The sequence below is a fragment of the Diceros bicornis genome, chromosome 4 (genome assembly GCF_020826845.1).
Source record: "Diceros bicornis minor isolate mBicDic1 chromosome 4, mDicBic1.mat.cur, whole genome shotgun sequence".
Classification (NCBI taxonomy): Eukaryota; Metazoa; Chordata; class Mammalia; order Perissodactyla; family Rhinocerotidae; genus Diceros; species Diceros bicornis.
The window spans coordinates 97,791,315-98,079,393 of record NC_080743.1 but is presented as its reverse complement, the minus strand read 5'-3'; the positions used below and the strand labels follow the sequence as shown (position 1 = coordinate 98,079,393).

The following is a 288,079-nucleotide window of genomic DNA, read 5'->3' as shown; positions in this document are numbered from 1 at the left end:
CAAAAGCGGTCCTGAGAGGGAAACTCATAGCAATACAGGCCCACCTTAACAAACAAGAAAAAGGCCAAATAAGCAACCTCAAACTACGCCTAACAGAATTAGAAAAAGAAGAACAAACAAAGCCTAAAGTCAGCAGAAGGAGAGAAATACTAAAAATCAGAGCAGAAATAAATGCAACTGAAATTAAAAAAACAATAGAAAGGATCAATGAAACAAAGAGCTGGTTCTTTGAGAAGATAAATAAAATTGACAAACCCTTAGCCAGACTCACCAAAAAAAAAAAGAGAGAAGGCTCAAATAAATAAAATTAGTAAATGAAAAAGGAGAAATGACAACAGATACCACAGAAATACAAAAGATTATAAGAGAATACTATGAAAAACTATATGCCAACAAATTGGACAATCTAGAAGAAATGGATAAATTCCTAGACTCATACAATCTCCCAAAACTGAATCAAGAAGAAATAGAGAACTTGAATAGACCAATCACAAGTAAAGAGATTGAAACAGTAATCAAAAACCTCCCAAAAAATAAAAGTCCAGGACCAGATGGCTTCTCTTGAGAATTTTACCAAACATTCAAAGAAGACTTAACACCTATCCTTCTCAAACTATTCCAAAAAATAGAGGAAGATGGAACACTTCCCAACACATGCTACGAGGCCAACATCACCCTGATACCAAAACCAGGCAAAGACAATACTAAGAAGGAAAACTACAGACCAATACCCCTGATGAACATAGATGCAAAAATCCTCAACAAAATATTGGCAAACCGAATTCGGCAATACATTAAAAACATCACGCACCATGATCAAGTGGGATTCATACCAGGGACACAGGGATGGTTCAACATCCGCAAATCAATCAATGTGATACACCACATTAACAAAACGAGGAATAAAAACCATATGATCATCTCAATAGATGCAGAGAAGGCATTTGACAAGATCCAACATCCATTTATGATAAAAACTCTCAACAAAATGGGTATAAAAGGAAAAGTACCTTAACATAATAAAGGCCATATATGACAAACCCACAGCCAACATCATACTCAATGGGGAAAAACTGAAAGCCATCCCTCTGAACACAGGGACAAGACAAGGGTGCCCACTCTTGCCACTCTTATTCAACACAGTACTGGAGGTTCTAGCCAGAGCAATTCGGCAAGAAAAAGGAATAAAAGGAATCCAAATAGGCAACGAAGAAGTGAAACTCTCGCTGTTTGCAGATGACATGATCTTATATATAGAAAACCATAAAGAATCCATTGGAAAACTATTAGAAATAATCAACAACTACAGCCAAGTGACAGGGTACAAAATCAACTTACAGAAATCAGTTGCATTTCTATATACCAACAATGAACTAACAGAAAGTGAACTCAAGAAGACAGTCACATTTACAATTGCAACAAAAAGAATAAAATATCTAGGAGTAAATTTAACCAAGGAAGTGAAAGACCTATACAATGAAAACTATAAGACATTACTGAGTGAAATCAATGATGACAAAGAAATGAAAAAATATTCCATGCACTTGGATTGGAAGAATAAACATTGTTAAAATGTCCATACTACCTAAAGCAATCTACAGATTCAGTGCAATCCCAATCAGAACCCCAAGGACATTCTTCACGGAAATAGAACAAAGAATACTAGCATTCACATGGGGCAACAAAGGACCCTGCATAGCTAAAGCAATCCTGAAAAAGAAGAACAAGGCTGGAGGCATCACAATCCCTGACTTCAAAACATACTACAAAGCGATAGTAATTAAAACAGCATGGTACTGGTACAAAAACAGACACACAGATCAATGGAACAGAATTGAAAGTCCTGAAATAAAACCTCATATCTATGGGCAGCTAATCTTTGACAAAGGAGCTAAGGACATACAGTGGAGAAAGGAAAGTCTCTTCAATAAATGGTGCTTGGAAAACTGGACAGCCACTTGCAAAAGAATGAAAGTAGACCACCTTCTTTCGCCATACACAAAAATTAACTCAAAATGGATCAAAGACCTGAAGGTGAGACCTGAAACTATAAAACTCCTGGAAGAAAATATAGGTAGTAGACTACTCGCCGTCAGCCATAACGGGATCTTTTTGAATTCCATGTCTACTCAGACAAGGGAAACAAAAGAAAAAATAAACAAGTGGGATTTCATCAGATTAAAGAGCTTCTACAAGGCAAATGAAACCAGGATCAAAATGAATAGGGAATCCACCAGTTGGGAAAAGATATTTGCAAACCGTATATCTGACAAGGGATTAATCTCCATAATATATAAAGAACTCACACAACTGAATAACAAAAAAACAAAAAACCCAATCAAAAAATGGGCAGAGGAAATGAACAGACACTTCTCCAAAGAAGATATACAGATGGCCAATAGGCACATGAAAAGATGCTCAACATCACTAATCATCAGGGAAATGCAAATCAAAACCACACTAAGATATCACCTTATACCCGTTAGAATGGCTATAATCACCAAGACAAAAAGCAACAAATGCTGGAGAGGCTGTGGAGAAATGGGAACCCTAATCCACTGCTGGTGGGAATGCAAACTGGTGCAGCCTCTATGGAAAACAGTATGGAGATTCCTCAAAAAATTAAAAATAGAAATACCCTATGATCCAGCTATCCCACTACTGGGTATCTACCCAACGAACCTGAAATCAAATCCAAAGAAGCTTATGCATCCCTATGTTCATTGCAACATTATTCACTATAGCCAAGACATGGAAGCAACCCAAGTGTCCCTCGACTGATGATTGATAAAGAAGATGAGGAATATATATACCATGGAATACTACTAAGCCATAAAAAAAGACAAAATCGTCCCATTTGCAACATGGATGGACCTGGAGGGTATTATGTTAAGTGAAATAAGCCAGAAAGAGAAAAATAAACAGCCCATGATTTCACTCATATGTGGAAGATAAACCAACACACGGACAGATAGAACTGTCTGGTGGTTACCAGGGGCTAGGGGGGTGGGGGGTGGGCACAAGGGGTGGAGGGATGCACTTATATGGTGACTGATAAACAATAACGTACAACAAAGATTTCACAATAAAAAAAATAGTTCATTTTCCTCATAAATATCTTATTGAACACATATGAAAGCAACTGATTAAAACATTTAGTTTTCATGAAATTACATATTAGAACATGTTCCACCTCTGTTATCTCAATCATAAACCAATTTTGTTATTTTCAAAAATCTCTTCTTTCATTGTTGTTAAGATGATGCTTTTCTAAAACCACCCTCTGTTCTTGTAGGATGACTACTTACCTTGGTGACAGTTCCTGCCAGGATTATGTGAGCACAGAGGGGACTCTGGGGATCAAACCCACGTTTCCTGCAGAAGTCAGTCTGCGCCAAAGACATGGTCAGCGTAGCATCTGGATTCTCCTGTAGAGAGAAAAAGACGACCCTCTCATGTGAAATACTGTCTCTGGAGAGCTAATCAATTTCACCAGCTGCAGACACACTGTCCCCAGAGCTTGACCATTCTTTCATGAAACGGTGGACTGTAAAACACCACTCAGGAAAATGACTAGCTGGATAGAGACTGATGTTGACTCTCTCCAAAAGGGCGGGGGGGAGGTCATATTTATAATGAAGTGACTCAGTAAGGATTATTTTAACACTTTTTTTCCTCTTCAACTCTTAATTTGTCCCATATTCACCAGAGAAATTATAATTACAGTTACCACCCAAATACAAGGCAGGTCTATGGCCTTCACTGAAAGATCTAAAGGTTAGACTCTAATTTGAGACTCATGAATAAAAATGCCACAGTTGATAAACTGGCAATTTGTACAATTTAAGCAGGAAAGTAGCTGACTCATGCTTCTTGGTTATCTTATGCTAGCAGAAGTTGTCATGTGATTTCAAAACTGGAGAAGTAGCTCATTCCTGCTCTAGCAACCAGAAAAGAATTCTTAGATTCAAAAAGTGAGGCAAGCAAAATTTATAATTCTTCCTTATTCAGAAATCAGCTCCATAAAAGGCATTGTTGACAGATTACAGCAAAATTCACATGGTGCATTTAGTGCTTTAAACTCCAAGGGTCTTGTGCGGGGAATTTTGCCATCTCACAGTGACGCATCAAAACAGTGCCATAAAGAGATCTCCTCAAAATCATTTAGCCAAATATTTGCTGTCTATAAACTATCAGGCAACTATAGGAGACTAAAAAAGGGAGGGGGGGGATTCAGCTAAGGTCTCTCCCTTCTGTGAGTTTATAACCTAGATGAAAAGTCAGACATAAACAAAACTTAAATAATGCAAAACAAAGACACAGAAGAGGCCAAAAGGCAGTACATAACTAATTGCCAAGTGAATGGTACAATTAAGTGTATTTGAAGTTCTGTGTAAGGAGCCGTCAGCATAGCCTGGAGGGATATGGAAACCACAGGGAGCCTTATAAGATATTCGAAATCAGGACAAAAGTGGGAAAATGTATTACAGGTAAACGGAATGGTAATTACAAAAACAGAGCTGGGAAAGTCGAAGACATGATTGTGAGTAGTGAGAAACCCAATCTGCTCGAAAGAGAGGCTTTCTGAGGGGAGGTGGGGGCGGGGAGAGTGAGGGTGGGCCACCTCCAAGCTGAGTCACGATTGTATTTTGCAGGCGGGTGTCTGTCAGTGCTTTCCAAGAACCACTTGCCTGGAGAGCTTGTTAAATGCTGATTTCTGACTCCATTTCCAACCCAGGTATCTGCATTTTATTTATTTATCCATTTTTTTGAATAAGAAGATTAGCCCTGAGCTAACATCTCTTGCCAATCCTCCTCTTTTTTGCTGAGGAAGATTGGCCCTAGGCTAACATCCGTGCCCATCTTCCTCTATTTTGTATGTGGGAGACCACCACAGTATGGCTTGATAAGCAGTGCGTAGGTCCACGCCCAGGATCCGACCCTGTGAACCCTGGGTCGCACCCGGCCGCTGAATTGGATGCAGTGGAGCTCCACACTTAACTGCTAGGCCACTGGGCTGGCCCCCCAGGTATCTGCATTTTAATCAAACGCCCCAGGTGATTCTTATGCAGCTGTAGGCAGCCGGATGTTGTTGAAGGTTTCTGGGCTGAGGGCAATGCTGAGTGTTTTGTTCCTGTAACTCTGGTGGGCAGGGTGGACAGACGCAGACAGGGAAAAGATATAGGTCAGAAGGAGGAAAAATAGAAAGTATAAACCAACCTCGACTGGTTAATTGAGAGAATCAGAGTCAGACTAATTCTGATGTGGCCAGGCCTTTCTGACGCCATCGTGTACACCTAAAGTCCTGGGTAGGTTCCTCACCACCGTCTCTGTCTAGAGAGATCAAAGACCCAGGCTGGAGTTCTACCCTGGAGCCATCAGCTGGCTGGTCGCAGGTGAGTCCCTGCACCTGAGTCTTAGTTTCCTCATTCCTGCAGTGGGGGGTGATAATATCGGCACAAGTTTAAATACAATCACGTACAGCAGTGGTTCTCAATTCCCTCTCCAACTAGAAGCATCAGGGAGGGATTCTGGAAGTTGGGGTTTTTTATTAAATTTGTTTTCAATAAAATGCCTTGGTATTGCATTTTTAAGTCTTCCCAGGTGACTGTATTTGCAACCAAGGTTGAGCATCACTGATGGCGCTGAATGAGTTCGCTTCAGGCAAATACCTGATGGAGTGCAGTGGGCTGGGAAAATTGTGAATGGGAGTGTCTGTGCCTCAGCTAAGGGAAGCAGCTGCTCTGGTTTTGCTCAGATTGCAGGCCCCCAGTGTCACAGATCTTCCAATTTTTCAAGAAGTTAGAAATTTAGATTTTTAATTGAAATTTCAATTTTCAAATGTTAGTAACTAATTTAAATTTATTAAAAACAACAGAACTCTGTGTGCGCCAAAGGAAACTGGTCTGTGGGACATATTCAGCTCATGGGCCACCGGTCCGTAACCTGTGTTTCCAAGGCAACTGGACCTGGGGTGAAATTCAGTTTGGCCATGGGCTTTGGGCAAGTTCCTTGACCTTCCTAGGCCTCAAGGGCTTCATCCACAGAAGGACAGTATACCCACCTCAGGGTTATTAGGAGAGGGTGAATGGAAGGTGTCTGGAAGGTGAAGGGCAGCCTGGCACACGGCGGGTGCTTAATCATGTATCAGTTACTTTCATCTTGATCAACAATGTTGTACTTTCCCAGTTAACCTCAAATCTGGGATCTTGCTCAGAAAGACCCTCCACCAAATCAGGCTTTCATTCCAGGACTGTGTGGCTTGAGCCTCCCAAGCTCTGTGTCTGTGACCCCACTTTTGGGACAGCAGGGGTCCACCAGCGAGTTGTAAACCTGCACCTGCCCCAAAAGGTGAGCAAAGGGTGAGGAGAGAGAGAACTCCAGTCAGTTCCACTCCCTGCCGGGGAAGCTTGTGAACACCAGGCCGAAAGATGGCGAGAAGCATTGGAATCGGCCACGACCTCGGACACTGCCTTCCTGCTGCTGGAGGAAACTTCCTAATTCAGAAGCAGAGCTAAGAAAGGGAAACCTGGAAGCTACGTATACAACGCGCCTAACTACCCACCAATCTCTACACCCTGCAAAACTTAATAAGAGCTCAGGGTCCCGCCGGTGGCTAGCGGTTAAGCGCGTGCGCTCTGCTGCTGGCGGTCCGGGTTCCGATCCGGGGCGCGCACTGATGCACCGCTTGTCAGGCCATGCTATGATGGCCTCCCAAATAAAGTGGAGAAAGATGGGCAGGGATGCTAGCTCAGGGCCAGTCTTCCTCAGCAAAAAGAGGATTGGCATGATGTTAGTTAGCTCAGGGCTCATCTCCCTCACAAAAATAATAATAACAATAATAATAGGTCAGTTAATGAGACACCGCCCTCAGAGACGACTCAGGGGAGAGAAGTCCTCAGGGTGCAAAGAATTCGCCCCCAGCGCGTCACCCAGCGGCGGGGGCGCGTGTGACATTCCTGGTACTCAACTGCCCTTTCAGGAGGCTGCAATGCCCGCCCGGCGGCGCGGGCGGTGAGGCAGGAGTTTGGGCCGGGCTCACATTCTCACGCCCACGGGCCCCGCTCTCCTCCCGGGGCAGAAGGGAGGGCAGCGGGCGGCCCGGCCCTCGCTCACCTGTAGGTGGCCCACGGACTGCTGCAGCGGGCTCAGGTAGAAGTAGGGCACGCCGCTGCCCGCGCCCGGGGGCCCGTCGCTGAGCGAGAGGATGTCGGCGAAGGGCCAGCCGCGCACCGCCTCCTCCGTGGAGATGGTGGCCAGCGCGCCCCAGTCGCAGAGGTGCGTCACGAAGCGGGCCACGCGCGCCGCGTCCTCGCGGGGCGGCAGCGGCGGCAGCGGCGCGGCGGCATCCCAGCCCCCGTGGTCTCGGCCGCCCCGACCCCGCGCCGGCGTCACCAGCAGCGCCACGAGCGCCGGCGCCAGCAGGGCGGCGAGCAACGCGCGCGCGGACCTACAGGCACGCCCGGCCATGGCGGCGGCTCCGCGAGAGTCCCGAGCCCGGCGACCTGCTGGGGCCGGGTTACCCTGCCCACCGCGGGCGGGCCGGCCTCCCGGTCCCGAGACGGGCCAATCGGAGTCGGGGGATGGAGGGGCGGCCCCTCGGCCAGCTCCGCCACCTGCGGGGTTGTTCCTCTACCTCTTTACAGCTCCGCCCGCCGCTCTCAAGGATTGCGCAACTGTCCTCAGTGGGATGTTTGTTTTGCTTGACAGATGGAAAAATGGAGGCTTAAAGAAATTAAGTAACTTGCCTAAGTCATGCCGCTAGGAAAGGACCAGCTTCTTCTCTCGTGCGCAGACACACACCCCCTCCCCTTCCTTTAATACCTTTGGATGTGGCTGTCTGGCATCGGAGAGGAAATGCTGCACTTTCTGCATATGCTCCTCTTTTCTGTTTACTTCGCTCTCCGCATAAAGAGCAGCAAGGGTCTCGGTGGTCAAGGACGGAAGCCCACAGGGTAAGACCTGTGAGCCGCTCCTGGCCCAGGAGTCTCTGACTCACGCTCGGGATTGTTGGTCCACCCTCAGTATTCCGTGCACGTATTTGAACTCATCAAAACCGGTTTTCGACCTGTCAGTCCTCAGGCTTGGGGTCAATAGTTTCGTGAATTTATTGCCCTTACCCTCCTCAGCCCACGTAGGTAGCATTTCCTTTTGCTCCTCCTAAGAAGGCGTCTTCCATTCTGGGAAGTGGTAAACAGCTGGTACAACCTGACCTACATTCTTGATCACTGTAAGCTTTGGTCACAAGCTTACCTCAGAGTGAGTCCTAATCTTTTTGGCCTGGCCTGGAAACCCCGCCTTAATTGTTGTTCTAAACGCTGCCTGGTGGTGTTGGTGCAGGAGTTTGTCAGCTTGTAAATCTGGCTCTGGCGGACACCTGGCCCTCTGAGGCTGCGGTGTCAACAGAGGTGAAGTAATTTCACTTGGTTGCTGTGGGCCAGTCATGTACGCAGGTGTGGGCAACAGGTGTGTGAGCCCAGGTCCAGCCTCTCCTTCCCCTCTCAAACTCAGCCTCTCTAGTTCAGCCAAGATTCTCAGGCCACTAAGTCAGAACTTACTTATAGAAACAAGACTGTCTACTCCGAATAGGAGTCTTCAGTTTCCTCTGGTAGCCACAGCATGTTACACACAGTGCTTTCACATTCAGGGAAGACCAGTGTGAACAGCCGTTACTCAGAGGTGGTTTCCTTTTTAACAACTGAATTTAGAAGAGCTTCAAGCTAGATAGAAAACTAAGTGGGAGAAATTAAAGAGGAGGAAAATCAGGTTTATCATTTTCAAAACAAATACTTAATGAGCCAGCCCTGATGGTCTAGTGGTTAAAGTTAGGCGTTCTCACTGCTTCGGTGGTGGGTTAGTTTCCTGGTCGAGGAAGCACACTGCTCATCTGTCAGTAGCCATGCTGTGGTGACTGCTCACGTAGAAGAACTAGAAAGACTTACAACTAGGATATACAACCATGCACCGGGGCTTTCGGGAGGAAAGAAAAAAAGAGGAAGATCAGCAACAGATGTTAGCTCAGGGCAAATCCTTCCCTGCAAAGCAAAACAAAACCAAATGCTTAATACAAATAGTTTGGGTGCCTGCCAATTACAAATATTTCCTCCTTAACCTGTTTGGGAAAGATCCTACTAATTTCACGTTTGGAGTTCTGATCTCAGCTCTGCCCCTAGGAAGTCATATGACCATGGACTTTCATCTCACCTTTTCGGGCCTCAGTTTTCTCATTTAAAATGAGAAGTTGGATTAGATGATATCTGATACCTCTTCTAGCTCTATATATTCTATTAATATGCAAAACGTGGGCCTTTTGTAAATTTCAAAATATGAATAATTTTTTTGCAAGAGGATAAAAAATATTTTTTGTTAATTGCTATACCACTTATTGCTGGTATACAAAATAACAATAGGCCCTGTTACAGCTCCATTACGAAACTGGTCCCTAGAACTTGGTCTCATGCAACAGAGCATGAGAATGAGTTACCTCATTCTCATGCTTTGAACGCCTCTCCTCAGTGTCTGTCTTTGCACTTGCTGTTCTCTATGCCCAAAATGTTCTTCCCTCAGCTATGAGCATGGCTACCTCACTGCCAGCCAGATCTCCACTCAGATGTCACTGCTCAGAGGTGCCTCCCTGACCACTCTTTCTAAGAGGCATTCCTCAGTTACTCTCCGTTGGACAGCCCTTTTTATTTCTTTCATAGCAACTATCACGCTCTGTAATAACCATATGTATTTAGTTAGTTACTTGTTCATTGTCTCTCTTGCTAGAATGTAAGCTCCAGGAGAGCAGGAATGTTGTCTATCTTGTCCACCCCTGCATCCCCAATGCACAGAGTAGGCACTCAATCAATATTTATTGAATGACTGCCTGACTTAATGAATAGTATCTGATGGAATTCTTTGCACATAGAACCTTATAAAATCACAATAGGAAGTGAGGATGACTGAATAGGGATGCTCAGGAATAACAATGGGTGGTTCAGCTCTTAATTGGCAAAGCATCCTCACTGGGGTATTGGGGAAAACCCTCAGCAAAGAGTGGCTGGATCAACCATCCAGCTCCTGCTGCTTCTCAGCTGGACTTTCTGTCTATATTTGAACAGCCTGAGCTAATCCCCATCCCCCATGGGCCCACCAGGAAATCATGATCTTCTCCTTACATCTAGTTTGATCCATCCTGGTCAAGAACCCACCCTGCATGCTCCCCTTTTTATGTGGTGTCACCTTGTTTATTTGCCTGGGTCACTCCCAGCCCTGGTTTCATCTGGGTCAGATGGTGGCAGCAGCACCCATTACATGCTGTTGACCAAATGAATTGTGTCAGAGCCGTGATGACACCAACCAGCTCAAGACAAGGTTGACATAAGGGAAGCCATATTGTAGAAAAGAAAAACTCTATTGTAACTTTGAACCTCTGACAAACTAAGCCAGCTGGATCTGCACCCTCCAGGAGATCTAGCTGCTCTGTAGATTTTACGACCCCTGCTTGTGCACGTACCTCCCAGCTTCGATAAGATGATAACTTTGTTCTTTTGAGTTCCTTAGGAATGTGATGACCCCTGAACAGAGAATCTATGCTGATAGATTGTTGATGCTGATCATCAATGACAACTGAAAGATCTGGTGTGGCGACTCCCAGTCTGTAACACCAGAAGGTCAACGTTCCTAACCCCCTCCCCAATAACCCAATGGCCTATATAACTGCTGTAAGATTTTGTGCCCTCTTAAGTTGGTTCTTTTGGACATGAGTCGGCCATCTTCCCTCTTACTAGCAAGCTGTAATAAAAAAATCCTTTTTCTCCTACCACCTTGCCTCTTGACTATTGGCATGTCTTGCAGTGAGCAGAAGGCCCCACGTTGGGCAGTAACACTGTGGCAGCCTCCCATATAAAGTGGAGGAAGATAGGCACAGACATTAGCCCAGGGCCAGTCTTCCTCAGCAAAAAGAGGAGGATTGGCATGGATGTTAGCTCAGGGCTGATCTTCTTCACAAAAAAGAAAAAAAAAACTTTGATTTTTTTTCCTGTTATTCTGTCTCACATCAATTTAATTCTTAGACCAGCCAGAAGGACCTAGAGGGTAGAGGAATGGTTCTTCCTCCCCTACAAGTGCCAACCAAGCCCTGGGCACTGAGATAGGTGCTGAGAAACCAAATATTAATAGACGTTGTCCCTGCCCTTAAGGGAAATTTCTGCCTAATTAATTCACAAATAAGCAAATAGAATATAATTCAATGTCATCAGTGCTATGTGGAGGAGTATACAAGGAGCAAAGGAAGCATGGAAGATGGAACCTAGGCCTGCCTTGAGGGAAAGCTTCATATCAGAGGTAATTCCAGAGTTGGGACTTGAAGGATAAATAGAAGCTTGGCAGGCAATGAGAAGGTGGGAGACAGAAGGAAGGGAAGAGTTCTACGCAGAGGAACTAGAATGTACACAGACAAGGATACGTGATGTGTTGGGAAAAGCAAGCGAAAGTTGAAGGGAGTGTGAAGAACCAATGGTGGGAGACAGGCATGTTCTGCGTGGTAGGGGAAATGTATCAACCCAGACGCCGTAGTCGTCTCAGGATCTACTGGGAACGGATCTGCTCCTAAGCTCACTCACATGGTTATTGGTAGGACTCAGTCCCTCGTGTGTTGTTGGATTGAGGACCTCAGTTCTTGCTGGCTGCTGGCTGCTGGCTGGGGTCTCCCTCCATTTCTTGTCACATGAGCCTCTCCATAGGGTAGCTCACGTCCTGGCGGCTGGCTTCCCTCGAAGCAAGTGAACGAAGGAGAAAGAGAGAGGGCCAGCAAGATAGAAGCCGGAGTCTTTTCGTAACTTTTTAATGATCTCAGAATGACATCCCGTCACTCAAGAAGAGGGGATTAATATGAATACCATGAGGTGGGAAAGACAGGCATATGGGATTGGTGCAATGACACAACTTTAGTGTTCAGTTACGAATACAGTCATTATGAATTCAGAAAAACATCTACAATTTATATTCCTCCAGCCCAGCTCTCTACCCTCCCCTGGTCTTGTGCCTTAGTCTAGAAGTGAAACATGATGGAAAGGGGAAGGAGGGACTAAAAAATCTCAACCACATAAACTGAAAGTGCATACAGTGGCAATAATGTTTGGCAACAGTGGAGCCCCAGCGTTGACGATGGCTGGCAGCTGTGGTTAGTGCACAGATCTGCAGTGTCTGACACCAAGTGCCACCTGGAAGTGGCTCCACTAATGGTTCTGACGATAGAAGAAGGGCCCTCATGCAGCTGTATAGGCAGTGGAGGTTGAGCTCGTTTGTTTGTGAGCCCATGTGAAACACCTCGATGATGGGAGAGGCTTGGAGGGGAATCGAGGTCCCACTGTCAGGAGTAGAGACGTGGGCCATAAACCTCGTGTTACTGTTAATGTGACCCATTTTGTCTCCCAGGCAAACAGAAGCTACCTATGTAGGTCAAGTTTCCATTGAAAAGAGGAGAAACCATAAGCTGCTAGATGGAGACTCTGAGGTGAATAGGAAGTTGGCTTTGATCAGAGGTCTTAAAGTGGCAGCACTGGACTGCATTCAGTATGGCCGTTCTCTGCCACGTCTTGTTGCTTCTCTACAACCTCTGAAAGAGGCTTAGGCTCGGTGTCAAATCTTCATTTATCAAAAAAAGTGGATGAGTGACGTGGAGAGGTGTCAGGGGATGGGGAATGGTGGGGCTGTTAAATAGTTTTTCCTAAAAGCAAGAAGGAAAATGCAAGCTAAGTAGTGACAGATAGAGTTGAATTGTCAAGATAAGTGGCTGCATGTGAGGTGTTTCTGTCATTTAGATCTAGCTCCACATGCACCATGTTTGATAAATATTTATGTATTTAATGTAAGGGGGTTTTGCACAATAGAAAAAGCCACCCTTACTAGATCATGTGCTTTCTTTCCAAAATCACCAGTTTTCATACCGAGGGGGATGATTTCATTTTGGGGGTTAAATTATGACTGAAGGCACTGTTAGTAACCTGGGTAATGACTAGAATACCAGGTACAGTAACCAGGATGAATTAAAAGTCTTTTAGAGGCTTTGTCTTATAAATTCCATTAAGGATGTATGAAAGATCATAGACTAGAACACACTATAGAAAACAATTCTCATGCCCCTTAAGTAATTGTAAGTCAGACCATATTGTTTCTTTCCTTACACCCTCCACGGCCACACATTACACTTAATATCCACACTCTGTTGCATGGCCTGCGAGGTCCTACCTGAGCTGTTCCCTGCCTACCTCTCAGACCACAGCTCCAGTCCTTCACCCTGCTCCAGCCAGGCGTGTCTCCTTGCTATTCCCCAGACATCTCAAATCCTTTCCGCCTCGGGGGCTATACACCTGCTCTTCCTTCATCAGGGAACTTACTTCTCTGAGCTCTTCATGAGCCAGCTTCTTCTCAGGCTTCTCAGTGGTTAAAGAGAACTTCGTGGAGACTCTCCCTGACTACCTCATCCAAAATGGCCACTTCCAGTCACTTCTAGCTCTATCATTCTGCTTTATTTTCTTCCTAGCATTCACCACAATGAAAGATTACGTTTCCACCTGTCACCGACTAGTGCCCTGAGGAACTTAATAGGGGTTGTGGAAGCATTTAACTCTTTTTCCAAGTTGTTTTTTTATGTTAAGGAGACACAGCCAGCAACCACCCTGAAGCTAACCAAGCCTCCCTAGAAGAGCTGCGCCCTTGACCTTGCCTTATTTTTAATGCGAAGATCTCTTCAAGTGGAGATTAAGCCTCATTACCATAATCTGCAGTGTACCCAACTCTCTCTTTTGAATATTCATTCCCCAACCAAATAGAAGTTCCTCCTTCCGTTTGTTCCGGGGACGCCATGACTTTGGAAATGATTCCTCATGGCCTCCTATTTGCTGCAAATACACTTTACTTTGTGAGACATCTTCCACTTGGGTAGAGTCTTATTTAACAGGAGGCGAGCCCACTTGGTTCGCTAACACACCCTCTTCGCTAGAATGGAAACTCCGTGAGAGGAGGACCATCCTGGTCCATTTGGGCTGGTATAACAAAATACCACAGACTGGGTGGCTTAAAAACAACAGAAATGTATTGCTCACAGTTCTGGAGGCTAGAAGTCCAAGTGCCAGCATGGTCGGGTAAGGGCCCTCTACTGGGTCAAAGACTTCCTGTATCTTCACATGGTGGAAGGGACACAGGAGCTCTGTGGGATCTCTTTTATAAGAGCACTAATCTCATTCATGAAGGCTCTATCCTCATGACCTAATCACCTCCCAAAGGCCCCACCTGCTAATACCTTCACACTGGGGGTTAAGATTCTAACTCGCATGTGAGTTTGGGGAGGACATAACCGTTCAGACCACAGCAAGGACCTTGTCTATTTTGTTCAGCCCTGAATTCCCAGGGCACAGAACAGTGCCTGGTCCACAGCAGGCGCTCAAGCATTGACTGTTGAATGGATTAATAAATGGATGATTAAATCATGGGCAATATTTAAAGTATTTTTGGCTGAGTTTACTTCTATAGTACGTATAACTTGGAGTACAATTTAAGATCACACAACTCTACACTCCCATGCCTCTATCAAAAGAACATATTCTTTCCATCTTTGTGCCCTTCCACCCCCAATAAGAAGCCCAAGAATTCTGGGTCGCTCTTCAGACTGTGGAGCTGATCCTGTTACTATCGCCTTGTGCAAAAGCAAATAATTAAACAAATGGGAAACCAGAGCCCTCTACAGTCTGCATTCAGAGCCTTTATTTTGAGCTGTTGAGGACACACAGGATTGTAGCATCGCTATGGCAAACAGGCAGCCTGGTGCTAGAGCGCAGACGTGGCTGAAACCTCACGCCCCCCAACAGTTTCTCAGGGTGCAGGGATAAGAGGGTGCCTTCTCCCATGGTGTTGCCCTAAGCTGTGGTCACTCTGCCTCCGTGGGTCTGAGCTCCCAGTGACCGCTCCTTAGTTAGAGAACCCTCTCAGTGTAATCAACATGGCAAATATTTATTAAGCTCCATGTGCTCAGCACGATTTTAAATACTTTCATGGACTAACTCATTTAATCTCCACATCAATCCTATAAAACATATACTACAGGTTTTCAATCTCATATCCTCATTTCCAAAATCCAAAAAGCTCTGAAAACAGGAAGTTTTTGTAAGTCATTTGGCAGCAAACCTTACCTTGGGGAAGTTCTTTATGGTTTTTATCCACCCTGCTTGCTGGGAGTGTCCCTGTGTTTCCCTGCAGAATTCTGAATGTCGTGGAAGAAAAGCATCTGGAACACCGTCAGCATAAGACTTTATTCTAGAATTCCAGTGCGAGAATTCCCTGGAAGGAGTGTTCTGCCTTGGGGAAGGAGGGAGGGATTTTTTCACAGGGGGATCAGTCCCAGCTTAGCAAGGTTCAGGAATAGTTGGTCAAGGATGGGACTTGGAAGAGGGAGGAATTCTTGCGCATCAGCAGCCACGGTTCGGCAATTTAGATTTCATCCTGAGGAGTGGGGAGGAGCAGTGAGGGGCAAAGGTTGTGTGTAACGGGGCGAAGGAGCAGCTGTGGAGGACAAGGACTCCAGGGGCCTCAGTGGAAACGTCCCGCCCTCAGTGCCTCTCACAGTGTATTTGCTTATGGTGCAGCGCTCCAGACCCTGTGTGCGGGGCATTGCATAATACATCAAATAGACACTTGTGGGCACCTTATTATCTTTCTTAGATCTGAAAAACTAGGAATTCTGAGACACACCTGTCCCCAAATTTCTTGGTTAAGGATTATTGAGCTCTTTTTATCAGCCCCATCTTACACCCGAGGAAACTGAGGCCCATGGGGGTTACGGAACTTGCCCAAGGTCTAGCATTTAGTGAGTAGACGAACAGACAACCATTTTCTGGAAGTTTTTCCCAGGTCCAGATCAGCCGGTCAGAAGGGGTGTGCAGCCCGGTTAGGCGCTGTGCCCAGAGCTGCTCCACCTCAGGACCTCAACGTCTTGCCTTGGGCAGGAGGCAGAGGCGCAGCCTCTCTCCATCTTGAGGTCAAGGATGAGCAGGGAGAGAGCCCACTCTGACGTTTCCATGTTTCTTGCTGCTCCAAGAGTTGAGGAGGAAGCCTACAGTTATTTTCCTCTCTATTTCCTCCCTGACAGATTCTTGGCTGTTATGACATTAGAAGAAACATATTATTTGCTTTCTGCCTCTGGTTCCTGGCACAGGTCTTCTAAAACCCTTGCAACTTCCTAAGTGATAGGAGCATCTTCGTTATAATATGTGGCCTCAGACTCGACTCCTCTACCCCCTGACCTCCAGGGAGGGGAGACGGGCTGGAGATTGAGTTAATCACCAATGGCCAGTGATTTAATCAATCTGCCTATGTAATGAAACCTCCATAAAAACCTTAAACAACAGGGTTCAGAGACTTCTGGATTGGTGAACACATCCATGAGCCGGGAGGGTGACACACCCCAAACTCCACTGGGACAAGATCTCCTACGCTAAGGACACTCCTGGCCCTTATCCTATGAACCTCTTCACCTGGCTGTTGATCTCTACCCTTTATTGTATCCTTTTTAATATCCTTTATAATAAACCGGGCAACCTAAGTGTTTCCCTGAGTTCTGCAAGCCACTATAGCAAATTTTCAAACTTGAGGAGAGGGTCATGGGAACTGCCAATTTGTAGCCAAGTTGGACAGAAGTGTAGGTAACCTGGGGACCCACTATTTGCAATTGGCATCTGAAGTGGGGGGTAGTCTTATGGGACTGACCCCCTAACCTGTGGGGTCTGCGCTAACTCTGGGTAGTTGGTGTCAGAATTGAATTGTAGGACACCCAATTGGTGTCCAGAGAGTTGGAAAATTGGTTGATGTGGGAAAACCCCACACATATTTGGTGTCAGAAGTATTATGAGTAGAAGAAAGTTTTCCTTTAGCCATTGATGATAATTTAAGGTGGTGTTTTTTTTTAAAGGATTATTTAGAATAAATAAAAATAAAAAGCCTGAATGACTCCCTATTGAACGTAAAAAGAAAAGTGCTTAAGGAGGCTCACCTGCTCTGGCCAGGCCTTCAAGTTCTGACAGGGAGGCAAAGGCAGCCATTTCCCGCTGTGGGGTCCTCCGGCCACGCATCTATGGGGTGGGGCTCCTGCTAACAAGCCTGCTTTAACTCTCAATAAATCCTCTCAATACCACATGGGTAAACTTGGGTAAACATTTTTAAAACTGAAATGTCACAAAAATTTTAAGTAGTGCCCTTACAAAAAGCAAAACAGAACACCTCAGGAAGAGCTCCACGTATCTTTATTTCACTGCACCCTCTTCACAGAACCTAGTTTTGTTCTACAAACAATCCAAACCAACCCACGTTCCTCATATGTAGGCTTATTATGACCCTAAATTCCACTTGGGTTTCAAGAGATGTAATTTTCTGTTTGACAGGAGGCAGATACAGGCGTGTGGAGGTAAATTAACCCCCTTTCATCTGGCTGGTCCAATGCCCTGGAGGGGCAGTGGGTTACTGAATCACTGCTGGGAGAGCAGAGGGAAGTTCAGGAACAAAGAACCCACACAGAACTGCTCCCAGCCTCAGCCCCAGGGAAAGGTGCCTGACTTGCTACAATGTAATAGAAACAACTGCAGGGAACTCATTTTAGTACTTTCTTAATAAGATGCTGACATTTCTCTAGAAAATCAACTTCGATTGTGATTTTTTAAATGTTAACCAATATCAATATTGGGTCTGTACTATTTTTTTGAAAATCTGTTAGCAGCAGCCTGGAGAGCCCGATCTCCTTCATCGTAGTAGGAACACTTTCCCTCTAATATTTAAATTAAAAGAGCTCATACACCCGGCTAGGAAACTCAGCATTTCCCAGCAGAATAACTGAGGATTCTCAGGGGTTTGTGTTTCTCAGAATAGTTTTCTGCCAAGTTCTTGATGTTGCTTGAAGCTTCCTCTTCTTTTCTGTCCTGAATTAACCCAACAAACCCTTCTTCTCTGAGTGGGCATTTCCTGCCAAGGGTTATCACGTACGCTGTCTGTGGTAGGCATCATGCTATCCACCCGACATCTCAGGATGTCTGCAGTATTGAGGGAGGACTGTTGGTTGTTACCAACCAACTTCCCGTTAGTGGGGCCACGTGACTAGCTCTGGCCAATGAGCTGTAAGTGGAAACCATGTGTCTCACTTCCATGCTGGTGTAAGACCCTCTTTCCCTCTGCCTAGGCAGCTGACAATGTTCCAGATCGCGGCAGCTGTGTCCTCCCAGATCCTGAAACAATGTAGATTAGATGCTCCCCTGCTCCCCCAAGTTGATCTGAAGTAAACACAGTGAACATGTATTATGAGTGGGAAATAACAATAAACCTTTGTTGTTTGAACTCACAGAGATCTGAGGGCTATTTGTTACCATTAGCCTATTTTGGCTGTTATACTATCTGATTATAATTCTTACAGCAACCCTACAGAGTAGGTATTATTTTCTCTATTTTGTTGATGTGATTTCCTCAGGTCACAGAGCATGGAAGTGGTAGAAGCTGTTTTAAACCCACATCTATCTGATCCAGTGCCTATGCTCACTACCCTGCCTCTGTGGCTACGTTTATTAAACTTTACTTTCTGATGAGTGTCCTTACAAACTGGTTCATAGCTTTTATAAATTTCTGATTCTGCTGTGCAGTGATACCAATAAAATAGCACCAAAGAATTTTTATCATATAGCATTTCATTTGATCCTCACAACAACCCTGTGTGTTCTGCAGGTTCTTCTTAGCCTCATTTTACAGATGATCCAGATGAAGTCCAGAACCCTTAAAGGACTGGCCCTGAGTGAGGTAGATAGTACGTGACAGAGCCGTCTGAAGCCTAAGCTTTCTGACTTCAAGTGCAGTGCCCTTTCCACGTTCAGGATGCCTCTCTAACCAGTTAGTTTTTCTTCAGTGAGTACCGTTTGCTTCATGCTGTACATACGAGGTTAGTGGAACAAGCAACAATGATTTCATTCATTCTTTCATTCACTCAACAGATGCTCGTTGAGCAGCTCCTATGTGCCAAGCACACTTTTTATGTCAAATCTGTTGATAAATACCAGAGGGAGTAGATCAGGAGGAAAAAGATGACCAGTTTCTAGGAAGAAGTTTGAAGGTAGGGATGGGGGCAGTGGTGCCCCAGAGCCAGTGTGTACCAACTCTTAAGAGCAGGTTCTGCACATCTCTTCCTATCTCTGAATTCAGAGACCTCACAGCAGCTTGAAATTAGTTGGGAGTATTTACACTATGGAAATTGGCAAATGCTACAAATAAGGGCTTTTTGTTTTCCTGGAGAGCTGATTGTTTAACATTGACGAGCACACCATTGATGGAGAATTTGTGTGAATGGTGGCCTTTGTCCTAGCACTGGGGAGTGGAAAATAAAATTGAATGTGCTCCCTGGTCAACCAAGACCTTGGACCAGAGACAAAATTGCCCATAGCTTCCATACCCGATCTGGGAGGAGGGTCTATTGTCTGCTAAGACGAGGCAGAGACATAGAGAAAGGCATCCAGGAAAGAAATGAGGAATGAGGAATGGCAAATCTCCCTAGCAACTCAGTCCTACTGCCCCCAACCTGCTTCCTCCTGACGTGAAAACTTGAGCATAAGAGGCAAGTTAGCATCAAGAAGCAACGTCAGGAGCTGCGGTGGCAGAAAGAGAGTGTTTTTGTTGTCACAGGCAAAATCTCCGGCAGTGGTGCTGCACAGGGGCTGCCTCACAGATTCTGTGGACAGCGCTGGTGGGACTGGGTACCAAGAAGTGAGGAGAACAGAATCTAGGACAACCCTGCAGTGAACTGGAAGTCAAGAGGGTAAAAAAATCGAATTCCTGTTCTCCGAATTAGTGACTCTGGCTTCCCTCTCCACCCCTCCATGGAAAGGGTGACAATTACTCCCATGCTACTAAATCCAATGGACACTTCACTTCTGAGAAGCGTTCAACACAGCTGACCACTCCATTCTCCTCAAAACAGTCTCTCCCCTTGACTCCCTGACTTTGTTCTCCTTTACTTTCCACTATTTCTTAGCACATCTCAGTCTCCTCTGCCTGCTCTTCCTTTTCTATTTAACCTTAAATTTTGGAGTTCCTTTATTGTATATATATACTACAATTTGTTCATCCATTCATCAATTGGTGGACATTGGGTTGTTTCCATCTTTTTTGGCTATTGTGAATAGTGTTGCTGTGAAGATTCTTGTACAAGGATTTGAGTATCTATTTTCAATTATTTTGGGTATATACCTAGGAGTGGCATTGCTGGACCATATGGAAATTCCATGTTTAACTTTTTGAGGTATTGCCAAACTTTTTCACAGTGGCTTCACCATTTTACCTTCCCATCAATAACGGACAGGAGTTCCAATTTCTCTACATCCTTACCAACACTTGTTGTTTTCCATTTTTTGGATTATTTCCATCCTAGTGGGTGTGAAGTGGTATCTCACTGAAGTTTTGATTTGCATTTCCCTAATGACTAATGATGTTGAGCGCCTTTTCATGTTTTTTGGCCCTTTGTATATGTTCTTTGGAGAAATGTCTATTCAAGTCCTTTGCCAACTTTTTAAAATTATGTTGTCTTTTTGGTGTTGGGCTGCAAGAGTTCTCTATATATTCTGGATACTAGACTCTTATCAGATATGTGATTTGCAAATATTTTCTCCCTTTCTACATGTTATCTTTTCACTTTTTTTTTTTGCGATGAAGATCAGCCCTGAGTGAACATCCATGCTAATCCTCCTCTCTTTTTGCTGAGGAAGACCGGCCCTGAGCTAACATCTATTGCCAATCCTCCTCCTTTTATTCCCTTTTTCTCCCCAAAGCCCCAGTGGATAGTTGTATGTCATAGTTGCACATCCTTCTAGTTGCTGTATGTGGGACGCTGCTTCAGCATGGCCGGACAAGCGGCGCGTTGGTGCGTGCCCGGGATCCGAACCCGGGCCGCCAGTAGCGGACCGCGCGCACCTAACCGCTAAGCCATGGGGCTGGCCCCTTCACTTTCTCAATAATCTCTTTTGATGCACAAAAGTTTTTAATTTTGAGGAAGTCCAATTTATCTATTTTTTCTTTTGTTGTTCATGCTGCCACTTCCTAACTGTGTAACCTCTCTGTACCTCAATTTCCTTGTCTATACAATGGCAATAATAGAGTTGTTGTGAGGATTAAACACACAGATAAAGTTCTTAGAAAAGTGCCTGGTGCAAAATCAGCACTAGATAAATGTTAGCTGTTATTATACTACATTTACATCTAGCCCAATGGCCTGGGTAAATTTCTGTGACAGAAGTGTATATCAAAGGCAGAGCACAGACAAAAATTCTAATGAACACATTCCTTTGCTATGCAGGTTATAGTCCTCTGGACTTCATCAAATATTGAAGTCAAATATTTTACTTCCATAAGCTCAGGAATGACACTAGCTGCTAGTACTTAGAGGATAATGTCTTCTGAAAATATGACTTTTTACCAGGTGTCGTGATCATCCAACAATTCTGCTAGTTAATTTGTATTTAATAACATATTTGAGCTCTTCTTTTTTACTTACTCCCAATAAACTACGATCCAGATGTGTCTGAAACAGCATGAGATTTCCTGCCACCCTGACCCCTCATCTCGTCTCAAGCACAGTTCCTTCTATTCTTTTTAGCAGGGGTTCAGGGAAGGGCAGTAACTCAACCCTCACTGAGTACTATGGGCTGAATTGTGTCCCCTCAAGTTCATGTATTGAAGTTCTAACCCTCGGTACGGCAGACTGTGACCTTACTTGGAAATAGGGCCATTGCAGATGCAGTCAGTTAAGGTGAGGTCGCACTGGAGCAGGTAAAATGTCTCACAGGTGGGTTTTCTTCCTCTGAGTCCTGTGGATTTCTGCTTGATCTGTGAACCCTTGGAAATAATTTTAATTCTTTCATGCCTGGGCACTTCCAGAGCAAAAATATGCTTTTTGGATGTTCTGAAGGCTCAAAATACACTCGACAGCCTCTCCAGTCACATCATGCGGGTTTTGCAGCTAAGAATCTTCTCAACTTAGATTCCATCTAAATTTGAGGGGTGGAGGAGGCATCAAGGCTTGACTACGTTGTAAAAAGAGGACGGAGGTGGGGTGATTAGGCTGTCACTCTGGGACTGGACACAAAACCCTGATTCTCAGTTCAGAGAACAGAGGAGGGCAAGAAAAGGAGTGGTGACCCCGTACTTCGGGCCGGCTGCCCCACCGCCCTCCCCTCAAAACCTGAAAGGAGCCCTGGCTCCGAGTCGCTAGGACACTTTGCACAGGAACGGACGGCCCGCTTAGCAGCCCTGCATCTTCATTGTAGAGCCTCCCATTCCTTAACTTGGGGAGTTGATGAAGGGTCTTGGCTTGCCTCTTTTCATTTCCGGCAACCCGTCTTCCTCAGGCATATGATGCAGGCCCCAAACTTGATGGGAACTTTGAATTTATATCCATCTTCTCTCTGATGGTGTAACTTCCGTCCTCCTAGGTTCTCCCACTTCACTTTCTCACAAGATTTTCAGTGACTCCTTGCTCAGCAGTGTTTCAGTAAAACCTCTGGGTCCCTAGATACTGTCCTGTGACTGGAGGTACTCCCTGGGTCCAGAGAAAAAAGCCTATGTGCATGCCAGTTCAAAGACAGAGCAGCCTCTGCTAATACCTGTTGTGGAGCTGTCTCGGGTCAGACTTCCCAGGAAACAGATTTTGAAACAAGGATTTGCGTGCAGTAAGGTTATTGGGCGTGGCTCGAGAATCAACATCTATGGAGAGTGAAGACAGCACAATTGGGCAGAAGGAGAACTTGAGTTGTGATACAGTCACAACAAAAGCCTCAGCCGATCCCACAGAGAGCTCTGGACCTGGTATGGCCTCTCAGACTGTCCTGATGCTCCAGATCTTTATAGCCTCCACATCAACCTGCCACTGGATGTGGGAAGAGGACTAGGCATGAGGCAGTTCTCTTCAGCTGCAGGCAATCCCTGAAGCAGGACGCAGCAGCAAGCTGTCAGCTGTCAACACTCTCAGCGGCTTGGGGCCGGCCCCGTGGCACAGAGGTTAGGTGTGCCTGCTCTGCTTTGGCGGCCCTGGGTTTGCGGGTTCGGATCCCGGGCGCGCTGCTTGTCAAGCCATGCTGTGGTGGTGTCCCAAATAAAGTAGAGGAAGATGGGCAAGGATGTTAGCCCAGGGCCAGTTTTCCTCGGCAAAAAGAGGAGGATTGGCATGGATGTTGGCTCAGGGCTGATCTTCTCCCCCCAAAAAACAAAACAAAACAAAACACTCTCAGCTGGAAAAATGGGGGCTTCATCTTGGGCGAGGGGAGGGGGACCTGGGCAGCACACCAAAGCATTCACCACAGTCTACCCTTTGAGTGGCTTGAATCTACTTGCTTTGCATAAATTTTGGAAGCAGTTCTTTGAGGATTCTTTTGACGGGCCTTTTTTCCTAGAGAAAACTTAGAAGAGGATGGTTTAGTGGGACAAATGATGGCCCTCACTGCTGCAATTGGTCTCAACTATAGTACTCATAATTTCCCTCTTCTACTGTCTGTTCTAGGGTCCTCTGACCCTTGGTGAACATCTTAGCTGGTCCAGGTGGCTTACTTGGTGGAATGACCTAGACCCTTATCCCTGAGGGGTCGGAGCCCCTGATCATCATGCCGTTCTCAGGCCATTGCTCCTGCATTTGTCCATTTGTCATCAAAATTGGGCAAGGGAGTACCAAGTGATGTCTAAGCGGATCACTGAGGTGCCAAACATGTTCTTCTCTGCCCCCACTGTGTAATAGCAGACCTACTTCCTCCTAATGATCTGGGTGTTCTTCTGCTGGTTTCTCAGCATGAGAAACCCAGTGCGATTGGTGGAAACTTTCCTCCTCTGGGAGCCAAGATCTCTAAATCTGGAGAGCACAGAACTGTAGAGCAGAAAGCACAAATTTCCAAAGTGGACCATTTGGAGTAATGGTAAGTAGGACTTCCCTTATTTTTACCCCATAGTTCCAGATCCCAGTAGGCTACCTGCTGGGGATACTGCACCATATAATGACTGGTGATTGAGAGTGTACACTCTGTCCAGGAGGATGGTACCTCATTCTCCTTGGTATCAACTCCAGCCTAGCACCTCAGCTATGCTTTCAAGAGGGCATTCCATCACTCTATCGGATGGCATTTTCTGGGTGTTCTGGTATATGAAGGACCAGTAGATTCTCACGGTCATGGGCCCACTTCTGCATCTTCTGTGCTGTAAAGTGGATCCCTTCATCCAATGCTATGTTACGGGAGATCTCATTTCTGTGGTTCAAACCCTTCTGAACTTGCACTTTCCAGCAGGTGGAATATTGCTTTTCCCTATTCCTCCCACTAAGTACAACTAAAAACTCTGGACATTATATATATATATTTTAAAAAAAATAAGAAGACTCTGAAAGGTGGAGAAAAGTTGGCTGACTGGCTAGAGACCTTGGGACCTGGGGAACAACACAGTGGCGGGTTCCCTGGGTTTTCTTTTGGTCTTGTATATCCCAGACTTGGAGCTGAAGAAACTGGCCATCTGGAAAGACAAATGGGCATACACAAAAAGTAGTCCCAACAAAAGCCTGTTCTCTTTAGCCAAAGACCATGAAAAGATCATTCTAGCAAGGCAGAAAACTTTTAGACAATAATCACTCTACTCCAGCCAAATACCGCAGAAAAAACTAAGGCTCCACCCATGCCACGAAAAGCAAGTGGGGCAACAATTACTAGGCTGTAACCACTCCTCCCACTGAGGTAGTGTCAGAAAATAGGGCTCACAAGTCTTAACAATTCTTCCAGTGTATTAGCCATTTCTTGCTTATACAGTCTGAATAACACAATGTCAGTAATCAGGGGGACGAATGTAATGTTCTGCAGCATGGCCAGAAACTCTATATTATCTTATAACAGAAGGAGGGAACGTTCTAGAAGAGCAAGAATGTATACTGTTGACCATCCCACATGAATGAGAACTGTTTCAGTTTCTCCTTTCTGTTAGGGCTAGAAAGTGATGCACGTCCAAACCTCTGGCCACACACCATATACAAATTAGTATTAATTCACTCTAGCAAAGACAGCACACGAACATAGCAGCTGCAACTGAGGGTGCAGCCTGCTGCAGTCTACGGTCTCCTCCATGGTCTATCTCAGGCCAGAGCGATAAATTAAATGGAGACATTTTGGGGACCACTAACCCACATCCTTTAGGTTTTTAAAGAAGGCACGAATCACTGCCATTCCCCTGGATGTGATGTTGTCTCTGATTTACTATCTTGGATGGGTAGGGGTAGTTTCAGAGGTTTGCACTGGGCCCTGCCCACTGTGATACCTCACTGCGCAGCTAATATGGGGTTTCTGCCACCCTCAACTTTGTTCATTTTAAATTATACATTTGGGGTCTGGGAAAATAACCACTGAGAGAGTCTGTGGACCCCAGGAGACCACCTGTGAGCTAGACTGAGTCCAGGACCACTTATTACCCAGTCCCCACCCACCCCCTACTCTTATGGAGGGCCACAATAATGCTACAGGTTTCCAGGTATCAATATCGACTTGGACCTGTGACCTCAAAATATTTGGCTACCACCCTTTTCTCAGTGAACAGTTAGCTAACTAAATAGCTCGTACTTTATGGGGGGATCATTGCCATTTATACCTGCCATGGTATTACAAGGCCTTCCTCCTAGGATTCAGCCTCTCTTTGGTTAATGAGTTCTAGGTCTGAAAACTGGCTCAGGTCTGAAAATTTGAAAAAGAGATTTTTAACTTTTTATTGTGGTGGCTGCTTTCAGTCTCCTAATGATCCACTTTGTGTGTGTGTGTGTGTGTGTGTGTGTGTGTGTGTGAACTCTGTAATTGAGGTAAACCCTTTTTTAAAATTATTATTGGGCCTGCCCTGTGGCTTAGCGGTTAAGTGCGCGCACTCCGCTACTGGCGGCCCGGGGTTCGGATCCGGACGCGCACAGACGCACCGCTTCTCTGGCCATGCTGAGGCCGTGTCCCACATGCAGCAACTAGAAGGATGTGCAACTATGACGTACAACTATCTACTGGGGCTTTGGGGAAAAAAAAAGGAGGAGGATGGGCAATAGATGTTAGCTCAGAGCCGGTCTTCCTCAGCAAAAAGAGGAGGATTAGCATGGATGTTAGCTCAGGGCTGATCTTCCTCACACACACAAAAAAAGAAATAAAGTCTTAATAATAATTTTATTTATTCATTTTTTTTGTGTGAGGAATATCAGCCCTGAGCTAACATCCATGCTAATCCTCCTCTTTTTGCTGAGGAAGACCGGCTCTGAGCTAACATCTATTGCCCATCCTCCTCCTTTTTTTTTCCCCAAAGCCCCAGTAGATAGTTGTACGTCATAGTTGCACATCCTTCTAGTTGCTGCATGTGGGACACGGCCTCAGCATGGCCAGAGAAGCGGTGCGTCTGTGCGCGTCCGGATCCGAACCCCGGGCCGCCAGTAGCGGAGTGCGCGCACTTAACCGCTAAGCCACAGGGCAGGCCCAAGGCTTTATTTCTTTAGAGCAGTTTTAGGTTCACAGTAAAATTGAGGGGAAGGTACAGAGAGTTCCCATATCCCCTTTGCCCCCATATATGCACAGCCTCCCCCATTACCATTACCAACATCCACACCGGGGTGGTACATTTGTTACAATTGATGAACCTATATATTGACACATCATTATCACCCAAGGTCTGTAGTTTATATTAGGGTTCACTCTTGGTGTTGTACATTCTATGAGTTTTGACAAATGTATAATGATATGTATCTACCATATCTCACAGAAGTTTCACGGCCCTAAAAATCCTCTGTGCTCCCCCAATTCATCCCTCTCTCGCCCCCACCCCTCCAATTCCTGCTAACCACTGATCTTTTTATTGTCTCAATAGCTTTGCTTTTTTCAGAATGTCATATAGTTGGAATCAGTATGTAGCCTTTTCAGATTGCTTCTTTCATTTAGTAATACGCATTTAAGGTTCCTCCATGGCTTTTTACGGTTTGGTAGCTCGTTTCTTTTTAGCACTGAATAATATTCCATTGTCTAGATGTACCACAGTTTATCCATTCACTCTGAAAGACATCTTGGTTGCTTTGGCAATTGTGAAGAAAGCTGCCATAAACATCCATGTGCAAGTTTTTGTGTGGACATAAGTTTCAACTCCTTTGGGTAAAGACCAAGGGGTGTGATTGCGAGATCATCTGGTAAAACTATGTAAATAATCCTCATTCTCCTCTCCCATTCTTTGTAGCATTGCTGTCATTCATTTCACTTATATATAAGTATATATAAGCATACATATACATATTATAAACACATATATGCATTAGCATGCATAATCAAATGCAGTTAGTATTATTATTTTGAACTATTATCTGTTAGATCAATTAATAATAAGAAAAGTAAGTTTTTATTTTACCTTCACTTTTTCCTTCTTCAGTGCTCTTCCTTACTTTATGTAGATCCAAGTTTCTGACTTATATTATTTCCCTCCTCTGTAAAGAACTTCTTTTAACATTTCTTGCAGACAAGTCTACTGGCAACAAATTCCCTCAATTTTTGTTTGTCTGGGAAAGTCTTTATTTCTCTTTTGAAAGATATTTTATTTCACTTTTGAAGGATATTTTCCTAGAATTCACAGAATTCTAGGTTGGTGGTTTTTTTCTCTCAATACTTGGACTATTTCACTCCACTCTCTTCGTGCTTTACGGTTTCTGAAGAGAAGTCAGATGTGATTCTCATATTTGTTCCTCTACAGGTATGTTGGGCACTTCAATTTTGGAAGTTTCAATTGACATGTCCTCAAACTCAGAGATTCTTTCCTCAGTTGTGTCCAGTTTACTAATGAGCCCATCAAAGGCATTCTTCATTTCTGTTCCAGTGGTTTTTTTTTTAATCTCTAGCATTTCTCTTTTGTTCTTTCTTAGGATTTCTATCTCTCTGCTTACATTGCTCATCTGTTCTTGTGTGCTGTTACTTTATCCATTAGAGCCGTTAGCATATTAATCATAGTTGTTTTAAATTCCTGGTCTTGTAATTCCAATATCTCTGCCGTGTCTGGATCTTGTGCTTGCTCTGTTCTTTCAGGTTGTGTTTTGGGCCTTTTGGTATGCCTTGTAGTTTTTCTCCATAGCCGGATGTGATGTATTGGGTGAAAGGAATTGCTGTAAATAGGCCTTTAGTGACGTGGTGGTGAGGTGTCGGGGAGGGGAAGTGTTCTACAGTCCTGTGATGAGGTCCCAGCCTTTTAGTGAGCCTGTGCCTCCGGACTGTGATCTTCCCAAGTGTTTCTCAGTTTTTATTTTCCCCCCACTTAGGCCAGACAGGATGGCCAGAGTAGGCTGGAGTTGGATATTTGCCTCTCCCAGGTCAGTTAGGCTCTGATAATACCCCAGCAGGTTAGGCTCTAGTTAACTAGTTTCCCCTATGGACAGGCTTGTTAAGAAGAACCGAGTGCTCTGGAGAATTTCAAAATGGTTCCTTTTCCCCTCCCCCTGCCAGAAGCCAGAGGGGATTTATCTCTGATATTTGCTCTGGGAACCTGGTTGAGCTCCTGGAGGTTAATCTCACAGTATTGTGGGGGCCCCTATGACTGGGTCCCCCTGAAGTTTTTAATTCCCTGAGTTGTCCACTCTGAGCCCCCAGCACTTCATCAATTACGTTCAGGTTTTCCTACCCAGACACAGGTCCCCGAGGCAGTTTCAGCTCCTGAGTGTCTGCTCTGGAAAGCTGCAGCTCCCTGTATTCATCGTCTGTCTCTCCAGTCTCAGAGGCAGCTGTTTTTTCTGGGTTCTGCCCTCTCTTACGGATCCAAGGAGAGTTGATTTTTCAGTCTGTTCAGCTTTTTACTTGTCAGGACAGAGTGGCAGCTTCTAAGCTCCTTATATGTGGAATCAGAAACTAGAAGTCTCTCATCCATTCTTGATTTCCTTTGGTTGTAGAGATTGAGCAAGACCCTTGCTGACTGCCCCTTTATCACCCCTAGGGCCATCACGTTCTAGTCACTGTTTCAACAGCTCTCTCAGGTCAGGACCCCCTGGCTGCCTCTTCAATCTTGCTGCTCGGTACAATAATTGCACCCAATTTATAAATGGTCTTCTTTCTTGGACCAATCATGCACTAACTGCTGCAGGGCAGGTTCCCTGGACATCAGACTGTGAGATGGAGACTAGGCACAAGAAGTTTATTGGGGAGTGCTCTTAGAATCAATCCCCAGGGGGACTGAAGGGAGCAAGATGGGGCAGCAAGGGACGATGAGTTGTGATTCAGTCGCATCGGAGGCCTCCACTGATGCCACTGGTCCTGTGGAGCTGGGACGGCCCTGAAGCATCCCAGATTGGGGCAAAAGGGCTAGACACTTGTACCTCTGCCTTGATCAGCAGTGCTCACCAGCTGAAGGCCATCTCCAGGGAGGACTCAGCTGCTAGCTGTGAGTTGCCAACACTGAGCAGTTGAGGAAATGAGTGGCTAGTCCTAAAAGGGGGCGAGGGGGTGTGTGTGGGTGGCACACCACAGTGCCCACCACAGAAGTGACTGTGGAGAGGAGTGCTGTTGTTCTCGGCCTAGAGCCAGACCCAAGTGCAGACTCAAAGCAGAACTAACACCCTGAGTGTGTGGGCCAAATGTGACTTGCCTAACAAACATTCAGGATTCTTTTAAAAATCACATAATGTTGGAGTTGGAAAGTCCTTACAGAAGATTCTATTTCAGTCCCCACTTGTTACGGATGAGGAAACGAAGACAAGGTTTGACCCAAACAAGGCTCTTGACTCCCAGGATTGCTCTTTCTGCTATAGCTTTTTTGGCTTTGACTTTATCGAATTCTGAAAATCTCTCTCTTTGTATCTTCCAGTGGAGTCCCAATGGTGATGTTTAATTCAGCAATAAACCAATTACTTCTTTGTTATTATTTCAAGATACACGAGATGGAATGATTAAATAGTGATGACTTTCACAAAAGAAAGTTATCTATGATGGACGTATTGTTTTATGTAACACATAAATATTCAAACATCCTTAAACTATTTATCCTCAGTTGTTAAGGCTGAGTAATGGGTACATGGGTTCAGGGTTTGTATTATTCATACACAATTTCATATGTTTGAAATTTTCTGCAATAAAAAACTTCAAAAAATAATTTGTCCCTTGATTTTACTATAAATATGTGACCCCCCTCAGTCTATAAATTGAAATTTATTTCATTTAAATTTATTTAACAGTCATTCATTTAGCACCTACTTTGTGCTAAACACTGTGCAAAGTACCAAGGAAACAATGATGAATAAGACATTATCAGTTAACCCATTTGTCTGCAAATAAAGGATAATCTGACATTTGTGTCTCTAATTAATTGGGATTCCGTTTTCTACACTATAAGAAGTCTGGAGAAATACAGTCTGGAGCTAGTGCAGTGGTTCAACAACATCGTCAAAGATCTAAGTCCTTTCTGTCTTAGCACTCTGCCTTCTTTAAAACGTTGGGGTTTATTTTTATGCTTGTTACTTCATGGTCACAGGATGGCTGCTACACCTCCAAGCATCACATTTGCATTCCAGAAGAAGGGGAAAGAATAAAGGACAAAATGACTGCATCTATGTCAATTTTCCTCCCTTTAGACTTGGAAAACAAGAGCTTTCCCCGAACTACCACTCCTAAGCTCCTCCAGAAGACTGTTGCTAAAATCTCATTGACTAGCACTGAGTCAGATGGCCACCTCTAGAAACCAGGAAGTATTAATGTTAGATTCCCAGCCTCTATAATAAGAGAAAGGGAGAGGGAATTGTGAAAGATTGAGTGAACTCACCTGTAATTCCTGACTCATCTTTCTTCCTAAATTCTCCCTAGTGGGGCTTATAATTTAGGGAAAGAAAAAATAGAGGAGAGTAAACAAAATAGGAAGAAAGAAAGAAGAGGATACGTGCTGAAGGTGCATATGCGAGTGGATGGCTCTTTAATTTGCGTGTTCAGCGCTAGCCTATCCTCTCTCCCCTCTGTCAAGAACTGTGAAGGACCTGCTATTTTATCCTGCTTGCAAGCCAACAAGTTAGCCTGCCACAGTTTCATGGATGCTGGTTGAGGACACAAGACTCTTGGGTCAGAGACAAAGGATTTTATTACTCAGAGCAACAGCAGCAGTCAGAGCATCAACATTTGGGATGGTACTCCAAGCCCAGTTCCCACAGGGTAATGTGAAGAGGGCCAGGTGTTCCCTGCACATGCGGTGGGCTGAGTTGCAGGAAAGGAACCTCGAACTCAGGGAACCAAGTCTTTTATAATGGGCAGCAGGCCTGCCTAAGAGACACATTATCTTTGTTAAACTAGACAGGAAGCAGCCCTGCATTTGCCCTGGAGGGAGATACCCTCTGTATCTTCCAAGGCTGTGTGGTAAACAAACAGCCTTGAAAAGACAGTCGAGAATGAAGGCAGTCAGTACCTCTGTTCACAAGATGTACAGAAATGCAAGATACACATGGAGACTGTCTCCCCACACCCACTCCCATTCTCACCCTCAGGACTAACGTGGCGACAACCCTGGGGCACCAGTCTCACTGAAGGCAGGGTGAACGGTGCCCTCCGGAGTTGTGCAGTGGGCCTCTCCATCCTAGCCCAAACCCAGATTGTTATGCCCAGCCACTTCTCGGATCTCTCTGCCGCAGTGCCTACAGACCCTTTCAAACCCAACATGTCCGTAACTGAACTCATGGTTTCCCTCCCCCAAATCTGTTCTTCCCATTTGCATTGGTGGCACCGGTTACCTAAGCAGAAATGCATCGCTGGAATGCACCGCGGATTCCTCCCTCTTCCTTACCGTGAGCCTCACGTCATCCCGTTACTCACAACTTTTAGATTTTGTCTCCCCATAAGATCTCAGACCATCAACTTTCTTGCATTCCAACCACCAGAGGTTTGGTTCGAGCCCTTGTTCTCTCCAATGCCGATGATTGGCCAGCTTCTTTTATTTATTTATTTATTTTTGTGAAGATGATCAGCCCTGAGATAACGTCCATGCCAATCCTCCTCTTTTTGCTGAGGAAGACTGGCCCTGGGCTGACATCTGTGCCTATCTTCCTCCACTTTATATGGGATGTCGCCACAGCATGGCCAGAGAAGCGGTGCGTCGGTGCGTGCCCGGGGATCTGAACCCGGGCCGCCAGCAGCAGAGCGCGTGCACTTAACCGCTGCGCCACGGGGCCGGCCCTCAGCAGCTTCTTCACTGGCCTCCTTGCGTTCATTCCATTCTGGGCCTTCATCCCACTTTTCTTCAGAATTTCACCATTCAGAATTTTCATGACAATGAACTATATTTTTTAAAAAGTGAGCGCATCCCTCCTCTAACCATGTAAAAGTCTAAGTTTCTTCCTCGTGGCACAGCTCACCTCCCATCGCTCCCCTCTTCACTTTTCACACTCTCGCCATGTTGCTTGACTTTGTACAGCTCTGCACAGCACAGCTTTGCCTGCACAGTTCCCTGTCTCCAACCCTGCAGAGCCTCTTCCCTCCTCTGCCCCCCGGAATTTCTCGAGTCTTTAGATAGGGTTGCCGGATAAAACACAGAATGCAGAGTTAACTTTGAATTTCAGATAAGCAGTGAATAATTTTGTAGCTTAAGTACGGCCCATGCAATGTTTGAAACATACTTATACTAAAAATGTTTTTGCTGTTTATCTGGAATTCAATATCAAGTAAATGTCCTATATTTTCATTTGCCAAATCTCAGAACCCTCCCTCTAGGGAACAGCTCACATATGCTCCTGACAAATATTGTCAGTTACTCTCCTAGCTCATGTTCCCTGGAAAACAAAGCCAGAGGCAAACCTCACATGCTTTATCGTGAATCTCAGGGCAGGAGGCAAAGCAAGGAAGGAGAGAAAGCAAATACAAGGCGGCACATGGATTAGCTGCCCACAGCTGCCCAAGAAAAGACAGCCAGTGGCTCGGTCATGCAGAATGTCGTGCAGACAAGCCAGCTGGAAACGCCAGGCCTTGGAACCATCCCCCTGGGGAAGAAAGGAGAGGAATATATCTGCCAGGTCTTTCATTTCCTTCTGTCATTGTTAAGGTTCACTGGACAGGCGTTAATTCCCCTGCACTTCCGGGCTGAGTTACCAGGCCCCTCTGAGAAGTTGCTGGGAAGCCCAGATCCCACTCTGCAGTGTGGCCCTTCACCTGAGCCCAGAGTGTGGCAGGAGCCACCGCGCTGGGGGTTGCAGCTGGGAAGGATCTTGGTACCAGTACTGCTCCGATGGACATAACAGAAGCCAGGCAGAAGCCACGCCCTCTCCTGGGGGAGGCTGAGGCAGCTGGCACTATTCGGACACGAGGCGATGGCAGTGGCAGCAGTGGAGGATCTCTGCTGAGCACGTGGCTGAGGCCCCGGGGCAACAAGGGGCTGCGGTGTGTGTGCGGGACGCAGGTGGAGCAGAGCGCACGGGCGGGGGCACCTCAGCTAGGCCTAGTGTAGTGACTACACCACAGCCACCATCGTCTTCCCCTGCCCCCGAGGGGGTCTCCCCCAGACACCGCTGCCCTTGCAAGGGGATCACTGCTTCCACGGACCCCTTCAGACATGATTGTGGGGGGCCACAGTGGCAGATTTCCAGCTGGGGGCTTCCAGGGCCACTGGAGCCCCTAAGTGCTGTGATAGAAAAGGAGGATGGTCTCTCTTTCCTCCATTCATTTCAGATTCTTTTAGGTGGTTACCTGTGAGGAGATTTTCTGGATCAACTGTCAGCAAAATCACACTCCACTCGACTAGAGCACAAAAAAGAGAACGGACTGGTTTGTGTTACTGAGGGTCCAGAGGGCAGCTCGGCCTGAGGCACGGCTGCCCCCAGTCCCATGATGTCCTCCAGGTTAGGCTTCTCCCACCACTTTGCTCTGCCCCTCCCTGTGTCGGTTCAGTCTTAGGCTCCAGGTGGGAGCAGACCATCATAACCTCACAGCTTGCAGTGCAGGAACGGAGCCTCTATTCTGGTAGTTTCTCCAGAAGAGTCTCGGATTTCTTCTCACTAGACCCACTCAGGTCAGCCACCACCCCTAGGCCAGGGAATGAACTAAGCCGATTGCTCAAGGCCTGCCTCACTTGTTTCCGGATCATGTGACTAAGAGAGGGAGCGGACAGCCCGGGAATGCTGCCCCCACAGGGAGACGAAGCTGGAGGCAGACAGTAAACACCTCCCACAGACACTGAAGAGGGACCGCTCAGGCCTCATCACTTCACAGGGTTTTCACGCACATACTCTCTCCAGGACCAAGCCGTGAATCACTGGGGACTGTCCCTGGGACAGAGTAACAAAGAGAACACTACTGTCAGAATCGCTCTTCCCTCGCCAACACTAAGCCTGCTCTGCAGTCAAGCTCCTGATGTCCCCCCTCCACCCAAACTGTCTAGATAGGACTAAGCAGTTTCTTCCTTCAGGCTGAGTTTGCTCCCAAAAGAGTGCTCAGTATCCCATGCAGAGAGGCTGTCCACTTCGTAATGCAGGACAACCACCCTGGTCTTCGCTGATCCCAGAGCCCTCTGATCCAGCGCAGGAGATCAGAACCCTCAAATAACACGCCAGGAAATGTTTCCTACCATCAGATTTGTCTTAAATCCATGCCAAATGTGAGGTTGATTCATAGTTAGGAGGGCAACTCGCTATTCCCATGAATGATGGGTCAGTTTATGTAACACCCCTCATAAACTCCAGGTTGGTTTTCATCCTGGACAAATCTGGGTTTCTCAGACCAATACTCCTTGCAGGAAGCAGGCGGGTTTTGAACCCAGCCACAATCGTCACACACACACACACACACACACACACACACATTTTTTTTTTGTCTGAGGAAGATTGGCCCTGAGCTAACATCCAGTGCCAATCCTCCTCTTTTTTCGCTTGAGGAAGATTGTCCCGGAGCTAATATCTGTGCCAATCTTCCTCTATTTTTTTGTATGTGGGACACTGCCACAGCGTGGCTGGTGAGTACAGTAGGTCTCTGCCCAGGATCTGAACCTGTGAACCTGGGCTGCTGAAGCGGAGTGCACGGAACTTTAACCACTCAGCCACGGGGTTGGGCCCATGACTTATATATTTAACACCTTGTAGGAAAATCAGTCAGGATCGGCATAAGAATGCGTCCTTTATTTTTAAAAATGTTTTCCTCAGCCTTTGACCCTGTGGATCAACGTATAGGTCAAAGCTATATATGCTGAATATTGATTCTTGATATTCAAGGTGCTTATATCACCTTAAATGTTCTGGTAAGGCTGCTATAAGAAGATGCCAAGCCACACTATGAATTATAAAAATGAAAGCAAGGTTTTATATCCAGTAGATGGACAAAAACAACAAAGTATGACTAAACAAGTGTTGATATGGTATTATACACTGCTGTGGGAATGTAAATTGTTTTCGCCACCACGGAAAACGACTTGTCATTATCTTCTAAAGTTAAACAGACACATATCCCACCACCCAGCTCTTCCCATCATAGAGATAGTGCCCTGGAGAAACTCTTGCTCATGTGCACCAGAAGACATGTTCAGGACAGCAGTTCTTATGATAGCAAAAACAAAACAGAACCTACCCAACTTCTATCAACAGGAGAATGAATAAACAACTCATGGAATACTCACCCAGTGGAATACTATACAATAATGAAAACAAATTATCTCCAACTGCCTGCGTCAATGTGGATGAATCTTGGAAATACAAAGTTGAGTGGGAAAACTCAGGTTGCAGAAGGTGTCCATCATATAATGCCTTTTTTAAGCTCAAAAAGAAGCAAAATTAAACAATATATATAGTTTGTAAATATATACATCTGTGGTAATACTATTTTTTAAAAACCAAAGGAATTATAACACAAAATTCAGGACCTCTGGTGGGAGATGGAGGGCTGAAAGGAAAGGCACACTAGTAGTTTGGGTGGTCTTGGTAATAACCTAGTTCATAAATTGGGTGGTGGGTTCAAGATTTCACTATGTTATTACGCTTCATAAACACATAAGTTACGTGTTTACTTGTACATGAAAAAGAAATTTCTTTCTCAGTGCAGCAAGCCAAGAAACATAAAATAAGCCAGAGGCATAAGATAAGACCTTCTTCTCACTAGTGACAAAAACCTCCCAGATGTTCTGCTAGCACTCTGTGCCCAGGAAGTTTCTTTTTGTGTATAAGTTTATCTTTTTCTCTCCTGGGCTTAACATACCATATAAATGACTATATTTCTCATTTCTTATTTTGCTTTGGTTGCTGGGAAGCTCCAAACTGGATTTCTGACTTCATGTTAATCATTCTAGGACCCCGGCACCTGCCCTTCCACGTCGGCAGCCTAACTTCCTTTGCTGTCTTATTTCAAAGGTTGTCATCAGTGTCCCCCAATCAAATCCAGGCTGGAGAAGTACTTCACAGCCAGTCTGCAGTTGTTTTGACATCGCTGGGGTTTCTTTCTCTTTTTACCTTTTTATCTGAGAGGAAAGGCACAAATCATAAGTGTATGGCTCCATGAAATCATCACAGACTGCACACACCCATGTAACCTGCCCAGACCAAGACACGAACGTTGCAGGTAGTCCCCCTCGTGTCCCCTCCTGGTGGTATCCCCCCTCCCCCTGGAAAGAAAACCACCGCCTAACATCTAACCTCAGAGAGTCAAACTTGAAGTTTTTTAAAAATTGAGTTTCTGGTATTTATAAACCAAGAAATCTGCATTTCTGCCATCCTTTGAGGAAACAGTCAGGCAACCCTGGGTCTGCCTTCCCTCGGGGCCGCAGGAGCAGCTGTCCCTTGGGGAGGTGAGGCCTCTCCAGGCCCACCTACTCACCTCCTCGTTTTGTCAACTGCCCGGCCTGCTGGTATAAGGGCTCGCAACACTCGTCTTTTTCCATCGCTTGATCCCAATTTCAATGTTTTTGTACTTTTGACCACACTGAACCTTTCGTACAACAAAGTGGTATTAGATAAATAAGTAAATCAAAAAGGAAAAAAAAAAGAGGAAGGAAATTTCCTCTCCTCCACTGAGCCTTCTCCTTGGCACAGAGGCCTCCCGGTCCTGCCCAGCCATGAAATATTACAAAATAAAGAAAATTCCTTAAGTCAAGTGGGAGGAAGAAAAGAGCAAGCCTAGTCCCATTTACATTTCAACATAAACCAGGGAATGACTTGTGAGGATGCGTTGCCATTTCTCGAGCCCCTTTAACGTTCTGACATTTGTGATCTGTGGCCCCCGCTGCACACCCCCCCCCACCCCGTAATGAACAGCAGTCAGACTCCACACTGACAGAAACACCAGCAAAACAGAATGCAGGGCAAGCATGGGGTTCTGACACATCAGGTAACAATTTTGAGAGGGAGACATAAATCTTGTTTGGAAAGAAACACCCAAAATGTCAACCAAGTCCACCCTTGAGGAAAGATTGGGGGTGGGGTTGTTCAGGGGGCAACCTGCCCTTTTCACTCTTCTGTGCTGCTTGGGTTTGTCACAACAAGCACACGTTACACGTGTAAAGGTTTCAAAACAGTAATAATGGAGAAAAGCAGAGGGATTTTGACCCATCATTTTTTCTGTGCGAATCTTAGAACTGCTTTTGCTTTCAGATAAGAAGGAAGCATGAGCGCCTGCTCTTGAGATCAGAAAGGCTTTTTTCTAAGGGAGGTGACGTGGCTTTGATGTTGCCCGTTAGGAATAGCTTCAACTGACGATTGATCTTGTCACCTAATCTATGTCCACAAATGGCTATGCAGAGACTGGGAGATGTCCCCCATGCCCATTTCCCCTCCTTCCTTTTGTAATCAACCCCCAAATTTAGCTGGGCACATGGCCATCCAAAATAAAGATTACGTTTCCCAGACCCCCAACTTCCTGCAGCTAGACATGGCCAGGAACTAAGTTCTGGTCCATGAAATGTAAGCAGATGTGCTGGTACAAAGCTGGAAAATGTCCTTAAACGGAGGGAGTACCTCTGTCTTTCCCTTCTTCTTTCCTGCTATCCCTAATGTAGAACTATTGCAGGAACTCCAGCGACCATCTTGGGCATGGAGCAGAAGCCACGTGCTGAAGATTGGGGCCCTGGGCGGAGCCGAGGTCCCCAACTTTGAAGAGCACTGTGCGTGCTCCTCACTGCCCGTCTCTGAAACTCTCTTCTGTGAGACAAAAGGAAACGTCTGTGTTGTCTAAGCCACCGTGATTTTTCTGTTACATGCGGCCAAACGTAGCCCCAACTGATCTAATGATTTGAGTTTATCTACTTTAAAATCAAATCAATTTTGGCAAACTTCTTCCAACATAAAACTGGCTTACAGCAGCAATTCTATTACAGCAGGTTAGAACTTCCAGTTACTCGGGGCGGGGCACAATTCTAAGCTAATTTGCCCTACAGGATTTACCAGGAAACTATATTCTAAAATTAATGCAAGTCAAGGTGTTTTATTGAGATTTTTGTCCAAGAGAGCAATCGCTAGCGTCTGATTTGAATTTTTTTTCCAAACTAGAATTAACAGCCCTGATTTAAGGTAAGTGTCTCTGTCCCAACTGTTTCTCGAGTTTAAAATGCAGATTCATTGGCCCACTCTAGAACGATGGACTCAAAATCTTTGAGGGTGGGTCCTGGGACTCTGCATTTTAAACAAATATCTTAGTAGTTCCTATACATACTAAAATTTCAGAATTTTTTTGATGCCTCTCTTTCCTGCAGAAGCTGGAGTAGACCCCAACATGTTTTCTAAAAGAGATTTGGGTTTCAGCTTCTAGGTGCTCCTTTAATTCACCCACTGCTGAGATGAAGTGGGCACCAATTAGCCATGTGTCTGGATAGAATCCTAAATTATCTTTAAATGACTTTATTCTTTTCCCTTGTAGTTATTAAAAGCACGGCGATCTTCCTTTTATCAACCATATAGGTTCTTTGAAGAGATTCCAACCTTGCATTCTGCCATGTTCAGTTTTTTCAAAAGCCCAGTCAGGAGAAATAATATCTGTGGTCGATTTCCTAAGAACATGCAGTCCACTCATTTTTTTAGCTATTCTAAATTTTACCCTTGAACCGTAGCAGAGTAGCAGAGAATTCCCACTTGGATTCTATTGTTTTCCTCCCGTTTGGATTTGTTTTTGCTGAGCTGTACCCTGGGTTGTCAGCCTTACTTTGAACATTGTTACAAGAAACAACTGCAGGACGTTTGTCACTGTGGCCGTTCTGGGGCCATCCTTGAGTGTTTCTGAGCATCACCCCGTCCTCTCTTCATGAGCACCCAGGGGAGAATTTGTCAGGTCTCAATATCGGAAAGCACAAGAGAACAAGTGGTTTGTTTCATCTAATGAAGATGATAAATACAATTATTAATTATTTTTTCCTCTTTGCCCTGGTGTCTGAAAGGTTTCACCACGAAATAGTTTGTGACCTACTTTGAGCAAATGTACAGGACTCTAGGGTTTGTGTTACTTTGTGCTGCTCTTATCCCTGACCTTTTATTATTATATATATTTTCCTTCTTCATATCCCCCAAACTATATATTGTGCCATTTTTATTGTGTGTGTTTTAATAAACCACTGCTAATCCTTTGTGGAAAGAGCAGGAAGGGATGGATGGATGGATGCAGATCCAGATCCTCTAAATCCAAGGCTGATTTTCTCGGTTTTATTGGTGTTTCCCTCTCTGCATACTACCCTCCCCCTCCCAAACATACACTCACAAAATAGGAGGCAAAATTTTTAAATCCCATAAAAGAGAGAAATGAAAATCTATGATTTATAAGTAAATATAACTATTTCTAAGAGCGGATAGGGAGAGTAGAGGGGGCAGGGAAAAGAGCAAATGAAGGGAAATAAGAAAAAGAGAAAAGAAGTGGAAAAGAAAGTATAAGGAAGAAAGGAAACATGTAAAGAAGTAAGGCTTGTTTTCAGATTGAAACAACGGGAGTTTGGATTTTCCAGGCTAGTATAGGACACCAGGTCACCTCAGCTAAGGAATGGTCCAGGATTTCTTCCCTCAGTCTCTCCTGCTGGTCTCAGGATTTAGTAATCTGCCTCTGGGTGGAATTCTGCAGGGTTAGCGATTTTTCATCATTTCTCCCAAGCATATTTCAAAGACACAGAAAGCAAAAACAAAAACAAAAAAGCAAAAACTAAAGTGTTTCATAGTTTAAGATCATTTACAATGTGTCTTTCTCCTCAGTTCAAATGTGTGTTGTACTCCTGACACATGAGGGCACTATTTGTACAGTTTATAAATTCTTGGTACAAAGATTCTTGTGGAAAACTAGGTCTATGGAATTCATGACTGGAAGCACGAAGAGAAAAGGGGTTTGCTATGTGTTCCGGGTTCACCAGGTTTCTGGAATGGATGGGACACGTTCTAATGTACCAAGCAAACAGTGTCAAAGGTTTCAGAGCCTGCAAGCTGGCCTGCTGGCCACAGAGCTGCTGTTTGGAACCTTGAGGTCAGGCCCAACGGATCTCATTTATCTATTCAGTGACAGAATTAGTGCATCAAAACACCAGCATGGTGTCTGACTTAGAATCAAGGATGTGTGACCTGGAGAAAGTTTCTTAAACTCTTCTTAGTCTAAAAATGAAAGTATTATTTCATAGAGCTGTGGGGAAGATTGAATGGGATGATCTATCTAAAGCATATAACACAGCACGTGACACACAGCAGGGACTCAGTAAGCAGAAGCTAACACTATTTGTTCCTTAGCAGTGCTGACATATAATGGTGCTCAATACGTGTTGAAGTGAACAAATGAGTGAATCAATGGGGAGGGTAGAATCACAAAGATTTTACTATACTGAGGAAAACGAACATTTTTCAGCTTTTTAAATGTGGAGTCAGCTAGTTGAATCACGTCAGAGCAAAGTAACCAGTCTGTCTGTAGTCAGCACTCTATAGCCCTGTCAGTCTTTTCTGCTCCTTCTCTGAAGGGTGAGAAAACAGCAGTAAGAGGGAAAAAGTGATGTGGCCCAGGCTTCAGAGCTGATTAGGGAATTAGGATGAGACCCCAGGTATCCTGAGTCCTGGGACAAAGCTTAACCCACAGGGACCTACCTGACAGCTGGGAGCTGAAGGGTGGGAGCGAAGGGGTAGGGGACCTTAACGGACTGATCCTAGGAAACAAATAGGGTTTGGCCTTCATTTGACCATGCATGTGAGGGGCGTTACCCAGCAGTGACCTCACACCAGTGTGGAAAGAGCCAGAACAGCAAAAGAGCCTCTTGCTTGCCCTGGGGCCACCCATGGTTGGCCTCTAATCTGGAGGGATCTGTGAAGAGAGGCTTTCACTTCCCCAAATACACTTCTTCCTGTGTCACAAGGAGGCTTGGGTCACCTCCTTCCTTTGTGCAACGAGATCAAAAGAGCAATTTCTGCCTCTGCTTCTTTTCTTTCCTCTTAACACTTTCTTTGCCTTTTCCAGACCCGATTCTCAGGACACAGCCCAGCTCCTGCCCCATTGGCTGTCTGTATCAGAGGCTTCCCCCTGGATTACTGACCTGAACAGAATAACCCAGTGACTCTGAGCCCTGAGGACCCTTGCTTTCCCTGGGTAAAACAGTCTGTCCTGGGGTGGGCCAGCCCCTCTGCTTTTATCTGCCAGCAGGAAGCAATAAAAGGCACTTGCCACGTGCATGCTGTAACCATATTTTCCAAATTCAAAAGCAGGACTCATTTCCCAACTGGGACACGTGCCTTTCTAAGGACTTTTGGACAAAAGACGTGAAATTGGACCACGCCAAGAAACCCAAGATGGATGGTTGCCATGCACAAAGCTCACCGGGAGTTCTCTCCTCTGGTGGACGCCTGCCGGAAGTGCCATCTGCCTTTGCCACAGATTCACAGCTGTGAAGGAGACCCAGACATCAACCGTAGGAGGCCATCGGTTAACTCCCGCTGAGGTTCTGCCAGGAAGCCGGGCATGAACAGTTGTGTCTGGGAAACCTGTTTCTTTGATTTCATTCGCTTGTTTTATCTGCATAAAGACCCTACTCCCATGAAAGCTTTGCAAGGTACTTTTAACCCAACTCTTGGAATGCCGCTATGATTCTTTTAAAAATATCAATCCAACAATTTAAGTATGTCCAATAAACACTATAGTGACCTGTTTCACATGTCAGGCACTGCGCTGTGTACTGGCAGAGACAAAATGATGAAAAATGCCATTCACTCTTACTTGAGTCCCTCCTGTGGGCATGAAATCATGCGGGTGCTCAGGGGAGGATGCAGTGACTGAGCACATGGTTTCTACCCTTTCACACTCAACTGTAGTGGAAGGAATCATGGTATCGTGGAGAGCCAGACTTGGTGTCAGAGGCCTTGGCTTCAAATCTTGCCTCCTCCATTTGATGGCTGTGTGGTACTGAGCAAGGTAGTCTCAACCTTCCACTCCTCGTCTATCAATAAGGAAGTCGTAATACCTGCTGGCAGTGAGGTTGGGTGAGATAAATGCTGGCAAGTTGTTTATGGACCTGTGACATAATGCTAAAAAAGATTTCCTTCCTTCCTTCCTTAAGGAGCTTAGAGGCTAAGATAAGCACAGGTTCTGCTATAACTAACACACACTGGAGACTGTCCTACAAGCTCGGCTAGGGGTGTGAAAGCATGCCCAGGCTGTCTTTTGTGGTTTGTTGCATACAGGGTGGGGAGAAACGGCTCAGGGTGGCATCACAGGGGGCCGTTTGCTGGTTTCCTTCCTGCTGGTCCTGTTCCAGGGCTCTCCACCCAAACCCACTTTGCGAGGAGTAAGTTTCAGGGCCTTCATCAGCCACATGTGATTAGGCTCAGAAAGGGCCAGTGGGGCAGGTTGCCAATGACTCTCCCCCGAGAGAAGGATGAGCGCCCAGGAGCCTGGGCAGAGGTGCTGGTCACAGCGGGGTGGGCTAACCAGGGGAAGTGAAGGGGACACACCAAAGTACTTGATGCAGAAAAATTTCAGATATGTGGTTTTCACCCTAAACCAAGCTGGGGAGCCGGCACCAAGTGCTCACAATTTAAAACAACAGAAAAACCCGCCTCTGGGTGTCCCAGTGCAGCAGCCTCCACTCTTCCTGTGACCTTGCAGCCTACCCTAGGCTCTCAAAGACATTAGTTTGTTTGGGCCTCCCAACATCCCAGTGAGGAAGGCAAAGTATCATTACCTGATTGTACAGAGGAAAACACTGAGATTCAGAGAAGTTACGAAACTTGCCAAGAGCACACCTAGGTGGCAGAGTTGTGGCTCTAAGCCAGGTAAACTGACCCTAAATCCAGACTTGTTAAGGAAAACATAAATGGCCTACCAATTCATGCAAGAGCTTCCTACACTTATTTGATGGTGGCTATCTGTTCTCTCCAATATCTATTCTCTTTTTCTACAGCAATAGAAGTTTTTACTGCACATGTGGTGACTCAGCTAAAGACTACGTTTCCCAACTTCCCTTGCAGCTACAATCGTCTGTGTAATTATGTTTTGGGCCTACATGAGATACAAGTCAAAGTGATATATGCAGTCTTCCATACCAGCCCCTTAAAACGAAGGCGTGTGCTCTCCTGCTTCCTGATGGCAAGGATACAGAATGTGATGGTAGGAGCTAAGAAAGCCACTTTGGGGTGTACCACCTCTGAACTACTCACCTGCAGTTTTATGTGAAAGAGAAATAATTTTAATTTTAAGCTATTGTATTTTGGGTATCTTCGTTAACAGCAGCCTAACATTTACTCTAACGTGGGTATCTGATAATAGTCATGAGAAAAGAAGACTGTGGGACAATTTAAAAAAAAAAAGGATGAAAGTTAAAGCAGAACATTCTAAAGCATGTGTTCCAGTAGGTTTTGCCTGATGCAAGTCATCAGAATTATATTCACTGGGTTGGACCTCACCCTTAGGCGCACGGAAGGTGCCGCCAAATTCTTATTGCATTGGAATCGAGCTAGTGGCATAATTCAAAGAGCACTAGACTTAAGATCAGAAGGCCTGAGATCTAATTCTAGCTCTGCTTATTCTGCCTTGATGCAAATTCTTTAATCTCTCTGAGTTTAAGTTCATCTGTAAAGTGGAGATGATGGTACCCGCCTCCTGGATCGGGTTGGCTTAGCACAATGCTTGGCACGTAACAGACTCACTACTGTCTCCTGCCCAGCCCTCTGCCTTGCCCCCCACAGAGCAGCCTTGTGATACATGAGCATTGGACAGCGTGCTGGCCCCACCCCTACTATCTCTTGTCTCACCAGCCCCCAGGGGAAAGCATGCAGGGGTCCATCAGCCCACACCAAGGGGCCTGGACTTCGAGGAGCACAGAGAGAGGGCCCAGGGTGATGCTGGCATTGTCCAGGAGTCTTCTTACAAGCAGAGTGGATCAGTGAGACCCGGAAGGAAGAGAGTCTGTGGCATTTGGAAAACACGACAATGGCAACCGTTATTGCGTAGCAGAAGTGCTAAAAATCCTGATCAGAGACTCTGGACTCTCAGCATGACCTTTGGGGTGGGAGGTGCCTGGGCAAGAAAGGCTGGTTGGTTTGAGTTCAAGGCTTCAGTATTAAATTAACTGGTGGCTTCAGTCCCCACCAAGAAACCTGGGAAAACCTCTCTGTTGGACAGCCCAGGGACTGACATCACCCTGAACGGCTACCAAGTATCAGGAGAAGCTTCTTTAACAATTCGGGAACAATTAGATGTTGTGTAGACAGGTAGATCATGTCCGTGTCCAAATTCCCACAATGAGCATTCCTGGATATCAGCTTACAGCCCCTGGGGAGAGGTGTTGTTCCAGGCCATAAACTCCTCAACCCAGCCTCCAGCCAGGTTCTCGGCCCTCCCCGGGCCCTGTGCAGCTCTTCCCGGGCAGGGGGCCCCAACCACACCTCTGCCTCTGCCCCTCTGGACCTGCTGGACTCCTGGATGCTGAGCTCCAGTGTCCACTTGCCCATTTCTTGTTAGGGTCCTCTCCCTCTCCTCCTGACCTAGCACAGGCGGGTGCAGGGTTTGCAAGCATACAGGGCCATCCTCCTCCTGTCTGGACAGTGATTGAGGCTCCAGGCTGGTAGGTATGAATCAGACCAGAACAGCCTGGGCATGGCTCTCCCCTTCCTACTGGCGTCTCCCAGAATATGTATGTAAATTTTAGGTAGTATGGGGGTAAAAATTTATTTTATAGTCATGTGTTTATTTTAATAGGTATAGAAAAAAATACCTCGCCCACTAAATTCATGATTTCATGGATATCATTACTTAGGACAACACTAAATTTAAAAGTGAGTAAGTTTAATATAGATCTAAAAACATATTGAATAAATGATGGTACAGGGCCCATGACACTGAAACAAAGATGATGCTGGAAAAGTGCTCTTCACTAGGCTGATTCTCCAGCTGAAAATGAGAAGTGTGCTTGCTCAACTGAACCACATACTCTTTCCAGCTGATAAGTGCAGCCTCTTTCCAGGAGGATTATTTACCTGCGAAGTCAAATGAAGATAACAATGGTTTAAGCAGATCAGCTTTGCATTTTAGGGAGTTGATTCTGAAATGGAGTTGCCAGATAAAATACAGGACACCCAATTCAATTTGAACGTTAGATTAATTATTGCATGGGGGCTACTTATACTAAAAATTATTCATTGATGGTCTGCAATTCAAATTTAACTGCACATCTGGCCTGTAGTTCTGTTTGATAAATCGGGCCACCTTACTTCAAAAGTTTAAGCTGTTCTCAGCTCCTCCTCTTTCTTCTGCATGCCAGTCCTGGCAAATCGACCTCGTAATATCTTTCAACCCTTCTCCTCTTCTCCCGTTTAGGTCTTTATCATGTCTCAGCTAAGGCAGCCAGGATCTTCTGACTTGTTTTCCTGTCTGCAAACATATTGCCTCTGATTCCTTCTCCTGCCAGAGTCTTCTTCCTAAAATGCAATTCTGAACCCTGCAAAACAACCTCTGTTGGGGCCGGCTCAGCAGTGTAGTGGTTAAGTTCCTGCACTCCGCTTCTGCAGCCCTGGGTTCTCAGGTTCGGATCCCAGGTGCGCACTGACACACCGCTCGTCGGGCCATGCTGTGGCAGGCGTCCCATGTATAAAGTAGAGGAAGATGGGCACGGATGTTAGCCCAGGGCCAATCTTCCTCAGCAAAAAGAGGAAGATTGATGATGGATGTTAGCTCAGGGCTAGTCCTCCTCACCAAAAACAAAAAAAACAAAGAAACAAAACCCTCTGTCATGTTGCTCCTTCTGCTACTAGAGTCCAAACTCCTTCGCATGTCCCAGTCCAGCCCCCATTCCTCTCCACCATCCCAGCCACCGGGACTTGGCTTCTCCTTCCCTACAGTGCTCCCTTTCATCTATCCTCTGGTTTGCTTCTGTGGACCTCATAGCCTGGAAAAATCTGCTTTGGGTCTTCATCATTAATCCCAGCGTTGCCTCCTCAGTGACAACTCGCCAAGCGCCCCAGCTCTCTCTGCACCTGCAGGAGGGCATCGGAAGGCACTTGCCAATCTATGACTCTGGATCTCAGGTTTGCAGTGGGGCACCCGAGAGGAGGTGCCTGAGTGGGGTCCTGACCACAGCAGGATGGGCCGGGGGACCCTTGAGGCACCAGGAAGTTAGGAGGAGAAGAAAAGGGACAAGTAGAAGGATGTAAAGAAGAAACTTGGACACGGTTCTTCCTCCTCCTCTTCCATTTTAGTCACCATTTCTTGAGTGACAGGAGCTGTGCTAGTCGCTGTGTGCACGTGCTCTTATTTAAGCCTCATGACAGCCCTGTGGGCTCATCGTCCCCAGTTCTCAAATGGGGAACTGACGATGAGAGAAGTTGCATGATTTGTGCCTAAACATGTAACTAGTCAGAGAAATAGCTAGACTTAGAACCCAAATCTTCTTACTCTGTGTCCAGTACTATTTACCGAACTCTGCCACGCCCCCACATTCCTTTCTTCTCCAATCCCCCCGCTATCCCAGAAGCGGGTTCTGGAAAACTAACCGTTTCTTCTTCACAGGCTGCGTGCTTATTATTCTGTACACAATGACTTCATTTGGCTTAGTGTATTGAACTGGTGATGATTAGGATTTTGTCATGAATGTTTTCAGAAAAAACAAAATTAAAAAAAGGATGGACTCTTTAATTGCTACTGGGGCAAACGGCTGGCTAAACAGGCTGATGCATTTTGCAAACGGGAAAAGTAGGATGGAAGTCTTGGGTAGAACTGGAACCCTTTCCCTGGCTCCTGGACTATAGAACATTTCAGGCAGCATTTTCCTCAGAAGAGACTTTTGCTCTCTGAGTCAGAAACTCAGAAAGGTGTTTCTAGACTCTAAAAATATTACCTTAAATTACACCATCACTTAGGTCTCTCTTGGAAATTTAAAACACTTATGGGTTTTTGTTTCTTTTTCTTTTACTATTTTTAAAAATTATTGTTAAAATTGACATAAAATATATATACATAGAACGCACAAAACACGCTGATCTTAAATGTCCAGGTTCTTACATATGCACATGCCAGTGCTGAGATGAAGATGTGAGACATTTCCATCACCTCAAAAGGGTGCTCGTCCCATCCCAGTCAACATCACCACCCAAAGACAGCTATTATTCTGACGTCTGTCACCCTCAATTAGTTGTGTCTGTTCTTGAACGTCACAGTGTGTATTCTTCCTGCCTGCCTTCTGCTCAGCATTATGTTTTTGAAATTCATCTATGTCATTGTGTGTGTCAGTCGTTTGTTTCTTTTTATTGCTGAGTAACATGTTATTGTATGAATAATCCACAATTTGTCGATCTATTCTTTGATATTTGGGTTGTTTCTAGTTTTGCCCTATTATGGATAAAGCTGATGGGAACATTCTTGTACATGTATTTTGATAGATATATCCACGCATTTCTCTTGGGAGTATACCTAGGTATGGGGTTGCTGGGACATGGAGCTGACTCTCAAAATTTTAACAAATGAATAAAGTAACTCTCCCAACAACTGTATGAAGGGCACTGCCCTTAGGCAAACCTCTAAAGTAGATAAAGATGTATTTATTGATCTCAAAGTTTTTAGTGCCCTTTCCTCTCCCACACCAAGAGCTGTCCTGGATACCCAATCAACCTGAGTCTGTTCGCTGTTTTTCCATTATTATGGAAACTTATAAGGATACACAAATCCAAAGAGAACCATGCTACAAATTCCCACATGCCAACACCCAGTTTCAACAACAATCAATACATTCCCAACTCTGCCTCGCCTATCACCCTAACCATTTTTTTTCTGGAATATTTTTAAGCAAATCTTGGACCTCACACAATTTTAGCCATGAATACTTCACTATGTATCTCCGACACATAAGAACTTCTGTATTTAACATCACTATCACACCTAAGAAAAGTAACATGGATGTCTTAATATCATTGTGTTCAAATTTTCCCGGTTGTCTCAAAAATAGGGATGTGTTTGATGTGTTTGAATCAGGATCCAGTGAGGGTCTGCACATTGCATTTTGTTGATACTCCTCTTAAGTCTCTTTAAATTTATAACAGTTCCTTTTTTCTCTTTCTTTATTTTTTCAATGTCTTTTATTTGTTGAAGAAACCAGTTCATTCGATCCATAGAATTTCCCTGTTCCAGGCTTTGCTGATGATATCCTCTGGGGTCATACAGGGCCCATATGCCATATTTCCTGTAAGCTGGGAGTTAGAACTAGAGGCATGATTAGACTCTGGTTAACTTTGTATTTTTTTACTTTTGCAAATATCACGTCATAGGCGGCCCTGTGTACTTCTTACTGCATCGTATCAGGAGGCGCATAGGTCCTGTTTCCCACTCTGAAAGACGCTAAGATTGAGAGCACTGCCTGCCCTGCCCCTCTCTCTCCTCCTAGGCTCTGCTGGCTTCCTGCTCTACTCCTGCCCTCCCTACGCCTGAATACTGCCCTGCAACCCACCAGACACACATTGCGATAGCTCCCCCACACTGTATCTGCTCAAATGAGGCTTCAGTCTGTGGCTTCAGCAGCTAATCTCGTGGACTAATTGGAGGGAGTGAGATAATGTGCAAAGCCAAAGGGCCTTCTACCTCTCCTATCGCCACTTCTCAGCTCAAGTTTGTGGTTGATAATCCTAGAATCTCCGCACTGGGGACCACCTTGAAAGTCAAGCAGTTGGACTCTACTAGAGCACGGATGTTCTATGAATTCTCCGTGAGTGACTGCCTGAGATGGGTCCTGAGCTCCACTCCTGGAGAACACACCCCTTCCTAAGAGACACCACAGTTGGAAGGCTGGTTGTTATAAAGGTGGTCTCTTTGTTGATGCCAAATCTGCTTTTTTAGAAATTTTTTCTCCGTTAGTCATGGGTCTGGCCTTTGAAGTAAACCCAGAGGGGTGGCACCAATAGAGGTAATTGACACTTGGGCATATTCAAGTGTTTATACTTTCCCTTTTTTTCCCTTTTTTAGTTTTAATTGTGGTAAAAAAGAAACACACACATACTATAAAATTTGCCCTCAACCATTTTTTTTTAATAATTTTATTTATTTTTTTCCCCCAAAGCCCCAGTAGATAGTTGTATGTCATAGCTGCACATCCTTCTAGTTGCTGTATGTGGGACGCGGCCTCAGCATGGCCGGAGAATCGGTGCATCGGTGTGCACTTGGGATCCGGACCTGGGCCGCCAGCAGCGGAGAGCGCGCACTTAACCGCTAAGCCACGGGCCAGCCCCTGCCCTCAACCATTTTTAAGTGTACAGATTGGTAGTGTTAACTATATTCACATTGTTATGTAACAGATCTCTAGATCTTTTCATCTTGCAAAACGGAAACTCTATACCCATTGAATAACAACTCCATTTTCCCCTTCCCCTAGCCCCTGGCAACCACCATTCTACTTTCTGTTTCCATGAATTTGACTACTATAGATATCTCATATAAATGGAATCATACAGCATTTGTCCTTTTGTGCCTAGCTTATTCCACTCTGCATAATGTCCTCAAGTTCATCCATGTGGTAGCATGTGATAGGATTTCCTTCTTTTTTAAGGCTGCATAATATTCCCTTGTGTGTATATACCACATTTTCTTTATCTGTTCACTTGTCAGTGAACATTTGGGCTGCTTCCATCTCTTGGCTATTGTAAATAATGCTGCAATGAACAAGGGTGTGCAAATATCTCTTCCAGATCCTGCTTTAAATTCTTGTGGGTATATACCCAGAAGTGGGATTGCTGGATCATATGGCAATTCTATTTTAGTTTTTTGAGGAACCTCCATACTATTTTGCATGGTGGCTCCACCATTTTACATTCCCAACAGCAGTGTACAAGGGTTCCAATTCAATTTCTCCACATCCTCACCAACACCTGTTATTTTCTGTTTTTTTGTTTGTTTTCAGTGGCCATCCTAATGGATATGAGGTGATATCTCATTGTGGTTTTAACTTGCATTTCTCTAATGATTAGCAATATTAAGAATCTTTTCATATGCTTGTTGGCCATTTATATGTCTTCTTTGAGAAATGTCTATTCAGGTCCTTTGCCCATTTTTTAATTGGGTTACTTGGTTTTCCATTGTTGAGTTGTAGAAGTTCTTTAAATATTCTGGATATTAACCCCTTATCAGATAAATGATTTGCTATTACTTCCCCCCATTCCATAGATTGCCTTTTCACTCTGTTGATTGTTTCCTTTAATGTGCAAAAGTTTTAAAGTTTGATGTAGTCCCGTTTGTCTATTTTTGCTTTTGTTGCCTGTGCTTTTGGTGTCATGTCCAAGAAATCATCGCCAAGTCCAATGTCTTGAAGATTTTCCCCTATGTTTTCTTCTAGGAGTTTTACAGTTTTAAGTCTTATGTTTAGGTGTTTAATCCATTTTGAGTTAATTTTTGTATATAGTGTAAGGTAAGGGTCTAACTTCAATCTTTTGCATGTGAATCTATAGTTTTCCCAACACTATTTATTGAAGTGACTGTCCTTTCTCCATTGTGTGGTCTTGGCACCCTGTCGAAGATCATTTGACCATATACCCAAAGGTTTATTTCTGGACTCTCTGTTCTATTCCACTGGTCTATGTGTCTGCCTTTATGCCAGTACTCACAACTTTGATTACTATAGCTTGTAATATGTTTTGAATCCAGGAAGTGTGAGGCATCCAACTTAGTTCTTCTTTTTCAAGATTTTTTTGGCAATTCAGTGTCCCTTGAGATTCCATATGAATTTTAGGATTTTTTTCTATTTCTGAAAAAAATGCCATTGGGATTTTACAAGGGATTGCATTGAATCTGTAGATGGCTTTTGATAGTATGAACATTTTAACAATATTACATCTTCCGATGCATGAACACATAATGTCTTTCCATTTATTGGTGCTTTCTTTAGTTTCTTTCAGCAATGTTTTGTAGTTTTCAGTGTATAGGTCTTTTACGCCCTGAGTTAAGTTTACTCCTAAGTATTTTATTCTTCTTGATGCTATTGTAAATGGGATTGTCGTCTTCATTTCCGTCTTGGATTGTTCATTATTAATGTACAGAAATGCAACCGATTTTTGTGTATTGGCTGTATTCTACAACTTTGCTGAATTTGTCTACTAGTTCTAAAAGCTTTTTTGTGTGTGGGATCTTTAGGGTTTTCTACATATAAGATCATGTCATCTGCAAACAAAGATAATTTTACTTCTTCCTTTCCAATTTGGATGCCTTTGGTTATTTCTTTTCTTGCCTAATTGCTCTGGCTAGGACTTCCAGTACTATGTTGAGTACAAGTGGCAGGAGTGAGCAAACTTGCCTCGTTCCTGATGTTAGAGGGAGAGCTTTAAGTTTTTCATTGTTGAGTATGATGTTCACTGTGGGCTTTATAAAAGCCCTATATTTACTTTTTAAAATATAGGGTTCTTGGGGCCAGCCCAGCGGCATAGCGGTTAAGTGCACACACTCCGCTTGGGCGGCCCAGGGTTCACAGGTTCGGATCTCGAGCACGCACCAATGCACTGCTTGTCAGGCCATGCTGTGGTGGTGTCCCATATAAAGTAGAGGAGGATCGGCACAGATGTTAGCCCACGGCCTAACTTCCTCGGCAAAAAGAGGAGGATTGGCATCGGATGTTAGCTCAGGGCTGATCTTCCTCACAAAAAAAAATAATAATAAAATAAAATATAGGATTCTTGGGCTGATTTTGAAATATAAAATTTGGGCAGACACCTGCAGGCATTTGAAATGATAGCCCAGGATTACCAACTAGCAACAGAAGATCTGTGTATGGATTTCCTAGATGTTGTTTTGGGGGACATATAGGACTATACTTGTCTTGTGAGCTATGTTCTCTCGGACTCAGGTTTCAAGGGCAGTGATTGATGAAGCATATCCAACCTGTGTGACTATAAGTCATTTGCCTCAGGTGGTCCTTTAAAACCAACCCTGATGGTTTACACGTGTGAATTCAATGGACCAGCTGCTATCATGTATGGGAAACACTCTTTTTGGATCTGTTGAAGAAGAACTTGGCGAGAGAATAATCACCACTTTCCTTCTAGCCACTGGGTGGCTTTAGAGACTCAGGATCTCCAAGTTTAGAGGTCTTTTGCCTCTAGACTTGAATGAGAGGCAGTAGAAGGAAAAGCAACTAGGACAGAACTAAATAATGCCCTGGTGAATCTCGGAACAATGTACTGTGAATAAAAATCAGATATTCAGTGAGTGAGGAACTGTGACTCACAGCTAAGAAATTAAGAGCTATCACCTTGAGGGAGATTTGGGAGCCGTGTCTTGGTTTTTTAAGTGATAAGCTGACTTGGGATAAAAGGAGGAAGAGAAACTTCATTCATTCACTTACCAGCTGCTTCCTGAGTGAGCATAAGTGTGACTAAGGCATGTGCTGCATAGGTACTGTACAATACTGAGGAGCAAAGGCGTGCCCACACATCACGGTGATATGAGGCAGAGATAAGCACCATGAAGGGGTGAGGAGAGATGGCTATGTGCAGTGCACGTGGTTAATGATCTAGGAATTCCTCCTCAGCATTTACAGTTTCTCCTCCTTAGTAATGACCCCTGAGCGAACGGTCACCATCCTTCATTCATCAACAGCTGGTATTATAGTCCCTAGAGGGCTTTCTTACCATCCCACTTCCTTCTAACCAGCCCCAGTTCTCGTTCTGGTCTACCGGCCTTATGGTGACCATGACTTGGTGCACGGGTGTGAGAGAAAAGGCACCAGGCAGACAGACAGACCCAAGACACAGAGCCAGAGAGATAATTCAGGAAGCCTTAAACACAGCTGCAGAATTAAAACAAAAATGTCAAGGGAACGGAGTGTTCCAGCTGACTTAACTTCCTGTTGATAAGTCTCTGGGGAGGAGGAGTGAGGTCTGCCCTTCTAGAATTGGGGTAGAGGGACGGCAGGGGGCCTGGCGGGGTGGGGGCCGGACGCCTTTGCAGGCATGGTCACTCAGGAGCTGGGTTCCCATCTGCAGGGCCGTTGACACTCACTTCCTGAGGCTGGCCATGTCAGGGGAGGCTCTCAGCTACTGATGTGCCCAACCTACAGAAAAACAGGATGTTAGCTTTCAGATCTGATTAAGCCATGAAATGCAAATTCCTTCCCCACCCCACCCCCACCCTGCTCCCCAACCACTGGCCACCCACACTATTCCCCTTTCTGCAGCAGAGATGCATTCATCTGCCTGTTTGACTTTGTATCCTTTGCTTCATTGCCAACTGGGCTGTGCAAGGTCAGATTTAGCACTTAACCCATTTCATTATGGTTTTAGATTTGTGGTCATTTTGATTAGGAGTGCCTCGCCACATCCCTGGGTGACTGCTGAGAATTATCATCAAATAAGGAAACGAAAATGGTTAAGTAACTTTGCCCTTGAGAAAGCATATACGTGATAGGGTCCTGGGGTCCCCAGTCCTCAGCTTGACCCCTTTGCCTACAGGGTCTCTAAGGTAAGCGGTCATCCTGTCTCTTTCCCTGCTCATTCTCACCCCATCTCTTTCTCTTAGTTGCCACCTAAAATCCCCACCATGTGCGATGAAGGAAACAGAAGCAGAAAATGCAAATCAGAAGCAACTATGCTCAAATTCAATAATCTTCAAAATGCAAATATCACCTATTTTTACAGAGGCAAATGCTAAGCATAAAACACTCCCAGAACAACACTCTGTGAGCAGCTGGATCCCTATAAGGAGACCAGGGTGGATTCCAAACTCAATGCACACCCAAAGGGCTAACGTGTGCCCTGTTGGAGCAGGCACTGCACACCTGAGAAGGACAGTCAAAGCTGGCCTCTGACAAACCTCATGTCCCTCTCCACCCCTCCTCAGGCTCCCGGAGCCCTTTGCTCACGTGGTTCTTCCACCCAGAGCCCCACCATCCCGTCCCCACCAAGCCGCCTAGATCAGCTTCCTTAGCCTCTTGCCCCCAGGCCTTCCTTGAACCCTCCATCCTTGTCAATCTGGCCTTCCTCAGGACCCACAGCGTCCAGTCTTACACTGCTTCAGGGCTTCTAGCATTTAGTTCGCATTATGACTCAAACATTCAAGGGTGTATTATTTATTGCGTTCTCAGATAAATGACACTCATAAGAGAGGGACCCTGCGTGGGCCTTGCAGGGCCAAAGGGTATTGGGTACACTAAGGTGAGAAAAATCTAGAAAAGTCTCATATACTATCACAGGTCAGGAAGCAGAAAAGGTGAATGAAGTTATATGAGTGTAGGAAACGTAATAATGACATACTCCAAAACCATAAAATCACGGAAGAGGCTTTGGCACCAGGAGCTGTGAGGTTATACCATGGGATGAGGACAAGTAAACTGGTTGACAAGTGGCAAAATTTAGGAAAGAAGGTCAAATCCTTGACTATGCCAGAAACAAAACATAGTTTCTATGCATTAAATTTATCTATTATTTAAATCAGAGTAACTTGAAACTGGTTTCTTAAATGAAGAAATACTGTTCAAGGTAGTGAGATTTATTCAGAGTTGAGATGTGAAACCCCCCCTTTGTTTTGGCATGTGATGCAGAATTGAATCTGAACTTAGAATATTCAAGAACTGTTGGATAAAGTAAGATGAGGAGGATTAAGACAGAGATGAGTCTCTTCTCCAAGGCGAGGCTACAGGCAAGCAGAGAAATTTATAAAAAGTAGGTAGAAATCATAAGCGAGGGCTTGGCATTGGGAGGTGAACATGGAATCGTGCTGTGAAGGAAGCTGCGTTTGTACCCAGGCCTGCCCCTGGTTACAATCATGTCTTCATGCTAAGGTGCAGCTTCTGCTCCTGTTACTACTGTGACAGTAATGACCCAGCATGTATCACACTCACTATTCGCTAGCACTATTTTAAGCATTTCACATGTATTAACTAGCTTAATCCTTAAAACTCTATGCGGCAAATTCTATCATCACTCTCATTTTACAGATGGAGAAACTGAGGAGCAAAATGGCTATGTTGCTTGATCAAGGTCACAGTTGGACCCAGGAAGCCTAGTTTCAGTGCTGATCTTTAAATCTCTATGCTACAGTTCTTCATGTTTTCACCACATTTTTAGGTGGACATTTGTGAACTGAATTACAGAATGGATTATCTACCTCTTTTTTTTTTTAATTTTATTTATTTATTGTTTTCCCCCAAAGCCCCAGTAGATAGTTGTATGTCATAGCTGCACATCCTTCTAGTTGCTGTATGTGGGACGCAGCCTCAGCATGGCCGGAGAAGCAGTGTGTTGGTGTGCGCCCAGGATCCGAACCCCGGGCCGCCAGCAGCTGAGCGCGCGCACTTGACCGCTAAGCCACGGGGCCGGCCCCATCTACCTCTTTTGCAACTCACCAAATTCGAACCCAGCACTGATCATAGAACTTTGACCAAGATAGAATGGAATGTGCCCTCGTTAAGCTTAAAGTTTGGTGGGAGGATAAAGAAAGTAAATAGGTGATTATAAAGTAATCTTTGCAATGCAGGAATAGTACAGGCACGAGGTGCACATAGGAGCATCTCTCTCCCAGGTGGGATGGGAGTTGGGGGATGGGTCGGGACCATCTTGCTGGAGGAAGCCTACACTGAGAACCGAGAGATGAATAAGAGGTAGCTTTGTGCAAAGCAAGGACTGTGTCCCAGGCAGAGAAAAGAGTTCATTCAAGGACCTGAAAGCAGTTCAGGACGGCTGGAGTGTGGAGTATTAGGTGTTCTCCGTTGACAAGAGGCTGGAGAGGCAAGAGCGGCCATGTCAGAAAAGGATGTGAGTTACAAGTTTTAGAAAGATTACTGCCTATAGAGTGGAATATAGATGGCGGGAGACGGTGAGTCAAGATTGGAGGCAAGGACAACAATGAGGAGATATGGAGATGAACTAGGACACTCTTTTCTTCACACAGATGAAAGACGGCAGTGACTGTGATTAGTGGGAGGTTGGGGTAGTGATGTCAGCGTATTTCAGAGCTAGAATTGTAGCAGCTGGTTGGTAAAGATGACGGAAGAGTCAAGAATGACTCCCAGGTTTCTGTCATGAACAAATGGATGGATAATGAGACCACCACAAGAGGGAAAGAGAAACTAATAGGTGAGGACATAGGTTGTTAGCAGAGTTTGCAAATGTGTATTTTGCCAGGGTTGAAAATGAGCATGCATTGTGCAGAAAACTTTCCACATAATTCTTTGCCTGTTGTCCATGTGAAAAAACAAAGGGGTGAGTGGTAGGTGAGACTTGAGTACTTTTCTTTCTTAGAAGCTGTTTCTTTCTTAGTGTAGAATCATTGGAGTTATTCATCTGAAGGCCATGCGGGTAACCTCCAGCTTTGAACAAGCTCTTGCCCAGCCCAAGATACTGATTCATATTAGTGAATGTCTTCAGTGGCAAAACTGAAGTTAGAACTTAACAGTACTAACAACATCCGAAAAGAAATTGTGATATGAAATCACTTCACGAAAACATACCTGTATGTCTATAAATATCACCCTACTTTCTTTCCAGAAGAATAAGAATCTTTCTTTTTAAGAATAAGAAAAGATAAAGGATTATCTAGACCATCTGCTGTCCAAAATTTAGATAGGAATTAAGACACTTCAAATTCTGACAGTGATTACTATTTCTTCAATCTAAATTTTTTTTCTTCCCCAATGGATATTAGTTAGGTTTCCCACTCTCTTTTTCTGCCTCACATTCTCCCAGCTCTCCATCTGTGTGTGTGTGTGTGTGTGTGTGTGTGTGTGTGTGTGTGTGTGTGTGTGTGTCCCTTCCTTGCCAGTCTCTTTCTCCGCATCTCTGCTGGGCATTTTTTCTGAGGGACTGATTCTTTTTCTGTACTGGTCTGTGTGTCTGATTTTGTCTTCTTGCAAGTTTGTATCTGTCTGAATCAGTTGGACACTTTAAGCTATAACAAAACATCATACTCAAATGGCTTAACCCATAAAGAAATTTATTACTTGACGTAACAAGAAGTCCAGGGGATAGTCCCTCCAGAGTTGGTCAGTTCAGTGCCTCAACAAAGTCATTGGGTTCCTTGTTCAGTGAATGTCTATTGAATGCCCATTTGTGCTGGCCTCGGTTTAGGTACATGGGATATACACCCACAAAAAAAGAAACAAAAATATTTGTCCTCATGGAGCTTACATTCTTGCTCTTCCCATCTTTGCCTCATGGTAGCAAAATGGTTGCTGCAATTTCAGGCACCACATCAGGTAGGAAAACAACCTATATTTACAGAACATCTCTTTCTATGTGTTTCTTTAACAGAAAGGATAAAGATCTCTTCTTTTATGTCATTGACCAAAATTTCCTCATTTATTTCTCTCTAAACCAATTTCTGCCAAGAAGAATGGTATTTCCACAATTGGCTTAGACTATTTGGGATTTTCCTCTTTACTGAAGCATCAAAAAACACTGACACCCAGCCCCACTCCCGACTGACCTGGGCTGGGGCCCAGGCATAGATATTTTTTTCAAAGCTCCCTGGGTCATTCTAGTTTACAGCCAGAGTGGAAGCTGGTGCTCAGGTGCTCTGCATGATCTACCTGAGGGTTGAGAAGGTTTGAGTTTCCCTGTAGATCTGTATAATTTCATTCCTGAACCAGGACATGCCTCAGAAGGAGAAGCATGCAATCTGTGGGGGCCTCCAGACCATCCTCTTTGGTTTTTCGTCAACACTGTTCTTTGGCATTGGTGATTAGACCAGTGTCCTAGCGGGGCTTCCCCCCACCCAACACCAGGAAATCCCTGGTTGGCCCTTCTCTCAGCTGCAGACACCCAGCCCCTTCCTCACTGAACCTGAGCTGAGTGCAGTCTCCATGAGTATGTCCAGCCTTCACTCAGTCCAGTTTGGTTCTTTTGCTTTCTTCTTTTTTTAAATTAAATTTCTCCTCGAAAATTAAAAAATACATGTGTTTACTGCAACCACTGAAACAACACAAAGATATCTGTGCAAAGAAAGATTTGAATAATGTTCCCCTTCGTGTCTCCATTCTGTGTCATTCCAGAAGACTAGGCTCCATCTCTCCATCCGCTGTCTCTCTCTCCATCACCAGAGTCGACAGGCCCCTGGTCCATCCTGTGGATAGCTGGCAGGGGGTGGCGTGGTTGGGGGGAGGGCAGCGGGCAGGAACAGGTGATGAAGGCACTGGGCAGGGAGTCAATCTGGAATCAAAGAAATGGGAGGGTTGGGCCGGCCCTGTGGCTTAGCAGTTAAGTGTGTGCGCTCCGATACTGGCGGCCCGGGTGTGGGTCCCCAGCGCACACCAATGCACCGCTTCTCCGGCCATGCTGAGGCCGCGTCCCACATACAGCAACTAGAAGGATGTGCAACTATGACATACAACTATCTACTGGGGCTTTGGGGAAAAAAAATGGAGGAGGATTGGCAATAGATGTTAGCTTAGAGCCAGTCTTCCTCAGCAAAAAAAGAGGAGGATTAGCATGGATGTTAGCTCAGAGCTGATCTTCCTCACAAAAATAAAAAATAAAAGAGAAATGGGAGGGCTCAATTCTTACCCCCATCACCTCTTAACTTTTTAGTTTGAAATAATTTTAAATTTTGAGAAAAGTTGTAAGGTTAGTACGAAGAACTCCCATCAATTCTTCACACAGAAGTTCTTACAGTTTTGTCAATTATCCTAATAATTTGTTTTTTTTTGGCTTTATTGAGGTATAACTGACAAACAAAAGTGTACATTGTGATGATTAGATAGATGTATGTATAATAATTCCTTTCGTATACTGTATAGTCAAAGGGGCCAGCTCAGAACCACACGTTGAACCCAGTTGTCACACTGCTCAGGTGTCTTTTAACCTAGAAGCCTTCCTCAGCGTCTCCTTGACCTTCGTGACATTGTCACCTTGGGAGATTACAGACAAGTCAGTTTGAGGAATGACTTCCTCTTTGGCTTGTCCAGTGTTTCCTCATGGTTAGATTCAGGTTATGCACTTCTGGCCAGAACCTCCCAGAAGTGATGGTGTGTCCCTCGTATGGTAGCCCATCAGGTAGCATGAGACGTCAATTTGTCCCATCACAGGTGGGGTTTACTTTGACCACTTGATTAATATGGTGTCTGTTAGGTTTATTCTCTGTAAAGTTACTTTTCCCCCTTTTGTAATTAATAAGTAACTTGTAGGGAGATACTTTGAAATTATGTGAAATCCCATCCCTCATCCCATTTTTACCCACTAGATTTAAAATCCAGTAGTCTTTCTTACCTGAAATTATTATAACTAGGATGGTTGTCACATGGCAATTTTCTTCTTTTTCTTTTTTTGCATTTGTTCACTGGTATTGTGCTGTTAAAGCTTTCTCTTCTCCCACTTATTTGTTCACTTATTTGTTTATATCAGTGTGGACTCATGAACTCCTATTTTATTTCAAGGGTTATCCTCCATTGCTATCATTATTTATTTTGATCCTTATATTATCCCAATATTGCCAGCGGGGGCCCCTGCAAACTGGCTTCTGTGTCCTTTTAACATCTCCCTGTTACTCACTGAGCACTTCCATATTTCCTGACACAACAAGATGTTTGTTCCAATTGTCTTGTTCTTTACCTGTAATCAGCCATCTTCTCCAAGGAGCCCTGGTTCTTTTAGTGGAGAACGGTGTTTAGAAGCCAACACCCGAGCTCTGTGTGCACTGATTGCTACTGGGGTGTCACTGTTCCCAGACCCTCTCAGTGTATGTCACACATTTATATCTACATCTATTTTATCTACAGACTGAGAACCACCAGTTCACACCAATACCTCCCATTCCAATCCAGCACCCCAGTCCCCCCTTTGCATATTTGTACCTTCCTTCCCCATCAGTGACAAACCTGGCTCCCATTGGCCTCAACAATATGGACTTATTCACACAATTTCCCTATGTAGCCAATCTCTTGACCCCCGGGGGTCCAGTCAAAAGCCTTCCTCACAAAGTCCCAACCCCTGCTGGCTGCCCGCCTACACTGCAACATCCTCCCTGTGGCCCCACTGGTACCCTGTAGCCTTCCTCCTCAGTTTGTCTTTCATGTGTTAAAGGTAGCTGCCATATTCCTCTGGGAAACCCTCCGTCGCCATTCCTTGAGCACATAAAAGTGCTTAAGCCTGGGTGCTTTCATTTCAGTGTATTCACTCTGTTCCTCTGTGACAGTCACTTGTGGCAGAACGAGTTGTTTTGTTTTGTTTTTACCACATTCTCGGGATTTAGGGCTGAAGTATATATATTTTAAAGTTACTATTTATAGTCATGAAAGAATATTTGCTTCTTGCTCTTAATTTTAAAAATGGATGATCAGGGCCAGCCCGTGGCTTAGCAGTTGAGTGCGCGCTCCACTACTGGCAGCCCGGGTTTGGATCCCGGGCACGCACCGATGCACCACTTCCCCGGCCATGCTGAGGCCACGTCCCACATACAGCAACTAGAAGGATGTGCAACTAGGACATGCAACTATCTACTGGGGCTTTGGGGGAAAAAAAGGAGGAGGATTGGCAATAGATGTTAGCTCAGAGCTGGTCTTCCTCAGCAAAAAGAGGGAGATTAGCATGGATGTTAGCTCAGGGCTGCTCTTCCTCACAAAAAAAAAAAAATGGATGATCAGCAGCAGCACAGTGTGGCTACTTACTGACAAGCTGGCCGCCTGGAGCTCTCTGCAGTTCTGCTCAAAACTAAGTTACTGCTTACCTTACTGTGGCCTTCGTGATCTTTTCTCCCACTGGGTCCTTTCTCCCATTGGAGACCCATCTATGGAAAAAGGCTCTGCCTTTGATTTAAAGGCAAAGATCCTCCTAATTTGCATCATTCATTCATTCATCCACTCATTCATTCACCAAATACTTATTAAAGTCCTGCCATGTGCCCAGGGCTGCCTGTGGTAATATAGGCTCCTCCACACTCGATGTCCCCTGTGGGGGCTGCATCTCTGCTGTTCCTTGTTCTTCATTCTGCACTGGCCTCTGTTTACTGTTTGGCTGGTTCAGACTACCAGGGTGTGTGCAGTGGGGGCCCAGAGGAGGGTAAAGGAAGTGGGCCCTTGTGAGCCAACCAGCCCCCCAGAGAGGGAAGGAAACCACCCCCTCAGAGCCACTTTCCCTTCCCCTTGGGTTGTCAGCTCCTCCCACACACCAGCAGCAATCCCAAGTAGCCCAGCAGAAACAGGGTGTTTACCAGCTGGGTTATCTCCATTCTGGCTTCTGGGGATCTTCTGGAGGGGCAGGAGGGGAAGATAAGGGGAACAGCCCCCACACCTAGTTGTGGCTGCTGAAAGCGAGCTCTGGGCCTCCACTCTCTCTTCCCATTTTCCACTCCTTCCTCTGATGGAGGTCTCTGCCTGGGGCCCAGAGAGCTCTGGCGCAGCATCCCGCTCTGTAGTCCTGAGAGCTGGGCGAGTGACAAAGGCCAAGCCTGTTTGCACTGCAGGTCTTGGGTTCTTGCCGGACAAGGGAGGGCCTGAACAGGGCGTGGGGCGCAGCTGCAAGTCACCTTGGGCCTAACGGTTTCCTTTGGGTAGGCACTTCCGCCCTCCTGTTTGTGAAGCCCGAAACCTGTGCTGGGGCAGCCCCACTCTGAGCAGAAAGGGGGACTAGGTGGAGGCAGAAAGGAAAAGGCCCCATGAATCAGAGTTAGAAGAGATGGTAAGAGACTACCCTCCCCTCACCAACTCAGGCCCGCTCCCTTAAAAAGAAGAAAGGAAAAAAATCACAAGCACAAGTACCTATTGCAAGGTACCAGGAAATCTCCGTTCCTGCTGCCAATTCTGCCCTAGGGATCTCACCTCTGTAGCTGTGTGGCTGGAATGCAAGGGGACTCACTATTGACTCCCCCAAAGGGGGGGCTTTCACTGGGCCCCAGAATGCTCAGCCCTAAATAAAAGAACTATTGGGTCCCTATTCATTTGAGCTTGTACCTAAGGTGAAGCATTATAAAAACAGCTACTGTCTTCAGAGAGCCTACTAAACTATATAGGTGAGGAAAATGAGGATCAGAGAGGTTAAGTGACTTGTCTAAGGAAACACAGCTAGAAAGTAGCAGAGCTGGAATTCAACTCTCAATCTGTTTCTGAAATCAAGGGTCTTGCCCCTATGCTCAGCTGAGTTAAACTGAACTAGACTAGTGAACTAGAAAACACTTTGGCATTAGGGCTGTTAGTATTTTAGAAAGTCAGGCCTTAAAAGGTTCTGTGACAGGAAGGAGGCCACGTTTCCAAGACTGCTCCTGAAAGCAGCAATCTGAGTGCCTGAAGGTCCTCGGGTGGTGCTGGGATGAGGAGCAGAATCAGGGCAGTTCTTCATAATGTGAACAAGCTCTCAGCTTGTTTCCTTTACCAGTTTCTCCACATGTGTCCCTTCACAGCGCTCACCATCGCCTGCCCACTGTCCACCTCTGAGATGGCCCTCCCTTTCCTGGGGTGAGTTGGGACAGGGCTTGGGGATGGAGTTGGGGCACAAGAATGCTGCAGAAGGACGCGGAGCATCCCAGCCAACCAATCCCCTTCCCCATACAGGTCTCTGAAGGCATTTCCCCTCTTCTCTGCCCTGGGGAGAGGCAGGCAGAGGGGCACCCAGGGCTGGTGGTCAGTACATAAACTGGTAGCAGAGAAAGACGCTTCTCCAGACTGCAGTTTCCGCATCCCTCGCAGGCAGCCTTGTCTTCTTCAGCCTCTTTGCTGCCCAGAGGGCTGGGGCAGCCCCAGGGGAGGGTTGCTATGCGAGGCCTTATGGGAATGGGATGTTCAGGATCCTGCCCTTTACTCTGTTTAATAGGAACAGAGAAAAGTCCCGTTAGCAAGCAGCTTGTGGGAGCTGAAATTCCCACAAAATCAAACGCCTCAATCGAATGCAGGAAAAGATTTACTGCTCCTGGGAGCTTGGACCACTTTGCTGGGATTCCTTGTTTTTCTCCCCCTCCTCCTCCTGACACACGGAGGAGAGATAGATAGACTGATAGTGGTTTCCTGAAAATGTGAGACTGGAAGGTGGAGAGGAAGAGAGATGACAAAGGGCAAGGTGGCCCTGTGGGTTCCACACTGAAGCCAAAGGCTCGGTCTGAATAGCTCCTCTCCTGGGGCCGTGAGAGAACAGACCATCAACCAGGAAGGGTCCCCTCACTCTCCCCCCAAGAACACCAGGAAAACCAGGTAAGACATGAATGCAATTTAAAAATGAAGAGGAGGAAAGAACGCAGTAAGGATGTGCATAAAAGAAGGAAAGCGACAAGAGTGGAGATAAAAAGAATGGAAGAACAACTCTAACTTTTAGGGCAAGCAAAAGAAAGAGGGCATGTGGAAGGAGGAAGAGGTTGAGAAGGACGAAACCGTGGCCAAGACCAGGGTCCTGTAGAAACTTCGCGAGAAAGAGGGGCCAGGCGGCGGTCGCATCCCCATGTTTGGGCAGATTAATGGAGTCGTGGCTCCCTCGCTTGAGTCCTGCCCTGGGAGGGGACAGTATCTGTTTAGATTTGTGTCTAAATTTAAACCCTGATCGCGGGCCTCCCTCCGCGCTCCCCCTCCCCCTCCCCCTCCCCCTCCCTCCTCCTCTCGCGCAGGGCCACGGCGGCCGGGGCAGTCCCGCAGCCAGCGAGCCGGGCGCCGCCGCCCACTTGCCCTGCGCCCGCCGCCGCGCGGACCGGCCGCGGAGCCGAGCGGAGAGCGGGGAGCGGGGAGCGGGGAGCGCGGGCTCCGGCCCCAGCGAGCGCGCGCCGGCCGCCCAGCCGGCTCCTGGAGGCCATGGAGGTAGAGGGCCCGGGGGGCTTGGGCGGGCGGGAGCGGGGCTCGCCGCTGCTGCCGAGGAGGAGGGCAGGCGGCTGCCGCTCGAGCCTCCCGGCCAGCTCCCGAGGATCGCCCCCGTCCTACCTGGGAGACCCTCGGGGCGGGCGGGGGCCGGCGGGGACAGACCTCAGAGGGACCGGAGGGGCCTTTCTGGGGTCCAGGTATCTTGGTTAGAGACTTAAATGGTTGGGGGGGCGGGTAGTGAAGTGCAGCCACCTTTGTAAATGGACAAACATGTGCGCAGAAACTCGCAAGAAAGCAGAAGCCCCTGAATCTGAGGAGACGGGTGTTGAAAGAGAAACAACGGGCAACGTGAGGCGCTTCTTTGCCGGGCTGTGGGCTTCCCTTTTTGGTTGAAGATCGGCCTTTTAGCGAGTCCCGGCCTCCGGTAGCCTCTGAAGTCCCTGTTCTGTCTGTCACATCTTTAGAACTTTCTGAAAAGCTCCCCTCGTGGGCAGTGAAATGGCACTATTTCTGATAAAACTTGAGGCTCCCCTGCCCTCTGAGACTGAGTGTGTTGGGGTGTGCTGGCCGCTCTGTGGGTGCACCGGGCCTCCGTGAGGCCCACCGCTTCTCTACCTGGGACTCTCCTGGTCCCTTCCCAGCCTCAGTGGAGTCCAGGAACCACCCTGCGGTGCAGGAGTGGATCCCCTCGTCCCTTTCTTCTCCGTGTCTTAAGGCTTCCATAGATTCCCCCTTGAAACTGAGACCTGACATATGGCCCTAAGTCAGTCTTAGCAGGACAGGGGCTTTTGAAAAGCTGAAAGGAGAAGGTAGAAATGTTATATAGCTTCTAAGGTGATTCCCACGGTATTCAAAAGGAAAACTGCTCCTCCTGGGGCCGTGGTCAGTGGCAATCAAGATTCACAGTCAATTCTGCCATCTCTTCCGGGCTGCCGGCTCTCTGCTGGAGCCCTGGTTGGCTCTTCTCAGCGAGACTCAGAGACTCACCACTTGCCCTGCGAAGCTCTATGACTTCTCGGCAGGGCAACAGGTCTGTCCTGAGCAGGCATCCTGCATTCAGGCATCTAGCTCAACCAGTTGTCTTCAAGGAACAGGGATCACCTTCAGAGAGGCTTTATAAAGTGTGGGGCACCACGGGATCCACTGGAGTCTGAGATGATCCTCCGCAAAAATATTTGCAAGTCAGGGAAACGCGGGCAGATTAGAGCTGAGAAGGCTGGGAGGTAACACAGCAAAGGTCCGCAGGTGCGGACACAAGTTCACAAGTCTACTCCAAGATGTACACACAGCAGGCATCAGGACTCTCTCTGGCTGGCTGTGGCTCAGGGCAGAGGAGGAAGATGGGCCCGGGACGCCCAGCTTGTGTGGGTGAGGCTCCTAAAGAAGTTGCTTCAGAAGAGGGTTCCCTCCTCTGGGGAGTACAGGGAGCGTCGGGCCCTAGGCCAGAGGTTCAGTGGGGTTTAAAACCTGGCTAATCTCTTGCAGAAATGGATTGGAGATAAGAGCAAAGCAAGATTTAGGCTTAAAAGCAGGTTGCTGCTTGAGGGCCAAATGCAAGTTTGAACTTTGTTCTAGGAAAACCTGGAGGGACTCCTTCCACAGAGGCACTTTCTTCTCCCTCACTTGAGGAAGGAACAGTGTGTGGCACAGGCCCTGAAACTGTCACCTGAGCAACTTCCTGTGTGGCTGAAAAAGAGAGGTCCCTCCAGTCTGCAAGCCGAGAAGTGTAGGAACTGATGGGGGTTCTAGCTGGGTGGGGGCTGGGGGATCCCTCCACCAGCCAGGAAGCCTGCAGTTGCCCCGCGTCTGCCGCAGGGCACGGATTTGCTGGTTGGCAGGGACTGGTTTTGAAGTTTCTTTGTCAGAACGCCTGAAAAAAAAGCTGCAACAGCCAGCACCTGTAAAGGAAGCAAGGAGGAGACCAAGGGGCTGGGGAAGTGACCGTCTTAGCCAGGAAGTAAAGTTTTTGTGGTGGGACATCATACGCAGGTGGGGGATTTGGGAATTCCTGAAAAATCTCTGAGTAATTCCCTCTTTTGAGAGGTGAAACCCACTTTTGAGACATGAATGGACCGCTATATTTGGAGAGAAACTGAGTTATATTACTTGCCAGTATTAGGAATTCAAACCAGACCAACGAGACTTACTCAACATTCATTCTCTGGAACCCACTTACCTATTAGAAGTCTTCGGGAAATCTTTTCTTCTGTTAAGTCACTGTTGCCATTATCAACAGTATCGATCGTTACTTCAGCCCTCATCAAGCCCTCTGGGATAAACGAGATAAAGATCCTTTTGAAAAGCTCAGAATCCAGTAGGGGAATGAGACTTACTGTGGCCTGTCCTGTATGTAATTTTCAAATGCGTAAGTGCCACGTGAATGACCTCTGCAGGTTGTAAGTTCTACAGTGTTTCAGTATTTCAAGATGAGACTCGAAAGAAGCCTGGAAAGAAAGGTGGGTGGTGAGGCAGAGAAGGCACGAGGAATGGGTGCAGGGAGAACATGTTGTGTCCAGGAAAGTAGACCAGTTGGCTGGAGAGGAAGGTAGGGAAACAGTAAGGGAAAAAAATGAAAGTAATAAGATAAAAACCTCAGGGTCTCCGAGTAGAGTGGATGCTGGCCAAGCGGGTGAATGGGACCTGGAATCCAAGGCGTCTGGAGGAAAGGGTTATTATTTCTTCATACAAAGTCTCTCCTTGCCTAGCTGTGCCCCAAAGGAGTGCCTTTTTGTAATTCAGACAAAGGACAGCTGCAGCCCTCAAAGGCCAGCGAGTGGATGGCCCTGGATTCTTCCCCATGGACAGTAGGAAACTCTGAGAGGTGTTGAGTAAGATGGCAGCCACAATGTAGCAGGCATGATATGGCAGAAATGCCAGTTCGTGGATTGAGCAAGGGAATCAAGCTAAGGAGCTTCTCTGAGAATCCAGGCATATTCTGAGTTCGAGAGAGTAAGAATAGAAACGATAAAAGACCATGTGTTGTAGGAGAAATCAGAAACAACTTCTGTGGTTGAGCTTACCAGGGTGCCCAGAAGAGTGGAGTTCTCCAAGATGCCAAGGAGAATGGCAGTGCAGCCCTTACATGGCTTATCTATAAGCCCTTTTGTAGACAGGGACTGTCTTACTGGTCTTTAGGTCTCCAGAGATTAGCACAGTGCCTAGAATATAATCATATAATTTCTCAAGAAAAGTTCGCTTCATAGATGAGTTAACAGAAATAGGGAGCTCCTTCCCGTCTCAGTCTGCAGCTCAAATGTCTCTACCTCAAGAAGCCTTCCCAGATGCCCTCAGACTCTATAACACTCTCAGAGCACCTTGTTCAAACCGAATTAGAGCACCAGGCAGAATTGTAACCGTCTGCCTACCTGGCTCTCTCCCTGGAAGGCTCCTTGAGAGCAGGGGCCATATCTTATATATCTAGACCTGATGGGCACTCAATAAATGCTTGTTGAATGAGTAAATGATTGAAGATGAGAGAACAGTCAGATTTTTTTTAAAAAGCAAGGTTTAGATATGTTGGTTTTGAGTATTCTAAGCAGAAATGTCCAGCACTCCATGAGAAAAACAGATTTCTTTTTGTGCAAACATGGTTCTTCTCTAGAAGAGATAGTAGGTAAAGTTACTGAGGGTGGAAACCCAGAAGAGAGAAGTGTATAGTAATGAAAGAGCTGGAGACTTAGGACATTAAAATTAAATTAATAGTCTTAGTTGCTTAAATATAAATTGTAGGCACGACCAAATAGCCTGAGAGTGCTTGTGAAACGTTTAATTTTCACGGACTAAATCCTTCGTTTGTTCAACTGAAGAGTAGACACATGAAAATTAAATTTATCGCCCACAACCGTGTGTCCACTCTTTAGTTGAACAAATGAAGGATTTAGTCCATGAAAATTAAACTTTATTGCCACTGAAGAAATAATGAATTTCTAGTTTAGATGGAGACAATTAATGAGTCCTTTTCTCCGAGGCAACTCCAAGTCCTTTCCAGATAGTATTTGTCATTCTTCCATTTATTCAGTATTTATTGAGCATTTATTACATACCAGATCTTGTGTTTTTAATGTTACTTCAAAATTACTAGGCTATCACGTCTTCTCATCGTTACAGATTATCAACATTAGTGATAACACTAGACAGAGAGAGAGTGTGTGTGTGTGTGTGCATACTGGTATATATTATGTGTGCATTTTGTAACCTCCTTTTTCATTGATATCTTTTTACTTCATTAAATATTTTCTACCACAATTTCACCAACAGCTTTTGCTGTTTTGGGACTCACCCTCTCGCAGAGCCATACGTTGGCTGCTGGCTGGAGCTTATGGGTTGTAATTAGGGATCACATGGCCTCTGGAAGCTGGAGTATGTGTCGGTGAACTTTGGGTATGCCCAGGTACCCCCACATTCCTTTCTGGCCCCCAGGCACTCTGCGGGACCCTCAAAGTAACACTAGTTCCGCTTAGAAGACACCTTCCCTTCACTGGACTGTAATGACGGAAATAATTTCGGGTAGTTAGACGGGAAGGGCCCAGGCCCTATCACAGGAGGGGCGAGTGTGCATTCCCGGAACGGAGTCAGGTTTCAGAGCCTGATCCACAGCATGCTCCTCACAGCCTGGAGGGCCAGCTTGCTTCCGTGGGAAATCTGAACACTGGCAGCTCAGCAGCCGCCTAATCTTATCAGGGCTGCAAGAGAAGGCATTTCGGTTCCAGAGAAATTTGAAGGCAGCTCTGCCTTCCTTCGGTAATAGTTTTCGGTTTCCAGAGCCAGCTTGACCACCTCTGTTCTACCCACTAGAATCTAAACATCTCAAAGCTCTGGGTGGAAGGAGACAATCTCTGACCGCCCCTGCCATATTGTAAAGGAGAAAACCAAGACTCTCAGAGAGACACCTGGGTTGTGTGGGGATTTAGGCACTACAGGACCTTTGGAAAGCCAACAACTTGCGATTTTTCTCTCATCTGGAAAGTAGTTCAGCCTAAGCCTTAAGAAGTAAGATTATCAGTTTCCTTACAAAAGCATTATCTACCTCATGTTTGGCCTTCTGGGTGTTATGTAGACATTTTTATCTCTCTGTGCAAAAGAGGATAGGGTGATGCCTCTGACACAGTACTAAGGCTTGGCCACCACCATCAGCATTACTGCTCTAGGGCCCCCCAGGAGCTCCTCTCCTGAGCCAGACCAGGGAGCATACTGCCCTCATACCTGGTCTTTGGGGCAGTGAGCTCCCCATTGTTTTCCTTTTGGCCTTCCTGAATACCTCTCTCCTGGAAACTGTGGAAAATGCCTGCTGAGCCCGCGAGGCTTGCTTAAGTGGGTCAAATCCTATTCTGAGGGAAGGGGCTCCAGCCACTGCAATTGCAAGCTCGAGTGGCTCCCTAGGAGAGGAGAGGTGGACACGCAGGGCCCTTACCTCTGTAAGAGACCTTCCTGAGATGCCATCAGAACCCATCCTTAAAGGGTAGTGTTGGGGCCCCCGGGCTGGAAGCACTGGGAAGTTCTGGACATTGGAGCTAGACATTCTCTCCAGCCAAGAAACTAAGCATCTGCATCATGAGATGTCCCCAGCCCTTCATTTTGAACCTGCTTGCACCGTGTCAGGGCCTCTCTCCTGGCCTCAGAGCAGCAAGCACAACTTTTTCCCCAGCTGGATCTTCTATAATCAATTGGTAACAATTCACAGGACACCACACACTAGGCCTTTAATTAGGCCCAACTGACATGCGTTGAGGCCCTACTGCCTGCCAGGCACTGGGGATACAAAGATGAATGTGTCACCCTGCCGGTCCTTGAAGATCTCAGGTTTAGGAGGGGGGCAAACACCTAACAGGGGAGTGCAGAACAGGGGCTTGAATTCGCGTGGGCAAGGAGAGGCGTCGTACCCAGTCTGGGGTTCAGGGGGGCTTCCTGGTAGAGATGACTTCTGAGATGAGTCTTGAGGGTTGAGTAGGAGTTGACCAAGTGCAGAAAATTGAGGAGAGCATTCCAGTCAGAGGGAATGATAAGAGCAAAGCCACTGGTGCTAGAGACAATGTGGTAGCATGGGGAACTACGAGTGGTGCATTCCTGGAGGAAGAAGCAAGATAGAGGTGTTTGAAGTTGGGGTACTAGATGGGGGATACAGAGAAATATAAATTATAGTTCCTGTCATAAAAGGAGCTCTTGGGGAAACCAGATGTATACACATGATGTGACATAGAAGAATATGAGAGAGTATCTTGATAAGCTCTCAGGTATGTGGGGCTTCAACATTGGCTTCTCTAAGGAGAGCTAGAGAAAATTTGCCTGCTCTGTTGGGATCTCCCCCCAACAACAAGTGTGGCTTCTCCTGGGCCTCCTGGCAGCCCTGGGGGTGCACAACTGACAGGGTATTTCAACCCAAAGGTGAGCGCACTCTGCCTGGGGCCTGCACCTAAAGGCTCTTGCTGAGGAAATCCATTTACAGCAGGTTCCGGGCACCAAGGGAATGCCTTTGATCAAGCTCACCAAAAGCTGCCTCTAAGGCCCTCTCACCTTCTCTGACAGAAGAGGCCTCTGGGAATAAACCACACTCACAAAAAAGTCTCCTCTTCCCATTCACACCTCCACCTGCAGCCCCACTCATTCCTCCCGCTGCGGTCACACGTCCCGTGCTTGCTCTGAAAAGCCTGGGTTGCTCCTCTGCCCACAGGCAGCACAGGGACAAGTCGAGGTGGGCCCGGGAGCAGCAGCCAGGCACAGGCATCAGCCCTGGCGGGGCCCAGAGAAACAAGAAGCTGAGCTTTGCAGCTGCTCTTACACAACCCAGGCACCCACACCAGAGGTCACAGAGAACTGACGTCTCCCCACATGCCACAGAGAGCTGTGGGCCTTCTTGGGGCCTCCCCTCTAGACCCCCACCTGCAGTAGTTCATTTTAAGCATATGGGCTAGATGGACAGTTCTGCCGCCCTGATGGGGCCACCCCCACCCCCATCTCTGAAATACATTCTCAGGCTTCAGGCCCCTGGCTCATCTTGCTTTCCAGGTACGTTCTGATGGGTAATGGGAAATCCATGTCTGAGCAGCCACATTGATGTCAGTGTGGGAGACACCTAAAATTTGTCATCATGGTAGTTACCACCACTTGTTGAATGCCTACTATGTACATATATTTTGCATAAGTTTATCTTTTTAATCCTCATAAATTCCTATTAAATATGTTTTCTAGATGAGGATGCTGAAGCTTCAGTATTATTGAATTTTGTGCCCAAAGTCTGAAAGGTGGTTACCAGAAGAGCCAACATTTGAGCCCACCCTGTTGGGTGGGATCATGTGGCCCCTCTCCTTTCTCCTGCACTGGAGAAGCGCTGGCTGCCCCCACAGTGCCTGTGTGGACTCACAGGTAGACCACAGGCCCCTCCGCCCGGCCAGTCCTCCTCCAGCTCAGGGCCAGGCCACAGTGGAGATCAGGCGACTCAAGGCTTGGGGCTTTTAAGGTCTGACACACATTCACTCTGAGCCCTCATCTACACATCTCAAAGACTTCGAAAGCCTCCAGTTGTGTCTCTGGGAGAAACTAGTGCCAAAGTCTATGGCAAAAAAGGAAGTTTAAATAAAAATTCATTTTTAGGGCTTGGAGTTTTGAGATCAAGAAGGAACATTAGCAATTTCTCCCATTCCCTTCGTTTTAAAGATAAAGAAACTGAACATAAGTGATTTACTGATGGTCACACTTAAAGTCAGTTAGTGGCAAAGTCAACAAAGACGCAGGTCTCCTTGCTCCCAGCACAGGAACCTCCCTTCTACAGGGCACTTTTGATCCATGTGTTTAAATCAGCTCGTAATGACTTTATTGCCTCCCCATTTCTGTGTATTGACTTCTCGAGGCTCTCCGAAGTCCATACCAGTGGTTCTTGGTTTCCTAGGTTTACCTAGCAAGTGCCATTATCTGTGGGTGTGAGATGGGTGGGCAGAGAAACAGTTTTTAATCATTATTTTAACCAACAAGTGCCAAGAGATCCAGAGCTAAGGCTAAGGGGGCCCCCTGCCCTGCCAGGTGCAGTACCCACTTTGTTCTACTAGCCTTCCTCTCTGTGGTGCCCTGCAGGGGTCTTTCTGGGAGAGCCCTTGACCCCTGTTGACCAGTCGTGTCTGAATCCTCTCACAAAGGCCTGAACTGAAGTACTGGGGAGGAGGACAAGGATGACTCCAAGCCCTGTCTTTCCTGAGGGAAGTGAACGGGAGCCTCAGGGATGTTGATACTCCAGGCTACGGTAGAATGCTCCAGCCTGCCCAGGTGGAGAATGTAAGGCCAGTGGAGTTGGCAGATGTATGAGTTTGCTAGGACTGTCGTAACACATTACCACAAGCTACGTGGCTTAAAACAACAGAAATGTACTCTCTCGTGGTTCTGGAGGCCAGATGTCTGAAATCAAGGTGTCCCAGGTCCACATTCATTACAGAGGCTCTAGGGGAGAATCTGTTCCCCCCTCTTCTAGCTCCTGGCGGTTGCGGCATGCTTGGCTCGTGGCTGCTCCAATCTTCGCCTCATGTTCACTTCACCTTCTCCTCTGTGTGTCTCTCATAAGGACATGTGTCACTGGATTTGGGACCCACACTGATAATCCAGGGCGACTTCCTCATCTCAAAATCTGTAACTATATCTGCAAAGACCGTTTTTCTAAATAAGGTAACATTCACAGGTTCCAGAGATTAGGAAGTGGTCATATCTTTTTGGGGGGCTATCATTTAGCATACTATGGCAGGCAACTTGCTATCCATTATAGGGGCAGGAGACCTGGGGGTTGGTAGGGTGAATCCTTGGTTATTGTTAAGCTGTATTGTGACCCCCCCCCCACTGCTCTGGGGGTGAATTACCAATCAATAGTTATTGATACCTGTTGCGTGACTAATTTCCTGCCTCTTGGGTAGCCCACATACACCCATATTGGAGTGGGTCACAGCCACACCTCTTTCTGTTCAGAGCCACAGTTAGGAGAGGAAGTCTCCAGGGTGCTATGAAGCATTTCCATGGAGCTATGAGGATCATCTCCCCCTGGTCTGGTCACTTTCCAGAGCTCCTTAAGATTATCCAGGATCATCCCCACCTTCAGAAAGGATTGTGCAGAAATATGATGTCATTTGATATTCTCTTAGCAAATACTTAATTCATACATTGATTCATTTATTTAAGGACATGTACTGAGCAGCTGCCAAATGAGAATAAGACGCAATAGCTGCTCTCAAGATCCGTGTGGTCTGGAGGTGGAGAAGGGGACAGAAATGGAAGAAATGATTACAGAACAATGTGATTGCCTCTGTAAAGGCAGTGAGTAAACAGTCCAATTGCACAAAAGAAGACAGGTGACTGTGATAGTAAGGCCAGGAGTAAACAGTCCAATTGCACAAAAGAAGACAGGTGACTGTGATAGTAAGGCCAGGCTAGTGTGTCGCTATGAAACGCAATTCCACAGTCTTAGTGGCTGAAAACAACATGGATTTATTTCTCACTCATGCTGCATGTCTGTCAAGGGTTGGCTGGGGGCTTGCTCCATGTCATTGTTGTCCTCCCTCTGCGACCCAGGTTGATGGAGCAGCTACCTTATGGAACATTGTCAGTTGTTATGGCAGAGGGAAGGAAAGTTCTGGAGGACATGCCCTGGCCATGGCTCTGGCCTAGAAGGGTCAGAACTAGCCACATGGCTCCACTCATTCACAGAGATGTCCCCCTATGTTCCCCAAATGCTGAGAGCTAGAGATATTTCATGAATGTCGTTAGTGTCCTGGTGGAGTCTTAGAGGACTTCACAGAGCAGATGGTCTCTGAGCTGGGTCTGGAAGTCAGCATGTGTCTTTCAGGCTGACAGAGATATGAAGGCTGAGAAAGAAAATGTTTCTCTGTGCTGCTCAGGTCTCCTTCACTTGAAACTTACACAGCTCCTGTGGTTGGAGATGTTCCTGATGAAAATGAAAGCTGCTTCGCCAGCACAAAGAATATTTTCAGTGATTTCAGTTGTTCTTCATGCTTTGGGGTGTGATTAGGAGGGGCAGGTAGGTTTGAAGGGGAAGTCGGGGGGTGAATATATACCCCATTTCTATAGGAAAACGTATCAGCCAAATATAAACGTAAGCCATTAGGTGCAGCTGTTTAAAATGTTTCTCAAACATCGTAGCCTTGGAATAGCCAATCGTGTTAAACCGTGCCATCAAGAGAGACAGCTTATAGCTGTCTTTCTGATTTGGAAGCAGCCCCCCACGGTAAATCGGAATCTATGACTTTTGCTACATGTAGTTAGAAAAACTTAGAATTGCCATTTTTTCCCATAAGCCTTGTACATAAGCCCTGCCCTTTGTGCCTGAGCATGGGTTAGTGAAAGTCAGCCTGCGAGTAACATTGGACTAAGTAACATTGGAATGAGGCCGTGGAATTTGAAGGAAATGGTAACAACAGGCTGCCTCTGCCCTCTGTTCCATTCAGGTTTCCTTTGGCGGATTATTGCCAAGGGGGATGCTGTGCAGAGAGATAAACCAGGAGACCTGAATTTCAGGTCCAGACTCAGTCACTCACCTTAGGGTCTTGGTTGATCCCTCCATCTATAAAATTGGTCCCTGCTTTACCCACCTTGTAGGGCTATTTTGAAAAGAAAATAAGATCATGCACGATAAATAAGATAATTTATGAAGTACCTTGGAAAGTTAAAATATCCCATAAAGTCGTGGTGGTATGGTTATTAATATGATCGTTAATGTTTAATGGATATCGTGAAAAATTGTAACAACCTTGAGTGTGTCTTCTGTAAGAGGGTTCTGGTGTTCCCTTTGCCTAATGGAAGGTGGCAGAGGGAGTGCAAAGAAGGTGACGCTGGTGAATATGAGCAAAGCTCAGGCTTCCATTACAGGCCAGAGAGGATGCAGTCTCTGATCTGTGCAGCGGTAACAAGGAAAATACTTTACAGTTCTACCCCACTTTCTTTTCGGAGCACTTTCCCGTATCTCTTAAACTAAATGGCAAGCTCTAAAAATCTCCATCACTGGCCTTAGTACCCTACAATGAGCGGAGTGTGGATTCAGCATACCCTTTTGAGTGGGGCTGGGAATGCAGGCTTAATATTGCTTCATGGGGAGGCAGCACGACGAAGTTACGAGCACAGACCCGGGAGCCAGACATCTGGGTTCCAATCCTAACTTTGCCAGTTACTAGCTTGTGACGTCTTTGTGCCTTGGTTTTTCCCATCTGTAAAACGGAAATAATAATACCTGCATGATTGGGTTGTTATAAGGATTAAATGTTAGTGTTTGTTTAAAGTGCTTGGAACAATGCCTGGCACACATTAGGTATGATGTGATTGTTGAATGAAGGGTAGGTTTTTATAGTCATTTAGAAGAGAATGGCCACTCTTGCTTTTGGTGCAGCTTTGACTGGGACCTAGTGGATGAGAGAGTATTTGAAGTCCTCCTGCAGCCTGAGGGTGTGTGACTCCCTGAGGGTGTGTGACTCCCTGAGGGTGTGTGACTCCATGAGGGTGTGTGGCTCCCTGAGGGTGTGTGACTCCCTGAGGGTGTGTGGCTCCCTGAGGGTGTGTGACTCCATGAGGGTGTGTGACTCCATGAGGGTGTGTGACTCCATGAGGGTGTGTGGCTCCCTGAGGGTGTGTGACTCCATGAGGGTGTGTGACTCCCTGAGAGTCTGTGACTCCCTGAGGTTGTGTGACTCCATGAGGGTGTGTGACTCCCTGAGGGCGTGTGATTCCCTGAAGGTCTGTGACTCCCTGAGGGTGTGTGGCTCCCTGAGAGTCTGTGACTCCCTGAGGGTGTGTGACTCCCTGAAAGTCTGTGGCTCCCTGAGGCTGTGTGAGTCCCTGAGAGTCTGTGACTCTCTGAGGGTGTGTGACTCCCTGAGAGTCTGTGACTCTCTGAGGGTGTGTGACTCCCTGAGAGTCTGTGAGTCTCTGAGGCTGTGTGACTCCCTGAGAGTCTGTGACTCCCTGAGGGTGTGTGACTCCCTGAGGATATGGGACTCCCTGAGGGTCTGTGACTCCCTGAGAGCGTGAGGGTAGAGGGGTGGTGGGTGCACGGCCTACAGACCTCTGCTGGAAAAGCTCTCTGGGCCTCTGTTGCGGGCAGTGCTGGAACAGTACCCACATAAGTCTAGACTAGAACCTGGGAAGTGGGGGGAGCCTTAGGCATGGAATAACAATGCAAACTGCAGGCTCACAGGACAGCCAGGGCCTGCAAGAAGAAGGGAGTATCATTGGCTCCATAAACGCATTTCAAAGAAAGGGAGGGGAGGAGGGGAGACATAGTGTCTTCTGTGGGTTCTCCCTGGTGGAGTGGTGAAATGAGGAGGTGGGAAATGGGAAGGAGCAGTCCACCTGGAGTATCGCTTCCCTTCCTCTTCCTCCCTCTCGCTTACCTTGGTTGCCTCTTCCCTGACCTGTCCTCACCTTTCACACCTGCCTGGGAGGCCCCTGCTGGGGAGCTGGACGGGGTGGGATTCTGAGCCTGCTAGGACAGCTGCAGGGATTACAGACTTCTAATTCAACCATTCAAACCAGAGCCCTTCTCAGCTGCCATCAATGTCAGCTGCCATCAACCCTGAGCTTCTGGCTAGGCGGAAGGAGTTGAGTGCTTTCACATGCCAACAAGGAAATTCTAATTTCCCAAACAGTCACATCACTTGTATTACAAAGGATGGTTTGGCAGGATGAATTCAGTGCAGGTTGAGCTACCTTGCCCAAAGTGTGGCTCGCTACACCTAACCTCCCAGGTCTCTCCTGAGGGAGGTCTCCAGGGGCCAGGCACAGGACTCTGTCCTTGGCCCTGGCTTGTTAAACGTTTTTCTTAATGACTTGGATGAAAAATAGAAAGAATCCAGATGACCCACAGCTGGGACAGTTAATATGCTACATGACATATTTGAGTTCAGAATGATTTATACAGGATGGGGTGCTGGGCCAAAACCAACATCATGAAATTCAACAGGGATGAGTGTAGAGCCCTCTGCTCAGCTTTAGGGAACTGTCAGGCACCAGCGCAGGACAGACTGGCTTGGAAATACACATTCATTTGTTCAGTCATTCCGCATGTATTTATTGGGCCTACCCAATAAACAGATGCTGTGTGGAAAGATGCTGTGTGGATTCTCGGAGGGAGTCAGATATAAAGACGGTACCTCCAAAAGCTGAAGTTTTCATAAAGTGGTGGGAAGTGATGTGGTGCCTCTCCAAGTAAATGCAGGGCACAGGGAGTGCTGAAGTGTTATGGAAGCGACCAGACCACAGGCTGGGGGACTTTCTCAGAGAAAGGACATCCTCAACTGGTACAACTGGAGAAGGCTCCATGGGAGAGAGTGACTTCAGAGTGGGCACCCAAGACTAGGAAGTTTTTTTTAAACAGGTGGCAATAGTGAAGGGGCAAAGAAGGAATGGTGGTGAGGAGCTAATATGGGAGGAGGGCAGTGAAAGATATACATGGGGAACTATGAGTGCCCTAAGTGACCAAAATGGAGGGTCTCTTAAGTGACTTGGCGTGTGTGCACACGTACATGCATGCATACTTGCACGTTGGGATGGGAGAGGTAAGGTAGATACTGCCAGAAAGATTGGATGAGATTGGACTGTGCACAGACTAGAAAGACAGCGTTGATGAGGTGGGTGTTCTTCAGTGGGTAATGAAGGTCCTTGAGGAGAAGCGCTCCTGGGATCAAAGGGGCACTGGAGGGCCATTCATCTGGCCCCAGTGTGTAGGATGAAGGCCGAAATACCAGTTGAGAGGCTAAAGCACCAATGAGAGGTGGCCTTGAGACTGGAGAGGCAAAGAAACTGCAGAATAAACTGAGGGAAGGAGCCACAGTGTTTGGTGTTTGGGTGGAGGCTGCCATGGGGGCGGGTTAGAGAGCAAGATCAGAGGGATTGCATTTTCAGTCCAGGAGCAGGGAGAAGAATTTTGCTGGTTTGAGTGGGGAGAGGCTGAGTGTGGGTTGAGGCGTTGGCAGGACATTCAGAACTGGAAATTCAGGACTGGAGCTGGGGGGCATCGGGCGGAGGCGTAGGGCAGCGGTCATCCACTCAGAAGTGGTCTCTGAGGCAGGGGCGGTGAGAAGGGACGGTAAAGAGAGAAGCAGGCCAAGGACAATGCTGTGGACATCCCTCACATTTGAGGAATGCCAGGTCGACTAAGCACAGGGAAGGAGCGCTTCAATTTATATGCAAAGGAGTTTTAGCTGACCATAAACTTCACATAAACACCTTTCTTAAACCGAAAAGACTCAGTCACAGGCTTTATCTCTATATCCCACAAATGTAGGACTTTTAGAGTTTTTTATCCTGCCCAGGGACCTCCCCAGGACTCCAGCTTGTGTGACCCCATTTGCCTTCCGCTAACTCTCTCAAGATCCAGGAGTGGAGGCCTGGGGGAGACTGGGCCTCCACACATCTGGGCTGTGACCTGGAGGCTGGGATTGTGGTAGCCCCGACGGAGAGAATGGAGGGAGAAGGGACAGAATTATTTATCCATTTGGCAAAGGTCTATTCAGTACTTTTAGTGGCACTCAAGCTCCAGGTCCCATGTCAGATAATTTATAGTCCCACAGCCACACATTGGGAAGTCTGAATGAGGCATGTTCTTCTTCTTATTTTTAAAACATTGATAAAACCACAACCAACAAAAAATCCTTTTAGAAAACCCTAGGACTTTGTGTTCAAGATTCTCTTTAGTTTTAAATTATTAATTTGTTATTAAGCTAATATTAAACATTTTAAGGTGAAATTATAAAAATTCATCATCCTAACACAATTATTTTGATTTTCTTTTGCTTGCTCCATTCTGATCCTCAATTTTATCCCCTTTATCATTTAAAAACACTGAGAGAAAAGGACAATTCCACTTATTATAACTACATCCAATTTTGCATCTTGATTATTTTTAGCCATATACATAATTCTTACAAAATTGTAATCAGTGTATATGCAACTCTGTACTCTATCTTTTCACTTAATGTTATTTCCAGGACAATATCCTTGTTCTACATAGTCATAGTTTCATTTTAAATGTCTGCATGATATTGTTATACAAATATACTATAATTTATTTAATCATTTTCTATTTTGGGTTGTGGCATTTGCTTCCACTTTCTCCTTATTGTAAATAACGTAGCTATGATCGGACATGTATCTTTTTTTTTCTTCTTTTGAATTATTTCTCTGGAAGCAATTCCCAGGAGTGGAATTATTAGGTCGAAGGATATGACTGTTTTTATGGTGCTCAATGGATGTTGCCAAATTGGCCCTGGCCTTTCTTCCTTCCACAGAGGCGCACTGTACCTGGTGTGCACAAATTGCAGGCTCAGCGAGATGTGCGAGGAAGGGAATGTGAGGTGAGAGAGACCCGTGGAGCCTGGTTTAGCACAGAGCCCTATCCTCCCAGTGCACGCCTGTGGGTCCCCTCGGCCAGCAGGGAGGGGGGAGGGCAGGAAAGGGGTGTGGACACCCTGGGAAATGAAGCAATCATCTGGAACTTCTGCTGGCGCAGCTGCAGATTGGGGGAAATTACATACCAGCGCGAAGGGGGCAGGGCAGAGTGAGCCTGGGGACACCGAGAACCTCACCACCAGGCAAGCATGGAGGCAGAACCCCCGGAGTGTTTGGGCTGGCCTCTAGGGAGTGATGGACTTGCTCCTGGGAAATCCCTGGCAGTCACGGGCAAGAGTGGTCTGGGTTAGGGAGGAGAAGCGCTCACTCACTCATTCAATAAATATTTAATGAGTGCCCACTGTGTCAGGTCTGTGCTGGCAATTCTGGACACGAAAGGGAATAAAGCTTGGCTCCTGCCCTCAGGGAACCTGCGGTCTAGTAAGGGGGTCAGAGGATAACAGTGACACTGCAGTTTGGTCTAATCTGTGCTCAGGACACAGATCTGGGTTGACCTCAGGGGAGGAAAGGCTTCTCAAAGGAGTTGGTTCCTGAGCTCAATCCGGAAGGATGAGGAGGAGACGGAGAGTTGAAGAGTGAAGAGACGGACGTTCCAGCTGGGGGAAGCGGCAGGAGGGAGAGGAGAGTGTGTGAAGTACGGCTGGATACAGTCAGTGGACCGTGCAAGACCACGAGAGCGTCTTCAGGATGTGATCTAGGAGGCACCAGGACTCCCACACACAGGCACTCAGAGGCACGGTCTGATCACAAGAGGAGAGCCTGAGGGGTGAACCTTGCTTGAAGCTGCGTTTGTAGAGCAAGCATACTTTTTAACTTAAATTGGATATTTATTTGGCATGCCTGGTGAGATTATGGGGAATGTTAAAGCTCTCGAAAGCCACCTCTCTGTGTCACCACTCATTTTATTCTTAGAGCAATGGGGGCAGGGAGTTATGTCATCAGATTTACATTTTAGAAAGCTCGCTGTGGCTGTGGTTCAGAGAATGGATTGGAGAGAGCTAGGCGTGGAGACCTTTAGGGGGATGTTCAGTCATTTGGACTCAAGACCAGGCAAGCTGGGCTTCAGAGGGACTGTGGAGACAAAGGGAGAGAGAAGAGTTTGAGACGGAGACCCTTCCTCACAGAGCCAAGAACTTTCTACCTAAGGCCTAGCTGAGGACTAAGGGAAGGGGCAACATGGTTCCCAGGGGCTTGTGCTCTCATGGGGATGCCCAGGCGTGGCCATAGCATTTAAAGGGCAGACAGACCTGGGACTGGGTTTCTTGTGTCCATAATGAGAAGCCCCTCACCAGTGCCTCCTGGGCACCTGGGCAGGTGCACTGTGTGTGTTGGTATGTGTGTGCTGGAGGAGAAGCAAGTGAGTGTTACAATCTGGCTGGAAGAAGCCTGGCATAGCGGTGCAGGAGTTCAGGGCTCTGGACCAAATTCCGTCACTAAATTGCTGTGGGATTTTGAATCAATGACACAGGATTTGGGGCTCTCCCCAGAGTGGTAATTCTATCCCTGCCTGGCTTATTGAGAGGATTAAATGAGATAATGTGTTCATAGTTAAGGACTTGGAAAGGTATAAAGGACTCCACAGATGCAAGGTGTTGTCACCTCTGTGTTTTGGAAAACACAAGAAAATATGTGGAAATAACTTGGTCCCTCAAAGGGAAGAGGCGCTCTGGAGCCTGAGTGTGTGTGTGGTGGGGGGTCGGGGTGGGGGGCTGTGGGGTGTGCACCTCTGCCTGGGCCTCTGCTTCCTCCTCTTCTGTGGCTTGCCTTTGAAGCTCAGAGCAGCTGTTACAGAGGAGAGGCCAGGTTGGGCCCAGCCCAGATCACTCTGCTCAGAGGCAGAGGCCAGTGTTTGAAGCCGCAAAGAGGAAACCAGCAGGGGGTGGGGAGGACTTCCTGACTCTCTAGTGTTTGGGTCCATCTCTGGCCTGATACCCCAGGGGCCCAGCAGGAGGCCTTGGGTCGTGAGGAAAGACCTGCTGTGCACACCAGGGGGACCACTGCCCCATCCCTCCAGCCCAAGAGCTCTGTTCCAGCCACAGTCAAGGGCAAAGTTCGGGAGTTATAAGGACTCTGTCTCCTTCCAATGAAGTGTTTTGAGTTTTAGAAACAAAAGCACCAATTAAGAACAGAGCAGAGGGCCAGCCCCGTGGCTTAGCGGTTGGGTGCGTGCGCTCCGCTGCTGGCGGCCCGGGTTCGGATCCCGGGCGCGCACCGACGCACCGCCTCTCTGGCCATGCTGAGGCCGCGTCCCACGTACAGCAACTAGAAGGAGGTGCATCTATGAAATACAACTATCTACTGGGGCTTTGGGGGGAAAAAAATAAATAAATAAAATCTTTAAAAAAAAAAAAAAAACAGAGCAGGGAGGGGAGAGGGCCAGGATTCCAGCTCAGCCAATGGTTCTGCTGGTGTAAAGTTGGGGAGATTTGATAGAGTCGGGGAGAAAGATGCGAGGTGCTTTTACCCTGATGTCCTGCCAAGAGCAAGAGTGTACACAGTATGATGGGGTGCCAGGGACGTAAGGGGGCAGCCCAGAGGCACCTTCCACGGGCCAGGTTCAATGCCTGTATTAGTTTGCTAGGGCTGCCATAACAGTACCGTAGACTTAAACAACAGAAACGTATTTCCGCACAGTTCTGGAGGCTAGAGGTCCAATTTTAAGATATCGGTGGGGTTGGCTTCTTCTGAGGCCTCTCCTCTTTGCTGTAAGATGAGCATCTTCTGCCTGTGTCTTCACGGGGTCTTCCCTCCATAAGTGTCTGTGTCCTAATCTCCTCTTCTTATGAGGACACCAGGCACATTGGATTAGGGCCCAACCTAGTAACCTCATTTTAACTTAATTACCTCTTTAAAGACTCTATCTCCAAATACAGTCCCATTCTGAGGCACTGGGGGTTAGGAATTCAACATAGGAATTGGGGCAACACACTTCAGTGTATAACACCCCCAGCCCAGGAGTCTCACTTCCAGCTGTGAGTGAGAATAGAAAGGTTGAAGCGGAGGTCACTGCTCCCAACCACAGCCACAGGGGCAGAAATGGACTCCAAGGGCTCTGAACACCCGATCTGTGGCCCAGGGCCCACCTTTCCCTCCATGCCTGGCTACTTCTGTCATGCCTGTCCCTGGACCACATCCTAGAAAGAGAGTGCCGGGCACACTGCTTTCTGTACTGGTGGTGTTCTGCATGGTTCTCCTCACTCTCCTCATTCTCCCCCACCTTCTATGTAGATAAACTCATGTCACCTCTCCTGCCAACGCAGAGTTAAATGCTATGGACCTCAACCATGGCGTTTTCCAGCCATTCTGATCTGTTTTCAGCTCCCTGTGTCTCATAGGCCTTTGCTCCTGCTGATTCCTCTGCCTGGAACTTCCCTGCTCTTCCCCATCGTCCTGCGGGTACTTCTGTTACTATGGGGCTCTTACTGCACAGCCACTGTTCCACTGCACAGTTTCCACTGTTCCACCCCAGCCAAGACGAAGGGGTGAGGCATGGCGGGGACCACAGTCAGTATGAACCAGCCCCCTCCCTATCTGCCCTCTGTCATGAGGGCACGTGGGCCAGCAGGAGGGGGCTGAGCCTCTGTCAGGCTTTCTCCCAGTTGTTCCTGAGAGGGGCTGCACTCCTCCCACACCCCTACCCTTATCTGGGGGCCGGGCCTGAGATGTTTCCTCTCCCCCAGTCACCAGCGCCTTTTCCCACAGGAGGATGGTGCCCGCTTACCAGGCCCTGGGAGGAGATGTCCCCACCCCTGGCTCCCATCTCTCCTCGCTCTCCATTCCTCATGGAGCCCGTGATTCTCCTTATCAACCAGACTGGAGAGGATTTGAGTTTAAAAGGAACTGGGCCCCTTTAAAGTTGAGATCTCACTGTGGCCAGATACCGGAGTGTATTTTCAGCCAAGAAGCGTAGGTACAGATACAAGCAGTCATCAGGCTGAAACCAGGCCTGCCCCTCCGTAGACACTGGCCAGGTGCGGCCCCATCTGGAGGCACATGTTTTCTAATTATGAAGACTGTGAACAACTTCAAAGCTGATGAACATTACATTTTTTTGCCCATCCGTCCAAATTCACTTCCAGTCTTTGTCGATGTGTATTTATATGTTTCTGTGAGACTCTCGTCACTGTGTAGGAAACGCTGTGGATCTCCCAGCCCTTGTTTCTTTTTGTTCTATACACATCTCCATGTGTTAGAAATGTTGAGTACTTGTCATTTTTAATGGGAACATAGTGTTTTATTGCCTTTATGCTCTATAGTTTACTTCAGCCTTTCTCTAACATTTAATATTTAGATGGTTTCTAATTTTTCACCTTTACATAAATAGAAATGCTATAGATAATTTTGTGAAAGTTGTATTTTTCATCTTTATTTCTTTAGCTGTATTCTAAAAGTAGAGCAAAGCATTTTCGAGCTCTTGTACATAATCCCAGATTATTGTCTCAAGAGAGGGCAGAATTAATCAGTATGTATTGCTAATAGCAGTTTTTAAGGGAACAATTTTCCCCATAATCCTGGGAGCTCTGGCTTTTTATCATTGTAACATATTCCTGCCAATCTAATAGTTGTGCAATGTCACCTTAAAGTTATTGCATTTTATTGTCGACTGTCAATGTCCTGTGTCTTCCCAAATGATAACTTGGGATCAGCATTTCCTCCCCTTGCTTTGGAAGTTCATCTCCTTTGTTGCTTTCTGCTGCTTATCTTACACAGATTTCCCGCGTCTAAACATGCTGTGTGATTTCCCTTAGCACGCTTCTCCCCTGGCAGCCTTTGCCTCCACTAAGTCTTCTTTAGATTAAAGCAGTGGTTCTCAAGAGCCCTGGATGCATGTTAGAGTCACGTGGGGAGAGTTTCTAACATACAAAACCTGGGCCCCACTGGAAATAAAGGAGAGAAGCTGAGCAGAGTGCTGGTCTCATCAAACAGGTGCAGACTCCAAGGCCCAGGGACTTGATCCAGAAGCCTGAGCCTCAATCTTTATCTAATGGCTGATGTCTTTAAGCCAATAAACACTTATTGCACACCTACTATGTGTTGGCCACTCTGCTAGGAATAGGGGAAAGCCAAGGAAAAGGCTATAGTGCATGCCTGTGGGAGGGCTCATGCTCCGGTCAGAGGGACAGGTGGCTCAGTGTAGCAAGGGCAGTGCTATCACAGAGGTTTGCCTGGGTGACTGTGATGATACAACCCAGGGGAGAGGTCCATGAAGGCTTCTTGGAGGAGGCAGCAAGAAGCTGGGTCTTGGATGATGAAGAAGAGCTATCCAAGTGGAAGAAATAAGGATGAAGGTGTTTGAGGTAGAGGAACAGCCTGTGCAAAAACACAGAAACATGAGAATGCATAGTATGTTCAGGGGTTGCAAGGGTTCACGGTGGGAGGAGCAGGGGTGTGGAGTTGGACTGCCAGGGTTGGAATCCCAGCTCCACCGCAGCTGTGCCACCATGGGCAGTCATTTAGCCTCTCTAAGCTCTGATTCTGCCATCCACACCATGGTGATCTTAAAGCTGGCTAATGGTTGATCAAATGTGATCATCTTTATTCAGCACCAAGCATAGTACTCGGCACGTGGTTGATGTTCAATACATGTTGGCTGTTATTTTTGAGAAAGTAATCTTTTAGGAAGGAGAGATGGTCAGGGGCCTTATATTCTATATTATGATGCTTTGATTGTATAATAGGTACTATACAGTAGGTAAACTAAGCTAAGACGTGATCAGACAGATTTTAGACGGATTGTTTGGGCAGCAGAGGGAAGAATGGACAAGAGGAAGAAGAGGAGAGGCAAATAAATCAGTTAGGTGACCATAATCTCTCCCCACCATCAAGGGAGAGCTGATGGGGAGATGATGGGGACCTTTAAGTGCAATGACCACAGTGAGGACAAGAGGCCAGACTGGAAGTATCTATAGAAGACAGAATGACTAGGCTTGGTGAGCCACTGGTTATCAGAAGCCAGAGGAGAGAGCAGCATCTGATGTTTCCTAATCCTACCACCTTCAGATCTGCTCCTGAGCTCAGCCAGATCCTGCAGACCCAGCCATCTCATCCTTTCCAAGTGTGCCTGTCATCCTTGATCCCCATGGCTCCCAGGGACTGAGTTCCTGGGCTTGCGAGGCTGTGGAGGACGAGCACAGTAGCTCCTTGTCTCCAAAGCTGGATGGAGGCTACACCTCTCCCCAAGGAAATGAGCTCAGCTTCCTCAAACCCTCCCTCCTGCAAAAGAAATCTCAAGCTTGGAGACTTGGAACTTGCTCAAGACCCTCATTGACAACCATCTCAGGCATGCGGATGTCTTGGGCCATTGCAGCATGTGGTCCAGGCCCACCTCTGCCTGGGGAGGGTGTCCCACGGGAGGGATGTGCTTTGCTGAGAGGAAATGGCTCAAACTAGATATTGCCTTGTTTGTTTTCCCTGTGATGAAAAGGGACCATTTTACTTTCCTCTTTTATTTATTTTTTAGGGATCAGGCAGATATTTTTAATTCCTCTAGTTTCCTGCTGTCTACAGGTGTTTCCTATGGTGTTGCTGTCAGAAAGGACAGAGCCCATGACATAATCAGCTTTGTTCCTGAGATTTCCAAAAAGTCTCCCTGCTCTGACCTGTGTGTGGCCACGTCAAATTTCCTCTGGCAAAGTGAGTGAAGTGAATACACAACTTCTCCGTAACCTGCTCTGTGTTCCCTACCATACACCTGCAGTGCAAGGTGGGGCTCGCTCCTAGTACTGACTGAGAAGAGGTACTAATGGCGAGCATGGAGAGGAGGAGGTCTTTGGTCTCCAGGACACTCTGGTTGTCGAGGCCCTAGCTGCTGTGGCATCCGTGACAGAGCTGCTGGAGGTGGCTCCGGGAGAATTAGCCTTCACTTCTCATACGTAGGACGATTCTCCATCTCCAACCAATTATGACAGCCTTGTAGAACAAGTGAGGATGTCTTTGCTATTGAAAAGGCAGAATACTTGTTTATTTTTACCCCAAAAAAGTTAGGCATAAACTAAAACTTTGGGGGAAAACATCATGTTTTTCAGGCACCAGAAAAACCCATGATGGGAAATCTTTTTATAAACCGAAGAAACCATTAGTGAGGCAACATAATCTCTCTCCATTTATCTATTTCACAATATACGTGAATTTGTGGAGCGTCACATCTGTCTTTTAGAAGGAATGAGCAAATATTTATTGAATACTTTTATTAGACAGCTTATCTTTTAGAACCCTCACAGCTGTTCTGTGAGCTGGGTGTTACTGATCCATTTTACTGATGAGGAGACTAAGGTTCAGAATGGTTAAGGGGTGTAGTAGCTGCTGAGGGGCAGGAGTGGAACACAAACCCACATCTTCGCATCTGTCTGTAGTTCTATACCATAATCCCCCTTAGAATTCAAGGAGGAGGTCAAAATACCTTTGATAGTATTTAATATTAACAACAATGATCTAATAATTAAAAATAAATTCATATATTAAACCAAAAGATACCTCCTGGGATTATCTCGGAAAACAGAATAGGATAAAAACCTTCTTCCCATAAATCAGGAGTAGCAAACTGGTAACCTTCTGGGCAAGATGCTGCAGACAGACATTTTCTCCCCCCACTGAGGTTTTCCTTTTTTTTGTTTTGAACTGAGCTGATGTTAAAAACAAAATCGATAGATTGTACTTAAAAATCTAGATTTTAATCTTCTCTTGATAAATCAGAACATTTGATGATGCTGGGCCTTGCATGATCTTTTGAAAAATGACTCATATGACCTACACAGGCAGGGGGCTGGAGCTGAGTAGCAGCGGCCCTTTTCTTTTGGGTGGGCAGCCTCCCCACCCTTTTACATGCCTGCTTGGCCTCTGAAGGCACTGGAGTTTGCAACGCCCACCCTAAATGACGAGGGAGGAGGGCATGGAAGCAGGCTGCAGGGCACACCCAGGCTAAGAATGAGTCTGGTACATTGGAAAATCTCCATTTCCCATCTTCTGTGAAAGAGGTCATTGCTCCGCAGGGTCAAGCTGCATTCTCGGAATGGCGGCTCCTGTTCAGAATTGACATCACTGACATCCAGCGTAGAAATAGATTTCATAGAAGGGAGGATGGCTGTGTCATGTTAAGAGTCAGACTGGCTACCCAACTCCACTATACCAGCATGCGAGTCTGGGAAAGCTCCTCTATCTCTATGCTTCCTTGTAAAATAGGACTAATACTGTCATCGTATCCACTTCATAGGGCTGTTGAGAGGATTAAGTGAGCTACGTCTATGATGTGCGCCGCACGTAGTAAGTCTTCAATCAATATTGATTCGTTTCCTCTTTTTCCTTTCCAAGAGTGATGAATACATGACCCCCCTAGGAATACAGTCTGTTTATCACCAAGGGTGTAAATGAGTCTGTGCCGAGTTGTCCAAGACCTAGAGAAAATCAGGATGTGGGGCCTGAAGGAAATCACCTGTTTCTGTCTCCTTTCTCTTGTCTTGTAATTTGGTTTTTCTAGGAGTATGTGCTGAGATGGAAGGGGACGTTTGGCTTTAGACTGATCATTTCCTTGAGCAGTATGTAAGAGTGAAGGGACAGCATTGAAAAATGTGTCTGGGGCTACCGCAAATGGGGTAAATTGGTCTAGATTCTAGTAAGCCTCAAAACAGCTTCCAGGTGCATGCATTTAAACTTAGTGACACAATATCTTTATGGAATTATTAACTTCCCCTCCTCCTTCTCCTCTCCTCTGGGCATGTGTGTCCTGTTCCCAGACCTTCAGGCCCTGGCTTGGTATTTTGAGAAGACTGACAAGTCACTCTAGAGTTTTTCCAGGTATTTGTTCCCTGTTTAAACCAGACTTTCCCAAAGGAATTGGGGACTAGAACTTGAAACTCTCATTTCAGAATTTTTAAAATTTTTCTTTATTTGATGTTTTTCTTATTATATATCTTGGCAACTTGCTTTGTTTCCCTTGAAAACATATCGTGGATAGCCCTATAAATCCGTTCTAATTTACTCATTCAAGTACACGTACACAGTTTTACACGACTGAGGTCATAGCAACATGCTGGTTTTTCACAGGCAGTGTTTTCCTTTTGCTTTGCCTGCCCCGAATCAGCTCTACTCCCCACCGCCCCAGCCTCCAGAAACCTCATGTATACGCTTCTGTAGTATACTTCGTATTCTGTGACTATATAAATTATTACGTGTACATTATACACACACGTACAGATAGACAGAACGCAAATGTATGGGGATAGGTTGCTTTATGAAACTGGGATCATATTATACACATTTCTCTGCATCTTACTATTTCTCACTTTACAATTTTTCATGGAAGTTTGGAGTGCTCTAATTCACTCTTTTTAACAGTTTCATAATAGCCCGTTATATGAATGGACCATAAAACATTTCCCTTTTTATGGGTATTTACTTGTTCCCACTGTTTCGTGGCTATCAACAGTGCTGTAATCAGCCTCTATGTCCGTATAGATGAGGGCTTTTATGTCCATGGAGTAGATTCTCAGGAGCGTGGGGCTGAGTTGGAAGGCTTGTGTCATCTAATTTAATAAATGTTGCCAGATAACTTTCCCAAAAGCTGTTACAACTCACATTTCCTCCTGCAATATAGGATGGTTCCTTTTTCCCGTTTCCCAAACAGCAGTAGCGTTTGGAGTTTCTCTCTCTCTCCCCCCTCTCTCTCCCTGCCTGTCTGATAAGCACAAAGAAAAATCTTGGTGTTAATTTAATTTGCATTTCCCTGACAACTAGTAAGTTTGAGTGTCTTTTTATGTTTATTGGCTTTTCAAATATGCTTGTCTATGATTTGCTTTTTTATATCCTTTGTTGTATATTGTTCTTGTCATTTTGTGAGAGCGCTTTCTATAACAGATATTATCTCCTTTTCATCTGTGTTACAAATACTTTGTCAGATCTATTGTTTTCTCTTTATTCATTTATAGTATTTTTGCTATAAAAAAGTTTTCCTTTTTTTTTTTAGTTAGAGGGGCTTTTTTTATATGGCTTCTGGGATTTCTCTCAGTTAAAAATGGAAATATTTTATTTTAACACTCTTTTATCCTGTACTTTGCTGTTACATCCTATGTTTCAGCTAATTAATCTCAGTTTGCCTTCAAAATGCCGTGAACCCCAGAGGCAGGCGTGGGAATTCAGCAAAGCATGCTGGGAGCTGTTATCGCAGGCTCCCTTCAGACCACGTGTCCGTTCTCTGGCCAGATCCTATGGCTGATACCAGTCTGGAATTTTTCTCTCTCCAGCTCCTAGCCACTGTCTTCTCTTCCCTCTCCTGCCAGCCCCCTCCCCCATTTACTCCTTAAATGGAAGTTTTCCTTCCATTTTCCCAGCTCTCTTCTATATTTTGTCCTTCTTTCTGGTGGGATAGATGTGGAATGTCCCTGAACTCTCCACGCCCCTGCTCCAGGGCCTCCCAGGGTCACAAGGTCCTTTCCTGCCCTCTGAGCCAGGTCGCCCACCCTTCCCTGAACATGCAACCCTCTCTCCAGAAGGACGTCGGCCTCACTGGGGGCTGCCCGCACACCTCTTGCAGTTGTGGTTTGCATGGTAAAAACTCAGGACAAGTGTTTTCCTTTAAACTCCTTACTGGATTTACCCCTTCAGGATAAATTCCAAATATTTTGACTTGATGTTGAATGATAGCCTGCATTTATTGAGCACTTGTTGTGTGCCGGACTCTGTGCTAAGCACTGTACCTGTGCTCTCCCTCGATTCTTCCACCTGGCTTCTCCTTCCTGGGTCCTCAGACGCAGCCGCGTTGACAGCCTGTGCTTCCCCTTGGGCCTTTAATCGTGCCCCACGCGGATACCACCTCTTGTAGCGTTGTCTTCTTAACTCTCTCTTGTGTCTAATCTACCTTTGCTTCATATTTCCCCAACTGGACGGTCAGCTTCAGCAGAGCAGAGACTAAGACTTAATTTCTCTGTAACCACCCCACCCCCGCCAATTTTTTGGTTCGATGGCTTTTTATTTTTCAGAAACTTCCTCTGGCCTTCACTAAAATGATGTTTAGCCAAGAGTTCTGTAGGGATATTGAATCTTCTTAAATCTCAGTTGGCCTTAAAGTATTTGCAACTATGAACCTACAGAAGTCCCTGCTTAACTTAAGGTCTTGACGATCAAACAGGTTCTAACTCCAACATGGCCCAGTTCTTGGCCATATTAAGTAAAATCAGTGGAAAGCAGGAATAATAAATAAATAAATAAATAAGTAAATTTTTATATTTATTGGCTTATAAAACACTACCCATGCACATTTCACTTAATTATGATAATGACCCTATGTGGTAGATATCATCCCCATTTTACAGAGAAGGAAATGAAGTCCGGAGGAGATGAGTCTGGGACTAGACTCTGCTTTGGGCTTGCACTGCATCACGCCAGCGTGTGCTTGGGCGGCAGGCTGACTGCAGACAGGCCAGCATGAGCCGGCCTGACCTCATTACCAGCACCACGCTGACCCTGGAGTGGAAATGAGTGCCACGCCTGCTCTCTGCTTTCTGTGAGGGTTAAGGAGGTCCTTTTGCAATCGTGGGCCCTCTCTGTGTGAGGTGGCCTGGGAGCCACTAAGAGTGGAGCCATCTCTCCTGGAAAAGCCACAGCAGCTGCCACCCCGTGCTTCCCGGAGGCAGCTAGGAGGTGTGTGTGTGTGTGCTGCGGTGATGGGATAAAGTACTGCCTGGGTTGTTTCCCGGCTCCACTGTCGATAGGAAAACCAAATCATCTTGTGAGTCATCTGCGCAAATATCTGCATGAGGAGCAGATTGGCCAGTGTCCAAAGAGAAACTTCTTGTGCATGCGGTGGAAGGCGGTACTGATGCTGATTAGAGGGTAGCAAGAGGAGGTTGATTTATTTGTGTCCTAGACCCTATACGCGATGCTTCCTGGGCTGGGGGCCAGGATATTTGTGTGCTCACTGCTGGGAGGACCTTTCTTGGGTTTCCTGTGAGGAGCTTTTGCTCAGAGCCTGGGAGCCCCCTGCGGGAAGGACAGTCCCTCCTCCCTCCCACACAGCCCTGGAGAGTCACTCACCCCAGGGGATTAGTGAAAAGCCCTGTTCCCTGCAGGCCCGTTCTATTCTTAGAGCCCCTGGTTCCTGCCTCAGCCCTTCCTGCTTCAGAATCGTGAGGCTCTCAAGCTGGCCAAGGCCACAGCTTGTGCCCTTGGTGTAGCAGAGAGCAAAAAAGTAACATGCCGACGGGTGTGAGTGAAGGAAAACAAAGCCTGTGGTCCGTCATTCCTTCTTTGTGTGACTTCCCTGAGAAAACCAACGTGGGGGTTACTCTTTCCCCTGCTGGGGGCGGGTGGGGAACGAGGACGAAGGACACCGGAGCTCTCTCTCCTCATTTACTTTTCCCTTTACCGTGATGCTTCTTTCAGCCTTTCGCCCTTGATCTGCTTGGTCATTGTTCTTTGTTGCTGGCCTCTCACCCGCTTTCCTCTTTAATTGCTTTAACCGCCTTCTAGGCTGTTTGTGCCATGCCATCTCCCTCTCCTGAAACTCTTCTTTCCAAAAGAATGACTGACCCCAGTTTGCTAATTTGGAGTGAAAGGCTTATACTGCACTGTGCATTTGAGTCCCAGTTTGAGAGTGGGAGAGGGCTCCACTCTTAGAATCCTCTTTGGAAGGAGGAGAAGAAAGAGGGGTTGGGTTCTTCACATTGCAGATGCTCGGGGCATAGTGCTGCGCTTCCTTGGGAGTCCTGAGCTTCCTGGCAGTTTGCTCCAGCTCTGCCTGAATTTAGTTAGGTTGTTCACCTCCATTTGCATCTACACGAGAAAGATAACCTAAGTGTTCCCAATTTTCTTCACAGTGATGTTAAAGAAAAAAAAAAAAAAAAAAGAGCGAGCCAGCCGGAGGGACCTTGGGAATCATCCTTCGAGAGTCACTTGTTTCACAGATGAGGAAACGGAAGGGCAGAGAGGGGTAGAGGGTTCACACAGCTCTCGGGGCTGCTGGGTCAGTGGCCTCCCCCGCCCCCAGGCTGCTCAGCTCTTGAAATAACTCATCTGGATCTTCCCTTCTGACTCTGCAGGACAAAGCATATCTGCCCAGAGACTTAACCCCTCATTCCCACTCCCTGCACCATTTGGACCCAGGCATGTTCCCTGGAGAGTACTCAAGCTGTTCACCCATCGTAGCCCCAAAGGGCCGTTGCTCCCACTTGAGAAATTAGCCTGGTTAGGTTTGGACCTGCAGGGGCAGTGACAGCCCTCAAACTCTGGCCATGGGGCTTTCCTTTATGGGCCGTCCACGGTGTGGGGCCCTAGGTGAAAGGCAAGACCCTTCCCACCTACAGAAGCCAGAAGCAGGCTTCCCTCTGATGGCTGGTCTTGCCCCCATTACCCTACCCCACATCCCCAAGACATCCAGATGACCCCAGCACATGAGCGGCCCTGCTGTGAGTTAGGCTACACATGGCTGGAATCTAGAGTCACACTCCAATTGGCCAGTCTGCTCTTTTGTGTGATTCAGAAGATTCCCGTTTGTAAATTCCTCTGACACTAAGATGCAATGCCAACCCAGCTGGTCTGCAGGCTTGTTCTGCAGGATGGGAATGAAAATGACTTGGCAGCAGCAGATCCCTCCTACCCCTGTGCTGTTCTTCAGGACCAAATGGCAACAGCCTGGCATCTGTACAAGAAGTGCAAGGGAGCCCACATTCCAACTAATACCCACTGTGTGGCAGTCAGTATCTTAGGGGACAACCACAATAGCTAAAATGGGAGGGAAAGCTTATGTGCCAAGCACTGTGCTGGGACTTTATGTGCATTGTCTCATTTGGGCTTTATAACAATCATGAGGTAAGTGCTATTACAAGCCTTATTTTACAAGTGGGGAAAATGAGGCTCAGTGAATTTAAGTGCCTTCCCTAAGATCACACATCTAATAAGAGGCAGGGTTCAGATTTGGACCTAAACTGTCTAATCAAACACTATCTCTTAGCATCCCCATCATGCTAAGAGGGGCATTATTGGCCACATTTTACAGATGAGACTCTGAGCAGTTAAGTCATTTGCCCGAGATCCCACAGCCCGTAATTGTAGAATGGGGTTCAAAGCTGGGCTTGTCAAGCCCTAAATTCTGTGCTCTCGTCTCCATTCTTGCTTCATGAGTGCTGGCGACTGCCCTGGGTTGGACAAGAGTGGCTGGGTGTGGCCCACTCCTGGCAGCTGCCAGAGGCTGCCAACCTCCTGCAGCCATGGCACCTTCTTGCCAATGCCGTGGGCCCCATGGGGCTGGCATCCTGGGACTAAGCTGTGTCCCCCAGCTCCAGGGCAAATGAAAGGAGACCGCATGCAGATGGAGTGTGTCTCAACCTTTTTTTTTTTAAGCTATGATGAGCACTTTTTAAAAATTTAAAACTATTTATCACCTTTATAAGGTAAAATTTACATACAGTAAGATTCATCTAATTTTTTTTTCTTTTTTTTGTGAGGAAGATCAGCCCTGAGCTAATATCCATGCCAATCTTCCTCTTTTTGCTGAGGCAGACTGGCCCTGGGCTAACATCTGTGCCCATCTTCCTCCACTTTATATGGGACGCCACCACAGCATGGCCTGACAAGCCGTGCATCGGTGCGCGCCCAGGATCCGAAGCCAGGCCGCCAGCAGCGGAGCGCGTGCACTTAACCGCTAGCCACAGGGCCGGCCCCAAGATTCACCTATTTTAAGTGTACAGTTTGATGAGTGTTGACAACTGTATACAGTTATGTAACTACCACCGCAAGATATAGATCACAATCAAGATATAGAACATTTCCGTCACCTCGAAAGGTCCCTGTACCCTTGGCGGTCAGTCCCTTGCCCCTACCCCTGGTCCCAGGCATCAGTGAGCTGCTTTCTGTCACTATAGCTTTGCCTTTTTAAGAATGTTATGTAAGTGGAATCATACTGGTAGTCTTTTGTGTCTGACTTCTTTCACTTGGCATAATGCTTTCAAGATTCATCCATGTTGTTGTGTGTATCACTAGTTCATTCTATTTTGCTGAATAGTATTCTATAATATAACAGAATGTGGTCGTTTATCCACTTCACCGGTTGATGGACATTTGGGTCATCTCTAGATCTGGGCTGTTAATAATTTGCATACTAGTCTTTATACAGACGTATGTTTTCATTTCTCTTGGGCAAATACCTAAGAGTGGGATTGTTGGGTTGTTTGGTTGGTGTATGTTTAGCTTGATGAGAAGCTGCCAAAATATTTTTCCAAGTGGCTTTACCATTTAGCATTCCCACAAACAATATATGAGCATTCCAGTTGCTCTGCAGGCTCACCACAATTAGGTATTGTCAGTTTATTTTAGTTTAGCCATTCTTGTGGGTATATAGTGGTATCTTTTTGCAGTCTTAATTTGCGTTTACTTAATGACTAATGTGCTTATTAGCCGTTCATATATCTTCTTTGGTGAAGTGTCTGTTCAAACCCTTTGCCCATTTTTTATTGGGTTGTTTGTCTTATGATTACTGAATTCGATGAGTACTTTTTAACCCCAAAATGTGAACTCCCAAATGCTTTTGCTGCAGGAGACGGCGTGATGCTGTGGTTAGGAACATAGGCTTTAGTTGACCGTCTAAGCGTGACCATCTAGATCTACCATTAGTAGCTGTGCAATCCTGGACCAGTTACTTGACCTCTCTGAGTATCAGTTTTCTCATCAATAAAATGGAGGTGATGATGAAACCCACATCACAGAGATATTGTGAGGATTGAATGAGATAATCTTACCATAATACCTGGCGCAATAAACATTCAGTAAGTTAGCTGCTTTATTATTTTTGAGAAAATACATGGCCAAAGGCTACTATTACTAATTCAAAACCAGTTTCTACAGAGACATGTGAGCAATGGAAGTAGGTATAGACGAAATCACTCAGTATGCCCATGATGCTGGGCATTGGTGGGGGTTGGGGGCGGCAAGAGAGTACTTGAGCAGCCTGGCTGTTACTCACTGCATGCAGGTCTGCACTCATATGAAGCAACTCAACTCAGCTGGGTGGTTTTCTTTTCTCTTCTTTGAGGGTTGTGGTAAGAGGAGATGAGAAAGATAATTAAAAAGATCCCTTTGGCCCATTCCAGCCTAGCTGTCTTCAAGGGCAGGTAGAGTCTGTCCGTGCTTTGCATGGATCCTATTGACATACCAGAGACTGTAGGCTCCTGCCTGGAGCGTCCCTGGGCAGCAGAGGCATGGAGCACAGCTTTGGTGTCTGAGGACAGCTGCTGAGACAGACCAGAGGTGGGGACTTCAGATCCTGGCAGACACCATTGTACACTGATGTACACGCCTCCCTTTGCCTCAGTTTGCTCCTTGATGAAATGTGTCTGAAAATATCGACAGCCCACAGAAAGAGTCAACCACTCTGGATAAAGAAATAGACAAATTTTAAGTATTTTTTAGATAAGTCATGTTTTAGGATAGACTGAGTTATTCAAACTGGAGAGGACAGCTACCCAGGGATGGGAATATGAAATTATAATGGATTTCTTAGCTCCAAGTACAGACTGGAAGCTCAGATTGTTCAGGATTGGATTCAACAGGGAAGGTCTCATTCTTTGCCCTCTAGTTACTATTCCAGTGACCTTGGATGAGTCAATGAACCTTAATGAAAATATACAAGCCTGGTATGCCCAGAGCCAACCCTGGCTGACACTTTGTTTCCATTTTCACTTCAAGGTCTTGATCTATATTTATCAGGTCCTCACAATGTCGCCCAGTGGTGTTGGTTTCCCGAGGCATCGTTCATTTATTCATTCATTCATTTACCGGCATTTATCGAGCACTTAATACAGGCCAGGCAACGGGCTAGGGGCAGGGGACATGAATGACACATGGTCCCTGTGATCAGGGTTTACAGCAGGAGGAGACAACTTTGCAAAACCACGGTGTCTGAGAAGCCCTCTGAGGTCCAGCCACACAGGCCTCCTTCTTTCATTTGCCCCAACACCTCCTGCTCTCCTCGCCTCCCGGCTTCTGTGTAAACTCTACTTGGAATGCTCTTGGTTACCTTCCTCCCCTACCCCACCAACACACTTTACTTGGATTACGTCTACTTATCTTTCAGATCTCAGTTTAGATGTCACATCTTTGGGTCAGGTCCCTATGTCACTTGCTTTCCTAGTTCTTCCTGATGCAGCATTTATCACCCAAGAAACAAGAAACAATAAACTGGGGTAAAAATAATGACAGTCGTTGAATGTCTGTCTCCCTCACTAGATTGTAACTTCCATTATGAAAAGACCTGTGTCATCTTGTTCATTGCTGTATCCTGGTGGAGGGCCTGGAATACGGGAAGAATGAATGAAGGAACGAATGTGTCCAAGATGTGCTAAAACAAAAAGAGTGAGCAGAGGACCCAGCCCTGCACGCTGCCCATGGTGACCCAACCCACAGAGCATCCCAAGGGGCCCCTTGCTGAGAGTCCAGCTCCACTGCAAGGGAGGAGGCAGGAAGTGGAGGGGAGCAGAGCCTCTGTAACAGGAGAGGCTGCAGCTGACCGGGAGGCAGGCCCAGGTCCTTGGGCGACTTGTTCTAATCTTAGAAGGTATGTCTTGGCTTTCTGCTGTGGCCTGAAGGACAAATGTCCCAGACCCCAGGATATACACTGTCACTGGACTCCCACTTGGGAAACAGAAATGGCTCCTAGTGAAGAGTATTCATGTGTGGTCTCCAGGTGGCTACAGCATACCCCAGGACTCTAGGTGCCTGTGGTGTGGTGGCTCCCTGGAGCCCAGCCCACCCCGCAGCCTCAGAGGGGCTCTCAGCGGCGTCATGTTTATTATGGGACTAAGCAACGTGAGAGGAGCACGTGACAGGGAGTTTCTGAACTTTGGAGAGCGATGAATTGTAGATTGACGTGCTGGCCCAGGTGAGTGACGCCAGCTACGCAGGGGTGCTTCTTGCACACTCTTCTCCTTTGGCCTAAAGAGAAAACAACCCCAGCTGTTCAGAGGCTGCCAGTCTGACCAGTTGAATTGGATCTGCTCCTCTGCCTCTGCACACCCACTGGTGGGAGGAGGAAGGAGAGGAGAATGGTGGCGCGGGAACCCCAGCCTGGACTGAGTGGTCGCTGGCTTCCGCCTTCTCATCCCAGCACGCTCTCCATCTCCTTGCAGCCTCCGCTCACCCTGCCTGTCTTTGGCTCGGCCGTCACCTTGTAACAGGAGCCGAGTTTCAAACCTGCATTTGTCGGACTCCAAGAATCTCCAGCAGGAGCTTCAGAGTCTGTCCTGGACCCTCTGTTCTGTCCCCTCACCCTTTCTGAGCACTCTTCCCTGCACTTGCCAGCTCTCGCCTCTCTCCTCCCAACCCCGCTCCTCCCCTGGGACACTTGTCTGCCCAGCAGCCAGAACTGGAAATCTGGCCACACCTTGACGCCTCCTACGCCTGCCTGGTCGGTCACTGGTTCTGGTTAACCATCCTCCCTCCTAATTGCTTTTGAGTCCTGCTAGTGATCTCTGTCCCCACAGACCTACCCCGGTTCAGGCCATCATCCTGTCTAGGCTCGCAGAATCCTGAGGTCAACAGAGTGTTGGCTTCAACCACGTGTCTAAAGCCATCCTAAGATAGCTTATAATTCCCAGATGGACTTACCATGCTCATGGTCACCTTTGGGCCCAGTTTTCTGCCTCTACTGAATGCTTGTTCTCCATCCTCCTGCAAGCCTGGTAGACCTGAGCACCCCGTGAATCTGCTCAGCCATGGACCCCTGGAGCCTGAGCAGGTAGGAGGGCTCTGAGTGCAAGTCAGTAAACTCTGCGTCCAGACACTATTCCTTTACCCGCCAAATGCGGGCCATAGAGTCCTTTGATTCTCACTCCACCCCTTAAAAAACCACCACAAATCAAAGGCTGCTGCCTGCAGAACTTTTACTGAAGGTTTGTGGATGGCAGGAAGGGGTTGTGAGGACACTGCACAGCTAACAGTTGTGAGTCAATGATTAGAGATTCCTGGTCTTCAGCATCCTTTCGGCCACTCCATCTTTCATTCTGGCCATTTCCCCAGAAGTGGCCGGCCCATGTCCATTTCTCAGGGTCTCAGCTCCCCCGTCCCCTCCCCGTCCTCCACACTTACCCTTCTGAAGTGCAGCCCCAGCTCCCTGGCAGATCAGACCCACCAAGAGGCTCAGCCCAGTGAAAGGACTTTCCGGGACCAGGATCCACCCTCTGTGGGAGGCAGTGGGGCTGTCAACGTGCTCCTTTTGTACCTTTCACGACAACAGCCGTGGCCTCGAAGCTGGTCTCCCCACCCCCAGCCCATCCATTTCTCGCACTGCAGCCAGGGGGATCCTCGAAATAAATCCAGTGGTTTTGCTCTTTTGCTGAAAACCCTCCAGTGACTCTGCATGACCCTTAGAACAGGGTCCTGGCTTAGAGGGCCCTTCCCAGTCTGGCCTCTTTTCCTCTCCAGCCTCATCTTGCCCCTCATGCCACATGCCCTGCACCAGGCTTAGGGACTTCTTGTACTGCCCTGAGGTGCCCCTGGCCTCGCTGCCATCACACGTGCCGCTCCCTCAGGGGAGAGGGACCAGCTCTGCTCACGCTTCAGTCTTGGCCAGGTTGGTGCTTCCTCCTGGAAGCTTTCCCGCATGCCTCTGGCTAGATTCGTTGCTCCTGCTCTGCTTTTTCATTGTCCTTCTCCTCGACTCAATGTCACCTCCTCCTCCCCCTCCTCCTCGGGGAGCATCCTGTGCCCACTCTTTTTTTTTTTTCTCTTTTTTGTGAGGAGGACTAGCCTTGAGCTAACATCTGCCAATCCTCCCCTTTTTTCCTGAGGAAGACTGGCCCTGGGCTAACATCCGTGCCCATCCTCCTCCACTTTATATGGGACGCCGCCACAGCATGGCTTCACAAGCGGTGCATTGGTGCGCGCCTGGGATCCAAACCCGCCCACCCCGGGCCGCCACAGCGGAGCGCACGCACCCAACCGCTGCGCCACCGGGCGGCCCCCCTGTGCCCACTCTTGCAGAGGCAGTGCCCACCACCCTCTCTACAGGCTAACCCGTCTTTTGTGGCACTTGGCACAACTCACATACTAGACAGTCACTTGTCTATTTGCTCACTGTCTGTCTCCCCCTGCTGGGACGTGAGTCCCAGTGACAGCACGGACTTTCTCGTCTCCACCAGCACGTTCCCAGAGCTCAGAGCACAGAGTGGGTGCTCAGCAAGTGCTTGCTGACTGACTGTATTTGTTTCCTATGACCAGTGTAACAAATTTTATAGCTTAAACGATATAATGTTATTATCTTGCAAGTTCAAAATGAGACTTGCACTAAAATCAAGTTGTTGGCAGGGCCATGTTCCTTCTGGAGGCTCTAGGGGAGAAACTGCTTCCCTGCCTTTTCCTGCTTCCGGGGCTGCCTGCATTTCTTGGCTTGTGGCCCCTTCCTCCATCTTCAAAGCTGGCAGTGGTGGGTCGAGTCTTTCTCACATCCCATATCTCTGGCTCTGAGTCTTCTGCCTCCCTCTTCCACATTTAAGAACCCTGTGATTACATTGGGCCCACCCAGATAGTTCAGGATCATCTATTTTAAGGTCAGCTGATTAGCAACCTTAATTCTATCTGCAATCTTAGTTCCTCTTTGCCATGTAACCTAACATATTCACAGGTTCCAGGGATTAGGATGTGGACATCTTTGGGGGCCATTATTCTGCCTCCCACACTGGTGGACCCATCAAACTTAAAATACTTTAAAATTTTTCCCTGTTCCCCAGTAGCCCATAAACTCCAAGGGTGCAGACAGTAGCCATCCTGTCCATCTCTGTGTACCTCTCATCCAGCGTGCTTTCATTTATTGTGATCCCAGAGCCTCACAAGTGTTGCAGGAGGAAGGCAGGGCAAGTGTTATTCCCATTGTACAGATGAGGAGGCTGAGGCTTCAACAGCTCATGTGACTTGACCAGGGTCACACCAGAAAGCGGCAGATCCAAGACCACGCTCGGACTTACCTAGTGTCCTTACCAGCAAGCCCCTGAGAGCTCCCTCCGTTAGGTGGAAGGAGAGCATATAAAATAAGAGCAATAATCTTAATCAGAAGAAGAAGAAGGAGGAAGAAGAGATGCAAGAATAGAAGAGATGGAGGAGGAGAGGAGGAGGAGGAAGACGACAATAACACATACTTCTTCTCAATAGCACTGCCTTCCAAGAGTAGCAGCAGATCTCTCCAGCTGCCCAAGGATGCCAGAATGGATAGAAATATTTCTTGGTATATCATTGGCTTCCAGAGTAATCCTTCTAAACAGCAAATCCTAAAACTCCTCTGATCAAAATGTTTTATTAGCTCGCCCTAGCCTAAGGAAGGAAGCCCGCGTTTTATAGAACAGTCTCAGTGTCACCACTTTCATCGAGTGTGTTGCATGTGTCCAGCAAGCGCTTGTGGTTGGAGCCTGGCACAGAGGAAGCTCACAGTGAGTGGTGGCCCTTGTCATCTCATATGCGTCTTGTCACAGCACAGTGACACAGGGATTGCCAGCCTGATTTTAGAGAGGATGAAACTGAGACTTGCAGAAATCAAGACTTGCCCAAGGTCATCTATACAGCTAACAAATGCTAGAGCCTGAATTAAACCTTGGCTATGCCTCACCCTGTACAAGCCACAGCTTTCTATTAATCTGCCTCTCTTCCATCTCACTTTCTGCTTCGACCATATTGAACCAATTAAAGTTTCCCCCAAACACCATACTCTTCCATACTTTGACACTTTGCACATGCCAGTCAGTCTGTGCCTGGAGCACGGCCTCCTCCCTCTCCCCTCACCCCCACCTTCTCTCCTGGCAAGCTTCAATTGTGAAGCCTTCCCTGATTCACTCAGGCAGATTAAGTGTCCCTTCTCCTAAGCTTCCATTGCAGTGTCATACATTTCCCAAGTACAGCAATGGTCTTTTGCATTATGATAGTTATATTACAAGTCTGTCTTTCAACCACACTAGAAGCTTCTTGAGCTCCAGGACCATGAACTTTCATCTTTATATCCCCACACTTAGCCAGTGTCGGGCAATAAATATTCATGAATGAATAAATAAGTGAACAACCATGGATTGAGTGCCTCCTAAGTGTCAGGCCCTTCACTGGACACTTGACATCAAACTCATTCTGTTCTCTTCACAAACCTGTGAGGTACCTAGTGTCATAATCAGCCCTTCCAGCAGTGAGTCGGAATAGACTCCTTAGATGTGTCTGCAGTGGCAAGGCATGCTGGGAGCAAGGGAAAGGCTGAGCCTGTGGGCAGAGGACGCTGAACATGAGAGAAAGAAAGTCAGAACCATGGAAACAGAGCGGGTTTCTCTCCATTGGCCTTTCCCTCTCCCAAACCAACAGGCCCTTCAGACTGGGTGTAAGGACGACATTTTTTTAAATAACAGCTTTACTGAGATATAATTTACATACCATACAATTCACCCATTTAAAGTGTAAAATTGAATGGTTTTTAGTATATTCACAGATATGTGCAACCATCACCACCATCAATTTTATAACATTTTCATCACCTCAAAAAGAAGAAACCCTGTACCCTTTAGCTATCACCCCATCTCCTGTCTTCCCATCTGCTCCAGCCCTAAGCAACCACTAATATACTTTGTGTCTCTATAGATTAGCTTATTCTGGAGAGTTTATATAAATGGAATCATATAATATGTGGTCTTTTGTGACTGGCTTCTTTCACTTAGCATGATGTCTTCAAGGTTCATCTATGTTGTGGCATGTATCAGTACTTCATTCCTTTTTCTGACCGAATAGTAGTCCATTGTACAGATATACCACCATTTGTTTATCCATTCATCAGTGAATGGACTTGGACTTGATGTTTTGATTTGACACAGGGCTTTGGACAGCTGGGAGGTGTATGTATTCATGACCTATGTCATGACCCTAAAAGCCATAAAATGAAACTTAGCTTTGTTTATTGTTTTAATTGCTAGTTACTGTTTCTCAGGGGTGGTTTGAAAGCTCAGGGGTGGAGTGTCTGTTAATTGTCTGCCTTGGTAATAAAATAGCGCACCAAAATGGCTGAGTCGAGATGGCCCACTCCTGTACTAAGAATGGCAGGAAGCAGCAGGGAGCACATCTCAGCCAGCTGTGGCTCCCCTTGGGACTTCTGAGGACCCAGAGAGAATAGAAGGATGAGAGTAGACTAGATGAGACCTTGGACATCCTTTGGCCTAATAAGGGGACGTGCTAGCCCCATAGCCAACATTCAATAATAGCTCACAATTTTTGAACACTTACTTCATGCCTTGCCCTGTTCTAAGCATTTTATATGCATAAACTCATTAAATCCTTCCAATGACCATATATCCTAGATATTACTATCATCATCCCCATTTTACAGATAGAAACTGAAGTACAAAAGAGTTAGATAACTTGCCCAAGGCCCCAGAACTAGGAAATACAGAGCCAGGATTTGAACCGGCAGTCTGGCTCGAAGCCTGAGCCCTGTGTGCTGCTGCCCTACCTGGAGCACTGTGATACCATCAGCTCCTCCGGGACAGACAGGGCTGATTCCAAATCTTTTGGGGGCTCTGGGGATATTGGCCACTTCCTGTGGGCCATGGAAGAAGGATGGTGCAGCCTCTAGAAAACAGGGCACATGTTGCATATTGGGTTGGAGTAAAGGCTGATGGATGTTAATAATCTCATTTACACACAGGGAAACTGAGGCTCAGAAAAGTCCACACCCAATGTATGTCAGAGCCAAGATTGAAACCCAGGTCTAACTCTGAATTAGTTGTTCTTTCCACTTCTATCATATTGTCCCTGTGCATCCCCAACCGCACCAGACTCAGAGTAAATTTTTTTTCTTATGCTTGTACAACAGTTAACAGATTTTATAGAGAAATTTCACATACTTTATCTCCCAAATTACGTTGATAAGTTCCTATCGCTATAATGACATTTGGAATGAACATCTCCCTCCCATTTCTCTGTTGTCCCTGCTGTTACCTGGGAATGCACCTAGACACTAACTCTGCCTGTGCCACCACCACTAAACCTGCTGACCCCACCTGGATGACCCACCAGGCACCTGGGGCTGTGGGCCACACCGATTTTAAAACCACTGAAGCAGTCAGGACTGTGTCCCACTGGCTGAGAGTTGCTAAACCCTCACCAGGCTCCTGGGCTGCAGCACCTCGTCCGGGGAGGAAATGGGAAACCTTGGAGGTCCCAAAGAGGGACACACTCCCCGGGTCAGGGGCCTGGGGGTCCTTTGTGCAAGGAGAGTACCTTACCTGGGTTTTCCCTGGGAGAGACCTGCCCTTTTCAGATCCTTAAAGCCTACAAGTGGGTAGGTAGTGGGTATTTGGGACTTTTTTGGTCTTGTGTGCAATATTTGACCAGTGTTCACACACCCCCGTTTCTGTTCTTCTGCTTTATCTGGTGGTGGTGGTGGTTCTTCTTCACCTCCTCTCCATTCCCACCTCCTCCCTAAAAAGGCTGCTCCCTCCCTGAGGACCACCACTGCTATCCTAGAGCATTCTATAGTGTCTGTGGATGCTCAAGAAATGATGAATACATGACCCAACAGTATGGATGGAGGGCACCGTGTTTTTCTTTCCAGTGACATTCCAGGATTTCTTACCCTCTATCACCTAAGCCAAAGAAATCTTCTGGCCCCAACCCATTCCATCTGCAATCTGCACCAGAATGTCCACGAGGCTCCCACTGGTATAGTGGGAACAGTCCCCTCACCTTCGTGAATGGAAGCTGGCTCAGTGCTGACAAGGAGACAGCCCAGAGCCCCATCTTTGGACCTCTTCTCTCCTCTGTTCTGTATTTCCTGTGAGTTTATCCAGTCCTGTGACTTCAAATACTGTCTCTAACTGGTGACTCGCAGAGTTTCGTTTCCAGCCTGGACACCTACTCTGAACTCCAGTCTTGGGTGTATATTCAACTCCCTCTACTGCATGTCCCTTGGATGTCTAATAGACGTGTCAAACTTTCATGACCAAGAAAGAACTTCTCATCCCCACCCTACTCACATCTCTCTCCCCAGCAAGCCTTCCCCAACCTGGGAAAAATACCCCACGTGTCCCGTTGTCCAAGTCAACCATCCAGGGGTCATCCTTGATTGTCCTCTTTCTGTCACTCCTTACACCCAATGCAGCAGTAATTTCTACCTGTGCTACCTCCAGATCCCCCCCTTCTCACCATCTGCTGCTACCAGCCTGGTCCACTCCACCATCGCCGCTCAGCTGGACCACTGCCGGAACCTTCCTCCTGGCCTCTCTGCCTTCACTCTCATCCATCCTCCACAGACAACCTCTTCGGTGTAACTCAGGTCACATCCCTTTTTGAAACTCCAAATGGCATCCCGTTCACTCAGAATAAAATATGAAGTGCTTGCCACAGTCCCCAAGGCCCCACATGGTGGCCCCAGACTGCCTCTCGTCCGTTACCCCCTTCTCTTTCCTGCATGCGACATGTCTCTGCCACGCTGCTCTTGTCTCTGCCCCTCAGCCTTTGTTCCTCTCTGTGATTTCTGCTCAGGACAGTTTTCTTCCCGTCTTTTCCCCAGCTGGGATTCAACTCAGATGACCCCACCTCAGAGATGCCTTCCCACATTCCGTAGATAAAGTGCCCTATTTTATCTTTTTCATGGCATTTAACAAGTTATCGTATTTGTGTATCTGTGTATCTGTTTATTGTTTGCTACCCTCGCTGAACTCCTTAAGAGCAAGGACTCTGTCTTGTTCACTGCTACACCCCAGGGCCTCGAACAGTAAATGTTTATTGATGAGAAACTGAGATAACTCTTCCAGCAAAGATCTAGAGGCAGTGTGGCACGTGGGTGTGGAAAGAGCTAGAGCTTTGGGATCCAGTACCTCTGGTGCCGCACTTACTAACGGGAATAGCAAATTGGCAACTCTGGGCCGTTTTCTGTCCTAGAAGAGGTGTTATGAGAAGGGTAGAAAACGTGTCAAGTGCTGTCAGGACAGTGCCTCCCACATAGCAGCTGCTCCAAGGAGGCAGATGGGTCCAGAGGGCTGACTTGGTCCCCAGGGCAGGGCCCTCTCCTTCATCCAGGATGGCAATGGCTAAATGCTGGGGTGAATGGAGGAGTTAAGGATAAGGGAAGAGTGTAAAGAAGATTCTGGAATCATTGCCGCATCCCAAAGAGACTGTTGATCCTCTTGAAGTGATGGTGTAAGGATGGTCCTGTGGGAAGGGGGTGAGTACCTTGCCTGACTGTCTTAAGAGCCTTGCAGTTCTAGAAGAGCAAAGAAGCAAGCATACCTTATACTTTGGAGGCTCTGGGTTGTCTGGCCTCTTTCTGGTGAGCAAGAGAACATTCCTTTTAGCCAAGAGCAGGAGTTCCTCAGCCCCCAGACAGAGCACTCTCATTGCCTCTCCTCCCAAGCATGGATGGGAGGGCCTCCCTGGTGCCTTGTTTCCTAAACCAGAGCCCAGAGACTAAACGGGGGCAGAGCCAGGGAGGTAGGTAGAGCTCGATTCGGGCCTGTACACAAAGGTTGCACTGTGTGGATGGCCCACAGCATCCAAATTGTATTTACTCAACATGGCAACAACGTGGGGGAAGTTCCGTGCTGTCCAGACACAGGGGCTCCTCAGTTCTCACAAGAAAGTCCCATAGAAATGGAAAGTAAACACAAGGGGTGATTTTCTTCTGGCCTGGGCAAAGTCAGACAGGAACCACGGAGTGGTTTCCACTCTGGCTGGCAGAGCCAGGCGGAACGGGGCAGGGAGGGCTTGGTAAGCAAGATCAGGGCCCAGGAAAATGGAGTGGAGGCCTGCAGTCCGTGAAGACCAGTGTCAGCTACAGTAGGACGCAAAGGGAGAGGAGTTCAGAAAACAGATGTCAGACGTGGAGACTGGCCCGAGAAGAAAGGACGAGCTGAGGTCAACAGTGATCAAGACCCAGAATGGGGATGCATGTCCCAAGGGGTGGGTTGAGGGTGTCAGTGACTCTGGGAGCAGATGCCCAGGCCCTGACACCACAGGCTGGGTTGGATGGGGGAGGGAGAAAAACGCACCCTCTGTGAGGACTTTCTGTGTTCCAGGCTCTGTGTTAAACACTTTATGATCTTAGGAACAGACAAAGAACGCTTAGTCCCAGGGAGGCCGAGGGGTCCCAGGATCCCTATGGGGACTAATAGGGACCCTGAAGTCCTTCTCAGAACTAAGAACAGTCAGAGTGAGAGCATGGCCTTAGTAAACCATACTCAGGGCTGAGAGAGAACTACTGAAGAAGTTGCTCACCTGCCTGGGCCTGAGTTGGTACTGTTGGACCACTGGAGGAGGTTGGTAGTTGTACCTGCCAGAAATGCAAGGCGGAAATCCAGGCAAAGCCTCCAACAGGCTGAGCCACTGGCCCCGGTCCATCCCAAAGACCATGCTTCCTCCATTTTACCTGTGCAACCCAGTGGCTAATAATAATTTCACTATTTATATAACACTTAACAGTTTTCAAAGCACCTTCACAAATTACCCTGCTTAACCAATGTCCGTTGCTGGATTACCAGGCCCTGGAGTTAAGTGTTTCATAGATTATTCTGTTTGACTTCTCCTGTGTGATTCTGGCTAAATTTCTTGCCCTTTCTGGGCTTCAGTGTGCCCAGCAATGTGAGAGAAGGCAATAATCTGTCAGTCTTCCACAATATAGAATGAGAAGCCTGGAGAGGGGCTGGTGGTGAGTGGATTTGCCAGGCTTCCGCAAGCTCTGGAGTCCTTAGACATTCTAAAGAAAACCCGTTCACTGGCCTTCAGGAAAACAAACTCAGACCTATTATAGTCTTTCCTTCAACTGAGTTTTTAAGCCGTAAATGCTTCCAGAAGCCTCGTAGTTCTCTTGCTTCTGAGCCCCTTGCCAAGCCCAGTTTCGAGACAGGGCAGTCAGGGAGGAGCTTTTGACTCCTGTATGGCTCTATTTTTATCTGGCATGTATCTTCCTGCACCGCCAGTGATTGGCGCCTTTGGAGCTGAGGTAAAGTGCGCTGTCAGCAGGACCCGAGCAATAAATAGCAGCGGACAGAGAGACTGATCTGTTACGTGGGCAGGAAGTGAGACAGATGGACAGACCGACTGGCCAGCCCCTTTGCCAAGAGCAGCTCAATTAATCACCCTGTCCCTAGAGCCCCTCCGTTGTTCCCGGAGGACAAGATGTTTGCCTCTGACCCTCCTGACGCTGCAGGTGTGGTCAGACAGGTGCAAGTCCTGGAGCTCCGCCCAGCGGGGCACGACGCGGGGACAGCAGACTCCCCCACTCTCCCCCAGCATTGTGGGGACTCTGGCATGGTGAATAGAGGTGAATCCTGTTACGTCTTTCTGTGAAATCAGCATTTGGTGTTTAGGCTGGAAGGGGGTGAACTTGAATAACTGCAGGAAGCAGTGAACAGGGACCTGACTTTTCCTCCAGAACAGCCTGTTTACAGAGCGGAAGGCCCAGGGCCCCCGGAGGCTTTCCTGGCTCTAACAGAGCCTTCTCCCCCAAGCTCTGCCCCACATTTACTTAACTTCGCCACCGGCGGGTAGTGGGGGCGGGGGTCTGCCTCTCCCCTGCTCCACGGGGACAGCATCACAGCATGACCGTGATGTTTACTTTGGAGGGAGTACCCAAATAAGAAAGCTTGGAGATACTTTTAGCACAAAAAGGAGGGCCTAGGCAGTGTGTGTGCGTGTGTGTGTGTTTTTGTGTGTGTACGCACATGTATGTGCGTGTGTGTGTGTGTGTGTGTGTGTGTGTGGTGGACGGGGATGCATGCTTGCAGCTGGGGAGGAGAGTGCCTCGTCTTTGTAGGCCATGAGCCCCACGGAAAGACAGAGAATGGACGTTCTCAGGCAAACGGCTGCCCAAATGCTCCCAGTTTCAGGCTAGACGTGAGGAGGGGAAGCAGAGAGGGAGTTTGCAGTCTGTGCAAGAAATGCTGTCATTTTGGTCACAAAAAATGAAAGCCTAATGTCTCTGGGACTGGACAAATTAAAAAACATTACTAAAACCAGGTGGTTATGTAGGCTGTGTGGAACAAGGCAGAAGCGAGGCGACTGTTTCCAGCACCCGCTGACTCGCCCCGTGTGTCTCGGTGACAAACGGCACATAGGAGTGAACGGTGTCCATGGCACAACTTGGTCTCTTCAGGGAGCCTGGCAGCACGCTGAGGGAGGAAGGCCACGGTAAACCGATGACCTGCCCTGGTGGCAGAGCAGGGGCGTGGACATGCCTGTAACCAGCTTGGAGAAAACTGGCATCTAGGAAATTCCTTCAGCAGAAAGGGACAGGAGAGTAAAAGGGTGGGCGTCACTCAGTGAGGACCCTGTGGAGGACGGTAACACAGTGTGCAGATGCCCAGCTGCCGTCACAGGAGGGCTCCTGGAAGGACCCCATCGCCTGTAGTAACAACAGCCCTTCCAAAGCGCTTATCACGTGCCAGGCCTGGTCCTGCACTTTACATGCAGAGTGAATCATTGACGCCACAGAACCACCTGTGAGAGGTGTGCCGCTGTGATCCCTGTCAGGGCGCAGAAAGGTGAAGTCGTGTGCCCAAGGTCACCGAGCAGGGGAGAGATGGGCACCTCTGAGGCTGAGCCGGGCGGCCTGGTTCTCGTCCGCCGTGCTACCTGCCGCTCATTTATTTATTAATTCAACAGATATGTACTGAGCACTTCTGTGCCCAAGGCCTCAGTTAGGTAGGGAAGACAAGACACATAGACATGTTAAAAGTTCCATGAACGGCATTGGCTCACCCTATTTCCTACAGTCAAAGACCCTTCTCTCCAGGGCATTTCGCCGGCCCCGTTTGCAAAGCCTCTGACCGAGGGGAGGAGCCTGCTGCGCTGTCACAGACCTACCCCTTTTCAGGCCGGGTCTTCGCAGAATGAGGAAACGGGGGGGGGGGGGGGGGGGGGCGGGGGGGCCTTGTACTGCCTCCCAGGTCCCTGGGCACCCCTCCAGGACAGAACCAAGTTTTATTCCTCTCCAGATCCCCAGAGCCATATGCAGGGCTGAGCACATTGTAAATATTCTCTAATGAGGTTGACTGAAGGGTTTTTTAAAATCTCTGAATGCAGGAACCAGTTGCAAAATGCTGTTGAAATACCTCCCTGTCACAGCATCCCTGCTCGTGGCCACAAAACAAGTGCCTTGCGGGGCACCTGGTACCGACACTGAGAAGAGCCGAGCGCATGTTTGCCGTTAACTTTTGCTTCTCCTTGGTTTGCAGGAAAGGCCAGCAGAGACCAATGCCAATGTGGATGACTCGGCGCCCCCCTCGGTGGCCCAGCTGGCTGGGCGGTTTCGGGAGCAGGCGGCTGCCGCAAAGGAGGTGAGTCAGGCGGCCATGGAGCCCCTCTTCTGGGAGGGGGCTGGAGGAAGGGAAGTCTGGGTCAGGCCCAGAGGGGAGGGAGGGAGGGAGGAGGCTTGGTAAATACCAAATTAGGAAGCGAAGCCAGAGAGGGGTCCCTCTGAATGTGAGGAATGTTGCGGCTGCTGGGCCTGTGCAGGATCTGTCCCCACCAGAGTAAGGCTTACACTCTGGTGAGGAGGGAGGAGGCACAGGCAGAGAGCTGAAAGGCCTGGCCGCCGGGGGTGGGAGTCTGGATTCGTTTCCATCTTGATCATCCACTGATAGCAGCTTAGATCTTGCACAGCTGTGCCAGGCCTAGACTGGTTCAGAATAAAGAAGTCGCCACACCGGGGTCCTGCCCCAGAGCCTAGGAATCCGGAGCAAGGCAAGGCAGGGACAGACCCTAAACTGAGAACTGAGAAGGAAGAGAGGACTTAAAGAGAAGCACATTCAGACAAGAAGCCAGGGATCAGGAAGGACAGGGATCCAGTGACCAATGGATTCTAGAAGAATCCTGCTGGAGAGGACGGTGTAAAAAGGGGTGTTGTAACGTTGGAGAGATTTGGGCTAGGTTTTCCTGAGTCATACAGTCTGAGGAGCTCATTAGAAGTGAAATGAGGGAAGGGCACCCCCAGGTGGGGGGAGGTTTATCATGGCCCCTTGCAGCAAACGAGAGCGAAGCTGTCGTGCATTTTTAGGTCTGTTATTTTGTGCCTTTGTTTTCCCATCTGAAAAATAGGTCCATAATTTCTAGACTTGATAGGAATGTCATAAAGGGTGGAGAAGATGGTATTGATCTAAGGTGCTGGCCAGGCATGGAAGCTGGGTGTGGGTGTCATTTTGAGAGGCTGTGTTAGGCCAATGAATCTCAAGTAAAAGAGGGCGTTCCAGCAGGAGAGGACCAGGAGAGGAAAAGCTCGATGTCAAAATGCGTAGACAGGTAAATAGAATAATTTATATAGTTAATGGGCAGTCTCAAAGACATACATTCCCTCCCTCCATTCTTTTCTCCTCCAGACATCCCTAAACATTCCTAAAACCAGTTTGCACTTCCTTCCTCTTCCTCCCTGTTGCCTGATTAGCTCTCTCTCTTTTTCTCTCTGTGTGTCTGTCTGTCACCCTCCCTCTAGATACCAGCCAGTAAACCAACAAGAAGGAAACCGCCTTGTTCCCTCCCCCTGTTCCCCACCAAGGTAGAGCTGGGCCAGAATGGTGAGGAGGTAAGTGCTGCTGTTGCCGGGGCTCAGAGGATGCTGGTTATGAATTTTCATTCTCTTACATATAGGAAGAGGCATGAGATGGACACTTTTAGACCTGGATACCTGTGCAGGGAATTTCCCCAATTCAGATTCGGGGATGAAGTTCCTCTTCTTAATGCTTTCTGAATCTTTTACTTTGAAAACTAGGGTCCTTCCTCCTTTCTCTCACCGAGCCTCATTTACAATTTGTCCAAGACAGGAACACTATTTTTCAAACCTGAGAATTTCAGCAAAGAGAATGGGCTATATAGTATTACCACACCAGATTGAGGAGTCGCGAAAGTTATGTTTTACTGGCAGGTCTGACTTATATGATCTTCTGTTGGAGAAGGCACCTGGCAAGAGGGGCTACACTTATATGAGGCAGAATTATAATGTGAAAGAATCATGTGGTTCTGCGGGATCTTGTAAAGACTGGCTGTTGTTCTGGATCATTGGAAGAAAACCAGAGCACACAGGAGGACTTATATATAAATAGCCAATGTTACCAACATAATAAAGGCTCTGGTATCATAGATCCTAGCCAGCAACAGATTTCCTGCCTGCATGCTCACCTATCCTTGTTTATCTAATTGGAGCTGTAAGAGGAGCCTCTCCATGCCCTATCCCAGCAGCCCAGGAATGTTCACTGTGCTCACGGTCCCTCCAGAAATGTATTTGCGTGTTCTCTCGTCCAGCCTGGGGGGCCAACCCCAAAAGAGAGCAAGCAAGCAAGAGACAGTTCAGTTCCCAAATCCCACCTCAACCACCCCTTTCCCCCCTTCCTTCTTGGGAATCAGCATCCTGTTGATGGACGCTGGATACCTGTGAACGTGGGCAAGCTATAGAGGGAGACATTGGAGCAGAGCGACAGTTTTCAAACCTTTTCGTCAACCCAAGGCTTGTAAACAGAAGCCCATCAGATAAAGCAGAAACTCAGAGCTACTCCTGGTCAAGTGGGGTGGGGGTGTCTAGAGCCCCATCTGCTCTGAGAATACTCCCCCCCACACCAAACAAGGGTCTTCTTCTGGGATGAGAACCCCAAGAAGCACATTTTTTAAAAACAGAGTGTTTTGTTGGGGTGTCCTCAAGTGCTGACAGTATGATTCTCTGGCTTCCTGGGGTTATCAGCCAGTGCTGTGACCAAATACATACCAACAGCTTCTCTTTACAGCGGGTTAGCTCTCCTCGTGACCTTCGCCCTCTAGGCTTGGTGTCTATGTTGGGCAACAGGCTGAGGCCATGGCCATTAGGAGCCTGCTGTGAGGCTGCCCCCTGATGACCTGGACTCGGCCCTGGAGAGGTCACTGCACTGCACAGAGCCTGCTTCCTTAATATGGGACAAGAACGCTAGTCAGAGAGATGAGGGGCTGGATGGGGACGTTTAATTCCCTGGAATAGTAGCAGAGTGAGTCACGGTAGTTCAGTGACTCTGGGAGAAATAAATCTACAGGTTTCATCCCATGGGGCATGCCCAGCAGTTAAATGGCATATAACAGCCAAGGGCTAGATGAGGAGAAGGGTGGATTTTGGAGAGAAAACCCTGCCTGGAGTGACAGGCTGCTTGCACATAGGAAGGACATTGCTTCCAGGACCGATGACTTTTTGTCACCTTGAAATACACATAGAAATAAAATGAGCAGCCAGCTTTGTCTGTCTGGATTGGACGGAGGCTGCTGTCCACAGTTCTACGCTCCCATAGCACAGCCTGCAGGAGCCCTAATGCCCGAATCTTTGGGGGGTCTGAAGGGAGGGCCCCAGTCAGGCCACTGCTCAGTTCCTAATGCACAGTGCTGGGAAGGGTCTTTCCATCTGTTCTTCGTCTCTGCCCCTTCCCTATGCCTGCTTGAGCCTGAGACAGTGGGGTCAGCCCCTGCAGATGGGGTGACCAGGATGAGTGACCCCCCTCTGGAGGATCCAGCCAAAGGGTGTTTAATATACCCACAGACCCTGCCTGGTCTGCCCAGAGAAGGGCTTAAAAACACTCTCGTCTGAAAAATCAGGTCCTTAATTTCTAGACATTATAGGAATGTCAATATATCGACATATATACATACATATAGAAAGATGGAAGGCTGGTTTTTCTCAGCAACTTGCCCAGAGTCGCTTGTTAAACGGTAAGGGAAGTGCTGCCACCTGCTGCCCTTCCCAGGAACTACATTAGCTGCTGTTTTGAATTCTTTCCCCTTTGCAGTTCAATGCAAATCAAGGATTTTGTGGAGCACGACCTGGGTCCCAGCACTGTCCTATGGTGGAGGGGCTGTGTTTATTGAATTCTCACTCTCTTCCAAAGATAGTGGTCAGTTGGGAAAGAGAAGAGTTTATAGTGTTACATAAAGTGAGCTTTGTCAGCAAAGTTGTTGCTGCAGTTTCTGAAACGGTATCTTGAGAAACACTGGCTCGTGTGAAATTTTACTGTAAAGCACAGGAATTAAGGACAACCGAGTTTGGGCTGGAAGCTCTTTGTACTCACCATGGACACAAGGCTCCTTGAAAGACTGCTTTCGGGATATGTCTGACTGTGTAAACTTACGGAGCCTGAGGCACCGCAGAGCTGGAGGAGTCCTTAGAATCATTTATTCCAACCCACCCACCTGGGTCTCGGATGAGGAGGCTGAGGCCGAGGCGTCTGTCCGGCTCCTGTCAAAGCCAGAATTAGAAGGGGCTGGGGAGGGAGGTGGCTTTCTGAGTCCCAGCCAGTGACTGTCCCACTCCACCTCTCTCCCTCAATGTTGAGCCTTAAAAAGTTCACAGATTCAGCTATCTCCCTTCCATCACTAAAATAGAATCATCTCACTCAATAAATATCTCAGAATATTTCTAAGACATTGGTTATTCTTCTTCTTATGATTTAGGTAAATTAGTACATGGGGGTGGGGGTCAGATAAAACACATTGGGTCTCCAAACTATAGGAAAATCCCTTTTCTGCCTTGGCGTCTGTCCAACAACATGGAAGTCATCTTATTCTTCTTTTTCTTCTTCATAATCATCGTCATCATCACTGTCATCATTCCTACGTGTTGAGAATCAGTATACCTGTGGAACCAGAGTCAAGTTGTGGGGGTTTTACACAAAATGAGTCAACCTTTTTAGACAATATGAAATCCAAAGACAGACAAAATTCCTGACCTACATTCGTCACAAAAATATCTCCAACTAACAGAGCAATTATATGGTTATATAGATATATATTTATATACATTGATAGATAACAATGTATATATTGTGTTGGTTTTATATATATATATATTTTTTTGATGTTATATATATATAAAACCAACACAATGCCTAGAATGTGGTAGATACTCGGTAAATGTCTGCTTAATCAAATTGAATAGTCGATGTTTTGGAAAATGATAATTTATAAACAACATTATTGGTGGGATTTTCCAAAATATCATTAGTTTGAGGGAGGAATTTCAATAATACGTCTGTCAGGTTTTACTCCTGGTCTGTGGTTTCTTGTTTTGTTTGTGACAAACAGAACGGATGGTCATCTTGCCCTTTCTGTTTGAAATTCCCTCCCACTGTTGGCTCACGTTGTTGAAGGTCGTGAGGTGAAGATCTTGTCCCCCTTGGACGTGGTCTGTTCCCTCACAATGACCGTGAAGTCATGTTTCCTGGAACAGGAGACCTCCTGTGTTTCGGACGTCGGTCCTGCCTGCTCTGACTCGTAGATTCGAGTGGTCTTGCTAGTGGTGAGAGGAGGGAGGGAGAGGAGGGAGGGAGAGGAGGGCGCCTGCCTGGCCCAGGCCCTGAGGAGGTCAGTGGGCTGCTGAAGCTAAGTGTGAAGTGGTGAAACCAGCCTCTTCTCCTCTTCTTCCACCTGTGGCTTCTGGGCTCCAGCCAGAACCCCATCTCCCTTCACCACACTCACTCGGTTGTTTTGGTTCATTTGCTCTATAGAAATCACCACCCAATGCAAGCCACCCTCCTAAAATCAAGGTGAAGAGCTCGCCTCTGATTGAGAAGCTTCAGGTAAGTGCAGAATGGTTACCCATTGCTACCTCTGATGCAACCCTATCTCTCATCCGCATTTGCATGTCTTCGGGGCTCCTAGGGGTAGCCTCGTCTGTCACCCAGAGAGCTGACCTCTGATAATCAGCTAGTGACCAAATTGCGTAAAGAACGTAAAGAAGGAGCTCTACCTGGGGGCAAAGGGCTAAAATAAGGACCATATCAAGCATGAGCTCATATAGTTAACGCCTAATGGTGATTGATGGATAATGGGATGCTGCGAGAGTCTTCTGGAAAAAGGACATTATAGTGCAGGAAGCGCTCCGGGAATAGCCAAGTCCTCTCTCCCAAGCCTGAACGCAGCCACACACCACGTAGCCTTCCACAGGGCTGAAATTCAGCTGCTAGGCGTTGCCCTGATGCGGCCAAATTTGTTGCTTGGAAAGCATGATGCCCTTCCTCTCCACCAATCACCTGTGTGCCCAGAGCCCTCAGCGCTGTGCTCACAGCTGGGCTGGCTTTCCTGGGAGTGTAAATGAAGCAGAAGACGCTGCATTTGAGTTCACAGTCTTGTTGGGGAGACAAGATTTTCACACGTGGTACAATAAAAGACATACACACAGATCTAGACTGTGTGTAACTACCCGACTCCTACTGCTCTAGACCAGGAATTTCCAATAGACCAAACCCTTGGCATTATTTAGGCTGGATAATTTTGTTGTGGAGTAGCGGGGCTAGGGGGGAGGTGGGGGAGCACTGCCTCATGCGCTGCAAGACGTTTAGCAGCATCCTTGGTCCCTACCCACTAGACGCCAGTAGCACTCTCCAGCAGGCTGAGATAATGAATAATGTCTCCAGACATTACCAAGCGTCTCCTGGGGGCAAAATCACCGCCCGCCCCACCCCAGGTGAGAACCACTGCTCTAGAATTTTAGAGCAAGAAGAGAGTAAACTGGGCAGGAGTAATTGATAAATGCTTTATGAAACACCTATACCCCGAGTGGGTCCTTAAGAATGGGTGGCTAGAAAGGAGGAAGGAAGGTACTCCTGGTGTGGGAACAGCATGAGCTAGTGCGCAGAGGAGGGGTAGGCATGATACGTTCGGGTGGGGCCTGTGGAAGACACTGCAGCTTTCACCACAGTCTCTGTGCAGCCACCCAGAAGAACGGCAGGGCTCTCAGGCGCTGTGTCCTCCCATCTGGGCCTAACTAAGAAAATCATCTCATCAACTTGGTTATGAAGCCATTATTAGTGTGCAACACAAGTAGCCACAGCCTCTGCAGTTTCCAGCTACAAGAGAGCCCAGAGATTTGGCCCCAGCCTGATGTGGGGTTAAGGAAAGCACCTCTGGTTTCCGGCCATGAGCCTACCCGGTGGAGGGTGGGGAGAGTCTCCCCTGAAGTTTAATTCACACTGAGAAGCCCTGACTCCGCCCCTGCTGCAGGCAGGCAGTGGGACTGCAGGGCTCCCACACACAACTCAGACATCCCTCCCAGCAGACTTCTGAGGGGTGTAGCCCAGGACCCCCACCTCTGCCTCCCTGCAGCCCAGCACAGCCCTCATCCAAGTGCCAGAAATTACTTCCCAAATGCTCCGGACCCCGCAGTCTTGGTCTCATTCCCCTTTCCAGTCATTAATGAGCCTCTTTGGGAAACACAGCAACTTAAGAATGAGGTTTTAATCGCTAATTGTTTAATCTCATTAAGAATGTCAGCGATAGTACGACAATTTGGCCAAGTCCCATAGGAACCTTACTTTGTTGGAAATATGTGGGGAAACAACTAAGAAATGCACCATCAGCTAGATTTTTCTTCTAAATATTCTATTGGATGAGTTATGAACTGTGATTTTTCTTCACTCACGTCTATAATTTGAAGTTCAAATTTTCTGCTGGCTAGCAAGATTCATTTTATTTGCGAGCAGTTTTACAGAGAAACTTCCCCAGCTTGCAGTTGCGAGGGGAGGGAGACCTCCTTTGATGCTGGGTTCAGGTCCCCTCTGCCACGAAGCCCTCTGAGCCATCCCGGCGCGTGGGCTTCCGCTGCCTCTGTGCTCCAGACCCGTCCTTGGTCCTCACTGTGCTGCTTGTGGCGTGGCTTGGGCTCACAGTGTTGCTATTTAACTTTCATATTTTTAAGTTTTACCATGACTTCGTCTTGTCTGTGTTAAAGTTCTTTCTTGAAATCACAATAGAAATACGAATACCTTCCTAAACATGTGTAATGCTCTGTGGTCTGAAGTCCTAAAGGACGTGTGGGAATTCTCCAGGACAACAGAGCCCTGGCTGGCGGAAGGGCGGCACCCAGGGAGTCTGGAGGGAGGGGGTGTGAGTGTGGGGTGCGAGTTGGGTAGTGGCAGGAGAGAGTAATGGGGACCAGATCCTAAGAGACTGGAGGGCAGGCAAATAAAAAGTCGGAGACTCAGAAAGGCTATTGGACTCACGGAAGGTCACACAGCTATAAGTGACAGATGCGATATCTGGAGTCGGGTGCGTCGGTGTGGAGAGCCCATGTACTTCCCACCGCACCATCTGCCCCTCGAGCCCAGTCCCTTCCCTGAGAGGCCTTGCTGCCCTCTGTCCTGGTCTGGAGAACATGGCTGTGCAACGATTTGGAAATGCAAGAGGAGTGAGTGCCCCTAGATGGCGCTAAAGAGGATCCGGGCCCTCATGTTCAGTCCCTCCACAGACACCTTCCTGCACCACCACCTTCTCCGTGGGAGTAGGGTGGATCTGGGACCACCTGCCTCCTCCCCCACCAAACTCAGGACTCCCTCAGGCCTCAGTTTCCTTTGGGTAACCTCTCCTCTTTGCTTGCCCTCAGGGTTCGTTTTAATCTGGTTTCACCTGCACTGTGATGCCCCAAATGGGGGCCCACACTGGCATCTGTCCTGCTGGCTCCCTCCTGGGAGGGCTCAGCAGGCTACCGTGTCCCCTACTTTGGCCGTCTACCAAGGAGACTTGAGGGACAAGCAGACCTGCTTGAATCCCAGGGCACATTTCTTAGCCACTTCCCTAATTTGTGCCATGAGAACAAAACTGAACACGTAGGGTCGTTGTAGAGAGAGAAACCACATGGCCCGGCAACAGTGGGCGTCCAGTGAGCAGTGACTATGACTGACCCTGATGAGAAGGATCACAAGGGTGCTGACTTCCCATGAGATCCTGGCACCCGCATGTGCTGGCAGGTCCTGTGTTGGCCTGTTTGTCTATGAGTTGGGGCCATTCCAGGGCATTTTCATTGGATGCAAAGCAGTACTTTCTGGGTGTTCTGGAATGCAGCTTGTGGTAAGCTGGGTAGTAGGGGATGGATTCGCTAGGCAATGCTTCCAGGAACAGGACTTGATGTGATGATGGATAATTGGTTGGAAAGTAACTCGGAAAGCCTCATGTTACCTAGTCTCAACCGGTTCTGAGGCCAGGTAACCAATAAGCTGATGTAGAAACTCTTCTCCTCACCTCTGTTTAAAATGTCTCATATCTTCTCCACAGGCCAATTTAGCCTTTGATCCAGCGGCCCTGCTGCCTGGGGCCTCACCCAAGAGTCCTGGACTCAAGGCCGTGGTGTCGCCATTTCACAGCCCACCTTCCACCCCCAGCAGCCCTGGCGTGAGGTCCCGGCCCAGCGAGCCAGAGGAGGTGCCCGTCAGCTTCGACCAGCCTCCTGAAGGCAGTCATCTGCCCTCTTACAATAAGGTAATGTCTGGCTCCAAAGTATTATGGTGCGGCTGCAGAAATGTGGGCATAGACAAGCCTGCATTATCTCTGCCCTGTTGTTGTCCTGGGGAAAAGAGGGCGCATTTGAGCTGTAGTCAGAGCTGGTTTTTAACAGAAGGGAAATTTCTCCTCTTCTTTGCAAGTGAACTAAGATCACCCCTCTCCCCAGCCTGCCTCTCCCCGTAACTGTGCCGCTCACCAGAAAGGCAGGCTTGGAGGAAGGAGGGCACTATCCTTTGTAGAGAGAGGGGTGGGAGGTCAGGACTGATCTCTGCTGTGCCTGTGCGGAGTCGAAAGCTGAGAACAAAAGCGGAAGGCCTGATCGGTGATTCATGCGGAAGGGCGGGCAGTGTCACAAGGATCCAGAACACCCTGTTCTGCCCTGAGGTGAATGAATAATCCTAAGTGTCTCCGTCTGGGCTCAAATCATCCTTACTGCGTCTTGCCCTAGTTAAAGAACATCTAAATTGTTCCCTTCGCAAAAAGATGTATGGCAGGGCTCGTTTCTGTAGATGCTGCCCTGATACTTTGTGTGGGCTTTCATCAATCCCCGGCCCTACTAGGAGGAGGTAAGAATCAGAGGAATAGTCTAAGCAGGCACCCAGCAAATCTGGGCCAGAGCCAGGCAGGGGCCGGGATTCAGGGGCTCTGATGCCAGGGAATAGCAAAGGGATGTGACTTGAGAATTAAGGATGGAGAGAGCGGGATCTTCTGGGCCCTTCCAGAAAATCCATCTAGGAAAAAAGGTCAAATGTGTAGAAACAGGTAGGGCCCCAGGAAACAAACTGATGTAAGGAGGGGATGGGGCAGGCTTGAGCCTGCTGGCTAGGGATGGAGTGGAAAGCCTCCAGCCCAGCGTGATGGAGAGACCCCTGACAGGAGAGAGGAACCCAGGGGAGAGCCTAGTCTTCTCACAGGGTTTCAGTAGGGAGTAGGGTGAGGGAGGGAGGCGCTACCAGCCAGTCATGGTGCCGGGGTCTTTAGCCTTCTGACAGCAGCAAGGGAGCAGGCGAGATTATTTCTGAGCCCTGCTGGCCGTGAGGGCCGAGGCCTTGAAAACCTGCAGGGCTGGCCTCACCGTGGTCTCAGGAAAGTCCCTGGGAAGCTCTTATAAACCAAGTGTTTATTCCAAACCTCTGAGTTGGAACTAGGATTGATAAATAACAAAATGTAAGCCAGTGGGAAAATGAGATTTACAAAAATAAGACTTACAAAAATAAGATGTAATTTACATATAAATTTTTAAAGGACACTTCACTTCAGTAAAGTAGGGCGCCCGATATAAACATTTCCAGTCAACTTCTGACCAAGCCTGTGGGCGAGGTGAGGCCTGATTCTGAGGTTCACACACTTCCCAGAGAAGAAATGATTTTCAAGCAGCTCTGCTGGGTGCTTCCAAGATGTGGCTTCTGATGATGGGGGACCTGACTCCTAGAAGGCAAAGGACTGTGGCTACTCAGCTCTCCCAGGATTACTCAGCTGTGTGGGGGCGGGAAGGGCCGAGCTGGGGGAAGGGAGGCAGCTGGTCACCAGTGTCCAACTCCGCACCCATGAGGTCCCTGTACCAGGGCCAGGCCACCAGCAGGCCTCTAACGCTCTTCTCTCTTGGGTTCACCTTTGTCAAAGTATAATTTTCAAAATGTTAAAACATGACTCTTAAAATAGAGATAGATTTTATTCAAGTTGTCAATTTATGAGGAAACCTGTAAGATGGTAAAGCTCACTCAAAGAACATTCAAAGAGCTAGTTACTTACAGGCCATCATAAAGAACAAATATTCGAATAAAATTGCTAAGTTAGGCACCAAACCGATTAATGTTTTACAGGGCAATGAAATCATAGGTTATCTTTTTTACTGGATGTTAAGCATTTTCATCTTCAGGAGACAAAAATCTGCAGGTACCGTGTAATTTCACAATCCCACAGGGCTCTAACCTATAATAAATAGCAAACAATGGTCCGTTCCCCTGGAAGATCAAATGATCCTTGGGTGGGCTGGTGGAGCAGTGTTTAGATGGACATTGGAAGAACATGCAGTCCTCTTGGCCTCTTTTCCAGGTTGTGGATAATTCTCCTTAACGCTTTCTTCCAGGTGCGGACGAGGGGCTCCATAAAGAGGCGCCCTCCCTCCAGGCGATTCCGAAGGTCTCAGTCGGACTGTGGGGACCTGGGAGATTTCAGGGCCGCGGAGCCATCCCAGGAGAACGGTGCCAAGGAAGAGAACGGAGATGAAGTGTTCTCACCCAAGAGCGCGGCCTCAGGATCCCCAGGATCGCCTCTGCCCACTGAGGGGGCGGCAGGAAAGGAAGCGAGGAGGAGCCTGGGGTCCCAGGAGAAGCCTCCTCTGAGGAGGAAGTCCAGCAGGACAGAGAAGCAGGAGGAGGAGGGCGGGGCCCCGGAGGAAACCCAGCAGCACGAGAAGGCTGTGCAGAATTCCGAAGAGGAGGCCGGCCAGCGTCCAGCCGGGGAGGGGGCCTCGGAACCCCCCCACGCCTCGGGCGTGGAGGCCGAGAATGGGTGTGGGAGCCCCACGGAGGACCAGCCTGCCGGCGAGCAGACGGAAGAGTCTACAGAGGGGCAGGAGGAGAGGGCAGGAAGTGAGGAGGATGAGCCCGGACAAAAGAGCCAAGACGTAAAGGGGCCCAGGCAGGGAGCTGTGGAGGAGGAGTCCCCGCAGAGTCCCCCTGGAGGAGTGGAGGGCGGCCACACCCCGGAGCAGGGGAAAGGCAAGGAAAAGCAAGAGGAGGGGGCCGTTCCTGAGCCAGGCTGCAGCCCTGGGGCCGGCGGTGCCCAGCCAGAGACCAGTGGTGAGGTCCCCAGGACAGAGGTAGGTGGCCAGCTGGTTCACCCGGGGAGGGCAGGGCCAGGGCCAGCGTGTGCCTTTGTCACTGTGTTCCTTGCCGTCCCATCCCAGAGCGGCTGTGTGCAGTAACCAGGGCACTGGGTGAGACAGGCTGTGACTGATGGTGAGGAGACAAGAGGACAAGAGAGGGCAGCATGTGTCGTGCTCCCTCTGGCTTCTCGCTGACTTTAAGTTCTGGCACACTTCCGGGTGTGTAAGGAGTGACCCAGACTGTGCGCAGCTCAGTGACTGAGGTCCACAACACCTAGTGGAGGCCTCCTGAGGCAGGCCCTGGGCTGGCTCGCTGCTGAAGGGGGATTCAGAGAGGAGAAGGTTGTTCTCCTTTCCATCATAAACTCCCATCTAGCCGCTGAGAGCAGCAGCTCCTAGGGTGCATTAAAGAAGGCCAGACATGGCAGTGGGCAGGCGTCTCCCAGGGAACCCGAAGCACAAGCGAGGGACAAACAGTGTGTGTGTGAAGAGTGCGGGAGGAAGTTGGAGAAGCTTCAGGGCAAAGGCGGCATTTGAGTGGGGCCCTTAAAGAAGGCGCCTCTGTCACATCCATTCACGTGCAGGTGCTGACAGCCGGCGCACACCACCCTGTGCACACGCGGAGGGGTAACTCAGCCCCTGCCCTCCTGGCTGGGCCCACACTAACTGGCCCTTCGGCGGTCTCCTCCCCACGCTCCCAGGAAGCCCATCTTGGACTCACCTACCTGTGCTTCAGGAGCAGAACCAGCCTTGCCAGGACTTAGAAGTTCCACAGGCAAAGCTCCACGTCCCACCCCTACCCTATCCCTGACCTCTCATCAACAGTCACCCTCCAGTGTTTCCCCTTCCCTTTTTGTCAGTACATTCATTCATTCACTCACTCACTCAAGCCACCATCAGCTTCCTACTACATTAGCCTCATAACTGGCTTCCTGCTTCCGCTTTTTCTGCATATATAGTCCATTCTCTGTACAGCAACCAGAGAGTTTGGGGAGGGGGGTGTGTGTATGTGTTTAGATCATCAACTCATTGCTAAAATCACTCACCTCCTGTGTTAATTTCTTAGGGCTGCCCTAACAAATCACCACAAAATTGGCAGCATAAAACAATAGAAATGTATTGTCTCCTAGCTCTGGAGGCCAGAACTCCAAAATCAAGGTGTTGGTAGGGTTGGTTCCCTCTGGGGGTTCGGAGGGAGAGTCTGTTCCATCTTGTCCCCTAACTTCTGGTGGCAACTCTTGGGAATCCTCTTCCAGCTTCTGGTGGTTGTCGGCAATCCTTGGCATTCCCCAGCTTGTAAACACATCACTTCAAGCTCTGCCTCTATCTTCATGTGGTCTTACCCTTGGTATTTGTGTGTCTCAGATGTCCCCCTCCTTTCTCTAATAAGGACACCAGCCCACCCTAAATCCAGAATGATCTCATGTTGAGATCCTTAATTACATCTGCAAAGATCCCGTTTCCAAATAAGGTCACATTCACAGGTACCAGGGGTTAGGATTGGATGTATCTTTTGGGGGGACACAACCCCCTACACCTCCCCACCCCCTTGTCCCATGGCTTCCCAGTGCATTCAGAATAAAATCCAAACCCTCTGTGAGGCCTTGCATGGCGGGGGGGGGGGGGGGGGGGGGCTGCCCAGCCCTCCCTGACTCTCTCTTCTTGCTGTGCTCCAGCCATGCTGATGTTTTTTTGTTCTTCAAATACCCCAGGCTCATTCCCCCTCAGAACTCTGTTCTTGTCGTCCACTCTGCCTGGAACAGTCCTCCTTCTGACCCTCACATGGCCACTTCCTACCATCCTTCAGATCTCAGTCAAACGGCTCCTCCTCACTTAGACCTGTCTTGACCACTCAATCCAAAAGAAACGACCCTGCCCCTCAGTTACTCTCCCCCACTGTTCCACTGTGTCGTCATAGTACATATCACTATCTGAAATTTTCCTGTTTACTTTTTTATCATCTTTCTTTACTTTTTCCCCACTGCATCCCCAGTACCTACTACAGAAGCTGGAACGTTGTAGGTCCTTAAAAAAAAATTTGTTGACTGAAGGAATAAATTTTAAAAGAAAAGAGAAAATTGCTTGACTCCCAAAAAATCGTCTCTATACAACAACAGATTTAAGAGGGGTTGATGTGTTTGCGGGGGCTCCCCAGGGGTCCTCACATTATTCCCACTCAAACTAGATTGGGGAAAAGAAAGTGTGGTTCTCAGAGACTCATGACGTATGACTAAGACCCCCTCTGGTTGGGCACCTGGGCAAAGATGCTTCAGATTTCTTTGGCACCATCCATTCTAAATGAGCAGTCTGATCCCGTTAGCCCTGAGATCTCCACCAAGTCTCCAGAAGGCAGTACATGCCCCAAATCCTTACTTCTTTTTGAGAATGGAGCCACTGAGTCCACAGAGTCACCTGCCAGTGGCTGCCTCATCTTACTTTCAGGCTAGGAGGCACCTGCCTTGCCAGGAGACCTTCCCATCTCACTAGCAGCATCTTCTGGTCCTGAAGGGTTAAGAAGCCACCTTGGTTGAAGAGCTTCAGGAAGGTCTCGGGTAGAGAAGGCCTCCTGCAGAAGCTCCAGGTGCTTTGGGGCAGGTTCTCTGGAAATCTCTTGAGCTTTACCACTTCCATCTTCCTGACCTGACGCAGCCCTGGCAAGGGGGTGAGATACCCTGCACCCTCAGGAGCGCCCTTCTCCCAAACAGGAAGCCCAGGGGGAGAAAGAGTAGTTCCATTCACCACCTCTCCACACTTTTCCTTCTCCTTATCCATCACTGAGATGTAAAACTCTGATGCCCTTAGCTCCACCTCCTGGTTTTAGGGAGGAAGAAACTGAGGCTCCAGGAGTGGACAGGAGTTGTCCAAGGTCATAGAGCTCAGTGTTGACACGATGGACGCCAGCTCCAGTGCTCAGAATAAACTGCTTCACTAGGCACCTCTGCCTATCCGCAGAATTTATTCATCTGGGCGGGGCATTGCCTCCAGTCCTCTTCTGTCCCTCTCAAGCCTGGTCAGGGTTAGCGCCAAAGTGCCTCAGGCAGTGGTGCACAAGGACTCACCAGTGAGAGGGTCACGGGCTTCCCCAGGCACCCCAGGCCTGTCCCAGGTCTTTCCTGATCAAGCAGAGACAGCACACACCACTGATAGACCCTGTCCAAGCCCCTCATCTAAGCCTCATCTTGTTCTTGGATGGTAGAAATAGAGTCCTCAGATAAACTAATTATGGTTGCATTCAACATTACCGAGCACCAGTTATCCCTAGCACTGTGTGAGTTACTGGGGGTTCAAAGATGAGAAAGACAGAGGCATAAACAAACAAACATAAATAACGACAAGACGGTAGAATAGCTGTCCAGTTCAGTGACTGAGAACAGCAGTGCTATGTGAAGTACAAAGGATGGAGCGATTCCTTCTTCAAGAGAAAGCAGGGGAAGGTTTCCCAAGTAGGCCAAAGGCATCAGATGTGTGAAAGTACCATAAAGGACTAACTTCCTCTTATGTTGCCCCTCACAAGCATTTTAACATGTCATGCTTGAGGAAGGAGCCATCCTGGGAATTTCAGTCACGGGGCAGGCTGGACACGCCAAATCACAGCACTTAGGATTCTGTTTATAGGAAACGTAGCCCTAGGAAGAGGGCACTGAATAAGATCCAGCTCCAAGACTGTAAATAAAGTATTTCTCAGACACTCATTCTGTAGCCAGTACTGTAGAGGGCACTCACGTATGCAGAGACAAACTTATCCAAACAAAGATAACCCAGATGCTTTGACGTTGCATCCAAGACTTTGTAGTGCTGACAGTAAGTGCTGACTTCCCAATTGCCTGGTTCAGCTGCTTTTCTCTCAGCATCTGATTTGAAGTTCCTTTCTCCCTCGCTGGGACATACCGCTTTCTCTTGACTTTGTAATTCTCTAAGTGTTGACTTTGCTCTCTTCCTTCTTCTCCCTCTAGGTTAACAGCTGGGCAGCTCCTGAGACTCAGTTCTTGGCTTTTATCCCTTCTCACTTCTCTTGGGGCCACATCCCCTGCATTCCCACCTCAGCCCCTCCCTTAGCGTCTAAACTGCCCTTCACTGAGATCCCTGCCCCCCAGCCACTTAAGTGCTGTCCTTCTGCATCTTAATGTCTCTCTCACTGCTGACCTGCTCTGTCTTTCTGCATTAATCCCCAAAGCTAAATCGCTGTCACACTCACCTTCTTTGCCAAGACTTGTGAGTGTCATTGGTGGAATTCACAAAACCGTGCTGATTGGATCTACCATCAACTCTTACCAACCTGGCTGAACCATATCCATCCTCACTGCTTCCTGGAAACCCTCTCACTGCATCTCTGTCATCCTGTTTTCACCCACATTCCTCAAACTTCCTCCTAACATCCTCTCCCGCTCTGCAACTGAGCTCACCTCTTATGTCACTAAAAGGAAGACCAGCCAGTTCGCCAATTCCTTGTTCTCTCAAAGTGCCTCCTCGTCTTGTGACTCCGAGAAGAGGCCCCTCTCCTTGACAAGACAAACGCCCTGATCTGCTGTGCTCTAGCTTCCTCTGATACCATTTTCTGGACATTTTTGCAGGACATTTGTGGAGTGTGTCTGTGCATTTTAAGTGATGGGTTAGACTAAGAATTTCCCATTTTGTTTCTCTTCTGTATTTCTAGCTCCTAACTAGCTCACCCCTTTCTGCCTACAAACATGCTCGATCTCTCCAGTCCTAAAGAAAAATCCCTCAACTCTATCCTCTTCCACACACACACCCCTTCACTTTGTCTCCCTCTCATTTGTTTCCCCTTGTGATTTCACTCTTATCAATGATTTTGAAGCTCACCAATGCCCTCCCAGCCACCAAAGACTGGGCATGTCTTGGTTCTCTTCGTCCTCACCTCTGTGAAGCAGCTGACACTGGCGGCCTGCCCTGGAAACACCTCCCTCCCCAAGCCTCTGTCTGGCTAGGCTGCCCTCGCCCCCTCCCTCCCTCTCTGCCTCCCAAAGAAGAGTCACCACATTCTGACCTTGGCCATCTCCTCTGGCTCCCACTCCCAGGCTTCAGCCATCACGTTTTCTGAATGACTCCTAAACCTGACCTCACCATCACCTCCCAGACTGCTCCTGACTGCTTAGTGCCAGCCTAGCCGTGGTCCCGACCACACACCAACAGACCTCCCCACTCGGAGGCCCACCAGTCCCTCACACGCAGCATTTCCAAAACCAGACTCGTCCTACTCACTCTGTTTCTTCACTTATAGTCACAACTGAAACCCAAAGTTCCTTTGCTATGCTTACCCATCTCTGCTCATTTCTTCTACTTCCATACCTAAGCCGTCCCAGGTCTTATGAAAAGGCCTTACCCCCCCCCCCTTTGTGGGGCCTTTCACTTTCTCTCTCTCCATCTCCACTGCCATGACCCCAGTGCTACCCTTTCTTTCTTATCTCTACAGTCACAACTCAATCCTAATGGAATTCCTGGTCTCCAGACCCTCCCTACACAGTAGCACCAAATTCCTCTTCCCAAAAATGCCATCTCTGTTGTCTACTCTCCTGCCCAAAACACTTTGATACTGCCCATTGGAAAATCGAGTTCACACTCCTCTGCATGCTGAACTTTGCCGGTGTCCCCAACCTTTAGCTGTTCCCTGTGATGGGGCCCAGGGCTCCAGCCAGCCTATACCATCCACCATTCCACAATAGGCAACACATCTTCTCACCCGCTCCTGCCATCCCGTCCTCCGTTCTGCCCCCAGAGATGCCTGCACCATCCACTGAGAGTGCTCTCAGCCAGCTGGGGCCCAGCTCTCACTGACCTGGAAGTCCTCTCACTGTGTCTCTGTCCTCCACAGGCCTTCCCTGATTGCCCGGATGACACATGCCCCCAGGCCATCAAGGTGGCCCATATCACGGACCACCTTGCGCTGTGGATACATTCGTAAATGTCTCCATTTCTCAGCTAGAGAACTGATGGTGCTAAGGCCTGGTGCAGCTCCTCACACAGAAGGAGCTAAAAGTAATACCTTTTGAATGATGTTGAATAAATAGCTTTTTTCCTATCCTTTTACTCAAGTCTCAGTCTTTTGTTTTCAATTCTTTGTGTTCTTTTTCCATTTTTGTGCTGCCAAAGATTCTTGAGCAGTGTTTCAGGAAGACAAAATTGAGCGGGAAGGAGAGAGTAGGTAAGAAGCTAGGGCAGGAGGACGTGGGGAGCCAGCAGTCAAGGAAGGGGCAGTATCACCCCTAGTAGTTGAGGGCTCAAGCCCTGGGCCCTGGGTTTAAACCCTGACTCTACCACTTACTACCTGTGTGACCTAGGGCAAGTTGGTTAATCTCTCTGTGCCTTAACTGCCTCACCTATAAAACAGAGTTAATAGAAGTACCTAACTCATCACTTTTGTGAGGAATAAATGAGTTGATGAATGTAAAAAACTATGTCAGGCACAGAGCATTATTATTATCATTGCTTTTACTATTTCTGCCTGATCTAGCCTCCCCAAGGAGATATGCCAAGTGTCAGGATGTCCCCAGTCTCTTCCTAATTCTTTCTTTCCTCCTCTGTTACAGGATGACAGCCCTGTCCAGGACACTAGAGTGTGAGGAAGAGCCCATGGATGAAGCTGCTGGAGACGTCTCTTTGGAAGCAGCAGCAGCAGCAAATGAGGCCATCGCAGAGGCCGACTAGGAGGAGGGTCTGGAATCAGCTCAAGACACAGGGTGTTTGTTTCCTGGCCTCTGCACCGTCCGCAGACAGAGATTGGATCTGAGGGCAGCAGACTTTTATCAGCTTGAGTTTGTGTCACTTGATCAACTTGGTTAAAAAAAAAAAAAAACTTATTTAAAACAATTTACTGTGGTGACGACTCCCAGGGATACTGATCACCCTGTGGGGCCCTATCTATCTATCTATCTATCTATCTATCTATCTATCTATGCGCACCCATCCATCCCTGCAGCTGACCTTGGCACTGGACTCTGATTTAGCTTATCAGATTTTGTTTGTGTCAAGTGCTAGCCTTTTTACTGTTCTAAAGTTTTTACCATTCTCAAATGTAAGTAAAAACCAATTTCAGGTGGCTAGAAACAAGAGAAAATAGTATTGCTGAAAATATAAATCCTATAAGGTACAGAAGACCTTAAATTGTATCAAGACTCCAAGGCAACCTTTCAGCTTGGTCCAAATTTGAACTGGCCAACCAACTTTTAAAACATTGGACTAGAAGAGATAATTATTGAAACATATGCGTCTGTTCCAGCAACAGGAGCTTTTCATCCTGTAGTTTTCTTGTTCATGACTACCGTGGGAGGGGGCCGGCTCAGGTCACCCCCTCTGCTAAGGAGGGAGAGGAGGAGGCAGGGAGCAACTCCCAGGGAGAGGCAGACTGTCAGGAGGTTTCACAGCTCCGTGCTGCATTTCCTCATCCTGAAAGCAGAGCAGTGGTACCTGGACAATGCCTGCCCTCTGCTTCATCCTGTGAGATGGAGGAGGAGTTTGCACCTCCAGAAGCTGGCCCTTGAGCATGGATTAGAAATTTCCTGGGAGGTGCTTTGAGTGCTGTGATGTGCAAGCTACATAATGCAAACCTCCTGCCTAGCTCCCCTGGGCAGCTGTTCTTGATAGAAGCCCAGGCTCTCCTTCCCGACTCAGGAGTGGGTTGGGGTCTTCAGTCTGCTCTCACTGGACGGCCTGTGCTTTAATGTTATGTTTGGAGAGTGCAGGAGGCTTTGCAGAGAACAGGCCTCCTGACTCCCATTCCTTGACTCATGTCCTGTCCCCTCTTCATGCACTCCTGCTGAAAGATGTTAATCCAAATAAATGTTTACTCTTGAGCGTTGGTCTTTATTCAGATTTGAGTATTTCAGTGTCTCCTTGGGCTGGTTTGGTAGGTGGAGCAGGTGTTTTGATGGAAGTCTGTTAGACCACACCCTACCCTGACTTTGGAAAATTGTCTCCTCGACTAAAAGACCTTATGTCACCACTGGTACCTCAATTTTCTTATCCCATTTACAGTTTTCCTAACTCCAGGATAGTGTTAATATTTGGGATATATATTTTTTCAAAACTATTTTTAAATATAATGCATCTTCTATAACTTGTAACCTAGTCAAGCCCAATGTTATAATAAGCTTTGTATTTTAGCAGGATTTGGGAGATACATATGTGTCAGTTATTTTGAGGTCTATATAATGTATATCTATCTATCTATCACCTATCTATCTATCATCTGTCCATCTATCTATCATCTATCTACCTATCTGTCTGTCTACAGAGACGTATGCCCCCCTAAACAATACATGGTTTTATTTATATATGTCTTTGGGTTGTTTATACACACATACATATCCAGGCAAGAGTTTTGTGAATGTGTGCATGATTGTGAGGGTGTGTGATGAAATGGGGAAATCGGCCACTTTCCCTTACTTGAAAAAGGAATGGAAGCATGAGATGTAGATGTGAAAATAAAACTCTGTTTTTTTTCTCTAGGGTCTATACCTTAGAGTAGCAGATGAGAAAGGAGCAATAGAAAATGACAAGAATGCGGGCCCGGGTTCGGATCCAGGGTGTGCACTGATGCACCGCTCGTCAGGCCATGCTGTGGTGGCGTCCCACATAAAGTAGAGGAGGATGGGCACGGATGTTAGCTCAGGGCCAATCTTCCTCCACAAAAAAAAAAAAGGGGAGGGGAGAATTGGCATGGATGTTTGCTCAGGGCTGATCTTCCTCAGAAAAAACAAATGACAAGAATGTGATGCTGAAGGAGCATGCTTGATGGTGTCAGAATACCTTTCTATCTCCCCTAGTTCCCCATTAGGCACCTTATTTGATCTATTTTGTGAAATGCAGAGGCCCCATTCCCAGGGATCGTCAGCGCTGGGGGCTCTTGGCAGGGAATTCTTGAAGCACAGGGACCGTCCCGGGGTGCTGCAGCCTGGCTGTGTATAGGTCTCCTTTCTGGAGGCGACCGTGATTAGGTGTTGCATTCACATGGCTAATACTGGGGAGTAAAGAAACCCATTTGGTCTTAGGTAGCACAAGGTCATCGCCAGGCCAGCCTCCTTACCAGGCTTGGAAGAAAACACGGATTCTTCGCAGCTACAGGCTAAAGAGAGGCGTCAGAATCATTCTTCCACTACCCTGTAGTTTAGCTTGAATTTTAAACTGTGTCCTTCCTTTCTCCAGAGAGGGAGCAAGAAAAAAACTTTAGGGATGCTTTAAAGGGATATGCCCATGTTTAAAAGGGGGCTATGGTGCTGTTTCAGCTGTATGTGGAACTAGGTAACCAGATGACTACGAGAGGCCATGGGGCCTCAGAACACCCCTCTCCTCACTGAGGTCACTCTGAACAAAGCCCAGTTTGCCACACTGGTTTTGGCTTGTGACCAGTGGGCTAGACACTCAATAAACTCATGTCAAATAAAGGAATAAATGAGTGGACAGGCAACCAGTTCATCATCTTCTTTTGATGAAGTCCTCTTGAAGTGTAAACATTTAATACAGTTGAATGAAGGAAGACCTTCAGCTGCTGATGAAAGGAACCCAATTCAAGCTGGCTGATGAAAGACAGAACTAGATCCAGGAATCTCTCTCTATTTACCTATAGACTGAATAATATAAATTAAAAATCCATGGATGGACCTAAATACAATCACTCAAGCAATGTTAGAAATCTCTCTCTGTTACTGACTTTGCTTTCCTCATTGTTGGCCATATTCTCAAGCAGGCTCTTTCCAGCCTGCAAACCCAGTGGAAAGAGCTTATTCTGTTCCAAGAACTATGGGGAAAAAATTGCGAAGGTTTTCTATAGGCCCCTTGTGGATCATGTGTCCATAGCTGACCCAGTTGTTATGACCAAGAGATCAGATCGGCTGGTCCCAGATCATCTGCCCTCTCCTGGAGCCAGGGGCTCGGAAAGTCAATCCTGTGCAACCTGCAAGGACTGTGAATGGGAACAACGGGGTGCCTCAAGGTGACGTCAGGGTGCTGTTACCAAAAGAAATGATGCTGGGTAGGCGAAAGCACAACAGATGTCTCCAACAGGGCAATATCTGAAACCAAACTACTATCCATTGTTTGCTAAAAAATTAAATTTTGTTTGACCCCAACTAGTTTTTGTCAACTTTGTTCTCCATGGGTCAGGTAAAAATAGTATGAACAGAATGTCTCCATATGATGCATGGCCAGGTGGCTTATCAAGATGTCAAGAGCACTGAGCAAAATTCAAGTGCTACTCGAATAAAACGGAATTAGTTTTCATAAACTCCCCAAGAAAAGCAGTCGCATTATTTTGTGCAATAACGTATTGCTGTGTCCTGAGCTACCTGAGCTCCATGAGGGCAAAGGCAGAGTCTGTGCTGTTCTTCATTGTGCACACGCCTGTGGGTGCTCAATCAGTGTGTTACATAATGAATGACTGAACTGATGTCAGAGCTGGACTAGGATTATTTTCAACATTCATTGCTGCCCAACACTTCACTTATTTGATAAAAGATGCTTGAAATGTCATAAGAAGCAACTGATTCTGCTAGCTTCAGTCTTCCTTCCCAATCAAAATGCAAATACTTCTGAGGGAGGTAATATTTTACGCCTCCTTCATCATCACACCTCGCATTCAGTGGGTTCTTAAAACCCTTCCCAGAGGTGGTTGAAAAAGAAGAGCAAAGTGCACAGAAGTCTAGGGGCAGGAGACACACTTTTCTGACTTCCCAATCTTCCTTGGGGTAACCCAGGCTCCCATTCAGCCCAGTGATGTCCGGACCAGAGTGGCTATGGATGCTGAGAAGACCATTATTGCAGTTCTGCCCTCAAATCCCAGGAGAGCGATGGGAATTCTGGAGAGGCCCCTGTGTGGTCAAAGAACCACAGTTTCTTTGAGACCCCTCAGAGGAGGAGGGGATGGTGAATATGTTATGTGCTTCGTGGTGAAAAGGGAGCCACAAGGGTAAAACCACCCACCTCAAAAAGAGGAGCAAAGAGACTTCTGACTCCTCCCGCTAATTCTGGAAAGTTGTGGGCTTCTCCACAGGAGCTGCAACACCCTGGTCCTGGCATAGCCAGGGAGATGCTATGAGGGAAGCAGGATGCAGCAGGAAGAGACCCAAATGGGCTAGGATCCCTGCCTCCCTCTGGGGTACTCCTGTAAGTAATGACTATGGCCCTTCATGGAGCAGTTTTACATAAAATTTGAGAGCATTACTCAAACTCGGGCAAACTTGTAGTGTCAATTATCACACTTATCAACCGCTTCTGTTTTAAAGAATGAGTGGACTGAATTCCACTTTAACCAGCATTCAGAAATAAGATTCTAGAATGATTATATGGTTGGTACTCAAGAAGCAGATACTCATTCCCCACCAAGAAAATAATAGGACCCCCAACACTAGTCACTACTGTTGGACTATCTATGGAACCCATGGGTGCTGGATGGTGCCAAGCACTTCCCCATCAAGGCTGCACCTGGCCCTCAGGAGTGACAGTAACAGCCTTGTTGACGACCTCTGGAAGGAGCTGAGATGGGAAAGCGCAAAAGGGGCTGCTTTGCATTGCCTCCAACTCTGTGTCTCTTTTCATTCCACCAAGCACAAGGAAACACATAGTTTTAACAACACTGTTTTCTTGTGATTTAGATATGTTAATCATCCTTTTTTTCCTCTTTATAAAAACAATACATCTTTATTTTAGCAAAGTTGTGGAGAAAAAGAAAAAAATTTTAAGTAAATAAAAAATTATTCATAATTCCACTACCTAGACATAAATAGTGTTAATATATTCTTCTAGTTTTTTAATGCATGTATATATGTTTTGTTTTTAATTCTTGGTTGTTACAAAACTGGGATCTTACTATATGTAATTGTGTATCATTCTTTTTTTGTAACATACTATCATGAGCATGTCTTCATAAACAGTCACAATTTTGATCATGAAAACTACACTTTTGGGGCCGGCCCCATGGCTTAGCGGTGAAGTGCGCATGCTCTGCTACAGGCGGCCGGGCTGCGGATCCCAGGCGCACACCGATGCACCACTTGTCCAGCCATGCTGAGGCAGCGACCCACATACAGCAACTAGAAGGATGTGCAACTATGACCTACAACTATCTACTGGGGCTTTGGGGAAAAAAAAACAGAAAAAAAAGGAGGAGAATTGGCAATAGATGTTAGCTCAGGGCTGGTCTTCCCCACAAAAAAAAAAAAAAAAAGTGAAAACTAGGCTTTTGTCCTCTTCGATTCACCCAATAAGATTCAGAGAAAGACCAAATCTGTATAAAACAGAGGAGTAATAAGATTCCCCAGTGGAAATGAAAGTGTTCTGGTGGAAAGCAGTTCTTTTCACAATCCAGACCTTAGATTCCTATCACCTTTATGACCTCAGCCACTATCAAAACTTAAAATTTTTTGGGTTTTTTGGTGAGGAAGATTAGCCCTGAGCTAACATTCATTGCCAATTCTCCTCTTTTTGCTGAGGAAGATTGGCCCTGGGCTAACATCTGTGCCCATCTTCCTCTACTTTATACATGGGACGCCTGCCACAGCATGGCTTGATAAGTGGTGCGTGGGTCTGCGCCCAGGATCCGAACCTGTGAACCCTGGGCCGTCAAAGTGGAGCATGTGAAGTTAATTAACCACTATGCCACCAGGCCAGCCCTAAAACTTAAAATTTTTGAATGAAAAATGAAAGGGCTGAGGCAACTCCAAAAATTCATTCTTGATTCAGGGATTGCAAAATTCAGAGGGAGGCATGGGATAAACCTCAAAAGAAGGATCATTCAGGGAAACCACATAGAAATGTTTTCAGTAAAATGTAGCTGAAGCCATTGTAGGATACTGGACCGGAGACTGGAAGAAGACACGAATGTTCTATGAGATCCAAGTTTCTGTTTGCATCAGGACATGGTTTGCAGCGGGTGAAGCAAATCTACCAGCTCTGACAACTGCCATGGCCCATGTGTGCCTAACCCCACAGGCAGCAAATGAGGCTCAGCACACAGTCCTGCATGCCAAGTTAGCTGGAAGGTAACTCCTTTGAATGTTGGACCTACATGATTAAATTGTACTCTCACTTCCAAGGACTGACCATTCCAAGTCAGAGCCAAGTCTGCACCACTTAAGTCTAAATTGGGTCAGAATTCAGTGGCAAGCAAATATTAGTTATAAAAAGTCACTAATCCCCCACTATAAGTGATTTAAAAAGCCATTCATAGTTTCAAGGCATCAACTGTGACATCATCCCAGAGTTATTCTAATCATCTCCTAACGGACCTTCTCTTTCTAATTTCACCTTCGCCCTCATGCATCTGACCCTAAGTCAAAATTGTTATGTTTAATAACACTTTTAGGGGCCAGCCCTGTGGTGTAGCGGTTAAGTGCGCATGCTCCACTCCTGGTGACCCGGTTCGGATCCTCAGCACGCACCGACACACCGCGTGTCAGGCCATGCTGTGGCGGCATCCCATATAAAGTGGAGGAAGATGGGCACAGATGTTAGCTCAGGGCCAGTCTTCCTCAACAAAAAGAGGAGGATTAGCATGGATGTTAGCTCAGGGCTGATCTTCCTCACACACACACAAACACACTAACTAACTAACTAAATAAACTTAACAATACTTTTAAGATTACCACCATTCTCAAAAGCTTTGATGCCACCAAATCCCTTAAATGAAATTAAAAGATTGAATCACGAGTTTCAAAGGTCTCTGAGAGCCACCGGTCTGCTTCTTCCACATCAGTTTCCATCTTACTTGCTAACCAGCCAAGCCAAGCTCATTGGCATGGATTGCAGGAGAGCCATAAAAGTGGTCATCCCTTTTGACCATGCCAGCTCTGGGAGTACGGCCTAAGGAAATCATGTAGAACATGGAGTAAGTAGACACACGAATGAGTCAATCAAACAAATCAACGAATTGTTAGACACCACTTATTTATCATACGATAGAAGAATAATTAAGAGAATTACTCTATATTATCTTGATGGTATAGTATGAGATCACAAACAGCTTAAAGGGATAGGAAAGCAGGTGGGGGAAATTAAAAAACAACTAACAACACAAACCTTGAGGGTGGGCACGGGCAAAGGTAGGAAAGGTGTCCAGCCTTGCCATCTTTCATGGCACCCTGGTGGGTGGAGGGAATCCCAGGAGTGGGAGACAGTCGGGCAGGGCAGAGTGCGCCCTACCGAAGGCACAGTCGCAAAGCGGAGAAGAACCTAGATTGTCCAGGACTCACCCAGGTGAGAGCTCCTTCTCCCCACCCTCACTCCTGAAGCCATCCTCAAACTACAGAAGAGTGAGTTAAAAGCAACATCCAGCTCTCAAACCTTAGCTCAGTAGGAGGAAGAAAAGCGGTCTCACACAAGAAGGAGGGGTTTCAGTAAAATCTTTACCTGCGATCAAAGCAAACAGAGGACTTGGAGCTGCCCACCTGAGGCAAGTCCCCTACCCGGGGAGCAGCAGGGCTCCGGGAGCTCCATGTGGCCAGAACCCGTTATAAAACGGTTTTTCAGCTTTTGCTCTTTGTTTTGAGGTGTTTTCACTTGTATTTCCCTGTCACACTCCCAAGGGCACGAGCTCTGGTCCTGACCTTCTAGCGTTAAGTGGCACCCACGTGCCCACGGCCTTAGGAGGAAGGGAGGGAGGAGGAGATGACGAGCAGAGAAGTGGGTGCAAGTGGGAAGCTCTCAAAAGGCGAGAGGGCAAAACACACCTGGGCCCTCGGAGCGCTGTCTGACCAGGCCACAGAGCAACGGATTCCATTTACCAGGAATTAAAGGTAGCTGAAGAACGGAGGAGGGCTTCGGAAATGAGGAGCCTCTGCAACCCGACCACAAACCGCAAGGAGGTGGAGGGTGAGGAAGAAGGAGGCGCGCAAGCCGAAAGCAAGCAAGGCTAGCCGGAGACCCGGGCCCGGAAACCGTGCACGCCGAGACCCGGCACTCCCGCTCCACCCAGCGGAGGGCCTGAGGGTGGCTCGGCTCTGTGCGGCGGGGACGCGAGGCGGGGAGGCGGGATGCCAGAGCGAAGGTCCATCCCACTGCCGCTGCCCTCTCCCCTCCTCCAAGCTACCGAGACACCCGACTCTGCTCCCTCCCTCCCTAGCCTCTTTCATGCCTTCTCCCCCTTCACTCCACCTGTCAGGATCTCGGTAGTTCCAATACCGGCGCCACCACTTCCTCGAGGTGTGGCCTTAAGTAAGCTACTTCACATCTCCGGGCCTGAACTTCCTCATTGCAAAATTGGGATAACAGTAGTACCTAAAGGGTAGATCGTTATGGATATCCAGTGAGTTCAATGCGTGCAAAGCCCTTAAAAGAGTGCATGATCCCACAACCAACGTTCGAAAAAAGTTGGCTGTTAACACTCTCTTTTGGGATTCCTTCGCCCCGTCACTCCCTCCCAGCAGGGATAAAGTGCATCCCTGCCCGTCTCCCGCCGGCTCTTCCCGCCGTCGGTCACCGACCGTGCACCCGCGAGCGTGGCCGGGCGGCGGGCGCGGGGCTGGGGCTGGGCGCGCGCACCCGCCGGAGCGCACTGTCGGTGGTCTGAGCGCAGGGTGGCGGAGCTCCCCGCCAGGGGCGAACACTGGCGCCCCCAGACGGGTGCGCGCCGCGTCCGAGGGGCCCTGCCCCGCGCCTCCCTAGCCCGGGCTCCCGGCGCCGGGCCGCGAGTGCCGAGGGCGATCCCGGCTCGGGGACCGCGGCCTCCTGGAGCGTGTGCCGCGCCGCAGGCCGAGGCGCGGAGCCCGAGCGCTGGGTGATACAGCGGCCGCGCTGCGCAAATGGCGCGTCCGCTCCCGCGTCCCCTCCGCGTGGCGAGCAGGGCTCTAGACCCGAGACCGGGACAGGGAGAGGCCCCGGCAGTAAGGGAAGGGTCGCTGGCCAGGGTCGGCCAGGAATGCCGCGCGGGACGAGGTGAAGCTGAAGGGAGGCGCCGGGAGCGCAGCTGCTGAGAGCGGCTCGTTGGTCTAGGGGTATGATTCTCGCTTCGGGTGCGAGAGGTCCCGGGTTCAAATCCCGGACGAGCCCAGGCTTTTCTTTATTTCTCTACACCTTAAATGAAAAAAAGTGATTTTTTCCTCACACCGCCCCTTTAGAAGCTTACATGAAACTATTACTCTGGTCGCGTGAGCTCGAATGTTGATCCTCTTATTTGCGAAGCAAGGGACCGAATGAGATCGATTCGTACAACATATGGTTACTGTACGTCGGAGAGCAAGGCATGAAAATTGCTTTACCCTTTAAAACACACGTGCTTGGAAAAGAGAGACGCCTCGTGCGAGCCCTAACGCCCCTCCAGCGCCTCCAAACGTGTGCATGGATTCGCGGGTCCCCGGGTGAAGGGGCGCGCCGCCCCCTCCGGCCGATCCCCAGCCCCGCTCTGCCGGCGAACGTGCGCGGGCGTGGGCACGTTTAAACCACGCCTGGAGGCCACAGAGGATGAACTCCGCGTCCCTGACACACGCGCTCGCCTGTGGAACCGGCAGCGGTGGGGACGGAGTTTTCAGAGCATTACAATGTTAGAAAATATCTACGTTCTCACCTTACGTCTTTTAACGCTATTTGAATGTAAAGTGTGTTCTAAGTTCAAAAAGTCTTAATTTTGAGTTTCGCACCAACATGTATTTATTATATTCAATGATCTAAAATTAACTCATTATTAGTAAGGAAAACAGGGCTCGTCCGGGATTTGAACCCGGGACCTCTCGCACCCTAAGCGAGAATCATACCCCTAGACCAACGAGCCGACGTAATAAACCGCCGCCTACTATACTAAAGGAAAGTGCAGCTAAACCACCCGCGCCCCCGAGTGGTTATTCAAGCATTGTGTCTATATCCTTGAGCTGTTTTTATGTTCTACCGTTAAAGTGTTCGATTTTCTTTCTTTTCTCTTTTTATCTTTGAAAATCAGTAACACAGATGAAGACAACGGTGTAATTGCCAGTGTAATATTTACCTCTTATTTCGAAAACCATAATTCTATGTATATTCATGGCTAATAAATTGCAATGAGTGTGTGGTGGCACTGTCCCAGTGGCAGACGGATTCCAAACTCTCCCGTACGAGTTCTGGATGTTGCGCTTCCAACAACAGTAAAATTGTCGTTTTCTTGCCTATACCTTTTATGCTAGTGTTCAAAGCATTGCTTTTCCCGCCTTGTGAATTCCCATCTCTGTTTTTACTCAAAGTGTTTTCTTCGGTTGGAAAACCTCTTTCCTTTTGGATAAATCCCAAACTCTAACCTTCCCAGAAAAAGATTCTTTAACATATTAAAACCAGTTGAATGTGATACATAATTGGGTTGCAGTCTTGTCTCCTCTAATCATAATTTATTGGAGGACAAGACACCAACACCAACATTGAATTTTGCTGTAGAATTGGCTAACCAGTTGTATACTTGGTGCCCAATTGTCCAAATATCTTTAATTAGATAAAGAAGGCATGGCTTCTTTACTATATTTTAAATTCGTAAACATTTAGTATTGAGGCTTACACTAGCAAAGCTGGCACTCGATGAATAACCGCTGAAGGACTGCAATTTGTCCCAAATTCCTTAACAATACAAATTTTGGTACTTGGACAATCAGTAATTGCGAATTATCACTCTAGCAAATAATTAAGCAGATAAGAAACAACAAATAGACAGGGTCACTATCCTAGATAGACCTATTTATAAACCATTCATTCATCAGTTTATTCATTTGTTTGATTGCTCATTCATTCAACAAACATTTAGAAGCATTATGTGCCGGACACTGAATTGTCAACTTTCTTCCTATGGTTTGACACCAGTAAATTATAGTTTTGGGACTCTAGCGTTCAGTCTCCACCCTCTTTGTTTTATTTGAAACTGTCCTAACTTGAATCTTCAGTTCTTCTTAGTGCTTAAGGCAAGGAGGATAAGCATAAGAACACGCTTCAAAATGTTAATTAGTTCTAGATGCCAGAATAGTTTATCCATCAAAACTTAGTTAGAACAAAAAGTCCCCTGGACACTTAAAAAGTTTATATTTCTCCTGAGAATGAGGACACTACAAAATATAACTTGTTAGGTAAAATAATGTAACCATTTCAGATTTCCGAAAACCTCAGTCTCTACTGTTACTAAGGTCTCTATGCTCTCCTTTGCCACCTGAATTTACTATAGTTATTATCACTTTCGGGTTTTTTGCCCCCTTACTCCTACTTCTCTCTAGTGATTGAAAAAGAGTTTGTCTTTTACTTTGCAGGCTCCACTAGAGTATCTCATTTGCCCCTCACGACAATGATGCAGGAAGACTGACAGTAACAAAACTCAGGATATCAACTGCCTAACTCCCAGTGAGAAATCTTTCTATCCTGGTCAGAGGAATGCCGACACCCCTCTCCAGGGCACATCCTTCCCTTGCCCGTCTCTGTGAAGCAGAAGTAGTACATAGATGGTTGCAGGGCACAGGGAGACAGAGGATCTGGAGGAACATTTTATCGGTCACAGTGAATGAAGAAGCCTGGTGACATATCCTTCCCCTACCACAATTAGCACCTCCTCTCTAAGGACCCCCATTACTCTTTCTTTTCTTTTCTTTTTTGTGAGGAAGATCAGCCCTGAGCTAACATCCATGTCAATCCTTCTCTTTCTGCTGAGGAAGACCTGCCCTGAGCCAACATCCATTGCCAATCCCCCTCCCCTTTTTTTCCCCCCAAAGCCCCAGTAGATAGTCGTATGTCATAGTTGCACAGCCTTCTAGTTGCTGTGTGTGGGACGCGGCCTCAGCAGGGCCAGACAAGCGGCGCGTCGGTGCGCGCCCGGGATCCGAACACCCGCCGCCAGTGGTGGAGCGCCGGCACCCAACTGCCAAGCCACGGGGCTGCCCCCCCCCCCCCCGCCCGCGCCATTACTCTTGTTCGCTGAATTTGGTGCCTCTGAGCCCAGGGACACCAGAAACACTAGAACTGTAATTTTCAGATTTTTCAAAAATCTTTTCCTCTCCTGGATTAAGACATTCTTTCTACAGAAATGTTAATGAAACTGATGTAGCTTGCTTGTCTGTTGCAGTGGTCACCCTTTTAAAACACAGACCTGAACATGTCACTCCCCTCTCATCACTCCTCATGCCTGCAGAATAAAGACAAGGCTCTGCAAAATAGGAACACGGCCTACCTTTCTAGCATTCTCTCTTTCCCCTCTTCCCCTCACTCCCCCGACGTTCCAAACCACACAGGATTTCCCGCTGTTTCTTGCACCTGGTACTGCTTTCCTGTTTCTGAGTTTGCTCTTGCTGTTCCTTTCTGGTGAACCTCTATTCATCCTTTGTGGTCCACCTCAAAAGCTACCTACCTCCTCCTTGCATCTTTCCCAGACACCTCTGGGGCCAGCGGTTCTCAGAGGAGGAGGCATGTGTGTTGAGGTCCGTCACGGGCGGCGGAGAAGCGTGTAACAACGCATGTGTTGTTGAGGACCACGGTCCCTGTTGGCCTCGGGTTTCTCCTTTATTTGCTCGTCTCTTCAAGCATTTTAAAACTTTAGTTCAGCACTTGTTTGTCTACACTGGTAGACTACGTGCTCCTGAAGAGTAAAGTCTGGGGGTTCTACATCTACAGCACAGAGCAGTTACTCATTTAAGGCATTTGTATCCTTTCCAACCTACTACATTCCAGACACACTTCATAAGGATCTGCTGAGAGAAATAGGGCAAAATGGTCTGTCATGCTTTTTCAGTTTTCTCTCTCTGATGCTAAAGTAATTATTAGGAGTCTGCTGTAACAAGGCTAGTAGGGTAAACAGCAAAGCCTTCAGGAAGGACGTTAATAAGATTGACTTTAGACAACACCCTGAAGTGAGGGGTTGCATTTCCCTTCTCTCACCATCCTCTTCCCCCAGTCTCGTGCTAATTGCCTGAAACGTGTTCCTTCCCTCACTCTAGGGGCCTCCCACCTGGATTTTTCCTTCTCTTCCTTCTCTCTCATCTTTCTCGTACTCCTGTCCCTCCGCCCATCCTTTTGTAGGCTATTCTCATAAGGACCCTACCAAACACTTTCCAGTATTTCTTGGGAAACCAGTAAGCGGCAGACACTGTTCTGGGCCAAGGTAACCAGGTTGAGCAGGCTCAGCCACTCGATTCAGGGTGAGGAACTTCCCCTACCCCAATTTTTATTGACAAATCGAGGGACATTTAGTTTGCAAAAGCAAAACAAACAAAAAGCCCATTCGTCTGTTTTCCAGGTAGCAGGAAAGAGTCCCCAGTTCCCAACCCTTCTTAAGCCAAAAGCAGGGCTCCTAGGAGGAGATTCACGCAAGATGGAGACTTCTTTTTAAGCAAGTAAATTTCTGGAACTGCAACACATGAACTCTCCAGTCCACGCCAAGGACAGGCCTTGCGGATAGGGCGAGGGGTAGATGTTCTATCTGGACGACTGAATCAGACTCTCGCAAACGTGCCCTTCATTCTTTCTTTTTTCGGTAAATGAATTACTGCTTTTTCTTCAGGTGAGGCTGAGAGAAACGCAGAAGAGCTGAAGCAGGGGCGAGGGCAGAGCCGGCAAAGAGCCGCGGCGAGGAGAGACAATGAAAAAGTGGGTGGGACTGGACCCTAGGAGAGGCAGAGGAGACACTGGCAGGCGGTCGGGCCGGCCGGGACACACAGGGGACAGCCACGCAGGCAGAGGCCTCGGCGGCGGCAGCCTTGGACGCCCCGGCCGGTGCCCAGCGCCGGGTTAGGGAGGCTGGGTGGGACCCAGAAGGCGGGCCCCGCCCGAGGAGGGGTGATGGACAGTCGGTGCCTTCCAATCGCGTCCTTCCCAGGCGCGCGGGGCAGGCCAATGAGCGGACGGCCGGGCGGCGCGGGGCCCAGGCCGGGCAGAGGTCGGGCTGGCGGCGGCGGGGCCCGGAGCGGGGAGCGCGGCGGGGAGGAGCCCCCGGCGCGGGCGGCGGCGAGTCCGGAGCCCCTGCCGCGAACCAAGCCAACCGCAGAGGGCACCGGGGCCCAGCGGCGCGGCGGCCGCAGCGGGAGGACGATGGCAGCGCCCGCCGGGGCCGTGATTGCTGCCCCAGACCGCACGTGCTGGCTGTGGTCGGTGCTGGCGGCGGCGCTCGGGCTGTGTGAGTGAGGCCGGGGCGCGGGCGGCGGGGCGCGGGGCGCCGCCGTGGGGAGGGGGCGCGGGCTGCGCCCTCCGGGGCCCGGGAGCCGAGCCGGCGGGGCGCGCGGAGCCTTTCTTCTTCCCGGATCCTGCGTGTGGAGGAGGGGGGAGTCCCTACCTGCCCCTTCCCGGGGGGATCTCGGGGGAGCGGGCCCAGCAGGCGGCCGTACTGCGCCCTCGCCGGGTCTCCTGCCTGCTCCGCGTGGCGACTCTGGTCGCCCGGGCCCGCCTGGGATTCTGGCTCAGGAACCAGTTCTGGCGTTTTCCACCTTTGGGAGTTGGCGGAAGGGTGCAGATTTTTCATTTGTAGGGCCTTTGTTGCTCTGTTTCCCTGTTTTAAGCGAATGTTTTGTTTTACCTTGTAAGTGCCATTTTGAATGCTCTCCAACGCACTTTTTAAGCGTCCCTGATAGAAGAGTGCTGGCGTCTTGTCTCAACTCTGTGGTCTGCAGAGCACCAACAAGAAATTTACATTACTTCTAGGTTAGGATGCAAAGATCGGGGAATACCACTGGAATGACCAGGCTTAAAAGAATTTGATCACATCCGTAATAATTCCCGACATAGTCACCATAGTTTGACAAGACATAGGACATTAAAAAGCACATTTTTCTTTTCTTTGTTTGTTTGTTTGGTTTTTTTTTTAGGCGCATTTTTTTTTTTCTTGCCAAGTTTCGTGGGTCAAACTTAAGGTAAACCTCGGACTCGATTTATTGGATTGGATGAGTTCTTTTAGGGACATCTGAAGTGGTGTCTGCCATAGGACTTTTTTTGTGTTTTTGGAGGCAGAGTAGTTGTTGCTGTCTCAGAATGTGGTTAAGTAATGGTTATAAACAGGGCCAACTCCTAAGAAACCACGTCGACTTTTTCATTTCTTTTGTTTAGCAAAATGTCCGTTGCATCACAGTATCTGAACACGAGTTTACTCAGTAATTTCTTTCATGGAAAAGCCCTTAATGTAATCTTTGGAACCAGGGAAAATATCATTTAACCACTGATTCCAGGGGCTATAAAGTATCGATGTAAAAGCCCCTCCACCCACTGGAGGTTGACAGATGAAGATATACTTTGTATATATAAGACATAATCCATTCTGTATAAATGTCTCTTCTGAAAAAAAAGATTAAATGTGTGGAGTTTTTGTTGTTGATGGTGGTAATATTTGTGTTAAAGTGAACAAGTAGGAAATAGCTAAAACTAAGGTTTATCAGAAAGCTTGTGTGCTTCAGGCAGAATGATTATGCATGAGAGGGCCAACATTGCTATTGAGGACAGAACAGTCAGGGTAATCATAATTAAACTCAGGGTATTAAAAGTAGCAGAACTGAAAAACTAAGTATTAGTGGATACCAATATGAAAAGATCATCAGAATAAACCTAGGTACACCTTGGACATACCTAACTCTTCAGTAATGAAAGATGGATGTTGATGTGACAGTCAGCACCTGGTGTTAATGTTAGAAAACTGTCTAGTGTTTCTTCTTGCCAAGTCGCCTTTTCCTGGTCATGGATACTGTACATAGCAGTTCATGTTTTAGAGAAAACCTTCTTGTGTTTGATCCAGACACAGTTATTCAGCAAACATTTATTAAACACCTTTTAAGTATTAAGCACCGAAAGTATTCTAGGCAGGATAGTCCCTGCCCTCATGTAATTTACAGTTCAGTGGGAGAAACAGTGTGATAAGTCATATGAGAAGTCTTTTGATAATGGTGTGCTGTGAGAGCTCTAAGGGTCATCATCTCAGACCTCGAAGGTCAGGCTTCTGGAGAAAGGGATGCTTAAGCTAAGTAGGCATTGGGGGAAGAAACCATGTATCCACGTGTCGTGAATGAACCTATTGGTAGGTCAGGGTGGTGGAGGTTGGAGTGTATAAGAGAAATAGTGGGAGTTGAGACAGGAGAGCCAGCCAGAGGCACTAACTCACAAAGGAGCTTCTTTGCCATTCAAAAGACTGGATTTTATCCTAAGAGCTTTGGGAAGCCCCAGAAGGATTTCTCCGTCTATTGAGATGTGAAGGGTGGGTTAGAGTGTTGAAGAAACGGGAGGTCTAGTGTCATAATCCAGAGGAGGGTGATGAAGACCTGCATTAAAGCAGTGGGATCTGGAGAAAGGACATATTGGTGAGCTAGTTAGAAAGTAAATTTGATAGGGCTTGGAAATTGATTTGATGTGGGCTTGAAAGAGGAGTATAAGATGATCCTAAGGTTTTGAGCTTGGGAAGCTGGGCATATTTTTGGAAAATGGGGCTTTTCACAGAGGAGGAATATAGGATGAAAGAATAAGAGTGTTGGAGGAAGAAGATGATGAAGTTACTTTTGGATATGTTAAGTTTAAGATGCTGCTGAGACATCCCAATCGAAATGTGCAGAAGACAGTTGATTAGAAGGTTCTGGAGATGAGGAGAAAGTTCTGGTTGGGAAGACAAATTTGGGAGGCTTTTTGTGGGTAGTAGTTAAAGCTTCGGATTGTTTGGATGAGGTCACGGAGGGAGAGTGTATTGAAGGAAATAGCAGAGGGCCGAGGACAGCGCCCAGGGTATATGGAACTTGAGAAGGAGGCTGGATGAGTCAGAGAAGAACCAGAGTAGTGTGGTGTCTTAGAAACCAAGAGAGAAGGAAGTTTTCAGGAAGAGGAAGTGGTTAACAGTGTCAGCTGCAGAGAGGTTGAATACAATAAAGATTCACTGATTTGGCAATTGGAATGTCTTTGGTAACCCTTAGAATGAGCACACAGTATAGGAAGAATACATCTCAGTAATTTGCACCACCTGTTTCAGTAAGTGGCACTACCATCCATCTAATTGCTCAACCCAGAAACCTAGTATCTACCCTTGATTCCTCCCTATCTTTCATCCCTGCACCCCATCCAGTCAGTTCTTCTGTCTCCAAAATGCCTCTGGAATTCACCTACTTTTCTTCTATCAGTGGTCCACTCTTAGCATTTAGTCAAAATTACTATCATTTCTTGCCTATTTTACTGGGATAGCCTCCCAGGTGGTCTCCGCATTTTCCCATCTTGCCTCTTTTTAATCCATTCTCCACACAACTACAAGAATGATTTTTATAGAAATGCAAATCAGATCTTGACACTTTATTGTTAAATATTCTTTTTTTTTTTTAATTTTATTTATTTATTTTTTTCCCCCAAAGCCCCAGTAGATAGTTGTATGTCATAGCTGCACATCCCTCTAGTTGCTGTATGTGGGACGTGGCCTCAGCATGGCCGGGGAAGCGGTGCGTCCCTCCGCGCCCTGGATCCGAACCTGGGCCGCCAGCAGCGGAGCGCGCGCCCTTATATTGTTAAATATTCTTAATGGCTTCCCAATGCACTCAGAATGAAGTCCCAACTTCTCCCCATGGCCTACAGTGCTGTCTGTGATCTAGTTTCTGCCTGGCTCTCTGACTTCACCTGACTCCGCTCACTGACTGTATTCAAGCCACACTGCCATCTTTCTGCTCTTTGACACACATTCCCACCTCAGGGCCTTTGCACTTGCTGTTCCTGCTGCCTGATATGCTTTTTCCCCAGAACTGCCCAGGCTGGCTCATCTTCATCAATGAGGTCAGTGAGGCTTTGGCATAAATGCCACTTCTTCAGAGACGTCTTCGCCAACCACCCTATCCAGAGGAGTGTCCTGTTATCATTTCCTGGCCCTTCGTTTATTTCCTTATTGTAATTTCTAACTATTTGGTTTTTCTTCTCTTTTTTCCTTCACTAGAATCTAGGACAGAGATAGTGTCTATCTTGTTTATAGAAGTATCTAGTACTTAGCATGGTGGATAGGATAGATACTAATAAATATTTGTTAAATGGCAATGAGGCATGTCTTCATAACAGTTTGTTAGTTTGCAACGTGTAGTTAGGATTTAGCCTGGTGCATAGTAGGTACCCAATAAATATTTGTTGAAAGAAGGAATGTTTTTTCCAAGTGTGATTTTATGCATTATCTGATTATTTTCACTCTGTAAGTACCATTTCACATTTCTTCAGATGGAATGTATTAACGTTCTTCGACTATTTTAAATACTATAGGTTTTTTTAGAATTACTGGTTATTATATATTTAAATTATTTTATCATGTTTGTTGTAGCATCTAAGTGTTTTATCAATAGGACTTTTCTATTTTCTGATGCTTGTTGCCCAAATTTAGACTTGAGACACTAACTCGGTAGTTGAAAGGTGCCAAATTTCATTACTGACTCCCTCAGCCTTTTACTTACTTACCAGTTGGGATAATAAAACAAAAACTTAGTCTTTTTTTTTTTAATATTCTACCACTTGTTTTTACCATAACTCCAGCATATTCACTAGGTTCAGATGCTGCATAAAGAAGAAATACAGACAAATATTAAGTGAAAGAGACATATATGGGAAAAGTACATAAAATGAAAATTTGTGTTTTCACAAAGTCTTTATTCAATATTCAACTAAGTGAACGCCTACTGGGTGCCAGGCACTGTGTCAGGTCCTGTGGATGCAGCAGGGAGCCTGGATTCTGGTGGGACATGTCAGACAGAATGCACAACTTAAATAAACAGTGAATACCAAAGGACACGTTAAATTCCCGACACTCACCACCTCTAAGAAAGTATGAGTCACATATTATGAAAATTTGCAGTAATTAAAAAAATAGAGAATACTTTTTTTGTGTGTGTGAGGAAGATCAGCCCTGAGCTAACATCCATGCTGATTCTCCTCTTTTTGCTGAGGAAGACCGGCTCTGAGCTAACATCTATTGCCAATCCTCCTCCTTTCCCACCCCCCCCCAAAGCCCCAGTAGATAGTTGTATGTCAGTTGCACATCCTTCTAGTTGCTGTATGTGGGACGTGGCCTCAGCTTGGCCGGAGAAGCCGTGCGTCGGTGTGTGCCTGGGATCCGAACCCCGGGCCGCCAGTAGCGGAGCTCGCGCACTTAACCGCTAAGCCACGGGGCCGGCCCCCCAAAAATAGAGAATACTTATTTGCATCACAAAATAGATATTTTTTAAACTGACAAAGGATACATTGTGGGATTTCATTAATGGTTGATCTTTTCTACTGAGTTTTTAAAATGTGATTTCATTGGGAAAAACTTGATGTATACAGTTTTTCAGAAATACTGCTGCCTCTCCTCCATCTAGTAAATGCTGGTCTACCTGCTAAATATTTATCGCATTCCTTTTATCTCCACTGAGGTTGATTTAGTTCAGCCACAATCACATTTCTCCTGGATGATTAGAATCTTCTAACTGGAGTCCAAAGGTGTTTTTATTTAAGTTGCCTCCTTTATCTGAGAATTTGAATTCTCTGTGTAGAACGCGCATCTCACGTGTACTCAAACCTTGCAAAGATTTTAATCTTGCTGTCTAAGACCACTGGTGTCATTTTAAAAGAGAGAATAAATGGTTTGCTTTGGCACAGAATTCATTATAGATTAGTTTGGTCTTTAGCCCCCATCAAATGGAATTTAATTATTAGGAGAACTAGAAGCATCTCCGAGGTCTCAAGTATCATATGGCTATTGGTCCCTGTATATCTTTAGTGATATTCCTTTCTTCCTTTTCCACTCTTATTTTCCACTCTTATTTTGGTTGGCAATAGCAATGCCCTAGAGTCCAGACCAACGTCCTTGGACTTCTGGCTGCTATAAGAAGGCAGAGGTCAGTTGGCTTTGTGATCATTCGTGGTGCCTGAATGGAGAAATTGTATTTATCTCCTGGGACCTTTATATCTTTGCCCTTAAGCCTTTCTATTTATTCATTATCTTTTTGAATGCATGTGGCTGCTGAAATTTTTTATTCATTTATAATTTTCCCTTGGTCCCATTAGGCTTTTATCCAAGAACAGAAGGATGATTTCATTGATAAATTCTCCTTCAGTAATTTATTCTTTTTATTTTTTTCTTCCAAACTCAGAGTCTCTTTAGAAATTGTGATCCCTTGTAATACCTCTGATCTTTGTCAGGGCCTGTAGCTTAAATAGTTTTCTAGCAACTGTGATACATTGTACCCAGTTCTTAGGTTTAACTCCAGTCATGCCTCATAGTTAGGTGATTTCGTACATCATAGAGTGTGCTTACACAAACCTAGATGGTATAGCCTACTACACACCTAGCCTGTATGGTACTAATCTTATGGGACCACCATCATATGTCCGATCTGTCGTTGACTAAAATGTTATTTGGACATAAAACTAAGTTCATGTTATTTCTTTTGCTCTGCTCTCATTTATTGAGTGCTTACTATGTGCTAAGCAATTTATATACATTATCTCATCTACTCTTTACAACTCTGTGTGATAATTATTATTTTTATTAAGTTTACAGATGAGGAAACTGGGAACCAGAATGGTTGTATAACTTGTCCAAGGTCACATAGGTGATATACAGTACAGTTGGGACTCAAACTGCAAGCATATACTTGCAACTACTCTGCTGTGTTACAGAATTTCTCCTTCAAAGTCTCTAACCATTTTTGGGGAGGCTTCCAGGATGTCATAAATGTTTACAGACAGTTATTTAACTGTCCCAGGGTGTCCCCAATTTCCTCCTCTTTGTGGTGATGTTTGTGCCAAGAACCCCAAGGCCTTGATGCTGCTGACTCCGCTATGGAGAGACCAAGCTGCCGTGTTGAAGCCATCCTTACTAACAGTGCAGAATCTGTTTGTGCCACCCAGTGCTCTGACTGCTCCTCAGGGACTTTTTTTTTTTCACATCAGAGGGGTAATGTGCCGACGTGGCAACAAGGTTTGTGGGGGACACATCTTACACAACCGCGTGAACACCCAATCATCATGCTTATGAACTACAAAAGCATCTCCTCAGGGACTTTTTGTGTGTGTGTGAGGAGATCAGCCCTGTGCTAACATCTGCCCATCCTCCTCTTTTTTTGCTGAGGAAGACTGGCCCTGGGCTAACATCCATGACATCTTCCTCCACTTTATATGGGAGGCCGCCACAGCATGGCTGGACAAGCGGTGCGTCGGTGCGTGCCCTGGATCCGCACCTGCGAACCCCGGGCCGCCGCAGCGGAGGGTGCACTCTTAACCGCTTGCGCCACCGGGCAGGCCCTCCTCGGGGACTTTTAATGGTGTGGTTCTTGTAGGTTCTTCTCAGTCTTCTACTGCTCCCTCTGGCTGGGACACAGGATGAATCCATTTAACCCAGGGTCTGACACCATGCTGTGCTCAGGACGGGTCCTTGCCCTCATCAGGAGGCACTACATGTGGACCAAGCCGCTGAGCCTTCCCTCTTCTCTTGGCCCGAGTTCTTCCCTGGAGGCTGTGCAGATCCTTCCACAGTCAGACTCCTGGCAGGCGTGCCTACAGGATGTCCAAACGGGCTGAGGGCGTTCAAACCAGAGGCTTCTCACCCGTGCCTTTCCCTGGCCCTCAGCCCCGTTGGCAGAGGTTCTGTGGCCCTGCTGCCTTGCTGCCCGCCACAGGCAGGAGTTCCAGCCCTTGTCTCTCAACTACTGGGGACTTGGAGTCTTGATCACTTCCAGCTGTTAGGAATTGAATTCCTTTTTTTTTCCAGTGACTGCAACTGTAGAAGACCCCAGTGAGGCCTGCTGAACTCTATGCACTAGAGAACTTAGAGAATGTGTTTGTAGTAGGCAGAGGTGATGCTGATTTGTAACCAGGCTCTAGTATAGGGATTTCAGAACAGAAAATGCTGAGGGGAGTTTTCTCATTCTCATTTCAAGTTGTAGGTCCACAGTCTCTTATCAGCGATTCCAAAATCTCAAAAGCTCTGAAAACCGCAAGTTTTTCCTCAGTTTGATACAAACTCTTTTGGCCTCAAAATGCGACCTGAACTAATGAGAGGCTATTTCTAGTCGTGATCCCACTTGGTATGGCTAATCAGATATTTCACTACAGAAATACTAATGTGTTTGATTATGGTTGCTGCCCTAGACCCTGCTGAGGCTGGTATATAATATGTATAGTATATGCACTGTAGTTATTTTTTAATATCCGAAAAATTCTACCTTATGAAACACATCTGGCCCCAAGGTTTTTTGGTTAGAGCTAGTAGGTCTGTACAATATTTTATCTCTGAAATTTTCTTCTACTCTTGTAAATACTAAGAACTACAAAATACAGTTTAGTTCTTTAAATATTTTGGTACGTAAAGCTAATGGCTTGCTACTGAAACTCCTTCATTCAAATTTCTTTCTTAATATATGCTAGTTTGGACCTAGCCTCCCCTTCATTCAAGGAATTCTAGGTCTGTAAACTGGCTCAAGTCTGGGAATTGATTGAGAGGCTGTGACTTGCTGTTTTTATGATTCAGGTTAGACTTCTGTTCACTTGACTGAAAACTCTTCTGCTTCTACAGATCAAGCAAGAATTTAGTAGGCTGCCTGTCTCTTTCACTTCTGGGTCACGCCATGATCAGCTAGCCAACATGATAGGTCTCTGCGAGTCAGACTGTTCCGATCGCTGCCCCGCCCCGCTGCTCCGTTATGGTAACCATGCCCACCTTGCCTTCGGCAGTGGTGTGCTGCTGCTTGGCCCCTGCCACTCCAAGATCCAATTACTACCGCTGCATTGAGGTTTCCCAGTTCAGTGGCAGCAGTTTCCACTGTAAGGTCTGACCTACAGAGGAGGGCAAACACAGAGCTCTTCAGGGATGCTGGGGCTCCTCTCACGAATTTATTTCTCACAGTCGTGGTGGAAGGTGTGTCCTCTGGACCTTCCCAGTGTGGGTGAGGAGGTCCTAAATGACAAATCCACTCTAACGTTCCCGTTTCCCTAAGCCTTTGAATCCTTCCCTTTACAGTAAACCAAGGCAGGTTTCTGTATTCTGTATTTAGGTTTGTTTACTAGAGAGCACTTGTGGTCCATGTTTCAGCCAAGGAACCAAACTGTTAGAGCTCTTTCTAACTTCTTGAGTTGCAACATTAAATGCAGAATCTCTGTTTAGTGGGCCCATATCAATAAATTCAGCCTGATCCAGCTTTATGTTCCTTCCACCGTCATCCTACACCCTTAGTATCCATTTCCACACATATTTCCTGGATTTCTGTTTGTAAAAACTAGAAAAATAGTAGTTCTTTTTGAGTGTAGCACACCTTCTCATGAGTCACACTTTAGGACCTTCTCTGACTTGAGTCTCGTTATAAGTCTAGAAGCAAAGAGGAGTGGTGGGGATGGGGTCCTGAGGAGAATCAGCAGTGTCTTTCAAGGCAGCTGTCTCAGGGGAGGGCATTAAAGTTTCCTCAGGCAAAGCAGGGTTAATCTCTTCAGATGAGAGTAGAGCAGTTGCTTCTGCTGACAGAGAAGACTCATCAGTATTTAGGAGTTCAATGTCCCTAAATTCATCAGGGTCTTCCCACACTTCCCCATTCCAATTTGAAGGGCCCCATTCTTTCCCAATCAATGCCCTCACTTTAATAGTAGGTACCCTGCAAGGTTGGGAATTCAATTTCTTTTGTAATTCAGCCACTCACAAAATGAGATTCCAGGTTTAGTTTTCCACAATCCAGCTATAGGAGATAGAGGTCTCTTTCAGGGTAGACATAGAAGTTTTCTGGTCATGTATGTGGCACTTTGAGCTGGAATTCAAATCCCTCAGCTCATCCTTTTCTTTCCTCACTTTGTCTAGTGACATTAGGAGCAATTAGCCAATATCATTATACTGGTTAGTTTGACAAAAATGTTCAAAGGTATTATATACGTGGTCATCGAGAACCTTGCTTTTTATAAATATTTGATTAGGAGTATCCATTGGTAATATTTTGCATATCTCTATTGCTACATCATGCCATGGACTGTCAGTGCTCTCTTTACTACTGGAAATAGAGTCATTAGTGTCTTTAAATCTAATCAGATTAGAGAACCAATTCCAGAAACCCCAGGACCCATTCAGAAAACTCATCCTTATAAGATTCTTTTCTTCTAGAACCACTCTTGGTACCAAAATCTCTATTAGTCAGGGTTCTCCAGAGAAACAGATCCAGGAGTATAGATAGATAGATAGATAGATAGATACATAGATAGATAGATAGATAGATATTTATTTATTTTAAGGAAATACCTCACACAGTTGTGGAGGCTTGGTAAGTCTAAAATCTGCAGGGTAGGTTGACAGGCTGGAGATTCATGGAAGCGTTGTAGTTCAAATGCAAAGGCAGTCTGCTGGTGGAATTCTTTCTCAGGGGAGGTCAGTCTTTGTTCTGTTAATACCTTCAACTAATTGGATGAGGCCCACCTACATGATGGAGAGTAATCTGCTTTACTGAGAGTCCCCTAGTTTCCATGTTACTCTCATCCAAAAAACACCTGCATAGAAACAAAAGATTATTGGTCCAGCCAGTGGCCCAGCTCAGTTGACACATAAAATTAACCATTATACCAGTAATGAGTTATAAAAGATATGCCATTAGTGGAAATCTCAAATTGTTGATATCCCAGATCATAAACAAATCTATTCTTTGCTATCTCTATTTTAGCCCTTCCGATTCATATCTCATGTCAGTGCTCTCTGACTTCTGCCTCTTCTCACCTATTTGACACTTTGCTAAAGGACATCTGATATTGCCAAATCAACTGACCTGTTTCAGGCCTTTTCTTTCTGGACTTTTTTGCTTTCTTTGACATTGTTGACCACTCTGATCTTATCTCCTTTGCCTTTGTGACATTGCTTCTGATTCTCCTCTCTCTTCCCTGCCTGCTCTAAGCATTCCTCCTCTGCCTGTTCCTCAACAGTGGTTTTCCTTAGGTTCTGCTCTCAGCACTCTGCTAGTCTCACCATGTGCTCCTCTTTGGTGATCTTGTCCATTTTTGTTCTTTTTACTACAATCCATATCTAGCAAATATCGGCATTCAATAAATATTTGTTGAATAAATGGCGACTCTCAAATATATCTCCATTTTTCTGAACTGCAGACTCTTACCCACTGCCCACATCTATTTGAATGTCCAGAGGCATCTCAAACTCTGTATGTTGCAAAACTCAGCTCCGTGTATCTCTCCTTTCCAAAATGTGCTTCCACCTCTGCTCCACTGGCCCTTGTTCTCATTGTTTCCTGCTGTCCCATTTGCCTTTCACTCAGTCGCCCAAGACGAAAACTTGAGCATCCTCTTAGAACCCTTCTTTCCCACCTCCCACCTCCGTGGATTTAATCAGAGCCCTGCCAATATTTACCTTCTGTTTCTGACTCCACCCCTTCCTTCTCATTGTGCTAGGACAAGTGCCAGTCATTTTAAGTCCACATTACCGCAAGAACCTCCTAACTGGTCTCCCTAATGCTAGTCATGTTCCCTAGAGGTCTACCCTCCCAACTGTTGCCAGAGGGGTCTCTCACGGGCAGACTTAAATGTGCTACTCTTCTGCCTAGACCCTCCCTCCCTCCCCACTATCTGTAGGATAAGCTCAGATCCTTAGCTTGATTTGTATGTTCTGCCCTCATCATCTGTCATCCCCTTCTTTGCACATCATTGATTGTTTGCAACATTTCTGCATGATATACTGTTTTGTCTCCCTGATTTTGTGTATGGCATTTTCACTCTTCCTTCTGATTCTCCTTCTCCCTATTTATTTACCTGGCTAACCCCAATTAAGTCTTCCCATCTCAAGTGTAATCTTATCTAGCAGATATCCCTAGGTAGGGCTCTAAGCTTCCTCTCTTTTATCTAAAATGATCTCTCATATGGTTGTCTCTGCAGTGCAGGAAGTGTGCCTCATTCATCTCTGGGTCTCCAGTACTCAGCCCAATACCTGGAGCATAGTAAGAGTTTGGCAGATATGAGGTGAATGTTGCACTGAACCGCATGTGGGAACTGTAAACATTAGAGCAGAGGGCGAGTAACAATAGGGAGACAGGTCCTCCCAGAACTTGGGATCTCAAGATCCAGGGAGTAGTCAGACCTCATCTTTGTGGTCTAGCCACTGGATTTGACAGTGATGTGGCTCAGGGGGGAAGCCATCTAACCAAGCTCTCAAGGGCATGATATCCAGTAAGAACACAATATCAGCTTATTAACTTACAGTGAGCATTATAAATGCTGGAGGGCTAGAATGCCTCAGTGGATTGGGTTGTTAGTGCATTTTCCTCCCCATGCAAAAACAGACTATCCTCACAAGATTGCCCAGGGAATATGGGATCAGCTCAGTGGATGGTGAGTGACCACAATGGCTATGGTCATCAAGCCATGATGGCCTGAAACGCCCCTGTCTCCCCGATGGGAATATAATGACGGACCCACTGGACTGGCTAAGTCACCCTCCTCCTTGGAGAGTGCTGCACCATGCTGACAGTTACTCTTTAGACATGAAGATACAATCCAGCAACCTTGATTGGACTGGAGAGTTTCCTGCATCTTGATCGTCTTCCTGGATGGAATGGATTATCTCTGCAGATGACCAGTATAGCCCACTGACTGTTGATATTTCTTGTTTCCAAGTTCATCCCTTTTTTTTCTTTAACTAAATAATCAGTTCTACACCCAACTTCAAGGTATTTGGTATACTGATGTTAAATGGAAAGAACATTGGATTTAGGAGTCAGAGTGCAGAAAAATGAACATAAGCACAGCAGATACTCATGTCAACTAACAATGAAATGGCGCAAAATAAAATGAGCATGTAACTGCTAAGCCCATCGTTTGCTGATCTCCATTGCTCTAGTTTGTATCCTCCCTACTATTGATAACTGAAAATATATTATTTTTTTTCCTTATATGTTTATTCTGTCTCAGCTCTCCCACGAGAGTATAAATCTCCACTAAGGCATGGGGACATGTGAGGAATTCACTAGGTGTTTGTTGAATGTATTTCTTGGTGGTGGGCAGAGTGTTGCTATATTTTGTTAAAGGTTTGTTAATTGAAAGTCTTGAAAGAGAGGAGCTTTTTGAATTTTCAAATTAGACTTTCTAAAGTTCTAAGATATAATTTACCTTACACAAATGTGGCAATTGAGCTCTGAAATTCTTGGTAGGCGCTACCTTCCGGTAAGCATTGCCATGACTCCCCAAGAAGCCCCAGGGAGCCCACGAAGCAGCTGTATACCTGGGGAACGAGCCAAAAACTTGTTTGTACCTTACTCGCAGCGAGTGTCTGGATTACCCTTTCATTCGTCATGTCCCTGTTGACCACAATCGCCTGCAGAAAGCAAGTCCCTGGGTGCGTGCCACCCCTCCAGGAGTTGTTTCCTACCACTCTGAACATCTGCTCTGGCCATCTCTCTTATCCTCTTGTCTTCTCTGAACCTTGTCATTACCAGAAAACGCACCAACTCCAGAATCTCATCCCGCTCTTCCAGCACCATCTCCTTATAGTCTCACTGCAGCACTTTCTGGACCTCCTTAAGACTTCTGATTCCTCCCCACTCTCTTATTTACACTGATCACTTCCTGGCTGCTCCTCTCCCTTTCCAGCCTGCAGTCCGTGGTCCATTGTTATAACCACAAATACTTGCAAATACTCCTACCTCCTTTGCCCTCCTGCCCCTTCATTGTACTCACCTGGCCAGCCCTCAACCCTGGGGAAACCCTGCTGTCTCTTTTCATCTCCTCAAGGATGTGTTCTTTAGTTATTGCCTCTCTTTGGATTGTTCTTATTACAATACAAACATGCTCTAGAATTTCTAATCTTTAAACCCTCCTTCGGTCCCACAGTCCCCTTTAGCTACATTTCCGGGCTCTAGTTCTCAGCAGAATTTCTCAGGAATTGTCCTCACTCCTGACTTTGTGCACACCTCCTCCCCTCCTCCCCTTTCTTCAGTCCAGCCTTCCCACAGCTGCCTCTGCTCCATTGAAACTTCTCATGTCGGGATCCCCCATGGACTCCAAGTCACCAAGCCTACTGACCCTTTTCTGTAGTCATCTTCTGCGCCCCTCTACCTCTGTTCTTCTCTTGGCTTTCCAGACACCCCATCGTCTGGTTTTCTTCCCCTCTCACAATCTGCTCCCTTTCAGCCACTTTTGCAGGGTCTTCCTTCCCTCCCTCCCTGACCTCTCCAGGTTAATGTTCCTCCAGATTTAGGCCTGGCCCTCATCTTTCTCTACGTTATCTTCCAAGGTGATGGCATCTTCTATGGTTTTAAATACCACCTGTATGCTGGTAACTTCTGAAATTTAGACACAGCCCAGACCTCTCTCAGCTTCAGTCCTGCATATCCGGTTACCTAACTTGACTCCATTTGGAGGTCTCCTAGACATCTCAAACTTAACATTTCCAAAATGCAGGCTGATTTCTAGTGCTTCTCCCCAGTGAAATCTCTGACTCTGTAAGCACCTTTATCCGGTTGCTCATGTCAGAAACCCAGGAGTGGGCCGGCCCTGTGGCTTAGCAGTTAAGTGCGTGCGCTCCACTACTGGCGGCCCGGGTTCGGATCCCGGGCGCTCACTGACGCACCGCTTCTCTGGCCATGCTGAGGCCGCGTCCCACATACAGCAACTAGAAAGATGTGCTGCTATGACATACAACTATCTACTGGGGCTTTGGGGGGAAAAAATAAATAAATAAAGTTATTAAAAAAAAAAAAAAGAGACCCAGGAGTTATTCTTGATTCATTCTTTTAGTTCATTCCCATATTTAGTTATCAGCAAGAAGTCCTGTTTATTGTCTATTTCTCTCTTGCCAGCTCCTCCCTTCCAGTCCAGGTCACCGCTGCCCTGCACCAGAACTATTACAATAGCTTCGTAACTGGTTTCCCTGTTTCTGCCCCTATTCCCCTCCATTTCATTTTCTGCATAGAAGCAAGAGCTATTTTAAATTAGATCATGTCACTTTCCTGTTTAAAATCCTTCAGTCCAATCAAATTATTCTTGTTTCCATAATGTTAAAAGCTTGGAATATAAACATAGTATAAGAGTATATTGCTTAATTGTAATATTATGGGCAGATATATTGTATAGTAACTTTCAAATGAAAAAGATACTTTCCATCTTTTATTTATTTATTTATTTATTTATTTATTTATTTATTTTGTGAGGAGATCAGCCCTGTGCTAACATCTGCCAATCCTCCTCTTTTTTGCTGAGGAAGACTGGCCCTGGCCTAGCATCCGTGCCCATCTTCCTCCACTTTATATGGGACACCATCACAGCATGGCCTGACAAGCGGTGCGTTGGTGCGCGCCCGGGATCTGAACCGGCAAACCCCGGGCTGCTGCAGCAGAGCACACACACTTAACGCTTGCGCCACCAGGCCGGCCCCTCCATCTTTTAAAATAAATAAAATAAGTAAATTCTGAAGGAATTTCTGTAAGGAGTTCCTAGTGTATCATCAGTCTGCTGTAGTCAGAATAGGAATTGAAATTAGAGCCAGAACTCTGAATATGTCATTTTTTAAATAGTGGTAACTTTTTTTTTTTTTAATTTTATTTATTTATTTATTTTTTCCCCAAAGCCCCAGTAGATAGTTGTATGTCATAGCTGCACATCCTTCTAGTTGCTGTATGTGGGACGCGGCCTCAGCATGGCCGGAGAAGCAGTGCATCGGTGCGCGCCTGGGATCCAAACCCGGGCCGCCAGCAGCGGAGCGTGCACACTTAACCGCTAAGCCACGGGGCTGGGCCTAAATAGTAGTAACTTTAAGTGGTAAATGGTGGTAACTTTAAGCCAATGTGTGCATTGTTTGATATAGAATTGTAAACGTGACAGAGGATATCTTTTTCAACTCATTCAGTTGACAGGTTTATTGGTAAGTTTTATCACTCAAAATCAGACGTTTTGTGAGAACATTTTGCAAAATTGCTTGTGACTGGGAGTCAGCTTCCTAGGCATGGAGTCAGTGTAGTCTTACAGGGCACTACACTCAGAAGGGCCCTCAAACCAACTGGAGGCTTAATGCTCTGTGGCTGCTGTCTTGAAATTCTTCATAATTTTATCTTTGAATTTGTGTTTCGTAAGTGAAGGCTGATGAGACTGTGGACTATGCACGGGGACTTAGAGCCTCAGGTCATATGCAAGCTTGCCTCCTGCCACCTGCTTCCCAGGGGTGGGTTTTTGGCCCACTGCCCTCCAGCCCCTGGTACCCTGGGCCCCAGCCAGCCTCCTCCTCCACCCTGTGGCCACTGCCCTTCTACTAGGGAGGGTCAGAGACAAGTGCGTGCCCTGGGGTGTCTTTGGGCACAGCAATGTGGTGACCATTCCCGTCCTCACTTGGCTGCCAGCACTGTGGCATGTTTGGTGGAAAACTCGGCCAGGACCTCTCACCCTCCTCATCCAGGTAGCAAGCCCTTTCCCACCCCTGGCTTGGGCCCTGCAAATTACATAGCTGATGGCTATGTTGAGTGGCTGGTAGCAAATACTGTTGGGAATTTCTGGACTAAAACCATTTTGCCTATGCTCTGTGGTCTGGAGTTGGCAGTGTGACCAATCACTTGTCCTTTACTCTGGAGCAATCCCAAAGTTATTCTCTAAGAAAAGCGCTGCTGTTGCTTTTAAGGGGCCTTGCTGTGGCTCACCTCCCACCTGTGGGTGAGATGGCCACGGATCTGGGTGAGAGCTTTGATGTGGCACCTCAGTTTTTACAGTGGACTGACTGTCAACCTGCTCTGTCCTTTGATCTGTTAAGAATGCAGCTCTGCCTTTGATTATCAGCACGGACCACACTGGCAAAGAATATAACCGGAAACATTTCTCCAAACAACTTTTATCAGGAGCCCAGTTAAGGGAAGTGATATTTGTAAAGGACTGTTTAAGTGATATGCAGTCCATTTATTTCTGTGGCTGTTCCACCGAGCTGTTTCACTCTTGGTTTGGTTTTGTACTTAGACCCTAGTGCCTTGGCTCCTTATGCAGTTGCTTTCTTTGAATCCTGTTGTGTCATGTTGTCAGCCTTTTTTTTTAAGGAGTGTCAGTAGAGCCTGCTTAATAAAACCCGTAACTGCTTTTTTTGTGTGTGTGTGTGAGGAAGATCGGCCCTGAGCTAACACCTGCCAATCTTCCTCTATTTTTGCTGAGGAAGATTGGCCCTGGGCTAACATCCGTGCCCATCTTCTTCCACTTTATATGAGACGCTGCCACAGCATGGCTTGCCAAGCGGTGCGTTGGTGCGCGCCTGGGATCCGAACTGGCAAACCCCGGGCCGCCACAGCGGAGTGCGTGCACTTAACTGCTTGCACCAGCAGGCCCGCCCCCCCGTAACTGCTTTATAGCAGTTTTATCAACTGCTTTCTAAAACTGTCGCACTACTATGGGTTGTTCTTGGGGACATGCCCCCTGCATTACTCAGGTAGATGAGAAATCTCTCCCGGAGACACTGGCCAGGAAAAGCTGTGTTTTAGCCAGTGTATAGACCATACCTCCTGCATATCTGTGTTCTATCCCCCGACCTCCAATACTGATCTTTTAATTTATATTTTCCTGATTCCATATTTTATTTAATATTTATGTTTATATGTATTTATAGTAAGCCACATCAGCTTTGTCGTATGACTAGACAGAGTATAAATAAATAAAAGTAACAATGCCTCTTGTTTCCAGTAGTCAAGTCATATTTTTTTATTTTCCATTGCTCTGATCCTGGTTAATTTGGCCTCTGTCTCTGGAGTCTGCATAAATAATTGTTGAACATTCTTCACCTAGAGATTGCTTTAGAATCCCTTCCATTTCTCAAAAAGCAGATCTCATTGAGGTGGGCTGGGCAGCCTTTCTGTCCTCTGTTTCCAGCACTGTTTACACCATTCCCAAAGCTGCCAGTCCACTAGCGTTATTGTGTACAGGTAAGGAGCTGGACGCCATGAAAGTGCTGTGGCCGGTCCAGGAGAAGACTGTGGGAATGACCTATGCCCTCAAAGTGCTTAGAGTCTATTTGGAGAAATAACTAATATATGTGAAGTAAATGGGACCAACATTTTTGGACTCCTTACTAATGCAGTAGTTGTTCAGAGAAGGGAGAGGCTGTTGTCTGTTTCGATAGGTACTTTTTGTAGTCCAGAAGGATCACATTGCACAAATACAGCTAAATGTTCTTGCATTTTTATTTATCAAATGTGTGTATGGAGCTTACCTTAGGCCAGGCACTCTTCTAAGCCCTTTACAAATATTAATTCATTTCATTCTTGTCATAACCCTATGAGATAGATACTGTTACTAGAATAAATTTACGGTAGAAAAAGCTGAGGCACAAAGGGGTTTTTGCCCAAGGTTATGCATCATTCTTTGTTATTTCAGGTAGCCCTCTGACTTCCATAGTTGCAGACCACATAGCCACACTGGTGGTTTTGCAGGAAAAATTGTAGATACCTTGTTAAAAACTTAGCTTACCAGGGGGACAACTTTTGTGTGAAACAGAAAAGATCCGTTAGAAAATATGTCTAAATTAAGTCCAAGAGTTCTATAAGAACCCACATATAGACAGATGGTTTCCTTATTTCCTCCCTCTGAAATAAGTGCACGTATAGGCCTTAATAATAAGTCATTATCATGGACCCTTTCCAACAATGAGTGAACACTTTTTTTCCATTTCTTTCATTAAATTTGTTTCCTTTAAATTGGGAGTGAAATCATAATGGAATAGTATTTGCTGCCATCAATTCAAGATTAAATATTGTTGTGATCACTCCACAAGAGGTGGGATGCCCTCCCCTCACAAAATTTGGTTCAGATGTAAGAACTGATGATGCCGCTTTGCACCAAGAGGTTATGAAAAAGTTTGTTAATCCCGTAATGAGGCTTTCTGGGAAGAGCAGGGCAGGCTTCCCAAGCAGGTCCAAAAGTGGCTTGAAAGAACAGGGGAAGGAGACTGGCTTTACTTTCATTGTGGTCAGATGGTGGGGCTGGGGTGGGAGGGTCCCTCTGCAGTGCAGGCAGGGCTTGGTTTTAACTTCCCGCCTGCTCCAAAGGAGGGATCACCTGCTCTTTCTTATCACCTTGCCCTAGGGAAAGGGGAGTGGGACAGCTTGACTCCTGCCAGCCATCAAACATCAAAAATTCGCTAGTACAAATTTATTTTATTTTATTTATTTATTTATTTATTTATTTTTTCCCCCAAAGCCCCAGTAGATAGTTGTATGTCATAGCTGCACATCCTTCTAGTTGCTGTATGTGGGACGCGGCCTCAGCATGGCCGGAGAAGCAGTGGGTCGGTGCGCACCGGGGATCCGAACCCAGGCCGCCAGCAGCAGAGCGCGCACACTTAACCACTAAGCCACGGGCCGGCCCTACAAATATATTTTAAGGGCTTATCATTTTTTGTGTTATGGGGCAAAAGTGTTGTTTATATACTAAGTAAATACCATGTCACATTCATCTAATATAGCGAATAGAAGATTCAGCAAACTCTCATGTCAAAGATGTTTTTGGAACCTTGGACACAAGGGCATATCTTTGTGTATCTTTTAAAAACACTGAAAATATTTAACATCCCCAATATGTCTGGGTTAATACTGATGCTGAAATATTGAGTATTACCTGGGTCACTATGGGCAAAGAAGCTTTTTTTGTTTTATTATTTTATTTTATTTTATTTTTTTGGTGAGGAAGATTGGCCCTGAGCTAACATCTGTTGCCAATCTTCCTCTTTTTGCTTGAGGAAGATTGTTGCTGAGCTAACATCTGTGCCAGTCTTCCTCTATTTTGTATGTGGGATGCCGCCACAGCATGGGTTAATGAGCGGTGTGTAGGTCTACACCCGGGATCCAAACCTGAGAACCCCGGGCCACCAAAGGGGAGCGCATGAACTTAACCACTATGCCACTGGGCTGGCCCCTTAAGTTTTATTTTTATGGCATTAATGATTTCTAAGTTTTATCACATTTTTTAATTTTATTAAATAGGTGCTTAATATATTGGAGCTCTTATATTTAAATTTAGTAAATGGGACTCTTATTTGGTGTGCATATCTTGGGATTTAAATTCTGAGCTAACTATTGAGAGGTGGAATCAAATGTGAGTAAAATCCAGACTCTTAGATACTGAAAGTCTGGGCGAGACTGGGAAACAATTACCAAGTGATGTGTTATAGGTAAATAGATAGTTGAAAGACAACATTTTTATCTTCAGATTTGTGGTTTACCGCATTTCTTTAATTTTAAGGCAGGCAACATATCCTGATGTTGGGATATGCTTTACAATTGTTCATGAATCAGAACCAGCATTTTTATTTTCTGGTGGCACATAAAATAATCTGTCTTACCCCCAGTGGTGTCTTAGAATTGATGAAATATGCTAATTTTTATAACTTTTTAAATCTTTTAAATATAAATTCATTTAAACTTCAGAAAAAATGTCCACGATTAGACACCAAGTTAGGGGAGACTTTACAGAGGTGATTGTCTTGGAGTTGCCTTGAAGAAGGAGTAGGCATTGGCCCAAATTCAGTGAGTGGGTTGATGGAGATGGCATTCCAGACAAAGAGAGTAGCATGTACAAAGCATACTCTTGTTAACAGTGTACTGCATTGGGAAAAGGGCTCGAATTTTGATGTGGCAGAAATGTAGGGTCTGGGATGAGATGGGGAGAGTGATAAACTGGAGCCAGCCTTTTGTTGTTGTTGTTGTGAGGAAGATCAGCCCTGAGCTAACATCCATGCCAATCCTCCTCTTTTTTGCTGAGGAAGACCAGCCCTGAGCTAACATCTATTGCCAATCCTCCTCCTTTTTTTCCCTTTTTCTCCCCAAAGCCCCAGTAGATAGTTGTATGTCATAGTTGCACATCCTTCTAGTTGCTGTATGTGGGACGCCGCCTCAGCATGGCTGGACAAGCGGTACGTCGGTGCGTGCCCAGGATCCAAACCTGGGCCGCCAGTAGCAGAGCGCGTGCACTTAACCGCTAAGCCACCGGACCGGCCCTGGAGTTGGCCTTTGAAGGGCCTTGTGTGTCATGCCGGGGAGCTGAGGCTGTGCTGGCATGCTCACGCAGCCCTGGAAAGCAGCTCTCCCCTATTTGCATCAGCAAGGGGTGGGCAGCATTGACATTATAACAGAAGCGTGTAGAGAATGCAGTGTATCAAATAAGATCTGTAGTACAGAACTCTCCAAAATGGAAGGAGCTACACCTGGATTCCAGCTGGACAGTGTAGAATTAAATGAAAGTGAGGGCCGGCCCCGTGGCTTGGTTGTTAAGAGCGCGTGCTCCGCTGCTGGCGGCCCGGGTTCAGATCCCGGGCACGCACCGACGTACCGCTTCTCTGGCCATGCTGAGGTCGCATTCCATGTACTGCAACAAGAAGGATGTGCATCTATGACATACAACTATCTACTGGGGCTTTGGTGGGGGGGAGAATTAAATGGAAGTGAGAACTTCTTCACCAAGTGGGGCTGTTTCCTTCTGCTTTAGTTATGGAGTTGGGGTTCGGTGGCCTGTTTTGGAAGCCTGTTTCTGGACTAGCTCTATGACAAAGTTAGTGAAAAATGGAGAGTGGCTTTCAGAGGGCCACTCTGAGTTGTAATCCATTTGGAAATTTAGGAGTGGAGCACGTGGGAAGTAGTGTTTCTAAGCTGTTTTGGCTTTTTCTAAGCATCATTTATTCTTAAATTTAAAAGGTCATTTATTATTCTTAATTTAATTTCCTCTATAGTATAATGTCTGGTAGAGGGAGGTTTTATCGCAAAATTTTTTAAAAATAGGTTTTATTTTTTACAACAAGTTTGGGGATTTGATCCATTATGGGAGAAATTTGTTCAGTTTGGGTCTACAAATAAAAGAGGCACAGAAAATTGGTTCATCAGAGAGCCCCTGAGATATATCGTTAGAAGACGAATGGGGAAAAGTTAATAGAACTAGAAGTAAACAGTAAAGAAAAGAAAACTGTACTAATTTTCTGTTACTTCAGGCTAATTTTAGCACTCATTGCCATCTGCAGCCAGTGAGTGGATTTTTTGCATAGAGCTTTGCATTGTTAAACTAGTAGAAGGAGCTAGTCTATTAAAAACATTTTCTAATTTCATTTCACATCTAATTAAAAATTTTGAATAATATTGTATAGATTGACATGGTTCAAAAGTTAAAAAAGAGTACACTGTAAAAAAATCTCTGGTCCCCTTGCTGAGGAGGCCAGTGTTAGTTTTCTGTGTATCTTTCTAGAGATGTTTTATTGAGATATGAGCAGATCTGTCAGTGATAGCATCCCATGCACATTGTTCAATGGCTTGCTTTTTTTTTTAACAGCAGCTTTATTGAGATATAACTCATATATTGTGAAATTCACCCTTTTAAAGCATAGAATTCAATGGATTTTTAATATGTTCACAGAGTGGTGCAGCCACCCGCTACTCGCTAATTTTAGAACACTTGCATCACTCCATAAAGAAACCCTGTACTCAGTAGTGGTCACTCCCCATTCCCCTCTGCCTCCAGCTCCCACTAATCTACTTTCTGTCTCTATGGGTTTGCCTATTCTGGAAATTTCATGTAAATGGAATCATATAACATGGGGCCTTTTGTATCTAGGTTCTTTCACTTAGCATGTTTTTAAGGTTCATCCATGATGTAGCATGTATCAATATTTCATTTCTTTTCATGGCAGAATAATATTCTATTGTATGGATATGCCACATTTTATTTATCTATTCATCAGTTGATGGGCATGTTTTCAATTCTCTTGGGTAATACTTAGGAGTAGAATTGCTAAGTCATGGTAACTCAATGTTTAACCGTTTGAGGAACTGCTATACTGTTTTCCAAAGGGCTGCACCATTTTACATTCCAGCAATGTAGAGAGTTCTAATTTCTCCACGTCCTCACCAATACTTGTTATTGTCTTTTTGATTATAGCCATCCTAGTGGATGTGAAGTGGCATCTCATTGTGGTTTTCATTTGCATTACTCTAATGATTAGTGATGTTTGTGGATCTTTTCATTTGCTTATGGGTCATTTGTATATCATCTTTGGAGAAATATCTATTCAAGTCTTTGTTCATTTCTTGATTGATTTGTCTTTATTCTTGAGTTGTAAGGTTCTTTGTATATTTTGGATACAAGTCCCTTATCAGATATGCAATTTGCAAATATTTTCTCCCATTCTGTGGGTTGACTTCCTTCTTGATGGTATCATTTGAAGCACAAAAGTTTTTAATTTTCATTAAGTCCAGTATACCTATTTTTTCTTTCGTTGCTCATGCTTTTGGTGTCTTATCTAAGAAACCATTGCCTAATACAAGATTACGAAGATTTACTGTGTTTTCTTTTAAGAGTTCTATAGTTTTAGCTCTTACATTCAAGGCTATGGTCCATTTTGAGTTAATTTTTGTATCTGGTGTGTCTACATTTTCCTTTTTTCGTTTAATAATGTGCCTTGGAGATCATTCCATATAAGCGCTAAAGAATTTCCTCACTCTTTCTTATGATAATCATGGTATTGCCTTGTATGGATAGACCGTAATTTATTTAAACAGTTCCCCCTTTGATGGAAACATTTGGATTTAGAAATTATTTCAAAATGTCAAGTAGCTTGGAAAGTTATTTCATATCAGCCTCCTTAAAATGGCAGTTTTAACCATTTGACAAGACTGTTGTTTCAAGGAATTTTTGCCATCCAGAAGCCTTTGAGTAAATGCCAGTCCTCTGGGGAGAATGACCCTAAAGAATTATTTCAAGAGGTTTCACTCTTTTAAATGTTTACAGTAGGTCAGAAGGCAGAAGATTCTTTCAGTTATCTGAAAATATCTGGAAAATACTTTTTGGAGGAACAAGGTGCCGTTCAATTTTGTTGTGCATTTTAAACCATATTCGGTTACAGATGACTTAATAGTATTTGTCCTCGTTCCGCTCTTTTGTTTATTGTTGTTTCTCTAGTATAGAAATCTAAGTGAGTAATAATCTCAATTTTGGGCAATATAGCCAGCCACTCAGTAAGCTATAGAATATCCGGGGATTATGAAACATTTGGGTTTCTTTTTTTTTTTTTTTTTAATAATTTTATTTATTTTTTCCCCAAAGCCCCAGTAGGTAGTTGTATGTCATAGCTGCACATCCTTCTAGTTGCTGTATGTGGGACGCGGCCTCAGCATGGCGGGAGAGGTGGTGCGTTGGTGCGCGCCTAGGATCCGAACCCGGGCCGCCAGCAGCGGAGCGTGAGCACTTAACCGCTAAGCCACGGGGCGGCCCTGGGTTTCTTTTTTAAATAAACAGGAAGCATAGGGGAAAATCTTGAAATACACCAACACTTTACTAATCCGCAGAGGCTTATCTGGCCACTGGAAAGTAAGCAAAAGAAGACCACTGGACCGCTGAGATTAATATGACAAAGTCCATTCCTTCAGATTCTTGAGCTTGACTCGTAACAAAGTTCTTCGTTAAGAGACTATTTCCTCTTATTTTACACACTGATCAAATTAGCACGATGTCACAGAAAGAACCTTGGAATTGTTTAAATCCTTTTCTGTTCTTTATGATATGGATACCTTCGATAGAGTTTTTTCTTCTGTAAAATGACCATGAATTAGATGAGCTTCCAAGCCCATAATAAGTTAGAACAATTAGTTAGGAGGTGGACTAGGGGCTGCTGGAGGGAAGCTGCAGCTGCAGCTGCAGGTGTCGCCACCTGCAGTGGCGACAGCTGATTACCTGATCAGAGCAGAGCAGACAGTAAGAAAATTAAATAATCACAGCTGAGGACATTTAGATAGGGGCAAATAGCCCTACATATCTGAGGGTCCCCAGAGGGCATCACTAAATTATCTTATGTTCCTGATGTCCACACAACTCCTGAGTTACCAAAGAGTTAGCAAAAAAAAGCTAATATTATAATATTTCTTTTCCGTTTTTATTTTGATATAATTTCAGATTTACAGAAAAGTTGCAAAAGAATGTAAAGAATACCATCTACTTTTTACCCAGATTTCTCAAATGTTAACATTTTATTACATTTTCTTAATCCCCCTTCTGCTCCATCTCCCTCTTATGTAGATTTCTCAGTTACATGAGAGCAGCAGAATGCTGATCCTTTATCCTTAAATACTTTGTGTGTGTGTACCTTTGTCCTTAAATACTTTAATGTGTATTTCCTAAAGACTAAGGGCATCATCTTAGATAACCACATCATCTTAGATTACCACAGTGTAATTGTCGAAATCAAGAAGTGAATGTTGTTACAGTACTGTTATCTAATATGCAGACTTTATTCAGGTGTTGCCAATTGTCCAAATAATGTCTTTTATAAGCAGAAGAAAATCCAGAATCATGTGTTTCGTTCAGTTGACATATCTCTTTAGTCACCTTAGTCTGCAGCACTCCCTGAGTCTTTTTTTTCTTAATTATACACGAACATTTTTGAAGAGCACAGGCCAGTTACACAGTAGAATGTCCCTCAGTCAGGTTTGTCCGATGACTCAGATTATGCACATTTGGCAGGAGTACCACAGAAGTGATGTTCTGTTTTTCTCGATGCATGATGTAAGGAGACATACCAATTTGTTCCGTTACTAGTGACGCTAACTTGGATCCTTGGTTAATACGGTGTCTAAGGTATTTCTCCACTGTGAAGTAACTATTTTTTTCCCTTTGTAATTAATAACTATCGTGTGGAGGAATACTGTGAAACTATGTAAATATCTTATTTCTCCTCGAACTGTTACTCACTATATTATCCTTTTATGAAGACAGAAGAAAAATAATACATTTTAGCAAGATTTCCATCAAAATTGTAAAAAATAGCTTCAAGGAGCTTGTGACAGGCATCTGACAAATATAATCATGTAGAATTCCTTGTTATTACTTATTTCAAAGAAATTAGATATATACAGTACTTAGTTTTTAAAAATATCCCTTACATATCTGAAGTCAATTTATAGGCTTATAAATGTAAAAATAATTTGGTTTGTTAATGGTTTTGTTGCTTTTGGAAGATTTAGGGAGGAGTCATTCCTGGAGGTTTTTCTATTTTATCCAGTGTTGGGGCAGAATGAAACAAACAAAAATCCTTTGGGGAAAAAGAATCGTCTAAATGCCTCTTCTTTCTCTCCTTTTTCTGTGTTTCTTCACATCTCCACCAAGAAGTCCATTTTTTTTTTTTTTTTTTTTTTCCTGTGAGGAGGATCAGCCCTGAGCTAACATCTGCCAATCCTCCTCTTTTTGCTGAGGAAGACTGGCCCTGGGCTAACATCCATGCCCATCTTCCTCCACTTTATATGGGACGCCGCCACAGCATGGCTTGCCAAGCGGTGCGTCAGTGCGCGCCCGGGATCCGAACTGGCGAACCCCGGGCCACCGCAGCGGAGTGCACGCACTTAACTGCTCGTGCCACCGGGCTGGCCCAAACAACAAGTCCACTTTTACTGTATCACCTTGCTTACAGATACTCACTGATGCTCACTTTCCACAAGATCAGATTCCACCTTCTCAGACTACCTTTTCAACTTGAAAGCTTTCTTCTACTGCAGCCAAACTAATCTACATAATTCATTTGTAAACATCATCTCCTGTTTTTGTATCTCTGCAAAATGCCCTTCCTGTCTATCTTGATTCTTCTCAACATTCCAAATAATTTAAGTGCATTTCGCATAAAACACTCCTGACCTCTTCATTTTTCAAACTTCAACTTTAATTAACTACGTATGGACTATTGGCCACTTTAGGGAGATGCTTTAGTAGGAACATTTTTAGGGAAGATAAGGTGGTATAAACAATAACTAAAATACAGACCAGGGAGCGCGTCATCCCTGTTTGGAGGGCCGTTTTCCCATGTCCTGCAGTGTGTCCAGACCCTGCACACTGTAGGCACCCAGTTTGTTGTATACATTCTTGTGTGTGTGTGTGTGTGTGTGTGTGTATGTTCATGTATCGACTGCACCCCCTACACAACCTAGCACTTATTTGCTATTCAATAATTGAGTTGTTTGTTACTATTATCTTTTTTGCTTTTTTTATTATTCTAGCAAAGCCTGCATCTCAGCAGGATGGGGGCAGACGTTTCCATTGCTCTCTCGTGTTTTACTTCATGTGTGAGGGTGAGCAATTACACTTGAACTCTTTCTGGCAGTGATTAAATTGGTGCTGATTAATCTGGACTCTTTTCCCAGGTTTTTCTAAAAGCCCAGAAAGACCTTGGCTGGGGTTAGGCAACCATTTAAGGGCAAGTTGGTTTCTTTAATTTATTTTAGAAAAAAGAAAGGTGCTTATACATTTCATTAACCATAACCTCACATTAGGAATCCTAAAAATTCAGCTGTTATCAGTCTGTTTACTCCTTAAATGTTGTTTGAGGGCTTTTTGACCTCCAGGAAGTATCCCATGTGTTGGGCACACAAAGCCCAAATAAGACGTAGTTCCACGCCCCAAGGAGACCTGAGCCGAACAAAGGAGCTCGAGATAATTGCAGGACCAGTTCCAAAACGATTTTGCTTCTCACTTGAAGCTGTGGCTTCAGTATTCTGCTGCCATAGGGAGGCGTACAATAAATATTGAGTAGAGGGGCAGAAGAAGTGGTCGGATCAGGGAGGGTTTTACCGAAGTCATGTTTAGGTAGAGTCTTGAGATTCTGTGGGAATTCAGAAGTGGGCCTCATTCCAGGCCGAGTGAACACGCACGTCATGTGCCCAGAGGTATGCCATCTGCGTGGCATGTTGGGGGAAGTGAGAGCAAGCCAATACCAGCTCACCAGCGATAGCCCTCGCCAGATGTAAAAGCAGGAGAAGGGGGCTGTTACTTTGAAAAGTCTAGTGTGCCATGCTGAGGACTGAGCTTCGTGACGCAATCAGGGAGCTTTTAAACTGGGTTTTAAATAAGAAATTGGCGTGGACAAATTTAATTAAGAACCTGCCTGCAGTAGACACGGCTTTGAGAGTACCTATAGCTCTAGGAGGGTGAAGTATTTCCTCCCTCATTCAGGTCACTTCCCCCGTGTGGTTAAAGTGTGGTTAGTCTGTTTGTCCAGCTTCAGGCTGCTGTGGCAGCAGACCTGGTTTTACATCTCTGTAGTAAATCTGAACTTCTCAAAACCCAAGCAGAGCAGTGGTTTTCAAGCTCTCTCCAATAGATTCCTAGGGGATTCTGACAGTTTTAGAACTTCCAAATGTTTGATGTACATTTCCTTTGTTTCTAAAGTGTACTTTTAACCATTAAAATAATAATAAAGAACAACAAGCACAGACAGGAAGTTGTATACATAATTTGGGGAGTTTGGAGACCACTCTCATGTTAACTCGGGCAGCCAGTGCATTCTTCAGAATAAAGCAGATTTTTGTAGTTTCTGTGTATACATTTAAACTTGTAAGTGTGTGATTGATTAAGAACGTAGTAGCACTGCCCTAGCCCGTTGCGAAGTTCAGGTTCACGCATATACACTAATATTTTACAAGTGAACATACCTATATCTACACTCAGTCAAATGCCAGGGAAGGCTTGGCTCATCTGCTTCAGGCATGGTCTTATTTTGTTATAGTATCATCATCTCACTGGTATGCTGGATGGTGGTTACAAGTTTAGAATCACCTGAGGGCCTTTTAATAATCCTGCTGGCCAGGCCACACCCCATACCAATTAAATCAGAATCCCTGGGAGTAGGGGTGGCACCCAGGCATCAGTATTTGTTTTTAATAGACTTTATTTTTTAGAACAGCTTAAAATTCACAGCAAAATTGAGAGAAAGGTCCTATACCCATATCCCCCCTGCCCCCACACATGTATATTCTCTTCCATCATCAACATCCCCCAGGGTGATACATTTGATACAATTGATGAACCTACATTGACACGTCATTATCACCACAAATCCAACATGTATATTATGGTCAGTCTTAGTATTATACATTCTGTGGGTTTGGACAAATGTATAATGACATGTATCCATCATTACAGTATCATACAGAATATTTTCAATAGTTCCAGTAGGCATAAGTAATTTTTAAAGCTTTCTAGATGATTCTCATGTGCAGCCAAGGTTGAGAACCATCATGCTGTATGGTAGTTTGGGGACTACAATACTAATTGTAAGTTTTGAGTACTTCTCATCTGACTTGTCTGTGAAAACTGCCTCTATGTCCTTTATACACCAGGTTCCCCATAAGGTTTTGTTTGAATAGGGAATTCTGTTAAAGCTTGATGATCAGCATAGTGCAAGTGCTGGGCTTTGGAGTCAGAAGGTCCTGGGTTCAACTTTTGGCTCTACGTTTGCTGGATAAGTGACCTGGGCAAGTTCCTTAGCCTCTCTTAACTTCTATCCAATAGATAATACCCAACAGTGCTGTTGAAAATAATAACCGTACCACTGTTTGATAATGCTTAACCGATAGTAAGCACTCAGTAAGTGGTGGTTTTTCCATTGCTCGCTTCCTTTTTGCTCTATTTTGGAGGCGAGGAATACCCCTCTTGCCGTCATCCGTAGGCCTGGCCTTTCCAATCTCTTGTTCTGTTCTTGCTCTAATATTTTCTGTTGGCCTTTTCTGGTATGCCTTAAATTTTGGCTCAAATATCTTCTGACATACTGTAGACCTTCTGATAAGAGTTGAGAGCTTGGAAAGATAGATTTAAGGGACAGTGGTCTTGTGCTTGAATAGGAATTTTAATATGCCATTTCAGCACCTGGGAAGTACAGAATATGTGACTGTTATTCTGTTATCTGTCAGATATGCACGCCCCAGAGCTTTCAATATGTTCCTTAGGCTAAGCATTTTAGTCCACTCTGATCTGTCAGAAGTAAAAAGATCTGATTTCTTCCCAAAAGTTTCTTATTTTCCTCTGCTTGCTAAGAATTGAGAGCTGTTTGGACACTTGATGCAGATGACACGATTCAAGGTGACTTGCAGCGGTGGCATCTGTGTGGACTGCTCAGCTGTGTGGAGACAGGCTGTCAATGGCAGCCCTGCCCCGTGTGAAGTCTCTGCCCCGCACCCCGTGCAGCCCCGGGGCCAGGCACCCGGCCTCTGCCGCTGCACTGTGGGTGTTTGTCTGTCTCCACAGGACTGTCAGTCCCTTAAGGGCAAATGCAGCCTAGTTTGAAAGAATGAATGGTTGATTGAAAAAAGGAAAGCAGTACAGGAAAGAAAGATGAACAGTACATCATACACAGTGGAGGGCACAGAAGAAATGCCAGGGCTTCAAGGAGTCAAGTGATCAGTTCAATGACTGGTCTGATTCAGGACCTTTGGAATATCTCTCATGTGAGAAACAGAAAGATCTTTGTTGGTGCAAAAAAAAAAGGTTAAGGATAGAGATGTGGCCAGTTGGACGTCGACAATGAGTGGAAGGAATGGACTCTGAGAGGAATTTGGTAATCCTGTGTGTTAGTAAAAGTGCACAGATTTTTTTTTATTGAACATTTCAAAAGATGAGACTCCTTTGGGATTCTCTCATCTAAGTAGGAAGACTCCTGGAGGAAACCTGTCTAAGCCTCCGGCAAGATTCTGTCAGCATTCAAACCTGACCCTGCGCAGTCTCTGCAGACGCTGCTTGCTTGGGCATTATGCTGAAGCCATGCGTTGTGAAGCAAGTATAATTTTATGGCTGAGCTTGTCTGAGTTTGGTTTGGTATGTTTTATTCTTCTCTCCTTTCTTTCTTTCATTTTTTTCCAACTTGCAAACAAATGTTTGTTGAACCCATTGACGAAAGGCAGGCATTTGTGAGGTAATGAGAATATGAGGGTGAACGAGGTGGACGCAGTCCCTGGCCTGTCCTGGTCATTCCGGTGGAGTGTGAGAAGTGCCTGGACAACGGAAGGGCAGGATGTTTGGGGGCACGGGGTGGGGAGTTTGGGGCAAATGCTGGGAGGACGTCACTTTTAGATTGAGGCCTGAAGCATAACTTCAGACAAAGAGTGTAGAGGAGTGTGTTCCTGACCAATGAAAAGCTTAATTTATTGGTATTTAGGGCTCATTGAATAGAGTATATTTTATAGCCTCCCCTTCCTTTGTGCCATCCAGCTGAGGGAGCTCCAAAATAACCCTGATTCCTGGGAGCGAAGCCCACTTCAGCTGCAGAGGGGCCCTGTTCTGCGGAGGGCTGTGAGGCCCCCGGCCGACACCTGCATTGTTCCCCCTGACACCATCATCAGTTGGCTTTACTTTTTCCAGCCTGACTACAGGAGTCACAGTGGACACTGAGGGAAATCGTGTGCTGAATGCTTCCACTGGAGCTTTCTGGAATTAAAGAAGTAAATCTCTTATCACCTTACTGATGTCTTCCTTTCTCTCTTTAAAACAACAGTTTTTATTATGAAAAAATATATACAAAAGAGTGTGTTTGTGTGTGTACAGTTTACAGAATAAACATTAAAATGAGCTCCCCTACCCTCACTCCCTAGCCTAGGAAACTAAATATTACCAACGTGTGCCTTTTTCCTCCTGCGCCCTCCACCCTCTTCCATTCATACCCACGAGTCTGAATCTTGAGTTCAGTGTTCTGAACTCGTTCCTCTCTTTTAGTATGTTTTAAAAGGTCATATTTCTGCTTGTGTTGAGATATTATAATATCAGACTTTCACTGTGTACCAACAGCAAACAAGAGGCTGGAAAGCTGTTTAAATAAATTGCTTGATTGTACTCTTTATGCAGGAGAATACACTAGTAACATCAAAGTGCTTCAAAAATTTTTTGAAACCAAAGCCTTCTTCCAATTTTAAGGAAAACCTTAACAGGCTTTGTTAAAAGTATAGGTTTTCACAAACCAGGACACTACAGATGGACTAGCAGCAACACGACAAGGAATTGCTTCAACCGCTGACCATTGCAAGATCCATGAAAGTGTTTATTCATTAGTAATAATGCTACACGCTAACCCAGTGTATGTCAAATGATTTTATGGTAGAAGAGTCTGAATTTACTTGGAGTAAAATATCTTGACATGTTAGTTGGGAGCCATTCTTGACGTTATATTACTTCAATAATTCAAAATATTGAAATAGATCACGTTGGGAAATGGTCTGGGGCAACCATTCTTGAATTTGCTTTTTTCTTTGTAGTTGTGATGGATGTTGTTTTGTATTCTATATTTGCTTTGTTTCCTTCTTAAACTGTTCTGGTCTCCATCCAAAATAAAAGAATATCAAGTTTTGGATATCATATTTGACTACTATAGAAATGACCCCTGGTGAGTTGATTCCACAAACGTTTTGATTACTTGTCAAGTGATTTTTCAGGCTTTTTTCATGTGAATTGATCTCCTACGAGAAGAGTTGTTTTTGCTTGTTTGCTTTCTTGCCCTTTGAGCTCTAGTGTAACTTAGCAAGATTCCTTCCCCAGGAAGAAAGTAAGCACAGATCCTGTTACCATTTTGAAGTTCATGTGTAAGTTAATATGTAACTCAGAAACCAAAGTTGGCAGGATATAAAAACATTTGTATATCACTTAATATTTTTATTTCATTTCATTTCTGTGTTTTGATTCCTGAGGCAATCGGTTTTTCCAGGATTCAACAGGAGACGTTTTTCCCCCATCTATGAGGTTTTGGACTAAAGCCTTAATACTTTCACAGCGATTTTTGCTGCTATACCGTAACTGTAAATCTTAGGCCTAACAGAAACCTATTTAGTATCTTATTCAAGCTGGGATTCCAGTCTGCAGTGACAGGGAATGATGTAGATTAGAACAATGGCTTCTCTACATCTCAGTGTTCTTTACATTTGTGTTGTTAGCCATTTTAACTAGCCCCTAAAATCTCTCTTTTATGACTCTGAAGACGAGCCATCTGAATTCCACAATAATTTTACTATGTATTTCCATTATACTCCTAGTCACTTAAAATAAAGACTGGACAAAGAAACCATTCCCAATTGTTTAAGAAACAGTGAACTCATCTCTTGTTGGGCTGCGTGGAATGTGGTCTGAGAGGAAGACCTATGTTTTAGTTTCTCTCTGCCCACACAGGAGGAACTTTCTAACAAGATGCCATTCATTTGTGCCCATCGCAGCTGGTCAGAAACTGCTGTCCTGTGCCTGGTGAAAGTCCTCTGGGATCCTAGTATGGGCATCCGACCACGGGCAGCTTTAAGCAAGGGTATCCATTGCAACTTCTCCCGAGATCACGTGTGCAGGGCACCTGACTCTCAGCATCTCACACAGTTGGTGGCTCTTCCCTTCTCCCTCATGGCATCAGGATTTCCTGGAATATCTCCAGTCACTCTGTCCTTAGCCTTCTCTATACATTGGGGCACTCATCACAGACAGAGGTGCATCAAGATGACTAGGGTGGCTGCTGGAGCATTTTTGAGGGGGGAAGAGTAGGAGATGAGGTCTAAGAGGTGGCCAGGAGTTAGCTCATGTTGGGCTTTGTAAGCCACTGTGAGGAGTTTGACCTGGTCTTGGCTGACATGGGGAAGCCTTGGAGGGTTTTGAGCAGAGGAATGATAAGATCTGATTTACATTTTAACAAGATCTCTCTGGCCCCTCCGGGGATTGGCTGCAGCTAAGTGGGTGAGGGTGGAAGCAGAGACGCCAGCTGAGGAAGCCACAGAAACAACCCGGGTGAAAGATGGTGGGGGCTTGGACCAAGACGGTAGCACTGAAAGTGGCGGGAGAGGTCAATTTTAAGATACGTTTCTAAGTAGAGACAACATGTTTTGCAATGGCATGGCGGGAAGTTGTGAGAAAGAGAAGTGTCCCGAAGGATTCCAGGATTTTGGCCTCAGCCACTCGAAGGGTAGAGTTGCCATTTACTGAAATGAGAAGACCATGGAGGTTTGGGGATGGGAATTAGGAGTTCAATTTGGACATATTAAATTTGAGATGCCAGTTAAATCCAAGTGAAGTTGTTGAATAGACCTTTATATACAGGGGTCATTTGCATTTAGGAGGTGTTTAAAGCCTTGAAACTAGATGTAGTCACCAAGAGAATAAATAGATAAGACATCAGTGGAATGATCTGGGACTTTCTAAAAGATAAGGTCAGAAGAACTAGAAAAGGAGCAGGCAATGAGATAACAACTGAACCAAGAGGAAGTGATGTTTCAGAAGCTAAACTGAAAAAAACAATTGTTCCAAGGAGGGAATGATCAACTTTGTCAAGTGTTGCAGGTAAATCAGTAAGATGAGATTTGAGAATTAATTGTTGATTTACCCACGTGGAGGTCATTGGGTCCCTAAACAAGAACAATTTTAGTAGAGTACTGGAGATGAAAGCCTGAATTGGGTTTATTCAAGAGAAAATGGGAGGAGAGAAATTGGACAGAGTATAGACAGTTCTTTTAAGACTTGTAAATTAGAGGAGGGCAAAGGGATCATAGCTGTGGGGAGATGCAGGGTCAAGATTGTTTTCCCTTGAAGCTGGGATATAATATAAATATGTTTTTATATGGCTGATAGCAGTAACTCAGTAGAGAGTGAAAAAATCAGGAGAAAGCAGGAGAATTGCTGAATCAGTGTCCCTAGGTAGGCAAGAGGAGACGAGATCCAGTGCACAGTGGGGGAGTTGGCTTTGGAGAGGAGTGCAGCCATTTCCTACGTCTTAGTGGAGGAAGGCAGGCCATATGGGCACAGATGCAGGAGGTGGGTAGGGTGTGGTGTGGGACACAGGGAAGTTCTCTCTGATTGCTTCTGTTTTCTCAGTGAAACAGGAAGCACAGTCATTAGCTGAGAGTGAGAAGCAGGACGGGGTGGAGAGTTGAGGTGAAAGAGGAAAGTATAGAATAGTCGTCTAGGAGAGTGGAGAGTAGATGGAGTAAGGGCATGTGGAAGGATTGCTGGGCAGCCGTAAGAGTCCCCTTTGAAGTTAGCAGCCATAATTTAGGGTGAAACTCAGGTCAGTGGGATGTGTGCTTTTCTCCATCTATGGTCAGCCGCCATGGTAGGGATGCAGAGTGGGGAGAGAATTGGATTTAACTAGGATTGAGGTTTAGCCAGGTGAATGCACTGAAGGGAGAGAGAGGCAAGGGGGCTGATGGTGCATGCCAGGGGGTGAGTGTAATGATGTACCCTGGATCTAATCTGAGTAGGACAAATGAAGACATAAGGGGGATGAGGTGGTAAAAAGACTGGAGGATTGATGGATTTTAGGTTCTGATGTGGCTGAAGGATATGTGAAGGCAGGGTATTGGAGGACATGCTCTGGAAAGATAGGAGTTGGTCAGTCAGAGTCGAGCAGCCTGAAATGGAGATTGTGGAGGCGTGCAGGTATTGATGGTAGGGTCTAGGGCAGTGGCTCTCAGTCATGAGCAGTTTGCCTCAGAGGGGACATTTGCAATGTCTAGAGACACTTTTGATTGTCGCTACTGAAAGGGGAGAAGATGCTACTGCCATCAAGTAGAGGTCGGGGATGTTGCTAAACATCCCACAGTGCACGGGAGAGCCCACAGCAAAGAATAATCTGGCCCAATTGTCAATATGCCAAGGTTTAGAAGCCGTGGTCTAGGGTGTGACCATGGGAATGAGTGGCTGGGGTGGGCCTGAGGATAAGGTTATGGAAGAAGAGAAGATAAACAGAGACCAGGGTTTTGGAAGGTTTGTCTTATGACTAATGGAATCTCCCAGAATTATGACAAGAGTAGTGTTGGAGAGAAAGAGAGCCAGGGATAAGAGAAAGTTAACTAGCTACATATGGAGTCATTTTATTTTTCTAGAACTAGCTGATTGGCTAGAGTTGGAATTCATATTCCTGGCTCTAAAAGCTACCTGCTTAAATTAGCAAAATTGTGACAGATTGTTGTTTTTTTAAAAAAAGCGATTTTTATCATATTTATTTATAATAAAGGCAGTTTATTAACCAGTTTTGGTGTAATTAAATTAAATCTGTCTTGAATAGATTGTCTAAAAGCCGTTTAGGGATTTGGGTAGTCTTTTTGGTTAAAATTCCGTGACTGTAAACTTGGACACTTAGCCTAGTTCTGTCTTTAAATAACATCTCAGGGTAACAGTTCTTGCAACCAGGCCTTGTGGCAGGGGTCTGGTTGGAGAAAATCCTTGAGAAACTTGACTTACTGACGTTAAAGACTGTGGCTTTCCTTGCAGTGCCCATCACTCTGGAGAAAACTGGTCAAAATCACACAAATAAGTAAGGGTTTCAAACCAGTCTTGGTTCCTGGAATAAGCTGGTCACACCGTCCGGTCTTGTGCTCTGTCCTTCATTTTGAACTCAAGTGCCCGGGGCTGCTTTTCTGTCTACCCGCAACAGCAAGGAACGTCTTTTGTTTGCTTCTTGTTTGAAAGAAGGGCTTGATTTGAGGTTTGGACCACAAAAAATAATCCATTGTTCCCTATAATAATAATCCACCCTCTTGAGCAGAAAAAATCTGCTTGATGCATTGTGGCTGTCAGTTTATTTAAAAGAATAGCCAAAAGTGCCCATTGTGTCCTGGGAATAAACATTTGGAAGATGGTTGGGAGGAATGGGGGAGTACTCTTTTTCTCCTTGGCCTAGAGTCATAGTTAAGACCTCAGGAAGAAAAAATTCTGAATATGACCGTCAGTCTTAGGTGACAATACCCTTCCTTATTCTGCTCGTCTGTTACATTCTAAGAATAATTGGAACACTGCAGATGTGGATTCTCCCCAAACTATTTCTTTAAAAAATATCTTATTTTGAAGATATGTGTTTTAAATTTTTTCTGTATTAACTCTGTTTCCAATTTTAGTCCAAATAAGTTTCTTTCTAACCTTCATTTAGTCCATGAAAGTGTCTCTTTTTGAGTGAAGATTATTTTATTTTAGCAGCAACCCTTAATAATTCCTGCAGTTGCCTCTGATTACAGATCTTGAAAAAAGAGCTATTTTTATATTCCAAGTGATAGACATTTTTAAGTACTATTTCCTGGGCTTAGGCTAACTGAAGAAACTTGATGGGTAAATGAAAATGCGACCAGTGTGGTCAGCTGTTTCTTGAGTACACATGTATCTAGCACACTGAAATCTAATGGTAGGTAAGATTTCACTAGCGAAAACAAGATAATTTATCCTTTTTTTTTTTTTGCCTTAAATTGTTTATAGGAAAAAGGTCAGTTAAATAATAAACATGGATTTTTTTGTGTGTGTGTGAGGAAGATCAACCCTGAGCTAACATCCATGCCACTCCTCCTCTTTTTGCCCTGGACTAACACCCATGCCCATCTTCCTCCACTTTATATGGGATGCCGCCACAGTATGGCCAGACAAGCGGTGCATCGGTGTGCTCCCGGGATCCGAACCCGGGCCACCGCAGTGGAGCGTGCACTTAACCGCTACGCCTAAACATGGCTTTACAATGAGGTAATATTTTACCTAGAATAGTTTTAATTGCTTTAAATATGGAAGATGAGAAGAGTTCAATATGATATCAGTTGAAATGTGACAGGTGAATATGAGAACTATTTAAAGAAGTAAAAATATGGCCTCTACATCATTAAAAACAGACCATCAGAGAAGCAACCAAGATGTCCTTCAGTAGGTGAATGGATAAACTGTGGTACATCCATACAATGGGTATTATTCAGCACTCAAAAGAAATGAGCTATCATGCCACGAAATGACATGGAGAAACTTTAAATGAATATTGCTAAGTGAAAGAAGCCAATCTGAAGAAGCTATATTTACTGTATGGTTCCAACTATATAATTTTCTGGAAAAGGCAAAAATACAGAAACAGTAAAAAGATCAGTGGTTACCAGAGGTTTAGGGGAAGGGAAGATAGGAATGAGTAGGTGAAGCACAGGGATGTTCAGAGCAGGGAAACCATTCTGTATTTTACTGTAATGGTGGATACATGTCCTTAGACATTTGTCAAAACCCATGGAATGTCCAACACAGAGTGAAGCCTAATGTAAACTATGCACTTTAGTTAACAATGATGTAACAGTCTTGGCTCATCAATTGTAACAAATGCACTACACTAATGCAAGATGTTAATAACAGGGGAACTGGGGGATGGGGGAGGGATGAGGAACTATGTGGGAACTCTAATTTCTGCTCAATGTTTCTGTAAACCTAAAACTACTCTAAAAAATAAAGTCTATTAATTAAAAAGAAAACATAAATATTAGGTATAGATGAACTAGTAAAAATATCTTCTTACTAAAAAACAAAACAAAAGCAAATGGCCAACCATGAGCAGTTTATCCTGTTAGTGGCAGTACCCGGCTACAGAATGTTCTGCCAGCAATGTATAGTGCACAATGGCAGTGGATTAATGTATATCTCTGGTAACTTTCTTGTATTTTTCTTTGTTGTCTTGTCTGACAAACCTGCACTGTGGTATTCATGTTAAATCCTACCCTGAAGCTCTCTTTTGTTCCTTCCTCTCCAGTGACTGCTGGCATATCGGCCTTGGAGGTTTACACGCCAGAAGAAATCTTCGTGGCAAATGGGACACAAGGGAAGCTGACATGCAAGTTCAAGTCCACTAACACAACCGGCACGTTGACCTCCGTCTCCTGGAGCTTCCAGCCAGAGGGGACCGACACCACTGTGTCGGTAGGAAAGCCTGACTGCTCTCGGCTAGTCGTGCCTCACATAATACCCTCAATGTCCATCCATGTTGTCACAAATGGCTAGATTTCATCATTTCTTATGGCTGAGTAGTATTCCATTGTGTATATATACCACATCTTCCTTATCCTTTATCCCTTGAGGGCACTTAGGTTGCTTCCAAGTCTTGGCTATTGTGAATAACACTGCAGTGAACACAGGGGTGCATGTATCTTTATGCATTGGTGTTTTCATGTTCTGTAGATAAATACCCAGCAGTAGAATAGCTGGATCGTATGGTAGTTCTATCCTTAATTTTTTGAGGTGTCTCTGTACTGTTTCCATAGTGGCTGCACCAGTTTGCACTCCCACCGGTGTAGTGTAATTAATGGTCCAGGCTTCTGATTGGTCACTTCCAAAAGGACTGAGTGTGTTATCTGTAATAGACTTCATGGCCCTTCTCTTGCTTCAGACTCTCCAGGAAAAAATCAGTTCAGCATCTCTTAAATGCAGCTTATTTCCCTGGCTTTGCATACCACTCTCCTCTCACCATCCCCCAGTTCCTCCCACCATCAATTCCCGTTTGGAATTTCTCTCTTCTACAGAGCAGCCCCCAACTAACCTTGCTGACTCTCATCACGATTTATCCTGCATCTTTCCAGCTTTCATTTCCCCCATTTTTATTTGTATTTCTTGTAAGTATTCATATGTATCTATGTACACACACTCCTTTCTGATTTAATTATAAGGTCGTTGATTTACCTGACAGTCTACCTGCTTCGGCAGTATTCGTTGGGAGCTTACTGTGCAGTGGGCATGGAGGGTCTTCAAAAATGTGTAAAACACCGTCTCTGCTCTCCCTCAGGGAGTCACTAGGAGTAAGAATGGCGTGTCGATGACTTCAGAGTGATGTGAGTGCAGAACAGAAGTACAGGGCCAGAGGGTTGAGAGGAAGGTTGGTTAGTAACTGGACGAGTGCTCGTTAGCGAATAGGTGCTGATTAAACACGCACTGACTATCCTGATAAATGGAGACAGTAGAACTTCCCAGTAGGGATGTTTTGAGGATAAAGTGGGATTATGCAAGTTCAATGCTCAGGACAATGTCTACTCCTGAGGTGCTGATACACGCAGTTCACTACGTTGCTGTTGTCCCTCTGCGTGTTGACCACCCTGTAAATACTGGCGCATTTGTCGTGAGTACTTGGCAGGGACCGAGTTTGTCATTTTTCTTTAATCTAGATAAATTCTTCTTTTGAATGATGACGAGTCCCATTTGTTGATCGTCGCCTAGATGCTGAGTCCGTCACATGCCTCTGTCACGTAATCCCCACACGTTTATGAGGAAGGAGATTGGGGGCAGGCGGGGACTGACCCAGAGTCAAGGTCACACCACACAGGCCAGAATTGTTCAATCCCTGTTTTGTTGAACACCAGTTACTATATTATTTCCTTTATATATTACTTCTCTCTCAGACGGAAAGTTTGTTAATAATATTTACTGTCTGTAGGCTTTAGGGATTATTTAAAGCAATGTTTCTCAATCTTTTTTTTATCATCACCTTCCTAAGGAGCATGTTTTAGACTTTTTTTCCTCATTGCTGCCCGCCTTCCATGGAATTTTAGTACCACAGATGTTACTGTATACCTGTGCCTTACGGATGAAAAGAGGAAGATTTTTTTCCCATCCTCCCCTGCCCCCAGAGCCAATGTTTGCCCCCTTGGGGGAGATCTCACCCCTGCTGAGAAGGTGTGGTGTAGGGTTTCTGTAAGAAGCCCTCTCTGGGTAGCTATGAGGAAATTACCTCATAGCTGCTGCTTATCTGTGAAAATTTGGAAGTGTCTTTTTTTCTTTTTTGCTGTGGGCCCTTGTGTTAAGAATTTACCCTCGCTGCCTTTCCTGAAAAAACAGAGTGACTACCGTCCACTGTCCATAGATCAGCAGTTCCTGAGGGTCTTCTTTGGGAAAACTTGGAGTTTGTGTGGAAGTGACTGTGGCCCCTGGAATGAAAACATCTATATGTTTGGCCTAAGTGGCTTCATTTTCCTATGTGATATTATTGCAGCTGTATGTTTTCTGTTGAAATAAGTCTCCATGAGAAAAGCTCTGTTGCTCTGGGTTGGAACATATACCTGATTTCCAGATTCTTGAGTGAACCTGTGTCCCCCAGGATCTGTAAAAATGGAGGCCCCCGGGTGTCGTGCCTGAGAAGGAGGGAAGGGTGAGGTCAAGTCAGGGATTGTGAATTTAGGTGACTTCCTCACGGGGTCCAGCTGGCTGTGATTCTGTGTAAGACAAAGCGCAGGAGTGAGTGAGAACAGGCATCCCACAGGTGCTGTGGGGAAACGGTGTCAGAGGCATTCTGCTGCTTCACGTGAGCATGGCATCAGTGTAGACCGTGCATCTGTGGAGGCAAACCAGCACACATGAGTTACTCAGGAGGGTCCACAGCACTACCTAACCTTGTGAGGACGGCCCACTCGAGTCTTCTGTAAGAGTAGATGTGAGGCCGGTGTTTAGTCCATAGAAAATGCAGCAGCATCAAGAGATGCCCAGAGGTAATCACTTTCTCTTAAAGAGTGGTTCCATTTAGGCTCAACACATTCTTGTCGTGTGGGTCGAGGCAGGTGTACATACCTGAAGACTTAATATTAAAAACATGCTGTATTTCGGATTGATGTTTTTAGCTAATCAGTTTATACTTACCCACCAACCCGATTACAGTTAATTCCAGAATGCTGTTATTGCTACAGGATCCTTTAACTCCCAAATGTCGGTACACATTTAATAAGATGAGCAAGCTGCTTTTGACTTTTATAGATTTTCAGGAAAATTCAAGCCTGACATACCAGAGATGGCTTTTCAGGTCCATGGGAGCAGAGTCCGCGTGTCTAAAATGGAGCTCATCTTTTCCCCCTCTGTTTCCCTTCTCTGCTAGTCCTTTTTGAGTGTTGTGTTCTTCTAGGGACCTAATTTTAAAATCTTGAGTTTTAGGGGCCAGCATGGTGGCGTAGTGGTTAAGTGCATGTGCTCTACTTTGGCAGCCCGGGGTTTGCAGATTCGGATCCTGGGTGTGGACCTATACCCTGCTCATCAAGCCATGCTGTGGCGGCATCCACATGCAACAAATAGAGGAAGGTTGGCACAAATGTTAGCTCAAGGCTCATCTTCCTCAAGCAAAAAGAGGGACATTGGCAATGGATGTTAGCTCAGGGCCAGTCTTCCTTACCAAAAAAAAACCTTGAGTTTTGTGGGGTTTTTTTGTCCTTCCCTCCTCCGTGTGCTACTTCCCTGCACCCCTCATACCCTCCCTGAGAAATAGGAATGTTTGCCGGCTCTTCCTCCTTAGTTCGCCTCTGGCTTTTGTCCGCCCTCCTGCTGTGTGAGAAACACTGTGCCTGGCCTGGGGCAGTAACCCCGTGGCTGCTCCTCGCCTCTGGTCTTCCATCCTCAGTCCCGCCCTGTGCTCCGTCAGGCACATGATCTTACCATAGTTCTTTCACCTCGCCTGTCAGAGACCTCACGGTTTCCCGTGGCTAACAAGGCTTGTCTAGAATGCAGAACTCGTAAAAACTTCAGTTCCAGCCTAGCACTTCAGCCCTGCTTCTGTTCTCTTATGTGATCCCCTTCGGTCTAGTGAAAAATGCTTTCTGCTTTGTTTTCCCACTTCTGAACTCTTGGCGTTTAAGTTGTACCCTGTCTTCACATTCTGACCCCCCGTAAGGCCTCTTTTGACCTTTTTAGCTTTTCTTAAAACTCACTGCCACATTAACTGGGCCACTCCTATGATGTGGAGTCCCTGACTGTAACGTTTTTCTCTTCTTCATCTTGAATGTGAGCATTTTCAGGGGAGAGACCTATCTCACATCTTGGAGGTCCCTCGTGGCTGTAGCGCGGTGGCTTGCACTCAATCAATATTGGTCGATAAGGAGATCTGGTCTTTTTTGTGAATTTTCTCATTGTTTCATTTCCCTGTTTCTTGCCGGTTTGACCAAAGCATTACTCATCGGTTCAGTTCGGCAGACAGACGTAGTTCCTGCGATGTGCTGAGGAGCACAGGGATGAACACAGCGCAGACCCCGCCTCCAAGGGCACCCAGGCTGGTGAGGGAGACCGACTGAGGGAGCAGTGTGCACGGAGACACAGTGGTGGGAAACGACGTGGTGAGGGTCTGCGTTGCTGGTTCAGAAACGCAAGGCAGGGAGTATTTGTGGATGAGGTGAGAAAGGAAGACAGAGACCAGGTGACAGAAGGACTTGCTTGCTAAGAGTTTATGGTCTATTTCCTGGTGAAGAATAGAGAATAGAGTTTTGAGCAGGTGAGATACGATCAGACATGAGAGGCATTAAATAATGGAAATAGCCCAAGCTTTGAAATCAGAGCTGGGTTTGAATTCGTTCTCTGAGACCTGTGACCTTGAGCAGGTCACTAAAGTCCTCTGAGCCTCACTTTCCTCATTGTGGAATATCTGGCAGGTGCATCTCACCTTACACAGTGGTTACGAACATCAGAGCACTGTTTTCCATGGGTGTTTCACATTCTGCACAGCCTGTAAACAGACGCGCTGGCTGCCTTTCTTGTGCAGTGACTAGCCTTGGAAGACAGAGATGGTGTCTCCCCTGGAGCAGAGAACAGGTTTGCTTACTGTCCAGTATGGTAAAGATAATACCTCCCTGTGGGGCAGAGGTCAGACAGGCTCCCTGCACATTACAAAGGATTTGGGTCCCCTAAGCTTGGGACTCCTCAGCTGTGATGCAAAGCCTCTGCATGCACAGCCTCTGCCTAAGCCCCTCCGTACTGTCCCTGTGGGATTTGAGGGGGTCCAGGGGTGGTGGGGAAGCAATGGCCCCAGATAAAAACATGCTGCTTGCTGTGTTGTAAAGAATAAGGTCCTTTGTCTCCAAGTCTTTGTAGGAGCAAAGACTTCACAGGAGTCTTCTGTCTTCTGCCAGCACCTGCAAACCTGTGGCAGACGAACTTAGCTTGCAGCGAGGATCAAATCTCAGACCCTTCATGGTTCTTAGCATACATTTAAGTTATATTAAGCGCAGGGTATATATTTGATAAGTGCTGATTATTATTATTATTATTGTTTTTCAATGATCATTTAGACATTGTGGAGGATGGATTAGAGGAGGTTGAGGCTGGAGTCAGACAGACCAATTGAGAGGCCACAGTCCAAGATAATCAGGGTATAAAATCAGGTATTATCAGTGGGAACTGAAGAGAGAGAAGAGAGCACTGAGAGAACGTAAGAGGCAGAATTGACAGGATTGGGCGATTAATTGCATCGGGGGGAAGATAGAGGAATCAAGGATAACGCCAGGATTTCTGGTTTGGGAGACTGGAACGTATCCCTCAGTCAAGATGAGATACACAGGTCGAAGATGAAGTTTACAGGAGAGAGTGACAAACGGGGAGGGCCGGGGCAGCGGGGTGGTACAGTGAGCCAGCAGTGGGGTGAGGAGTCTAGAGCTCAGGAGACACTATGGATGGAGAAAGAAGTTGGGAGTTAAGAAAATATAGATGGTCATTAAATCCTAGGAATGGATGAGATTGCACAGGGGTTTTCAACGTGCACAGAGGGTTCCAAAAATGTTCTATTTGAATTGCCAGTGGACCTCAGTGGTTGACAAATGCTGATTTCTGCCCCTAAGCCCACTCTCACCCCATCCGTGAATAAGAACAGAGACATCAAGACTCCAGCAGAGCTGCTTGGATCAAAGCCAAGTGTCAGGATCGATCCCGCCGACTAGGCTTTGCCTTGCCACCAGGGTGCTGGGTTTGACGGTTACTTTGAGAAATGAGTTCCTTTGCTAAAGGCAGGTCTGGGGTGAGTGAGAGCGGAAAGAGGAAGGGGCTAAAGGCTGAACCTTCAAAGACAGGCGAGAACATTTTGGGTTGTCTGGGTTTTGTTCCTCTCACATACCCATGACTTTTCCATAAGAAAGCAATAAGTAAGAGGGAGAAACCCATCATCCCATGATGAAACCCATGATCTGTGCTATGTGGGCTTCTTTTTCTCCACGTGTTCGTGTGTCTTCATGGTGCGCTTTGTGAATTGAGACGGAAACCTTTGGCTTCACTGGCTCAATCGCGGTGTCGTCACAAGAGCATTGGCTTTGAAGCGTCGGATGGTTGACTTGGATTCTGGATCCACCACCTGTTACCGTTGTGACCTCGGGCAGATGGCTTCTGTGGGTCTCCATTTCCTTATTTATAAAAACGTGGGTGGTAATCACTTCATCACTGGGAGATTGAGGGGATTAGAGATGATAGACGTGTTTATTTCTTCAACTGAAACAGGATCAAACCCCCTGATTTCTAAACCTCTGTCTGGCTCAGGCTCCATAGCTTGAGATTTGTAATGAGATGTATTTCTTTCTGTATGAAGTCTTTTTTTTTTTTTTTTTTTTTTTTTTTTTGTGAGGAGATCAGCCCTGAGCTAACATCCGCCAATCCTCCTCCTTTTTTTGCTGAGGAAGACGACCCTGGGCTAACATCCGTGCCCATCCTCCTCCACTTTATATGGGACGCCGCCACAGCATGGCTTACCCAGCAGTGCGTCGGTGCGCGCCCGGGATTCGAACCAGCGAACCCCGGGCCGCCGCAGCGGAGCGCGCGCACTTAACCGCTTGCGCCACCGGGCCGGCCCCTGTATGAAGTCTTTTTTAAAAGAACTTTTCACAGCATGGCTGTCACAGAGTCTAGAACTTCTGCCTCTGAGAATAGCTCACGTGTTCTTTTTTTCTAATTGCAGTTTTTCCACTACTCCCACGGGCAAGTGTACCCTGGGAATTATCCACCATTTAAGGACAGAATCAGCTGGGCTGGAGACCTCGACAAGAAAGATGCATCAATCAACATAGAAAATATGCAGTTTATACACAACGGCACCTATATCTGTGACGTCAAAAACCCTCCTGACATTGTTGTCCAGCCGGGGCACATTCGGCTCTACGTTGTAGAGAAAGGTACTTCCTCAAGCATTTCTGCAGTAACGACCCAGTGCCCTTTGTCTCGTGTTTAGTTGGAGAACAAGAGTTACGTTTCCAGTGTGTTTGAAAGGAGAGTTTTGCCACACGGTTATGCTCCCTGTTTCCGTGGACCTGTGGCTCTACGAAACCTGCCTGGGGGGCGGGGAGCTGCTGCTCATTCCAACCAGAGCAGCCGATTTCTCCATTTATGTACCTGCTGTCTGAAGCCTGTTGATCTCATGTCAGGAGCATTAATTTTTCGATGTTAATTAAAAGTAAGACCAAATTCAGTATGGTTAGAGGAGGCGGGCAGTGGGAAAGAAGGAGACTAATGTGTTTCGATATTCTCCAGGAGAAAGTTTTAACATTTGCACAAACAGTACAGCTATTTCTTCCCTTTTGTGAGAATAAGCAGGAAATGCAGGTTCTGGTGTCTCATTTTGAGACAAAGTCTGCTTTGTTGGAGGGTAGATTGAGGTAAATTCACATTCCCAGTTTTTCTTTGATTTTAGAGCATCGAGAGGGATTGTGTGTGTAGAAATGCTTAGTTCTGTAGTTCATTCTTTTTTTTTTTAAATCCATAGCACAGGCCACTGGAACTCTAATTTTATTTGTTTTTTTATTTTTCCCCCAAAGCCCCAGTAGATAGTTGTGTGTCATAGTTGCACATCCTTCTAGTTGCTGTATGTGGGATGCGGCCTCAGCATGGCCGGAGAAGCAGTGCGTCGGTGCGCGCCTGGGATCCGAACCCGGGCCGCCAGCAGCGGAGCCGCGCACTCAACCACTAAGCCACGGGGCCGGCCCTGTAGTTCATTCTTTATCAGCTAATATTTGTATGTCATCACTTAGATACCAGGATCTCATAATTTGGATAATAAAAGAGAGTGTCATAACTACTAAAGGAAGACACTTGCTTATTCATTTAATAGAAGTCCATTTCTTCTCTCTGTTAGCAATGTACCTTAACACTATTTCGTTCTTTCTCTCCAGAGATCTTGCCCGTGTTTCCGGTTTGGGTGGTGGTGGGGATAGTTACTGCCGTGGTCCTAGGCCTCACTCTGCTCATCAGCATGATTCTGGCTGTCCTCTATAGAAGGAAAAACTCCAAACGGGATTACACTGGGTAAGAAACACTGCTTTTTAGGGAAGGGTTGGAGGACAGGAATCAGGGTTTATAAAAACGTCTGCATTTTTTATGGAGAAAGAATTGTGAAGAATTAGCTACTGTTTGCTTTCGTGCCAGAATCGGGCCGTCTCCTTTGGAGGAGTTCTGACATCGGCAAGCAGTGATCAGTGGCTGCTATTAAATGTGGACTGTGACACTCATCCCTGTTGTACAGTTTCTTTCTCGGGTTTGCTGACATGAACTGCTCAGCAGTCTGCCGTGTGTGTCAGTACCGTCCACTCTGCAATTAGTATTATTAAGCCAGAGCCATCACTTACCCAATTCAAGAGGTTAATTTTCATCTCTTGGCAATAATCTCATAAGGCTCTTATTTCCAGTTGGGCAAATACCAAACTCTACTCAAGAAGAGTTGTGCTAGTAAACAACCCCCACCCGATGCAAGGATACAGGGCTTTTCCTTTCTGTAGTTTTGTGATCCATATTATTGCTTTGACCCTTCTCAAATGCATGGCTGGCCTCATCCAAGCTGGGGTAATAAGAGTTAAACACCAAAATATACCAGCAATAACGAAAAGTAGAATTCCTTTTGTTGATGGCTTCTCAGAGAGCACACACTTGAGCCTGGGTGTGTGTCTAATGGAAAGACCTTCTCTTCCCCACTCCAGCTGGAGAGCTGACCCTGTAAGCTCTGTAGAACTCGTGTGGTAAGACAGAGTGAAGGCTGGACGCAGGCGAGGTAGCACGAGCTGTGGCCCGGGTGCACGGCTCACCTGCCCATCCCGAAGGGCTGTGATCTGGGAGGATTGCATGCTCGGGACGCCCTTGCTGGTGGACGGTGGGAACCTCTCTCTTTGGGATCTGCTGCTCTAGTGTTTAGGAGCGCTGTGTTTTAACGAGTTCAAACTCACATATTACTTGCTTGGAATGCTTCTGTTCTGCTGACTGTATCTACCCCCTTGCATGGTGAGTGTTTCATGATGAAATATAACTGGAGTGTTGGTTTTCAACATGAGACTAATCCAGGGTGGTGACATGCCAGTCTCTGTAGTTCTTGCTTTGGGGTTAGTAAAGGGGCAAGAAAGCCTGCCTTCCAATCCTGCATGGCATCGTGAATGCTGCTGTTCTTCTTACTTTGGTTTTTTTCCCTCCCCTGCCTTTTCTACCTTGGTGTGCCGGGATCAGATCCTGCTTATCTTCCGCTTCTTAAGGAAAGCTGACATAGACGACACATTGGGACTGTAACAGGGCTGGGTCTCCTCCTCCACTCCCACTAGACACATGGTAACTAATCACATCGCCCGTTGCTGTTAATATTCATGTGTATGTATTCAGCCCGTCTCCCTTGTTGACAACTAACCAGCTAGCTCTGAGCTAACCCAACAGCTGTTGTGGTTTGTCCACAAATATGTCATGTGTCTGTAATTAGAAACACGTCGAGCATACCATCCCAATGAAATTGGGTTGTCAGTTTACCTAGAGGTTGTATGATCATCTGACCATATATGTTCTTCATGTAAAATGCCTTTGTGTGTGTGTGTATTTTAGTTTTCCTTTTTCATAAGTGAATTGTATTACTGGTGATTGAGACCCTCTTTGTGTTAGAATATTCAGACCATTTTGGCTTGGGGCATATAGCCTCCCATTTCAGAGAAGACACAGTTTGCAGAATGCATGTTATGATTTGGTCTTAGTAACGACATTTTAAATGTGATCCTCTCCAAACTCCTAAGATTTTTTTCAAAAATACGTTATAAAGGATTTAAGCTCTGCTGATGACCCATTTCATTAGGGAATCCTGGCATTCACGTTCCCTGGTTTATTTATGAGATAGGGCTTGTTGTTGAAGACCCCTGTGCCCCTGAAAACATTCAGCCTGTGTGATGTGGCTTCCACAGTTTCTTACCATTCCTGACTTCCTGGGTTTTCTTTGGTTTGGTTGTGGTATTGGTGGGGAAATAAAATATGGAGAGCCAGGGAGTGGAAAGAGTGAGGCGAGCCAAGCTTGCGAGTCTGGATGTGTCTGTAATTTTTGAAATACGTTCAGAAGAGGGTTGCTTTTGGTAATTACGAAAGCAAATTGCCATTAAGAAGGTATGACTTGCTCCTTTAAACCTTTATCCCAAAAGAGGTTTGATGGCAGGGGAAAAAGGCAAAGGAGCAAAAGGATAGATGTATTATTGTAGCCGGAGTCCCCCTCAGCAGACAGCATTGCTGTAAACTGGGGCAAAGAGCTTACCCCACACTGGTTTCTGTCCCTCCCCCCGGAGCAGGTTCATTGACTTGGAAGAATGTGTCAGGGATAAAAAGTAGTTTCAAGATATGTGAGCGTTTTGATACCCGTTGTTTTGTTGTTTTGTTTTTACACGTCTACTGCTTCATCTTGTCATCACTTGCATTTCTATATTTTCATAGAAAAAATTTTAATTTTTTTTTTTTTTTTACATTTGTTCTCCCACTTGCCAACTCATCAGCTGCAGCACATCAGAGAGTGTGTCTCCAGTTAAGCAGGCTCCACGGAAGTCCCCCTTCGACACAGAGGGTCTAGTAAAGAGCCTGCCTTCTGGATCTCACCAGGTAACGGCTGATTGCAGTTCTGGCCACAGTACCGTGCTCTACAGTTTGGTGCTCTGTCACTCTCCTGGGTGCAGGAAGGAATACTGAACCGTGAGACAGAAAGAGAGTGAGACAGACAGACAGAAACAGAGAGACAGAGCAAGAAGGGAGAGGGGAATTAAGAGCTGGTTTAGGAGGACTACAGGTGAATATATGGAGAAGAATCTGACCTGAGGAAAGATTTCCACCAAACTACCGCTAACAGATTGTTAACTAATAAGGTGGCTCCTCGGGCCCAAGTGGAATTAGGAAATGGCTGTGTCAGGTGTAAAAGATTCTTCCTTAGTTGTGCAAGGAAATAAATCTAGTGAACTAGAATCTGTATTGAGGTGCTCTATAAGACAAGGAATTAGCAGGAAAAAGTTGATATTCTTGGTATTGAAAATAAAAGAGAAAAATTATGTTGTATGAATTTTTTAGAAGAAATGGAAAGTAAGCATTTATCTGAATAATTAGTAGGCTTGATGAATGAGAAAAGGCTTTGGTTTCTAGTTTTTGTAGAAAAGACAAATCACTTTTATTTGGAACTTGGCACAGAATGTAGCATTGTGGGTAAGATTGTGTTTGGGCTATGCTATTGTAACTATGATTGTGGCATGGCAGAAATTCCATTCTTCTGGGGTAGGAAGCATTATCAGGAATTTGGGTAGCTATAGCTTTGTCCTGAGGAGGTGTTTAAGGGTGGGTGGGGGGTGGATTTAAGAGGAAGTAAAGAAAATAATAACAGTGTTTTGTAGAAGAAGTACCCATAGTCTAATTCCACAGTTGTCAAATGTGGTGGGGAAACTGAGGCACTGTGATGTTAAATTACTAAAAGCACGTAGGCAGTTAGTGACAGAAGTGGGGTTAGAACTCCTGTTTCTGGAGAGCACATGACCTATCACAGCATCAGTCTTGTTACTTATTCCTGGTCTGTCTGTCTGTCTCTCTCGGATCACATGGTATACCTGAGGTGCCTCGTGTTAGCTGATGTGCGCTGTGAATGGGAATAGGGTTGTGAACAAAGGCCTGAGAGTTGCAGACAAGCCTAACAGCTAAGGAAGCCTTGGAAACTGTTTCTTCTACCCTTGAAGTGCTATGGGAGTTGCTCACTTGTTGAAAACAAACTAGAAAAGTAAAAAAGAAACCATGGTTTTTGGACATTGCAAAACAGGTTGTGCAGCACTGTGGTCCTTGGGAGAAAGGAAACAAATAAGGTGAGCCCTGTGATTGTCCCAGCTTACTGCCTCGAGGCGTTTCCAGACTGTGGTGCGGGAGGGGCAACAGAAAGAGAGCTCAGTTGTCTCGTGAATTGAGGAGGCAGAAGTTGGAGTTTGGGGAGGCCGAGGTGGCTAGGATTTATGAGACAGAGTCACAGAGAAGAAGAAACTGCACAGAGAGAGAAAGCTTCAGAGATCGGGAGTGGGGTCCCTTGAGCCTTTGCTGAGTGCGGATTTGTGCATGCGTGGGAGCAACTTCCTGTGATGGAGAAAGAACCACCTGTAAAGCGGCAGGTTGTACAGTGCCTGGAGCCCACACAGGGCTGGGGATAGTGTGAGTTCCTAAAGGCCGGAGTGGAGAGACCTCATAATATGCGGGGTATTGGTGGGAGTCCCCAGAAATGTCACGCCTCAGTAGTAGGGCTGTTAGCACCCGAGTATGGATACCGTGGACCCTCCATAGCAAAGCATAAAGGAAGCCTTTAAAGAAGCAGACTAATCTGAAAGTATTTTAGCTGCATGCCAGAGCAAAGTCCAGCACTCTTTACAAGAATACAACAAAATTTAGTACTCAACAATTAAAATTTACAATATCTGGCAGCAATAAAAAATTACAATGCATACAAAGAAGCAGGAAAATAAAACACATGACCAGGCAAAAATCAACCAATAGAAACAAAGCCAGAAATGACAGAGATGATGGAATTCATAGACAAGGACCTTAAAATAAGTATTATAAATCTTATAAGTAAACTTAAAGATGTTAGGAAAGCTTGACATAATGAGGAGAGAAATAGAAGTATAAAAAAGACCAAAATAGAACTTTTAGAACTGAAAAAAATATTAGATGGCATATACAATAGATTAGACACTACAGAAGAGAAGATCAGTAACATGAAGGCATAGCAATGGAAACCATCCAAAATGAAGCATGAAGAGAAAGATTGGGGAAAATGAACAGAGCTGTAGTAGTAAGCCAGTGGACAATATCAAGCAATCTGATTGGAATCTGAGAAGGAAAAGAGAGGGGAGTGAGAAAAAAAATTTAAAGAAATAACAGCTAAACACTTTTGCATTCTTCTAGCCATTTCCTCTGGTGTTTATCTTCATATTTCTAAACAACTTTATTGTATTGCTACTTCTAGATTTTTCAGTTTTAGATATTATCTATTAACTCCATGTTATGGAATATGAGAATTTAGTTCTCTTTTCCCCCCAGCCCTTCTTCTCACCATACACGTATATACATGTATATACACACATGCCTCATCCCAGTATTGTTATCTCACTGTAGTTAGGTGGTTATTTTTCAGTGCTACATGTATTTATCTTTTTCACCATTGTACCGCAGACATTTGCTTTCTTGTACAATTTTTTTGTTTTTCATGGAGCTAATATTATAGTGGAATGTATCCTTCATAACTTCTTAAGAAAAGATGCACAGGAAATAAAAGTTTTGAGACTTTGTAGGCTAGGTGGATTAATAACTTCCAAAGCAGACTACATCCTAATCCCTGGAACCTGTGGAATATGTAACCTTACCTGTCAAAAGGGACTTTGCAGCCTTAATGTTAAGATTAAGGATCTTGAGATGGGGAGATTTCCTTGGATTATCCGTGTGGGCCCACTGTAACCTTAAAGGTCCTTGTAAGAGGAAGGCAGGAGGGTCAGAGTCAGAGAGAGATTTGAAGATAGAGGAAGGGGTCATGAGCCAAGGAATGCAGGCAGCTTCCATAAGCTGGAAAAGACAAGCGGATTCTCCCTGGAGCCCCCAGAAGGAACGCAACCCTGCTGATACCTTGATTTTAGCCCAGTGAGCCCCATTTCAGACTTCTGACCTTCAAACTGTAAGATAATACATTTGTTTTTAGCATGTCTAAAATTGTTTTTGTTCTCCTCCCTCAAGATTGATTGATAATCTGGTTGGGTAGGTTTCCAGGTTGGAAATCATTTTTCTTCAGCATTTTGAGGCATTGCTGATTCTTCTAGCTTGCCATGCTAAGAAGCTAAGAAGTTGATAGTGTTCTGATTCCTGCTCCTGCGTGTGGGGCCAGTTTTCTTCCCTTTCTCTTAGAATCTGTTTTATCCCTTGTGTTCTCAAATTTCATATCCCTCGTGTTCTGAAATGTGGGTCTTTTTTATTCATTGTGCTGGCTGTTCAGTGGGCTCTTGGGTCTAAAAACTGTGTCCTTCAGTTTTAGGATATTTTCTTCCATTATTCTTTGGAAATTTTCCTCCTTCTATTGTCTGTTCTCTCTTTTGGAAATTCCTGTTAGGAACTGACCATCTCCTAGATCAATACTTTAGTTTTCTTTTTTTTCTATTTTGCAGTTTTTGTTCTGCTTTTTAGGAAATTTCTGCAACTTTATCTTCCAACTTTTATTGACTATTTTATTTCTATCTTTTTTTTTTTAATTTTCAAGAGCTATTTCTTTTTCTCTGATTATAATATAATGTACTTGTTTTCATGGATGCATTGTCGTATTTCTGTGTGCATATTTTTTCTTCTGTTTTGTATGATATTTTTATGTTTTCTTCTATTACTTGATTTTGCTCTGTTCCTTTTGAATTCCCTTTTTTCTCTTATAATTTGTCTTTCATGTTAGAATCTTTCCTCAAATGCCCAATGCTCCTTGGTTATCCATTCATATTTACGGCACTCTCATCTGATCAGAGGCTCTTTGTGCACAGATAGAACTTACTGGATCGTGGGTGTCACAGATTGTACACAGTGCCGGCTGGGTTTCACGGGGGTGCCTCTAAGTGTCAGTTGCTGAGGGTCTTTTCTCTTGGTTTAGTCGATTTCTCCAGAGAGAAGTCCTCTGATTTCCTGCTTGGGAGTTGAACAGAGGCAGGAGAGAGGGAGGTTCACTGTCAGTAAGGACGTGCCCACCCCGTTTGCAGCGTCACCACCTCTCCCTAGTGTGCGTGAGTCAGAGACTGGCTCCTCTCTCCTGTGAGTAAGCCCCAGGGTTCGGCCCAGGCCTGACTCGGCATTTTCTAGACGTTGGTGAGAAGTAATTCAACCGCTGTGTCCATCCGTATTGTCATTTTCAGTATTTGCGATATAACACCAGAGTGGTGTTACAATTGAGAGTAAAATTGGAGTGTTCCTCACGGGAGAGCCCTGGGTTCCTTCCTCTGTGCTCAGTGCAGACCCCTGAAGGCCTCTTTTCTCCCCAACATGCTGCAAATCAGGGTTTCTGTTCAGGTGACATGTACCTGGAGTACCCTCTGTCTCACTCCATTATTTTTCATCAAGTCGTGCTGTGTCTTTTATTTTACAGTTATAATTGTTGTTAAAACTATTTTCTGCCTTACCTGTTTCTGGAACTTATAAATGCTTTGCCAGTTAACACAAGACTTGAGTGGACTGTGTGATCTCCTAGCAGATTTGTCTTTCAATTTCTGTTTTGTTTAGGTTTACATTTTGTGGTCGTGCCAACTTACAAGAGGAGCTGCTCTCCTAGGGTTAAAACATTTGCTCCAGACACTCCACAAGGTTCCCAAGCTCCGTAGAGCATTAGCAGTGATCCCAGTGGATGCTCCTGTGCCATCACATGCTACCTTCAGCTTATGAGTCGGAATAACTCTCTTTCAGAGCTCCAGACTATTTTATGGAAGTTGTCCTCCCCGGAGTCCTTACAATGTACTGTATCTTCAGTTTGTTCCAACTGAGGTGGAGGTTTTCACTGTTTAGGAAGAATTTCTTTGACCCGATATGTTCATCTTATTAGGGAATTGATGAGATCAAATACCCTTCAAAGGTGAGCACAACCAAGCACAGCAGTTCTTTTACCATCTGATCGCTGCATTGTATGTTCTCGGGGTCACGTCCACACGCATTTGCGTGCTCACCACACATGCAGTGCAGGCTGGACGTGGGAAGTGCAGGGATGGGGAACACCCAGTTCCTGCCCTCAAGAACCCCAGAGTCTCCTGGGTTGTTCAGATCATTTTTAGGCTTTTCCATGATAGGGAGAAATTTTTTTTAATATCCTGAGAAACACTTTTTTTTTTTAATTATCTAACAAACGACCTTGAGGATATTTTCATATTTAGATGAACTCCAAGGTAATGTTTTAAGGATTAGTGATGTGTTACAAACTAGTATTGACTCTGGGGTCCAGCTAATGGTGTTAACTTGAGGAGAATTATTTAACCTCAACATCTGCTCCCTCATCTTTGAAATGATGGGTTGGGGCAAGTTAACCTCTAAACTCCTTCTCATCTTTCCATTTCTAATTATAAGAGTCCGTGGTACGCTGTGCCTTATAAGGACAGGTTTAGGCAGTTGCTGTCCACATATTAGCAGTCAAATCTGTGAAATGCGGGCGTGGTAGGAATATGTGCAGACTCTCCCTTGGCGCTTTCTTCCAAGGGTTCTGTCATACATATTCCTTCATCAGCAGAGCCTCCCATTTCCTGCCTGCAGGCATCATCTGAGAATCTAATAGCATTAGTCATAACTATTTGGAGGAATAGATAACTCCACGTTATTTTATCAGAAGAGAGAGAGAAGACTAGCGCTCTAAGAAGGAAGTTGACACAAGGGAAACGTAATGCCCAGGCAGGTTGTTAAGTTTGCTGTATTACTCGTCTGTCTGTGGTCACTATTTTTGTTATAATTGGAAGACTTAATAACAGAAGACTTGACTAAAAGTGACTTTAACAATAAGAGGTTTATTAAGTCACAAGAGGTCCCAAGCAGGGTACTTGTATGTTCATTAGTTCCGTGGCCCAGCAGTGTCATTAAAGACACAAGTTCTTTTCATCTTAGTCTTTCATCCTTTGCATGTTGTCTTTGTTCTCAGGCTCCTTCTCTCAGCCTCCAGATGGCTGTCATGGTTTCAGGCAGCACGGGAAAAGGGGCAATTGGGAGAACCACTGAATCTCCTCCACGCAGTTCTTGTTACCGAGGAGAACCTTTACCAGAAGCGCCCCAGCAAACTCCTCCTAGTCCCCACTGGCCAGAGTGGGTCACATGCTGGTGCCTCTTCCAGTCTCTGCAGGGGACAGGAGTTGTCTGGCTTCACCCCTGGGGGCGGGGGAGGGTGAGGGCATTTCCCGAGTAGAGGGGCGGTGAACACCAGAGCCAGATTAGAGTTCTTCCAGCAAAGCGGAGTGGGGGGTTGGGTGGGGAAGGGTGTTAGGTGGGCACTACCTAGAGTTTGGAGTATTCTGGCATTAGGGAAAATATAAGTAAAATCTTTCTTTGTAAAGCCTAGTTTTGACTGACATTGGTTTAAAATAATTTTTGGGTTTATGCTTTATGAACAGTTGGTTTTCTAGATCCTTTTCTGGAAATGTTAATGCTGTGTATGCAAACGGCAGGTGTGTTTTAGAGAACAGTGATTGAGTGGAATGGCTATGTATTTGTCAGCAATAGTACGTGGCGATGTTTCCAGAAGACGTATGTCGTGTGCATTGTCTCAGTTAGTCCTCACAACAGCCCTAGGGGAAGTTCTTTTATCGTCCCTATTTTACGCCTGAAGAAACTGAGGCCAGTTAGGTTGAGTCACTCGCTCAAGGGCAGCAGTTAGAGGCAGAGCTGGCGTCAGACCCAGATCTATCTGGCTCTAAAGCGTGTGCTGATTCCATCCTGCCTGTCTAATTCTTGTCAGCTCCGTTCTGATCATCAGTATGAGTCTCATCTCAAAGGGAGTCAGAACACATGGCCGCGTTTCACATCTGTATTTGGCTTTAAAAACCGGTGAAATAAATACTGAGAAAGGTGTTTTGTGAACAGTCAGTGAGGCCATGGTGAGAGCAGCTGTTCTCTCTTAGAGATCCCCATGCTGGGGGGTCAGGAGGGACTCCTCTGAGGCCCGAAGGACCAGCTACAGACACTGTGGAAAGTACTTCAGGACAGACCGGAACAGCTGCTGAGTCATTAGTATGTGTTTACAGGTAGTGCTGCTCCTGGTTCTTCCATAACCCTCCCATCCCGGACCCTCTCCCCACGCCTTCACCAGTACGTTTTTATATTGGAATAAGTTTCATTCAAGTAGAATTCAGGGACATTTTTATCTCTAATTGGAACTAAAAGAATAGACCTAGGTCAAGCAATTAGTTTCCTGAAACATTTTCAGTAGTTATGGACTATTTGTGTAGTAAATAGTTGGGAAAAAAATATATCCAGAGCAATTTTTCACTTGACTATTGTAATTCTTTGTGGCAAAACCAAAAACAAAAAGCAGAAGGTAGGGAGGGTGGGTGCCAATATGTACGGTAGAAACAGCTAGGTTAATGTAGGTGGCAGTGGTGGTGGTGTTTTCATTGTTGCATACCCAAAAGTGAATGTCTTAGCAACGGCGGGTTCATTTCCAAGTTGATCTTGGTTCACTACTGGATCCTCCTGAAGTTCTGACTGGTCTCGTTTGCCCTCAAAGTCAAGGTCCTGAGGCATGTTCCACAGAGGCCCAGGGTACCTTCAGCTTCCAAATATTCCCCAGGACCAGACTTCAGAGAGCTTTCTAGATTGAGCTAGATCCGTCAGCAGATCCTAGATCTCAACTCACACCCCAGAATTCCTCTGGATCCATTACTTCATCCATCCCTCCATCCAGACCTACAGCCTGCCAAGAACTGCTCTAGGCGGTTCATTAACACAATCTCTGACTTGATGACCTTATTACACTCTGCGGGGGAAAGAGAGTGAGGACAGCGGATAGTGGAAAGCAATTTGAAGAAAGCCAAATCTATCAACAGGAAGGAATTCCTTTTATTCTTCAGTTGTCCCAATTGCTTTCAACAAATTGTTGTGTTCTCTTGCCATCAAAAACAATACTGTCTCACATGAAAGACCTTGCTGGCATTTTAACATTTACTGACTGATTCAGAGATTATTCTGTGTTCTTTTTTCTTCTTTGCTTTCTCTGTTGTTTTTCTTTTCCACTCACATTGTGTATCAGTTATCTTTGCTGTGTAACAAACCACTTCAAAACATAGTGGCTTAAAACAACCACCATTTATTTGGCTCCCGGTTCTGTGGGTTAGTTGGGTGGATCTTCTGGTCTGGGACAGTTCAGCTGATCTCTGCTGGCTCACTTGTGCATCTGCAGTTGGCTGGACAATCTGCAGTGGTCTCACTCATAGTCTTATCAATTGGCAGGCTGTTGGCCAGAGAGACAGAGCCTGTTGGCCCAGGCAACTGGGCCGTGTGTCTCTCACCAGCCGGCAGTTAGCTTGGGCTTCTTCACATGGTGGTGGTGGCTGTATGAGTCCCAAGATCAGGAAGAGAGTGGGAACTGTGAGGCCTAATGAGGTCTAGGTGTGGAACTTGTACAGCATGACGTCTGCCACATTCTCTTGGTCAAAGCAAGGCACAAGACCAGCCCAGACTCAAGGGGTGGAGAAGTGGGCTCTTACTCTTGGTGGGAAGAGCTGCAGCATTCTATTGCAAGGGAAAGAGTTTGTAGCCGTTTTTACAATCCGTCACATGGTATAAACTCCTTCCCCCGTGAATACACCCCAAAACTCCTAGTGAGTCTCCAGGAATTATGATATGAGGTTTCGTTATCTAGGAAGTTACGTAATTTAATTTCAGAATCTGTCCTGTTCTTGGAAGTGACTGTTACCAGGGATCAATGAACTTACTAGAGAACACTTGGTTGTCATTCTGTTCCTAGTAGTAGAAAATAAGTGTTTTTATTAACTTCTTTTTTTTTTCCTTTCAAGTTCGCATTTAACTTGCAGCTTTCTGAGATGAATGTAGAGGGTCTGTTTGATCCAGTATTAACAACGTGGTCTGTTATATTCCGCAGGATGGACTTACAGACCAAAGACACACCCATTGAGTCTGACTGCTTGATTCACTTGATCAGTTACCTCACTGTGTTTTAAAGTATATTTGCAGGGCCGGCCCCGTGGCTTAGTGGTTAAGTGCGCGCGCTCCGCTGCTGGCGGCCCGGGTTCAGATCCCGGGCGCGCACCGACGCACCGCTTCTCCGGCCAGGCTGAGGCTGCGTCCCACATACAGCAACTAGAAGGATGTGCAGCTATGACATACAACTATCTACTGGGGCCTTGGGGGGAAAATAAATAAATAAAATCTTTAAAAAAAAATAAAAATTAAATAAAGTATATTTGCAGAACAAGATGTTCATGACAATAATGACTAATGCGTATTGAGTGCTGTCAGACACTGCTTCGGTTATGTGTAGATACCATCTCATTTAATTCTCACAACTCTAAGAGGGGTAATACTTTATTAATGCTATTTTAGAAATGAAGAGACTGATGCTTAGGGGTTTACAGCCATGCCTGAGGCCACGTGGCTGGTGCTCACCAGTGCCGCCACCTCAAGAAGAAAGTCTCTTGAATTCAGACAGCGGATCTGCCACAGAGCAGGTGGGTCCAGCCCTCGGGGTGACTTCTAACCCCACTCCAGCTGCACCGTTGTGGAGCCTCACGGCTGGGTTTGTCCCTCCTGGCAAGTCAGGGTGCCCGAACACACCAGGAGCCCGGTTACACACTGACGGATATGGGTTGTGGGGGCTCCTAGATGGGAGTAAGATGTTTATTGTAAACCACATGCTTTGGCTACTGAGTTTGTGATTTCAAAGTTGAAAGCTTAAGCACAATATTAGGCTTCCCAAGGAGAGTGTCCCTGGATTGCGAGACAAGTTGGCTTTGGGTTGTGTTAAACTTTTCTTTTGAAACCTGGGTGGTTATGTTGTTGTTGTTTACAGTTTTAGAATTTCTAGGTTGGAAGGGACTGTAAAGGGCATGAAGTGCAACCTCCTGTGTGATGTCTGAGCCCCCAGCCTCTGCTCAGACCTCCTCTCCCAAGAGTCAGAGGCCTCGCTCTGCCCCAGGCAGCCCAACCTCCCCTTGCTCTCCTGGGGGGACCCTGACAGCACTCTTCCTGCCTGCTGAGGCTAAGAAATGATCTCTCCTACTTTAGTCCATCGAGGGTTTTTCTTTATATCTCTATAGATTGTGGCTTTTTGTTTTTTTCTTTTGAATTTCATTCTGAAACAGGAAAAGCAGTTATCTGATCTTAGATATCAAAGCAGCAGTATTTTTATTGGTTATGATAGGATCAGACTAAAAGAATTATAAGTAGGTATGTGGAAAAATATTTGAAATGTTTTAAAGTGCCTATTTATATAAAATGACTGGTTCAAATTGATTGTATCTTTGGGCAGCACTGAATATGTTGGTTTCTTACATGTATCATTCTGAAGCTTATGATTTCGGTGGGTCTCAGGTTGGTAGAAGTGCCCATCTTAGCCCTTAAGACTCTGATCCCAATTACAAGGGTTGAGGAATTCTGTGACAGATATTGAGTAATTCCTGAGAAGGAATATTATATTGTTATGGAAATTTCCAAACATATACAGAAGTAGAGAGAACAAGGTAACACATCCCCATGTACCAGCTTTAACAATTATCATCATATACCCACCTTGTTTTAAAGTCATTCCTGGACGTATTGTTCCTAAGAAGTCTTCCTGAAGACATTCAAAAGAGGAACTCTCTGCTCTGGAACCCTAACATTATCGCTTTAATTATTGCTTCCACACCTGCACCTAACGGGACCACAGCTTTTCCAAACCTCTAATTCTGCTTCTCTTCTCCAGGGCCCAGTCATATACGCGCAGTTAGACCACTCTGGCGGGCATCACAGTGACAAGATTAACAAGTCCGAGTCTGTGGTGTATGCGGACATCCGGAAGAATTAAGAGAAGACCCAGATCATATCCTAAGCAAGAAACAAATCCAAACTGGACTCTTGTGCAGAAAATGTGGCCCAGTCACGTGTGGCCTTGGAACCCTGGGCAAGGACAGCACATGTTTATTCATAGAGGGGGAAAAAGCTGTGTATAAAGGATATGGATAAATATTCTATTTAATCTTCCCGACGTGAGGAGCCAGTGTTGCATGATGAAAAGATGGGGTGATTCCACGTATATATAAATTGTCTTGCTCTTTTTGTACTTTTGTTCAGGGTCATTTACAGCTGGGAAAACTCAGAAACATTCCTATCACCATCATTTAGATGTGGTTTGCCTTAATGGAGACAGTAGCAGATCTTTTAGTATTCCTATAGACATGGCCTTTTTGTGGAAGGGCTTAACCAGTCTTAGCATTTATTGTAGCTGGAGAATGGAGATACTGTGCCGGAAGCACATCCAGGCTGGCCTGTAACCCAGTGTCAGCACCGCCTATTCGGTTGTAGTTTTTGGAAAACATCTGTTAGCTATGCCACTTGAAGACAGTTTGAGAAGTCTTTGTTGATGTTTTTCTCTCTAAAATACAGGGCTGTTTTTTGCTTTATACGTTGTGTGAACTTACTTTAATATTACACCCTTAATCATCTCAGTTTGTGGATTCATCGTAGTGAGATTTTGTTGTTAGTGCCGTCGAGTGGATCCCGATGCCCTGCCTGGGCTTTCTGCGCCATGGCAAGATTGGCACAGGAGAAACGCCAGAGGTCACTTCTTTCTCGGTGCTTTCAGATCAAGACCACATATGTAGTTGAAGTAGAACACCCCGGCCGTGCCTGAGGAGTACTGTACCATTTGGAGAGAACAGGTATTAGCTATATCCTTTGCCGAAGTCCTTCCTGCTTGCTGTAAGAGCCTCGGCCAGGTGGCGGAGAGGAGTTTCATTTCCTTCCAAGCGGGCAGAAGTGGGATCTCTAGACAGCCAGCCTGCAGGACCCCAGGGCTCTCTCTAGAGAATCTTCTTTATAAAGCATCAGTCATGCTTCCAGAGGCAGCCTCAGGCATGCTTCCACCAGAGCTTCATGGTGCCTCCACGACCTCTGAGGTTGAAGAGGGTCTGGATTTGTTAAGTTAGCAAGTAGGGCTAGTGCTTCTACTTTGGGAATCTCCTCTCTGTTCCTGTTTTTATTGTTGTTGTTTTCCACTTTTCCCTCCCATTATGTGGAATTGATAAACAATGAGATAAGGAAAAATCTAGACAATTTGGATATCCTTTCCAATAACTCATTGTCTCCCCTTGCCTTCCCCCCACCCCATCTCAAACCTGTGAGTTTTTATTTTTTACTGGGAATGAATAGCATGGTGAAGATCATTAAACACTTATTTATATTGTCATTCCCCCATTTTCTGGATTATTTTTTTTAAAGAATTTTTTTCCCTTTGAAATGGTCTGAAAGCCCACAGTTACAGGAAGAATGCTGACGAGACGGTCACAGAACGTGTTGGGTAAGCGGGAGTGCGTAAGGGTAGTGCTCGTTGGTGTTTCTCCCGTTTAGTTTGGGGGCCATTGTGAGCTGCTTCCTTTTCCTTCTCCTCCTCTGTCGTCTTGGTGAGGGAGTTTGAAGGCTGAGTTCTAAGAGAATTCAGAAAGGGAATCAAGCAGGATTTAGATTTAAAGGTGTGCGTGAGGTGGTAAAATAGAGAAAGGGCCTATGGGCTTCAAAACTAGCTCTCCACGTGTGTGGTCTTTTCTTCCCCGAGGAGCTGCTGGCTGTTGCTCCCATAACGCTCCAGCTTACAGCCTGCTTAGAGGTAAGACAGGGCGCGGGTTTTGTAGTCACACGCACACCGTCTTCTGAAGCTGGGCAGCGTCTGGTCTGTGTTCCGTGTGGGGTGGGGGAACGTGTCAGCTCGGCGTGTCTCACTCTCCCCACGCTCGCAGCCCCACACGAGTGCGGACGCAGAGTGCTTGCCCCCAGACATTTCCGCGAAGTGCCCCACTTTGCCTTGCACCCTAAAACTTTTCTGCATCTATGTTGAAAACTACAGGAGCCTTTGGAAGTCCTCTTTTATGTCTTAGGGAGGGAGGGGGGATGTTGAGATTGTCACCATTCTTCAAACTGATGCCAAGATGAGGATACTCTTGTGCGCGTCTGCCACTGCGAGAATTGTACCAAGACCGCTTTTAAGGTAGAAAAGACACAAACTGTCGAGTGACCAAGTGTGTACATTTATATCTGTAATGTTCCCTTACAGTCATTTTTCTATCGAGAAAAGGGGCATTTTCCTTTTTCTCCTTTCTCAACAGGTCCTATGAATAAACTATACATTCCAGATACCTCCTGATAGCAAGAGTCCAAATTCCTCCCTCGGGGTGAGGACCGAGGACCCTATGTTTGTGAAGCTGCCCCCTGGAGCTGCAGCCCAGCCCTCCCTCTAATGACACCTCTAGGCGCCCCCCTTCCCCATGCCGCCTCCTTCCTGTGCGACCGCATGGCCTCCACACCCAACCAGACAGCTCAGACTCTGTCCCACTGGGCATTCTGGAGGAGAATCGCCCCCTCCTCACCATCCTCCTCCCCGGGCAAGGGCAGTCAGCTCCCAGAGACCCGTCCAGGGTCTGTGACAGGCTCGTCTAAAGAAGCTGCTCACACTGGGGTCAAGCGCCTCAAGGTCGGGGCTGCTTCCTAACCTCTACACGCAGCCTCCTGTGGATCTTTCGGCCCTTTCCCGTGTCCCAGCATTCCCGTCCCTGGCCACAGGTGACAACAGTAGGGTTGCTTCCAAATGGCAGAGCTGCCCTTTCCGTGTCTTATTATTGCAACCTCTTAAAATTACACGTGGTTTTCGTAAGGGAGCACCTAAAAGGGATTACTTAGAGATTAAAATTCCAAATCATGTGTAGTTTTTCAATGGAAATGTATCCAGCTAAGGAAAAACCATCAAGTTCATTACTATTTTTTGTTTTTTTCACTCGTTGTACTTTCGTGAATATTTTAATACATCTTTTTCAATTACTGAATTGTGTTGTGTGCTCAATTTTAATCAAGTAGAAAAGGAGATAAAAGCCTTTTCATTCGTCCACTGCAGCCACACCGGCCTCTTGTTCTTCAGGAACACTGAGCACGTGCTGCGTCAGGCCTCTGCTCCGCCTTCTCTCTGCCCAGACACGCCTTCTGCACGTATCTGTGCGGTTTGCTCCCTCACTTCCTCTAAGTCTCTGTTCAGAAGTCACCTTGTCAGACCGTTGTCGATATACCAAGGAGCAACGTCACCCCCACCCCTGGCAGCCCCTAACCCCCTTAATCCTGCTCTGTTTTCTCCCGCTCTCAAACTCTGTGCGTGTCTCTTTTCCCCAGGGGAACGTAGGCTCCCAGAGGCCAGGACTCTGCTGTTGTGGTCACTGCTCCGTCCTTGGTGCGAAGAACACTACCTGGCTCTTAGCAGGTGCTCAGCACATGTTGACTGGATGATGATGGATGGCTTTATCCGCTCCACAAACCTGTGTTGAGAACCGTCGTGTGCCAGGCACTGTGAGCACAGGGAACCGAATGAACAAGACAGAGCTCCACAAGGAGCCTGCCATGGCGTGGGGGTGACCGAAGGTGACATAATAGTAATGAGTAATAGCTGCTGAATACTCGTGTGTGCCAGGCACTGTGCATTTCTTACTCTCTATAGCACTATGAGTTAGCCCGTGTTTAGAAGATGATGTCAGGCTTAGGGGTGTATGACTTGCCCAAGGTCACTCAGCTAATGAGGCCCAGAGAGGCGGGGCTGGGGCTGGCGCTGTTTGATCCAAAGCCTGTCCTGAACCACTGCACCCTGTGGCCTCTCTCGCCACACACAGCCTAACCTCGTCCTTACTCAGATAAACGTGCTGGGTGCCTGAACTGCAGTTTTCTCCCTGTGCCTGAGGAGCTGGGTGGGGGTGAAGTGAAGGGCGTGGGTGTGTAGGTGGGAGATACGCAGATGCCCAGGGGCCTTCACTGCAGTTTGGAAGACAATATGGTGACAATCTGTTGAGAGCTGTGTCACAAATAACGTCTTACTAATATAGCACTGAATTGTCCAGAGATTTATTAATGTTATGAGTTACCGTGGATTAATGACGAGCTCCTGGCCTGCATAACTTGATGCTTCCTTGAGTGGGAGAGAAAGAGTTAGAGCTGCAGGGTCGCCTGGGGGAGTGACTCTCACAGGAACCGCATCCATCACGTGTGATGTGGCAGAAAGAACAGAGACACCCGGCACACATGGGCAGCAATCTTGGAATCTATGGGTTCTCTCATCTCTGCGGTTCCTCCCAATTTAGAACTAAGTGTTGGGGAGTTTCCTCCTGCTGGGGCCCTGGTTTCCAAGCTGCACAGGGAACGTGCCAATCAAACACATACTCGTCATTTCTGAGCGCGCCTTCAGCCCCAAGTGAGCTGGACTCAAAGTACTTAAGAGGAAACCTCGGATACTCTCTGACCCCCTTAAAGCCACAGGCTCCCTTCTGACCCCTCTGGGGGATTCCAGTGCTAACTGGCTTTAGGAACCAGTGGCTTTCAATCCTCCCAACTGGCTGCAGAAGTTGAGGGAGCATTTGCAGAGGAGGAGAGAGGCATTTGTAGCGCTAGTAGAGCCGGTGTTGGGAACCGACCAACTGCTTTTATGGGAGGTTCCACACTCACACGTTTTTCCTGTATATTCAAGATTTTTCATTATGAAGAATTTCAAACATGCGCAAAAGAAGAGAGAAGAGTAAAATCAACCTCCACATATCCATCCTCAATAATGACTGCTCCATCTCTTTTTTCTTTTTCCTCTTTTCTGAATTATTTTAAAACAAATCTCAAAATCACGTCAGTTCACTCCTACATTCTTTGGTGTGCATCTTTAAAAAATATGGGCATTTTCTTGCATAACCATAATGTCCTGTCACATTTAATGGAAACATTTTAAAACACCTATTTAAACAAGTAATTCCTTGATTTCGTCCAATACCCAGTTCATACTCAAATTTCTCCTTGTCTCAAAAGTGGCATTTTACAGATAATTTCTTCAAATCAGAATCCAAACATGGTTCCAGTAAAGATGTCTTGCCTGTTTTAAAAACAAAAAAGCGGCCTACTGGGTAAGTTCAGCGTGATCCGATTCGATGGCCTTGTTTGGTTCCCAGGCACGGACCTACACCTCTCTGTTAGCGGCCATGCTGTGCTGGTGGCCCACATACTAAAAATAGAGGAAGTCTGGCATGGATGTTAGCTCAGGGCAAATCTTCCTCAGCAAACAAAAACAGTTTGCTTTCTTCCCTTAGAATTGTGTCAGAGAAGCTTTCATGTGAATGCAGAAAGAACTAGGCCATTGGTTAATAACACCTACAGGGCCTTCTCTTGTATAGGTGTTTCATATTTTAAACCATTTCTGAATTTCTGGACATTCAGGTTGTTTCCAGTTGTCTTCTTTCTGTCCATCACAAGTGGTGTTGTAATTGTCATTTGTCCTTGTGAACTAACAAAGAAACAGAAACACCAAATACCAACCATTTGCAGCCACAGAAAAGCAGCACAAGATGAGACAAGTCCTCCTGGTCCCTTGGAAATGGGGTCCAATGTCTGAGGGTGATGACGATGGCCATCAAGCTCCCTTCCCCTCCTCACGTCCTTCCTACGGCCATCAGGGGCTGGCAAGAGTGCCGCTGCTCTCAAGTCTGACTGAGTCTTGGGTTAAGAAAAACAACGGGAGGAGGAAGGCAGGAGGAAACTCCAGCACCTACTGGAGACCTGGCTGTGTTTACAAGGAAGGAAATGCAAACCTTTCAAGCTCTGAGTCCCAGGGGAGCTGCTGCTTCCCGCTTCCCTTTCTTCCTGCAAACAGGATGTTCAACTATTGTCTCTTCTTGGCTCAGGGTGTGGACTTGATTGTCCATCCATTCCTTCACTGGGGGCTTTGTGGAGCCTGCCTTTAGGGTTCCAGAATATAAGCAATGGCTGGGATTTTTTTTAACCTCCTACATCTGGGAAGAGGAAGTCTGGCAGGTTGTCCAGCATTTGCTTTCGAGCCCTGCCCTCCAGTGCTGTGTGGCTGACACATTTGTGGTTACTCTGCCCTTTGGGGCATTAAGTAATTTCAGTCATCTGTACCCGAATTGCTGCTCTGCTGTGGGAGAGGGCACAAAGCAAAGCTACGGGCAGCTCCCCCAAGGCCTGAGGTTCCCTTCCCCGACCAGGACTCCAAGGACACTGCGTTTTGAATCTAGATCACATTCTTGGTTCTCTCTCTGGCTTTGAATAGAGTTATTTTTTTAATTACAGAGTTTCTTTTAACTAGATAAAAGACACGTCAACTTGAAGTTTATTTTGGTGGGAATCTCTCAGAGTGTACAGTAGACCTGTGGGTATGGGGAGCGGGTTTGCAAACCCTGTCCTTGCTCTGGCTGGCCCAGCAGAACCCCAGATGCTTTGTTCATAATGTGTCTGATGGTCCTGTCTGAGTGAGAGCCCCGGTCTTTCTTACACAAGCCGTTCCTGCAGGAGGTTGCTCTGGCACAGGGCGAAATGTTTGTGAAAATCTCGCTCGAGGATGTTGGTCCCAAAGAACGTAAAACATCTGTGGACACGGGATCTGGCAGCCAGCAAGTGTTGCGCTGCTGTGTCCCTTTGCTGAGGAGGCTGAGCTGAGCTCTGGGTCAAAGGATATGAAACAGCCTCGCATCGTCGGGAAGGAGCTCCCACTGTGGAGGGTGCGGCGTGAGGCCCTCGGACACAGGACACCTCAGGACATGCCAGGCCCTCGGAGAGGACGCCGAGCTAATGACTCAATGTTGGCTCATTGAGGTTGAGCAAGAGAGAAGAAAGCCCCAGGGAGAGAAGTGAAGTAAACTGAGGGGGAGAGCTGGCACTTGGCTGGAGATCACTGGCCTCCTTCTGTGTTCTCTAAAAAATACTGTAAGGGACAGGGAAAGACTGGGTTCCTATTGTAAATCTTCTGTTGATTTCAGTTCATTTCCAGCTTTTAGATTATGACTCTTCCAGGGCCACCCTTATGCCCCCTCCTCCCCGTCAGCAGGCAGGCATTAAAGTCACTGCAAAATGCAATCCCTTCCTGGGGAGGCAAAGGGCTGCTGTGACGGGACGGAAAAACCGACGCATGACCTATGCGTTGGGCTAACATCAGCTCCGTTATGAAGCAGTCATCTGGCGTCCTGGAATCACATTAGCTGGAGAGGTACGTGTCGATAAGTGTTTAGCCCATCTAGCCTGACACATTTGCTCTTATGCAGTAATAACTCGCCTCTGCTCCAAGCTGGTCTTATTCTCTGCTGTAGGAATGTCCCAGTTCCACCATCAGTGTTTGGGCATTTTAAGGTTAGCAGTCATTGTGCTGTCTTATATGGGAGTCACTGGCCACGTGCAGCCATTTAAATTTAAATTAAATTAAGTAAAAGTTAAAATTCAGATCCTCCGCCTCACTGACTACTTTTCAAATGCTCAGTAGCTACATGCAGCTTATGGCTACCATATTGGACAGTGCAGAGATAGGACATTTCCTTCATTACAGAAAGTTCTGCTGGACAGTGCTGGTGTAGTCCATGCAGGAGTTGGCAGCCTTTTGCATAGCTGTGCCAGGTTACACACACACATGCTCACAGAATCTCCCCACATCTCTTTTTTCTCTTGCTATGAAGGTGTGGTGGGTGGGGATGGGGGTACATCTCACGGTGGTGGCCCCTGGTGACTGCTGCTTTCTAGTGGGGAGGTAGCATACACTCCTTCACTCACTCACTCACCGTATTTCTTGCCTGTTATGTCCCACACACTGCAAAATGCTAGGATGCAACTGTGAACAAGGCAGAGCATGCTGAGGGCCTTCTAATGCTCGACCCAATGCCAAGTGCTGGGATACAAAGACAAGGGAGACAGAACCCCTGCACTTGACGAGCTCAGAGAGGAGACAGCCCCCCCAACAAACAGCACCGGGCAGTCAGGTGAGAGCAACTCTACCGAGGAAGGATGGACAGACAGACAACCCCAACCCACAGCAGTCGGGGAGAAGGTGCTTTAGGGCAGGAGCATTTGAAAGCAGGTTGGGAGAAACCCAAAGACGTAAAAACCATTCCAGTTGGAGGGAGCAGCCCCAAAAGTTCAAGGTGGGTAAGAGTGAGGCTGATGTGATCAGAGAGTTGGATTTGGCAGGAATCCAGGCCTTGACAGCCTTAGATTTCAGGCTAAGAAGTTGGGGTGTCGTCCTGAAGAGAAATAGGATTTTAAGTAGAAGAGTAACAGGGAGATTTGCATTTTAGCAAGCTTACCCTGCCAACTGGTGGAGGAAAGAGATCTGAAATCGAGAGACCAATTAATTACGTGGCTGTCGCAGAGCTCAGTCAGAGATGAAGGACCTGGATTTTCAGCAGCAGTGGGAGTGAAGATCATACGAGGGACCTGAGAGGTACTCAGAAGAGTGTTAAAGGGTGTTGGCAGAATATAATAACTGGCTGGGGGGTGAAAGAGAAGAATCACGATGAGCAGTGCCCGGTACCGTTAACACGGATGGGGAAATGCGTCATCAGTAGGTGACCCTGGGGGAGGTGGGGTTGACAGGCTGGGGTTGGGGTTGGGGAGAGTGAATATAGCAGCCCATTTAGCAAGTAGTGGGAACCAGGTAGTGCTTGACTCGTCTCAGTCCTTACTGTTTTTTCCTGGGCTTTTCTCTATGTGCTTGTTACTTATGAGCATCCTCCTTGAAAAGCCAGTCTCTGATTTCAGTATGTTCTACTTCCTCCAACATCTTTCAAATCAGTGTCCTCCTCTCTCTGTCCACTGCCCCTTCTTCATTGCAGGCCACCCTAATTCCAAGCTTGCAGCAGCAACGTCTCGCAGCCTTCATCCTGGCCCGCCGTGCTTCCAATCTATTTTCCACAAAGGCGGTGGTCTTTCTAAAACAGAAGTGCGGTCCATGCGCTTCCTCAGTCAAGTCATTCAGTGACTCCCATTGTTCTTTACTACGTTCCTTAATTCACAAACACTTTCTGAGCACTTACTAGGCATGCTGCTGGAGACAGAGAATGGGGACAGAGCGTCTGCCCCTAGGAGTACACAGACTTGTGAGGAGAGTTCAAAGGCTCATGTTAAAAGAAAGAGTATGGATCATCTCTTCTCCATTCCTCTCTGTTCCTGAAGCCTTCGTGGATTATCTGCCGTCTCCTAAAAACAATTCTAGCCTGAATCTACTTTCTCAAGTGATGTTGCTGAGAACCTTATGCTGGAAGCTTCCCGTAGGGAGGGGAGCTGCTGTGGAAGCTGAAGTAGTTCTGAGAGCTCAGGGCCAGGCTGTGGGTCTGAAGACAGAAGCTTGGAGAGCTTGACCAGAAACTGTTCCTTGGGCCACGGCTATGGCGAAGAGCCAGTGCTGCCATCTGCCGGCCAGAGGGAAGATGCACCCACGCCCGTCCTGTTTGTAGGAGGCGGAGTCACGGGCAGCCCCATGGGGAGGGAAGGGACCTTGTCACCACATGTTTAGTTTAGACACGAGGAAACTGGTGAGAAGGTCACATAACCGGTTTATGGCGTAGTCGGGGCCAGAAACCAAGTTCAGGGTTCTATGTAATGCTTGATGCGCACTCCTCTGGATTCAGACACGTGGAGGGTAAAATCTTTACATTGCAGTCCAGCCTTTTCCTACCTCTTCCTCTGTCCTCCCTTTTATCAGTCCTTGGGGATTACGTCACTGCACTTCCAATAACAACCCGCCCCCTCCCTGTCCACCTCCTCCAGCCTTGCCCAGTCTTTGCTTTGGCTTGGTCAGAAGCCAATAAAATAGTCAAAGAAATTTTTGAACTTTTGGAGGACTGAGGATTGTGGGCATGCCCCACCCCCCAGCTTCTCACTGAGGATTTCATCTCCTGGGGTGCCCAGGAAGGGGGGTGCTGGGGATAGGGAGGGGGATGGAACTTCACTTCCAGGACAGTGCGGCCTGTGCAGAGCAGATCCCCAGATGCCTGGCTTGCATCTCCTGTAAACTCCATGTCCAACACCTCTTTTCTGTAGGACAAGCATTGCTCACACTTGTGTCCTTGTGCATACCCACTCTCTCTTTTACGCCCACCCGTCTTCACCCCCACACTTGCCCTCCACCCACTCCAGGAAGGACAGTGTAAGCAAAATGACTTTGTTTCAGAGGCAGTTCAGCTAAGTCTTCTGAGATGTCTGGGTCTTGTATGTGCTACTCTCTCCACCACCTCTGTTTGCCGTGTACACGCCTCCATTATAATTACAGTGGAATGGGCTAAGTCAGGTTTACCTGTGTTTCTGTTTCCTCTACTGGATTGACGAGCTTGTTGAGGTCAAGGATTGTGTCTTTTACATCTTTGTATCTCAATCGGCAGTACTTAATCTGTGCCTGGTACATGGTGACTAGTCAAAAAATGTTAGTTGGATGAGTCAATAAGTGCATGAATAAGATGAATGATAGACAAAACAATGCAGGCAACTGGACAGCAAGGAATTTTTATGTAGTACCATGGGGCAAGTGTGCAACTTCCAGAATGACAACTTTGAAGGGAATGACACTTATATGAAGTTTCATATTTGATGTGTCTATTTTTAAAATCAGTCATCTGTCTAACACTAAATTTTTACTTGTATGGCACCTTGTGATTTTAGGTGCTTTTTCACCTTCATTATCTTATTTGGTACTCACAAGCATACACTGGAATAGGGAGGTCAGGTGATGAGCCCACAGGAATTAAGTTTGCCTGTGTAGAGCTCCGACTTCCAAGCCTGCTGTTCCTGCCCCCATGCAGGCTCCCGGGCCTCTGTACTAGACTAACCTCCTTTGCAGAACTCAATTATGTTACCAGGAGGAAAAGTACACAGCTTTGCCCTTCGCAGAAGGACAATGAAATACTGACCTCTTAAAGGAACGCCTGTTTGGGGCGCTGCCTCTGGAAATCACTAGGAGAACTCGAGGTGTGCGTTAGGGTAGGACGCATCGACGCCCTTTAGAGGAACCCCCTTCCAGGATCGGAAGGTGATTGGAACCAACAGGTGGAAGTCCTGGGGTGCCTGCTTGAGGGGGCCCCCTGGGTCCACGAAATGAGCCAACACGAGGGAGCTGCAGCAATGCAGAGAGGGGCTGAATCTCCACATAGTCCACTTGCTATTTCTTTCTTAAATATAAAAATGTATAAACTCTTAGCATGCAAAAGATATCCATATCAAAATTACTAATATTGCAGTTTTTGAAAATTTACTTCTGCAGATATTTGACGCATGTGGTGAGAGGGGCCTTAGGAGCTGCAGACAGGCACTACAAAAATCTGTCTTGTCAAATCTTGCCCTACAGACTGTGACGAGAATTTGCTATTTGTGATACCGCACTACATACAAAACATTGAGCAACTGGACATTTAAAAATAAGCATTTTCAGTTTAATAGATTAACTGGAAATGTATCTGTCACAACATGTACCATTTTGATATAATATTTTTCCATATGATACAATTTTGCATGGGCTGAAATAAACGGGTCAAGCTAAAACAACAAGAAAGGCAAAGGCAATTTGCGAAAAGCTGGAGAAAGTAAAGCAGGACACTGCCGACCCCGTGTGACCCTCGAGAAGCAGAAGAAACCAACACGTCTGGTTCTGTGTCTGGAGCAGAAGAGAGGACGTAGGAACCTGGAGGTGCTGGCTACAGAGAAGGGCAATAAAGGATCATCACGAGAGAATGAGTCTCACTAGAACCTTTATTCTCTTCCACTAAATGTTAGAAAGGATTGTCCAGGACCTTAACTCTCATCAGGAATTTGTTTTTCTGAATATCCTGCATGGTTACCTCGCCTGATACAATTTTCTCCCACGATGGGAGACTCGAGACTGTTTGAAGCCATTGATCTTCCGTGAACTCAGAGCTTGAGTGCCACCATTCCTGAGAGGAGGGAAAGAGGACAGAGAATTAACCAGAAATCTCTGATTGTGTGATCAAGACTGGTCCGAAACAGAAATGGTCAAATGTCCTTGAGCTTTTAAAACTGTGTACCCAGAGACAAATACTGAATTTTGCTGCCCAAACTAGGGTGCGGACACATGACTCTTTAAGTAAACACGTGGACGCCTACGTCCGTTCACTTATTCGGCAAATACTGAGCACAAGGTGCTGTGCTAGACACCAAGTGTGGTTTTGCCTCCTGAGCGTTCACATTCTCGAGGGGAGGAAAGCCGTGCACACGAATGTAAGAGAGTGGAAAGTGGTGAGGGCAGAGATCTTGCTACGGGGGATGTGGAGGAGGGGGCCATCCCATGAGAACTGAGGGGAAGAGGAGGTGCACACGCCTGAACGAGGGACTTGTCACTCGTGTCAGTAAGAGTCCAGAAAGGCCTGTGATGGACTTGTGCGCCTGGTGAAACCTGACCAGGCAGTAGGCTCCTGGGGCTTCCCCAGGAGCGTGAGCCTCCCCCACCCCAGCTCGCTAGCCAAGGGTACATACGTTGCTCATGTTGAGCCAGCACTTCTCCAGCACGTTCCCCTGTGTGTCAGAGAGCTGTAAGGCCGTGCGCAGGAAGAGGTCACAGTTCTGCCCGTCTCCCATTAGTAAGCAGACATAGGCCATCAGGTGGTAGAGCCTCGGGTAGAAGACGGGGCCAGTGGTATTTTGAGCCACCAGATTCTCCAAGTTCTAAAGGAAAAACAGCGTATCAGAATCAGAAAGGGGTCTGTGATGGCAAAGTGTTTTCCTCCACAGATGATTTGGGAATATTTCAAGGATGTGAGCAATCAAGTGAAACAGTACGTTACAGAGACGTACATAGGAAGTGGGGGAGATAAGGTGGCAGATGCCAGGTGGAGGAGGCCTGGTGGTCTACTCAGACCACGACTGTGGTATGGGTGGGCTCATGAACCCTTCTCTGCAACCACTTTGAAAAAAACAGTTTCTTTTGATTACCAAAGCAATATAAGTTAATTGTTCAAAATTTAGGGAAAAAATGAAAAGGGCAAAAAAAAGTAAGACTCACCCATAACCCTAGTACCCAGAAAGAAATACTTTTAACATTTGGGTACATGCTTTCCCACTTCTCTATTTCTCTGTTGCTCACTGACACACACACACACGTGCTCACATCCCCCGCAACTGGATCAGGCTAATCACACAGGAGGGGAATATTGTTTTTCTCATTTAGCATCCCGTTATGAACATTTTCTGGTAACATAATTCTTTTACTTCAGGGCTCACACATTCCAGTGCTGACAGGAGCCAGCAGGTAACATAAATAAGCAGGCTGGATGTAGCATAAGGAGCAGGGGGATTATGTCCTATGGGAGAAGGTGTGCCCCATCTAAGTGTCACCCCTGGTCAATTCCAGCCAATAGCTGCCCTTTAGGAACGTGGGCCTAGAGTCACTAGGCCCACCCATACCACAGATACTCCAATTTTTAAAAGAAGAGTCAGAAATTCAGACTTTGTTATGTGAAATATCCCAATATTTAAACGTAGCATTTCTAACTTAACCGTCTTCTTTTCGAAGGGCATGTAGTTTCTATTTTCTCCTAGTTTTTTTAATACTATAAACCTGAGATCAACACATTTATAGATAAATTTTTGTTTGCCATCTGATTATTTCTTTAGGATAATTCCCAGGAGGAGAGTTAAATGATGTGCATGTTTTAAAGATATTTATGCATTTTGTCAGAACGCTCTAGAAAGTTCATGAGAGCCCTTCAGAGTACGAGTGCGTCTTCTCTCGTGTCTGCTAATTGTCAACAAAATGATGTTTTATTGCATTTACTTCACTATTATAGAAATGAATTAAAACATTTTTTCCTGACTAACCTGTTACATGTCTTTTTAGTGCATCAATTATTTATTCAAGAAATTAAACCTCTACTGTGTACAAGGTATTGTTCTGTGTACTGTGGGACATACAGAGTTTGATGCTGATTCATCTGTGTCCTTGTATTCTTTCTACTTCCTATCCCCCACCCCCTCCCATCCCCAGGCTTCCCACCTCACCTCCTTCTCGAACTCAGGTAAATTACAAACTCCTTGAGTGCAGAGAGAGTGCTTCTTTGTTGCAATCCCAGTAGCACCTGTTGTATTTTTCACCTGACTGTCTTTGCGATAGGTGAATTTTATCACTTTACAACTCATTAAATAAAGACGTGCTTTCTTTTAATCACTTGCTAACTTATCTATCTGGATTTTCATACATCAACTTGGCCAAAAGTGTGGTACACCTTTATGAGTACTCAATCAACATTTAAAAGTGATAATGACAGCCAACTTACTTGTCATATGTAATATGCCCAGTATTTGAAAGGAAAAACAGAATGTTGGAATAAATTAAATCACGTGTAATGTGGGCAAAAATCTATTTTTTCTGAACAACATGGAGTCAAGCATGTCTGAAATCCCTCATAAGTTATTTTCTTAAGTAAAGACATTTACTCTATCAAATTACATGAAACAAATTACATAATACACAAAAATTACATAAATTATACGTAATACATAATTACACGAGACAAAAGAATGCTTTTTTATAACCAAGCAGTTCCCACATCCTGAGTGAGAGCCAGTAGAACGCTGTATGAATCAGGAATATAAACGTGTTCCATGTCAAAGGGTGCACGCCGAGCAGTGATGACAAAGAGCTTCTGTGTCTTTGGAGGCAGTGGTTTAGTGAGCTGTGTCAGCAGACTGCAGGAAGAGATCCTGAGGCTGTGCGTGGTGTGAGTGGTAGTGAGGGGGCTCCCGCTGGGCAAATCTAAGACTTTCTCTTCTACACTGCAGGAGTGAGAAAGATCGACCTCACGATGGTGTCCAGAGGATAAATGAGCTACTATACTTCACTGGTCCCAAGATGCCTTGTTTTGAAACATTTTAACATCTCTGAAATAGGGATGTGCCTTAAAGTCATCAGCATCTGGATTCTGGCAACAACCTGAAGGAATTTGGAAGCAGATTCTTCCCTAGCTCGGCCGACACCTGGAGTTTAGCTTCATAAGACCCTAAGCCGGGAACCCAGTCAACCCCATCCAGACTTCTGACCCGCCAAACTGTGAGATAAGAAGCGGGTGTTGTCTAAGCTGTTAAGCTGGTGGCAACTGGGGACACAGCAATAGAAAACTAACACACCTGCGCTCAGCTTTCAGGAGAACCAGGCAAGCAAGTGTCAAGCTGCTGGCAGAGGTTCAGCCCTGCCTTCTTGGAGGGGGCTCGCCCACAGAGGCCGTCAGCTCTGGGAGGCAGGCACCAGGGCGAATATGCTCACTCGTAGCGCAGCGCCTAGTACCTGGTGCGTACTCCATATATCGCTGAATATTTACCCTTTCTGTGTGCAAAGATTTATCCAGTAAGATGTCTATTACAGCCATAGCAGTAAAATACTACAGAAAAGTTCTATCCAAGAATAGTTTGGCAATGTAATCTAATAGTATATCTGTACAATAAAATACTATGCTTCCTTTTAACTAGTGGTGTGGAAAACAGTTTAATGACAGGAAATTGTATTTTATTTAATGCAAGTTTAAAAAATGGAAATGCATGCACACACATAGAAAAAACTTGAAAGGTGATGTCTCAATATGTAAAAAGTGGTTCTCAGGGCTGGCCCAGTGGCATAGCGGTTAAGTTCTCGCACTCCACTTTGGCAGCCTGGCATCCATGGGTTCAGATCCTGGGCACGGACCTACACAACACTCATCAAGCCATGCTGTGGTTGCATCCCACATACGAAAAATAGAGGAAGACTGGCATAGATGTTAGCTCAGGGCCAATCTTCCTCACACACACACACAAAAAGTGGTTCTCTCTGAGTAGTACGTTTATGGGCAATTTATATTTTCTTCTAATTTGGGGAAGGGGTTGCCTTCACAAACTTGTACTATAAACATGTATACATTCTGTAATCAGAGAAAATAATTATCACAGGAGGTATGTAGAAATCCATTTAAGGCGTGATTTATCCCGGAAGCCAGAGGATGAGCCTCACCTTGAGTAGCTCAACTCCACTGTCTTGAGCATTCTCAGATTGCTCTTCAATTTGCTTTTGAAGATAGAGAACTTGCCCCTCCGTGTATCTACTGATCCCTTCACAGTAAAGAGCCGTCGGGGTTCTTCTTGGCACTAGATTTTTAGCTCTCTTAGAAAATATGTGAAACTTGTCCCATTCCTGAAGTCTGGCATACCTGCACCACCACAGAAGAAAAAGAAAAATCAGTATCGCCCTGGGAATGGGCTGATTTTCTGAAATACTCTCTCTGGAGTAGCTCCCAGTACCCGGGCCTCTGGAAGCCTGCCGCCTGCCTACCCAGAGGAAATTATATGATGTGGAACAAGGACAGAATAGAATTTTTTGATGGTTTGAGATGAACAGAATCCTTGGGAACACTTGGGCCATATTAGCCACCATTTATTTAACTCTGGGGACTCTTTAAAAGTGAGATAGATGAGACACTTGGAGCTGTAAACTCTATGGCTGGAAGAAATTGCTCCAGTCCCAAAGAGAGGTGGCCTAGGCCCATCCTACTCAAAGTGCGGGCCACAGATTGCATCATCAGTGCACCTGAGTGCTCCTTAGACCTGCAAGCTCTCTGGTCCCCCTAGATCTCCTGAATCAGACAGACTCTGGGGATGGGGCCAGCAATCTCTAAGTTAAGCCCTCCAGGTGATTGCTGTGCCCACTCAAGTGTGAGGTGCCTTGGCCTAGGCCAGTGCTGTTGAAAGAACTCTCCAGGTGAGACAGGGTAGGATAAGAAATTAGGATGATTTTTGGCCTTTAGATTCCTTGAACTTTAACTCGCATGGGCAAGTTAATTTGACTTTGAACTTTCATTTCTTTGGACTTTAACTGGCAAGGGTAATTAATTTTCAGATTTTAATTTCTCCCAAGGATTGCTATAATAAGAGTTCTATTCAAATTTGGAACTGCTCTAGTTTGTGGCACTTTATATGGGAATGTCTTCAGATTGTCATTTAATCTCGTCATAAAATCTCTGAATATTGGACAACACAGTTGCATATATACTTTGAAATGGGAAGTAGAATAAGAAGTGACTTTCAGTCTTGGAAGTAATTTAATTAATATTCAGGAGGCTTACTGTTGATCCACTTCCTTGAAGGTAAGGCCATAGTTGAGGCTTACTGAGTAAAAACCTAATGGGTTAAAGGGATTAAGCCTTAGGCTTCATGTGTGAATGGGGTCCAGGGGAATCCTTCCTCCTGGGTCCTGAAGTTTCCTTCCCTGTGAGAAAGCTCCGGTCTCTTTCCCTGCCTCACTCACTCCTCCGTGATAAGCAGTGACTTAGCGGGTTGGGACTTCGGGAGAGGAATTAGGCAAGTGCAGCTCAGTCTCCGCCCCTCTGCTTCATCTGGAGAGCCAGTGAGGCCCACGGGGAACACAGTACTGCTCTTCTCGCTGCCGTGCGGTGGAAAGAGGCCTGCCTCGACGGGGAGACCCGACCCGCAGTTTTCCAGAACTGCCTGCTGCTGAGCGGGTAAGTCTAATCCTGGGGTCCAACACTAGGAAGGCCACTTGCCTGCAGATACAAGCCACATCCTCCAACACCAGCTCTCTCAACAATGTTTTCCGATATGATCAGATTCTGGGGTGGGGGTGGGCCAGTGGTGCTATTTATTAGTCTCCCTCAAACCCCAAGACTCCTCAGAAGCAAGTCCTCCTTTCTTTTTCATCTCGAGTACCACGGGATATGTACGTATTAAATGCTTGTGGCATTGAATACAGTTGAGGCAGCGTCACTCTCCGGCCTTGGTCGAGGGGGATGAACTAGGGGACCCCTAAGGTGTCTTTCAGTATAAATCCCCTCTGACGCCTTCCATCTGCCACAAGTATAAATTATAAACACTTTTACTTTCTTTCCTGTTTTTTTAAATCTCATAGAACTCTTATTCACAATTCAACATTGTCAAATTTGGGAATGCAGTGATAGTAATACATCGTTACCAGACAGCAATACACGAATAAAGTCCCAGGAGGATTCCACTTTGGAACTGGAGGACTCTGTGGTCTTCATTTTGGTGTATGAATTCCAAACATTCCTCAAATGTCCTATAAACAAAGCCTACAAAAGAGAGGGACAGGAGAACGTTGCTGGTGGTGGTGGGGGGTGGTCATCTTGCTGGCCTGGTAGCTTCCAGGAGAATCTCCCACTGTGGGGAGAGGCCTCAGTCTCTGATCACTTTATGATCCAAAGGGCCCTGTACTGCAACAAACACGTGACTGCACTGCCCTGTATCTGCTGAGTCCCAGCTTTTTTGGAAGTTTACGCATATATGATACAATTCCACAAACTTGACTGGGCAGGTGTGGGGTTTAAACCAGCCCTGCCTGCCAGAGCCCTGCTGGAGTCTGCCTTAGTGCAGTCTGCGACTTCTCCATCTTCCCGCCCATGCTTCCCTCGTTGGCAGCAATACCAGCGACCCCTTTCAAAACATGTGTTGGGAAAAGAACGCCCAGGTTGCCCCTCCGGTTTAGTATGGACACTGACGGCTGCCTCCTTGGTGTAACCTGAAGGTTATTAGGAAATAGCTTGTTTTCCAAATCACCAGCAGCTACCAATGCCTAGAACCCTTACCATTAGCAGCCTGATCCTTCATTCTAAAGCATGAAGCTCTAAGAATATCTTGCTAGAAATTAGATCCCCTGATAAAAGGCACATAGTAAGACACCGTCAGTCACTACCACTTGTGTGTAAATTGATCGGACACTTTAACTGGCAGCTTTATACCCCACAGGTTCCTCCAGGCTAAATTCTCCTCCTTGGTGGTCCCTTATAATCCTTGCCCCTTCTAGATGGTTCCTCAGCTCATAACACCAGGCTCTCTCCTTCCCTGCCCCCTGCGCCTCTCCAGCCAGAAACCTAGCGGTCTCAAAGCCCCAGCCCTGAGAGCTGCCACACCACACCAACACAGTGCCACGCCCCAATTTCTTATAAGTTCCAAAGCCACACTTACCTGAATACAGCATGATGTCCAGGCAGACAAAATAGAAAAAGGCCTTGCTGAAGATGTGCTCTTCTGCTGTAGAGAGATCCCACAGCGACCTCAGCACCTGGATCAATTGCTTGTGTCTGCGGAAAAGGGAAGGTGGTGGGACTGAAAAGCGGCGGGGAGGAGAGGACGAAGTTCAGTCCTGGTCTGTTCTCGGTCCTCCAGGTAATCCAGGAGCAAATGTGACCCTCGACAGCCTTCAGACCCATCCCGAATCTCAAACTGGCTCTTTGTTCCAACTGTTCTCTCGCGGACCTCAGTATCAGGGTGACCGGAGTCAGGCCAAGTCGTCCAGGGCCTCTGGCCCTGGTTGCTGTTCTCAGAGCCTTTGCCTTCCCTGTGAGACTGGTCCCTTTCCCGCCACCTAGCAGTGCTGGAGGCCTGATTCCCACAGTGGAGACGACTGTCGGAGTCTCCTCCGGACACTGGCCAGAGCAACCAGATTAGAGATGATGCATGTGAAAGAATTCCGCGCAAGGAGCAGTGGTATCCAAAGGATAATCAGTTATGTCATCTCACTGTAAAGCCTGCTGCCTTCCCTACCCTACGGCCAGGGTACAGTGAGCTCAGAACACGCAATTACTATGGCTTCCTCCCCCTACTCTTGGAAAACGCTTTAAGATAAATACCTGGTTTTCAGGAAGAGACATTTACTGAGCCAGCAGAGGACTATATAGTGTTCGTTGGGATTCCGGAGCAGCGCCCGCATCTTGTGGGCTCGAGAGCCTGGGAAGAAAACAATTCCAGTATATTTCTGGGTGTTACTTCCATCTGCATATCCCTTCTTGCCCAGCCAGCCCTTACCTAAGTCATAGGCCAAGTCCAAGTGACCCATTATGAGCTTGATGTAGCCCAGTGTATCGGCCACATATGTCACGATTTCAACGCCCTCGCCTTTCAGGGGGAGGTTGAAGATCTGCTCCATGGCCATGACTTCGTACTTGAACCACACGCCCTGGTAGCCAGCCAGCTGGTGGTGCAGCGAATAGTCCAGGTAGGCCTTAATGATCTGAAATGGCAGCAGTGGAGGAGAGAAGGGGCAAGACTGAGATGGAACCCACAGCTGAAAGCCCAGGGACGTCACCCAGTGTCTGCCAGGAAACAAGTCGATTGAGCTTGGGAGTGGAGCTGGTCATCCGGCCAAGCCATGGGCTTAGATACAGGAATTAAACTGGGTTTCTGCCCCTTATTTACTGAAGCATCCAGGACAATCTCAATGGCCTCTCATGCCCACAGAGTCCTTAAACAAAATATAAGAATCTTAATTTTGGTGAAAAATAAAAGCAACATCTTATATGTGGATATATGATTACATAGCAAAAAGCCTGGAAGGATTCACTCCCAAGTGTCAACAGTAGTCACCTATCTGTTGGAGTTGGAGGGAGATGTGAGAGATGAGAGGGACTTGACTTTTTCTTTTACTTTATGAATTTCTATGCTATTCAATTTGTTATAACAAGCATGTGTTACTTTTGTTATTTAACAATAAAGGAAAGTTGGTTTGGTTTGTTTATGAAAAATGTAAGAACTAGTTCTAAACTTAATTGGGAGATTTAAGAGAAGTTGGTTACTCTCGAAACAACTCTTTAAAATGATCATCAGGGGCCGGCCCGGTGGCGCGAGTGGTTAAGTGTTCGCGCTCCGCTGCGGCGGCCCGGGGTTTGCTGGTTCAGATCCCAGGCGCGCACCGATGCACTGCTTATAGAGCCATACTGTGGGGGTGTCCCATATAAAGTAGAGGAAGATGGGCACGGATGTTAGCTCAGGGCCAATCTTCCTCAGCAAAAAGAGAAGGATTGGCATCAGATGTTAGCTCAGTGCTGATCTTCCTCACAAAAAAATAATAAATATAAAAAATAATAAAATGATCATTAACGTTGCTTCAGAATGTAAATGCTTAGAGAAGGGTGAAGAGAAAAGAGTTCCTCTGAAGAAGCATCCTCAATCGGAGAAGTGTTGGGCACTGAGGGTAGTTGGGGGGGCGGGGTATTTTGGAGAAGGGGACTTTTTTCCCCCTGGAATTCCTCAAATTGCACAAAATAACCGGTCCAGAAGTTCTGTGTTATAGGCAGTTCTGTGGGTATTTGTTAAACTATAAAGTCAATCCTGAGGAATTCCTTTATTCCTAGTTTAGAACGTCTCAGATAATGCTACCAGAAGGGGAGGAGAACCGGAAACGGTGGTGGAGGAGAGAGGATTGTCAGGCAAATGAAAAATCTGAAGCTACAGTAAAGCCTAGGGCTTCTTGGATTTGGACCAAGAGCCCTGAGTCCAACTGCTAGACTCTGTGGGGAAAATATAGAGTTGGGAGGTTATGTGGCTTGCTAGCGGTCACACTGCAGACAGGTGGAGTCCTGGAAACTGCTCTCTCGGCGCTCATTCTGGTTCTTTCTGTCATCTTACACTGAGCTCCTCATCTGCTCCTGAACACCCAGGGGAGCACTTTCCCTGCTGTTCTGCCCTCAGTCACAGCCATCTTGGTAACAAGCGTCTTTGGATTCACTTTCCAATTTTGACTTTTCCATCTTGTCCTCCCCTGCCCCCTAGCTTAATGATTTCTTGATGTTTTTAGGACATAGCCCCCAGTATGGAGGAGAAGTACAGCATTTCATTCAATAAATATTTGTTGAGCACCTACTGTGTGCCAGACACTGTTCTAGAAGCTCAGGATGTGGACAAGATAACAGACAAGGTCCCTGCTCTCATGGAGTTTACAGGCTAGTAGAGGACGCAGACCACACACTAGCAAAGGAGCAAAAACATGTTGGATGGTAATAAGAGCTACTAAAATAGGGTGACAGGCTAGAGAGAGAATGGGTTAGGTGGTCAAGGAAGGTCTCACTGAGGAGGTGGCCGTCAAGCCGATGAGCAGAGAGCCCAGTAAAGGTCAGGGGATGAGCACTCCAGGGAGGGGAAACATCCAGTGCAAAGACCCTGAGATGGGATTGAATTGACGTGTTTGAGGAACCAACAGAGGTCCATTAGTGGCCCAGGGCGCGAGGAGAGGAGGATGGCATATGGGCAGAGGCCCAATTTGATGGGCTTTATCCAAGGAACTAATGCTGGGGACAGACTCCTGGCTAGGAAGTTAAGCTCCTCCAACATTGACAGTGCTACTCAACCACTGCCCTTAATTCTTGATCATGAACGACCCCAGGAGGAAGTTACTGCCCCAGAAGAAACCCAGACTTGATGTGCTTTTATAAAGGAACCAGGTCATTTTCATGTATGAGCTGGATTTAGCTTAATTCTTTCTTAATCTTGTCTCCTAGAGTTTTCCTCATCTAATCAAAGACTTCCCAGTTTATGACCTAAACTAGTGATTCTCCCCAGGTGGTCCCGGGACCCCTAGGGGTCCCTGCTACCTTTCAGGGAGTACACGAAGAGGTCAAATCTAGTTTCATAACATCAAGGCACTACTTGTGTCAGGAAAAATAGTGAAAGACCTTGAAATGAGCCAAAGCAGAAACCTTAGTAGGTGTGCTGTCTAGCTCACTCACGAGGTCATCTGTGCCTTTCGTTGTCTTTGGGCTATTTGACAACTCTGTATGCTGCAGAGGACTGCCAGCACTGGGAATGCTCCTTCTTCACAGAAATGTCAATGTCAGTGGAACACAAGTGCTTATCGCCCTGTGACTCCACTAGTTTTCATCCATTCATAAACTGAATTTTCCTTGGAACCGGTTCTCACACCTTCCTAGCTCTCTCATCAATTAATGAGTTCAATGACTCATTTGTGTGAGTCATGATTTTATCTTTTTAAAAAGAATTATCCTTTAACATTTTCCGTTTTCACCCTCATTCTCCCACGAGTACAGAGTGGACTTTCCAGGGGACAGTTGTGTGCTATTGCAAGGGAGTGAAGGTAGAAGCAGATGGAGAATCTAGCTGTCTTCTGTGAAGTCAGACACTAAGATATCTGCAAAAAGTTAATACATGCCACTCTTCTCACTAAATATTTTCTTTGGGGAAATACCTTTTTTTTCCCAATGAAAATGTTAATTATGTTAATATGTAATGGGTTTATTACTTTTACTTTTCAAAATATTTTTTAAATATCTCAGTTTTTGCTTCTTATATGATAATATCAATAGCTACAACCCGTAGCAATAACAGTTATTTGATGTCCTCAATAATTATTGTGATCCTGGATCCAAAATGTTTGAGAACTGCTGGCCTCCGCAGAGCCATCCAGCCAGAGGCTTTTATTATATCCTCATGATTTTGACTCCCAGTTGCCTTTCACTCCAAATGAGACTCAGAAATTTAAAAAGCAGCTACAAAAATAGCCTACCTGGAAATCATCGTGAGTTTCCAGGGCGGTGTTCACTTGCATCGTAGCTGCCAGCTGGCTGTAATACTTGTAGTGAAAGCAATAATTTAAGCTATAGATCCGCCACAGCAGGGAGAAGCAGGCAGATTGCCGGTAGAGTTGCGCCAGCCTCTTCTTCCTATTAGATGAGGTACACACATACACGCACACACACACACACACGGGACGTAGAAAGAAGGTATCATCACCAGCAGGCTGGAGGGGAGCGCAGGCGCTGAGGCCTCACTCCAGGCTTGGGGGTCAAAACTGACTTGGGTTTGAGGCCTGCCTCCTTGACTGACTAACAAACACATTAATTTTTTAAATTTATTTATTTTATTTATTTAGTGTGTTTGTGTGTGTGTGAGGAAGATCAGCCATGAGCTAACATCCATGCCAATCCTCCTCTTTTTGCTGAAGAAGACTGGCCCTGAGCTAACATGCGTGCCCATCTTCCTCCACTTTATATGGGATGCCACCACAGCATGGCCTGACAAGCAGTGTGTCGGTGCGCGCCCGGGATCCGAACCCGGGTCGCCAGCAGCAGAGTGCGTGCACTTAACCACTACGCCTCAGGGCCAGCCCAGAAACACATTAATTTGTATGAAGCACGTTTTCTCCACTGCAAAATGGGGACCATGATACCTACTTTGTGATGATTAAGATCATGTATGTAAATCACCTGTCCCCTGTCAGGTCATTGCTTTTTAAATCAAGTTTTTTAAAAAGCACATTTATATCATTCATCACGTTTGATGCTGATGACCACCCTGTGAGAAGGGAAGGAATAATTAACTCCCTTTTACATAGGTGGAAGGTGAGATTCAGACAGGTTAAGTGATTAACTCACAGTCACACAGCTAGAACGAGGTGGTGCCAGGACTCGAGCCCCGTGCACTTCCAGCCTGGCCAGCCTGGCGTGTCATTTCCTTCACTGCATATTGCCATCAGGAGCTAGGTCTCAGCTCAGTGAAGGAACTGAGCGTTTCTAACAATTACATTCTGCTATGGTCTGAATGCATCCCCCCAAAATTCATACGTTGAATCCTAACCCCAAAAAGCAATGGTATTAGCAGGAGAGGGCTTTGGGAGGTGATTCGATCTCGAGAGTGGAGCCTCAGGAATGGGATTAGTGCTCTTATAAAAGAGACCCCACAGAGCTCCCCAGCCCCTTCCACCCTGTGGGGAGATAACGAGAAGTCTGCGACCCTAAGAGGGCTCCCAAGACCACGCTGGCACCCTGATCTCAGACTCCCGGCCTCCAGAAGGGTGAGCAATAAACTTCCGCAGGTGATAAGCCACCAGTCTGTGGCATTGTGGTATAGCAGCCCAGATGGACTAGGACACATGCCAACAATGGGACGGAATGTGGCGGGAGGTGGTGAACCTCCTGTGCTGGAGGTATTGCTCAAGGGGAGGATGGGTGACCACCCACGGAGGGATATTTGGGTTCTCAGTCCAGCCTCCACTGGTAATACAGATCCACATCCTCTCTATTTGTGATAAAAATGGGAGTCTAAACAAGATACTGCAATATTAGTAATTTAACAAAACCAAGAAAACAAAATATAATTAGAAATATTTATCAAAAAGCACATTTTAAACAAAAATCAGAAAGAAGGAAGAAAGAGATATCCTAGAGATGCTTCAAGAATTCCAGGTACTTTCAGTTTAGACATTGCTGGCTTGATTCTGTTGTGGGCATTATTTTTGAAAGGTTCTGTGGCAACATGGACAGGGTAAAATCCCTTCTAACACAAGGCAAGCAAGAGGGCCGTAGAAACTCTGACATTGAATGTGGATTCTTGTCCTCATTTTTTTTTTTTTTTTGGTGAGGAAGATCAGCCCTGAGCTAACATCCATGCTAATCCTCCTCTTTTTTTTTTTTTTTGCTGAGGAAGACCAGCTTTGAGTTAATATCTATTGCCAATCCTCCTCCTTTTTTTTTTTCCCCCAAAGCCCCAGGAGATAGTTGTATGTCATAGTTGCACATCCTTTTAGTTGCTGTATGTGGGACACAGTCTCAGCATGGCCGGAGAAGCGGTACGTCAGAGCGCACCCGGGATCCGAACCGGGGCTGCCAGTAGCAGAGCGCGCACACTTAACTGCTAAGGCACGGGTCCGGCCCTCTTGTCCTCATGCTTGAGATCAGACCCTCTGGACTGGAGAGTACTTTAAGCCAACAGCTCTGCAGCTTCTTGCTCGTCAGCTCTTTTCCCTTGTGCAGGGACTTCTTACACCTTTTACAGAACAGGCTTGGAAACCAAGTTGTCAGATTTAGAGGATGAAAATATACAGGATGCCCAGTTAAATTTGAGTTTCAAAACAATGAATAATATTTTTAGAATGCATATGTCCTAAATATTTTGTGTGACATAATGCATACTAAAAACATTATTCACTGTGTATCTAAAGTTCACATTTAACTGGGCGTCCCGTTTTTATCTGGCAGCCTATGGACCCAAACTCCACTGCTCTCTTCCCTCTGGAGAGCTCTCCACCGAACCTCTCCCCGCCCCTCCCTCCTGGCGTGCCCTGAGGCAGCGGGCGTAGATTCCCTGGAGCCTGCCCCGCCCTGCAGTGGAGGTCAGCTCCACCTCACGCCCCCCCCCCAGTCCCACTGTCCCCCACATTCAAGGGAACACTTTGGGGAAGCCGGTTTTTGGTGGAGTCGCAAAAGTTGCAGCAACTTGCCCATAGGAATAGATGTTTGCATCTCAGGCAGACCCTGCAGGAATGTTGCTACCAGCTTCTCCCAAGACAGAAGAGACGTCTGCCAGCAATCCAGACCCCATGAAGGTGGCATCTCCCTTGTATGAATTGTTAGATGGGTGGAATAGATTTTAAAACTTTTACTGTGGAAAATTTCCAACATGTACATACAGTAAAACAGAAAAATATAATGAACCACGTATACCTAATACCCAGCTGTACCAACTATCTACATTCTTATTTCCTCTCTCTCTCTACTTGCTGTTTCTCTCTCCACCTCATTATTATTTCTTATAGTTCTTTTATAAATAGATTTCAATAAATTGAAATGTACAAATCCTAACTTATGGATACCCCATGTGACCCACATCCCTGTGGAGATACATAGATGGGTGGGCTGTTTTGTCTTTTGGCAGATGTCTTCGGGGCCTGCTAATCCTCTTTGGGATGGGGACAATACCCAGTGTCTTAGCAATGAATGGAAGAGGGCTTGTGACCGGGGCTCCAGGAGCAGGGGCGCAGGTTCCAACTGGGACTTGGGCGGCCAGAGCACTCAGTGGGCCAGATGGGTAGGGAGGGGCACTGGAGCTCATCTTGCAACAGGCTCCATTATGTTTTTGTCACCTTGACAAGAGATTTTCAGATATTGAGCTGCATGGGGTAACAATCTGGTTCAAAACTGATTCAGCTTGAACTAAAGAGGCCTGACTTTTGGCGTATCAAACATACACTGTGAGACCGAGTTAGCATGAAAGAGTCCACGTCTAAACTACCCCCCATCTTCTTCTCACAGCGTGCTTTGGACAAATGCTGAGAACTGCAGGTAGGCAAGCTAATCAGTAACCAGTAGAAAGAATGACTTGTTAGTAGAAAATTTATAGCCTCTATCCCGAAAACGGTTCCTTCTGTCCCTGATAAGAAAATAATTAATGTTTTCTTAGATTCCTCAGGAATGTCGCAGTCAGCAGACCCAAAATTTGTCTATGGAGAGGTGCCCAGTGGTCTGTGGTCATCCATCCACCTGACACTCCTGAGCCCCCTCCCCAACCCTATGCTTTATATAAGTCATTTCCAAATCAGTTCCCCTTTAAGATGGTTTTCTTAGGATGATAGTCCGCTATCTTCTGATCAGCTAGCTCATTGCTTAATAAAGTTGTTTTTCTCCACCACCTTGCCTCTTGACAGATTGGCTTTTGTCTTGCATTCAGCAGACTGAGCCCCTTGCTCAGTAACAGTTGTACATCTGCTTTAACCATTAAAGTAAAGAATGCACTCTCTTAAGATAGGAATGCATACTTCCCCTCCTACACCCTATTGGTAACACCCTATTGGTAATGTCCATATTAGTCCCTTTCCCAACATCCAGGTCATGTTGACCTGCTAATTTGCAACTAAATACCTCCTTGAAACTTTGAAAATGTATCCTGGGTGTGTTTAGTGTATGTTTTTGTTCTTAAAAGATATAAGACTGTATGCAAAACCACACTTCTCTGGAACACTTTCTTCCTTCCTGGAAAAGGCCTTTCTGGGTTATAATCCTCACTCTGGCTCAAGTAAAACTCACCTTATTTCTCTTATCTGTAGAATGATTATCAGTTATTTTGCATCAACAACCTGAACTCCCTTTGGCAAAAGTTGCCTGTGAAGTGTTCTAGGGCAACCCAGCCCTGGCCTCAGAGCCTGCCCCCACTCGCCCTCTCCCCCACCAGTGAGCCCCCAGGACTCCTTGCACCCCCTAGAGGCCCAGGCTTTGGGGGCTGACTGTTGGGTATGTGTAGGTCTCTCTCCTCTGGCAGTGAGGTGAGACAGCCAGCTCTCCCCAGCTCCTTCCCTTACCCTGGAGGTGAGCTCTCTTGGGCCCGCTGATTCACATAACGAAAGTGTCTGTTTTTCTCAACATGCGTCTGGAGAAACAAGGAGATTATGTTGTCAGGAAAGATTCGGTTGAGGAGCTTCAGGGCCTTCCTCAGCATTCTCTTGGCAAGTACCATCTGGCCCATGTTGAAGCAGACCTACAGGGAGAAGAGAGGGGAAAAGAGGAAAAAGAGTGATTCTGCACGTGGTATATTCCAACAATACATATTTTGGGGATTCTTCTCAAAAAAAAGATAAATTTATGGCCCAGGAACAAAATCCCCCTGTGCCTGGCATCATAGAAAACGTTTGTTGGATGTGTGCGTGAAAGGATGGTTGAATGACCAGGATTTAGCATCTTCCTTGTGCATCATCTACCCCTAAGAAAATGGTTACCCATTCATGTCCATTTTTGCAGGGTGTTAGGAAAATGTTTCATAAAGATGTCAACTAAGAGGACAAGGAAGATCTTGCTGTTGGCAAGTGATGGTGAGGAGGTTTGAGTCCCAGGGCTTGTGGTTCTGGAGTCTTGGAAAGGCTCTGGGGCAGGGGACGGGAGGTAGGAAGTATAAAGATGATTCTCCTTCTTCTTCTATGTGAAGCCCTAATGGCAAATAACAGATTAGTCCTGTGTTTAATGTTTTCTTACCTGACCTTTGAGGCTATAAAAGGTGGCAGACTCAAAAGTCTGATTCCAAGACTTTTCCTTCTTGAGAGTTTTTAGCAGCCTCTCTCCCTCATTCAAATAGGTGTACGCCTGCAACCAGCCAAAGGGTAGAAAGTGTGGAGTCAGCAGGGGTCCCGACCACAGAGGGGGATCACGCCAGACTCTACTGAAGGAAGAGAAGCAGGCGCCACTCCAGGTCCGTCTCCACCTCTGCCCCCAGGCTCTTAATTAGAAAGGGCCTCCCAACTCTAGACAGGAACTGGATGGGAAGCTCCCACTGAAGATACAGGCCACCTTCGTGTCCATCTTTGCCCCCTGGATCACTCATTCTAGGGGATGAATCTAGAAATCTCCCCCTTTCTCGCGTTGTCACATACATCACCTCACCTGAAGTGTCCCCCAGATGGTTTCCTCCTTTGAGTAATTCCATCCCCAACCTCCTGATTCCAGCAACATACACACTGCCCCTGATAACATCCCCACACCTATGAGAAGCTGGTCTCTACCGCTGGAATGAGTTAGGAACCACGCCATCTCCTTTGCCAGGGCCATCTTTGGGAGGTGGAAGAGGAAGGAAAGGCCCCGAGCAACTCTCCTTTCTTCATCGTCAACCTCCTATGACATCATGAGTCAGGAGAGTCTTGGTGCGTGTAAACACCGAGGCAAGGTCAGACGTGAAGAGTAAGATCGGGTGAGGTAGTGTCCCCAAGTCTCATGCAGCCTAAGGGGTACGCGAGGGAGGGAAGTAGGGAGACATGAGTTGGCTGCCATCCCCAGTTCTACCAAATTGTCTTTGATGGGAGAGGGGCTGCAAATGGCACATTCCGGGACTTTGCGCCAGGGCTCTGCTTCCCATCATTGTCTTCCTGAGCACTCACCACTCCCTGCGGAGTGAGGGGGCGCTGCACAGGTTTAGCAAGTTGGCCCCCAGGGCTACCTAGACCTCTTCCTGGGACTCACTGGCCATTTCCCGCCTTCCCCCCATCTGTGAATAAAATATGCATAGGAGACTTTTGTTCTTAACATAAATACTTGAGAGAACAGAGGCTTACTGATATTTTTAATGGTTTAATTTTTAAATTTTATGTAAATCGAAGGTGTCAGGGTTGATTAGGTTGCTGTGATCAATAGCAACTGTAAAATCTGCAAGTGACCACCAGTGTAGGCGTGAGGACTGCAGGCGTGGCCACTCAGGTGTCTGGAGCTCCTCCTGAAGCTGGCTGAGGCAGAGGAAGAAAGGCCCAGAAAGGCTTTTCCTCAAGTGAGTTCATGGAAGCTTGGTCCAGCCAGCTGCTCTATGAAAAGTGATCTAAGGTCAAATAAGTTTGAGAAACACAGTGTGCCCCAGCCCTACCCTCTGGGAAAGTTACATATATCTTAGCAGTAAAGAAGAGCTCAGTGCTTCCCAACTTACTTAACAATGAATTCTTTTTGTTTCGTATATGTATGACGTCTCTAAGGGCATGTTGCCCTGGAACCTTGTTGACAATTATTCTGGAGAAACATTCTCTAGAGCTCTGGTAGTGTAAAGGTGTGTATGACCATTTAGCACTAATTACATGAAGACCAAAGTGGGTGAATCTCTTTGGAGGTCACAAGATTAAAGCCAGATTTGTACTTCTCCAAAGACCTCCAGGTATTCGTGCCCACAGGTATCAGGGCATACAGAGGGCAGACCTGGGACACCCTGGGACATTACTGAGGAAGACACCGCTGAAACTGAAGCACTGATACCAAGAGTCCTGTCTGCATCATTGTGGGAATGAGCTGTGCCCTCTCCCCCCATATAGGTAGACAATTCACAGCAAATTTCTACAAGTGGCAATACTTTAAATGATGTGTAATGCTGGTTGCGATTTTTTCTAACTTTCTTTTCTCAATCTCAGGTCATTTCCCTTCTGAGCAGTTTGATTTTCAAAGGAAGGAGGTGCTGGCAGGAAACAAGAAGATGAAGTAATTAAAAAGCACAGGAGAGCTTCCCTTCTGGCTCTGTGGTCTGTAAGATGTCTCAAGGGTGGAGGGGATCTGGGTGGAAACAGCTTACCATGTAATTATCACCTAAGAGGAGATATGCAGAGGCAATTTCTAGGAAGTAATATAAAGCTTTGTTGTTTTCTCCCAAAGCCAGAAAATGGTTGGCCAGAGGTATGATGACGATCTCGAGGATTTCCTCACACTGGCAAGATTCCAGAGGGATGAGGTCTTCCTCAGATGTCTTCATTCTTGTTATAATGATGTCAAGGAAACTCAAGATCTTTTCTCTTATTTCTTCAGAACTGTCCAAATGCAGAAATAAGTAGGAGTAATAACTTGTAGATATAGTGTAGCTTTTGGTATGAAAATATCTTTAAAAACTAATAAAAGAGCATGATAATAAAATCTAATGTAGACACTACTGACCAAACTCACCACACACACCCCCGACATTCCCCTACTTACACCTAAGAGGACAAAAGTACTGATCCGACAAATGATTCTAACCGTGTTCTGAATTTAGTGACAGTTGTTTACACTCTACCTGCTAAACAAATACATATGCCTGTACCTGAGACTTCCAGGAAATATCTCAGACTTCTTAGGAATCTCTATTTTGGAAAAGGTGATCTCTTCTTCAGCTAGAAAATAAATAAACAAATGGATTGTTTGGGTCATTGAAAGGTTCCATTGGCAGAGATGGCTGTTGTCCTCTAAAGTCTCTTGTCTCTTTCACGATATAGTTATTGCTGCCCAACCAGAAACTACATTTCCCAGTCCCCACTGCATCTTGGGGAAAGCTGTGTGATTAGTTTAAAATGGAATTAGATCAGAAGTCATACATGTCACTTCTGAGCTGAGATGGTTAGGTATCTTCTCTACCCTCTCTGTCCACAGGAAAGCAGATAATTGTGAGGATCTGAGGGATGGCAGAACCACAGAATGGAAGGAGCCTAAGTCCCTGACTGACTGTGCAAGGCCATTTGTCAAAATTCTCATTGGATCATTGTGTATGCGGGAAAAAACGATTGTTCTATTGTGTTAAGCCACTGAAATGTTGGAGTTTGTTATAGATGATAATGTTATCCTAACTCATTTACCCTGCAATAACTAAAACTAGGAATTAATGATCCTGAAGAAAGTGACATCAGTTTCTAGTGGAGAAATACGGACACTTAAATGTAATACCCCAAAAGGCTAACAAAAGGACAGAGAACTTTTGAATTTAAAATGTTCAGTCTATCCAGATTTCAATAGGTTAGAAAATTCCATAATGATCTTAAAACAGAAAACAAATGAGGATTGTCTAATTTAGCCACTTCTCCATTCAGGGAGAAGGAAGAATCCTAGAGAGGGGAAGGGACTTGTCTCAGATGGTGTATGTTAGTCATGGAGGTGGGACTAGAACCTAGGTCTCCTGGCTTCAAGGTGAATGCATTGCTCCATAGATCTTTTAATTTCTAAAACTGCAGTTTAAGCATCTGGTTATCACCTTCTTCCAAAAGCCTTCTGCGCCCTTGACTTCATAGAATTAGTGCCCCAACTCATGTGTGCCTATCGACCCCCCATGCGGACCTCCATCCCGGTCCTTGTCACACTGTGTAGGGATTAATTTGCCCACCTCTCTTCCTGGCCTGCCATCTAGTGTATCTCTAGTGACTAGCAGCCGAATAAATTGAACTATGCCTCTATCCTCCTATTCCTCTAAATCTGCTCTTGTCAAGGTTACCAGTGGCTACCATGTTGCCAAATCCAAAGGTTACATCTTTGACCACGTCTTATTACACCTCTCTGCTGCATCGTTTAATACAATTGGCCACTCCTTCTTTTCGCTGGCTTTCGTAACAACCATTCCCTTGGTTCCCTGGCTGCCCAGTTTTCTGGCTCCTACTCCTCTATCAACATTCCAAATGTTGATAAGCCTCCCTTTGGTCCTGGGCTCCCTTCTGTATCCAAATTTCTAGGTAATTTCATCTGCCCATGACTTTAAATTACCTTCATACGCCAATAAGTTTTAATCTTGTATCTCTCAGCCCTGACATCTACCCTTAACTACAGACTTGTATATCCAAATGCCTCCTTGGTGACTGCCACTTGGATGCCTAATACGCATTTAAAAATTAACATGAACAGAACTTTTCTGTTTGTTTTTAACAAACAGAACTTTTAAATCTCTTTTCCATAAACCTATATCCACCTAAGTTTTCCCTGTCTTCGTAAGTATCAGTGCCATATATCCATTTTCTCAAAGCAAAAGCCTAGGCAATATCCGTGATTCTTTTCTTTCCCTCATGCCTATCTCCATTCAGTCTATCAGGAAGTCCCGTTGACTCTACCCCAAAACGTGTCTGAATCCATCTTCCTCTGTCCATCTTCACTATAGCACCACCCTAGTCCACCACCAAATTTTATCCTGACTGATAAACTGTGAAAAACTGATCTCCCTTCTGTTCCTATCCCCTTCAATCTGTAAGAGGAAGTATTGGGTAGGACCTCTAGAAAATTCCTTAAATGGGAAGGGGCATCCCTTTCATTTTTTTGGTTTCTTTTCTCCTTTTTTTTTCTTTTTTTTTTGGTGAGGAAGATTGTCCCTGAGCTAACATCTGCTGCCAATCTTCCTCTATTTTGTATGTGGGACACCACCACAGCATGGCTTGATGAGCAGTGTGTAGGTCCACGCCGGGGATCCAAACCTACGAACCCCAGGCCACCAAAGCAGAGCACGCAAACTTAACCACTGCGCCACTGGGCCAGCCCCCTCTCCTTCTAGTGTTAAATGTGAACATGATGGTTAGAGCTCCCGCAGCCATTTTGGACCAAGGGTCTCTGATGATCATGAAGCTTTCATACTAGTCCAAGTGATGAGACAAGCATTTTACATGAGAGAGAAAGAAATTTAATAATACATAAATTTAAGCCACGCTAGCTGGGTCCTTGTTATATGCAGCCAATACTAATTCTAACCAATACCTCTCCAATATGTTCCAATACACTTAGAATAAAATTCAGACTATTTATCAAGGCCTACAGGCCCCTTGATGGTTTTATTAATCTGTTTATTCTCTAACAGCCTTCATTAAAATTCAAATACACGAGAATAGACACACGTCATCATTTTCACCACTATATCCCCAGTACCTACATTATTGCCTGGCACATAGTAGATGCTCAATAAATATTTGCTGAATAAATGCACATTTGTTGGAAAAAATCAATGAGTAAAAATAAAGTGCTATTCCTCCTTCAACATCCTATATATATATTTTTAATTATTTTATTGAGGTCAAATTGGTTTATAACATTGTGTAAATTTCAGGTGTACATTATTATATTTCAGTTTCTGTAAAGACTACATCATGTTCACCACCAATAGTCTAGTTCTTATCCATCACCATACATCTGTGCCCCTTTACCCCTTATGCCCACCCTCAACCCCCTTCCCCTCTGGTAACCACCAATCTGTTCTCCTTATTTATGTGTTTGTTTGTTTGTTTATCTTCCACATATGAGTAAAATCATATGGTATTTGTCTTTCTCTGACTTATTTCACTTAGCATAATACCCTCAAGGTCCATCCATGTTGTTGCAAATGGCACAATTTTGTCTTTTTTTATGGCTGAGTAGTATTCCATTGTATGTATACCACATCTTCTTTATCCATTCGTCCATTGGGGGGCACTTGGGTTGCTTCCAAGTCTTAGCTATTGTGAATAATGCTGCAATGAACATAGGGGTGCATATATCTTTTTGAATTAGTGTTTTCATGTTCTTTGGATAAATACCCAGAAGTGGGATAGCTGAATCATATGGTATTTCTATTTTTAATTTTTTGAGAAATCTCCATACTTTTTTTCCATAGTGGCTGCATCAGTTTACATTCCCACCAGCAATGTATGAGGGGTCCCTTTTCTCCACATCCTCTCCAACGCTTGTTATTTCTTGTCATTTTAATGAGAGCCATTCTGATGGGAGTGAGGTGATATCTCATTGTAGTTTTGATTTGCATTTCCCTAATAATTAGTGATGTTGAACATCTTTTCATGTGCCTGTTGGCCACCTGTATATCTTCTTTGGAAAAAATGTCTGTTCATACCCTCTGCCCAATTTTTGATCAGGTTGGGTTTTTTTTCATTGTTGAGTTGTATGAGTTGTTTATATATTTTGGAAATTAACCCCTTGTCAGATATATGATTTGCAAATATTTTCTTCCAGTTGATGAGTTGTCTTTTCATTTTGTTGATGGTTTCCTTTGCCATGCAGAAGATTTTTAGTTTGATGTAGTCTCATTTGTTTATTTTTTCTTTTGTTTCCCTTGCCTGAGTAGACATGGTATTTGAAAAGATACTCCTAAGACTGATGTCAACAAGCATACTGCCTACATTTTCTTCTAGGAGTTTTATGGTTTAAGGTCTTAACATTCAAGTCTTTAATCCATTTTGAGTTAATTTTTGTGTAAGATAATTTTATGTAAGTTAATTTTGGTGTAAGATAATAGTCTACTTTCATTCTTTTGCATGTGGCTGTCCAGTTTTCCCAATACCATTTATAGAAGAGAGTTTCCTTTCTCCATTTATGTTCTTAGCTCCTTTGTCAAAGATTAGGTGTCCATAGATGTGTGGTTTTATTTCTGGGCTTTCAATTCTGTTCCACTGATCTGTGTGTCTGTTTTTCTGCTGGTACCATGCTGTTTTGGTTACTCTAGCTTTGTAGTATACTTTGAAATCAGGGAGTGTGATGCCTCCAGCTTTGCTCTTTTTTCTCAGGATTTCTTTGGCTATTCAGGTTCTTTTGTTGTTCCATATTAATTTTAGGATTCTTTGTTCTATTTCCATGAAGCATCTTCATTGGGATTCTGATTGGGATTGCACTGAATCTGTAGATTGCTTTAAGTAATACGGACATTTTAACTATGTTTATTCTTCCAATCCGTGAGCGCAGATCTTTCCATTTCTTTATGTCTTCTTCAATTTCTCTCAATAATGTCTTACAGGTTTCAATGTATAGGTCTTTCAACTCGTTGGTTAAATTTATTCCTAGGTATTTCATTCTTTTTGTTGCAAATGTAAATGGGATTGTATTCCCGATTTCTCTTTCTCCTAGTTCGTTATTAGTGTATAGAAATGCAACTGATTTTTGTATGTTGATTTTGTACCCTGCAACTTTACTGTATTCATTAATTATTTCTAATAGTTTTTTGGTGGATTCTTTAGGGTTTTCTATATAATCATGTCATTCACAAATAGTGACAGTTTTACTTCTTCCTTTCTAATTTGGATGACTTTTATTTCTTTTTCTTGTCTATTTGCTCCAGCTAAAACTTTCAATACTATGTTGAACAAGACTGGTGAGAGTGGGCATCTTTGTCTTGTTCCTGTTCTCAGAGGAACAGCTTTCAGTTTTTCACCATTGAGAATGAGGTTAGGGCCGGCCCCGTGGCTTAGCGGTTAAGTGCGCATGCTCCGCTACTGGCGGCCCAGGTTCGGATCCCGGGCGCGCACCGACGCACCGCTTCTCCGGCCATGCTGAGGCCGAGTCCCACATACAGCAACTAGAAAGATGTGCAACTACGACATACAACTATCTGCTGGGGCTTTGGGGGGAAAAAAAAAGAGAATGAGGTTAGCTGTGGGTTTGTCACATATGACCTTTATTATTCAACATCCTATATATTTTTTATGCTTCAAATTATAATAGCGATAGAATGAGATGCAGAGAAAATCAATATTGGCTAGATAAAGCAAAGTGTATACAAGATACACTTTTTGTTATTATATCATTATTATATATTATATATATTATATCATTATTATATATTATATATTATATATATATATTATAGTCACCCATTGGGTGAATCATATTATTTTTAGTTTTAGTTCTCAATTTTCTTCATTACAAACAAAATATTACATTAAGAGTTCCCTACTTGAAAGAGGATCTGTAAAAATCAAAAGGAAAAAAATATACAAAATGCTTATAGGTTCTCAGAAAAAAGGAGGAAAGCAAAGATAGCACTTGCTCACCTCATAGTTTCACAGACAGGGAAATGAGACTTTAGGTTCGTGGTGAGAGACTAGCCTCTTTTGTTTACCTCCTATACCTCCATGTCCAGGACATTTTACCCCATTAAAATGCGCACAAAATAATTTTTGAAAGCATAAACCCACAATGTATAGAATGGAAAGGGTCAATTCCTGTCGTAGGGCCATTGTGCCTAGAATGCTCTTCCCTGGCCACCCACACAACAATCCCTCACTTCCTTTGTCTTTCTTTGGATCCTACCTCTCAATGAGGGCTACCCTAGTGGCTCTGCACTCCTGATCCCCCTTGTTCTACCCAATATTTGTTTTTTTTTCTCCTTGGGACTTATCACTTATAACATACAATAGAATTTACTTCTCTGTTATGTTTTCTTCTCCACTGTCTGCTTCTCTCCAATAGAATGCTGCTTTGTTCACTGATGTATCTCAGGGGCCTAGAGCAGTGTCCGGCACACAGTAGAAAGTCAATATTTGTTGAATGAGTAAATGAAACACTGGATGAGATTTCAACATGTGTCCAGAACACAAAGGAGTCAGAGGAGTGGTCACTGATGAAGTGGGTAGAGCAAGTTGAAGGAAAGAGTCCAAGAAGAAGCCCATGAGCTGTTGATCCTTGGAAGAAGATCAGTGTCCTCGCTATCTGATCCATACCAATGCTGTGTCCTTGAACCTCTTCTAATTATGTCCCTCACCAGTATTGCCCAAAGGCATTCCCCTTGCTTTAGGAGATTCAGGGGTTACAGACAGAGTGTCCAGCCAAGATGGAAGCAGGATATTATAAGGAAGACATTGCTTAAAAAAGAAAAGTTTCCTAGAAACTCTAGGAAAAATAAACTTTAGTTAAGAAATCTATTCACAGTATATTACTTGGCTCTGCAGTAGACAGCATTTACAGTCTCAATAGTATAAACACTTGATTGATTTATCTAACGATAGTAATATAACCATACTGGCTGAGAGGTGCTGAGGAGTGGTATGACAGAGTTGAATACTCACCTACCATAGCAAGAAAATAGACAATGTCAGAATTTGATTTTTTAAAAAAGCATTATTAACACACCATTTAATATATGGAGGTAATGACTAAAAAGAACAGCTAAGTTAATGTTTGCCCCTGAGAAGAACTACTGAAGGTGCATGGGACAGTGGGTCTTTGGATTATTGTTTTTATGGTAAAACTTATAGGAAATTTTTAAAAATGTTTTTATTTAAAGATGTCTGGTTGGGGCCGGCCCGGTGGCTTAGCGGTTAAGTGCGTGCACTCCGCTGCTGGCGGCCCAGGTTCGGATCCCGGGTGTGCACCGATGCACCGCTTCTCTGGCCATGCTGAGGCTGCGTCCCACATACAGCAACTAGAAGGATGTGCAACTATGACATACAACTATCTGCTGGGGCTTTGGGGGGAAAATATAAATAAATAAAATCTTTAAAAAAATAAAAAATAAAAAAAAATAAAGATGTCTGGTTGATAGCCTTTTAAACAGGTGAAAAGTTCTGATGAGAGAAACAGTGGCGCCCTGGTCTCACTCAGGTGGAGGTGCTGAGGACAGGGCGACATCCCTCAGAGACATCTGGTCACACGTGCTCCAGAGCTGGACTGTAAGGTACACCGGCAAATCCTACATAATTGAAGATGTTTTCTGTTATGACCCCAGCCAGCCTGCTTCAGACCAGCTGCTCAGACTGACCTATCTGCTAGCCGCCAGCTAACTTTAGCCCCCAAATATATATTTATATATATTTTTATATATAATGTTTATATATATATGATAAGACCGCTCTCACACAGCCTGACATATTCTCTCCCCGTTCTCTCTGTCAGTCAGCTCTCTCCTGTTGATCCTTGCATTGGCTCTTTGACTGCGGCCCTGGACTGGCACCCCTCTCTGAAGCTTCCTGGACTTGTGCATCCTTTTCAGCTCTCCACTGCCTGCCCTCTTAGCACCTGTTTTGTTCTAGTGGTTCACTCTCTCTCAATCCTCACGTTCCTCTTAAAAACTGTAATACTTTTGAGTCTTGATCTATTCCAGGGATCTAGGGGTCTTCTCACACTCCCAGGGGTACTCTTGGGAAGGGCTTAAAATGCCTCCAGTCTGGCTTTTTCTCCCAGGTGAGTTACGTCTGAGCCACGGGAAACCCTCCCACATCCTTTCCCAAACTCTGGGAGGGCAGGTTGGTCCCAGTGCAGCCACAGGCCACTCGAGCCTTCTTAGGTGTGAGGTAGGCCCCAGTCTTCTGTGTCCTCTAACCAATTCCAAGGAAGACACCAGCCTGGGGAGGGACATAGAACCTCATCGGTTCCCACCAAAGAAATCTCTTTACAAACCCTGGCCTTCTCCACACTGTCCTCGCTTTTATGTCTTGGATCTGGAAGAGGGATCCAAGACGATAACTGACCCTCAGCTATTTTCTTTGTAAATTCTGTATGTCCATCCTTACCTCACTTTGGATTGCAGCATCCCTTGTATGCTGGTGTATGGTACAAATTTCAAGTTCAACATCATCTTACACACATACTGCTTTTATAATAATAATAATAATAAAACATTTCCAATTTTGGAAAAACATAATGCACAAGGGGAAATGTAATCGATGCTAAGAATAAACACTAGACTCAGCTACACGTACATTGCCCTGACATATTCCCTGCCCCAATGGGATGAGACTACTGCTGCAGTCTCATCATCTTTGTGCCCAAGCCCTCAGGGGACTTGAAACCCGCATGGTCCAGACTCTAAGGCTCTGAACCTAAAGCCTGATTTCTCTTTTTTGAAAAGGGAGATTGGCAAGTGTTAGTATTCAGGGTCAACAATAGGCTTATACCAGAGAGCAAAGCTGCTTTCTCCTTGATCAGGTATTGAAAGAGAATTGAAAGGGAATCACCTTCCTCGCTCTCTGACTCACCCCTGATGCTGTAGCCATGAACTTCTAATCTCCTTGGCCTGTATTACCGAAAAGGCCAACCCTGCACTTTGGGAAGCTCAGGTGTATGGACACAGCATGACCTTGAGAATTATTGACCTGGGATTGAATAAAGTCTACCACTCATTCCGCGGCATTGGACAAGTTATTTAATCTTCCAGAAACTCAATTTTCTCGTGTATAAAATGAAAATAACCCTCCAACTTGGAGGGGTGATATGAGAATCAAATAAGAATGTGTGTAAAATAGAGGACGAATGAGAATAAATTTTATTTTGTACCTACTATGTGCTAGGCACTTTGCATACTTTTCTTCCCAATTTTTAATATCCCTATAATACAGAAATCCTCTACTTATAGCCTCTGCTTTCCCAACCAGATTTAGCCATAGTCACTGAGGCCTTTGGCGAGGGCAGGCGGCCCATTGGGTGCTCCCTGGCCACCCACAGTGAGGGCTGGAATTGCTGTTGCTGCCCTGAGTCTCCCATCCGTCATGCCTGCAGTGGCTGAGTCCCTGGTCCCTTGTGCCCCTTGAATCCTCTACCATGTTTTCCCAGATCACGTGGCTCATTTGTGCTATCACTTTGTAACTTTTTCGCTTTTGCTTCACAGATGGCCTTGAATCCCTGCCCTGAACCCGGGTCCTCTTTTCTGGAGCTCTGACCTGCTTAGCCCTGCATAATTCTCTCCCACTCATATTCTTTTTCCGCTGGAAACTTGTTTCAAACTGGTCTGACAAAGCAACGACATTCTTATCTGCCGAGAAACACCACTCCCCGTAGATCTTGCTCCTGCTTCCACCTCACGGAAGAGCCCACCCGCCTGGATTCCACCCCTTGGTGTGAATTAAGCTGGGTCTGTTTTATCCCTTTGGGCATTTTAATTTGAGCTCCGTTCACATTCCATTTTGCCAGAGTTCTTATCCCCACATCCTCCCTGACAGTCTCACAGTGAGACTGGTGCTGCTAGACTCATCTACGCATGCATTCCCCAGCTCTTCTCTGCCCCAGTGACCTGTGCTGCTGAGGTCTCATCATTTCTTGTGCCCAGCCTCAGGGGACTCGAAATCCTCCAGGCCCAGACTCACTCCTTCTAGGTCTTAGTCTCCACATTCCCCAGGAATAGTTAGGACTAATTAGGAATAAAGTAAGCTTACTTTGATGTCCATGGGTCTTCGCCATCTTCCTAATGGTATCCAAGTCCAAAGTGTTGAGCCGAATGTCCACGGCGAAGTGGTGATAGGGAATGAAGTCACCACCTCGGCAGTGGTCACATCTGTGAGCATTTTCTTCTAAAAAGCAGGCACATTTCAAGTGCATGGCTTTCTTCTGGTCCTTCAGCCACAGCTCATAGGCTGTTTTCTGCATCATGGGCCTGCAGAATCGAATGATGTGGCACTCGATCACCTCGCTTTCCAGTTCACGAAGCTCTTCCTCCTCACCGTGAGCTAGAGAGAACAGAAAGGGTTTTTCAGCCAGGCAGCGGGCAACGAATCAGCTCCTGCTACCGAACTGAGATCAGTTCTTTGATCTAGCTGTGCCTTTAACTAACAGGAAATATGGGTCACTTCCAGGCTCCACTCACCCATTCCTTCACTGGGCTTCAGAGACAGGGAGCGATAATTCACCACAAACGAGGCCGCGTTCTGTTTTAGAGCCATTCGGAGCTCCTTGCCATTCCGGAAACAATCAAAGATGTTGGATTCCACTAGAGTTGCCAGAGCCTTGATCATCATCTTCATGTTCCAACAAGGGAGAATCTCAAACAACAACTCCGTAGTGAAGGTCAGGCCAATAATGGCAGCACATCTCACCAACATCTGGTGGGAAGGGCTCATGCTATCCAGTTGAACCAGAGAGATTTCTGCAGGTGGAAAGTCACACAATAGTGAACTAGTCATCTGTCTTTTATCAAATACATTCTAGAGATGGACAACTGTCCTGATCTACAGTTCCAGTTCACAGAACCCCAGCCAAGCTAAGCCAAAAGAAGTATTTTCTTAGTACCTACTTCACAGATAGCACTTGTGCTGGGAATACAAAAATGCAGACGCTATGATCTAAAAATGCAAATGGCACAATGGCCAGACAAACATTTGGTCAATTTCAAGGTGTTCTGATTTTGTGTTAAAGTGTGACAAGGGTTTGTGAGGACAGGAGAAGTCATTGTGGGCCACAGCAGTCAGAAAGGGCAGGGCCTGCCATCCATGTTCTGAGTTGACTTCTCCAGCTGGTCCTACTCTATCTTCTTCACTGTCTACTCTTTCTCCTGGGATGTCTTAGCAATAAGGCTTCTCTCTATCTCCCCCAGAGATTCGTTTATTCTTGTGACAACCCACTGCCATCTCTATGCTCATGAGAAAGCGTCAGGAAGTTCCTACTCCAATCCCAACTCTTTATCTAAGCTCGAGTGTCACATCTCACATGGTTTCCTGGACACCATCACCAGGATGTCCTTCCATTACAGCACCCTCATCAGGGACAATATTTGAACTTCTCAACTTGCCCACAGAACACTATAGAAGCCAAGCTAGTCCAGTTTCCTACTTTAGTAGACATAGTGAATGAAACACAAATGATGCTCTTTTGAAGATTGAGACCCTTGAGGTGTCCTTAGGTCATCCTTCGAAACATTTAAAGTTATTTATAGATGGCATGGGTTAGAGCTGAATGAATACTAGAACATTGCTTGAAAGTCATTTTTCTTTAAAAGAATAATAATATATCTCTGATACAAATTCCCTTGCTTGTCATTTCTTACAAAAGGAGAAGGCAGAAAGAGTTTCAATATTAGATTTTCTCTCTTATTATTTGCCTTACGTTTAATTGAAAATGTATTGTACCTCATTCTTTTATGAAATTAAACAAAACTTCGTTCAAATCAGACTCCAGAATACGCACCGGGGGCAGGTGGCTCCTAATTAGAAGCAGAAAAGCTCAGCCTACCAGGGAGCCTTCCCGCTGCCTGGGCCAACAGAAAACAGACAACAACCCGTGCCCGTGACTATCGTCCTTTCTCCTTTTTTAGATAGTCATCCTAGAGAAAGCAAAAGCAGAGTCTGGGTCCTAGAAAATGAACACCAGGCCAAGTTTTCTTTACCTTTTAATGATGCTGGTGGTGACAGGTTTTTCAATCTGACACCACTAGCGAGGTTACAGACTTCTTCACTTCCCTCCTCAGTACTGAGAGTAAACATTTTTAATTCCTCCGTTGGCTTAGCAAAATTCTCTATTGGGAGATAAAAGGGAAGAAAAGTTGACAGTCGTTGTCCTGTCATTGTCTTGATTTTCCAATAAACTTTGAGATAGATCTCATGTGAGAAAGAGCCGGCAGAGATGTGTAGTGGCTCTTCAGATATCCTGGAATACTGCGTTTTAAGTAAAACTGATATATGAAAATATAAATTTACACAAAAAATGTTTTGCCTCCACTTCCCACCCCCCCAAAAAAAGGATTGGTAATAATTATTGGAAGCCTTCCATAGTACATGCAGTTTTACAAAAATCTGATTCAAAGATTATCAGGATGTATCTTATGGTATATAGTGACATATATTGTATGCATGTTCAAATACCCACACTCAGATGCAAACACATTCTGTGGGAGAGTGTACTCTACTTACGACATGGTTATTATCAGAAAGAGATACTCAGAATGGTGAGGTTTGAATAGTAAACTTGCCTAGTAATTTTGTCTCCCGATACTCCAAAATGCATGACTCATTTATCCCTCTGGTCATTCGTGTAACACTTGCGTTGCAAGACACTGTGACAGGTGATGTGGAAATATGAAGGTCAGCATAACTAAGTTCCTAATCTCCTGGAGAGATGAGGTCTGCACATAAAGAGCTGGGCTGGCAGGCAGTGAATGAGTGCCATGTGAGTGGGCACAAACAGCAAGTGTCGAGAGTTCATATCAATACAGTACAGACTTTTCATGCACCATAGCTTGTGAAGGCTAGAAATGTGAAGAATGCATGCTTCCAGCCCTCAAGGAGCTTAAAATCTATGGAGACAGATATCTAAGTAACTAATCATAATGCCAGGAAGAGTGACTTAAGGGCTAAAGAGCAGAGTGTGATATGTTGTGGGAACAGAGAGGAAGGAACAATTCAGTCTTGGTGGATTCTGAAAGGCTTCATGGAGGAGGAAGTATTTTGATTGCACCTTGAAGGATGAAGGGATATTCCAAGTGGAAAATAGAGGGGCGATCAATGCAAAGGCACAAAAGTCATGAGCACTTTGCATATTAGGAGACTGTAGGGAGACCAGGCAGCTAAACCACAGTGTGCGGAGCGCTGGAGTGCTCCTGCGGGAGATGTATTTGGAAAGAGTTTGGCAGCAGAGCATGGAAGGCATTGAACATCACACTATGAAGTTTGACTTTATTCCATAGACAATGGGGAAACATCACAGTTTCTGAAGAGGGGGAGAGTAGTAATCTAACCAGATATCTGTAGGAAAGTAACACTGGGGGCAGCGTGTAGGAGAGGCAAGAGAATAGGAGAGGGAAGACTGTGTAAGAGGCTGTAACAATGGAGTATCAAGAAGTGATGAGGGCGGGACTAGGTGAGCGGTCTTGCAAGGAATACTAATGATATTGAGGAAATGGGGCCTAGGCAGGATTTCCTAGTCTCTCTTTCCGTGTCTTTCTCTCACCTGGATGAGAGAGACATGGACGTTGCCAATAATCCAGCTAGGAAAGACCACAGGAGGTGCAGCAAATTTAACTCAAAGCAAGCAGAAGGAAGGAAATAATAAAGAAAAGAGCAGAAATCAATGAAACGGAAAACAGAAAAACAAAAGAGCAAATTAACAAAACAAAGAGGAGATTCTTTGGAAAGACCAAGAAAATTGACAAATCTGTAGCAAGACTAACAAAGAAAGAGGGAGAGAGAAAGCAGAAATCACCCATATCAGAAATGAAACTGGATAGCACTATAGACCCTGAAGATATCAAAAGGATAGTTACTGAACAGTATGAACAATTCTAGACACATAAATTTGATAACTTAGATGAAATGGACCAATTCCTTGAAGAAATAAGCTACCACAATTAATACAATATAAAATAGATAATTTGAGGGCCGGCCCCGTGGCTTAGCAGTTAAGTGCGCGCGGTCGGCTGCTGGCGGCCCGGGTTCGGATCCCGGGTGCCCGCCAACGCACTGCTTCTCGGGCCATGCTGAGGCCATGTCCCACATACAGCAACTAGAATGATGTGCAGCTATGACATACAACTATCTACTGGGGCTTTGGGAGAAAAAAATAAAATAAATAAATAAATAAATAAATGGGAGGGGCACCAAGCCCCTTTAAAAAAAAAAAAGGAAAAATTGATAAATTGAACTCTATTGAAATTTAAAAAATTTGAAAGACCTTGTGAAGAGAATGAAAAGACAAGCTACAGAGTGGGAGAAAATGTTTGCAAGCCCCATAGCCAACAGAGGACCAAGATCTAGAACAGACAAGGAACTCTCAAAATTCAACTTAAAAAAAAAAATCCAATTAGAAAACGGGCAAACGGCATGAAGAGACATTTTACCAAAGAAGATATCAGATGGCAAAAAAGTACATGAAAAGATGTTCAACTTCATTAGCCATTAGGGAAATGCAAATTAAAACCACAATTAGATATCACCACACACCTATCAGAATGGCTTAAATAAAAAATAGTGACATCAAATGCTAACAAGGATGGCAGAAAATTCTAGATCACTCATATATTGCTGATGGGAATGTAAAATGATATAGCCACTTGGAAAATAATTTAGCCGTTTTATTTTTTTTAAGTAACACTGTAACTACCATATGGCCCAGCAATTGTGCTCCTGGGTATTTATTCTAGAGAAACGAAAATTTACATTCACACAAAAACCTGCACACACTGCTTATAGCAGCTCTACTTGTAACAGCCAAATGTTGTGAATAACCCAGATGTCTTTCAGCAGGTGATTGGTTAAACAACCTGTGGTACATCTATACTGTGGAATACTACTTGGCAAGTAACAGGAACACACTATTGATACGCACAACAACCTGGCGAAGCTCCAGGTTGAGTCATGCTGAGTGAAAAAAACCAAACCCAAAAGATTACATACTGTATTATTCCATTTAAATGACATTCTTAAAACAACAAAATTCTAGAAATGGAGAACAGATTAGTGATTGCCAGGGGTTAAGGAGGAAGTAGAGGTGGGAGAGAAGTGGGGTGGCTGTAGAAAGGAAACATGAGGGATCCTTGTGGTGATGGAAATGTTCCATATCTTGACTGTATCAATGTCGATATCCTGGTTGTGGTATTACACTATAGATTTTCATGATGTTACCACTGAGGAAAACTGGGTAAAGGGTACAAGAATCTCTCTGCAGTACTTGTTACAACTGCACGCAAATTTGTAATCATCTCAAAAAGTTTAAGAAACCAATGAGGCAGCAAAGTATTATAGTATTCAGTCACTTCATTTATACTCCAAGGGGTCCCCAGAGAGCCTACTGTGGTGTCAGACACAGATGGTGCTCAGTAGGTGTTTGTTGAATTAATAACTGAAAAAGGATTTGAGTTCCTGTACCCTCATTTTATAGCAGGTAACTGCCAATAAAGGTTGTGACTAGTTCCAAAATTCCAGCAATTAAACAGCATACGAGGGACTGGAACTCTGGACCCCTGACTACAAGGCCAAGATTTTCTTTTGATTACATCTTTATACTCTCTCTTTTCATGGAAGAGATGATATCTCATCAACCTTCACAGGTCTCCTTTATCTCAAGACATAGTTCATTTCTTTTCTGTTTTTTGCTAGCATATGAATTTTTTTTTTCATCACTCCCTAAACAAGCTGTATATCCACCACAGACATTTCCTCATCATTCATGTAGCCTTCATCCTCTACATTCCGGCTCGCATCCTTACCCTGTTCTCCAACCCCCACCTTCTCCCTTCACGAAAATTACTTTCCTAAAAATTCCAACAGGCCTCCTTGTGCCATCACCTCAAAGTTCATCTTCTTGTTTGTCTCTGCAGCATGGAAACCTTGCGTTCAGATTCCCCAGGGTTCTTTCAGGTTGACCACCCAGTTCAGTGAGTCCCAGGCAATGTTAACTCTCTCACAGTCTGGGCTATCAGGTCCAACATTCCTGCTCCCCAAACCCTCCCACCCTATAGGAAGCAGCTCATGGAACAGCCCCTTCTTGCCACCCTCTCTGCAGAAAGACAGAGGGAGAAAGACCCACAATTGTGGACTTACTGAACAGGTTATTCCAGGTCACATTTGTCTTTTCCTCAGATTCCGCTGGTTGGAAAATGAGCACCCCGTGCTGATCGAGGTTTTTTAGCAATTCTTCACAGTAGAATGGCATCCCGCAGCTCCCCTCCACCAGGTACCTGTAGTCAAAACAAGGCAACCTGGTTACATCGAAGAAGCACATTTTCGGAAGGAAAAATATTTGAGTCTTCTCAATCACTTGACAATAACCTCTTCTCATTCTCCCTTTCTCTTGGGTTGTTTTCCATTTTTAGGGATTGCTTTTTTCTTTTTCTTTCATCTTTTTGATTATGTAAGGCATTTATGTCTTTCCAAAGCCAAAACTATATAAGAAGTACATCCTCCGTCTTGCTTTCCTTCCTGAACCTTTTAAGTAACAATTTGAACAAGTTTCTGCTTTATTTTTTCAATGTTTCTTTTTAAAAATACAAACAAATGCACACACCCGCATCTCACCCCTTTCTTAGATAAAAGACAGCATGTTATACATAGTGCAAACTAGGCTGCCCCTTGTTTTTACACCCAAGGATGTGTCCTGGTCATCCCTCCTTATCAGCAGATCTTTCTCACTGCTTCTCCCTGCTCTGCAGTGTTCCATTGTGTGGCTGCATCCCAGTTTATTCCACCTATCTCCTTAGAGAGACATCCACTCAGACTGTTTCCAGTCTTCTACTAATACAAATAATGCCTCATTAAAACTTAGTCCAGGGCCGGCCCCGTGGCTTAGCGGTTGGGTGCGCGCGCTCCGCTGCTGGCGGCCCGGGTTCGGATCCCGGGCGCGCACCGACGCACTGCTTCTCTGGCCATGTTGGGGCCGCGTCCCACATGCGGCAGCTGGAGGGATGTGCAGCTGTGACATGTAACTATCTACTGAGGCTTTGGGGGAAAAATAAATAAATAATTAAAAAAAAAAAACACTTTAAAAACTTAGTCCACGTGTCACTTCATATTTTTGAGATAGATTCCTAGCATTGGGATTGCTAGATCAAAAGGTAAATGCACACATATATTTATATACATATATATATTATATATGTATAGTACGTATATACATATATACATATACGTAGAGAGAAAGAAACAGAGAGACAAAGGGGGAGGGCGTGCCAAATTCATGCCTGGAGTTACTTTAAATGAGACTTTGTTCAGACATCTCTCTTCCAGAAGCGAGGCAACCTCATTAGAAAGAACAGATGCTGATACCAAGGTGGGTTGTAAACAGCAGCTAAAGAAGAGGCTCTATCCATGTTGTTAAGGGGACTGCCGTGAAGACCTCGGCAGAGGAACCGCTGAGAAGCTCAGAAAGCACTGACCAGAGATCCAGCCTTCAGCAGCTGCTGTCAACAGGAAACACCAGCACCAGACAACATTGTGTCAGCTGAGTAACACCTTGCTTAGTTGCAGGTTGTGGTCTTTGCTGTTTACCAGTTTGCCTTTCATGTCATTTGCCTATGTCAGTTGTTGTTGGTTGAAGTGAGTATACCCATACCCAGCACGATGAGAGGGAAACAACACTAATGTCACTAAGCAAAGCTTAAGAAGGCATAACAGGGGCCATAACAAGGGAAAGGTGAGCAGCATCCATCCTACCAAGCACCATGAATGGCCCCTGGGAAAGGCGGGACCAGCAAGAATACTGAGGTAGGCGCGTTACATCTTAAGGAATCTGATGAAGTCTGGATCTGGGGAATGAACACAGATGTCAAGACCTTGGGACAGAAACAGATTACTCACGATTCAAGTTCTTCGGAGATGCCCCTGACACCGAGGTCTAGGCAGGCCTTGTTCCGGATGTCCTTAGGCTGCATGGCTCCGAGGGTGACGTAGGTGGTATTCCTGTTCTTCATTACGGCACTGGCCGCTGCACAGGGTAAGCCAATGAAGGGAGACAGAGACATGATGATGAAGATAGGAAGAGTCTGGACAAGCTTCTCCATAAAGGCCCAGGAGGCCATATCGATAAACTGGCCCTCATCGATGATGAAAATAATCCTTTCCTCTTTCACTGTCTGGACAAGGTAGAGAAACAGAAAGAAAAATGCTGTAGGCCTTTGGGTTTTTATACATGTGTATGGGTATGCATGTGTATCCACTAAGTTTTGTGGTGCTAAATTAAATATTTTCTTTCCAATAACTTTGTATTAATTTAGATTTCACTAACTTGAATTTACGGCATTTTGGACAGAGCTGGCTAGAATGGACTCTTACTTGGTCAAATCTTTGTGTAAAAATAGTAGAAATTTGTAGGATACATGGGGTCGTAGCCAAGTAAAAGCACCCATTACATATTACATAAAAATAACTGATGTTTACTCCAAGTCATTTTAACCTATTCACAAATGAAGGTCTCCTGGGATTATCGGCTTGATATTTATTCAACCAACATATATTCAACGTACACTTCCTGAGCCCCCCCTGGGCTAGGTGCTGGATACTCAGTGCTGAAGGAATCTGATCTAGTCCTTGCCCTGCTGGCAGTTTATGCTGTTCTAGCTTGAACTATGGTATATGTTACACTTAAAAACAGATCACGTGTCCATTTTCTTGTGTAGACTACGCTTCCCTAACTAGCCTGAATTACTCATTCACTCATTAAGCATTTATTGTGCACCTACTAAGGTCGGGCACTGTTCTAGGTGCTGGAGATACAGTATTAAACAAAATATAGGGCTTCCGTGTTAGCGTCAGCCCCTCGCACAGCAGACCTTGCATTTCCGCGGGGTGAGGGGTCTGAGTGGAGAACACCTGCCTGAGAGGTTAAGTCACTTGCCAAGGTCACACAGAGAGTAAATGATCCAAAGATTATCGTCACGACGCACAGTGCAAGCACAGCTTTAATAGCGGTTTCCAAACTAGATTTGCATCAGAACCAACTGAAAAGTTTTAAAACAAAAGCAAACAACTAAACAGATTCCTAAGCCCAACCAAGCCCTTTTGAATCTTTAGAGGTAGTACTCATAAATCCATATTTTTTAAGAAACTTCCTGGATACTTGTGATGCAAACACAGCCTGACATGTAGAAATGACTGATATTGCCCTGCTTATGTGCCTGAAGTGGAGAAGGAGGAAGTTGTGTTACAGTTTTAATGCAATGCCACAAACTTGTATTGATTATTTACAATGGGCCAGATGCTCTGCTGGTCAACAGTGATACAAAAATGAGTAAGAGGCTCCCCGTCCTTAAGAAGCTCACACTCTCCTGAGGGGGAGACACAGACAAGTAATGAACTGCAGTAGATAGAGTATGGTCAATACAATAAGAAATATGTTCAAAGTGTCACAGAAGCACGGTGAAAGAGGAATTAGTCACGCCTAGTGATTTGGGGAGTTCTCACCAGAGAGGTGACAATGAAGGACGAGTAGCATTTCTCCAGGTTAATCTTTTGGGGGCCAGCCCTGTGGCGCAAGTGGTTAAGTGCACGTGCTCCGCAGCGGCGGCCCGGGGTTTGCAGGTTCGGATCCCGGGCGCACACCGACACACCGCTGGTTGAGCCATGCTGTGGCGGCGTCCCATATACAGTGGAGGAAGATGGGCACAGATGTTAGCCCAGGGCCAGTCTTCCTCAGCAAAAAGAGGGAGATTGGCAGATGTTAGCTCAGGGCTGGTCTTCCTCACCAAAAAAAGAAATCTTTTGGCTTTTATCTCATTAGCATTGGGAATTATTTGGATAGTATAAAGCATGGGTTGGTGTGATTTGCATATGCTCTGCAGTTATACGGAAGGTGAATTGGAGTGGAGAGGTCCGAGGCACAAAGTTTAGTTGGAAAGCTATGGAAATAGTACAGGAAGAGATAGAACCTGAACTACAGCCTGGAATAGAGGACGAGAGATTCCAGAGACCACCTGAGGGAGAAATAGTGGGACTTGGCAACCGAGTAGATGCAGTAGATGTGGCAACTGGTGAGGAAGGGAGCAAAGACAGCTTGAAATGATGGGTGAATGAATTTGCCATTGACTAAACCAAGGATCAGGATCAGAATGAGAAAGAAAGGGCATTGGACTAGGAAAAACTAAATAAATTTACTATTAGACACTGAACTGAGTGTGAGTTACTACATCAACGTGGAATATATAGAAGGTTCTTAGAAATATGGTTCTGGTGCTTAACAGAGAGATGGGGATAAACGTGGTGATCATCCACACGTAGTGGACAATCCTGAGGTTACTCAGAGAGAGGGGTGACATTGGCTGAGTGTTTCCGATGAAAGAACAGGCACTGCTCTAAAGTATTTTACACATAATTTAGTCATTTAAACCTTACAACCCAGTGAGCTGGGCACTGTCATTTCCCCATGTTATGGATGACAACAAAAGCACAGACAGATGAAGTCACTTGCTCAAGGTTACCCAGGGAGCAAGTGATAGGCCTGAGGGTTCAAATGTTGGTAGTCTGACTATAGAGCCTACATACGTAACCACTTTGATATACTGCATTTCATACAGAGGGAGAAAAAACGAGGGCTGGTTTTAAGGAGAGGCCAAACTCCCAGGAGGAAGGTTAAGGGACCCTTTTTCAAGTATAGCTAACTTTTGAACAGACTCTTAGCTCAAGGTTTGGAAGGATGGAGGGGAATGAAACACTTTAGGATAAAGCTTTCATACGCTTCAAAGCTTTTTGCCAGTGGAGTCTGAACCCTCCGGCCGCCTGGCTTTGTGGTGAGAGGCCCAGTTTTCCTCCCCCCTTACTGGACTCACAGATGCTCTTACCTGCTCCAAAATCTTCAGAAACAATGATTCCAACAGCTTTTGCTTTCTCAAGGTGCTCATCTTGGAAACCTCTTGTGAAATAGGGAACTGTATAAAGAATTATGAGAATACTGAGTAAGGGAAAATAGCAAAAGGAGCTACTAGCTGGGTGACTTTGGGCAAACCACTCTACTGTTCTGTGCCTTAAGATCCTCATGTCTTAGATAATACATAACATCCCTTCCAGCTCTAATACTCTACGTCGTTGAATCTAATAGACATAGGAAAGAAAGAAAGAACGGGGCACACTCTGTCTCTGCATTGGCAGTCACCTGTGGGAGAAGAGTGACTTGTGCCCCAGACTAGCTAGAATAGTATAGCCATGATGGAAAGGTGAGAAAAAAAATGAATCTGCATGTGGCCATTTGGATTTTCTTGAGTACAGTATTTCTAGATACATCCACTATGTCTCAGGAAGGTGGATGCTCTTCAAGGAGGATTGGGAGCCATTTCCTTACCACCTGGATGCTCCAGATGAGAAAAGAAAAGGATAAAGGCCAAAGAGATGCTAAGTCATAAAGCATCAGGGAGGAGTTGCTGCACCTGCCCCGTCACTATTTCTTGCAGAAGTCTACTACTAGCTAGTTACCTGGACACAGAAAAAGTCGTTAAGAAGACAGTGGAACTTTTCATCCAACAGTGTCTTGACTTTATTCTGAAGGTTGGTCTGTTGTTCTTTATAATGTTTACAAGTATCCAGACCTAGTACACTGGACATCAGTATCTGGATGGTGTAAAAATTTTGCTGGAAGTTGATCTTAGTCAATGCAATAGCAATAGTCCTGTTTATAAGAAAGTCGAGAATCAGAAGAGGGTTTTTAAATATATTTTTTGAAAATAATAAAGGTTGAAGGAAAGCTCTGACTCTTCATATTCAGAAAAATTCCTCATAAAAGAAATTCCCCAAGCTATCTGGAAGTTGTTCTTTATTCCTGCTTCAGATACATTCGCTCACTCCACTGTGTTCCCAGCCCCTGATAACCTAACCTAGCTATCCCCTCTTCTCTAGTCCTACCACCACGGCCTTGGTCCAGGCCCTTCTACTCTCACCTCTGTGACCGAGTACCCAGCTCCTAGCCCTGCCGAGCATTATGACTCTCTGAACGCAGCCCCTTCACAGAAGCCTGCAGGATCCAGGCAGAAGCAAATCTTCTCTCCTATTCAAAATTGTTCAGTGGCTCCCACTGCCTGAAGGTGTAAGTCTAGACTCCTTTATGGGACACACAAGACTTGCCAAAGCCTCGTTTTGTCATTTTTTGCCACTGTATGCCCAGCAGTCTACCCTCCACCACCAACAAACTGGTGAGAGTTCCCTATACACCCAGAGCTGTTTCTTCTCTCCATGTCTCTGCTTAGGCTGTCTCCCCAGCCTGGAATGTTCTCCCTTCTTACGGTCCATCCTAATCCCTTATTTCCTGTTCATCTATAAATCTCAGGTGTAGCCTCCTGGAAATCTTCCCTGATGCCCCAAGGTTGCATTACATACCCCTTTCTCTTAGCTCCCACAACATTCTATTGCACGCCTCCACCATTGTCCTCAGCACATTATATTTTTATTGTTCTCTCTCTCTCCTCTTCTGTGAGAGCTCCTTGAGGGCAGGGATCAATAATCTTCATAATAATGAAGATTATTCATCTTCAGGGTATTGGCACTTGTTATGGGTTGACTCATGTCCCCCCAGAATTCATATGTTGAAGTCTTAGCCCTCAGTACCTCAGAATGTGACTTTGAGAATAGGATCATCACAGATGTAATTAGGTAAATTAAGATGAAGTCATACTGGAGTAGGGGGGCCCCTAATCCAATACGACTGGTATCTTTATAAGAAGGGGAAATTTGGACACCAACACCACACAGGGAGAACATCATGTGAAGATGAAGGCAGAGATTGGAGTGATGCTTCTACAAGCCAAGAAACACCAACAATTGACAGCAAGCCACCAGAAGCCAGGGGAAAGGCATGGAACAGACTGTCCCTCCCAGTCATCAGAAAGAACCAACCCTGCCAACACCTTGATCTCAGACTTCTAGCCTCCAGTACTCGGAGACAATAAATTTCTGTTGATTAAGCCATCCAGTTTGTGCTACATTGTTACAGCAGCTCTAGCAAACTAATAGGGCACTTAACATTTCCTGGAACATAGTAGGTACTCGATAAGTGATGGAATGAATGAATGAATGAATGTCTCCTGGTTGTTATGAACTATCTCCTTAGCAATGTTAAAGATATTTTAAAACTGGCCTTTCTCAGGCCTCTCATTGAAACAGAGTAGAAATACAGCTGAAAATAACCTAAGGTTAATAAGCATTTTCTCCTTAAAGCCTTTAGGCTAGATGGCGAGGGAATATGAGACACAGTCAGTGTCATCTTGGTCATCATCACTGTTATTGAATATCACACTTTCCACTGCCACGAGGGTGCTGGAAGGGTTGTCCCAAAGAGAGTCCTCATAACATTCCTTATACGAAAATAGATAAACAGTATAAGGCAAGTACATTAGATCTGCTTTCCACAGGAAAGCCAGAGGCCTATCATTCCCTATCCCCTCTCACAGGGCTGAACGGTTTGAAGCAGTGAGTCTCTGTCAGCTAGCTGGATAAATGTATGTGGTTGTTCTGCAGACCCAATCTAGCCTTGGTCTCAACACCTGTGCCAGTGGTTCTCAACCTGTCTGCACTATGGGATTACTCAGGAAGCTTTATTTTATTTTATTTTTTTAAGATTTTATTTATTTATTTTCCCCCCAAAGCCCCAGTAGATAGTTGTATGTCATAGTTGAACATCCTTCTAGTTGCTGTATGTGGGACGCGGCCTCAGCATGGCCGGAGAAGCGGTGCGTCGGTGCGCGCCCGGGATCCAAACCCGGGCCGCCAGCAGCGGAGCGCGCGCACTTAACCGCTAAGCCATGGGGCCGGCCCTCAGGAAGCTTTAAAATATTAATATCCAAGCCCCACCTGGCATTCAATCAGGATCTCCAGGGGTCAGCCCAGCTTCTCATTTTCTTAGTTCACTATGTTTATCATTATTTATTTAGCACAAGGGGCATGGCATCCAATAATCAATAGATTGTGAGTAGTTTATATACAACAAATTATATAAAGGAGAGGAGCATTAAAATAAATGAAACTCTTAAGGATATCAGCATTCTCTGAGTTCCCAAGAAATGGTCATTGCAAGACACTCACCTGTGATTCTCACCTTGGGCCAGGTACTCAATTTCCTTAAGTATCTGGCTTTTTCCATATCCCGATAATCCCTCATACATTAGGACTCGGCTGCAGTTGCACTTCAAAAATTCCTTCATAGTACACATGAAGTATTCGATCTCCTTATCACGTCCTGTGATTTTTATTTTTTAAAAAGGGAGCAAACGCAATCAACATAAAATAGTCTAGAGATACAAAAAAAGCACATAGTGATACCACTTCTAAGAGTAACTTTGGAATTTCCTTGGCAGTTTTCATGGACTTTTTTGAGGTCTTGTGCATTTTTAAAATTATTTAAATCTTTCTCTAGAGCTTTCCAGTTAACAATGTGGTTTTACAGTTTTCTTTGATTCCCACAAGCCATGAGGGAAAGTATTCTTTCATGATCATTATAATGTCCATTCAATGTTGGTGTAGAAAACTGAGATTTGCTTAGATTCCACACCCAGGAGTTAAACCAAGCCTATCTGACCCTAATGCTCATTTTTTCCCCTTTTTTTCTATAACGGCCTAGAAGTTATCTATAGATTATTATATCAGGAAATAAATTTATTAAAGTTAGGGCTCCTATATTGAACAATTATGGATAAAATATTTTTATTTCTGATTCTGTGAGGGCAACTTGCTTTCTGTAAATGAGAAATTATACTTATCTCAGGGCTACTAGAAGCATTATCAGTGACAAGAAAATTCAATTTGCTTTCAAAAATCATGTATAGATAATTTCTATCATAAGAACAACCTAAATTCTTAGTAAAAGTAACTTACAGTTTTTTCTGATTATAAAACTCACACATGCTCACTGTAGAAAATATGGAAAACTTAGAGAAGGAAAAGAAGAAAATAAAAGTCACCTTGGGTTACAACCCTATCCCTGTTATTTTTCTTATGTTTTTTGTGCTTTTTTTTCTTTTTTTTTGCTGAGGAAGATTCACCCTGAGCTAACATCTGTGCCAATCTTCCTCTATTTTGTATGTGGGTCCCCACCTCCACATGGCTGATGAATGGTGTAGGTCTGTACCCAGGATCCGGGCCCAAGAACCCCGGCCACTGAAGTGGAGTGCACTGAACTTAAACCACTATGCCACGGGCCAGCCTCTTCTTACGTGTTTTTAGATATATGTAACAGGATGCCCTCCCTGAAATATGAAACTCAGCCCTCCCTGAAATCTGAAACTCAGCCCACAGTCTTTGAAACCTGGGTGGACAGCAAGGAACTGGCAGAACTGTAATTTCAAGGAGTGAGCAATGTCTGTCAAAGAGCTGGAGACACATTCGAGCTTGACTCTTCCTTCTCCGGTGGACAGGTCACTGTGGAGGGCCCATTGTGATATCCACGGATAGAGTAAAATGCACCCAGGTGTTATCTAACGTCTGTTGAAAACCAGGACCGTTGCTCTAAGTTGAGATGTTATATTCAAAGAAGCTAAGTGTTTACTTGGTAATGTAAACTTCCGGGTAGGATTTAGTGAGAACCACTTTGCAGACTGTATTGCTGCTTTTGGACGAAACACTTCCTTTCTGAAAATGCATTGGAACTTCAATTTTTTGAGATGTGCAGTATTCTTCTTCGTCCTGAGGCTCACATATGAACTCAGAAGATGAGGCCCAGAAGGCTGCCTGGCGGAATCTTCTAGCCCTCTGTGTTCTATTCACATAGAACACACACAACACGTAAGAGCTTATGGATTGTCTTTTTTGCTGGACTTTAAAATGAGCTTAAGTCAACTTGACTTGAAAGACGTGCACCTTGTTTCTATCTAAACAAGGCCCTAATATCTGGGACTGCCTTGCATGTATTATTTTTTTTTTATTGATGTTTTAATAGTTTTTAACATTGTGAAATTTTGGATTGTACATTTTTGTTTGTCCATCACCACATATATGACTCCCTTCACCCCTTGTGCCCACCCCCGACCCCCGTTGCCCCTGGTAACCACAATACAGTTTTCTCTGTCCATGTGTTGGTTTATATTCCACATATGCGTGAGATCATACGGTGTTTGTCTTTCTCCTTCTGGCTTACTTCACTTAACATAATACCCTCCAGGCCCATCCATGTTGTTGCAAATGGGACGATTTTGTCTTTTTTTATGGCTGAGTAGTATTCCATTGTATATATATACCACATTTTCTTGATCCAATCGTCAGTCGAGGGACACTTAGGTTGCTTCCACTTCTTTGCTATGGTGAATAATGCTGCAATGAACATAGGGGTGCATAAGCCTCTTTGGATTGTTGATGTCAGGTTCGTTGGATAGATTCCCAGTAGTGGGATGTCTGGATCATAAGGTATCTCTATTTTTAATTCTTTGAGGAATCTCCATACCGTTTTCCATAGAGGCTGAACCAGTTTGCATTCCCACCCGCTGTGTATGAGGGTTCCTGTTTCTCCACATCTTCTCCAAGACTTGTTGTTTTTTGTCTTGGTGATTAGAGCCATTCTAACGGGCGTGAGGTGATATCTTAGTGTTGTTTTGATTTGCATTTCCCTGATGATTAGTGATGTTGAACATCTTTTCATGTGTCTGTTGGCCATCTGTATATCTTCTTTGGAGAAGTGTCTGTTCATTTCCTCTCCCCATTTTTTGATCGGGTTGTTTGTTTTTTTTTTTGTTGTTCAGTTGTGTGAATTCTTTATATATTATGGAGATCAACCCCTTGTCAGATGTATGTTTTGCAAATATTCTCTCACAGCTGGTGGGTTGTCTGTTCATCTTGATTCTGGTTTCGTTTGTCTTATAGAAGCTCTTTAATCTGATAAAGTCCCACTTGTTTATTTTTTCTTTAGTTTCCCTAGTCTGGGTAGGCATGTCATCCGAAAAGATTCCTTTATGACCAATGTCAAATAATGTGTTGCCTATATTTTCTTCCATGAGTTTTACAGTTTCAGGTCTCACCTTCAAGTCTTTGATCCATTTTGAGTTAATTTTTGTGAATGGCGATAGCAGATGGTCCACTTTCATTCTTTTGCATGTGGCTGTCCAGTTTTCCCAACACCATTTATTGAAGAGACTTTCCTTTCTCCATTGTATGTTCTTAGCTCCTTTGTTGAAAATTAGCTGTCCATATACGTGTGGTTTTATCTCTGGGCTTTCAATTCTGTTCCATTGATCTGTGTGTCTGTTTTTGTACCAGTACCATGCTGTTTTGATTCCTATTGCTTTGTAGTATGTTTTGAAGTCAGGGATTGTGATGCCTCCTGCTTTGTTCTTTTTTCTTAGGATTGCTTTAGCTATTTGGGGTCTTTTTTTGCCCCATATAAATTTTAGTATTCTTTTTTCTATTTCCGTGAAGAATGTCATTGGGATTCTGATTGGGATTGCATTGAATCTGTAGATTGCTTTAGGTAATATAGACATTTCAACTATGTTTATTCTTCCAATCCACGTGCATGGGATATCCTTCCATCTCTTTATGTCATCATCGATTTCTTTCAATAATGACTTGTAGTTCTCATTGTATAGGTCATTCACCTCCTTGGTAAGATTTATTCCTAGGTATTTTATTCTTTTTGATGCCTTGCATGTATTTTTGACCCTAAAAAACCACTTTCTGTTCATTATAGTTCTGTTGTCATCTATGTTGTTAACATATACAATGTCATTTATAGGAGATCTGGTAGAAGGAGGGCATTTCCATACTCCTAACCTCTGATGGTCTGTTTTGGCTACGGCTTTGAGGAAAGATCCCAGGGCCTGATCTTTACCTCACACTGGTGGAATCAGGGCCAAAGGCAACCAGACCAGACTGAGAAATGTATGCTTGTTATACCCATGTGTTCTAATGTGACTGTCATGTTGAGTCCTCAATCTTGTCGAGGGGAGTCAGGACTTCCACTCAATGTCAACCATTATCACAACAAGCACATCCTAGGATGGAAAGCAAGGCCTCGGAGGAGGGTGAGAGTGGGCATTCCTTCTTCTCTCTAGCCTTCAGGAGTTTGGGGATCTGGACTTAGAAGTGATTTGCTTGCCAACTCTGAAAAACACCCGAGTGCAGTGAAGGCGGGGCACACTGCTTGCCTAGTGCTCTTTGCAGTTCTGGACCTGTTGCCTTCTTTTAGGCTCTACTGACATCAAGATTCTGTCCTGGCCTCCCCCAAAGTGTGGGACAGAGCATCCTCTTAATTGTCCTAACACAGTCATGACCGAGATTTCATTTATAATGATACTTTTAGAGATGTTCAGGTCTAACGGAAGGAATTACAATGTTACTAGAAATGGCTGCCTTCAGAATCCACAGGCCAATCTTCATGCGGGTCTCTTCCCTCAGAGGGCGTATCTCTACCTCATTTTATGTCTACTTCCCTGTCTATTCTCGAGTTAGCTTTCATATGATAGGGTCCCTATCACCAAGAATCACAAAACCATCACTGCCAGATGGATCGTACATCTAAATGTAAAAGGTAACAGAAAGTTTCCAGAAGAGAATCTAGGAAAATATCTTCACGACTTTTGGGTGAGGAAAGATTTCTTAAACAGTACACAAAAGCACAAACTACAAAAGAAAAGATTGATAAATTGGATTACATTAAAATAAAAAATTCCCTTCACTGAATACATCATTAATAGAGTAAAAAGGCAAGCAAAGAATGGGAAAAGTTACGCACAGTAAAAACAAATGACAATGGACTCATTTCCAGAATATATAAATAATTCCAGCAGTTATACGATAAAAATATAACCCAATTGAAAAATAGGCAAAAGATTTGTACAGACACTTTATAAAAGATGATGTCCAAATGGCCAATAAACACATGAAAAAGGAACTCAGCCACATTAGGGAAACACAAATGGAAACTGCAATGAGATACTGCTATACATCCAACAGAATTATTAAAATTATAAAGACTGATAAAACTAAGTTGTTGGTAAGGCTAAGGAGCAACTTGAACCCTCATAACACTGTTGGTCAGACTATAAATAAATACAACTATTTTGGAAAATTATTTGGCATCATCTACCAAAATAGTACCCTTTGTCCCAACAATTTTACTCCTATGTATATACTCAGAAGAAATGTATACATGTGTTCACCAAAAGACTTGTACGAGAATCTTTATGGCAGCATTATTCATAAGAACCAAAACTGGAAACCACTTCAAATATTGTACAACAACAGGATGGATAAATTGTTGTATATTTATAAAATAGAATACTACATAGCAATGAAAATAAATGAATTACGGCTACACCCAACAACATGGATGAATTTCATAAAGTAATGTTGATTAAAAGAAGGCATACGTAATTATACAATGTATGATTTCATCCATATGAATTTTAAAAACAGGCCTAAGTAAACTGGGGTGTTAGAAGTCTTTGGGGAAAGGGAGAGGTTTAAAGCATGTGAGGGTTCCTGGAGAACTGCTACTTTTCTATTTCTTGGCCTGGATGGTGATTCTATGTTCAATTTACGATAATTAATTAAGCTGCAGACTTATCATTGGTGTACTTTTCTGTATGTTTTGTTATAGTTCTATATAAATGTTTAAAAATCAGGGGCTGGCCTGGTGATGTAGTGGTTTAAGTTTGCCTGCTCCACTTCGGCAGTCTGGGGTTCGCGGGTTCAGATCCTGGGCGCAGACCTCTCCACAGCTCATTGAGCCATGCTGTGGTGTCATCCCATATACAAAATAGAGGAAGATTGGCACAGGTGTTAGCTCAGGCCTAATCTGCCTCAGCAAAAAGAGGAAGATTGGCAGTGGATGTTAGCTCAGGGCTGATCTTCCTCACATAACAAAACAAAACAAAAAAGTTTAAAAATCAAGGTCCACTACCTACCCAGCAAAAGGTAATTCTGATTTCTGTTGCACTTGAGGTATGCCATATCAAACAAGCTGAAGAAAGGAAGAAAAGACAAGATGTTAGAGTTAAAATGGGAAAATACTGAGAGCAGGAGTGACTAGTTCTTAATTCCCAGAAAGCCTCCTTTTCAATCTCTAACAAGAGTCTATCCCCTGACTCAAGTCTTGCAGATGCCAAGAAGAGGAAAGGAGGGGAGGAGAAGTTCTTACCTCATAATAGATAGTCCAAACAACTTGTGTAGCATCCTTTACACAGCACCTAGTACACTGTCCAATCAATCCTTGTTGAGTCTGCATTGATAGAACTGATCCCTCTCCAGGGAAACCAGACACCCAATATGGGACCCAGTGGACTTGGATATGGTATACTGTCTCACATCCTGGAAAGATTCCACCAATTGCTCAAGTGCTTTACACGGATCATTTCCTTTATTCCTGACAAAAACCTTATTTAAAAGATACTATTATTATGTCCATTTTACAAATGAGGACATTGAGGTACACAGAGTTTAACTTACCCAAGAAGCCATGGCTAGTGGTGACAGAGGATAAAGACAGAGTCAATATGTAAATCTAGGCCAGCGTGCATACGCTTACCCAGTGTATGATATTATCTCTTGAAGAAGCCTTTTTAGTAAAATGGATCATTCCCTGGTCTATACCATCACACTCCATTGTTATGCCTCTGTCATAGCACATACCAGAGTCCCCCGGGTAATATATAGCTAATTTTGTATATGTTGGTCTTCCCCATTAGACTGTGACTTTCAGGGCAGGAACCAGGCCCTGTTAATATTTGCAGGTGTATTTCTACACTTTCTTATTTTCAGAGATGGTATAGAAAACTCATGAAGAGGGCAGGCTTTGGGATCAGATAGTCCTGGGTTTCTGTGGTAGATTGACTGCATTAATGACCCTACTTCTGCACTCCCACTTGTATCTATGCCTTTTTCTATGTAACTTTGCAGTGCCTCCCACTCTGAGCTCAGCCTTATGATTGCTTTGGCCAATGGGATGTTAGCAAACATGACACAGAAGCTTGAAAAATGTTTGTGCATTGGGCTTGCTCTCTCTTGCTCTTCTGATGTTGCCATGACAATATGCCTGGGCTGGCCTGATGGAGGATGACACACAGAGGGCCAAACTGTCCCAGTCATGTCAGCCAGAATTCCCACTTATCCCACCCGAGGTCATCCCGGATCAGCCAACAACCTGCTGAAGCCCAGGCATGTGAACAAGCCAAGGCAAGATCAGCCAAATCCAGCCAAGATCAATCGAACCCCATATATTCGTGAGATAAGTAGATGTTTATTGCTGTTTACCACTGAGGTTTTGTGGTTGCCTACAATGCAGCATTACTGTGGCATTTTCAGCCTTGGCTCCATTGCTCACCAGATTTATGACCATGGACAAGTCATTTAACATCTCTGAGTCTCAGTTTTTGAATTTATAAAATGGAGATGATAACCATTTCTACCTGATATGGCTGCTATTAAGAATAAATTATATATTTTGAGGTAAAGTGCCTAATATTTAATGAGGGTTCACAAAAAATTATTGTTATTCATTCATTTGTTCAAACAGCACTTTATTGATGGTCTACACATGCCAAGTACGGTGTTGAACCCTGGGAATACAAAGGTGAATAATAAAGACTCCTTGAAAAAATTGCAGCCCTGATTCTGTTATCTGATCCTTTTAGACCTAGATTCTAGCTTGCTAATATAAAGAGTAATACCGTCCCGCTTTCCACTCTATTCATTCATTTATTCATCCTTACCGAGAGCCTGCTGTGTGCAAGCACTGAAGATATAAGAAAGAGCAAGAAATAGTCACTATCCTCAAAGAGCTCACAATGTAGTAAGTGAAAAGCACATCAAGTCAATAATTGTGATGAGTGTGGTGAGTATTCTAATAGGAGCGTGTGCCGTAGAGTTATAAAGAGGAGGAAAGAGCTAAACTGTCTGAGTTGGGATTGGTAGCTCCAGAGCCAGCCTCATAGAGGAAAAGATCCTCGAGCTGGATTTTAAAGATTGACTGTGGTCTTCCCAGTAGTCTGGGGATGGGGTGGGTGATAGGGAGGACAATCTACTCAGACATCCCAGAGGAGGGGGCCCAGGAGGAGAAGAACATGATTATGAAAATGATTAGAAGCCATTGAAGGATTTTAAGGCCCAAAATGACAGCCATACATCTAAGCTAGGCTTTGGGGGGATATATTTCACTAAAGATGTAGAGGAGGGACAATATCTTATACTCTTTTAGCCTTATCAATGCCTGGCACACAGTTGGTATGATCAGTAAATACTTAATTGTTGGTCACTGAGTCCATCTGGGTCCAAAAAAATACTCAAATGAGGGGATTCTCTGTTCTGTTTGCACAACTTTTGAAGAATAACCCTTAGATTCTCAGTACTGAGGGAGAATGGGATCTTATACCATGCGACCATATCTGTGTAGATATAGGAGATATAGCAGATATAGGAGAAAGATGAAGGATTTTGAAATCTGGGCCTCGGTCTGGTGAAGGAATAGATTTCAATTTCATCAACTGGCTTTGAATCCGAAATGGATGACTGATTGCTTTGCTATCATAATTCTCCCACTTCTTTACTGAAAACTACTGCAAAATCAACACTCCACACTCACATTTTCTCATTAAGGCCCAAACACTGATAGACTGGTCCAGAATCTGCAACACCTTTCATGACTTTCTTTGGAAGCTCTTTGAAAAAGTAGGCTGGTAGGTTGCTGCCATTGTAGGTGACAGAGTCACAGGTCACGATCCCTGGGTAGTACATCATCATCCTGGCAGCTATGTTGACTTTTTGACCGATTACTGCAACAGGAAGGAAAAAGGCAAAGAGCAGGGAGAAATGAATGTGATCTGAGACCTACTGTCCCCAGGTGGCATTTTTACCCCTTGCTCCCTTTGCCCCTCAAGAATGACACAGAAGTCTCGCCTTCAATACCCATATTAGCCGATGGCTATTAAAAAATACGCAGGGAATGACTCAATTAGCCATTAGCAAAGATTCTGCCCCACCTGGGAGGCCATGGGGACAATCTGCTCAGAGATAGAACGTCTTGTGTAAGGAGAGGGTTCTGTAAGTGGGTTACGTAAGGCCATAGACTTGAGGGCTCTCAGAGGAGGCGTAGTTGGTCTGCTGCTACAAGACAGACAAGCACAAGCTTGGGCCTGGGACACTGACCTCCAAATGAGGCATCAAGTTGTGTCTGTATGTTCCTGCACATGAACATTTTCATTTTCAAAATGAATCACCTTCATTTGGTGATTTCTTACGAGTGAGTAGATGGGGGGCTGGAAGGGGTGTGTGTGTAAGATTGATTTAGGGGGTATTTTACAGGGTAATATGCAATAGTGCACAGACTCTGAGGGCAAGCTCTGCAGGTCTGAACCCCAACACTACCTGTAACTGCTATGTTACTAAATTACTTGGGCAAATTACTTTAACTCTTCTATGCCTCAGTTTCCTAGTCTGTGAAATAGGGATGATAATATGACCTATCTCAGAGGGTAGTTTAAGAAGATTAATGAGTTAATACACGTACATCACTTTGAATAGTGCCTGGCTGCTAGTAAGCCCTGAATATTACTACTAACTAGGTGTTAAATGTTGCACTTTTGGGCCGGCCCCGTGGCTTAGCGGTTAAGTGCGCGCGCTCCGCTGCTGGCGGCCCGGGTTCGGATCCCGGGCGCGCACCGACGCACCGCTTGTCCAGTCCTCATGTGGGACGTCCAGCCGCGTCCCACATACAGCAACCAGAAGGATGTGCAACTATGACATACAACTATCTACTGGGGCTTTGGGGGAAAAAATAAATAAAATAAAATAAATAAAAATAAAAAAATAAATGCTGCACTTTAACATAGACTTAAATACTTCTGATCAAGATATTCCTTTTTAAAAAACTGTTTATTATGGAGAAATTTGACCATGTAATAAATCATAGTATCATGAATCTCTGTATACCCATCACCCAGTCCCAAAAGCCATTAACCCATGGCCAATCCTGCCCCATCCTCATTCCTATCTACTCTCCACCCTGTATTATTTTGAAGAAAGTCTCAGACATTGTATCATTGCAGACATAACTATTTCAGTATTTTAGATGGATTCAGTATTTTAAATGTATTATTTCTGAACATCTTAAACCCTAATAGGATTGAAGAGGAAAGTAATGGTAGGAGCAGTGAAATCTTGAGATAACACCTACTTACCATCCTCTTTTGAGAATAGTATTATTCGTCAGTAATACCAGTGTTCATAATTTTTAAGAAGCAGTCCTTACCTATTCCAGGAATTAAGAGGAGTAACTGTTTAATGTTAACAGGAAAGTATCATAAAGGCCCCTCATTTCATGAGCTCATAGCCTCCACTGCTCCCCTCTAATGACTGCATATTTCTTATACTCATGCATGGCCCCAGAAATGCACACTTTGCAAGCATTGAGCTGTCAATGGACAAAGCTACACAGCTTGGTTCCATCTAGAAGACTATTAACTTTCTGAGGGTAGGGCCCATGTCTCACTTATTTTTGTCCTTCCTCCCACAAAGCCCAGCGGCAAGGCACAGTGTTTGCTGAGAGAAACACGGAGATAAGCGAGCTCAGCACACCTGTGTACTCATGTCTCACAGAGTGTCCGACAATTCCACAGAAGACGATCCCGCTGGTCACGCCGATGGACACGGTACTGGTGCCGGGGAGAAAGAGAGTTGCCGAGAGAGAGAGAAAGACAATGAGCATACAGAAAGTAGGAGGGGTGGGGACATGATGATGAACGGGGTGGGAGAGGTGGGAGAGGATTTTTAATAAATAATTCTCTTCCCTTCATACTTAGTTTAGGGCAATGGTACACGGCGTGGAGGTATGAAAAGGGGACAGTTTGAGACACAGAACTAAGTTCTTAGAAGTGGTAACTCAGCGTACTTTTCTTCTATTTTTAGTATTCATCTGAACCACTTCTCTAGAAGATAACCTCTCATCACCTGAAATGGACTTTGAATGTAGAGTGACTGTGGTTGTAAACAATTTAACCATCTTTGTTATTGCTAGAAAGAATGAAGTCATTCTTTGGAAAGGAAGTAACTGAGAGTTACTCATGTGTGGCATCAAAAGCTAACTTTGCTAATACGTGAGGACGGCTGCATATATTGATGACCAGAGGCTGAGAAGGTGGAAATATTTAGGGCAAGGGGGTGATACCTGTTAGGGTCGACCAGAGGAGGGCCGCAGGTCTGGGTCATCGAGGTGCTCAAGAGAAGGAAGCCTGAGGGCACCGGGCTCTTGGAGGCCAGGGCTGGGGATGGTAAACTCTACCTTCTTAACAGTTTTACTGTGAGTGGGTTGTTTTAAGGCCAGATCAATACATAAACTTCCAACCCAAGGGTTCATTTTATCTCCCAGTTATTGAAAATCAGCTCAGGTCCCCCACATGGTGTTGGGAGTTTGATCTCTACCAAGAAGGAAGCCAGAAGGCGAGGGCGACAACTCAGTCAGATTCTCTTGCTGACCTGGTATATTTTGACTTTTTAGGAGTGTCCTTTCTCGGACTTGCCTTTACCCTCTCTCACCTTACGGCGCCAGGGCCAGGTTTGCCCACTCCGCTTGTCCATCATGTGAATAATGAATGCAGGCAGGAGGGCATCCGTTAAGGACAGCCCTCTCTGCTTTCCCGTTCCCTGATGCTCATCCTGTCTCCCCACAGCCGACAAGAGGGTCAAGGACCACCAGACGGCATAAGGGTCAACACTCACTGGATCTTGTGGACCTCAGAGCAGAAGTTGAATATGTCCATAGCACTTTCCAAGGCACGGGTGACTTCCTCAGGTGCCTTTTCCCCCGGGAAACCAAAGACACACAGAAAGGAGCAGCCCTGTGAGGGAGAGAGTCAGTGAACACAGCTGGTGGATGGTGAGCTTTAAACTGGACCAGCCAGAAGGCCCAGGGGAGGGGGCGCAGCAGTTTGCACTTTCTGAATCTGATTTCATCACGATTTCTCTCACAGCGATTTTATTTGTAGTAAACTTCATACAACTTCTAGTGCGTCATCCACAGTAGGGCCTGAGCCCAAGAAGGGCCTGCTTTTGCTCCAGAGACAACGGGTTGGACCGAGCTATTTGTGTGCACCCTCCTGTCTACCCTCGCTTGTGGCCAAGATCTTGTGCTGCAAGGTGCTAAGTTGAAGTCTAAGCAGCAGCACAGAGCAGTGGAAAAGGCACCAGCTCCGCAATCAGAAAATCTGTGTTCTCAGGCCACTTCCCAAGTGTGGAAACATGGATCAGTTGATTACACTCTGTGAACTTCAGTTTATCAGTCTGAAAATGCATGTAACCTAGACCCGCCAAGGTTGCTCTGGCTGCTAAAAGGATTAATGTTTTATATATATATATAAAGAGGTAATGTTACATATATATATGTATATATATACACACACACATATATATACACTTTATAAGCTACTTTATAGCATATATATACTTTATATAGTATATTATATATTTTTTTATATGGTATATATGTATACTTTATAGTATATGTATAAAGACTTTGTAAACGTAATGTTACATATGTTTACATATATATTATATATATTACATATATAATGTAACAATGATTTATACCTCTATTTATACACATACTTTGTAAACTATAAATTTATTGTCAGATATTGTTATTATTCTTAGGGATAAAGGCTTAAGCTGGGAGTGGTTTTTCTTGGCATAAACTTAACTCTGCCAAGCAGAGATTAAACTCTAAAGCTTGGCATTTTTATTACCAGTCACTTAAAAAATGACCTCTGTCAGATGCTGTTGTCTGTAAAAAAAGAGCATAATAAATTAAGGGCAATGGGTTAAAAATTTGAATGTATATGTTATATCCTGATGAAATGCAAAAGAACAGTAAAATGCCTCATTTCTTCAGCCCTCTGCAAAAAGAATCTGACCAAGTGTCAGATGCTCATTGGCACTGGGCTCTGTCTTGACGTGAGAGGGACGCCCTGATTCTGGGTCTACGCAGAGACTAGAGGGTGACTCCTTTGGGGGCACCAGTAGGTCTGCTTTGCCTGGAAAGTGTGCTTAGTGGCTTGGCAAGGTGAGCGTTTGACTGGCTCCAGCAATGAGAACAGCGGCTCTCACGTACTGAGTGGTGGCTGTGAGCAGGGCATTGCGACAGGTGCTTCACATATATATTTTTTAAAACTTCAAACAATCATTTGAGGCAAATACTATCTGCATTCAAATAATATCGGTATTATTATTCATGAACACACCAAGGCTCAGAGAAGTGCAATGACTTGCTAAGGTCACACAGCTAGGAATCGTTGAAGTCATGTCTGCAAGACACTAAAGACCATTCTCTTAGGTTCGATGCTCTTTCCTTACAATGCTCATGAATGAACATGGAAGGAAGGACTGGAGTGCACCAGGCTGAAAGTCACCACTCCCTCAGAATTCTCACAGCAGAGTTTATTTTCTTACGTAGAATTGGGTCTTCCTGCCTGGTTGTGTGGCAACGTGGATGAGTTACTCATCTTTGCCGCCCAACCCTAGCTTTCAGCCTTCTATGAAATGCTCAATAAATGCCTGTTGAAATAGTGAATGAAGGAGGGTGGGGCAGTAATTCAGTGCTCTGCTCTTAAGATACAAAACACCTGAGATGGGGAATCAATTCTCACTAGCACTTCTGTGGTAATTTGTTAATCACATTGTTTTTCTCTAAACTGGTTGCTAGCAGATTAAAAACACCCAGGAGCTAGAGGGCAAGCCCACCCCCCCACTCCCACCCCTCCCTCATGAAACTGAAAGGGGAACTGGAGATGTACATGTGGCAGGTGCGGACTACTGGAAACAAACTTCAGAGATGGGATGGTTACTAGACACCTGATCTAAAATCTCTGGGAGCCGCATCGTATGCGGGGCTGGAGGCGCACGTACAGTGGGAGCTAGTGGAGCACAGTGGGTAAGAGCACAGACCGGGAAGGCAGACTACCTGGTTTCTCAATCCTGCCTTGTCTCCGTGTCCCCATCTCTCCCTCCGCGTCCTCATCTGTAATGTGAGGACAGTAACGACAGTGCCTACCTCTTAGAGTAGTCACGAGGATGACATGAGTTAATACACGTAAAGTGTTGAGGACAATGCCTGGCATGTAGTAAGTGCCATATCCACCACGTAAGCTCTTCTTATAATTGTAAATAAAGACCGATATGTCCAGGTTAAAAGCGTCTATTCCCTCCTTCTCACCAACGTCCATAGGCATGAACGCTGACCTTAAATCATCAGTAGGTTCCTCCCCCTCGTTCATATCACCTTGTCAAACATGAAGACTTTATTGATTTGGCCTCGGGAGACCCTCAGGACAGAATTGATGTGCACACAGGCATCCTGAATGGCCAAGCCTATGACTTCTGCTTTTTCTCGGTCCTTAAACAACAGGTTCACAAACATAATTGTCACCGGGCGAAGCTCAGACAAATAACCCGGAAGCTGTTTGTCGTCAATCTGCAAAGCAGAGAGAAGCTTTCCTTAGCGGGTGTCCTTGGCAGCAAATCCTTCCTCACAACGCCACGCCCACCCCACACCCGAAAGTATCCCCGGGAGGGAACCAGCCTTTTGAGATTCTCTGGGGAAGCTGAAGTTGGAATGTGTGAGGAACAACACGACAGAGGCAGCCCCAAGTCGAGCAGCTGGCAATGGAACGCACTATCAAAATCTCTTCCAATGGGAATTGACGTACTGCTAATGTTTGACCAGCAGGCACTCCCTTGCCCCAACTGCTAGCTCCCTCACGCCAACAGGAGCCATCACAATAAGAGAAAGAACCACTGTTCCTTTTGGCTCTCTTATGATTTAGGGATAAGAATAGCACGCTGTGTAATTCAACCATATATTTTCATAACCTGGTACCTTCTGGAATATTTCCACATTCTATCCCACTTTATCTTCAAATGAAATGAAATCAGATTACCCCATTTTACTGATTAGATAACTGAGGCATGGAGAAATAATACAAGTTTCCCAAGGTCATACAGGGAGACAGTAGCAAACTAGAACCCAAATCTCCAGGCTTCTAGTCTGATATTCCATCTACCACACGCCCCTGCCTCTCTGGGGTGGTATATTTCATCTGGCTTGCCTCCTCTCTCCAAGCCTACCCACAAGAGGCACAGCGAAGGAGAGGAAAGTGTTCCCAAATTATCCCTGCCTATCATCATCCCTGAATCTTGTTAAATTAAGTCCATAGCAAACCAATGGGGGAAAATCACTGCATTATTTTCTCCCCCAAACAGCACAAGAGTGTCAGATTCTCCATTGGCAATACGAAACACATTTTCTAGATGAAAGAGGAAATCAATCGTGTGTAAGGAATCTTGCAACCATGCTTCCTAACTGGCTAGGATAGTCCTGGTTTCATGTAATTTGATTCTTTTCATAAAAGATAATTTAATAATTTCTAACTAACCAATATAGTGATTTTCTTTGACTTTTCAAACAAATCTATTAAATAAGTAATTACTATTAAATAAATAAAATATTAATTATTAAATACTAAATCTATTGAACAAATTAATTAATTATAAATTATTCTATTGGACCGTGTGTTCTGGGTTTTGGCTTGGAAAATGCAACCATAATATCTCTAAGGTTCTCTGTTCTTTGGGTGCAAGGGCAGGCCTTGATAAAGTTGTGAAAGGTTTGTCTTTTGCCTCCTTTCAGCCCCTTTAGCAGTTATCTCTTCACTCGATGTTCATTATTCCTACCCACAATTTTCCCAATGACTCACGGAGACTCTCTTGTATCTCATTCCTGTAGACTTGGCTCTCAGCTGGCTGCAGCTGAAGAAGCAAAATGTATTATTTCTCTAGAAGGGAGGGAGGGAAGAAGGGGGTAGCTTTCTTGAGCTTCAAAAATGTTGAAGAGGGCCGGCCCGTGGCTTAGCAGTTAAGTGCGCACGCTCCGCTGCTGGCGGCCCGGGTTTGGATCCCCGGCGCGCACCGACGCACCGTTTCTCCCGCCATGCTGAGGCCGCGTCCCACATACAGCAACTAGAAGGATGTACAGCTATGACATGCAACTATCTACTGGGGCTTTGGGGGAAAAAATAAATAAATAATAATAAAAAAAATTATTTAAAAAAAAAATGTTGGAGAGTCCAACAATTGCAGGCACTAGAGGGAGTGTTTTTAAATTGGGCTGAAGGTGGAGGGGCGCATTCTGATACCTCTTCAAAACACACCGTGAAGGCAGCTATCCACTGGTCAGGCTTGAGCTACAAAGAATTTCTCCAGGGCACAACTGCATTTTGATGAGATTAAGGATTAAAACAAGCGTATATTACGAGCGCGTATAGCCTGTGCAAAAAATGTAAGGATCAGATAGAATCCTAGCTACATTTCTTACTTTACAACCTCAGGAAAGTTCCTGGCATCTTTCTGGGTCTCAGTTTTCTCATATATAAAATGAGGATAAAGATGTCTACTGAAGACGGTGAAGAATAAATACATGAAACAGTAGAGTGTCTGGCATATGGTGAGTGCTGAGAAATAGTTATAATTCACACGGATTAATACATTTGAGAGAGCCCAGATATAAGCAAATTAAAAGGGAAACTTTCGTGGTTGGAGGTAGTTCTGAGAGTTCGAATTATCTGCATTGTTAACTTTCAAAGCCTAAGATCTAACGCAAGTGACTCAGAGAAACAGTGTACCAATGCTCATCCACTTGATAGTTTTCTGCCATGTGGCATATAGGAAGGGTAACCATATGTTCTTATACACTTGGGACAGTTTGCCCAGCTGTACAAGGCAACACAGTCCTAGTTTATGCCTGTCGTCACAGTGTAATTATGAATAATGCCCCCTTTAACTCTTAAAAGTATCCTGTTTTGAACAATAAATTTTATAGTCACCTACACATGGAGAACGTCAGCTCTACCTCTTTTTATTTCTAGCTACTGGTTTTCTTCATCTTTCCAGCTGTCCAAGATCTCCGACACCCCAAATGCCAACAAATAAAACTATGAAAATACCTGCTTCAGTATGCTCTCCATCACATACTTTTGTAGGGACAACTCTAGTTCAGGATCCGACTCCAGCGTGCACGCAAGCCTCAGGAGCTCTAAGAGGGCAGAAGGAGGGGCAGGCTCAGAAAGGCTGGGCTCTGCAGTGCCAGGGAGAGGAGGCTCCCAGTCCCCATTCCCTCGGGCAGTGGTCTTCACAGTTCAGTCAAGGGACTCTAGGACACCTAGTGGCCAAACAGAGCCAAGGGAAATCCAATGAGAAGTTCTTAGAGGTTGCTGGTTTCCCAAAATTCAGTAGCATGTAGCTCAAAACCCTGTTCCAACTGTCACCACGCTTTGGAACTTGGGGAGATTTTTACCTCCAGACTTGAGCTAAAACGATTGCCACAGGTGATGGGAATGGACAGATGAGGGGATGACAATAGAGGACGATGGTGACAGAAGGAAGGGAATGATAGAGTTGAAAGAGCAGCAGGAGTAAGATTCAGGAGACTGGTTTCTGATCTCAGGTTTGGTACCAACTCACTGTGTGACCCTGGACAAGTCACCTCACTGCCTGCTTGTCTCCAATTTCCTCATCTGGGAAGAAAGCAATGAGATTTCCTTATCCCTATGGTCCCTGTCACTATAATGGTTGAGAGTTCCACACTCTGGAATAACTGCTAGCAGGTGGAAGGAATGAGCTTGAAGAAATCAAAAAATAAGGGAGAGGGGCCGGCCCAGTGGCGCAAGCAGTTAAGTGCATGTGTTCCGCTGTGGCGGCCCGGGGTTCGCCGGTTCGGATCCCGGGCACGCACCAACACACCGCTTGGCAAGCCATGCTGTGGCAGTGTCCCATATAAAGTAGAGGAGGATGGGCATGGATGTTAGCCCAGGGCCAGTCTTCCTCGGCAAAAAGAGGAGGATTGGCAGATGTTAGCTCAGGGCCGATCTTCCTCACAAAAAAAATAATAAATAAGGGAGAAAGAAATGATGATAGGTTTTCAGCAGGGAATAGAATAATGATAATGTGGAAAAAAAATGAGATGAAAAACAAAAATGGAGTCTGAGAGGGATATAAATTAAGAAGCAAATTTAATTTTCAAGTGTTTATTGAGTATATTCAAAACACCATTCTAGGCACTATGTGGGAATAAAAAGGAATTAGGAAACTCGGGCTTTTTCCTGGAGGCACTTACTCATTGAACATTCAAAAGTAACATGTAAAGAAAAGTTAAATAGAAAAAAATAGTTAGGCAAATGGGCTAACAGAACATAAGGACCAGAGAGATTCAGAGGAAGCAGTGGTCATTATGAGCTGGTTTAATCAGCAAGGAGTTCACAGCAGAACTAGAAATTTAACTGGATCTTGAATGACTTACCACATTTTACTAGAAGGATTGAGGAAGGCATGCCCAGCAGGGGGAACTGAGTAGGTTACAGTCAAGAACACGCACAGTAGGTTAAAGGACTGTTCAAGACTCTAGCCTGGCTGGAATCTCATGTGAGTATGGAGGCTAAGAAGGAATGGAGTATGGAGTATGGAGGCTAAGAAGGAATGACAACGAACAGACTGTGGAGAGAGGACAGGAGCTCAGGAAGAGAGCGAGAGTTGTAAAGCCCAGACCATTACAGTGGCAATGGTTATGGAGATGGATGTGAGCCAGTTGTAGAATAAAGAATTTGGCTGGTCTTTGTTCCTGGTACCGGGGAGGTAATTTCTAAATCTTTGGAATTTTCCAAGTAATAGGATGGTCTTTCTTATTCATGGTGGGCCCTTTGGACCACACCTGAATTTATGCTAATTAGATGACTCAGGATGGGGGCTGGTCACACTGGAAGGACCAACCATGTGATGAGAGGGTTGGGGCTTTGAGCTGTGTGATAAGAGCCTGACCTCCTGACCTCTGAGGAGGGAAAGGGGACAGAAGATTGAGTTCAACCATGTGGCCTATGATTCAGTTCAATCATGCCTCTTTAATAAAATCCCAATAAAAACTCTAGACACCCAAAGCTCAGGCGAGCTTCCCTGGTTGGTAACAATACACGGATGTGCAGGGAGGGAGATGTGTGCTGAGGATACAGAAGCTTCATGTTTGGGACTCTCCCAGACCTCACCCTATGTGTCTCTTTATGTGGCTTGTCCTGGTTTATATCCTTTACAATAAAACTATAATCATAAGCGTAGCACTCCCTGAGTTCTGGGAGTCATCACTGCAACCTGAGGGCACTGTGGGAACTTTTGGATTTACCCAGTTTGTCAAAAGTGCAGCTAGCCTGATGATCCCAGAGCTTGCGGCAGGTGTCTGAAGTGAGGGGAGTTTGTGGAGGACTCAACCTACGAAATCTGTACCAGCTCCAGGAATTTAGTGCCAGAATTGCATTGCAGTATTAAGGTGCCCCAAATAAGGCCTGAAGAAGCCCTTAGTTGAAGGCATCATTAAGATCTAGGAGATGGTATGGAGTAGTGCTCAAGGAGTGTCAGTCCTCTTTGTCCATCTCTGGAGCTCTTGGGTTCTTGGCCTATCCTGGTCAGTTTTCCTACAGTTCCTCCCCGGGCCCCCCTCCCACCCCATTACCTATTGCAGCTTTGTGAAAGTACAAATTACCATTTGTAATGTTCAAAATATTCAAGACCTATACAGAAATGATGAGAGAGAATGTAACAGAAGAAAACCTGAAAAAGTCCTGTAACCTTTTCTTTCCTTTCTTCTTTTTCTTTTCTCCTTAATTGGAACTTTATGCACTATCACCTACAATTATCTTCAGCAGTTTCCGTTCTCCCCTAGGGCCCAGTTTCTGGTGACACAGGAGGATTGATGGATGGAAAACGGGACCTCCTGCTGCAGATGAAGATACCAGCTGTTGCGGCACCAGAACGCCTGGGACCCTCGTCCGGGACCCTCACATAACTGCCCCACCAGGTGTCTGCGGTCATGTAGACAGCACATTCTTTCCCATGAATTTCCCTTTAAAAACCCTAACTGCTAGTGCTTCGGGAGGACAGTGGAGTTTTGGGGCAAAAGCTGGCCACATCCTCATTTGCTAGCAAATTATTAAATTTTCCCTTTCTTTTCCTCAATCCCTTGTCGTGTTCATTGATTCGGCTACAGTGACAAGGTCTTGGTTTTTGGCAACAAGAAGAATCATTCAAAGATGTTTCTGAAGTTTCTAGTTTGGATGAGGAAAGAGTTTTTAGGGAAAGATAAATAGCTTAGAGTTTAGACATTGTTGAAATAAATTTCTAGGCCCAAGATGGAGCTTCTCCCTGCCCAGGTGCCACCTCAGCAAATTGAAAGTTGGAGGACTTTCACATCCCTGTAAATGCTCCACTTGACCAGAAATGCAGAATATCCAGTCAGCCAGTCACCAAACGCCAAGCCAACTCTGGGCCTTCTCACCCCAAACAAGGACTCTGTGGCCCCAGCCAATCAGATATTCTCTATTTGTCTCTTCCTTCTTCTTTATTTTTCATCCTATAAAAGCTTCTTCTCTTCTACCCCATCTTGTTCTCTGAAAGGAGACTGTCCACTTTATGAAGTGTTAAATACAGTTTGTTTGTATCACCTAAAATGTCTTCTTTAATCATTTTTTAACAACATGTTCATGTTGGAGTGCCTGTTGGATGTCCAGTGAAGACAGCCCAGAGCTCTAGATTCTATGAGTCTAGAATTCAGGACACAAGTCAGGGCTGAAATCTGGCAGTTAGGGCTGGGCAACATGCAAACCTTGAGAGCAGTGCCTCCTTACACTTCGTGCCCTAGGCTCCTGCTTTCCTCAGCCTGGTCCCAGCCCTGGGAGTCACAGGGAAGTCAGGCATGGAACAAGCATGCTGCAATAGGTGAGCAGGGAAGACTAGAGGGCCCAGGAGAGATCTCTGGACTCACCAACATTTAACGAATGGGAAGGAGACAAAGCCAAGGGCACTGAAAACGGATGGTTTGAGGGGTAAAAGCAAAACTAGGCAAGAATATTCTTGAACCCAAGGAAAGAGGAGAAGGTAGTGTGCAGAAAAAGAGAGTAATCTAAGGCCAACCACCTAGGATGAGGCCTGAGGAGAGGTCACTTGTTTGGCAAGCTGATGGCCATTAGTGGCCTTGCCATAAACAGTCTCAATACATAGGAGGAGAGGTGGATAGAAGCTAGATGTCAGGGGCTCAAGACTGAAAAGCAGGTGAGCACATGTCCCCTGAGGCACATGCAATCAATGTCTATTGGGTGAATAAATAAACGAGAGGATAGACGAAGAGGCACAGACATACAGATTACTCTTTTGAGAAGTTTGTTGGTGAAGGTTAGGAGGGGAAAGTAGGGTTTATAGAAGTTTCATTTTTTCTTTTAGCATGGGGGAGTCTTATAAATGTTTGGAAGATGCGAGAAAGGAGTCATTGCCAAGGGAGGGGGAGAGGGCCCGAGGAGGGTTGTGCTTAGCACTGCTCTTGTGGGGAATGAGAGGGAGGTCCTCTGTGTGTGTGCGAAGGACTGGGAGCTGTATTGAGGAGGCCGTCACTTGTAATACAACCCTTGGCATTGGCGTAAGACCCTACTACACCTCTACACTGGTAGAGGCAAAGGCTACTGTCGGAGTACGGAGGGTACTTACTTTTGTGGTCACCAGAAGGATAATAATCCATGAAAGTCATACACTTTGTGAAAAACTCATCAAAGTTAAAAGTAGGGGGTGGTTTTAAGAAATTAACCTAAATTTAAAAAAAAGAGAGAAGTTTTTGGTTATTCTGAGGGTTGTCTGGTCCTTGGAATGTAATTTCACAACAGAAAGGGCAGGGAGTATGCTTTTGAATGTCCTGGATACGATCAACAGAGACTGGCATACTTAAACAATGAAGATCTTTAATTTGGATGTGATTACATTAACAATTTCTCCAATTAGTCGTTAACATCTCAATCTTCCTATGTATCAGAGGGCCGTTCCAGGGGGCTAATCTATATACTTTTCCACTCTTAGAACCCTCTTTTTTTTTTTTCCTTCCTAACATTTTAATTCAAATAAAACCTGGTTAAACTGTACACCGTTTCTTTCTTATAAGTTTAAAAGGACAAAGGGGGCTGATGCCCCAAAAGGTCTGAGGAACATCACCAGTAATAAGATTCATATTAGATCACGAACCCCACGACACGACACATGGAGAACGGCACAGCCTCATTTCTCTGGTATTCTTGCCCAAAAAGTGGATGACCTTAGTCCAATAATGAGGAAATACGAGGCAGAACCAAACAGAGGGACAGTCAACAAAATAACTCCTCCTGGAGCCACGGTCATAAAAGAGAAGGAAAAACTGAAGAACTGTTGTCACAGGTTGCAGGAGCCTAAGTGAAAATGACAGCAAAGCATGGCATGAGATCATGGAGAGACGCTGGAGCGCCCACTGAGCACATTAGTGGGGAAACTGGCGAAACCCAAATAAGGCCCCTAACTAGGGAAAGTATTGACCAACGTTAACGTTCTGGTTCTGACTGTTGCACACTGCTTATGAGAGATGTTAACACCCAGGGAAGCTGGGCAAGGGAAATATGGAAATTCTATTAGTTTTGAACTTTTCTGTGAGTCTAAAATTAATTAAAAATTAAAACAATTTTTAAAGGCAGAGGAATGATTGAAGAAGCTGGGAAACAGGGCGTTGTGATCAGCTGGCTGGGTCACGCAGCCTGGATGTGTAGCACAGGAAGAGAGAGTGTGAGGGTTGTACCGGAGGGGTGTGAGGGTTGTAGACTGAGGCAGTGTAGGAGGGCCTCTCATCTTTGCCAGCGTCTGCGTGGATTCTCCATCTTTTCTTTCCATGTGCCCTGCAGTCCCATTCCTGGTTCAGCTAGCAGCGCTCTCCTCCCCTTTACACGCTCCCAAAACACAGTTTCTCTAATTGGCCATATTCCAAAGACTGTTCTGCTTGCAGTCAGTCTTCAATTTAGCCAGGTTTCCCACTAGGCAAGGCTACAGGAGCAGTCTCTTCCCTCACTAGACTTTGCTGCCCCGCCTGCCTCCAATCCTCACACTCAGAGACCCCTCGCCCTGAGGTAGGAGGGCGTCGAGCAGGGAAAGTGAGGGAAATGGCAGCCCTCAAAACTACAACCCTCTGCCCCAGAGGATAGTCCAGAGGCCCTTCCTACTTTTTAAGCAAGGACACCAGCTCCCCAAAAGGCCTAATACCCAAATCTCACATCCTTAGTCACCACAGAGAAGCCTGAACATTTCCTCTTGAGTTCACCAGGCTTGGGCTCTCCCAGAGGAGGCCTCTGGACGAAGGCCTTGTACGTCTAACCCAGACTGAGCCACCCGAGTCTCCAGTCCAGGAGCCCCGCGGCCTTCCGGACAGGGCCTGGCGCAGACCTGCAGAACCTCCTGCAGCGGCAGCATCCCCCCTACCTTCACTGCTCTCCGATCTGGGATCTTCTCAATTTCAATCATGCTCCGGTCACACAGCTGCCAGCAGTTTGGTGACAGAATGACATCGTTCATCTGCGCCATGTTCTGTGCGAGGCGCACGTCATCCACCGCCTGACCCATCACCAGAAAGTAGTTGCGTGTGTCATCCCCAAAGACCAACATGGTGATGTGGCCGGCAGACAGTCCTGGCGAGAAGGCAAGCAGTGGGTTTGTACAGGGGGTTCTGGGTTATTCCCCAGCAGCACGCGGTCTTAGAAAAATCAGAGTCTTGGCGTGACTGTAGTAGCTCAAAGCAAAATCTCGTTTCTAAAATTTTACATGGGAATCTGGGCCCAGGCCTGTCCAAACTCCTCTTCTCCCAAAGCTAGGAAGTTGGCTACTAGTTTTCACCTTTCTGTGACATTTATCTCCCTAGATGGCCCTATCAGTCCCCACAGTTATTTTATCTTTTCTCCCATTTGTTTATACTTAAGGGCAACAGGGAATAACAGAAAAATTTTAATGATTTCTGTTTGCGGAGGATTTGCATTTTATCAGAGTTGAGGCTTTAACTAAAAAAAAAAAAAAAAAAAACTCCCTTAAGGTCAAATTTCAGGTAACAGCCAGAGGAGAAAAGGAGGGGGAAGAGGAGCAGGCCCTTTGACAGGTAGGTGTCCCATCCTAACAATGTGGCCTCACACTGTTTTCAAGTTGGGAGCTGAAGGTTTTGGTACCAGAGCAAAAGAAGACAGAATGTTGTAAAATAGGACATGTTCATAAAACGTATGTAGAAATCAACTGTAAGTGACACATGGTTCTTTTAAATGACTGTGTTAACATAACCAAAACTTGTTTTTTATCTTTGCTCTCTTCTCTGCTTATCTGTCAAGGATGATTTCCCCTGATACGGTTTATTTTCCCTCTGAAACCCACTGATGCTTAGACTCATTAAAGAAAAGGTCCTGGCACCACCTCTGTGACAACCAATCAGCATGCACATGAAGGGTTTGGGCCCCATCAGTCTCAAGAAGGATAATACACCAGACTCTCTAGGTGTTAACTTGGAAAAGATATTAGTATTATAACAACTTTGATTTTTTTCAACAGAAGATTTAACTTATTTGGAAATTTTGAATAACCTAAAGAAAGCTGAGAAACAGTTAATTGGATAATTCTGACACTTCAGAATTCTAAGTTTACACAGTTTAGTCAGGCAGAAGCTAACAGCAACAGCACCAACTATAACTCCTCATTTGCACCTCTCAGTCTCCTTCCTCACCTGTGAAATGGATACCATGATGCCTTCACCTCAGGACTTCGGTGAAATGAAAATGACATAATGCGTGTAATGCCTGCACCACAGTATGGAAACACGTGATTGCTATTCTACACATGAACTGAAGAAGCCCTCTGTGAAGCTGGATCTGTGTTGCGGGCTGCCCCTTCAGCTCTTCTCGAACACCATTTTTATGAAGTGGGGGATGACCAGTCTTATGACACTGCTGCATCCATGTAATCACTAGCTACTCTCCATTGTACTTACTGATACACATTGTGGACAGCAGCAAGACCTAATAATAACAACAATGGTAGTAACAGTAAAGACTGTTTTGTGGAGTAGTTACTATGTGCCAGGTACTATACTAACTACTTAAATTTACTTTTTGTAAGAGCCTCTGAGGTAGATGTTAGGATTTGCCCGAATTCTCTTAACTGGTAATGAGGGAGCCAAAATCCACATTCTGGTTAGCCTAATTCCAAAGTTGAAGCCACGATGGTGGGCTGAGCCACTATGTTCCACTGTTTTCTCTGGGAGAGAGATGCCTCAGGAGTCAGGACCCATGTTCAGACTGCTGTAGCACCTCTTCTTTCTCAAAAGCTTACCTATCTTGACCCGGACGTCCAGGCCTTCTTCAGACTCCTGCGTCTCAAACAACCCGTGGATCTCCAGGCTACATTTAATCACCACCGTGATGATGTCTTTCAGGTGCTTTCGCTCCACCTTCCACAGGGCCAGCAGTGCGTCACCTTGAAGAGACGGGTACACCGGGGTGGGGGCTCTCGACCTGCCCTGGGGATCAGTCTATTTTGTGTGAAATCTGCTCAGAGAGTTCCTCAAACATTCCTCAGCCCGGTCTCCGGGCCAGTGCTCTCCCTGAGATGCCGCCTTTCCCAGCGCACAGGCACCTCAGCCCTCCTTTCTTACCCTCCCGTCTCAGGAAACCCCATACCTGCAAATTTTATGATGTCTCCTCCAAAAATCAACACTTCTGGAAAAATAAGAAAATAAGTTAAATCAAATTCTGATTTCTTAAAGCTGATAAGAAGAATTCCTTCTTCATCAGTGGAATAGAATTAGTGAAGAGAACAGCAATTCAGAGAAGAGACTTATACTAAAGACGTCATCTCAGACGAGTCACTGCAGCCCAGTTGAGTCTGTCTCTTCGACTGTACAGTGAGGGCATTGACTGGATTATGCACCTGCTCCGCTTCTGTGAGTGGAAAGATGGGAAAGAGGAGGGGGGATTTCTGCGAGGCCTGAGGACAGCTACTCTGCTCCCATGATAATGGAACGCTTTCTGCTGGTCAATACACGTCATGAGCTGGGGCTCGAGTGAGGGTGGGCAAGTGGACGAGTGACAGGACTCCCTAAAAACTGAGAATCAGAAAACTGGGAAACCACAAGTATGCTCAACCTGGGTTTTGTTTATTACCAACTTGCATTTTGCTTATTTAGGTTTTATGACATAAATGGACACTTTTTTCTCTTACCTATGCATCATCACAAATTCGTGGAGCACTGTTGTGCTGAATGCCATGCAAAAAGGAATTAGATAACAGTTTCTGCTGTTAAGGAGTAGCAAATTTTGTCTAGTGGGTGGTATTAAGACATTATGAGAGAACTTAGAGCCTGATAAAAGGCTGGCCCTAAAGTTGACCTTAATAGAGTAAGTCCTTTTCTTCATGAATAGTTCAAATTAATAATGCAACAAGATGTTAGGCAGAGGTTGGAAAGGAGACCAGACTTTGCAGTCAGCTGTAAGTGCTTCAGAATCCATCATCAGGAGACAAATCACTGCGGAGTTAATTATAAACCACTCATCTATTCAGACAGCCTTCTCTTCCTGACTGTTTGGGTTATAGTGATGCTGGCTCCTTTGAATTATTGAATATAACCAAAAGTATGACTACCACAGTTCTTTTAAAAGTAGTCTCTACTTCGGCCTTTTAACTAACGCCAAGCCTTCTTTCCTTTAAATCGTCTGTATTAGCGATGTCTGATTACATTCCTTCACTCATACTGTATTACAGTCAAAAAAGACTGGTTTCATACACATTTCATGGGGAAAGTGAAGAGTGCTAAGCAAGAGTACTCTAGCAGGCTGTAACCAACAAATACTGGAAAACAATGAACTGAAACATTCTTAAGCCAGAAGTCCCCAGTGACACTCACTCTCCACTATGGCACTTATGTAGCGGTTGAGGATCTCCACCAGCTGCTCGGCCCCTCGGTCCATGTACATGGCTGTGCTGAACTTCTCCGTCATTGCTGTAAAACCTGTAATAAATGTGCAGCTCATCTCCCTGGCTGCTTGGAGGAACCAAACAGAGCCAGGAGAAGAGGACCACACTGGAGGGCAGTGGGTCTCAGCTTTTAAGAACTGGCAGGGTTTCTTCTTAATGGTCTTTGTGGCTGGTCAAGTGTCAGATATGCAGCCTCCTCTATCTAAGTTTGTTATGTTAGGGGTCAGGGAAATGTGCCTCCAAATTTCTCAATTTGTACAGGGATGACTGTGGCTCCTTTAACTGGGTATAGAACTTCCATTCCATGCTAATAAAAACACACAAAACTCGAACATTTCTGAAGAGCTGACAAGTTGACTGTCAAGATGTAAACAACACCTGGAGACCATTTCCTGAGGTCAGCTTTGCCTGGGGCGTGTGTGGGGCTTAGGGGCTTGAGTCAGTGAAGTTGGGCAGGGACACTGGGGCCTGACGTTCCACGCGTGGAACTTGGGTATCTTTAAACATTTACCCAGACTGGACATGCTGGCTAAGGGAAGATGAGAGAAAGCTCGGTCCACAGGCTGTTTTCTCAGTGGGAATATCTGCTGTAACAGCGCAAAAGCTGAAAATGGCAGCTCCACTCTGCAATCAAGCTGTGTGTGTGATTCTGATGCAAGCCTGCTGTTCACCTACGTTAAACATCCCTTTTGTGCTTGCCTGAAATATCAACAAACATCAAGACTCCATCAAAATAATCCACAGAAGGCCGCTCTGGGGAGAAATCTCCATAGACAATGAGGTCCGGTAAATGAGCTGCTATTCTGATGATGGCCTGGTCCTGAGATTCTTCTCTTCGAGTGTTCATGTTCAAGGCAAATGTTCAGGACTTTATGGTCACAGCAAACAGTCCCCTAACAGACCTGCTAGAAATAAAAGCTGAGAATGGAGGAAATCTGACTTATAGTCATTCACTCACTTTCGTATTTATTTCTCTCCATTTGCTTTGTTCTAACCTGTGGACTGCTTATTTCAGTGATGACTGAGTGAGGATAATGCCTGAGTTGTCGAGTCATACTCCAAAAGGGCGAATTTTCTACTCAGAGGGGAACCCCTCACAAACTAGGCCTCCAACCTTGAACAGCTGTTGCATAAACGAGCACAATTATGACAGGTTGGGGTAAAAGAAGGTAGCTGAATGGGTCCACCCGTTTTCATGAAGGGGTAAGCCCTCCACGTGCAACTCCTGGTGTAGAGGGGCCAGCAGCATTGACACTTGGTCTAGGACCCTGTCCTCCTGTCCTCGGGTTTCCTCTTCCCCTCCACCTCCCTTTTGGTCTCTCATCTTTGCTCCCTCCTTTTTGAAAATTAAAGTGTAGACGTGAGTTTATGTCTGTGAATATTTATATAAAGGTGAGTAGCAAAGTGGAGTATTATATATAAGCAAGCGATTAAGTGTATTAAGGTAGAGTTTTAAACAAATAGAGGGAAAGAATTCAAAGGTGTGTGTAAGGCTTTAAACTGTAAGTGGAAGGAAATGTTGAAATTTTAATTTGCTACCTAGTTAGTTCTGAGGAAATTTAGGATCTCCCAAAGCCTTCCTTTAGCTGCTGGGGCGGATTAAATGCTCACGCTTGAATGCTGTGCAAATCATGCTCTCCCACCTGAAGAGGAATAGCGTCCTCCACTTTCTCAGAGCAATCCAGCTTCCTGGGATGGGTGATGCAGAGAAAAAGAGCAACTGCTACTGACCCACAGGGAGCACCTGGTCAGTCATTTTAACCAGAGAGAGGCCATATTGGGACGGAGTGTCAGAAGGAAACAGTGAGACAGTTGATAGATATCTTAGACTTAGGAAAGCATTTTTTAAAAAAAATCAGGGAAAACATTAGTATATTTAACAGACAAACTTTAAAACGTATAGAAACCTTTAAAACTGAGTACTAAATATGAGGTATTAAATAACCTCTAAAAGGAAAAGCCCTGGCAAGTGCAAATGTTAAGAAGTGAACAAAAGATAGAGAAACATGTAACTAAGTTTGAAAAAAAAAAAAGGGAGCCTAAAAACTCAAGAAAAACCCCAGCATATACCAGGAACAGCCAACAGATAGCAAGTAAATCATTTCAGATAGTGAATTTGGTAAGTGTTATATGAACTTATAAGAAGGGTGTGAGAAAATTGAACGCCCAGAATGAGCTGAGACTTAGGAATAAGGGAGAAGTTAAGAAAACCTAGAGGGATTTTTTGACTTTATTGAAAACAAGGGAATGAATAAAAGAGAAATAAAGACTAAGCTTAAATATGATGTACTACACACTCCTCTTTTGTTTCTGCCTTCTCCACTGTGGAGTATTGAAAAGTATAATAAATATTGCTAAGAAGGAATTGAAGTCCAAAATAGGAAAGTGGTGATAAAACCCCCGGGCACTTTAAATAAATTCCAGTAGCCAGCCCCAGATAAGCTACATCCACAAGTATGAAAGAACTGACAGATGAAATGTCTGTAATCTCAATGAAGAATGAGAGGTGGGCTGGAAAACCAGAGATGGGCACCTTCTCTTCTGATTTTCAAAAGAGGAGGCTACGTGTGGATTCCAGAACACATGGACTGGTAAATACGATGTATCAATCGATGCAAGCGAGGTTATGCTTCATTAACAAATAACTTTCACACCCTGGTGGCTTGAATAAGAAAGGCTTGTTTTTTGTCCATGTCTTGCTCATGCTCCGTGTCCGTTGTAGGTTGGCAGAGGCTCTGCTCCATTGCTGCCTTCACTTTGGGACCCAGCCTGGGACATTCTGGCTGCCAAGACAGTGGGAAAAGAGGACTCGAAGGGGGAGACTCATTCTTCAAGTGTTCTCCAGAAGTGACACTCTTTACTTCCACTCACAGTACATTGGCCAAAGCAAGTTGTGCAGACACAGTTAATCTCAGGTGAGTGGGCACGTGCAGTCCTACCATGTGTGCAGTGGAAAGACAGCTGCAATATTTGTCATAGTCCAAATACTAGATAACATGTGAGCACTTAGGTCAGCAAGAGGTGATTAAAAGGAGTCAAAATGGGTTCAGAGCCAAGAACAAACCAGCCTTATTTCCTTCTTTGAAGAGTTATTAAACTTTTAAACCAAGAGAACGCTATAGATAAAGTATATCTTGACCTGAGCAAGACATTTGGCCAAATGTCTCACATCTTTGTGGATAAGATACAAAATTATAGGATTGATAAAAATATAGTTAGCTGGTTAACAATCCTCCCTAAAGGATACTGATTCGCATTCTAGTGTCCACTCAGAGAGAGGCCTCCATGGGTGGGCTAGAGGATTTAGGTAGAAGGGAGAGCCAATGCACTGAATGACAGAATCAGGATCTTAAAATATCTTAATTGACCGAAATAACAATGAAACTTCAGAATAAATGCAAAGTGCTATATTTAGAATTTTAACACAGTCATATGCATAAGCGCGTGGTGTGAAAAACTAGATTTACTGCAAATTCAATGCTATCTTTTTATATTTTTTTTGTGAGGAAGATCGGCCCTGAGCTAACATCTGCCAATCCTCCTCGTTTTTTTTTGCTGAGAAAGACTGGCCCTGGGCTAACATCCATGCCCATCTTCCTCTACTTATATGGGACGCCGCCACAGCATGGCTTGACAAGTGGTGCGTTGGTGTGCGCCCAGGATCCAAACCAGCAAACTCCTGGCCGCCGCAGCGGAGCGTGTACGCACTTAACTGCTTGTGCCACCAGGCTGGCCCCTCAATGCTATCTTTTAAAAAACTTTATTACTGAAGCATATGTGCAGAAAAATGCACAATTCATAAAAGTATTGCTGGATGAATTATTATAAAGTGAACAAGTCCATGTAATCCCTACTCACATCAAGAAAGAGGACATTACCAGCACTGCAGAAGCCCCTTTCACGCCATCTCTCAGTCACTCCCCCTCTCTGCTGCCCAAAGGTAACCTCTCTCCAGATTTCCAACAGCATAGATCACCTTTACCAGTTTTAAACTTTGTATAAATGGAATCATACTATGTATATTCTTTTGGGTTTTTTTCCTCAAATGTCTGTGATATTCATCTGTGTTGTTGTGTGTATATCAACTGTTCATTTTCAGTGCTGTACAGTATTCCATTACTCGATTATACCACACAGTATTTATCCATTCTACTATTGATCTGTGGGTTGTTTCCAGTTTTAGGATATTAGTAATAATGCTGCTAAGAACATTCTTGTACATGTACTTTGGTGAACGTATGTATGCATTTCGCTTGGGCATATACCTAGGAGTGGAATTGGTG

General features: G+C 45.5%; 4 protein-coding genes and 3 non-coding genes across 10 annotated transcripts in view; 3 read left to right on the top strand and 4 right to left on the bottom strand.

Annotated features, from left to right (window-relative positions):
- CREG1 (cellular repressor of E1A stimulated genes 1) overlaps positions 1-7,485 on the bottom strand; it is a 224,592-nt gene extending 217,107 nt beyond the window's left edge. For both annotated transcript variants that reach the window (XM_058540149.1, XM_058540148.1), the window contains exons 1-2: positions 7,117-7,485; positions 3,309-3,428 (exon numbers count right to left, since the gene is read on the bottom strand). In XM_058540149.1, coding sequence (XP_058396132.1) covers positions 3,309-3,428; positions 7,117-7,470 — 474 coding nt within the window. In that variant the 5' untranslated portion in view covers positions 7,471-7,485. The remainder of the gene's footprint in view (positions 1-3,308; positions 3,429-7,116) is intronic.
- Positions 7,486-64,034: 56,549 nt separating this feature from the next.
- RCSD1 (RCSD domain containing 1) lies at positions 64,035-128,410 on the top strand. Its single transcript, XM_058540142.1, has 7 exons — positions 64,035-64,107; positions 109,656-109,757; positions 110,909-110,998; positions 114,924-114,995; positions 118,465-118,668; positions 120,782-121,516; positions 128,068-128,410. Exons 1-7 carry the CDS (start codon positions 64,102-64,104, stop codon positions 128,098-128,100), a joined length of 1,242 nt encoding a protein of 413 aa, XP_058396125.1. The 5' UTR covers positions 64,035-64,101; the 3' UTR covers positions 128,101-128,410.
- Positions 128,411-137,443: 9,033 nt separating this feature from the next.
- On the top strand, positions 137,444-137,515 carry TRNAP-CGG (transfer RNA proline (anticodon CGG)). Its single transcript has one exon. It is a non-coding gene; the product is annotated as a tRNA-Pro (tRNA).
- Positions 137,516-138,161: 646 nt separating this feature from the next.
- On the bottom strand, positions 138,162-138,233 carry TRNAP-AGG (transfer RNA proline (anticodon AGG)). Its single transcript has one exon. It is a non-coding gene; the product is annotated as a tRNA-Pro (tRNA).
- A 4,093-nt stretch (positions 138,234-142,326) lies between these two features.
- Positions 142,327-205,389, top strand: MPZL1 (myelin protein zero like 1). 3 transcript variants are annotated; one of them, XR_009219875.1, is made up of 7 exons: positions 142,327-142,565; positions 180,618-180,784; positions 187,539-187,752; positions 188,746-188,878; positions 191,353-191,455; positions 200,921-201,045; positions 202,281-202,359. XR_009219875.1 is itself a non-coding variant. In XM_058540140.1 (6 exons), exons 1-6 carry the CDS (start codon positions 142,481-142,483, stop codon positions 202,380-202,382), a joined length of 804 nt encoding a protein of 267 aa, XP_058396123.1. In that variant the 5' UTR covers positions 142,327-142,480; the 3' UTR covers positions 202,383-205,389. The 3 variants fall into 3 exon arrangements, 2 of the variants coding, with proteins under 2 accessions (XP_058396123.1, XP_058396124.1); XM_058540140.1 differs by lacking the exon at positions 200,921-201,045 and having other exon boundaries at positions 202,281-205,389; XM_058540141.1 differs by lacking the exons at positions 191,353-191,455; positions 200,921-201,045 and having other exon boundaries at positions 202,281-205,389.
- LOC131405040 (small nucleolar RNA U13) lies at positions 149,297-149,400 on the bottom strand. The gene has a single exon (XR_009219906.1). It is a non-coding gene; the product is annotated as a small nucleolar RNA U13 (small nucleolar RNA).
- Positions 205,390-214,116: 8,727 nt separating the features above from the next.
- On the bottom strand, positions 214,117-284,783 carry ADCY10 (adenylate cyclase 10). The gene is made up of 32 exons (XM_058540139.1): positions 284,496-284,783; positions 283,726-283,830; positions 282,503-282,541; positions 282,156-282,299; positions 280,272-280,477; positions 278,493-278,589; positions 273,920-274,008; positions 271,201-271,392; positions 268,647-268,765; positions 267,507-267,583; positions 265,516-265,705; positions 262,844-262,899; positions 257,037-257,190; positions 254,439-254,631; positions 253,811-253,897; positions 250,836-251,110; positions 249,084-249,220; positions 244,937-245,065; positions 243,422-243,700; positions 242,994-243,284; positions 233,447-233,516; positions 232,946-233,177; positions 230,884-230,991; positions 230,217-230,392; positions 225,651-225,807; positions 222,161-222,365; positions 221,986-222,082; positions 221,321-221,436; positions 220,311-220,428; positions 218,340-218,535; positions 214,838-215,026; positions 214,117-214,278 (listed from the first exon to the last, which is right to left on the bottom strand). Exons 1-32 carry the CDS (start codon positions 284,641-284,643, stop codon positions 214,117-214,119), a joined length of 4,833 nt encoding a protein of 1,610 aa, XP_058396122.1. The 5' UTR covers positions 284,644-284,783.
- Positions 284,784-288,079: the final 3,296 nt, after the last annotated feature.

Coding starts and splice junctions, on each gene's coding strand:
- MPZL1 (XM_058540140.1), top strand. CDS start 142,481: ATGGCAGCGCCCGCCGGGGCCGTGATTGCTGCCCCAGACCGCACGTGC. Junction 188,879..191,352: donor TCCAAACGGGATTACACTGG/GTAAGAAACACT, acceptor CCAACTCATCAG/CTGCAGCACATCAGAGAGTG. Junction 191,456..202,280: donor TGCCTTCTGGATCTCACCAG/GTAACGGCTGAT, acceptor TCTCTTCTCCAG/GGCCCAGTCATATACGCGCA.
- ADCY10 (XM_058540139.1), bottom strand. CDS start 284,643: ATGAACACTCGAAGAGAAGAATCTCAGGACCAGGCCATCATCAGAATA. Junction 265,706..267,506: donor TGTGAGACATGAGTACACAG/GTGTGCTGAGCT, acceptor TTCCTGTTGCAG/TAATCGGTCAAAAAGTCAAC. Junction 214,279..214,837: donor GCTGGCTCAACATGAGCAAC/GTATGTACCCTT, acceptor CCCTCCTCTCAG/GAATGGTGGCACTCAAGCTC.
- RCSD1 (XM_058540142.1), top strand. Junction 110,999..114,923: donor TGGGCCAGAATGGTGAGGAG/GTAAGTGCTGCT, acceptor TTTGCTCTATAG/AAATCACCACCCAATGCAAG. Junction 121,517..128,067: donor GTGAGGTCCCCAGGACAGAG/GTAGGTGGCCAG, acceptor CCTCTGTTACAG/GATGACAGCCCTGTCCAGGA.